The sequence below is a fragment of the Enoplosus armatus genome, chromosome 7 (assembly GCF_043641665.1).
Source record: "Enoplosus armatus isolate fEnoArm2 chromosome 7, fEnoArm2.hap1, whole genome shotgun sequence".
NCBI lineage: Eukaryota > Metazoa > Chordata > Actinopteri > Centrarchiformes > Enoplosidae > Enoplosus > Enoplosus armatus.
This window is the reverse complement of record NC_092186.1, coordinates 21,720,784-21,930,000: the sequence shown is the minus strand read 5'-3', so window position 1 is coordinate 21,930,000 and position 209,217 is coordinate 21,720,784. Positions and strand designations below refer to the sequence as shown.

At 42.9% G+C, this 209,217-nt stretch overlaps 5 protein-coding genes across 5 annotated transcripts; all 5 read left to right on the top strand.

Moving 5' to 3' along the window:
• Positions 1-31,501: 31,501 nt before the first annotated feature.
• On the top strand, positions 31,502-32,683 carry foxd3 (forkhead box D3). The gene has a single exon (XM_070909355.1). It carries the CDS (start codon positions 31,502-31,504, stop codon positions 32,681-32,683), a length of 1,182 nt encoding a protein of 393 aa, XP_070765456.1.
• Positions 32,684-38,770: 6,087 nt separating this feature from the next.
• alg6 (ALG6 alpha-1,3-glucosyltransferase) lies at positions 38,771-54,895 on the top strand. The gene is made up of 14 exons (XM_070909473.1): positions 38,771-38,852; positions 39,049-39,133; positions 39,566-39,655; positions 39,921-40,009; positions 40,235-40,317; positions 40,472-40,536; positions 41,033-41,218; positions 42,616-42,751; positions 46,906-46,991; positions 48,483-48,567; positions 48,867-48,937; positions 50,173-50,241; positions 52,406-52,598; positions 54,698-54,895. Exons 1-14 carry the CDS (start codon positions 38,771-38,773, stop codon positions 54,893-54,895), a joined length of 1,518 nt encoding a protein of 505 aa, XP_070765574.1.
• Positions 54,896-66,231: 11,336 nt separating this feature from the next.
• On the top strand, positions 66,232-77,112 carry efcab7 (EF-hand calcium binding domain 7). Its single transcript, XM_070908329.1, has 13 exons — positions 66,232-66,361; positions 67,172-67,383; positions 67,545-67,631; positions 68,195-68,417; positions 70,439-70,560; positions 73,056-73,197; positions 73,955-74,064; positions 74,330-74,493; positions 74,854-74,987; positions 75,106-75,254; positions 75,529-75,738; positions 76,694-76,801; positions 76,986-77,112. The coding sequence occupies exons 1-13, from the start codon at positions 66,232-66,234 to the stop codon at positions 77,064-77,066; spliced, it is 1,872 nt and encodes a 623-aa protein (XP_070764430.1). The 3' UTR covers positions 77,067-77,112.
• A 3,146-nt stretch (positions 77,113-80,258) lies between these two features.
• On the top strand, positions 80,259-88,213 carry pgm1 (phosphoglucomutase 1). The gene is made up of 11 exons (XM_070908330.1): positions 80,259-80,539; positions 82,502-82,664; positions 82,743-82,886; positions 83,157-83,282; positions 83,564-83,754; positions 84,394-84,548; positions 84,679-84,794; positions 84,901-85,036; positions 85,497-85,680; positions 86,074-86,208; positions 87,506-88,213. Exons 1-11 carry the CDS (start codon positions 80,294-80,296, stop codon positions 87,593-87,595), a joined length of 1,686 nt encoding a protein of 561 aa, XP_070764431.1. The 5' UTR covers positions 80,259-80,293; the 3' UTR covers positions 87,596-88,213.
• A 7,225-nt stretch (positions 88,214-95,438) lies between these two features.
• On the top strand, positions 95,439-207,687 carry ror1 (receptor tyrosine kinase-like orphan receptor 1). Its single transcript, XM_070909103.1, has 12 exons — positions 95,439-95,544; positions 171,850-171,912; positions 177,903-178,193; positions 178,497-178,530; positions 197,777-197,904; positions 199,201-199,518; positions 199,935-200,180; positions 200,763-200,977; positions 204,702-204,881; positions 205,585-205,812; positions 206,000-206,364; positions 206,979-207,687. The coding sequence occupies exons 1-12, from the start codon at positions 95,439-95,441 to the stop codon at positions 207,685-207,687; spliced, it is 2,883 nt and encodes a 960-aa protein (XP_070765204.1).
• Positions 207,688-209,217: the final 1,530 nt, after the last annotated feature.

Below are 209,217 nucleotides of genomic sequence, written 5' to 3'. Positions count from 1 at the left end.
GCCAGACAAATATCACAATTTACCAAAAGTATACATAATTCATCACCAATCAGTCTTGCCTCCCCGTGCCGACTCCTGTGTTATCCCAGAGAAGATAGATGTGGGAGCGAAGCCCTTTGAGATCCAGATGGTACATTCCCAACAATAAGGTTTGGGCTCCCATTGGAAAATGATCCTTTTCCTGTGTGCGACACTCATGTATCATCGTCAGCCAGTAATGAGATGACGCCCCTAAATGAAAATCTCAAAAATACATTTTCTTTCTGCCTCCAGTATTTCTTTATCATGGTTCAAATTAAAAGGAAATGTGTTTCGCCTTTGCTGGGAGTCATGCGCCAAACTGCATGCACATTAATGCATTTTTTTTTCAAGAATATGACTGGAAATGTGATGAAGAAAGGACTTGGTTAAAACCGCACACTCATTCTTCATGGTTGTATCACTCTGCGTCTTTGTATACCATGTGCCATTTACCAAAACATTAACCTTCTTTCCACAAATATAATGAGCAGGGAGAAGAATGTGAGGCTTTTGATTATGATTTCATTAGCTTTTATCCCATTAAAGCCTATGTTGTCCTGTCCGTTTGATGCATTACTGGTTAGTTGACCTTACTGTTCTTTTTGCCCAAGCTTTGATAATGTTAATCAGAACCTCACTTGGTCTGTTTTCTGCATCTAATTTTTACTTTATCAAATTATATCACATGACGATACAGCCATTCCAAAAATCTCACTTCATGCAGCATCTACTGCCAGCAGCAGTGACTTATGTCCGTGCTTCTACTTAGCAGAACTATTTGGAAATTTAAAATTTTGCTCTCTTTTCAGAGGGCCTTTTGTGACCCCTATTACGCATTCTAGACTTAACGTCAAAGAGCGGGGAAGAGATTTAATTTGTTGACGATTGCCGGCGATCTCCTTTAAACGGCTTTTAATTGATAACGGCGAGGGAGAGCGGTGAACTTTAAATAGACATTCTAATTATCGGCTTTAAGAAGCAGGGGCTTTTTGGGAAATGTTATGGCATTTGGAATGGGATTAATGGGCGAGTGAGGCGCTGGCCACCCCGCAGCTAAATGACATTAAAGAGGGAGATGAGTGGTGCTGCTGAAGGGAGCAAACCCACTAGTCACAGGAGCCAGGGCGCCCACTGCCTTGGGCACACACACCGTGGGGTAACGTGCGGGGGAGGAGGAGGGGAGGGGATATTACATTATCTAGCCCTCCTAGACTTCACCCCACACAGATATAGACACTCTGATACAGTTAGGCCATACCTCCACATATGCAGCACTCTTGTGCAGATCCACTTATGAACACTTTCTGACTCGGAAAAGTATTACAAATACTAATAGAAATAGTTGCTTTTATATGCAAAACATGGTGGATAAATGAGATTTCATGACATTTCGTTTTTCAAACTAAATGATACCAACATCGCACGCTTGTAGCTCACAGTCAGATCATTGTTTCACGGCATGCAGTTGTAAATCAAATACAGTTAATGATTCCTCATCAACAAGAAATCTGACTTTTCCAAAAGACCTCTACAAGTGCTCCAAATGGTTCACGCGACCATTTTCTGACCTGACATCATTGTGGTTAAGATTTGGTCAGAGTCAGAGACATTCCCTTGGGAGGACAGGACTCAGTACTTATGAAAATAGTTTGTAGGTAAAATGTAGTCATCTACTACTTTTTAAATGTAACGTACAATGTGTTTTGTGTTGTTTTGAGCTGTCATGGCAAAGCTTTACTAGTCCTATTTTCTTCTATACTTGGGCCAACGATTATGTTTGGTGTGTGATCTCTACGAAAGCCTCCACTTTGTTGCCTAATCAATGAGAAGATTCCTTTTTTTTACTGATATGCTTGCGTGTTGGAAAAGAGCACAGAAGTCAAGGTGCTCATGACTCCTGTGATAGCGACTCTTGCATTTAAAGTATGGAATACAATGGCCGTACAAATGTACTGTATATATATATATATATATATATATATATATATATATATATATGCATATTGTGTGCTCTCAACCAAATTGTGTGTTGTTGAAAGCTGTTGCCTACAAAGTCTTTTAAATACTACTTTTCTGTGTAACTCTTTATCCAATTTCTTTTTTTCTTGACATATTTATTCATGACACATTTCTTTGATGTATTTGCTGTATTTGCCCTTACTAACACAGTCAGCAAGGGCATTATCAGCAGTCTAACCAGCTCAGTGCAGATGCTATAAAGTGCTACCTAACCACTCAGACTCAATAAGGTCTTAGTATGCACCTCAAGCGCCGTAATAGCCCTAACTAATTCAGCCTGCCTGGCCCTCAGTAGGTTTCAGTGGTCTTGCTGGGTGTTCCAGACAGAGATCCCAGTCCCCTGTGGTCTTAGACTGGAAGCCCTGGGTCTGTAGAGGCTGGGGGGCGACCGGCAGCTCTGATGGATCAGCTGAGGGCCGACTGTAGGGGATCGAGCCAGGGCCTGGGGGTTAAATATGTGGCATGATGGCGGGATTGACAGTAAACCGTGCAGAAAGACGGTGAGGAAGTGAGAAGGAATCCTACGTGTATTTAGGCCTGCGCGCGTCACGACATGTGTCAACACGCACCATCCACACATGTCAGGTAGCAAACGGACAAGACGAATAGGAGAGGGACCGCGTCAGTGATGTGATCGCTGAGGACATGTAAGTGCCTCTGTCACTTCCCCCCATATCCCAAAGATATTGTTCCCTTTCAGACATTTTTTTTTTTATGTCTCTGTGTCATGTTAGCAAAAATGTCTCTCTCTCAATTCAGTATGACTCTATGGCAGTGCTAACAAAATATCTAAAGATAGAGAAATGGAAGAAATCAATTTAAGGGTGACGGTAAAAAACAACAAGAACAAAAAGTAAAGAAAAGGAGAAATTAAAAGTTTCTGTCCTAATTCTGGAGCATTATTTACTGTTATTAAAGTCGTCCAATTATTTTACCTAAACACTGCAGTTTTTCAACCCTGTTTTAAACACTTTCATGGACAATATCATGGGAAGAATGTCATAGTAGTATTATATCAGCAGTGTGCTTGCAAATTATGTCTGAGAAAACATCAGATTTATGTTAAAATGTTCAACCTTAGACTTTAGGGGTATTTCATCTTGTTAGACAGGGACACTTGAGTAACAGACAAGCAACAAACAATGCAACAAAGGTCCCTTCTGAAAATCGCACCTTTTATACACAAAAGCACATTGAAACAGTCTGAGCCCAGACTAATCTTTTCATACTCTGAAACAGAACCAACGGGGGGGCATCTGTGTGAAGGGCCAGACTTGGCCTGTGGACCTCACTTTGGTTAGCCCTGGGCTAGAGGATGAGACCTGGGGAGAGATGAGATGAGGCTGTCACACTTCCCATAGATCAGTCATTATCACTAATCCAGTCACAGCACTGGGATCAGCACCAGGCCCATTCATCTAGAACCGTCATTAAAGAGCTAAATGAGAGCTGCCTCTGCTAATGAGGTAATGAGAATTTCTGTGCAAGAGAGTGTGTGTGAGAGTATGTGTGTGAGAGAGAGACAGAGAGAGAGAGACAGTGAAAGAGAGAAGCAGACAGAGAGGGAAAGACAGGACTGGCAGAGAGAAGGAGGACAGAACAAATTTAGAATCGGTGAAAAAGATAAGCTGATGCACAAAAACAGAGGAGGGACGTGTAAAAAGACAGACTATAAGACAAAGAGACAGACCTATCTGAACCATCTTGGCATGTGTGTGAATCAATTTGCGTCTCTCCCATCAGAAGGGGCCGCATCACTCACCCGCCTCACCCTGTTCTGTTTACCGCTCACCCTCGCCACACATAAACAAAAGCCAGAGTTGTACTTGTTCGCAATCGCTCTTTAATTCGATACAGCCTCGGCTGCATGTATGCAGCTGTTTTCTTCTGTTAATTGCAATACCACCAGGGTAAACATTATTGTCCTCTCAGTTATACTCCAGCCCAAAACAAAGCGCTGCTGAGGCTGTGTGAAGTGGGGATGTCGTGCTTTGCTGTGTGACATAAATCAATTATTTATGCCTATGAAGCTTCAAAATATTTATCTTGCCTCATGGTATACGAGGCCGAGGCCTCAGAAAACAAATAGACGTTTGTATCAAAGGCGCACGGGTGTAAACAGCGGAGTGGGAAGACAATGTACGACCACCCGAGGGAGGTGGTGACGTTTGGTGAGAGAAGTTTGGGAAAAGCCTGTCGTTGACTGGAAAACGCACATCAAACAGAGAACACATTAGCCAATGCCTCACAGGCCCGTGTGCACTTTCTGGCGCTGACATCACACAGAGGCAAGCGAAAGCAAAATGAAGATCCTGGTCTGATGCTCATATTACATCTAAGATCCCTTTTACAGTGACCGAGAGATTAGATAGATTAGATGAGACCAAAAAGACGTAAAGGCAAAGCAAGGAAACAAGACATGGTCACCCAAAACATGACCAGGGGTGGTCGAAGACACATGTGGCCACATTAACGCCAAAAGATAGATGAGATGCCATATGGATCAACTATGTAAACAATGATAACGCGTTGTAAATATCTAGTTATGGAAAAACACACACACACACGCACACACAAATCAAACTGTTTGCAGGCTGCACAAACAGTAACATTCAGGTCAAAATGGATTAAAAATGCATTTTCAAGGGAAATGAATCAGGCCGTTTTTATATTGATTGTTTCAGCAAAAAAAATGCATGTATCAGTTATTGAAGCCAGTTCAGCATCATTATCCTGGTTTCTAATGTATGATCATGGTATTTTCAAGGGTGGGCAGCTAAAACCGCTTGGTTGAAGTCAGGGAAAGGCTGTTTGCTGTGTAATTAGTGCGCAACAGTTGCAAATGAACAGAATGTGCAGAAGATAGAGCTGCAGCCGAGCAATGTGAAGATTTATCAGTTGACCCATTACAGCCCACTGTTCCTCCCCCTGGAAGCTAGCACTAAGCAGAACGTCCACGTGAAAAAGTTAACTTAGAATATGAACATTTAATACATTTATCAATAGGTCGCATGCTTGTCCCTGTCATAGAAATAATTCAGGGACAATTCACGAAGGACTGTACAACTGAAACCTTCAAAGTACGGTTTCTTTGTTTTAATGCACGCAGTTAGTGTGCAATACACATGCACATCTTTCTTGAGTCCAAACCTGTGACTGCAATTGTCTATCTTACAACATTTATTTTATAATATTAGAACATGTAAGTGTCCTCTGCACCTGATGAAGAGCTAATTTGGGCTTGAAATGGTGTACTTTTTCTAATGTTACAAAAGACAACTTTTTAAGGGAGCAATCAGCAGCGTTTGGAATCCTTGGGAAGCAGAAATCTCATTTTCATTTTGCAGACAACCCAAACAGAGGGTTTAACCACACTAACAAATAACAGATGTCCTGTGAAACTAATGAACAATGAGTATTGGTGCAGAAAACTGTGACTGGATTTCACTGTGTATCTCAGAGATGCACTTTCATATCAGGTAGAGATGAAATTGACCTAAAACGACATCTGAACAATGTCAGGACAGGACACACGAGTCCAGTACATGTATCCGTGTGCGTTTAGACACTTTTATAGACCTGAGACATGCACACTGTGTGTGTATGTCAATTGAAAGCCACATATGAAACAGCAATTGAGTCTTGAACATCCCTCAGCTTCACTTCCACTTTGTCGACATGCACACACACACACACACACACACACACACACACACACACACACAGATACAGACACTCCCGCTCTCTCAGGTCTAAAGGACTTCTTAGTATGTCAGACATGGTGCCTCTGGGAATACAAACACGGGCTGCCGCTGGCCTGGTTTATCTTTCAGTGTTGAAGTGAGTGGTGTAAGGCAAGGGGAGAGTAAACACTAGAAGCCTGTTAGGAGTGTAATGACAATGATTTTCTCTCAGTCTTTCTCCACTAATCCAGGGATCAGACCCCTACAGCATAATGACCTCCTCTGCCTCCCTCGGTGATCTCTCTACGGAGCACTGATAACGCACGTGTGCACGCACTTATGTGTATGACTTATGAATAAACAGCACATATATCTAGTGTGCTCTCCTTGAAATAATGTCCTCAGCTACTGGCTCCTCCAAGGAAACAAATACTTAAAGAGGATAAATTGATTTCCGCAGGAGAGTTGCTGCAAAATTGACATTAAAACAATAGACACAAAGGGTGTAAGGATGCATAAGGAACTGTGTCCTATGCTGTACAGATTGTAAAATCCTTCGAGGCAAATGAATGACTTGACTTGACTTGCAGTGTGGGTATAGTGCATTTTGTGAGAGTTATGCAGTACGGTTACGCGCACACAAGAAACCAGGTTACTCAAGAAATCGGACCATTTGTTCACATGTACTGTGGCAACCTGGTGGCTGTAAAAACCTGCGTTCACATGAGGCAGATTTCTGCCCCCCCCTACCCACCTCCCCTGCCTTGTTTTGAAACCACGGCTTTCTTATTTAAAGTGTGTCAGCGGTAGATTATAAATCACATGGTCGACTGTTCAGCTGTGGAATTGGACTTATTTAGACTTTAATGTAGACCAGAGTCTATTTAGTGTCAGTTGTTGCACTTTTTTTTAACTTAAATTATTTTGAATACATCCTTCTTTTCACCTCGAAGGTGCACTGCTGTCGCGCTTCCAGTCTGAAATCTTTGTCGTGCACATGCACGCTTGTAAAAACACAGTTAGAAACCGTTGTGCATATAAATGGCCAAGAAAATAGGTTTCTCCAGCAGAAATCCAGCTGTCCTAATCCCAATTACGGGAGCAAGGTTTTGCATGACGTTTATAAGGAAATTGGGAAACCTGGGTCTTAATCACATGAAACAGAATTTTTCAGAGCAAGCAGCGCAAGCCTCCTAAAGCTTTTCAAGTAAAATTAAATTTCACACTTGTCTCTGAGGCAGACCAAAAGTAAACACAGGAGGTAGCCCTCTGAGTTAGCTTTTAGTTTATACTACTCTACAGTCAGACGTATGTATGCATGTAAACACACTGAGCATCAATGGCCGTGCACCACCATCCCTTCACCTGCCTCATGTCATCTCACATACAGGTCTGAACTGGATGGAGATGTGAGCTAGCGCCTCATTGCCATGCTAAGTGTTTACAAATTGTTTTGGTCCTCTTCTTGTGGGGGTTGCCGGGAGGTAGCAAGCGGTCAGGATGGGCTGCCATGCGAAGGCTGTTGATCTCTGCATGACACAGCGCCCTTATGGTGTTGCACATGGCCCTCCATTAATAAACAAATGAAGGGCTCACCCTGGAGGTCAGGGGAGCTCAGCTGGCCCATTTGCCACAGCGATCGCTCGGCACACGGGGATCCAAAATGGCCACCCGCCGCGGCTGCCTGTCAGACGGCTGCTAACCTTGTCTTTGGTGACGGGCAGGAGGGCAGGAGAGTTGAAAGGGGGTGGGGGTTTAGGGTGGGGACACACAAAGCGGGGCATGAGTTGCCCTCCCTCCCTCCCCTACGCTGATTAGTGTGAGTGACAAAGTGGAGCAGAGAGTCCACTCAGGCCTTCATAATAAATCTATCAGGGAGTAATAGAATTCCATCAATCCTCGCTCCTCAGTCTCCCTACCCTCCCTCCTGCTCCCCACCCCTCGGGGGGTCACCATGTCGGGGTGTGTGTCTGTGTGGTGGTGGTGGTGGGAGTGTGTGTGTGTGTGTGTGTGGGTGTGTGTGTGTGGGGGGGGGGGGGGTCCAATCCTCTGGGATTGTACAACTGTTATTATTCAATTACGTTCCCTTTTCTTCTCAGTTAAAAGACCATGATATCATTATCACTTAATGAATATATATAATTGGATCTTGGCTGCCGCTTCCCCCTGGTCTGATGAATACCACTCACTATTCATTCGACCCCTGCTCATCCTCCTCTACCCTGCATCCATTACAGCAGGCTGTGGAGCTGGAGATGATGATGATGATGATGATGACGATGCTGTCAATATAGGGAATTTGAAATTATCTCAGTGTTCACTCAATGTTTGGTTAAACGAAAAGTATGTTAAAAATGAAACTTGCGAGTTTCTGAACCTGTTTGTATTTTTCTTTTTCTTTTTTTAAGGTTTCTCTACAACAAGCAAGAGCCAGAAAGACGCTGAAATTACATTACAGGTGAATCGATAAAAATGAGACTGGATTCAGGCCTCTTTGCACTCCGAGCATCGCCAAACTAATTTTAACTTAATGAACTAGGATTTTATTGCTGAAACAATACCTGCATTCTACATGCGATTATTGCAGTTTCCATGTTTTGTTTAATAACCCCATGACAATTTACAGTGCAATCGTTTGCGGAAACTCATTAAGTCCACAGATAGGATCTGGATTTCATCTCCTTCTCCGTGATGACTGCACATGAAGAAACTGTTTGGGAAAATCCTGCAGCATTAATGCAAAATAGATGGAGGATGGAGAGATTTCTACAATAGCTACGCCATCATAGATTGTTCCTATCTAAATGTGTCTCCTGGTTAGCGTGAGTGTGGACAAACACCCAGAGGACATTAAGAGAAGGGGGGGGGGGGGTGCTTGATGGCCGCAGAGAGTGACAGTCATGGTCATCAATACCCTCTCAATCTGCCAGGAAACAATGAGAGAGGGGGATAAAGATGGTGATGAGCAACACTAAAAACATTGATTTAGCATTTGTCCACTTCATTTGAAGTGAGACAAGGGGGCGACAGGGAAGGGAGGGTTGGGGGTCTTTGAAGAGGCAAAAACGGGGAGTGTTTAGCCTCCTCCCATTCAGATGTCGCCCTCTTGTTGGAAACCAAAAGCAACCGTCCCTCCCCTCTGCATTGTTGAGGGTAAATGTGGCATGGCGGGGGCCGATCATGTCTGTGTAAATCAGACACGGGGGGAGAGTGTGTGTGAGGCGGTGGGAGCGTGTGCATGTGTGTGTGGGGCCATGCCCGTGCGTCAGGGAGGCCTGCACGCTCATGGATGCGTATGGGGCGTATATGTCGTCATTAATCCTGCTTAAAAAAGACAGTGTTGGCAAAGTGGCAGCGCCCCAATCCAGCTGCTCCCCCCCACAGAGACACTTCAGGCACCCTATCTGACCCCCCCCCCGCCAACACACACCCTCCTGTCTTCCCACCCGTCACCCCCTCACCCCCATCGAGTCAGCCTTCTCCACCTTTCGCTTACAAGCCCCAATTTCCCATCACCCCCTCCGCACACACACACAACCCAGAACCCCGCTCTCACTCACTCACCCATCCCTGCCATACATCACTCCAAATTAAATTTACATTAGGCCCTCCTCTATCAAAGAAGCCAAAAGAGAGGCAGAGAGGGAATGAGATCGAGGGGCTGACATCATTACCCGGCAGCAGAGCACATGACCGTCATCTATTAAACCCTTTTATACACATGTCTCAGGATTTTACCAAAGTTCATGCATACCTAAGTGCAAGTTTGTGTTAAAAATTAAAAGCTCTTTTAGGAGGACAAAGGAGTTTCTGAACTGTTGACTTTGAGAGGGGCTTTATTACCCCCAACCATAGATGTCTGGCATTGCTATAGACAGCCCCTGCCCCTTCCTCTCTCCTCCCAGTTTTTTTCTCTTCCTCCTACCTCTGGCTCCCGCCGCCTCTTCTCCCGTCATTCGGCAGCTTTGGGTCGACTGTCCGAATATTAGACCGAATATTAAAACGTTACCAGCTACAGTAAAATACAGACTCTGCGCTGAAGCATCACTGTAGCTCAGACGTCTGTTCGTGATGGGACATTGTGAATCAGGCCCACTGCCCTGTGGTGAGCCATCTTTCTCCTCCATGGTGCAGCGTTTCGTTTCGCTCCTTGGATATATTCTCTAATACAGTAGAGTCTTTGAAAATATCTGTTCTAACCTTTGAATGTATGATCTCATAAGAGACCAAAACTCTCATTCTGTATGATTGCGACTGATTATTTTCTGTCTTTTTTATCGATTTTGTTCTGCCCTCTCATGAACTTTGCATCCATATACTCATGTGTCAACTTCACTGTCTTGTACTGCCTTGAAAGTCTACCTTTTTTTTTGAATTGCATTTCACCGCAGAGTGGTTTTCTCTTCTGTTTAATCATGTAGTGCTGATATAATACCTGAGTTTTTGTATTAATACCAAGTAATACTTTTTTGATCCAAAGGATAAGTCTGGTGATACTTTATATTTTTCTTATATTGAACAAATCCTATGAAAAGACCAAAACCAAAAATGATACTGTGAATTGATACTGCTAACAAGTATTGTCTACGTAGCCAGAGCCTGATAATATCTCATTCCTTTGTGCCATAGATTTCCATTATTGTCCAAAAACTATTGAAAGCACACCAGTGAGCCCCATTGTTGCACTGGGTGACATGTGACATTACAATGCATACAGACACTGTAGCTATCCAGGTGCAGTAAATACTCACCAGCACACCAAATCTGCTGCTGAAAATAGTCCCCAGCTGTTTTTGGAAATTATTTTGCCGTTTAAAAAAAAACAGAAAACACTTTAATGGCTTTGCTCAGAGCTGAGAGCCACAGACAAGGTAGGGAAGTTGGAAAGATGAAGTTGAGAGATAGAGTAATACTAGTACTAATACTACTTTATACTAGAAGTGGTCTGAACACTGTGTTTTCTGACCACATCGGAAGTGTTTATGGTTGTTTCAAATGGCGACCCTTCAAAGCATCGAGTGAAAAGCCAAGCATAGAGAGGGGGGAGACATGATGTTGTTTAAATATGGGGGTATAGGGATATCAAAGAATAAATGAACACCACTGTGAATCTGACCAGACATCGAATGCCAGCCTCAGGATGCTGTTTTCAATACTCAGTCGGTACCGAAAAAAAGTATCGAGATTCAATACCCAGCTCAAGTTGTCAAGTTGTGCAGTATTCTGTAACTGAATCATGTGTTAATGGTGCACCACAATGATCTTGTATTGTCATTGTGAAAATTGTCGGGTTGTATTATCTTTGAAATATTGTGATGCATGATTGTGTGTGTGTCGTGTTGCATTGTTATGTTTTCTTGTGCTGTATTGTGTTCTGTCATGTCCTGTTGTGTCAGATTGGGTTGTACTTTGTCACGTTGCATTGTGCTGCAGCGTGTCGTGTTGTGCTCTCTCCTCTCAGTCTATATCAGTGATGTATTAGGACAGAGTGTTACCTCCCCTCACCGTTGGGGATATATTTGCATTGGAGCGTCTGAAAGCAGCTGGAGTGAACCAGCTCAGTAAAGGCACCTGAGTGCTGAGCGCTTACTCTTTAATTGCTTCATTATCGTCTGTGCTAATCCCTCTCCAATTTCGACACTCTCATTTTCCACACTAATTTGTCCCGGTCCCTCTCCGGCTCTCTCCTCTCACAGTCCGCAGCGCTATGGCACCTATTTGCTTTCCAAGGCAATGATAACAATTAATGCAGCAGTCGGCGGCGCTTGTTTCATATAAACCTGTTTTAGCCGACTAAACAAGGGGCTGCTGATAAACAGACTCCGGAGCCAAGGCGCAGAGCTTCACAGCACCATTTGTCTCTCTAATTATGCTTTAATTACAACTGTGTATGCTAATACACTAAACATTTGCATAGAACATTCACACAACTTTCTGCTTTCTCTTTAGGAGTGCTGCAGAAGGAGGAGAGATCAATAGCGCCAGTGCTTATTGAAAGAGGCCTGCACTGTGTTAAATTACATATGGGAATTGTTTAGAATTAAAAACAATGCCACAGTGCTCTCTGACAAACTGTTTATTTTATGTTGTTATGTAACAGCAAACAAAGTCTGAGTGATTATAGAATTAGGTGGCAATTCATTTCTTAACTGCAAAACACTGCGTTACATCTTGCAGTAATACAAATGATTGGAAATGCTCTTGACAAAGGTACATAAGTGATGCTTTCTCAAATTAACTTGACAACGCTAACATCCTTCTGCAACTGGATGATGTCATACCCCATCCTTAGCAACAATAGGCTACCAGCTTCACACGTTTCACGGGAATATGTGTGCTTCAACTGAAGACCTTCTTAGACTTTGGCTTTTTCTTCATCTTAGAACTTAAATTTCGTCCTTGACCTTGGAGACAGAACTTGACAAAATCTCAAGGTCCATTTAGCTCTGGAGATTTTGATGACATCCATCAGCAGATGGAGTCTGCCCAGATGTCATGCAAATACAGATGTTCAAATTTCCATGAGCACTAATTAAGGATTTAAATAATCTGTAAAATCCATCTGTTGTGAAGATCATGTGATATCAACAGACACTAAATGGGCCTTGAGGTGGGATTGTTTTGTCAACCAATTTATATTTTGTGGTTTGTACACTTTATATATATATATAGTTATACATATATATAGTTATTTATATATGTTCGCCTTTTATTCTCTCTTGTTCTATTCTATTCTATTCTATTCTATTCTATACCTCTGACTGCAATGCTCCACTCTTCGCTCCAGCGAGGCGTTCAGCTACACACCTAACTTAACTACATGTCATTGAGTCATTAACATACAAATGACCTGCAGTTATCCTGTGATCGGGGCCCTCAAATGCCACCAAATGCTAAGGAACCACCATTTACAGATAAGTAACCCAGCCAGCTCTGGTAAGTAATTCCTTGCCACGCCATTTTGGCTAAAATCAAGGCATTTAATTGGCCATTAAGAGATAGGCCTCTGACAGTTAAGGTTAGTGGTAGAGGTGATGATGATAGCGGTGTAAAATGAGGGCTTACACTGAGAGGAAACACACATATTCACTCATAGTGGTGGTAAATACGACACATAGCCCACTCTTGTGTAATTGGGGTGATGATCCATCTGTACAGGATGATCTCATGGCCACTGACTGACTCAGTCCACCTTCAACAACACAGTCACAGGACTGCGTCTGTCACCGTTTCTGGGAAGCAGTACTGTACATATGTGGCACCCATGTAGCTCACACCCTACAGGAAATAAGTGAAGATTTCATTTTTACAAAAAGTTCTTAGTTTTAAAGAAAAGGATTTCCCCTTAATTTGAAATAAACATTATTCAAAAATATAATTTTTCCTTAACATGAAACAGATACCTTAACAAAACAGTCTCACCACAATCTCAAATTGCATTTGATGGACATGGCCGATAATTCCCTAAAGTGCTCAGAGACATAAACATTTGCAACAAATTTGAACGTCTACAATTCCATGACAACTGGGCAAACGCAAGCAATCTACGAGGAAGACCATGTGATATTACTGAAAGCTACTGAACTGCTTCATATCGTAGCTAAATGGTCCATGTGGTGAGGTTGCTTTGTCAGCTAGTGTTTCCAAGGTCAAGAATGAGCTTTCAATGTCAACTTGAATGTTGAAATTGTCGTGAAATTAGTAAAAAGACCAAGCACATTTGTTAAAAAGCAACTGTCCAGATTAGATTTTCATTATTGCAGAACACACAACATTATATTATGCATGTGATCTTAGTGAATAGTACATATGACTATGATAAGTAACTGCACGACATCCCAATGAAACAACTCCAGATACTCATGCATCACATTTCACAGCTGATTAACTGTCAAGTTCAATGTGATGTCACATTAACAACATGTATCTCCTACCTGTATAGTTCATTAGGGTTGAGGCTGATGCAGTCTAAAGGTGCTTTCAGACAGTGCGCGGTTGCCGCCGTTGAACCATCATGAATTCCAAATGCAGCAGCATTTAGAGCGGCAGCCCTCACCTTGCTGCTGCTGCCGCCGCCGCTCTCTCTTTTACATTGAAAACAATGGAGGCAGCGACGGCAACCGCTGACTGCCTGAAAGCACCATAAGTGCTGATGACGCTAAACCACAACGGCTACCAGAATATGAAACAAAAAATTTTAATAAAAAAACACATTTCCACTGCACATTCGGCGTCTTTTACTACATTTTTTGGCAACAGTTCGTCACACACAACACTCACTGGGACACAGTGTGTGACAGCTGGATCAATATATATTTGGTGACCTAACCCCTCGGTCTGTCCAAGCAGGAAATCTAACAGCTATGAAGTATTTCATCTGGACCGAACCGTAACCTATGACCCTGAGTGCAGCTGAGGCCTCTCCTCTCCACAAGGCACAGAGCTCCACAGCAGTAAACACTGACTGGAAGTTGTTGCACACTTGTCACAATGTTGGTGACAAGTTTCTCTCTTGGTCTTTGTCTTTTGTACTGTCAGAAACACTTCGCACACATCACTTGCTGGCTTAATAAAGACTCAGGATCAAACTTTTTTCAGCACAAATTACAAGAGAGTTGCACTGCAGCAGCCCGGCAGTTTAATCATCATTATTTGAAAAAACATAGCCTTGGTCTTTTGGCCCAATGCACAGTTTGGATGTGTCAGTTTTGCAGCCTGAAGTGTATGAGCTTTGTAATAAAGACTAAATGAACTCTAAATAATAACTAATAATAAACTAGTAAGTGCTTATTTCTTTTCTTTGATTCCATTTACGGATATGAGCAAAGTTTAGCACTAGGAAATGTTGTACAGCTGGCTGTTTAAACACAGTAAAACGTGAGGGGGAATGATATAATCAATCAGCTCACCCTGAATTGTGACTGTCAATTGTTTCTCTCGGGCGGGGAGCAGCAGCAGTACAGCAAACATTTAAGCAGGTCTTCTACTTTGGCTTCATCTCTCGGTTCTGTCATCAAAATTGAGACAACAACTCTGAGGAGGACAAGACAGAATCAACAGTGAAAACAGAACAAATAATATTTCCCTCGCACATCATCTATCTGACAGAAGGCAGCAAAAAGGAAAGGAGAAAACAGGAAAAATCTTGGCCTGCCCGCCAATCTTTCATTCGCTCTGCACCCATCCATCCTGAGTGCACCTCTTAATTTGGTCCTGCCACACACTGGGCAACAGAGACCTTCAGCTATTGGAAACAAATGATCTGGTCAGGGAGGGGCAACAACTCACGGCCGGCGGTGCAACACTACTCAGCTGCTGGTATTTACTTTGTATTGCAGGAGTGGGTTTGAAACATATTCAATGATCCAAGACATGTTCTCTGGGTCATTGTGTATTCCAAAAAAAATTTGACCATTAAGCTATTAGATCGTAGTCTCGGCCAGCCTTATGTTGATGAGCTATGAAACGTTAGACGGGCACGCTAACGTTTGTAGTTTGCATTAGAACTTAAGAATCCAAAGTTTACAGGCCTGCTGTGCCTAGTTACGGTTGCTAAGCTATGATTGGGCAATCACCGTTTGGGAGATGGGTATAGCAAACAGTCAGTGGACAGCATTTCATTTAGAATAACTTCAAATATCCAGTATATTCAGGAAAATAAAGTGTAATTCTTCTGCGTGTTGGTGACAAATTGGGCTTCATAGATTCAGGTGAGACTTTTGACACAGCAGGTGGCCACGGCATCATAAATCTTCGACGACCAACCAGAACTGTCACTTACACACTACCTAAACCATTCAAATGTGTGAAGAAAACTAAAAGACTGATTTAATTGTGGTGAACCCCACATGTTTCGGCCGATGACACAGACTGACAAACGCACACGAAGGAGAGAGGAGAAAGGCCCCAGTCAAGTCTCGGTTCATTTACAGTAAGTTCTGTGTATTGTAGTGCAGCGCAGGGTGGCCACATGGTGACACTCTATCGATGGCAACCTAATTTTACAGTGAAACCAGAAGCCTCGTGTCATCCTCATGTGAGAGTTGAGTAAGAGGCCTAGAATACACTGGGGAGATGATACCACACACACGCACACACACACACACACACACACACGCACACACACACACACACACACACACGCACACACACTGAAAAGAAAAAGGAAAATCAAAACACAGACGCTTGCATGGTGCAAAGGGACATGTCTGACAGTTTTACACAAGGTGCAGAAGAATGGCAGCAGCACAGTGTATACAAACACACACATGGTGACCGCTATCTCTCCTGGGATTACAGTGGTATAGATCATGACACGCACCAGACGGACACAAGCTCAGGGTGAACTTTGCGACTCTGAGGGATCATGGGACAGATGCCAACTGAATGGACCATGTCAGAGCGACCGGTGTGAGGACATATGAGTCCCCAGTGGACTTCTTCTTTAAGTGAGCAGGACATTAGGTGGCAGATAGCTACTGTGGGGGGAGTCTATTCTGTAGTACTACTGCTCCAAACCTATGGCAAAAAAAACTGTGGCATTAAAGATGATTTGTGAAGGAGGCTGAAGTTTGTTCTCTTCGCTCTATTTCTATTAGGGATGGCACCGTCGCATGGTCCACCACTTTGCTCCAGAAGTATCTCAATAACTACTGCTTGGATTGCCATGACATTTCGTACAGATATCCGTGGTCCTCAGAGGATGAATCGTGCCTCAGAGAACGAAGCGCCACCATGGGGTTGACGTTTGTGGTTTGAGGTGAAAAGTCTCGACAAATATTGATAGATTGCTATTTAATTTGGTACGGACACTCATTCCGTTGCAATAACTTTGGTGATACTTAACTTTTCCTCTTGCGCCACCATCAGGTCAGAACTTGTATTTGTCAAATACTTTGGTTTATGAACAAATAAAGCGAGTTATTTTCCCTCGATCAGCTGTACTTTGTGCTGATTAGAGAGATGGTGAACATGGTAAAGTGTTAGCATTGTCAGCGTAAGCATGGCTGTAGACTCATCTGTTTACTGGTAAACTTTATATGTTTGTGTGGAGAAGACATTAAAAAAAAAGCCTGCTGCAACACTCTTTTACACAATTCCACATCACATTTGTCACTCAATGACTCCTCCCTTTCAATTGAATTTCAATTTCAACTGAAATGTAGACGAGCTATGTAATGTGTTGTGGTCGAAGTTTTGCCGCAGCCAGCATAATGACAGTTTACTTTACTGCTTGGTCTGTGATAAATAAGTTGGGTCTTAAATTCAGTGCATGACTGTAAAATGGCAGTGATCTGCAAACACAACTGGCCCATCATGTGAGATGATGATGGTCAGCCACAGCCGCTCACCTCTCAGATGTTAAGATAATTCGATTGTATTAGAGTTGTGTTTGGACTGCAGTAGCAGCATATAGAGGAAGTCTTGTCAGATGACTTTGGTTTCAGACAAATACAATTTAAGGTAACTGGAAGCATCTTTGAAATAAATCAAATGTTTACAGAGCAATTAATGTGCTAAATTGAGAGGAATCTCTGAACAGTGATTGAGGGTCATGGAGGTTACGCACACTGGGTCCACTGTAAACTACGCTGTGAAGGTTTGTGAGGTTTGTTTGATGTACGTCAACACTAAGTTACAGTAACGAGGAACATCTTCAATGGGCTAGATAAATGAATAGCATTCAACTCTCACTTTGACCTTTTTGAACTTGCAGGACTGACATGCTGAGCACTGCAAGCCACATACAGACATGACGTAGAAAACACAAGCAAATACAAACAGTGCTGCACGTTGCACAGAACAAACAGAGCTGAGTTTAAAACACAAGTTTTTGGGGGGGACACACTCGGGCAATTGAGCATGTATTACAAGAACTGGATACAGGGCTCCACAATGGCGCCCATTCACCTGGAAGAAAATTGCTAGCCAAGTGCATAAGCCAAAAAAAGGTTTTCTAGCTTCCGGGTTTATTACTGCATTGTGAGTTCTACTGCACATGTTCATTCGTGTCTCTCCCACTGTTCCCTCCCGCACAATCCTGATAGGTCCATAGACTTTACATTGGGATGACGTCACACACTTTAAAATAGCTTTTCTAGGCTTTACAAATATATAAAAAAAAATCACAATACAGAGAGTAAATTGACCTTGTTTGCAGTTGGGGATGCCCTGTCATCTGTATTAAAAACATCTCCTTTATAATGGTGGTAGATGGGAAAATGCTTTTGGGGGTCGTGGGGGATTTTCTTGTTGCAGTACCACGAGTGGCCACTATACATCCATGCATACAAGTTGCTGGTTACTCACTCCATGGCTTGCCTGTACACTATAAACACAATAATATCTGAATCAGTGCAATCAGAATGTGACATAAACTGCAATAATCTGAAATCGTGATTATTACATTTTGAAATGAGAATGCATCCCTAAATCAGGTTGTGTTCCCTTATACTTCATTTGCATGTGCTTTCTTAAATTGCAGAGCGTTGAGCTCATGAAAAAGTTTGTTAAAGAGCAAAACGGTTGGTTCGTTTGAAAATTCATACATAATCCACAATCCAACACATGCAAATAATTGCCTCCCAGATAAAGACAAGAGTATTTGCAGGGATTCATTTTCTTTAACGTGATATACTCCTATATAAGCCCATAAAACATCATCATTCATCACAACAGATCTTATATCTTCATGGCATCCCAGATTTGTTTGCAGACAGTGTTTCCTGTTTTTAAATATCTGATAATACTCTTGTAATTACAGTAAATACAAGTGGCACAACATAAATCATTAACATGGATATAAAGTGATAGGCTAAACCATGCTGTGCTGGTGCAGAACTGAAGTTGCAGATATGGAATAAAAAACGTATTCATAACCAAAATGAACAAACAAGAGATAAGTTCATGTACTATTTCAATACAGAACCGATGAATTATCCACAGGACCTCTGGTTGGCTTGAATCAGATTTTTTATCTTTATTATTCATTGTTAATTGTTTGCTGTGGATAGAGAGCTCTCTTAGTTTCCCTCTCTTTCTATTCAGTTGACATTCCTGATGGGGAAAATCCAGAATTCCTAATGAAGTGCAAAACATTACACATGCGGGGAGAAATTTTGGATTGCTCGCAGCTACAGTCTCTGTTCCCGCTGCATGAATCTGCACCAACAAGTCCAGTGCCAAAAGAGCAAGAAACAGAAATGACATATGCTGCGAAACTTGAAATGTATGTAACTTCCTCAATATTATCCTTGACTGGCTTGCTTTGTTTCAAATGTGTGTCCAAACCATGTACACAGATGAATGACCCAGCAAAGGAATTCCTGCTGCAGCTCAATGAAATGGCTTATGCGGGACAAATTTAATATGTGGTTTTGTCCAGACAATACCGGGGTTTGAGCAGATCTGCTATGCCCTGGAGCTGGGTGATGAAGAAGAGCAACACAGAGGAGAATGGGGCCTTTGTGAGCCTCCGAAAGTTTGAAGGCCCCTCGTAGGATGCAGCAAAACCTGACCCAGGAGGACGAATCCCTGTAGGGGGAATAAGACGGGTAGCCATTACATAAGTGCAACAAATACCTACATATAACTAAGCAACGGAAGAAATGCACACTGAAGAGTAAGTTTGCATCACTGATGCCGCACTATGATTCCACCCCAATTTAGAAAATGAATGGAAAGTCCTGCTGCTGTGTGGGTCTAATGCCAGTTCTCAACCAGAGAGATGTACACATGTATAAGGTGCAGTAAAAGTGTATTTACGACTTTACATATGATATGATCAAGCATAGCATCATTATTATTTCATGCTTGTGATATCAGAAAACAAAGGTAATTTGTCATGTCTACAGAATAGAAGTCAAACATGTTGCTGCACAGGGATCTGTGTTAGTAACGTCTGTTACAAAACAGAGCTTTAATCGCTCTCCCCTCATTTCAGGTCACATGTCTACTGTCTGCCGTCTAATAGAGGCATATCAACATCATTAAAAAAACAGATAATAATAACCTCCCATCCTAAATGTGTACAGCCTCATGAAATTAAGAACAGGATGCAGAATAGAACAGAATATCATGTTGTACATTTAACCAGTTTAGACAACCTTTGATTCAACGTTTGTTACCCATAATGCATCACCAAGCCACCTCGAGGGACCGCTGCTCAGTGCTGATGCCGGCACAGTAGATCCTCTCATTGCATTTTAGCACATTAAGCTCTTTTGTAAACATTTGATAACATTCAAAGAAGGTGTAAGGCTGCTCCAAATGACATTAGCTCCACTAACTCGAGTCATCTGACAGGAATGCCTCTAATTTCTAGTGTAGATTGTTTTCATGCAGAATTCTAACATGATAATTGAATTTGCTGTTCTGAGCTGCTTTCTCAAGTCCAGTCACATGGCCCCATTAGCCTTTTAGCTTCCCCTTTGGTTCTTGAGTTAGGCCAAGCAGAAGCCAGCCTAATAACTATTAACCGCAGCACTTTGATGATTTTGAAACATGTTTGAATGACGCGTCATTCTCCACAAGTTCCTTCAGTGAAGCAGAAGCCACTGGCTGGAAAAAAAAGTCCTAAACGTAAGTAGAATTATAATCATCCAGCAGTTTATTTGACTTTGATTATTAACATTTACATATGTTGCGATGTACAGGCTGATTCAATAGCTTCCGTGGGCTTTTTTTTTCTCTTTTTGAAGCAACTGAAGGGGAAGCTTAGCTTACTAGTTTAACTAGTCACACAAGTATTCCAGTAAGGTATGTTAATGAGTGCAAAACAGTTTACATTAAAGCATATCAACAGACAGACAACAGACAATGACAGAGGCGCCATTACAAGTCAGGGTATAAAATGATTTTGATATATATATTAGGTAAAAAAGTGACATAATGTTGCTTTAACAATGGTATATTGTGAGAATAATACTCACCTATATATCCTATAATGTGCTGCATCGACCCACAATACAACAGGCCTTCTGAAATACAGAAGGCGATCATCCCATTGGATGTAAAAAGGGCAGTGACGCTCCCACCTTCTTGAAATTCGTTCCAAAGCTTTAGGAGATGCCTCGTGTGACAACAGGCTGTGATGAAACAACATTTTGAAATAGTTAATGGGAAGAAGTGTGACGAAAAAGTCCAGGCATCGTGTTTGTCTAAAAACCTGTTGTCTACATGCTCGGAAAGTTCTGATGGCGATGGTCCTGAAACATTTGCTTATTTGTTGCATTTTTTTTCTCATTGTCTCACCTTTTGCACTTGGAATAAATTCATTATTTATTCCCATACTTTTTTTGTCAGTATGTGAGCAATTTTTCCACGAGACGGAACTATGGAACAAAATTTTGCCTGCTCTCTAGCTCTTCTTTTGGAAGCACGCCAATTCTAACCTCTTTTTGCTAGAACATGCCGAAGGCTGCCAAATATCGGTACCACTCATTTATATTCATATCACAGCTCACTGATATCTGCAACCAAGAAATGGGGCTTCGTCCATGTACAGGTCAAAAACACAGCCCATCTAAACTTCTCCTCTGCATTAATTTACCAAAAAACAAAAAACAAAAGCAGACGTCAGAGATGGTACAGAACAGGTCATGAGAGATGAGAAACACAAACACAACATGCCTTGAACTTGCACTGTAAGGGGAAATCAATCTATGGTTGCTGGTTACGAGACGTTAACACCTTCAAAAGGGAAATCCACACTAAATGAACTACCGCCTGCAGCGCTGCATGTCTTTGGATGTGTGTGCAGTGTGCCAATGTTGAGTTGACCAAGTGACCGGCAGAATGATATTCAATGTGAGCTCGCTGCCAGGTGTCATTACACGTCCCCCGTCCAGCAGAGAAAAGCAGTCACACATGCCACCATCTGTTTCCAGGATGCCCCCGCCAGCTCACCGCAGTGTCCTTTTTACTTTATTTTGTCATCATAATTGAGGGACAGCAGTGTGTGTTTGTGTGTGTGTGTGTGTGTGTGGGGGGGGGGGGGGGGGTATTTTGAACAATATCTTGTGTACTAAGCAAAGTGCAATGCAGCGTGAGTGGGCCAAGACATCAGAGGTTTGTCTCCAAACAGAAGGAAAATGGAGAGTTGGCAGGCAATGCAAAAAGGCTACAAACAGATGCACACTTCACATTTAGTCTAATACATTCAGAGGTATAAAAAGGCCTTAGATTACCATTTGAATTTGTCAAGGCACAACAGCTCGCAGTTGTGCCTTGCAGACGGCCGACGGTACATTTTGACACTGATTCATATGCAAAGAACGGATGGATTTTATTTTAACATCCCAAAACACTCTGAGCATTGTGGTCAATGTGAAACATATTCCAAACAACCGCCTCCATCACTTTTCATGCCAGCTCTGAGTCATCCTGACTTAGACATCCAAGCAACAAGACCCCCCCCCACCCACCCACCCACCCTCAGTTTCCTCTGACAACAGTATCTGCTTATGATCTGCCTGGTGGACAAGCACACAGTCCTCAAACAGTCACAGAGCGTGATTTGCAATGCGACCTCAGTGTGTGGTGGCGGTGAAACCCCCCCATTGTGCGGCGGCGTGTTGGACCGGGCCGGGTGTCCTCTCAGTCAAATCAAAGGCGCTTCCTCCGGCACTGTGGCAGAGCCCACTGTCTCTGGAGCCTCTCATTATTACATGCGAGGGGGGACTTGTGATCTTTTTAATTATTCTGCACTTCATTTCTATCCCACCATTCAAAACGCAACATGAGAATTGATTGCCTCAAAGATCCATCTTTATAATCTCCCCCAGGCCCATAAATTATCCAACTTTGGGGCAGGGTGGACGAGCTGTGCAGGCACAAGCAGATCCCTTTCACAGCAGAGCAGAGAGCAGAGCAGAGCCCACACCACTGCAGTGTGTTGGGGGAGCAGGACTGAATGGGGCTGCTCTTTTGCTCGCTGGAAACCGGGAGGGGAGAGAAAAAAAAAAGTACACTTGTTATCTTGTGAACCCTCAAACATGTAAGATAGGAATCTCTTGAATGTCAGCGACAGAAATGGAATTAACAAGAGATCTTTTTATTGTCACAGAAGGTCATTAGGCTGCCAATCGGGGTAATTATGGAAATGATCTCCCCAGCTCTTTGGAATGTTTTCCTGCTTCCATAAGGACTTGAAAGTGTTCAATCAGCCTCTCTCGTGGGAAAGTTCAGCCATAACTGCAAGTGTACCAGCAAAATCAAATTAAGCAAAGAGATTTCATTAGTATTTATAGCCCCGAGGCATTTGTAAAAGTATGGAGCAGCGGAGTAATGTGGGACTGTGGAGGGGTGAATTATTGCTTAATGACAAAGGCCATACCTAGAAGACATACACATGGATAATGAATAGGAGGCATTGATTGCATCTTTAAAGAGAATTCTTGAGGGAATGTAAAATATTGATGCTTGTGTGGCTGACTTTGGACTCCCAGCATGGCCGTGAGGGTGGTAACTTTGTTTGGGTGTTAACACTGTTTGGCAGTTAACTTTATTATCCAGACATGTTTCATTCTGTAGTTAAAGGCATGAGTAAACACTGTAATATCACCTAAATTAATACTGGGTTAACTGCACTCACTACCACTGGATTGTTTTGACCCTGTGTTAGTGTTATTTTTTTATTTTATTTTATTTTACTGCTGGGTTATTTACCCAAACAAAAATATGGTCATTCTGCTACAGTGGACAGCATTTACTCAAGTACTGTACCTAAGTACAAATTTGAGGTGCTTGTACTTTATACTTCCATAATTACTAGTTACTTTACCTATTTAGATTTTACATTCAAAACATATGAAGAGCTTATGAAATATGATGCATTGTTACAGATTACTATGCTACAGTATATAGAATTAGAGCTGAAATGATTAGTCAACGAATTGACGAGTCGATTGACAGAAAATTGAAACTTTTTTAGATTTTAATGACTGAAAAAATTGCCACAACACTTCATGGTTCACAACTGTGACAATCTTTTCTTGTCTTTAATGACAGTAAACTGAATCATTTTGAGGTCTGATTGTTGGTCAGAAAAAAAAGAAAGAAAACATTTTGAAGGCGTCACCATGGCTCTTGGTAATTGTGATGGCCATTTCTTACTATTTTCTGATGCTTAACAAACCCAACAGCTAATCGGTTAATTGAGAAAATCATCAGCAGATTAATCCGTAATGAAAATAGTCTTACTGTGTATAAAATAGTAGAAATTAGCTGCCGCTCAACTGCACCAGCTGTAGCACTACACTGCTGCTTACACATGAACGCATGTGTAATAGTGATCTTTGACTTATGATATATTTTCCTGAGTAATATTTTCAATGCATCACTTTTACTTGTAATGGAGTATTTTTACAGTTTACATTAGTACCTTTACTTAAGTAAAGGATCTGGATACTTCACACTGTTATACTGACCGAGTGCTAGACACAAAATGCTCACGTTTTACCTTAAAACAGTCACTCATTTTTTGCTTGTTGTACAAAATGATGTACATATATTCACAATTGCAAAGTATACACATATTATTAACAGCCAGAAACAAATAGCATAAGAGAATCGAAACTAATCATGAAGTATAAAGGTCTATTGGTGTGTAGTTTAAAATATTTGTTGTAATATTAAATAAAAACGTGTTATTTAGTTGACAATCATGGCTTGGGTGAGACCAAATTCACACATGTATATGTTCTTTTGTGTAATAAATCACTTCATTGTCTGCCAGGGATATTCAGGCCAAAATGAAATGAAGTCAGATAGCCATGTGCAGTAAATTGTAACACCTGATTTGAATCATTGGGTCTTGTTCAGTCCACTTAACCTCGGAGTAATTGACAATTTAAAGGTGCAGTCCTTAATTTCAAGAGACAGCACAACGACTTTGATTAGGATGTGGGATGTGCGCTTCCCTGCTGGAATAACAGACAAGGACACTTTTTTATAAAGCAAATAAGGGATGGAGAACAAGCTATACACTGGAGGAGACATATTATGGTTTTAAATTGAATTAAATAATTTGCCTCAAGGTGAAAACATGAGGCCTCCATGAGAATAAAGCATGCCAAAGACTACTAGTGATGTTAATTTGAACACTTCAGAGTATATTGTAAAATAGCCTCTTCATACCTCCCCACAGACACTTTTTAACATAAACATCCTCCTCATCATCATCTTCTTCTTCTTCTACAACTCCTGTAATTGGGTTCGAGAAGAGGTAAAGTGTCTTTGTGAGGAGCATGACAGATTATGTGAAGGAATATTATTATGGGCAGGGCAGGCGGGATGAAGGAGGTAATTTAGTGTGATGTTACATATATGTATGCATCAGTGGGCAAGAGGATATTGAGTTCAGGGGTCGCACTGAATGAGAGTTCCCCTCTAAGAAAAGCTGCCTCACATGCAAACATTGAAATGAGTGCATGGGAGTCACAGCGTGATTCTCGAATTGGACACCATGTTGAGTTTAGGATTTTCTTTTATTCTATTTGTTGTCATTTTTCCTGTTGGCTAGAGCCATAAAACATACGTCAGTATTTCCTAATTTACCATCGAATCGACCAAAAAAAGTCACATTCTGTGTGAGTGTCTAACAACTGCTGACTAACAATTTATTATGTATTTGTCTGTTATGTTTTCCTATAAATAGCCTTTTCAAGTGCTATATTTTGCTCCCAGATATGGTTTTTTTTTTTTTTTAGATGTGGACCAACGCATTTCTGGCGACTTTTGTTTGATTTTTGCTGGCCTCCATTTAGTAAACTCCAATTACCACAGTCATTTAACGGCCTTGTCTGTATTAGGACATTGTTTACTGTCGTTTTATGCAGACGGTGATCTGGTGCAAAGCCAGGCTGCATGTGTTTTGACACCGTGTTTAAATGCCCGCTGTAGGGCCAATTTGCACTGTTTACAGCCCGAATCGCTGCACTCACACAACACGGTGACATACTCATGTGCAACTTTTCAGCCTTACTCTGAATGACAAAAAGCCTACAAACTGGGTGACATTGCACCTACTTAACAAGTACGCATTTGCATTTAGCTGGAGGTGTCACTTTCCCACCAGCACCCGCGAGCTCCATGCGGCCTCCCCGGGGGCTTCCCACTGACGGGCGGCCGGAGGAGAGCAGCGGTGGACGGCCGGAGAGGCTGCGCGGAGACGCTCAGAAGTTTGCAGAATAGGACACATGGCATTATGATTTTAATATAAATAGAATATAACTAAACCATAACTATAACTGTTCTCCAATTGTCCTGCAAATTGTCCTCAGCTTTGTTTTGTCTCAAATGAGATGGAAACGAGTTCATACGCAATGACTCAATTTAACTGGAAGAGAACAGCCTAATAATCAAAGATGACAATGAAAGGGGGGGGCGGGGGGGGTGAGACCTGAACACCCACGTGTGATTTGCAGACTATAGCCAGTGTACCAGCCAGAGCATCAGAGATATTCATTAAGGTTATGGAGAGCGAATCTTCACAACACACGATTAATAAGACATTTTGACAAGATTGTACACTGACGTTCATTTTGACGAGATACATTTCTAATTCTCCTTCCATAATAATTAGATTATGTATCAGTGTTTTTACCCTATCAAGTGTGTGTGATAAAGTCTATGTGTATATATATATATATATATATATATATATATATTTCACCTTACTCCGCATAATCCCCAGATTAGATCAATCCAGATGCTTTTTAATCGTCTAAAAAAAATGATGATTCACGGCCAAAATAAAACCTACAAAGTGGTCACGGCCTTTGATAGGCTGCGAGAGGGAACAGGCCGCAGACACGCCTGAAGACCTCAGACTGTTTACTACTGGCCTCTGAAATCCAGAGTCTAGTCCGTTACACCACTTGACCCACATACCCAAGTTGTCCACTCAAAAACCTGAAAAACCAAAGTCTGTTTCTTAATTTCACTTTTTCTTTTTTTTCCCAGCACTGACATCTATTTGAGGAAGCCGTCGTGCTTTGTTGTGTGGCAGGGATCTGGCTCCGGCTGATCCCGCAGGAGAGGGGGGGGGGGGGGGGGGGGGGGGGCGTTAAAGATGGGCTCCATCATATTGTTTGACAGAAACTCGCAGGTTGATAGAGTGGATTCTTTGAGGAGGGATGGGAATGGCGGTTTCCAAAAAAAAAAAAAAAGAAGAAGAAGAAGAGGGGGAAGACGAAGAGCAGCTCGCGTGCCTTCCAGGGCCACGTAAGATCAAATTAGAGGGAGCATATTTCACGCGTGTATTATTTTGGTGTAATACAGCTGCTTTGTGCACGCAGCTTTGCGGGATGTGGTGAGATGCATTTCTTGAGAACATCTTGTTTTTATTAAATCTGACAAGCTGAAGATTTGGCTACTGGTGTAAAATAATTAACATAATGGTCGTAATTAAAGGCGCGCTAACAATGCCATTAATTTATCATATCGTTTTACTAGCTGCTGCCCCCCCCCCTCCCTCCCCACACTGCTCTCTCACCTAATTAATTCTACGAGTTGCCTCTCAAAAATCCGCTTTCACAAACAGCTGATTTCGATGCAAGAACGTGTTTGTTTTTTTTTGTTTTTATCATGTTTGTATTTTGAGCACTCGTCATGTGTGCAGGTATAATGTCAAACAGATAGTCTCATGTTTGCATCATTGATTCCTAGAGATTTGAATAACTCATTAATAATTAATAAAGATTTTTGACTTGTTTTTTGTTTTTTTTCTTTTCTCAAGTGACACTAAAAATCCTAAAACGAGAGATTTCCCAAATGACACGCATTGACTGCACAGCGACAGGTGTTTTTATGAACCTGCTTTTAAGAAATCAAAAGATCAAACGGGGGGGGAGGGAGAGAGAGAGAGAGAGAGAGAGAGAGAGAGAGAGAGAGAGACAGTCACTATTGATTAGGTGGCGGATGTCAAAATCCATCCAATCCAAAACATCCGCATCCACCTTTCCCATATAAACCTCCGCACGTCTCTCCACTGAAAGCCTGAAAGTGACATTTAGCTCGCACACATACAAACTGCAGATAAGAAAGGACAAAAAAAAAAGGCCTTAAAAAGCTCTCAGATCCTCACAGGTCGCTCTCACACTCCCATATTGTTCACCTTTGGTCATATGACCTTCGAGGCGGCGCGAGAATGGCTTCCTTTCAAATGATTATGTGGAAATTGTAAAGCAGACATTTTAGGAAAAACACATCAGATAATGTCACACACAGGAAAAACTATCGAAATACCTGAAATGCCCCCCCCCCCCAAAAAAAAAAAATAAAAAAATAAATGAATTAACAACATAGCACCTCCATCTACCTTCATTCATTTAGACGGAGCGTCTCCCGCCCTGCTGAAGTGTCCGTGAGCAAACAACCCTGCCGTCTCCTGCAGGTGACCCTGACCTCTGACCCCATGAGACAGCGGAGGACACGGAGAGAGGAGCGGAGTCCTCCCTCTCAGGAGTCACCGGAGCAGCGCAATATTGTGATCACAGTTATTTGTTCGGTGACCTTGCTGGTAGTTTGCAGTGATCACATGTGGAGCCTGTTTCCTCCTCTCCATCACCTGTGCTGCTCCGCCGTCTCTTCTGTCTGCACCCCACCACCACCACCACCACCACCACCACGACCACCACCACCGCCACCTAATGGTTTCATGCCGGAGCGAGTTGGCTTATTATACTAAAAGGTTTTGTCGCGCTAAGCCGTGCATGTGTGCTTAAAACGTACATTTCATTAACAAACTGCGGAGGTATAAAAGCGGATTTATGAGGCTTCAAAAGATCACAGGAAGGACGGGTTTGAAACCCCCTCTCGGTGCTGTTTCGGTCAGGTTATATCAGCAGTTACGCCGCCTTTCACACAACACTGCGAGTATGGGATTTTTTTTAAAGGAGGCTGGCTGCACCTGTCTCTCTCTCTCTCTCTCCACACACACACACACACACACACACACACACACACACAGACAGACAGGGAGGGGGGGGGGGGGGGGGGGGGGCTGGTTAAGACAGTGTCTCTATGACCTTCTGATTCCTTAAAAAATCCTTCAAAATAAAAAAAAAATGGCAAATACAAACCAACCAAGTGTGGTTCATAAATCTCTTTTATTTTGACGCTATAAAACATTTCTTGCAGCATGAGGTTTTGGCTACATAACAAACCTCTGTGTGAGAGAGGAGCCATGTATTATCCCAAAGGTCACTAATATCAAAAAGAGCTCAATGGACGTCTGTTGCTTTGAAGAAATGCACGAAATGTGTCGAATCAGCAGTGCACAAAAAAAAAAGGGGGGGGGGGGGGCAATACGAACCTTTGATCGGAGAAGTTTTCGATTTGAGCAAAGTCTCCCGAACAAACAGCCTCGAATAAAAACAAAAAGTTCGTGCTGCAGATTTATGGGCCTGAGAAAGGCGGGAACCGCGGGAGCACCGGCGCTCTCTTAAATAGGCGCGCGCCCCGCGGATAAGCGGGATAAAAGTTGGCGCGGGGGCCCCGGTTTCATCTGCTAAGTAGTCCGTATTGACGGGCCTCCAGATCACACAGGCCACCGAGAGATTAACACAAGGCGACTCTAATCGGAAGCCACGTTTCCCTCCTTTGACCCGCACGCGCATTATTAATGATAGCGTTTGATTCGTCCCACTTTTATCCCGCGTGCAGAGGCGTCGGAGGTGGCGCGTGAAGCAGCGCCTCTGAAGCCAATTAAAGGATCACGTTTACTCCCGTATCTTATCTATAGATAGAATATATATGTGTACAGATATCTTATACACATAAGACACAGATATAACACGGACGGGATTTTAAAACAAAGCGAACAGATTCATGAAAAGGCGCTTTTGTTTTTGTTGAGTGACATCCTGTTTTCTTCACGTGACTTCAAGCAATTCATGGTAATTGTGTCACAAAGAGGTGACACGTGCAATTTATTTCAATCTAACAATAATAATAATGATGATGATAATAATAATAATAATAATAATAATAATAACAACAATAATAATAGCGTAAATGATAGTTCCTAAATGGAAATGTACTACATTACACTCATACAGTGTTTTAGTTGAGAGCGAGGCTGAGAAATAATCGTCTTATTTATATAGTTTTAATGTATTCAAATGAAGTCACAAATAACTAACCGGTGTTGACTGTAGATATTTTCATTAACCTGCTGAAAGACTTCCGATAAAATCAATTCCAACGTTTAAATGGCGCGTGGCACGTCGGAGTATATCTGAGTTGAGATTCCTGAAGGCCTTTTTTTGTTTGTTTGTTTTGTTGTGGGGGTTTTTTTTTTTTTTTGGTTCATTTGCACGTTTCTTCAGTCGCCTTGAACGCCAGCTGACACACTCGTCGTCCCAAATGTTCCCACACTGCGGAGGGAAACCCTCTGCATCGGATCCGGCATCCTCTCCCCGAGCCCCAGCCGACACCGCTCACCTTCATGCTTGTGAATAAACGCTCTCTTTGCATTCACCCGCTGCCCGCATTTCCTACTTTTTTCACATGTAAAAACGCGCAATGATTGGGGTCGTTAGCACCTCTTCCAAACTCTTTAAGGAAAGTCTTTATTCTCTCCATTCATTGTCGCCGGTGCTGCTGCCGCTGCCGCTCAATATTCTTCCCACCTTCGGCTAATCCTGCGGGAATAAATAGACTTGAATTCAACCTTTGCATTCGCAGCTTGGATTTACACGGCGGGCTGTAAAGCTGGAAATATCAAGGCATGCGTTCAAGCGCCAAATACACAAAGTAAACGCGTTTCATCCTTACGCATTGTGTCACGCAGGCAGAGTAACATGCACGGAGACTGGCTTAAATGAAATAGCAGTAACGGCCATGCATGCACAATTAAAAAAAACAAAGCAAAACAAACACGGAAAAGAAGTAAAAGGAGGATTCTGGGAACTTAGCTGTCGTCGTTTTCATTCTGCAGAGTTTGCATTAGCAAAGTTAAAGGTTTGGGTTGTTTTTACGCAGCCACATTAATGCGCATCAGATCTTTCAATCACGCAGGCCAACTCCCCCCCCCCGTCCCCCCCGCCCCCCTTCCCACCTCCTCCTCCTCCCTCTGCCACCGTTAAATGGTCTATGACGGACGAACACAGAAATCAGCGGAAAGCAGCATTGCTGATGTCCCATTGTTGACAAATCCATGAAACAACTCCAGTTTGCATGGTTTAACAGAGAGGAGAGGAGGGTGGAGGGAGGGGAGGGGTAGGGGAGTGGAGGGGAGGAGAGGCGAGGGGGGCGTCTGTCGTCACCACACCACGTGTCCTGCACTGATAGTATATCTTATACTGGGAAAAGTAATCTATCAGACAGTCCTTTTAAAAGCCCCGGCCTTTAAAAGAGGCATGTGTCATCTCGACTTGGTTCTCCAAATATCGCTCCTATAGGAAATATACGCGCCGAGGGGGGACGTCGGAGCGCACAAGTCTGCTACGTCTCCAAACAACTTCGAGGCAAGACTCGCCGCTTCCCACGGGCCTGCTCACTTGCCGAGTGGAGACGTATTCGTAGAAGTTGAAGTTTTTCTTTGGCTTGACCGGCTTGCTGCCGGTTCGACCGCATTTAGAGTTTTGGAGACATCCGACCTCTTGACAGGGGGCGACCAGAAGTCCAGCAGACCCGCCGTGTGTGCGCACCGACCGCGCTGGTCTCCACCCACCCATCACACCCGGCCGCTCGGTTGTTTTGGCTCCGGTAGACTTTAAATTAAAAAAGAAAAAGAAAGAAAGAAAGAAAGAGAAGAGGAAGTAAGCCGTGAGATGACCCTGTCTGGAGGCAGCGAACGAGCCAGCGACATGTCCGGCCAAACTGTGCTCACGGCGGAGGACGTGGATATCGACGTGGTGGGCGAGGGAGACGAGGAGGGCATGGAGAGGGGGGACAGCGACTGCGACAGCCCGGGGGGAGGCATCCTGCACGACCTCCGAGGAGAGACAGGCGACGAGGAGCTGGAGGATGAGATCGAGGTGGAGAAGGAGGAGATGGAGTCCGGTGGAGGGAGTCCGTGCTGCGAGAGCTCCGGGGAGGGAGAGACGGGCACCGGGAAGGGAGAGGGTCAAGACCAGAGCGCAGCGGCGGGAGGCGCCAGCCAGAAGCCCAAAAACAGCCTGGTGAAGCCGCCTTACTCCTACATCGCCCTCATCACCATGTCCATCCTCCAGAGCCCGCAGAAGAAGCTCACCCTCAGCGGGATCTGCGAGTTCATCAGCAGCCGCTTCCCGTACTACCGGGAGAAGTTCCCGGCGTGGCAAAACTCCATTCGCCACAACTTGTCCCTCAACGATTGCTTCGTGAAAATCCCCCGGGAACCTGGCAACCCCGGCAAGGGCAACTACTGGACCCTGGACCCCGCTTCGGAGGACATGTTCGACAACGGCAGCTTCCTCAGGAGGAGGAAAAGGTTCAAGAGAGTTCAGCCGGACATGCTGAGGGACCAGACTGCTCTCATGATGCAAAGTTTCGGCGCGTACAGCCTCGGGGGCCCCTACGGGAGACACTACGGGATCCACCCGGCTGCTTACACCCACCCGGCGGCTTTGCAGTACCCGTACATCCCCCCCGTGGGCCACATGCTGCCCCCGGGCGTCCCCCTTCTGCCCTCGGCGGAGCTGAACAGAAAAGCGTTCAACTCCCAGCTCAGCCCGAGCCTTCAGCTCCAGCTCAACAGTCTGAGCACGGCGTCCATGATCAAATCAGAGCCCTCGAACAGACCGTCTTTCAGTATAGAGAACATCATCGGGGTCTCCAGCGCCTCCTCGTCCTCGCCCCAGGCTTTCCTGCGGCCTCCGGTGACCGTTCAGTCGGCCCTGCTGAGCGCGCAGTCCCTGTCTCTGAGCCGGACCTCAGCCGCTATCGCTCCCATCCTCAGCGTGCCGTCAAATATTCTCACTGGACATGTTTTACCGTCAGCGGCGGCAGTGTCCAAGTGGCCTTCGCAGTGACTTAAAACCAAGAGGAAAGAAACTCTTATTTTTATATAGAGACATTATAAGTGGGGGGGGGGAGAGTGTGAACAGCACAAATCAATAGGATCAACACTGGACTCTGTAGCCATGTAAAGACTGTTGAAACACAGAGAAAAAAGAAAAAAAGGAGATATTTCTGTACAGGTAATATTTGTAAATATTTGTAAAAAAGAAAAAAAAAAGAAGAAAAAAAAAAAGAAGAATGATTTTAACCTGTTCGACTTTTACCTGTCTTTTTTTTTTTCTTTTGTTCCTGTTTGAGATCTGTGATAATTATTTCACATTTTCTTTTTGTATTGGAAGCTCAACTGGAGGGCCCTTATAATGAAAAAAAAAAAGTCAAATATATGTAATTCTATGTAGCTATATTGTGTTGTAAACGGAATTTATTTGTAAATAAATCTAAGAAAGAGTTAAAAGTCAGTTTTCATGACCATAACATTCTTAAATGGTTTGATAACGGATTTAATGAGAAACATATCTGATATGTTTTTTTTTAAATGAGTAAGTATCTCACGCTATGCAGGCATTAAAAAAAAAAGCGAAGACAAGGAAATTAAATTTTGATTTACCACGTAAAAGTAAAGTCTTGTCTTATCTTGTGAATAAGATATGTTTGAATTTACTAAGTCATTTTCAGGTTTGATTATTTTTAGTATCATTCAATTTTCACGACGTTTAAAAGATATATATATATTTTGCCTTTTTATGTTTCATTTTTATTTGTTATTACACCATTATAATTATATTTACCCGGTAACAGGTACACTGAAGTATATTCTTACGGCAACGGCTAAACAGTCATATTAATATTAACCCTTTTTACTTTACTGTGAGAGCTCAAAGAAATGGAATAACTTAAAATAAAAAAAATAATACTTAAAACTTAAATGAAATCAGAATTGTTGCCGAAGGTTAAAAAAAGAAAAGGAATAAGGGAATTAAGAGGAATAATATTATTATATTATATATCATATGGACTTTAGATTTATAGAACAGGTGATGATTGTGCAAAAGGGAAGACATGTCATAACCTGACATTTAGTGCAAATACATGTGTCGTTTTCCAAACTGGCCGTTTGTTTACAGTTTTTGAACTGGCTGAAATTAATCTGACTGACAAATTTAAGATGTTAAAACAAAGCGGTGTGACGCATCAACATTTAGGATTAAATAATGAAACAGCCTTATTGGGGTTTTTTGGTTGTTTTTGTTTAAACTATATTTATGGATGTTTTGCTGATAATGATCGCCACAGTTTGGACACCTTTTAATTTACCATTACATCACTGCTCGGGTCGGTTTACAGGATATTCTGCGGCTTGGCGACTATAAAGGTAACAGTTTCGCAGTTGTGTCTGGCTAATCACTTTTACACAAACAGCAAATGGCGACCGGACTGGTGTGTGTGTGTGTGTGTGTGTGTGGGGGGGGGGGGGGGGGGGGGGGTTATAGGCGCTATATTTATCTGAGAAAGGAACCTCTCTCTCTGCTTCAATTCACTTTCAGACACAGAAGAAGGTGCTGATGATGCAAAAGGCTTCTCCAATGTCACCGTGGCATTTCATTCATTATTATTATATTATTATTATTATTAGTATTATTAATAGTAGCCTAGTACTAATCTACAATACGATATTATTACTGTATTATAGATTGGGCTTTCCCCCGTTGATTACTCCTCTAATTGAAAAACACAATACTATAGAGAGAAAAAAAATAAACACAAATATATAAGGTGTGGGCTCTGTAATGGGATCATTTCTGTCATTAGATTTTTTTTTTGTCATAATTGATCAACTAAGCAGGTATTTAATATTCACATACTCCCTCTAAGAGACAGTTTAAAGAGGTTGTGAAGGAGACGTCCAGGCACCACCAGAGGTCACTTTCAGGGTGCAGTCAGACAGCACACTTTAGATTAAAGGTGTGTGTGGAAAAGCAATATGGGATGTTGTCAAAAGCAGCTCTGTGTGTGTGTGTCTTTCTTTGGGGAGTATGTGACAAACAAATTCCCATAAGAAAACATGAAAGCATTTCAACTTTACACGCGTTTATAGCTGCCATATCATATATTATTTTCATCTGGGATTTATTTCCGGTTTAAGTTGTGTGTGGCCACAGACTCAGGTTCAGCCTCCACAAAGCAGCATCTCACGTGCCTGTCTCCCCGGTTAAGAGAGCCTGCAGTAAAACTGCACATTGAGTCTCCGTGTGTGATGTAGCACCGGTGATGCTGCAGGCTGACAACACCTCGGAACAGACGAGACTCGAGCCGCTAGGGGGCGTTGACTGACACCCCTGGCTCTTCATCAGAGATATCTAAATGAGAAAAAAATATTTAGTAGGACACCACAATCTGAAATAATGGAGAATAAACCTTCCGGCCCAACCAGTTAATGTTTTACATTGTTTTGTCCTATAATTTAGGTTGAGTCAATCTTTGTAATGCATGCAATATTCAGAATTTTCCTCTGAGTGGGGGAGCTGAAATCAATTAATATCTGGACCAATGGTTGATGTCAGTCATTGATGGCAGTTTATTTTATAATGGTGTCAGACACGAATATGTTAAATATTTGTATCCTCGTGCCCCAGTAAACACAGTGCACCCCCAGATTCATAGCATACTGGGGTATACACAAAGCTTTACTGTTTTAGAGTCAGTATATTATTTATCTTTGAGTATCATTGAAATTGCTGATGTTAATTAGGTGTCAGTCAAGGTTTCAGTAGCAGATGATGAGAAAAGACAACGCTGAAATACAGCAGATTCCACGAGACCTCAATTGGACAACTGAACTGAAAGCAATGTTGAAAATATTATGAAGTCCAGGTGTAAGACAGGTGATGATACCACTTTAAAATACATATTTCATTTCTTGATAGACATAGCCTATAATATTTACCTCCAAAAAAGTACCAGTTTACATCCTTGCAGTTTGTTTAAATATGTTAAGGCTTCCTGCACTAACATGCTTTTAACCCCTTATCAACAAACGCAGGTTTTTGGTGTTTCGTGTCATTATGTTGCCAACAATATCATTTGCTGATTGGACGAATACCCTCATTTGAAGAGCAAACAGTCGCCCTCTCGCATGCACCCACTCGATAATGACCTATGCAGCTGCACGTGCTTGTGCACAGGTGGAGAAAAGTCTGCACGGTGGTTCCCACAGCTCCACCAGCCAGTCTATATTCGTCTCAGGCTCCAGTCCACATTGTATGTTTGATTGTTGACTTGTTTTCCCAGCAAGTGAACTCAGGAGCTGATAGAGTTTCAATAAATGAGCCAACAGTGAGTTAACAGTTAAATCAAGTTCATTTGGACTGAAATCATTTTTGAAATTGAGCTGGATGAGTATTTGAACAAGATATAACAGAAGTAAGGTTTACAATAAAAGATGTGGGTGTCTTTTGGGTGTGTTACACACCTGTGAATACCTGTGTGCAAGCCGGATGTAATGCTAACGACTTAGCTGCACTGGAGTCACTCTGACAAGCCACGATGATACTGTAAATTTTTTAAATTTAATTTAAATATCTATTTAATATCAATTCTGTGTATTATTCATACTGAATTTTAAAGCAAACATGCATGAGACATTTTTGTCAAATGCTGTTTCTGAAGTCAAGAATTAACTTTCAAACTCATTTACATTTAGTGTTCTGTGTAATAGTATCTGTGTTTTGTTTATCTACAAGGGAATAAGTGGTTGCAGATGAAGATGGATGCACCTGCTTTTATGTTGCAGAGGAGTCCCTGTTCACTTGTCCCATTCTGGATTTTAACCATCTGGGTGACGACATTTTTTCAAGGGGAATGAGTGAATGTGTTACCTTTGACCTTTGAATCAGAGTGGGCATGTTGAGTGTCACTGCAAAAGCCTGGATCAGAATCACATTGCTTTGACACCAAACACCTCGAGAATAGGGAGTCATTTGGCTTTCAAAGCCTCAGACAGAGCTGAAATAACCTGTAAATGTATGAATACTGCAGGGTTTTTCAAACAATTAATTGATGATGCAATTATAAGCATATCTAAAGGAATAGCTGGACTTCTATGTCTTCAGAATTTGTAAACCTGCAGACTTTTTAAGTCATCATAGAAAAAAATCAGATTTGTTTTTAACAAAAGAATGAGTTTTGAATTGAGGGTATTTATTTGTTCTTATGTTAACTGTCGAACATGTGACAAAACAGCCGAAAAGATCAAGTCTGACTTGCTGTAGCGAACTTGACTGTATATGATAGACGACAGTGGCATTGGCAAGCAAGGCCCGGGCCTCCATAATAACTAGGTCATCTTCCACCACAAGCTATAGCCTTCTCCTGGGCGGAGATCACAGACAGTAAATGTAGGTACAGCAGTTACTGAATATTTAAAAAGGCATAGAGATGAAGCAATAAATGACAAAGTAAAGCTGGCGTGGCCGGGCATTAATAACTAATGGGCACCAGTGAGTTATAGGCTGCTGCCGTTGTAATGAAAGTGTCATTGCAAATCAGCAGTTGTCCATGGTTATTATTATTTATGCATAATTGATGCCAGAACCACAAGGAACATGTCTCACCCAGCAAATCCCAACACCTTGGGAACAAAGACGATGGTGTCAACAGAAGAAAAGGTCACTGAGGAGAATATGCCCCAGGGCTGAGATTTACATTGTGAGGGGAGGGCGAGGGGAGGCTTGCATTGTACAACCACACACACATCTGTATACAGAAGGTTACAACAAACTAGTCACACATTAGACAACTGATCCCCCACTGCTCCATACATGTAGTGGATGTTGCTACGTCATGGTGAGTTGCTGTACAGTTTAAAAAATAGACGACACACACATATTCAAAACAAGGATTTAAGTGCAAGTGCAATGTTTATATGTTTATTATATATATATATATATATATATATACATATACATATACATATACATATATATATGTTTACCATATTTTGAGCATTAGTTAAATTATAGCAACAGTTTCCTTTTCTGAGAGTACATTAAATTTAAGCTACATTGCTTCTTTAATGGCCAGAGTTATCTCTTCCATATGTAGCTGCTGTATTTGTCATTCATACTTAATACTTAAAGTGCCAGACAGTAAAGACCACAGTTAGCTTTCTCGAATTTCCAGTAAAAGAAAACTTTTGGAATCCACAATCTGTTAAACTGACAATGAAAATTCAATATTCTTATCTTAGATACCATCTTTGGGATTTCAAAGATATCTCATTTGTTTATTTATATTTATAAGTTATGTTTTCATTTTATGGATGTCTCCAAAACATGTATAAATGTTGCCTGTATATTGTGGTAACAGTAATTAGTTATTGACAGGCCCAGAAATGGGGAAGCTCTTTGAACCTGATGTGATAATTGAGGAATTACTTTACTTACTGATAAGAAAAGAGGGAAATTAAGTCGTCATTTATACATTTTGTTCCACAGCCTGTTTTATGTCATTAGCCTATTTTGTTATTATATTATTGGAAATGCTTATTTGCTGCCGGAAGAAAACAGACTTCTTCAAGTTCTGACCTCTGAATTAAACTATAAGTTACTGAGATATTAGTGGACAAATAGACCTTTAATAATGCATGATATAAATCAATTTGTGATAAATCTCGTCTCAATAGATGTTGCATCCACACCAAGTAGAAAATGTAACACTCAGTGTAAGGCAATTCAAATTAAAGTTGTAACTATTAACAAAAAACGATTAAAGTCACAGGTGATGCAACCAGACCATTAAATTTACCAGAGAAAACTTTGACTATCTGCTTTATCTAAAGTCAAAACTCGTTTATAAAATTATTTTAGCCTAATCTAGGCTGCGATGGCTCGATTAGAGGAAAATTTTGTGTTTCCCTAGGTGTTCGCAAATGCCTCACGTCTCTTGGCCTCTACGTCAGCGTGCAGTCTCCAATGAGAACGCGCAACGATGTCTCGGTGGATGACGTATACAGGAAATGTAAACAGATTCCAAAAAGTGTCTCAATTAACCGTTTTTAGCTTTTATTTCTCCCCCGTAAGCTAATTTTACTCGTCGAAGATATGCAAACGTGGAGTCTCGTGTCAGTGTGCGTGTTGCTCGGCGTTGTTGTGAGATGGGGCGTTTCCTTAAATTCATATTCAGGTAGGAAGCGTGCGGAGCTTAACGCTAACATGCGGCACCATTCAGAAACTATTGACAGAGAGTTGTTTTACACATAGCAGAGTGTTGCTGTTTGCGGTTAGCATCCATTCACAGACGTGTGTGCGTGTTTCCTCGCTGTCATTCATTGATGTAGGTTCCCATTCACCAGACTAACAGCTGACATATTTTTCTCCAGGGGCGGGGAAACCTCCCATGTTTGGCGACTATGAAGCCCAAAGGCACTGGCAAGAAGTGACCTACAACCTCCCTCTCCAGGACTGGTCAGTCTGAAGCTTTATTTGTTTCATTCAGGCACCTGGAAAGAGTATGAGCTCTGTTGGGTTTTGACAGTGACTGAATGTTTTTGAAGCCTTTGTTGTAAAATATTGTAACGATTGGACGCAGAACACACTAATATATATCTAATACTGAGACCAGAAACTACAGACATGGGATAAAAAGATCCAGAAGGTCACCAAAGTTCACCAAAGAAGTGGCTAAATTAAATCTGAAACTGCAGTATTTCTAAATAACAGCAATGTTGTTGTTGCACAAATATCCTCCATGCACCATAAAGCATTAAAGGGATCTATGAGACTAAGCAATTCAGGGTGTCTACCTTAGACCAGTAGCTGCAGCCCCATTTTAATGAGAATTTATCTGACACTTCCACAGATTCAGAATAAATATATGTAACATTTGTTCTCATCCAGGTACTTTAACACCACTGAGAATGACTTGAACTACTGGGGTCTTGACTACCCTCCTCTGACCGCCTACCACAGCCTGATCTGTGCTCACGTGTAAGTAGTTTTTATTATTTAGGGAGCATATTTGACATGACATCTCTGCTTTAGTGTGTGAATGCTTATTGAAGAAAAGAGCAGGTCCATGGAGCTCCCATGTTGTCATGTCAGTTGGCAGACATTGCTATTCTGCTAACTTACTACTGTATTCTATTCTATAAACCCTGTGCACATGCATTTGAAAAGCGGGATTTTCTTTTTCAGGATAGTAAAACAACACTAAAAACATCTCTCTGATTCTGGTATCTGTAATTACCTGCAGAGCCCAGATAATAAACCCTGAATGGGTGGAGCTCCAGAAATCCAGAGGTTATGAAAGTCCAGCGCACAAGTTATTCATGAGAGCTACAGGTACAGTAACCATAAGTAACCATTTACTAACTTACAGTACTTCCTGTACTTCCAGTGATGGTACAGATATATGGTACAGTTCAAATCATAAGCTCCACCATGTTTCATTAAAAGTACTTTGATCTACTGTAATCATTCCCTGTTATTATAATATAGATACATCAGTGTGAGAATTATTTGCAATATATTAGATGTGGTTTAATGAGGTTCTTTGCTCTGTTTCAGTCCTGGTGGCAGACTTGTTGATATACATCCCTGCTGCGGTTTTATACTGTTTATACCTGACTGATGGATCCTCTAAAAAAAAGGTAACACGCACCTAATATGTCACAACATCAAATAGTTTTTTCATCTAAAGACCCAAATGCGCCACTTAGTCTTTTGATTCATTGTAAATGAATCGGTGTTAGATTTTAGTTGCGTTTACCTTCTGATAACTTTATAAATGCTCTTTTTCTCCAGGTTTCCACTCTGCTCTGCTTCCTTCTATACCCAGGGCTAATCCTCATCGACTATGGGCATTTCCAGTATCCTTCATGTACAGATGCATTTCTACTATTTATTCACTTTGATATCATTGTTGTTATTTGCTTTGATGACTTCCTGTGAAATACTGACCTTCAAAACTGCAGCGATTGACTTTAAAAGGCCCAATCCTAATAGAGTAGTATCAGTAAATAGTTTATTAAGTGTATTTTCTCACACCATTTGTAGCACTTCGAGTTGAATTGATTGAAATTGTAATACGGTTTAAAAGGATTTAAAAGACTTCAAATAACTGGGAATTTGTTATTTTAGTTGTATACCAATAAATGAGTATCTTCTAAATTACTTATTAGAGAAAACACTTAAAAAAAGAGTCCTAACATTTGTGCTTCTTTGCAGCAGTTTTTCAAGCTGTTGTTATTCAGACACAATTAAACACAACAATGAACGAGTTAGAGATGTGTAAACTGAGCATCTGAACTGACCCCGGATCAGCTGCTGTTTTCTAAAGTACAATATTGACCTTAACTGTATCAGGTACAATGGAGTGAGTCTGGGCTTTGCCCTGTGGGGGGTTCTGGCTCTGGGTCTGGGCTGGGATGCGTTGGGCTCCTTGGCCTTTTGTCTGGCTCTCAACTACAAACAGATGGAGCTGTACCACGCTCTGCCCTTCTTCTGCTACCTGCTGGGCAAGTGCGTCAAACTGGGCCTGATGGGGCGAGGGTGAGTTTACCTTTTGTTTTCCCTCTTCTGCACTTAACATTTCTTGTCTTTACATTTTGGGGGATTTAGTTAAGAGATGCAGCCATCTACAGCAGCAGTCGCATGGGCTCAAGTACCCTTAATTATAAACAGCTCTAATACCAGGTATGAATGCACCCAAGGCTCATTGAGGACACACTGAGATGAGATTGCTCAGACCACAGTCGGAGGTGGCCTGGGTTGCTTGTGGCCACATTCTTTTAGCAGTGTGTACGCGAATGCGTCCTGATAGATAGAGCTGGGATAGATAGGTGGGAGGGCTTCATGTAGTTGTTCAATCGTATTTCACCGTAGTAGCTGTGGTAGATCTGTGGCATATGTAAATCCATACAAGACATAGTGATCCTGGCATAGTCTTTATGTTTAGGCTTGGTCTCTTTTTTTTCTCTTTTATTTTAGTAGTTGATCAAGTTTGTAGTCAAACTGCTACCACAGGAGTGGCAGAAACCATTTATCTGTTACTTTTAGCTGTCTAGTTTTCACACACACTTATATGTGATTGTTATCACACAATTTCTAATTCTGCTTGTGTTTCATTTACCTCCGAATAACAAATATGCAGATATATATTATCAAATCATATTATTTTTTTCAGATTATCCCGAGCTATGCCCAGTTTATCATATTTCCTGCTGTATTCTTACTTACAATTAGTTAAGATCAACCAAGCAACCACTAGTCTAGGAAGGCTCTGGCAAACAAACTCAAGAGGGTTTATTTATGTGTCTGTGAAGTCGTGACTATTCAGCCGTGTATTATTTTGGTTGTATTGTTTTGTCACTCGGCGTAGAAGCGTCAGCTGAGTGCTCAAGGCCGATATGTAATGTCAGTGTATAAGAGAGCGGTGTTCTCAGGAGAGCCACAGAATGACTGAGGTAATCAGATTGGATGCTGTCACTAGTGTGTCCAGTGTCTGTTTATCTAGTAACAATGTACCAAGGGCATTTAGTAGCAAATGGAGAGCTGGATTAGAGGGGCTGGGGGGGGGGTATGTCCAGATGACACTCTCGCCATGCCCAAACTCCTCAGCTATGCCGTGCGTGCAACTTAACCAGCAGCTTCACAGTTACAGCTGACAAGATAGCCTGACCTACGCTGAAGACTTTCAGCTGATGCATGGCTTTCACTGCATTCCTCAACACAGGGTCAAATCCCAAATTTAGGACTTGCAGAGAGTATCTACTAATTGTTTGAGGAATACCAGAAGACAAAGACGAGCCACAACAACATTTGTATTCTTAAGAAATGACGGTTACAAAACTGTTTCCAAATGTTGTTGTTTTCATTATTGATGGTGTATCTGTACCTCCTGCACCCGGAGATGATGCTTGTATTTCCTTGTGACCCTCTTCATGTAGGCTTTTCCTGTTGGTGAGAATTGCTTCAACAGTGTTGGTGACTTTTGCCCTCTGCTGGCTGCCCTTCCTGTCGGACCCCAGTCAGGCCTTGCAGGTGGTCCGGAGGATCTTTCCCGTGGCTCGTGGTCTGTTTGAGGTACAGCAGAGTTTCTTGAATGAAAAGTCAGCCTGAGAACCACATCTGAGAAGCTTGATGCTTCCTTTGAAACATTTGTACTCCTGTTGAACTCGCCATGCAGGCCTCTAAGAATAGCAGCTCTCTACTCACTCAACATGTCTTTTAAATAAACAAGCGGAACAAGATAATATCTCCTGACAGATCACGAAGACCAAAACAGCTCAACATATAGACTAACTCGTGTTAGACCAGCATGGCCTGGAGATTAGATGACCCACACATGTCACATGTACATTTCCTTTGACAGTTTCCATTGAAGACTTACATGCCCTTCAGGTAATGCAGATGGTTAACCTTCTCACCATCCCTTCTGGTGGTCTGCATAAGAATGTGTATACCAGGGGACTTTCAGAAATTCATGAATAAATGTGACTGTAATTACAGTAATTAAATGTCCTGGAATTCCAATGCAAAATGTTAGGCTTATTGAGTCAAAATGCCTGAGGGAGTTTTTATGGCTTTCATGATAGAATATATCTAGTGCCATCTTGTGTTATGTTATGAGCCAACAGAGATGCTTTTATGCGCTTGTTTACCCCAAAGCCTGGTACTGTGTTCGGTTATCAATAATTTTATGTCTGCTTGACATTTGTTTGTGGCGACTCTTTAGGCAAAGAACACTGTGGGATGTTTGGTTACTAAATGAAAGGCACAGAAGTCAGTATTTTTACTCATCCGTCAAAGTTAAGGACTGTAAAAAAAAAAAAAAAATGATTAGAGGGGGAGGAGGGTCAGAAAAGGGGGAGGGTTATGTGTCTTTTTTCTTTTTTTGGGGAAGAGCAGATGGTTTGATCTTTCTGTGGTAGTAATCACTGTTTATTTATCAGCTCTTTTTTGTAAATATAAATAGTATTTATTTTCTTGTGTTTTCCATAATATATTATATATTATAATATATTATTTTGAGATAATATTAGATAAGATTTTGAGGGTATCGCAAGACAAAGGGAGGATCCAAAGACGACAGGTGTTCCTCCCTGAGGGGAACTGCCCACTGGGGGAGCTCTCGTGAGAGCTACACACCTACACACAGGGCTTTTTTTTTTCTCTGTTCTGAAGTGACGCAACTACACTGGCGTCCCGATATGATCATATCTCACAATATAATAGGAGTCTTCAATCAGTCAGTTTGTGATCAGTGAGCTCCTTTTAATGTCAGTATGTTGTTTCCTTGAACTTTAAGCGCGGCAGTGGAAGAAGTCGAGGGAACTAAATGTGCCACAGCGTGGCTGAGAGCGAGTTCGGGCTTTTAGGGAGGGGCAGAAGCGCACTGCTGTAAAGGAAAGGGGTGTGCTGGATTTATAACATAAGACTACTCGAGAGCATCATTGCGAAACGGAATGTGGCACAATGAACGTATTATCTCGATTATCTTGTTTTCACAATCGTTGGAAGCCAAAATCGCAATTGAAAACAAAATTGGACTAATCGCCCAGCCCTACCATGAAGTGGTATCTCTATTTTCCTTAGTTCCTTCGTCATTTTTGTTAAAACAGGATGTTGTTGTGAGACACAACACCATGAGGGATCATTCTAAACTGTAATTCAGTTACAGAGAGAAAGGCTGTTTGATTTTATAAGATTTCCGGGTGATGCCGTCATTGGTCGGAATTTTTGTTTGCGCCTACTTGTTTAGGATGAGGAGTCAAGATTCTCTATTTTCTAGGAAGTGATGTTTTTCTAAGAAGCAAAAGACCTCATTTCATGTCACCCTCAAATGTTTAGCCGGTGGGAAACAGATACCCTGCAGGATCAAAGAAAACAGTGGAATAAACAGGTGGAAGGTCAAGAGATCAGTGTCACTCTATCTCTGGGAGGTGTCGAGGTTCGCGATGTACAGTAGGAGGGTATAGATAAATCTAACTAATTTATGGCCTGGGTGTTTTCAGCACTTCATAGCACAGCCATGTTCCAGCCATATGGACTGATGAGTGGGGCCAATCACGCTTAAAGGCGTATCAGAGCACATCCGACAACTGTTGCCTACTACAGACGTCATCTTTAGAAAGCGTATACGTATGTTAGACTGTTTTATAGCACACACACACACACACACACACACACGCGCACACTTATTTGTATGATGTGGTCCGTCAGTCTTTGCCTCTGAGAGAAAAGGAGGCACAGGAATGCGATATTAATTAAAAAGAAAGCGGTAGTGAACAGTGAGAGACTTCAGTTGGCAGTGTTGAAAGCTGTCATGGAAGAAGCAGAGGTAAAGTAACTGTGTGTGTTTCTCTGCTCGCGTGTGAGACTGACAGCTCAGAGTCAAAGGCTTGCGGCTCTGATTTCTGAAGCCCTGTATCCCCCTCTTGTCCCGGTCCCCGAGGTGGCAGCCACCACAAGGTGTCATGGATGTGAGAAGTAATTGAAAATTCTACCAGGGGAGCAGATGGCAGCATGCGCTGTGGCAGTATTTGTTCAACGAAATGATGCAAACATAATACACAGGGTGTGAGAGACACTATACTCTCCTGTGACGACAACGCGAGAGGCTGCCGGGGCGAGTCGTCCTGAACTAATTGTGAAATTGTGCACGTAAGCAGAAGCTTTGGACAAGGGGACAGGGGTGAGAAGGGGTGGTGGGGAAGAAGAGGGCTGGTGACTGGTGGTCGTGGCAGCTTCTGGGCGGGAGCAGTTGTAAGTTTACCCACTGAGCTGCATTCTGGCGTCTCACGTTGCTGCCTGCTCACAAAAATGGCACCAAATGCTTCTCCCTGTGAAATTCCATGCTAGCTTATAGGTGAAGGAGCCAAACTGCTCTTGCCCCCCCCCCCACGTTACATTTGCCGATGGGGACCCCCCCCCCCCCCCCGTTCATGTGTTGCCTTCAAGCGGCGTCCAGGAACATTCCCGTAGCGGTTATTTGGAGCGGGGAGGCCGAGAGGAAAGAGAGAGCGAAGGGGCTGAGACAACACAACACTGGAGGGCCCGGTGCTGCTGACTAGGCTGCCATTAAGATCCACACAGCTGTGCTGGGAGCAGCTGTAGCACAGAGGAGAGAGAGAGAAGACGCCAGAAATAGTTTTTCTAGACAGGGCCACACACTGAACCCATTCACAGTGGAATCATAAAGCTGATCTAGGCACATTGTCTCTGTGTCGTGCGATATGGCGCACAGTGGCGGCTCGGGCCTCAATATCATCTGATCCCTGCACAACTGCTTAAGCACTTAAATCAGCTGAATCTCACAGCAACGCCCTCCTCATCTCTTATAAAAGCACAAGTACTGTCAGGCTGGTATTAAGGTGGCGACATATCATTCACAAACCATAAACATCTGATTTCATTGTTTCAAAAACAAGAGAGCTGAAACGATTAGTTAATGAGTCAATTAGTTGACATACAAAAAAAAATGATCTGCAACTTTTGACAATTTCTTCTTGATAAATGGTCATTTATCATTTTAATGCAGGAAGAAAATGCCATATATTCTCTGTATTCAGCTTCTCAAATGTGAAGATTTGCTGCTTTTCTTCGTTTGATGTCATTGTAAATTGAATCTCTAGGACAGACAATTTCAAGTCATTTGAAGACATCACTTTGGTTTCTGGGAAATTAAATATATATATAAATATATATATAAAATCTTCTTTTCTGACATTTTTATAAGCAAAGCAATTAACCAATCAATTAAGAAAATATTTTCCAAATTATTAGATCATGAAAATTATTGTTATTTGCAGCCATAGTTTCCGGTAAATTAGATTAGTAAGATCAAGAGTTTACATAATGTATTTATTTTTTGTTTAACATAGTGACATATAGTGCTCTGTGGTTGGTCTGTATCTGCTGGTTATGCAGAAGCCACTCTGGTTTGACACTTGACCTTGTTTACAAATAAGTCCCATGCTTATTCTGACAGGGGAGTAAATTTATGATGGAGGGTTACGTACAAATGTCCCCCTGGAATGCTCTGGGGAATTTTTATTGCCCTTTCAGTGGGCAATGCCGCTTATCTGCTCTTCAAAATGGAATTCTAATTTAATTTCTTTTAAGGCAATGTGTTGAATTTGAAAATGTTTTTGTGTTTTTGTCTGACATAATTTCTCATTTAACCAAGTGTGTGTGTGTGTGTGTGTGTGTGTGTGTGTGTGTGTGTGTGTGGGCAGGATAAGGTGGCCAACACGTGGTGCAGCTTGAACATCCTGATAAAGATCAGATCCATTCTGTCCAGTGACTCCCAGATTTACCTCAGGTAATCCCCTCTATCTATCTAACAAGCTTTCACTTTTTTCTCCTCTGTCTTTCATCCTCTCTTCTTGCTGCATCGTACTGCCTTTCTTTCTTTGCCCCCCCCCCCTCCTGTCTCTTGTTTTCACTCCTTCCATTTCCTGGGAAAACAGCGCTTGCCCAAGGGAATGAAGACAGTGATCTAGCGCGGTGGAAATAAGATCATCCCATAAGGAAAAACATCTTGTGAGGAACTTCTGAACATGAAGTCACAGCTGTCTTTGGAAATGTGGCTTGAATTGCCCAAGGAGCTATTGAAACATGAATCATATACAGAGATAGAGAGTAAATCAACCTGATTTTCTTGTCAAAAATATTATGGATCATGTGCTTTATTAGATGATGTGTGTAAGAGACAAATCCCCACCCACCCCCCCGGAGCATCCCAGGAAGTATTTGGATAAGTTGTTTTGACCAAAAGCTGAGAACCTGTCCGATCACAGTGAGAAAAAGCCGATGCGACAGTTGTGTCATGGTGGAGCCTGCTTAAATAACCCAGCACGCTAAATTTAGGAGTCCTATGTTCGCAGCATGGACACGTTTCTGCCAGACTGCTAAGTCCGGGGATCAAGTTGGACTTCTTTGACTGTGGTGCATTTCAAACAAATGAAAAACACTCTTGTCTTTTTGGCACAGGGAGTGGATTGCTAAATGCTCTGGTGTGGGCGTACCGTGTACATAGAATGAATCAGCTGTGGAAAGTGATCCATGTCCTTCCGGACCGCAAAACCCTGCCCTGCACATAACACACGCATAACTCCCTCGCTTTCATACACACTAAATACCCACTTACTGGTCCTTCATTACTGCCATCTCTATGTCACTATCATCATCTCTGTCTGTCTGTGTGTCGTGGTTACAAACACATTGTTGCCCTCACGCCTTGAACCAACTCGCTGCCCGACCTCTGGCCACATTCACACTGACACATAGTCACTCTCTTCCGGTGCCTCCACCCCCAGCAGGTGACAATTGAAGGGTTAAACTAACGCCTGCTAACCCTAAGAAGGGGCCAGTATTTGGTCATTTCCCACATAGCGGAGGTCTCAGTTTGTGGACCAAAAAACAGCTAGACTGATCCACTGTCAGATTTTGGTTGGACTTATTGGTTGTTTGCTTTTGACATAAAAATCGGATTATGTAGTGCCACTGACTGAAAACAAATCTTGCTCTGTTGTTCGTGTGTGCTTTGACATTCTGGCAAAATAGTCCGCTTTTCGGTTATGACTCATTGTCAGTTTTCACATGAAGCCACGTCAACAGAACAGAAAGATGTTGCTTGCAATTATGTGCAAATGCAATTCTTCATATTGACTCCAAATTGATTTTATACCCTGCATGGCCTCTGCTGTATAATCATTTTTTTGTCCTGCTGCGGTAACTTCGTGTCTCGCTGGGGATTTTCAGACTTTTTGCGTGTGAGATGATCTGAATGCTCTTTTGTATTGTTTTTCAGTTCCGCCTGCACTCTCCTGGCAGTCCTACCTTCCTCTGTCAGACTTCTGACGAAGCCCACCTTCTGGCAGTTTAAACTGGCTTTGGTGAGTGGCATCCAAAACAATAGCAGGCCGAATGTGCGGACTCCCCCCCCCCCCCCCCCCCCCCCTTTACAGAGAGACAAGGCCTCTTTTTTAGCCGATAATGTGCAGGCTCAAATATCAGTAATTTAATCATTTTCATTTGTTGGAAAGCTTTCTGCATTTCACTGTCTTGTGAACATTATTGACGCCTCTGCTCATATATTTGTTTTTGTCCTTAGCTGCCGTCATTAAAAAGTATGCTAAACAGCATTATCCTTCAATAACAGCAGTTATACTAATAATCTCAATGTCGCTTTTAGGCGAATTCATCTCTGGCGTTTTTCCTCTTCTCCTATCAAGTCCACGAGAAGTCCATCCTCTTGGCTGCTTTGTAAGTACAGAGGTAATAACAGTAACTTCTCGAGGTTTTGTCCCACTGGGTGATTTGTCGACATGCGACAGCAGCGATGGTACTTTTCCCTATCTTGTAGTGATATCTCAAATATTCATGAGTATAGATTTAATTTCTGCTCACAAAGGAGCCATTCGTCTGCTCCCCACCTCAAATCTCAGTTTATGTCCTGCAGATTGTTAATGAGTCGAATGCATGTGACATCATCCTGCTGCTGTGCTCTCCCAGAGCTGCCGAGGAACAATCTATTTAAGTACAGGCTTGCTAACAGAGGGGTTATTGAACTCTGTCATCATACTCTGTGCCATGCAGACACAAGAGCAGCCCCACCAGCTTCCATTGTCACCATATGTGCTGCGGTGTGTGTCATATTTAACGGAGTAAATGCAGTACTTGCACACGTGAGCATAAAGACGTGCATGTGGTTGTGATTCATTACCATTTGCCTCCATATGTATGAAGCTGTGGCGGCTGTAGGTAGAGAGTGAAGTCTGGAATAGATTTGACAGCAAGGGATTTGGTTCCTAGATCTGGGCTCATCTATTAATCTAGATTAGGGTAGATTGTTGCTTTATTAACTATTGAGTTATATCTCCCACCTGTCCCCCTGAATCAATCAGTAATGCATGTCCAGGGATTAGGAAAGAATGGCAGGCGGCAGCTCGGGGCGTTGTTTGCGCAGGATCAATTATTGGGCTGTAACAGGATCGCCAAAGAGCACTGGCTGTAATTATGGGCTCAGGGACCGGTGGAAAGTGCCCCCCTCGGAGCACAGTGTAAAACTAGTGCTGGCTAGCAATGACGCAGGCAACCAGGTTCAATTAACAACACTGGCTTTCACCACGCAGACACACACACACATATGTGCCATGAAGTGATCATTTAACAGCATAACTTCTTGGTAAAACATTTTCAAGTTGTTTATTGAAGCTTTTACAGTACCATACATGCCAGTGAAGTCACAGTGAACGGCATATACGGACAGAAGATAATGTGGTACAACAAACACTTGACTGCCTTGTGAGGGACTGTCAATAACCGATTAATGTGGATGTCCTATCGGGTTAGTTGCTTTAATATTATACACGCATGATATCAGTTCACATCCACCTCCGACCTAACTTGGCCTCACTTCCCGTCTTACTGTAAAATTATACTTAATGGTGCCTACTCTGGAGTGTGTTTTAATAGTGAACTTTGTGAATATTTTCTAGGCCGGTCTGCCTCCTGCTGAATGACCTCCCCTTGATGGTTATTTGGTTCCTGCAGGCCTCTACATTCAGGTAAGACTGTGTGGGAGCTTCAGACTGTGAACCAGTAACCAAACACAGGTGGTAGATGGATAAGAGCTGGGCTTTACATCAGAGGTCCTATAGCTTCTCAGTGCATAATTCAGTAGTTTTTATTGTTTGGGATCCATGCTCATACACTTTGAGCTGTTGCCATGCAGAGAACAAATGGACATTAACAAACTCATTGTGAATCTTAACCTTTAGTTAAAGCCATTACGGTGATGTTTTATATTATCTATATCTTTTTGTTAAGTAATCATCTATAAAGCAAAGCTCTGTAAAAAAAGAAAAAACCACAACAAAGGCTGCACATTGACAGTAGTTGGAGAATCTCTTTCTTCGGCGTATGACTGTGAGAAAAGTTGAGTGGCTTGATCACTAGCTTGGCTAGTTCTAGTTTTAAAGGAAAGTCTTAACAGTTCTTTGGAAATACGCTTATTCCGTTCTCTGTCGAGAGCTAGATGGGAAGATTAACACCACTTTCATGTCTGTATAAATATGAAGCTATCAGCTGGCTAGCTTGGCTTAGCATTAAGCCTAGAAACAGGGGGAAACACCTAGCCTGACTCTGTCCAAAGGTAACAAAATCAACCTATTACCTTTAAAGCTCACTAGTTAACACATTATGTCCCATTTGTTTCATCTATACAAAAGCCAAAGTGTAAAAAAGACATGTTGAAGTTTTATTTCAGTTACCTTTCGCTAATTAGTGAAGGTAAAAAAAAGTGCAGAAAGGTTAGAGCAAATCAAACATACTGTATTTTCATTCAGAGAAGATCAACCGGGGCAGAATTTGCCTTAAAATTTGGAGTTGAAATGCAAGATTATGCAACTGTGGATCGAAGAAATTGCGTCATTTCTTCTGCTCATACAAGTGAAAAGTTCAAAGGTTCTCAATCTTGGTCTGGTATGACCAGATGCTTATAGTAGTATAACTGACATTACTGAGTCAGTTCATTGAGTTACATTACATTTCATTATTTACCCTTACTCCATACCTGTCACTTGTTTGTGTCTCGTGTCTCGCTTTAAGAAAAACGTGGACCTGTGGGATGTCCTGGTGGCTAAGTTGGCACGTACCACATAACTGCAACGTCCAGCGCTTGAATCTGTCACCTTATTTCTTTTCTCCCAGTCATTTATGTCTCACCATTGTCGACTATCAAATGAGAAACGCCACAGTAATAATCCTAAAAGGCTAAATGGATCTAGGATGTGGGTTGAGCTGAGGACCATGAATGGAAAAGACAAGTAGTGCTGCAAATGCTCTGTCTAACTTTCACCAGCTGTTGTTAAATTCTTCCGGCAGCACTAATTGTTGTGCGTGTGGTTTAGTATAAGGATATCTGGGGATTACATGGCATAGTCTGCATGCCTGCTGTCTAAGTGTGCGTTGTGTAGGGACAGGAGGTCATTCTGTAGCTGCTTCTCAGTACAGTCTAACTTTCACATTATGTGCATCCTCTACACACTCTGCCATTTAAAGAAATACATCTTTTGTTAGCATAATTGGCTGAATGGATGCTCAACCATAGCAATTTTAAGAGGACAGAACGCAGCCAGTCTGTTTTTAAATTGACAAAGTATGTATTTCCAAATTGTTAAACATTTATCTGCTGAATGGAGCTTTTTTGATTGGAGTAAATATCAGAATGAAGGGTTTGTTGTGTGTGGATAGGTTTTTACAAGCTGGGGTGATGTGCGATTTGCTATGAGTCAACTGTTGTTCTTGTCCACGCTGCTCTGCTAAACTAAGATAAGCTTGGCATGAATGTCAGAGCCATCTCTCCCCAGGGGACAGACTGCTTGTGCAGGCCTGCTGGATAAAAGCTATGTGGCTTACTGTTGCCCTTTTCTCGACAAACATGATACTGAACTTAATGACGTAAAGTTGGACGTATATATAAAAGTCCCATCACTGCCATGCTATGTGTATTTCCGCTGTACAAGTATGCATCAAAGCTCCAGCCCAGCACATTGCATGTAAAAAGTGGAGAAGACTACTCCACCATATCTACAGCTATATCTGTCTGCTCACTCTGTTTAAAATCATTATACGTTGCTCTGTTTGGGGTTATTGCTCCAGACAGTGACATCAGCAAAAATGCCTAGACTGTAAATGCACCATTGTTCTTGTCCCTGTCCATCTGTGCAGCATGCTGCCTCTGTTTCTGAAGGACGGTCTGCTGGTGCCCTATGTTGTGACCTCGCTGGCCTTCCTCTTCTTCAGCATATATCTACTGTCTGCGCTGGAGCACTGCTCAGAGGAAGAGCTGAGACTGGGAGCCTACCACAAGCTGCTATTCTGCCTACCCAAACTGGACCTGGCCTGTATTGTAAGACGGAAGGTCAGTGTGAGCCAAGCCGAACCCACCACAGATTTAGTGATTTGCAGGTCAAAAGACATCTATGCGTCTATCTTACAACCAAGCTAAATTTGGTTTTCAAGACGTATAAATGTTTGATTTAAAGACGCAGTTAAGATTTGCTACTTATAATCTTATAAATATAGTCATTTAAATGGTGTTGAAGCAGTGATTATATGTAACCTACATATCTACGAAACATTCACTTTTCAAATGTACCCTGGTTTTGATCTACAGACAGCTTTTCACCTGTAAATCTTCAACTCAGTCCTTGCCGTCTACGTGTGGAAGAGACATACGCTGCACAACTGATACATGTGTCTGAGTGACGAGGAAAATGTTTCACCAAAGACGTGTGAATACCCAGCCGTGCTGCATGTGAAAGATGAAGTCAAAACAATATTGTCCTTTCGAGGGGGGGGGGGGGGGGGGGGGGTGGTAAGAGTACATTAACTAAGTGCAAATGCCATGGTTTATATCAGTTACATGTTGCAGGTCAAGCTGCAGAGGTCTGCAGTCCCAGAGATTTGTATGGAGCGGCGGTAGCTTCTATCGTCGTGGTTGCAGCTGTAATTGGTTTCTAATAAAATGAAGGTCGTGCAGAGTACTTAATACATATTAACACAGGTAGGGAAGGCAGTATGTCTTCATCTTTGTTTTGCACACGTAGGAGTCATTTAAAGCCACTATGTGTAGAATATCTTTCAAATCATTCCAATGCCATGAGGAGTTTCACCAGGTCAGTTGTGAGTTCCTCTCTACCACAGTCTTTTTTTGATACTACCACTAGGAGTCGCCAGAATCACAAATGTTCTGATCCTACTTAGAGGGTCTTTAAGTTTAAAGCGTGATGTCCATTTGCTTCTGATAAGGCCCGTGTTCAAAAAACAAAGTAGTGATATTACTGTTTGATTAAGATAATAGTTCACGTCTGCTCCTGTACATGGGGGGAGGAGGATGTGCAGCTGATGCACTGGATCCCAGGTTGCCTGTACTTTGAAAGTGGCACTAGAGCTAAATTGCAACCGTGCGAGAAGATATACCCAACTGTATAAATAAAGATCATGTGCCGCTGTAAGCTGTGTAAGCTGTCCGGGGATGAAAGCCGCTGCCAGCCAAAGAATTATTTATCACTTATTTAAGTTTCCACAGCGTCTGAAGTGGCTGCACTGCCAGCCCCTTAGTGACAGGGGCACCGGTAGGGTGTCAGAGATTAAGAGAAGGTGTCTTTTTATAGTACGTGTCATTAACACAGGTTTGCCTAGATATATTTATTTACACAAGCAGCATAAATAGCGAGCCCCGATGACGGCGATAAGGTTTCATGGGTTTGGGGTGGAGGGTGTGGGCATGAGGTGTCTCCATCTTACTCACAGACTTATCTCATGGGTCATAAAGCCCAAATAGACACATGAATGATCTCACTCTCACCATCGGTTCTGTTTGCAACTCTGTAACAAGGCAAAAAAAGGGGTTTTGTAGGCCTTAATTCAAATCGGCTACTCTGCAGTGTGATACCACAAGCCTCTGTCTGTTCTTTATAGCTCCTCTCAAATGACCAATTTGATGTAAGTCATCCAGTGATAAATATGCAATGTGATTTGAGAGCTCTTTCAAATGAAATCATTCATTGGTTTGAGGTTATAGTTGCACTTAAAATTAAGGGAAAAGCTAACAGTTTGTTCCTAGCCTGAGGTGCCCAGTCTTTTCGTTGTTTTATGAGGACAAGTTTCTGGTAAGGAATATCAATGCTGTCTTGCTCTATTTTGACTAAACGCTAATCTATGATTGAGCAATAAAAGGTGATTTTTGACCTTGGAAATAGCAGTTTGACAAAGTGATCTTAACTCAAGATCCTCATACATGCTTTTTCAAACCTTTCAACCACATCTCGTGGTATTCATCAGCGGATAGAGTTTGCTCAGTCGTCAGGCTAATATAAGAAGTTTCATCTCCCCTTTTATGTAGCACCTGCCCACAGCTTGAGTCTTTTATCATTTTATTATGAACTCAACATACACACTTGTGTCCCCGCTCTCATTTGAATCAATTGATAACCACTCTGTCCGTCTATGTTACAGTTCTACATCAGCATCGCAGCCATTGCTGGTCTGAGCGTCGTGAGTGTGGCTCTGGTTCCTCCGCCACATCTACCCGACTTGTTTCCTGTGTTGGTGTCTACTACGGCTTTCCTGCACTTCTGGGGAACATTTGTATATTTCAACATTGTCCAGTTCAGCGAGCCACCCAGCAGAAAGAGCCAGAAGAAGAACAACTGAATGGCGCCAAAGGTATTGAGATACATGGCAGGAGAATCTTTTTGTTTTTTTTAGCTAATTTTGCTTCAGGAAAGCCAGCGTTACATTATAGGGCGCGTCTGCTCTTAATGTGCATGAAGGCTTTCACTTGTGCCATCATGACCCCAGTGAAAATGGCACACATGTAGAGCTGCAACAATTAGTGGATTGAATAAAATGTGTCTACTATTTTGATAATTAATCATTTAAATCAATTTTCCAGCAAAAACGCCAAACACGTGATGTTCCAGCTTCTCAAATATGAGGATTTTCTGCATTTCCTCTTCTTGCATTACAGTAAATTGAATATCTTTGGGTTTTAGACTGTTGCTCAGACAAAACAAGAGATCAGATGATATCATCTCGGGCTCTCAGAAATTGAGACCATATTATTGACCAAATGATTAAAAGAAGATAACCAGCAGATAAATCGATAATGACTTATTCACACAAATGCTTATTAAGGCATTCTGTCCTGTGTGCTGAAAAAATTCTTATACTACAAAAGGGAAACTCAGAGGAGCTGTGACATCAAGTAAAAAGGAAACGGTAGCAATGTTTCTCCAGTTTGGACCAAATAATCATGAAAATCAGGCCTCTCCGTTACCAAAACTAAATCAAAATCACTCAATTGAGCCTTTACTTGTTTTTTTTCCCCTTAAACACATTCCTTCCTTCATGTGAAACATTCCTCTTTTCTTGAATTATTGTTTGCTTGAACTAACGATACTTTGCTCTTTAAATTACACTATTGCTGCCTAATATCACAAGTACAAATAGGCAAGCAGTGTGCAGCCTACACACTTGACTTTTAGATGGCTCTGTGCCTGTGTGCTCAAGCTGCAGGAGGTGGCCACAGTAACGGGAACACCTGTTTTATTGTTGTTGTTAAGACCATGGGGAGAGGTGTTGATTTAAACTTGTAACTTTAATTGCTAGACTTAATGCTATTGTAAGGTGTTCCTGTTATTTTGTCCACCCTCTGTACCCCTCCTGGGGATTGTGATTAAAACACATACCTGGTGGGACTGGACTGGGGTCTAGAAGTATTGGTTGATCATTATCTGACCATGTGAACGCTTTTTCTATGGTTTTCTACTGTATATTTCTACATCATCTACAATATCATCAAAGTTATTTTGTACAAACTTAGTTTTTGTGAAAATAAATAAAATTTCTCAATGACCTAAAGTGAACATCGGGTTTATTGCCACATTGTTAAATGATTAGATTTTGAGCAGCTTCATATAAACTGTCTACATTTACCAAGTAGTCCGCTAAATCACCCCTAACAGTCTGGCAGAGACAGAGCCAATAATTGGACAGAAATTATATCTTTCAAAGCTGTTACTCAACATCATTAAATATTCATTACAAGTCCCAGATACTACAAGGGTCCTGCACAAAAGACCTGTTCATTTAAAACAAAACCAGTGACAGGACAGGCCTTAAAAAGAGATGATGGAAGGTGACATATCTGAACATAATGCTATAAAGTTGAAATACCACAGAAAAAGGTACAAGCAATTTCTTTCTCCAATCTCTGAGCGAGTTAATGACCGGCATAAAAAAATCCATTACAACTATAAATGTTATCAGGTCAGTGAGGGTTGCCAGTGCATCTGAGGCTCCAGGCCGGTAGCCAATAACGGGCCACAGGGACAAATAGGAGCCCGAGATCTGAGTTAACTGTTACTACAATGGAACATGAACACAAGGGGCCAATTAGAGGTGGTGTGAAAGGCGCTGGTTTGCCCTTTTATTACACATGTTTATATAAAGTCATGCCAACTCATTTAGAAAGATGTGAGGACAAATGAGAATTTACCTTCCCACTTGTGAACTGGGAAGGTAGTGAAATTAGCTGAATAATGGATTACAAGAAAAGGATATTTCCGTGACAACTGGGCAACTCCGTCTGCAGAGGAAGGTCATGTGATGCAATCAAAAGCGGCAGAAAATGAATACAAAGATAATACCTTGCAGTATGTGGCATCACATTCCCAGTCACAGAACAGTAACAATAAACACTCTGCCTTGTCTGGCTGTGTTTACACTGCTCTGTTGTAACTGTTTGGAGACAGACTACGTTTGCAGTCGGAAAACGTATATATTAGTGTCACATTCAACCATTTCAGTCTGATAGTGATAAATGATTCAGTTCATGTGCTGCTGGTGTTTAAATGGAGTTAAATGAAGTTAAATAATTACACACCAGAGAGCGAGACTTTTTCCATTTTCAAGCCACAGTGAAAATAAGACTCCTGTCACCACCTCGTCTCTGACTAGTTATCTGCGATGCATATCCTCGGTTTCTGGGCCTCTAAACTTTACACTAGAGGCAGGCACAGTTAGCAGATACTGTGCCCTCATAGCTAAAACTCTGTGCTAATGGGCCCCTAAGGGACCCCAGAGTACTAATACACATTATGACTAGAAGTAAGAAGAAACAGTTTTAGATCCCAACCGATAGTGAGAACCATTGGCATAGGTAAGAGATTATTTGTGATGTGTCAGGGGTGGTAAGGGGGCATTAAAAGAACCACAGATCCTTCTATCAATCTCCAAAGGGGCTTGTATCAAAACATTAGTTTTGTTTATGGGCTTGCTGGCTTTGTCCTTCACGTGGCCTCTAGGGGTGATAAAGTGAGAGTTACACGATCCACCTTAGGCAGAAATAGGAAATGTTGCTGTGAACACCAGCTGTTGCTTAGGTCGACTCGGGCAGCGAGAGGCCTCGGCCTTCCCAGGCACTGCCAAATAAAGAGACTACTGTGTTGTGCAAGACAGTTTGCCCCCCCCACCTTTACTTTTCATAAGGTGTTAAACTGCACAGGTGGGAAGGAGTGCATAGTTTTAGCCATAAAGGGGATGAGGGTTGCCATCTGAAAGAACACTATTTGCACAGCGTTGCAGCATTGTAGTTAATGTAGAATCAACATTTGTCAGCTGCCAGGCAGAGGCTCCGGCGGGTGGACAGGTTGTAACATGTCGGAAGACTCGCTCCCACCATTTCAGACACTTCTCCTGCAAATGAATGACGGCTTCCAAGACATCTCAGCCTCCCGACTGACAGCACAGATACCGCATTCATCTCCTGCCGTACCTCCGCGGGATCATACGCACAGGAGGTGAAGAGCAATTCCATTAGCTGTCAACAGCCGAGATGGCTCGCTAACAAAAACCTGGGGAATATGGGAGAGGAAAACATGATTGTAACCCCACTGGCACCCAGTGATATTACACACACCACCGTCACTGTCAAGATTGAATGTTCACAAAGAGGAGAGTTAACAGGAGGCATATTTTCTATAAACCCAGGCTTTGTTAGTCTTTAAACAAAAATTTGTAATTCACTTCAAATTTGAAAAATTTGAGTTGAAGAGGATTATTGTACCTCAGCCCATAATGGACATCAGAAACTCGTGGGAGCTGCCCACCTTCACTCTTCCTAAAAAGAGATGTGATGAAACCTAAATTCAAGCATTTATGGACGAGTAAAAGTGTTTATTATAAAAAAAGAAATGTCAACTATTTAATAATCTGGGCAGTAATCAAGGCAGCAGAGACAAATAGCCTTAACAAACCCGTAACTGGAAGAGAAGTCACTAAATATAAAGTCAACTACAACGTTAAAATCTTATCCTTTGATAATGCTAAGTAGGCGTTTTCATTCAACCCTCAACTACATTTGCTTATGACAAAACACTTATTTGCTTGCCATGTTAATATTCCACACACATGGAAGTGTACTTTTTGCACCCTAAGATGAAATGCAATGACATTCACTAAATCAGAAATCACGCCTGAAAAGATTGCATACTCTGCAACCCACGCTGTCGATCGAAGGCCACCGGCTTCACTTGGACCAAAACAGCCTAATATACAACCCCCCCCCCCTTTAATTGCAACCGCGTGTTCAATCAGAAAGCATAAAACTCCCGGTGGGCAGGTGGCATCTGTCCGCGAGGCCCGCGAGGATTGATGTGCGGGAGTCTGGGAGCTGCCTGGGCCGGCAGCCCGCGACCTGCGACACAGCCCCATCACTTTTATGACATCTTAAGGAATCTTCTTTTTAATACAGCCCATTACTGCTGACATACAAATCTTCCCCAACGTGGCCCCATCTATGGCCTGATCAATTTTAACACTGCTGAGCCGTCCCCTTTCCCCTCATTTTGTCATCTCAAAATTCATATTGTATAGGATGTTCTTATGGGAAAAACTGCAATAAAAATATGTTACCACCCTGAAGATGCGCGCAAGTCTGTGCTCGGCTGTTACTAAAAAGCTTCAGCGAAAATAAAATTTGTTTCTGTAGTAAGCAGAACTGTTTAAATGTTATTTATTTTTATGTTCCTAAGAAAATATATTGTGAAGTGCAGCATTGATTTAGAACATAACCATGTCTCGATACGGGTTGGAGGGGCTGAATTTATGAATCCTTTGCACAACTCCTTTAATTGAATTTTCCAAATCTCTCACCACACACAAATAATCAATACCTACTGCTGAGGGAAACTTGCCTCAGAATTATTAGGGCCTTTCTTTTTCAATTTTGTAGTCATCAGCACATACAGACGCTGCGGGTATTTGTAATGCCGCGACTATACCCAGAGGATTTATGCTCGCCCCAAGCCTGATTGCTCACCAAGAGCGACTTCTTTAGAATGCTTACTGAAACTTTTGTTAACCTTAAAGGGGCACTCATAAGCGCTTCTTAATGCTGCACCCTCACGCCGAGGAAAGAAGTAGTTTTAACTATCACGGCGTGAGGCAGAAAATGGGATGACAAGGCAGGGGAAAAGGGGGAGAGGGGAAGAAAGTGGCAGGGAAGAAGACATAGGAGGAGAAGTGGGATTGGAGGATTGGCCGTCAAGGTTTAAATGTCCTTGTGGATTTACTCGGCGGCCTTGGCAGGGTGGAGGCGCCGGAGGCTAGGCTTGGCACCTAAGAGAGGGGAGAGCCTGGGGGAACAGAGTCCGGACATGCAGAAAGGGGCTCTACCTGGTGTGTAATGGCTGCCATGGAAGATTTGTTTTACCATATTTCTGAGTGCAAACAACATACAAGAGTCCAAAAATGTACAATGTTAGCAAACTTTAGACATATTTCTGTGTGACTGACGACATGGAATCACTTTGCTCACTTTATGACTCTCTACTTGTGCAGCTGTTACACCATGTTTTACCATTATACCATTATGAATAGTCTGTGTATTTGCCACAGTCGTGTCTGCACGTCTTGCCTCCCCAACCCAGGTAGTGCAAACCATGAGTACTTTTACACCAGCAACGCACATTTGGATTTGAATGTGAACGGTCTCTAAATATATTTAAATACTGTGACCTTGACCAATGCCATATCAGCATGGCCCAGGTGCATGACTCAGGTAATGGGAGTACTTTGTCTGGTCGCTTGCAGCCAGGTTGTAGCCCCTAAAACATCCTGATTTCGCAGTGTAGTTCTGTAAAGACTTCAGGATGATAGACAGAGTTCTGCTCACACGCATAATTCCCTCAGCCACTCCACCAAGCTTACCTGAATTAAGTAAATGTAAAGCATAATGAGGGTAAGACAATCCAATTTCAAAAGTAGGACACTGGATGTATTGAGTATTGAGCCCCTGAGTAGAAAACAGTTAATTATAATGATCTATAAATCAATCACTACAGGGCACCTCAAGCAAACCTGTGATGTGGTGGGGAAATTAGTCAAATCCATATTAAGTATGTATATAGTAGTGTTTCAATGTAGTAAATCAATATGCCCATAAAAAGACAAAAATACTTTTTAAAGTATATATATAGTTATACACATACTGCAGATATATTGTCCGACAAACTCTTTTTCATTTTCTCTCATGTGAAGATAAGAGAACAACCAGCACAGTATAATCCTGCTGTACGTCCTCATAAAACACTCAGTCCTCCCAGCACATGGACCCAAAGCCTAAAGGCCATAGCAGCGGATCTAAACAAACATTTTACACTAGAACAGAATCATGCTTCAAGATACCATCAACATCATCTGTCTGGATTTCACACTCCCAGCAGATATAGGGCAGAGCTCTTCAGCAGCTTTGACTAACAGTTTGTTTACTTAAAATGTGTGTCTCAATGCACATAGAGGGCCGATTCTTTCCCACAGCTATCTGCCTTGACATTGTGAAGTCTGTTGTTGTAAGGAGGCTTATGCAAAACTGATAAATTTCACAGATCCACCATGTGACAAAAATGTGACATTCCTGTGGTGTGGACCCACAGAGCACCATGTATGTTCAGCTCCCTTACTGGAACTAATTAAAATAATTTCTAACAACCTTATCGGAAAACAAGCTTGCCTCCTGACAATACCCCCTATTAGTTTTAAACAAGTCACCATTGTATGATTGGATCACAAGAATTGCTCCACTGCAGGCGGAATATGTGCCTAAAATAATCAAATTAATTCTCTCCCTAGGAAATCCACTCACTGACTTGTTTGTGTAACTATAACAAAATGTTGTTTTTCTCCAAAGGTCGCAGAGCACACGATTGTCTGAACAACGGAAACAAGCATCCATTGATGCTGGTGATGTTAAATAGCAAAGAAGATGAAGGAGGAAGCAAATCAAATAGTGAAATAGTGGCGGATGTGGATGTCCTTGGGTATGAAACAGCCTTGTGACTACATCTCTGTTCGTGCTCATCTTGAAATCAGCCAAACAATTGGGACAATTTGCCCTATAAAAGACCTACAGATAAGGTCACAATGACAAATGTCTAAATAGAGCCATTTAATGAAGGATGCCATCGAAAGATATTGTGAATAAAAACAGTCTCGATGTGAGCCAAAAGTAGGGATACCTGCCTTATATCCTGCACATAACTTAAGGTGGATATCCACTATAAAATTAACTATTAAAACATTCACGTTGTCCTACAGACCAAAATAAATGTACCCTCTGAGAGAATAGGTGTTGAATTTCTACGCCTCAGACATGTGTGTCAGCTTTCATCTTCAGTAAATCTTGTGATATTGTTGAACACTCAGCTCCACTTGAAGCCACTCGGCGACTAACGTGACACAATCCCAGTAATGTGAAGTAGGTGTGTTTATCTTGGTGCCGTAAAAGCCTAATAGCACATGAATGGTAAACAATAAAAGACTGTTTACCCCAACGTTTGCGTTGGTTTATTACATTTATTACCAGATACATTACATAGACTGTGATGCTGCTTGGGGTCCTTATTCTCTTGACTCTATTCTGGATGCTGAGAAGACACAAATGCCATCACAATTATTTTAAAAGCAGGAACAAATAGTGAGTCTAACCCAAAATTTGTGCTTTTTGATGCCATAACCGCAAACAGAACAGAACAGTCGCTTGTTTTCATGTATTTTACATCCGGCTGGGTCAGTGAAAAATGCAGCAAATAACTCTCATGCAACCTCAGTCTTTCTGACTGACTTTTCATATTCAACAGCGTTTTGTTGCATTTGCATTCTTACTCAGCTCTGTGTGTTTCTTTTGCTCGGTCTGCAGGTCAGTAGAAGATCCAGTGAGGAAACCTCCTTGTTCACTGCTGCCCTCTGCTGACTAATTAAAATACAGGATTAAGGCGATAAAAAGAAAACCACAAAAACCTGAGCAATGCCCAGGAAATAGTGGGCAAAAGAAGAAAAAATAGCTGACGGTATTGGAAATGAATGGACAAAGTTAAAAAAACCAAAAAAAACCCAGCTGTAGTCTGAAAGGAAAAGTCGTGTCAGAAGTGAATATTCAGTACGTAATAAAAACCATCATCTCTCAATCTCAAGATATGATGGAGACAGAGACGTTTCCGCCTATTGTAAAGATTTAAGACCTAAGAAAAAGTCTGTCTCATGCGTATTTCCTCTAGCTCTTTCCTGGCCCTGATGAATGCATCCACGGATTGTTCCAGTTTGGATCGCAAGGAGTCCAATCTTGGTCAAAGCAAAAGAGAGTGAGGTGACAATGGGACCAAGACATGTTCAGATGTCTTCATATTAGAATTCTGACAGTGTGAATAAATGATCGGCTGTAATAGGAAAACCTAAAAGCTTAATCTTAAAAGGACTACACATAACTGCTAATTATTTATCCGAGAATCTTAAATAAAGGGTGCAATCATATTGACTAGTTGTATTATGTATTGATCAGTAACTAGTGATGTAATAGAAGGGGACTGATGGAGCCCGAATGAGCCTCAGGAAGAGATTGACAACCACATGGAAGGGCAGATAATTCAGAAGAATTGTATATCTAAGATACAATCCAAGCCTGTCTATCCCGAAGTTGTGCTACTTTTATTTCAGATTGTTTACTGTTTATGATCTGAACAATTGCCTCTCAGTAAAGGACTGATTTTCTAAAATATCCAGTAAACCATTTATTTATTTAATCACTTATTCATTTTTTTGTAGTGCTTTATTGTACTTAGTGTTCTGTTTTTAGTCTGGCCGTTTGGGGTTCTACTTTTTCCCTGCAAAAAACAAAAAAAAAGTCACATTTATTTTGTAGTTCACAATAAATTAAAACCCCGCTATGCCCCAAATGACCCTAATATGACATAACCAAGTGAGTGTTATGAATGTACTGTAAACCGAGCTCATGTAACGTATTAGTGACAGCACTCTAAAATTAAAAACTAATGCTTGTCTTGATGGATGTGCCAGACACCAAATGTCTGCCTTGGCTAAGGAAATGGTTCTTGTGTTAAGTGACTCTTATACAACTATTTTTAGTGCTATGTAAATCACTGATAATTTGGCCAGTGATGTATCTCCGTCATTCCATGTCTCCTGTCATTAAATTCTGATATGTCATTATGACCATCAGGAAAGTGTGGCAATTGAAATATAGCAACTCATAAAAGGGAGTTCTCCGTAACCCTTTAACTCTATGCTCTACTTTGGGTCTCTGTGTTTTGACAGTTTGCAGTGGGGAAAAAAATAATTTGCAGCCTACAATATAAGTGATGAAAATAATAAAAAAAAAGCTATAAGCTGTGACTTAAGTACATACTTATCCAACATAGTCTGCAGGACTTTTTGTTCATGTGCCTATCGACTAAGCACCGCATCCTGAACCCTTTCATGCATGAATTATGACAGCCTCAGTCAGGATTTTTTTTCCTAAGTGTTTTTATTTCTCTTTAGGCATGAAAAAAAAATGTAACTTCATTTTTTTCAAATGTTCATTTTTCAAAGTTCTTCACATGTCCACTCGGGTGGGCAGCATGGGTTTGAGTTTTCAACTGAAGAAATATGTATTTAACACACCAATGAATAAAATGTAAATTTTAACAATTGTATTACTCCTTAGTTGTTACTTGATGTTACCAAATTTTATTTACCTGCAAGGGTCTCCTACTATAGAAGGATTGGCAAGGTATTCCTGAGCTGCTCAGTGTTTCTGGCCTTCCATTGGCCATCTTGGTTTTGAGACATTTGTGTTGCACTTATAATGGCTGGCCAGTGAGTGGCAGTGTGTGGGATGACGCACTAGCGTCCACTGTGGTGGTTGATGTGCAACTATACCATTAAAATCCATGCATATACAAGAAAACAGCTTTTGAATAGCTGTCCACTGTAGTGACCACTATGCATGAAAGGGTTAATAACACAATCTAGAGTGTATATGCAAGTGACTGTTTTGCTGCTTGGTGGACTGACAAGGGGACAGCATTATTTACCCCACAAGGATTACAATACACACAGTATGACTTCAATTAAAAGTCATAGTCCAAATAGTCCTTAAGAATGTCCTTTTCAGGCAGGACAACAACCCCAGCTCTATAATGTCAAATGCAGTGGCAGAGTATTCACAGACAAAAACAAAGCACATAAAACCACGTTTGAGATGTGTAGCGTGCTTGAGCGTGTGTGCAATCGGTTAAGATATGCAGGTGTTCATTTACTTTTTGGACATGAGACATAGCTCAGTGCCATTTTTAGCAAAGTCAAGGACAACTTTGCACCAACAGCGACATTGCCCTAAATGCATTTGTCCCGCTCCTGTGGATTTGGGACATCTTTTTGTCACATGGCACACTGACATGTCTTCAGAGATCTGCAATGTCATTTGTCAACAACATACTTGCTTGAGAACGTGCAGTCCCGGTCACAGGTGTGCGATTTCTTGCAGGTACTGGTATTTTAGAAGCTGGACGCTGTTCAGGACAGAGAGAAGACAAAAGTCAACAGAAACATGTCTCGACAACTAACCTTTTAGACACTGACAGCCTGAAGGTTACACTTTTAAAACCGTCTTTTACACAGAAATGAGAAAGCGGTATGTTAGCTATAGATGATCCGTAAATTGATTACATTGTCAGTTGTTGTTGTAAGAAGTTATCTCAGACAACTAAACCATTCTTGGTTATTTTAATCTTCAGTGTATTTAAATAGGATTCCAGTGGCAATAGAACCAGCCCATAAAACAATGTAATGTATTTTATATATATGTAACAACAACACCATGCTGCCTCTTATTATCATGATAATACATGAGAGACGGGGTAACTCTCACTGCATTTCCCACTTCAGTTTTAAGGCTGGTACGACATCAATAGCAGCAAAATACTGAACATGATGTTAACAGTAAGTTTGATTATTATATTCTGTGCTGCAAGTCTTCCAGGTGCCATGCAGAGGGAGTATTTCTGATGTAGCTGACTTAGAGTTCAAGTCTTATTAGTTACCACACGCTTCGATTTAGTAATCAATGCGACAGATTAAAAAGATACAGCTAACAATACTCACGGCATTTTAAGGCTGCCTTAGCAGAAGTTTGTTTGTCACAAAAATGTATGAAACTGGCGCCTTTGCTACACTCAAACCGTTCGTGTAAAACATAACCTTTCCTATATATAGTTCCGGATGTCCCCTTATTGCAAAAACGACTTGAACAACGCAACAAACAGTCTGAATTAAAAAAAAAATAAATAAATCCTCAGTTATATTCTAAACATCGCAATATTTCTTTAATCACCAATAAGGGTCGTTTACGGGATTACATTAATTTTTAACCGGAACAGGAACGTAAACGTTTGTTTCTTCAGGGTCGATTTTTGGTGAACACCGACGGGTTTTTTGTTTACCTAGCAACAGACAGCAACGCCGTTTGACAGCTGTCAATGCTAACGCGAATTTGATTCGATAAAATTACGGGTGATTTTAACGGTGTGATGAAAAAAGTAAAAAATAGAATTTAGCTCAAGCTAGCTGCCATATTTGGTTGTCGCCCGGTTCCTAAGCGGGAGAGTGCTAGCTAACGTTAACTGTAACCAGGTCGATCTCTTCTTCCAAAGATGTCTTTTCAAGAGTCACCTCGTCCGTCTGATGAAGAGGAGGCTTTCTACGTGCAGTGCAGAGCCGCATACCTCTCTGTCTTCAGATCGAGTTTGACAAATATCGCTTCGAAACAACAGTTATGTCGTGGTAAGCTAGCTAACTCAAAACTATTAGTTAGCATAAATAACGTTAGCTTGCTTGTTAGACAACTGATTGCGTGCTACGTTTACGTCATGCGTTTTCGGTAGATTGTATTCTCGTGTTATTTCTATAACATATGACATAGCTCAGGTACATGCCGTAGAGATAATTATGTCACATGGAAACAAATCTCAACAACCAGTGTATGATGAATCCTTGGACACCAGCAGTCATGAGGATATACTGGGATATGGGGCATTTTGTTTTTCTCGACTGAGAGCCCTGCAGTTTTAAAGTATAAAACTCAACACGATGTGATATTCCAATAAATTCTATGAGCCCACGGGCTTAGTTGGCCTGTAATTCAGGACCACTCTACAAACGGGATCAGCTGATGACACCCATGCTGTGCAGCTAAACATTGATCCAACCCGCGGAACATCTCGTGGGTGATCCCAAAGTTTCCAGAAATAACAACTATGATAAAACGATGCATCGGCACAGACATTTATTACATTTCTATTTGACAGAATCAAAACATGGAATCTCATGACAGGATCTTTCCTGACCTCTAAAGCTCTTAAGGGGAAATAAAAGGGGAGAGGTGCCTGTTGAGGGGTTAACATTTGTAGGAGTCAGTGGTATAGATGTTACAATGTGCAAAAAATTGTGGGGGGGATTTTATTGTTTTTAATAATGTACATGACATTTAAAAAGTATGTCAGAAAAGCTATTAGAACAGAAAAACAAGTAGCCCTGTTGGTTCATCTGCCTTTGCTACTTGTAGATTCAGTCATTCCTATTTATCCTATTCAGCGCTGCAGCAGGCTGGTAGAAATCCGTCCCATGCAACTCTCAATAAATACTGGACCCCGAGAACATCCAAACTGAACTTTGACGACTTCTGTGAGATTCTCAAGTGTGAGAAGAAAACGGAGGAAACCGAGCTGATGAGAGCCTTCAAAAAGATGGATGTGAACGGTGATGGCTACATCTCACACAGTGAACTGGAGAGGGCCCTTACCTCTGTGAGTCGTGAACCATTTAGTATTGGACTGATCTCCAACCAGTTGTCTACTTAATGTTTCCGATTGATGTTTAAGTTTTGGCTACTGTCATTTTGAGTGAATTGAGTGATGTTGTCAGCCAACTGAAGAAACTACTAAAGAAAATATGTTAAATCTTCCAGAGAGGAGAGAAAATGACCACTGAAGAGGTGAATGCTATTTTCTCGTTAGCTGACATCAACAAAGACGGCAAACTGGACTATGCAGAAGTAAGTTTAGACAAGTATGACTTCTTACTGATCCTGTTACCATTTTGCTGTATATACCACACTTGTCGCGTTATCTTTTGCCTCCAAGCCTGTGAAAACAGTGTATTTTAAATGCATTTGTTTCATCTTTGTGTATCAGCTATTACAACATTTCATCTGATAATCAATAATTAATGCACCAACGTAACGTCAGAACAAAGGCTTCTATCCCAAGCAGTCAGGAGAAAAACTTAAAAACATGACAATTATACCAACAATGGCCGATGAGATTGGATTTGCAGTCTTCCACCCTTATTGTTTACTTAAATAATAGACATTGTTCTGAACTAGTTCAAAAGCACCATAGTAAATTATGTCTCATTTGTTCAAAACGTTTCTCTTTAAAGTTGAATTGAATTCACATAAAACAGAGAAGAACCAGCGACACAAAGTGGCACAGAAAAGTCTGTATTTAGTGTCATATAATTACCTCCATTCGAGATATAAACATTTCTGACCCTCTCCCTTGCCTCAGAACATCCCCATGTATCATCCCCTTACTACTGGTTTCCTGTTGCTGTCAGTTCTGCAGATTGCTTGTGTCTACAGTAGAGCAGTGTCAGATGGCTGTTTTGGAGAGGCTTGAGGCTAATGCCAAGCTGAAGAGACAGAACTTTGGCAGCCAGTCATACAGCCCTCCGAAGAGCTCCGTGTCATCAGCGTCAGCATCATCAGCACAAGCGGCAGCGACTCTCCTTCAGCCTCCAGAAACTGCCCGGGCAGAGTCAGACACGACGCTCAAGAGAGGTACGACATCTGACTTCCCGAGATTTTTCCAACATGAAAGCGATTGCCGCAGAAGTCAAGTATGTCATGTATGTAATCTCTCATCATCATCATTGAGAAAATGTGTAGAGAAGATCTTATCTTATGACTCCAGCACATAATGGCAATTTGTGCGGCACAATCTACAGGTCGCAGAGTAGCAGCCAATGGTGACTGCACACCAAGTATACTTCAGATTCCAATTTATAGTTGCTCACCCACACACACTGCTTGCCCCAATACGCCTCACCGATTAGTTTTGATGAATAAATAATAGCTCTGTTATTGATCAATTTTTCACTCCCCCTGTGACAAATCGCCTCATTAAGACAGGCCATACATCATAATAGCCGCGCAATTAGGGCAGCTTGTTTGGAGGGAGGGGACTGTAAAGCATTGTGATTTTGGGTAATCATTTCTGCCATTAAGAGATTGACAAAAGCTTCATCCACACTGATGAAAAATGCTGCCTTTCGACTGTGGCTCTGGAGTTAGAGCTCTTGCCGAAAAATATGTTTTCATAGCTTAAACAAACAAGTACTGGCATCAAGTCCAGCTTCACCCTTCTGCAGTCATAGATAATGAGCCAGCAGAGTTTGTTTCTGTGAAAGGCAGCACCTTCAGCCAGTTTGAGGTGGATGTAAAAATCCACTTTAAAAACCAGCATGCCGAGGAAAGAGAAGAGCGGAGATCCTGGATGAGCGAGCCGGGGACAGGCCCACGGTGGGAAGATAGATGGGGTTGATTTAAGTGGTCAGTCCATGTTCATGTTATTGATTCGGAGGATTCCACCACTTCTCACTGGGGAGATGATGAGGGATTAGACGGTGGTCGAGGGGAGGGCCCAGTCGACCACCACTGCAAAAACAAATGAGCTCCCACATAGTTGTCTGGATTATCACATTATTGTGCCTCTCCCACGTATTGATTTACACCCGCTACATTTTAACAAGACTCTTGACGCGAGAGGCGGCGTGATCGCGCATGTTGAATGGGTTATTCTTGGAGCTCAAAAACAGTTTTGACTGCTCATTTGGGCCTACATTTGTCAGTATAAACCTGTGCTACCCTGAGAAATATGTTATATACTGTATGGGACATGGGTTGGCTAATTATCTTACAAATAATTGATGAGATACAGATTAATTATGTATCAGGTGTTATGTGTCTAACGTGTTTTGGCGAACAGTTAGACCCATTGATGAACTGGCATGGCCTCTCTCCAATAATTGGTCAATTTAGTTCAAGTCTTGCAGTTTTCCAGCACCAGGAAAGCACAAGTGCTGAAACAACAGTGGCTGTAAACTCACATTCAGTTTAAACCCACATTGGGGCTTTTGTTAGGCCACGTTTCAGTGCATCTTTGTCCACATTCACACAACGGCTACAATTTGGTCCTCCAGATTAAAATACTGCCATCAATACAGAATGGATCCATGACAAATACCATGACAGCGGGTCTATTTATTTCTCTGCCACGGTAATTTGCTTGTAAGCCTATCACATTACTTCGCATCTTGATTTCCCAGCCTTGGAAACAATCAGACCCCTCATTAGTGAATTGATATTTTCTGGCTCCAATTAGTGTTCGAGGGAAAAAGTTGTGCGAGATAATGGATCCGAGAGGGTGCTGTTATGCCATTTGTGATTTAAAATGCCTCCATAATTAATTAAAAGCGAGTTGAACTTGAGATCACACTTTCTCAGAACCCCAATGCACAGTAACCGTCTCCGCTTGAACTTGGGGACGGACTTCTGAGAAGATGGAGTGCAGTGTCAATTACGTTGTGCACCTCATCTCTCTTTTGAGAGTGTGTTTACTGTTTGGAGTGGGGAGGGCTGTACTTAATCTGTCAGTCAATTGAGCTTTCTGCTCTGTTGCGGCAATGTTATGACTTGTTTAATTTATAATACATTTGGATGTATTTTTTTATTTATTTTTTTTAGCATATGAGTTTTTGTGTTAGCGTTCATCAATGCAAGTTTTTATGTTTGTGTCTCAGACGGCCGATCATCCTCCCGTCCTTCTTCCGCTCGCAGCAGACGGTCGTCCCTGTCGAACCCCATCACTATGACATCCAGCAGCACAAAGGCCAGCAGAACACCAGAGCCCTCAGGCTTACAGGTAACCCCCTATATAGTCATAATGACTTTAGAGCTGCAACTAATGATTATCTTCATCATCTGTCAATTATTTTTCAAGTTAATTGATTAATCATTCAGATTATAACATATCTAAAAAAAACATCCGATCAACACTCCAGAAACCAAAGACATTCAATTTATGATGATATAAAACAGATAAAAACAGCAAATCTTCACATTTGAAACGCTGGAACCAGAAGACGTTTTGCATTTTTGCTTGATTAAACAACTACAATGATTAATTGTCCATAAAAATATATTATTTTATATATAAGAATATAAGATATAAGAATATCCAAACAGGTGTATCGATATGGACCCAATTTATATTTTTGTGCTCATTTTTTTCAGTCACCCTTGAAAGACGCAAGTTTGAAAAACGTATACGAAACAAAATAATAACATAAGCAGAGTTGTGAAATCATAAGTCATTTAATTAGTCTGTTCCTGTCTACTAATGTTTATAAATTACATTTGATGACAGTAAATTTAATTTAATACAGTAATTTAAAGTATAACTCATCCACTACATGGTTTGCACTATATGCTTATTATCCTCTATAAGTCTGGAAGATGAACTGTGTGCACCACCACTGACAAAACCTGGAAATCTTAGTGTGTGAGACTCCATGATAACAAGGGCCTTGCAGCCCCACTGCTCTCCCAGTGTCACATTTAACCAGTGTTTTTGATGGGCGAATTTAGCCCAGGGTGGATAGATATACACTGTATTGATCCCACGCTCTTTGTTTTCACTCTTTTTGGCTTAACCTCAGCTGGTTTGCTTTGCAGCAAGGAAAATAAATAAATAAAAATAACAGCCCCCTGCTCCATCTCTCAGGTCCAAGCACTGTGTTGAGATTGGAAAGGGCCAGACATCATCGAGGTAACAGAATGTGTGTCCAGAGATTACCTCCGAGGGAAGTTCTGCCCGCTATATTGGCTGCTATATTGCCACAGGCTGATAATTGGGAGGTGGTGGGTGGAGGGTAGGCTGTGTTTTTGTAGCAATGTGTGTGTGTGTGTGTGTGTGTGTGTGTGTGTGCCTTATGGGATGCAAATGTGGTGCATGTGTGAATACAAACATAACCAGAAAGGATTACTCTCAGGATTTGTTTTTATGTATAGGTTATAATTATTAGAATCATAAGATAAAGTAATGGTTTAAATGTGTGTGTGTGTGTGTGTGTGTGTGTGTGTGTGTGTGTGTGTGTGTGTGTGTGTGTGTGTGAGAGAGAGATTGTGTTTGTGGCTGGTTTGGTGTCCCGCGACCCTCCACGTAGCAGTAAATCAGACCTGTGGCCAGAGCAGGTGACAGCGCCTGTATTAGTCTGCAGGCTGACCCTCTCTCTATGGGGGCATTCATTCTGATGTCTTTAAGCAGTGGGTGGGTGCCCATGGCAATTTCCCTCATTTAATATTGTCTGGACAAACCACTGAAGTGTTATGGTTTGATCTTTTATGCCTCTCACAGCCCAAGATAAATACTTTGAGAAAATGGTTTTTCTCTAAAGGAGTGACATGCTCCGTCTTTATGGTACTTTCTTTGTTTAACTTGGTGATTTATTTGTCCACTAAAAGGATATATAGCCTATTCCAGACTCGCTCGGCCCTCGTTGTCCTCTTACTGTGTGTCCACACCAACTGTGTTTTCATTTAATGTGTCTCCAATGAGTGGAAGGAAAACTTCCTTGTTTTGATGTTCCTGTTCAATTTCAAATTATTACCTCATTTCAGTGGTGCTGCCAGACACAGGAACAACAGGATTTCAAAATGAGAGAAATATTAGGATTCATAAATATTGCCAAAGTAGCCTCTTGATAGTTTTGAATGACCGCTGGCCCAAGATTGAAAAGGCTGTATTTATCAAAGTTAAATGGACTCCAATTTGCCATATCAGGTCCTAAAGGGAGATTTACCTCAGCCTGCAGCAGACACACAGTGTAACACTCCTGCCCTCCTCTGGACCAGCGCGAGTATAATATAAGTGTTTACAAGCAGCCGGGCTGACATAAACTGTGTAATAATGAGTGTACCCCCTGAAGGTTGGAGTGGTAATTATCACAATGGCAGTTACTGTTAATCAAGTGAGCAACCTCACCGTTATGATTGACTGCTTAATTCACTTTTTCATGCCAAAATATACGTCCTCTATCACAAGATCAATCCCCCTTTTAATAGGAACTGCAAATTAGTTTTGGTTTCTGTTGAATGAATAAATGCATTTTGTTGTCAAGCCGCAAAACACTGTGTTGGGATTGTGTCCGGATCTAAAGACACATAACTATATTATATTATATATATATATATATATAAATATATTAGGATACACATAACATGGGCTTAAAATAGCAAACAACTGGGTCTGATAAAGCTTGGGAATCACCCTTTTTCTGGTTTATTAGACACACTGTACCAGTTATTTATTAATGTGGTGGGACTGTCGTTAAGCAGAGATGTTATTCATTTTTCCAGGAGTGGCATCACAGTTATGTGAGGGGCTGTTTCTTCTTGGAGGATGATGGGAGTATCAGCTCTCTGCAGTGCCAGCTCCACATCCCCCAGACATCCAACGTTTACCTCACCATCCAGCCACTCAGTCTCAGCCACAGACCTGGTACTGGCACTGTTTTATATTACGCATAAACAAAAATCATAAAAAATAAAATTTAAAAAGTGATAACCCTCTTGGCCATACGGGCGTTATATTTTGCTCCCCTGATTAGGGAGGTCAGGAACAAGGCAGCACTCCTGGAGCTGGTAGGAATTCAGAACTCAGTCCCTCAGGATTCATTACTTGGAAGTCCCATATTTCAATTTCTTGTTGGACTGCTTCCTGCACCATCACTTCTTCAATGTTTTTAGTGGCATACAATATAGTTGCACAGTTTTAAAGATGCTTTTTGTGACATCGTAACATAAATAAAGCATCGGCCCAATAATTTTCAGATTATGAATCATAAACAGAAAGATCACAGAGAAGACCGACTCCCTTTATTGGCCTCCGCACTGTATTTTACATTGCGTGGCAGCACGTCAGATTTAGTAGGAAATGTGCTAGATTGTGTTCCAGCTCAGAGCACGATAATTTATGACAAGAAGAGGGTGCACCTCAGTTCATAAAATTGGAGCCCGCAATAGCCAATAGTGTATATGTATATGTATAGTACACGTGTTTTAGCAAAGGCAAAGATAAATGTTGAAAATAGCTTGTAAAGTCTCAGAAAAGACTACATAAGCCTGGTTATAGTAAGCTTATATTTGTATTATATGGTAGTTTTGTATTGAATATGTGGTTCTGTTTGTTTCTTTTTTCTTTTGGACAACATGTTATATAATAATAATCTATACAAAAGCCTGGTGTCACTTTTCAGACAAGCCCTCTTCGTGGACGACAGTGGACACAGCTCTTTTTGTCATGTCAGCCGGTGAAAGCAAAGAGGACTCAACTTTAGTGTGTTTCACCGAGTCAAAAGACAAAGAAGTATGTTTGTGTGTGTTGAGGCATGTACATGTGCTGTAACATGTGTTCACATTCCGTTGAAATGTTTCATCATTCCCAATGATGCTTAATTTAAAAACGTTGTGCCCGAAGCATTTACCCATGAATGCCGGACGAAAATGTTGGTATGTTTGTCGGCCAACGGCAGTAGCCATTTTTGATACCATGGAGTTGAAACTTGACTGTGCTACATTCCAGGATATGCTCAGTGTTTTTAACTCGCTTTGCTTCTCCTTTGTTCCTACAGAAGTATGTTTGGAAAGGAGAGTTGAATGCAGGGACTTACTACCTGCTTCCCTTCACTAGTGGCTGCAAGCTAAAGAAGAGGAGCAAAAAGAGCCTTTCTAATAAACCTGTAGAGCTCGTCTACAGGACTGACAGTGGAGAGCTAGACCTCACCAGGGAGCTCAGGTGTGTGTGTGTGTGTGTGTGTGTGTGTGTGCATGTGTGTATGTGTGCATTTGCCTCCTTCATTCCACCATCAGTTGTATAAACACACACCACATAGCAAAGTTTGATTTGGCTAATGACCAAAAATAGTCATTGGCCGGGTTTCAGATTAGAAAAATGGCACAGTTTAGTCTGAGATTTGAAGCACCCCTGTGGATCCAGGCCTAGAACGGAGTCTGGGCTGGTTTGATCGCTCTGTTGCCACCACAGCACTTGAATGGATGGATACATGAGTGGAGGTTTGAACAGATGAATGAATTGAGGCTGTCTGGGCTCGAGTCCTGCATGCCATTTCTCTGTGTTGCTCCCTTTGTGCCACAGGGAGGTGCTGTCTGACATCTTTGAGGTGATCGACATGGATGGAAACGGTTTGCTCAGTCTGGAAGAGTACAATTTCTTTGAGTTAAGGACCAGTGGAGAGAAATGCGACAAGGACGCCTGGGCGGTCTGCAAAGGTAATCATTCTCATTATGGCACTGATGCACAGCATGGCCAGTGTCATGTGAAATTAATAAAATGTAATATAAAGGGGAGGGGTCCATCATGGCTCTTAGTATTGTTGTCGGCTTGCAGAGAACTTTGATATGAGAAAGAACCAGCTGACACGGCAGGGCTTCATGGAGCTGAACCTGATGGAGGCCACAGAGAAAGATGGAGACCCTGCAGACCTGTGGGTCACCCTGGAAGCCATGGGCTACAACCGAATCCTTGAGCTAGTAGAGGTAAGTGTACACATCAAAACAACCTCATGTAGTCTCACAGATTTCAATCGGTCCTAACATGCTGTAATGTAGGGCTTGCATTTGACACGTGATAAGAAAATATATTCCAACTTTCAATAAGCCATTCTACACAACCAGCTACTGACTCGATTCCTGAATTCCTGTTACTGTTCCTCTTGATTTCCATGACCAGAGTGTAAGTGATACTAGCACAAGCACTCGATATCTCACTTGAATCATACTAATTTAATTCCTCTACCTACCACTCTGTCAGGCTTGTCCATTCCAGATAGATGTGCACTGTGAAGGCACTCAGCCATCCATCCAGCCACTCAGCATGGACTCAGGGCCCAAGCTTCTGAACCAGGCCCTCCAGAAGTCCGTCACAGCCAGGACGGGGGCCAAAGCACTGAGGGGACAAGACAACGTCTTCATCTACACCTACAGAGGAGAACACAGGATCTCCTCCCTCATAGCCAACAAGGTAGACAACAGACATTGTGTGGGAGTGATTATCTGAGTTTAACTCTGAAATGAAGATATCCAAAATGTGACACAAGGACATACAGTGTGATAGAGGAGGCGTCAGTGAATGTTCCTGCATCAGTGTGATTGTCAAATTGCCATGAATCCTACTGACCACTAGGGGGACGGTAGTCCAACTTCGTATGAGTGACCGAGTGAAGACTGTAAGTGAACAATCAATTTTATAATTCATGAGGTGCTTTTCATCAAAAAAATGAAAGAAATGACAGAAAGAAGTATCAATGTTTACCAACTGTAAAGGAGTATTACTCAAAGCACAGAGCATCACAGTGTTTGTGCATTAGAGAGTAAGTCTGTATACAGTATCTGGTAATGGTAACACTTTTGATTGCACCCTAGCATATAGTTGCAGAAACCATTCACCGTGTTTGTAATTGATATGCAACCATCGTATTGATCCTCATAGCAACAGGAGCTACTGAGAAAGAATGACCTGGTGGTACAAAGGAACTGCTGAACAGGCGAAGTGGTTAAATTTGTATGCAGTTCACCTCGTCTTCATGAGAGTTTACCCATTGCCTTACAATTCAACTACAAGGGCACTCGCAACTTCTTGAGGGTTCATGAGTGGGGTGTCGTACTGTCTGGCAAACACATCCCGTACCCACACATCCAAACACACCAAAACAGTTTGGTACATGGAGATTACATTTTTTTTCTTTGAATAACATGAGGTTATCTGATCATTTATAGTTTCATATTGATAAAGCACATGAATCCCATTTTTTATGGGTAAAAAGAAAAACAGGCTGTTGTATTAGACTATAGACTCTTAATTATGTATCTACAGCATTTGTCTGTTTGTTTAGCTGTTGCAGTCGATTTCTGCATATTCTGTGATTTTAAGTAATGGAAGCTGATTAGAGAAATGACCAGTACCCTTTGTGCTGCAGACCAACCAGAAAATGACTGTCCACGTGAACAATGAGCAGAGCAGGAACTGCTGCAGCAGCAGAGGCATGAGTGTGTTTGCTGTCGAGGTGCCAGCCAGGACAAAGATGGTACGAAGTCTCCCTGAGAATTATGACAACAAACCATTCTACTACATTTAAATGTACAATTAAATTGTTCATTCTTACTAAAAAAAAAGAATACTTCTATTGTAATTGATATGATGGTACAATGGACTGGAATAACTACATGGTGCTTTGGATACTAATACAAAGAAGTGTGTCCTGTCTCCAGGTGTGCCAACACGTCCTGCCCATCAATGAGAGACAGGACTGGACCTACAACTGCACGGAGACCATATTACCCTGCACGTAAAGAATTCAACGCTCAGCTATGCTAGTGATACAGGAAGGTGATGGACAAAGACTTCTCATAAACCAGTGGTTTAAAATAGAATACATAATGAATAGAAATTGTTCTAAATCCACTTAAAAGTGGTCTTACTGGTCTGGTCACAGACACAGTAAGGAGGGGATAGGGCAGGTACATGCAGAACACTTGATGGGATAATACAGTAAAGGCTGTGTTACATGCAGTTCCTAACCGTGTCCCAGTGGCAGTCCTTTATCAAAGTCTTTAAGAATGTCTGCTGTTCCCTCCATGTTTAACAGATATTAGTCCTCCAACCAGTTACCTACTGCGCTCTTCCCGGTTCATCAAGATTATTTTGCTGAGAGACATCCCAGCATGAAAAGACGGTTTGTAGGAAACGAGTGAACCGCTTCAAATTTCTGGGCCAGCAAACGTAGTTCAGGACAAACCGGAAAATTAGCATGTGGACCAACAAAGTTCACTTCTGGGCATTCCCACAATAGATATAACAAAGAACCCCTGTTCCCATAACCCAGGCCAACACCAGCTAGGGTTATTGTCCTCAGTTTTTGGAAAGTCTTGTCGGGGTATCGGAGATGATCCCTGCAGTCATTAAGTACAGCTGATAATGGCTGTTTGTTGTGCCCTTGTATGTGTGACGTGTTTCGGTTAATTTTCAAAATTCCCTTAACAATAATTAACATTTTGAATGTATACAATGCATAGATCAAGGATTAAATTGCCAACATGACATTCAGAATATATCCTTTAAATGGCGACTTTTGTCATGGTTTGACATTGACAGTAGATTTAATCATTTTCAGTCAAATAAATATCTCTTTTGCTTTGAAAAACATTATTACATTGTTTATCACTTTTCCTTGTGTAGATGTAAATATTATTATTGTAATATTTCCATCACAGATTTTCCTTAACTGATATCTCTTTGGTTTACGCTTTTGAACGCAACCCTTCATTATGCATCACCACATCAACATCTTGTTTCAACAGGAAATGCATAAAATAAAAGTCCCTGTGATCAGGCAGCTTCACAGTGTTTGAATTGCCTTCCCTGGGAAGTCACCACAGTAGATTTGTATCCATTGCATCATGGGAAATCTGGATTGAACATCCAGTTGGTATAATTTGCCACAATGACAACTGAGAATCAAAAGTGAACATTTCTTAGACATTTAGATGACAAATAACAAGTAACAGTTGCTTCAGAAGTACTTCAATACTGCCCTACTGGGCATGTAAAGAAGAGCCCAAAGCTGGCCCTAACATGTAGTTAGGACTTGCTTCACCTTAGGACATCTAAAGAAACCTTTTCACCAAATTTAGCCTGTTCTTAACCAAGACGTCGTTTGACCTGTTAATCGCCAAATCAGTGCTCATTTCTTTTTACATTTAAATGAAGGATTGTACCTTCTTGTTCTTGTGTTTACAGTCTGTTTCAGCCTGAAATCTGTGTTACTGTGTAGCCATTGGTCCCCACTCTCCTTACTGTTAATACAGTATGTTGTTGCTGTGGGGATTTTGTGTTGGCAATGAAATGCATTCCTTTGCATTGCGCTCAGGTCGAAACTTTATTTGCCCTTGGCCTTTCTAGTTGAGAACAGTCTTGACCCCCTATTTATATCTCTCAGGCCATTATTTGCCCTTTGACTTTCACTGCTGAAACAGTAGAGCCAGCTCACTAAATGTCACATGGCATATGAGATGTATTTAATGTCCTGAGCCCCTGTCTGCTGTTCCTTTCCCAACACAGAGGTTCAGTAACAGTTGACTGCTCAGGACAGTCGGGCTTCACGGGTTGTGAGCCAATTTGAATATCTACTTTGTGAGACTCATCCTGCATTTAAAATCATTATGAATGTGTTTTAATAAACGCTGTAATTTTGTTTTAGAACTTTTAATTCACTGTGGTTTCAGTTCCATGATTTTCTTCAAAATTCAAAAATGGAAATAACTGTTCAATAAAATGGATTTGCCAATAAATCAACAGTGGCATACAATAGCAATAGGGAATCAATCACCTGTCTATAACATATAGGTTTAACTAATGCTATAAATCAATAGAACTGAGAGTAAGTCGACTCCACGACCTCCACACACATACACACACACACTCCACTGTCGCCATGCCAGGTCTGACGTTAAACTTTGTTCTGTTTATGATGATCAAACACGCTGTGATGCAACGGGCAAACAGCAGTGGCCTCGAGTGGGCTATTTCACAATATTCGCCCTGCAAAATCTACCTTTTAGAGTGTCGTAATGCGACATCTTTCTCTCTGAGTACTTGTAAGGGTAACTTTGTGACCCTTCTGCGTATGGGACTTGACCCTCAGGGTACAAACATCTGCACAGGAATAAATAATTGAATAAATGTGAAGCTTCATAGATCCTTTATTAGGAAACAGCCATTTCTTTCACCTGCATTTCTATACGGAGGTTAAGACTACAATGTCACGTACCACGGGGAGATTGTAAGGGCCTCAATGCCTTGCTCAAGGGGACTTAAGCAGGGTGGCTGACACAAAGCTTGAAGTTGGGTTGTCTATTTTGGGGGCTGTTATTGTGCACCATCAGGGCTGCCACTCAGGACATTGTCCTGTCCTCTGTGTTTTTCTTTCTTTTTACTTTTTGTGAATTTGAAACCCGGGAGGATTTTCAGGTTTCAGTATTTCTCCCCAGAATTGTACTACTTACTGCTTTTAAACACCATGTTGGGAAATAAAATGTACAGGAAATATAATTGAACAGTTAATTGAATAAATAAAATGTTTTTTTGTCAGACCACCCTGTGTTTTTTTTTTCTGGGGGGGGGGGGTTAGGCCGCAGCACTGGCACCCCTGCTGCCCAGACTGACTAGTCTCGTATCAAATATAGACAAGAATCACTTTAAAAGCACTGTCTGGAGGGTTACAGGGGGACATTAGTATTTCTAAAATCCTGGTTACGGCCCTGTACCATCAGGTTATCGTACTGTAAAGTTGTTATTTATTTATTTACAATATCCAAGTATGGACATAAAACTACAACGTTCCTCTCAAACCTTCCTGCTGTTGAGTGTGGCTCCTCCATGCTCTCAACGTGCCCTTTAAACTGAGAAGGCGGGTCCATGAGGGGGGAGTTGTCCGGTGTGTACGTGCGGCTGCTCCGCTGCAGTCGCCTCCTGATCGGGCCACATTGCGGATCACACGGGTGCTCACTGGGGCTCGAAAATGGTGAAAATAACGAAAGTGAAGACCAAGCCGTACACGGACCAGAAGCCCGGGACGAGCGGTCTGAGGAAGAGGGTGACGGTGTTTCAACAGAACCAGCACTATGCGGAGAACTTCATCCAGAGCATTATCTCTGTCATCGAGCCTGCCGAGCGCCAGGCTGCCACCGTGGTGGTGGGAGGAGATGGGAGGTTTTTCATGAAAGACGCGATTCAGTTGATCGTTCAGATCGCTGCTGCCAACGGGGTCAGTAGGAGAAGGGAATATTGTCCACCTTTGCTGCTCCCCCTGAATATGTGTGACGTTAGCTTAGCTAGCTAAGTTAGCTGCCTGACAGACTCATTCTGAATGGCATGACAGCTAGCAAACTATCGTCAAGCTAGCTGTCAAGTAGTTTTGTCAACTTAAGTCTTCAGTACAGTTGCGACCTACACTGTTGCACACTGTGTGATAGTGTGTGGGCTAGTGTAGCTATTTAGTTAGCTACAGGTCGAGTGACTTCTTGCTAACAGTAACGAAGGGAACGTTACTAATAACATGTCATGTATTGTCAGCGCAAGATACCGCAGATACGTGGTCACAGGTGTGCTTAACATTAGCCCTATTCAAGGTCTTGCTATGGGTTCAAACGCACTCTATCTTTAGCTTTTAACAATTTAGCTAGCCGAGTGCTGCGCTGTTATAAAGTGAATATAAAGCTGGCCTTCAGTCGACTACAAGCTGAGTCTTGCGAGTCCCCCCCCCCGCCCCCTTTCCATGGCATGACAAGGAACACTGTCGGAGCAATGATGGCATTCCTGCCTCTACTTGTCATGCTTTGATATTGTCGTGCCTTCATTTCACTCAGATTGTGATGATTAAGAAAAGAACACATCAGCAGCAGTCAGTGGACCCTTCAAGTCAAGAGGACAGGTGCACTGTCTCCGATGCCAGCCTGACCGCGATGAACTTTGGGATGAAGTGCATGAAGGAGGCCACTTGGATGTCAAACCATTGCCTTTGACATTTAGCGCTACATGCTGACACTAGACGGTCTTTGCCTTTAGCGAAAGATATTGAATTTCAGTGCATTTCTTAAATTGTTATTCATGCACAATTATTCAAAATGAGCCATGGTTGAGTGTTGTGAAGAAAAAAAGGAAGCATTATAGCCTAACGTTGTGTTGTTTCATAATGAGCTGTGGCGAGATGCCACTGGCTGCCTTCACTGTGATGTTACTGAAACGACTGTAGGCAGGGGGGGGGGGGGGGGGGCGTGACGAGCAACGTGCAGCCAGTCACGTTGCCCTGCATATGTCTGTAGCATGGATGGGCACTGCACAGTCAAGTGCAGACATGAATAAATAGTAGGCATTTTGCAGTCCCATGCCCTCATCCCAACTGTAGTACACACAGTTGCAAGCATAAGGTAGTCTTATCACGTTTGGACAGGACATTATGGTTGCTGTCCGGACTCGATCTGTGACCTTGTCTCTTCTGACATGGCCACTCTGTCTCTTTTGTAGCGACTGCAAAGCAGCAGCGGTTGGTAAATGCAGGGTTCGTCAGTGATGCCACATGGTGGAAGTTGCAAGAAGATGTTTCTCCACAAGTGGTTGATGTTAGGTAATGACGCAGTGGAGAAACGTTGCCTCATTGCCAAAGGTGCACAGACAGAGGCACATCTGTTCATATGTTTATATATATATATGTGTATATATAGTCATATATACAAGATATATTTATTCTACTATTATGTAGCCTTTTTTGGAGATTTCTACCATGTGCATTAACCTTTAGTAGTTTTGCTGATTGGAAAGCAGTTTAACAATTCAGAAAAACACAAGATGGATTATAAGAATATGAAACGGTTGACATTCGAAGGAATGACATAATTATTGCAGGTGAACGTGAGATTGTTTCAGTATCTCAATCATAGCTTACACTCTGATTTACAGACTGTCACAGTGACTGCCACCGAGGTAATGATGATATGATATGCCTCGTGCTGTCGTCAATGATAAGACACACTCAAATTAAGGAATGGGACGGGAGAAAGAAGCGTCACTGACGGCAAGCAGAATGTGTAGAGCCTTAATCCGAATCAGTAAATCTCTGCATACTGTGCCCAAACATTTAGCCAGCATTTTCCTGTGCTTCAACTTGCTCTCTTCACCTGTGTGCGTATGCATGTGTGCATTAATCTGTGTGTCCCTGTCCCTCCTGCAGATTGGCCATCTGGTGATTGGTCAGAATGGCATCATGTCCACCCCAGCAGTCTCCTGTGTGATCCGCAAGATAAAGGCAGTTGGTGGCATTATCCTCACAGCCAGCCACAACCCCGGAGGCCCCAGTGGAGACTTTGGCATCAAGTACAACATCTCCAGCGGAGGTGAGTGGAGACTGCATGGTTTGCTGCAGTATATTTGCCATACATCGTTTTTAATCCGCTTTTTACTTTGTCCCCCAGGTCCTGCTCCAGAGGGCATCACAAACAAAATATATGAGATCAGCAAAGGTCTGCAAGAGTATCACATCTGCCCAGAGCTGAAAGTGGATCTGTCCAAAATCAGTAAACAGACCTTTGAAGTGGACACTTTCAAGCCCTTCACAGGTATAGTGGCACAGAGAGCAGAGTCCGGACCTCACCTGAGAGGGAAATAGTTTGACAGTTCATTCATTTCTTCGCTGTCAGCCTGCAACACGGTGGCAAACGTTGATTTGTCTCTTTAACAGACACCTTCTTCGCTGCTTTTAAACACGATCTGGTCATCAGTTGGTGACTCGTGACGTCCATCAAACATACATAAAGCCAGTGTGTGATGAACGTATCTTGACATCAGCTGCAGTCTTCATTATGGTGTTTCCTCTTTATTTGTCTCAGTGGAGATTGTGGACTCCGTGGAGGCCTATGCTGAGATGCTGAGGGGCATCTTTGACTTTGCTGCGCTGAAGGAGCTTCTCTCTGGACCCAATCACATTAACGTCCGCCTGGATGCTATGCACGGAGGTAGGAAACAGCACAGCACAACTTCAGACTTTTGTGAAAGGCAAAATAGATTGCAAAGACCTACAATTCAGATGGTGGAAACTGTAAACGGTAAACAATGTTGTACAGTATGTGTGCCAAATACTATATATTTAAAGCATTTACTATTATCTAGGCTAAGTGTCTTTCATCACGTTTTGGAGTATCACAGTACTAAGCAATATTGTAGAGGAGTGTTCACTCCCAGTACACTTTCAGCAAAGTGTATATGTCCCTTTTAAAGACTCTTATCTCTCATCCAGTGGTTGGTCCTTATGTGAAGAAAATAGTCTGCGAAGAGCTGGGTTCTCCTGCCAACTCGGCAGTCAACTGTATCCCCCAGGAGGACTTTGGGGGCCACCACCCTGACCCCAACTTGACCTACGCTGCCGACCTGGTCAACGCCATGAAAGGGGGAGAATATGACGTTGGGGCCGCCTTTGATGGCGATGGTGTAAGTCAGCTTTTTTATTTTTATTTTTTTTCTGGGAAGATGATTTTACAGCTGTTGAATCAGACACTACTGGGGAGAGGTGAGAGCAGAGTTGTGAAGTCCTTGAACTGGATTTGAATCTATGATGTCAGCTCACATAAAATGAATTTAATAAACTCTGCTCTATTAAGTTTTTAAATGGAAGTTTTTCTTTTTAATGACGAGTCGGAGTCAGTTACCAAAATAATGGGCCAGGGTCCTGGGGTGAGACTGAATTGAACTCATTTTGACTTTGGCACGGCATTTAATGAGGACAGTGAATGTTTTTAGTTAGCTGTTTTTCTCTAGCTTTCCCCCTGACACTTTTCTCATGTTTCGTGAAAAGAACAGACCAAAGTTTAATATATAACAGGATTGGTGAAATCATTAAGCCATCAATTTGTCATCCTCCTACTACCTTCAAAACTCATAATGACATAATAATAAATAATATATTTTAGTTTTTCAGTCAGGTGTAAAACATCATCCATACAGACTCTCCTGTTGCCAATTGACTACCATTTACAACAGCTCGGGAAACGAATTCATAAAAGTCACAAATCCTGTGTGCTACTTGTGACTGTTGACCCCTGTTTGCGGCACTTGTGTCCCTATCTACAGGACCGTAACATGGTGCTGGGTAAACACGGCTTTTTCGTGAACCCCTCAGACTCAGTGGCTGTCATCGCTGCAAACATTACAAGCATCCCTTACTTCCAGAAGACTGGTGTCAAAGGACTGGCCCGCAGTATGCCCACCAGTGGAGCCCTGGACAAGTAAAAACCACACAACTCATAGCTAATCTAGACTTTTCCTTCCTGGGTAAACTGAAAAGGTGCTGAAATCCCATCAGTTACAGATCAACTTTTTCTTATGCGGTTTATTGTGTGTGTCAATCTGTTCCAGTGTGGCTAAAGCTCTGCAGATGCAGCTATACGAGACTCCAACTGGCTGGAAGTTCTTTGGGAATCTGATGGATGCCGGCAAACTTTCACTGTGCGGAGAAGAGAGCTTCGGCACAGGTGAGTGAATGTCATCACGTTTATGTGGCCAGAACTCCAGTAAATGAAAACAGCGCCTCTCAATCAATCACTCATCCCCTCTTTTCTCCCTCTGCTAACCAACCAGGCTCAGATCATATCCGCGAGAAGGACGGCTTGTGGGCGGTGCTTGCATGGTTGTCAATCTTAGCCACCAGGAAACAGAGCGTGGAAGAGATCATGAAGGATCACTGGCAGAAGTTTGGCAGGAACTTCTTCACCAGGTCAGGCATGATCCCTGTGGAGTGGTTTATGAAATGTGAGCTTGAGTCCCAAAAGAGGAGTATTGTAGGTTGCCAGTGGTAAGAATGTTTTTTCAATTTTGTCATTGTTGGTGCCAGGACTGTGTTGTAAGAGAGTTGTAGGGACACCAGGCTGAGGCAGGATGTCTGTTGCTCAAATGGTACTTTGGCACCTTTTAGTGGTAAATAAGAGAACTGCAGCACATGCAACCCCAGAGACAGTCATTTTATAAAGCTGCCTTAAGACTTAAGTTTCAGGTTTTTCTGTGATTATTGTGACCAAATCAACACTTTTTTCCCAACTTTTCAAACAGGGAAAATCTTAAAAAAGTAATAACAAAGCCATCACTCCTAACCCTTCAAATCAAAGTCAAAGTGTCTGATGCCAGTTAGACACCAGATTATATTTTTGCATCAAACAAGTCCATCTCATCACATCCAGGTACGACTATGAGGAGGTGGACTCAGATGCTGCCAACAAGATGGTCAAGGATCTGGAGACGGCAATGTTCGACCCGTCCTTCATAGGAAAGAAGTTCTCATCCGGTGATAAGACTTATGAGGTGGCTGTCTCTGACAACTTTGCCTACACAGACCCCGTGGACGGAAGTGTGTCCAAAAACCAGGTGAGGGACTGCAAGGTAGAACCCATTAAAAATGTGCTCTGTATTCTGTCAGTGTTCCATCTCTCATCGGTAGTCCAGTACTTTTTTATTTTGTGCTTAAGCTCATATTTGAGGGACGTTTGTTCTGTTCACTTTCATTTCAGCTCATGGTGAATGTATCTAATCCATAGAAGTGAACTAATTATGTCTGTTAAACCTTAATATTTTGAAGCGATCCCACCGTGTTTAAAATGGTTCATTAATAAATGCATAATGAAGTCATATAGAAGAGATTATGTCCAGTGAATAAGTGTGTTATTGCACCTCATACATTCTACCTCCACATGTTTTCCAGTTACTGTATGTTCTCATTTATCATAATCTCTTCCTTGTCTTTCTCTCTCACTCTCTCAGGGCCTCCGGATCATCTTCTCTGATGGATCTAGGATTATTTTCCGTCTCAGCGGTACGGGCAGCGCGGGAGCAACCATCAGGCTCTACATAGACAGCTATGAGAAGGACCCCCAGAAGATTTACCAGGACCCCCAGGTCAGTACATTGAGGAGTAATTCCAGCCAGCTAGATCCAGTGAGAGATAGGAAGATGAACATTCCTGGAACCAGCACCAGTGAATATTTTCCCCAGGGGGTATTTGCCTCGAAACCCTTCAGGCTGGCCTGGCTGACCTGTAACCTGCAGGAACAGCCAGTTCGCACCGGGTGGAGCTCCCCAAAAGCTTGTATTCAACATGGGAGATGATGGAGATGTTTGGCCAAGTCTTGAGTTATGGCAGCTTATCAGGGCCAGTCTGAAGAGAGGGAAATGTAGCACATGGGAAAAATAAAGAGTGTGAGTTCCAACTAGACACTTCATAAAGTCGTTTTGACTGGTGTGGACAGCGAGGTGATGTAAAACAAGAAAGTGAGACAAGACCAAAAAAAACAGTTCCGCTCAAGCCCTTTATCTTCTTCAGTGCTTGCGCACCATGAACGAACAGATAAGCAGAAACATATTACTTCAGAATCTTAACCTCACAGATAAATGACCAGTGGGTTAATGGGTCAGTTGGCTGACTTTGGGTAGGTTTGATTTACACACCAAGAGCGTAAAGATAAGCAGGTTTTGAAGGAAAGCACAGCAAACATTTCACATTTCTGCCAATCAGACTATTCTGCCTTGGTGTGTGGAAAACGGTCATTATATTGTGTAAAGTCTTGTCGCGTGAACCTTCTTAAAGTTGAGAATAACTCTCAGAAAATGTTATTCAGTTGGACCAGGATAGTTGACATATTTTAAACTGTGTAGTCGCGTGACCAGCTTAAATGGAATAGTTTGACACTTTGGGAAGTACACGTATTTGCTCTCTTGCCAAGAGTTACGCAAGAAGATACCACTCTCATTTCGGTAAGTTAAATATGAAGCTACCGTCAGATTAGCTTAGCTTAGCATAAAGAGTGGAAGCAGGTAAACGGCTAGCCCAGCTCTGTTTGCCTACCAGCACCTCCAAAGCTCACTAATTAACAGGTTTGTTTCTTCTTCTTGTACGGATGAAACAAAAACAAGATATAAAGTGTTAATCAGTGAGCTTACGATGTGTTGATCGGTGGATTTTGTCATCTTTCATCATCTTTCGGAGAATAGCTCTTCCCCCTGGTTTCCAGTCTTTGTGCTAAACTAAGCTAACCTGCATACAGACATGAGAGTGGTATCGACCTTTTCATCTAACTGTCAGCAAAGAAGTGAATAAGTAACTATTCCTGTAATAGTGGAGTGAAGAGGGTTTTTTAGTTTGTATTAGCACAGCATGCCGTGTACAGGACGTCATGTGTTCTGTGTGTTTGTGCAGGTGATGCTGGCCCCGCTGGTTGACATCGCCCTGAAGGTCTCACAGCTCCACGAGAAGACTGGGCGCTCTGGCCCCACTGTGATCACATGATTCCTCTGCCACACTGTCTCCGCTCACCCTCAGCAACAGGATACCTCCGCTCTCTCGGGGTGGGGGTGGGGGGGTGACACTGCCCTTGAATGCTGTCTTGGCTTCACTTCCTGGCCCTCTTAGAAACAGAGCTAAAAAAGAAAATACATGAGGAGCTCTTGATTTATCTTAACCTGCCATCTTTTAGTGTTAGACGAGAGTGAGCGTTAATATGCTGTTTTCTTAAAACAATGGAGAAAATCAGCCTGACCTAAAGGATTGTCACATGTTCAGACAATATGGAGTGGCATATTTTATTAATGTGAAAACAACATTTACAGAAAAATGTAAATGGAGTGTGCCTCATGTCATTTCTGGAATCGTGGTTAACCATGTTATTGTCCAGATCTGTTTGTTAACGATAGCATTAAACGGATGAAACCGCAAATCAGCAATTTGGGGGCAACCTCACCCCTCTCCCTCCACTTTTCCCTCACTGACCTGGTGCCTTCACCTCCCTCTGTTCTCCAAAACCACCAAAATAGCCTCTCAACCTGAACCTGAACCTGAACCACGAACAACCGCTACAGCCTTGAGAACCATCACATCTACCATGAATAAAATAACCTTACATAAAAAGATTTTAAAAATGATCTTTTCATTTTTGGTTACACAATATTTAATGCATTGGATTCATATGCAGATGTCTGCCATAGGCACACAAACACGTAATACCACCGAGTATTTATACATACTGTTCTTTTCCTTCAAGAAACCAGCTGGTGCTCGACTAAGTGTTTGGGCCAGCTGTAATTTCCTTAGGAGGCCTGGGTTTAGAAAAGTGAGCACTCACCAGAGAGACTGAAACAAGAGTGTGTGGGGTGGTATTAATGATCGCTCCTTTTCGGCCGGGAAATTGTTCTAGATAAATGCAAAGATCCTGTCCTGCGGCGAGTGAGCCAAGTCGTAGGACAAGCCTCCAGCAGAATAAAGTGCTTCGGAAAAAAAAGGATGCCTCTCCGAAGACATTCCTGAGGCAAGCAGAGAAGCATAAACTGATGAATCCTCTCCCTCCCTCGCAAGTCATCTTGTGTAATGAGATAGTCACTGTAATCCTGATTAACGATTAGAGTTATAAAGTGTCAGGGGGTCGGGGGATCCCACAGGCTACATCTATCTAAGACAAACAGACAAGAGCTGAGACAGATTAAAAAAATGTTTTAATGCTTTGAAATGTAGTTTTTCACGCGATTGAATGATGTTTGAAGCAGCTATGCGCTATTTGAGACTCTACAGGTGCTGGATTGGTGTCAACATTTTTCCTCGTACAGCTACCATATCTGGACGTGAATTGGCTACAATTTAGTTAATAGGAGTGAGGGTGGCAGATCGGGTGCACCCACGCACAGCACAAGGAACACGAAGGGGAAATTGGCCTCAATCGCAGATCGCACATTTTCCGCCAGTTTCTGTCATGTGTGTCAACGTCACTCATACTGACCAAAACTATCAGAGCTCTACCTGCTTGCACTAACCCCCCCCCCCCCCCCCAAGAAAAAAAACACATGGGAAATAGAACAAATTCCTGAGCTGGAACTAATTGACCATTCAAGTTGTATTTCCTCGCAGATATTTGAAAACGTTTGGTGTGCGACGAGGTTACATCACTGCTATTTTACATTTCCTGTAATTTCACTGACACAAGCCTTGAGACGCACTTTTCAAATGTCGACTGTTCGGATCTAAATCTGAATACGTTTCAAATCGTTTTTCTGTGTTTACATTCAGATTGAGGATAGGGCTTCAACGGTACAGTTTGTGGCGTTTGGGACGTGTAACTGCCCTAAACAGTTCCTCTCTATTCCCTTAGGAGTCACAATAACAGGGTGGAAACTTTTTCATGCTGCATTGTTCAGACCCTGTCAGGCTGACATGCAATATATAATGTGTTCCTCTTGTTTGGCTCCTAATGGCTCGCAGGCTGTATTTGGATTGGCTGTCATTACATCAGGTAATCACAATAAGGCTTACATTAAGCTGGCCTGGTCCACAGCTATTAGATGTCCAAATGGCTTTCTCTGGAGCTGGCATGGAGCCTTGTGTTTTTAGAGTGGCCTGCTCATTGCACTCCTGCGAGAAGAGGGCAGCGCGGCGGACAAAGACATCATTCTCAAAGTCCTCAAATGGGCGCTGAGGAAAGCATGGGCTGTGGCCCTGCGTCAGGTTTTACTCCTCTGGTCCTTGAGGTTCGTTCTGGTAGTCTTTTCCTCCACTTATGCAGATTTCTTTTTTCTGTGTCAAGTGATACAGTATTAGAATTAGGAAAAGTGAAGCTTCCATAAAACCTGACTACATTAAATCATTTTGTCCTGGTCTGTCTCTTCCAAAACTAATAATTTAATTCCCGTTTAATGTCATCACCCGAGAACTCTAACGGCCATTATTTTTTATGTTGTCTTCAGGATGCTACCAATGAGGATATATGTTAGTAGCATTACAAAATTGTTCTCCAGGAAGTTATGAAGGTTGTCACGGTCGAAATAACCTTCTCGTGGGCCCAGAGGCATAAATTAGCTGCTGGGGCTCCCACACAGTAATCCTGCTGGACTGGAGTAGTATATGGCTCCAAGTCTGCTGTGTGGTGATCTGATTAAACACAAATTTATGCAGGATTATGTACCGTGTAAGCACGGCAGCTCTCCGTAACAGCTACCGGTAAGACAACAAACAGGCTAACCACCCAAAAACTCAAGAGTAAAGGGGGCTATTACAGTATAGCAGTGTAATGGTTGATAAACTACCCCCTGCCTAACACAGAGTGGGCACTTGCATAGTAACAATTAAAATCAATTAAAATAGTCCATCCCATGTATGAAGTGCTGTATCAGAATGTGTTGATACTTGCCTGTACATACATTCATCATGTGAAGGTCCACTTCACCACTTTTTGTGATTCCAAAATGTCCATTTCTTTCCTGCTGGGCATGTGAGTAACTAAGTGAAGTAGTTACTTACTTTCAAAGTAAATTTGAAATTCTATTCACTATACCAGCAAAATGCCACTAAATTTAAAATCACACAGACGTTTTTGGACTTTCCATGTGTGGTAAACATGAGTGGTGTTTAGCCAAAGCTAGAAAATGGGGAACTGAAACTAACTCTAAAACAAGATATCACCTCTAGCTCGCCCACTGGATGCGAACAAGCTTTGACAGGGTGTGTGAGGTTAACAAAGTCTCAGACAATCCCAGAAAGCCTGACATTAACAGATGTAGAGGCTCCACATGAGTCATCGCAATCTTAACACTCTCAATTTTCTGGGTCTGGAGCCGAAGTGTACAGGATGATGTGTGAGGCCATAAAAAGTGGTTCAGCAACGGGACGAGATGACTTGGAACATTTCTAACCGCACAGTTGAGCCGAGCAGCATGGAGCAGAGGCTGGCTTGTGTCTACAGCCGCTCTCATCCATTTTTCGTTTGGCATTTAGTCAATAAGAAGACAAATACTCCACACTTCTATGGCCAATTGTCCTCCGAAGTGTGTGTTTGATGGAGGGACTGTATTTGGACCTTTTCGAAGATTTGAGATGAAAGAGAAGTTGGATGTTGAGGCTTTATGCTGTACCAGAAATACTTGACATGTTAAAATCCATTGCATGCTGTAGACAGGCAGCAGTGCAACGTGTTTTCGTCCTCTCTCAGCCTGACTTAACCTTAAAACAAAAAAGCTGTTCTCTCATCACCTTATTTATTCCCATTCCATGTGTGCTGCACTAAAAAGACAAACAAAAGGAGGAAAATGTAGTACACAATCAAACCCAGTAACGTATTGTGTGTTTCATGTGTTCAACTGCAAGCAATTATTCTGCTGCCTGGAAGTTCACATATTTGGAGGCCGTGAACAGGAGAATGCAAAGCATATACATTTACCTATTTCCTTGATCATTCTAAATGAAATGGAATGCGTTTGCAGGGTTCACTGTCTGCTCTGTAAAACTGTATCTGTAACACGAGTGTTGCCTGCTCGCAGGGAAGATTTCCCATTGCTTTAAAGCAGGGTGACCACAGTATTGGCCTGGAAAGGTTCCCGCCATCCTGCATTTGTTGTATATTAGAACTGACTACAGTATGTTTCTAAATACACCTCATGGGGATAGAGTATTTGAGGAGTAAGCCCATGAAAATGCAACATGTAGCACAGAGTTAAACCCTGGTTTTGACGGGGATGGAGGTTGGACAGGCGTGGGTGGGGGGTTGGGGGTGCAAAGGATGCTGTGGGGCCGATATTGTCTGTCAGCCATTTAATGATGTCTGAACTGGGACGGAAACTGTCTTGAGTTATCCGCTGATTGAAGAATGTGCAAAATGCTAGCACATTCTCAGATGAATGCAAGGGAAATCAGATGGAAGCACAAATTACTAGAGTCATCTGAGGATGTAAAGGCAAAGAGGGGAGAAACATAAAAAGTACTGAGAAGATGTGGCAGATATCTTTTGAAAGGCCATCAACACCCCCATCCTCTCGTTCTCTTTTATTGACTCAGACATCATTGCCAACTTTGTAACAAAGGGCCTCCCTGTCCATGTGCCGTGGCCGCCGGAGAAAGCCTCCGGGATCTGCTCTTCAAAGGGACCTTCAGAACCCTAATCCACTCCACCATGAAAGTTAGATGACTTTCACCACGCATGGTTGCAATTTTAATAATCATATCCTACTTTAGGCAAAATGAAGTCGATAGACATCAAGGAGGAAAAATAGGCCAATGTCAGAAATAATCTCGCTACTTGATCGGCCCAGCGGTGAGGTCTTCGCCCTGCGAAACCCCTTCCAGTTCTCTGAGGGTCCTTATTACAGAGAAAACCACCTAAACACAGCTTCGGTTCAGTTTATTTGGCTGCTTAAACAGCAAATTGAAAAGGGCGCTTCAGTGAGAAACCCAGCTGACATATGATGTGCATCGCCTCACACGTTTCTCCAAACTGTAATCAGTCATGCCCAATTTCATTTGGTTTGACAGTTATTTAGAGTTGTTTTGTTTGAATGTGCTCTGCGCGTGATATCACTGGCGCACAAAAGCCCTTTGTTGTGTTGATTGAAATGTTATGTGAAATCACACACACATGTCATGTCTGCACATGCATTCTCACAGACTTCTGGTGTGCCTCTTTTCCTCTGCGGTCCAAGAGAAGCTCAGATCCACCAGAAATAGACACTCAAACCACTTACAGTCCTCGAAGTTGCAGACTGCAGTTTTTAAGAAGTTAAGAGCTAAGAGTGCGCATACTTCAGTGCTGGGCCCATTTCGCTTACAATTCAATGAAATCAAGAGGAAGTGTGTTCTTAGAAATGACACTTTTCCAAAATCACAACCTCTGGTCCAACCTATTAAACTGAGGCTGAACGCTCAATCATCATTAGCAAATGAACTGCAGTCTCTGTTTACATGTTGAATAGCTTGAATTGACCGCAGCCCTGGTTTTGATCAGAGCTTTGGCAGCTATGGCAACCTGCTGCTTTGTATCCCTCAACCCTCATAATCACCATATTCTTAATTTCCCCAACCACTCAAGTGACGGTGGACCAGGGACACTGCAAAGATGTGTTGACGTACAGTATACAGTAATATAGGAATTCTTGACTCCAACACAGAAGACCCCCCCCCCCCACAACACTCACTCAGACACACCCTTATGCAATCACGTGGTCTGCAGGAAGCTTGTGCAGTGTTATCTCTAAGTTCTGGTTAGCAGCATCTCTCCTGGGATGGCTCTTAGTACGCAGGGAGATGACAGGAGGGAAAGGAAGGTTTTGATTATGAGTCCTTAGGAGGCAGCCATAGACCATGTCCTGGACCCCTGGGACTGACAAGGAGCAGGAATATCAGAGGTGAAGCCCTGACACTCGTGAGCAGCCCACTACACCCTCTCTCAGATCTTCAATCGAAAAACAATCCAGTCTAAAGCATTATTCATACATGCAATTCCTGTACTCAGTTAAATCAAAACATACTCCAGAGAGGATGATATTTCCCTCTAATGAGATGGCGTAGGTCGCAATATGGGAGAACCGGAGATGCTAAATTGCTACCATTCTTTTCCTGCCCCAAAAATGCCGGTATTAGTCTTTCAAAGTGCTCTGCGCGTGCAGACACACATGCAGAGACAAAGTATGTGTCAAAATCCAGAAGTGAGTCGAGTAAAACGAAACAAGGTGTGGAGTTATAGAGGAAAAGGTGAGCTGGGTTAATAATGCTGTAAGGCTCTGGAATTAATAATTGTATAAACGTGTGTGTATGTAGTGTGTGTGTGTGTGTGTGTGTGTGTGTGTGTGTGTGTCGCTGTAGTTAACATGTATGCAGGCATGATTGTTCACGCCACCTTATTCCCTTCTCTCTGGACCCCCTCTTTCCTTCATTCGTCTGTCTTTGTCTTCGCACATGTAATGCTTGGGTGGAAATCCTGCGCAAGTTCACTGAGTTAAACATTTGGACATGGTTTTAATACGGAGGGCAATTCATCTAGCTGTTATAAAAAAAAGGTAGATCCACTTGCTAAAGTCACCCCCACATGTGATCATCTAATCAGCTCCAGATGGATCGTCATCAGATAATCCCGAGAGATGAGTTCAGCTCCGTCAGCCGCTGTTTATTCATTCACATCACTTCGGCCTGCGCTTCAGACAAACGAGAACGCATGCCGTTGACGAGCTTGGGTCAAGCTGTCACAGGTAGCAGTACAGTAGCACAACCCAATGGCACTGCTCAGCAAGGCAGGCACTGAACTGAGCGGCAAAAGGCGCAGCGACACACCTTTCAAGAAAGTAGCGCTTTTGTAGCAAATGATGTAGTGGGTGCTGTACAGTAATTGCAGAAAAGCTAAACCCCCGTATGGGGATATTCTCAGAAATATCACGAGTGCCATAATTAAGGCCACGCTGAATTCACTGTTCACGTTCCCTGAATTCCTTGTTGGTATACTTTTTCATTAGAGAATATTTTCCTCCTCGTAAATACTGGGCCTTGCAGGTCATGTGTACCAGAGGCAGCTCGAGCAAAGAGGCTGCTTAGTGCCTCTCAGCCTGCAAGTGGACTGAGAGGCTTTCTTTGGGTTACTTCATTCATTTGTGGTCATAATTCCAGGTTTGGGAGTGCAATGGGGGCTGCACATCCCCTTTTTTTTGCTCTCTATCAGGTTTTTTTGTTGTTGTCTCTGAGTCATTGTTTTTGTCATAATTTGTAGTTGATCATTGCTGTGAATAGTTGCACTTTTAACCAAAAAGAAAGAGACTGGAAGTTCAGTCATGACCTTAAACAGTCCAGGCCATAATGTCCATTTACTAGCTGTTCTGGAGCTTTCAAGTTCCTCACACGACCTTCCTCAGTAAACAGAAAAAGGCTCCTGAGGTGTGGGGGGCCCCCGTGCGTTTCTCGCCCTCTGGCAGTTTCCTGGAGTGAACACAGGGTGGCGACACTTGGCTAATGAGAGCCATGTGGCTCCTGTGGGCACAAGTCTCCCCGGTGAAGTTTGTGGGAAGGATTGCGCTCAGTTGGAGAGAGAGAGAGAGAGAGAGAGAGAGAGAGAGGGAAAGTGAGCTGGGCTCCAGCGAGGAGGGAAGAGACAGAGACCAGGAGAGACGGAGACAACCTTCTTCCAGACCCGCACACTTTCTTCACGGGAGGGTTTGGGTGCGCGCTGAGAGAGCTGCGGAAAACAGCGCACGCGTCATCAAGTCACTGCACTTTGAGTCGTTCATTTTTATTTATTTATTTATTTATTTTTGTTGTTGTTGGAGGGGCTCGAAATTATAATTTTGAGTGTAGCGGATGTGAAAAGCGGGCTACGGTTTAACACAGAGCCGGAGGAATGTATCCAACTCGGGCGGCGGCGAGCCAGCGTCTCCGGAGATGTCCACCCTGCGCTCTCTGGATCGCCCTGCTCCTCCAAAGCGTCCTGGACCTGAGCGCGTCCGGTGAGTCCCGACACTTTGTCTTTCCCTCCCGCCTTTAACCCCCGCTGTCTCCGCTGGCCAGCACGCGTCAATTCAACGGTTTAATCCGTCAACCTTGACGCACAGCCACTGTCGGGACTTGGAGACGTGTGGGTTTAAAGCCAGTTAAAAGTCGTCCATCATTGGGTTCATACATGCCAGCGCGTTTTTTTAAGACCACTCTTTATTTGTTTTTCGATCCTGAAATCAAATGTTAACAAACTCTTGTTCCGTCCACACAAAGCCGAGCTGTTTGCCGTCATTCAGCCTTCCCCACTCATGCAAATGATCTTTGGATTGTAGATTATCGTCCTATTGTCATTCTGAAGCCTCTGCACGGGGCAAGACTTGACTCCATTGGCAGACAATGGGGGGATGGGGTGGGGTGGGAGGGGGGGGCTCTTAACTAGTCAGCTGGATAGCTATTGTGCTCCCACCCCCTCAATAATTTCAGTCAGTTTAAAGATAAGATATGCATGAAGTCTTAATTAAAAGGCAAACAGTTGTTAAGCATTCAGGCCTGACGGACGGGAGGAGGGCAGTAAGATGAGGACACAGGGACTACTTTTGGAAAAACAGGCCAGCCTGTGACCTCCAGGAAACAATACTGCAATTTGTCCTAACTGCCTTCACAAACACACACAACACCGGTTTATGGTTAAAAGTTGTAGTTTTTTTTTTTTTTCTTTTGCTCACATGTCCACTGCCTTTTCCTGTACGTGGCTGAGTGTGTGGTATTAACATCTTAAAGAAAGGACGGCCTGATGGTGTATGTAACTGGCTTTTGGTTGACTAATATAAGTATGATTGAATTCAGTCTCAATTCAATTTGAATTGTTTATGAAGCCGCTTGTGGAAAGCGTTTTTAATTTTTTTCCCCCCCTGCTCTCTGGCCCTCGAGAGTATAGTAGGTATAAAACAATCCTCCCCTCTTAGATGGGTAGTGATGAAGTATCTCCGGAAGGTTTTTGGGGTTTTGTTTGGATTATCTCTGTCCTCCTTAAATGCTTTTGGCTGTTATTTACAATGGAGGTGGACAGTATATGCTGCACTGAGCGTAAAGCTTTCTGCTATGGCCCTTCTCTTGCCATCCCCGTCTTCTCTATATCTCTCTGCTCTTAGGCAGGGAGGAATGTTAATCCACATTACTTATCTGGATGAGTTAGCTATAACTTCTTCAAATGGAGTTTCATGATCGAATATGGAGTGGGGGAAAGCCAAGCCCCTGCTTCTGCAGCTACTTCATATCTGGAAATAGACCAGTGGAAATGTGTTTTTTCCCCATGTTAGCTGCACAGTTTAGATGCAAAACCTACCCTGCAAATTACATTTTATATGCTAATACTGTTATTCATGAAGCAAAACTGATTCGCTTTAGCACTCCTTCCCACTGCTGGACACCAGAAAACTTCTGAAAAGCTTGAACTGTAAATGATTTTGATACTGGCTTCTTCCTGTACATGCCAATAATCGTAGCTTCCCTGCAGCCTTAGCGGTTATGGACCAAAACATGACGGACGTTAAGATGCTTTGTTCATCCACAAACTTGACCTCCTGTTCACCGCCAATGAAGCAGCTCCAGGATGTGTTTGTAGATGATATCACTGGGAGTCTTGCCTTTCCTCTGGCTCGCCGTAATGGGACTGTTCAGAGGGTGAACAACAGTGTGGCTCAGCTGTAATCAAATGTGAAGAGAAGAGTTGCAGTGCCCTGTGATCTGTGGCCAGTGGATATAATGCGGCTGCACTGTGGAAGCAACTGAGCAAACGGTACAAGAAAGAAAGTGGAAGGCGCGGCTGTCTGTCAGCTTTACTGCTCAGTCTGCGAGCTTCCAGTCAGAGGTCAGAGGTCACTGGTCTGTTGCTGTGGTTCAAATGCCAACATTTCCAGGAACAATTGGGGCTTCCCCTGGAAGGGGATTTCTGTTTACATAAATGCATGCATGGTTTATGTATTTTAAGGACCTGTACATTCTGTGATTAATTGGCTCATTTACATGCTCACAAAATCCTGATTAATGTAAGCGATCAGGTCACGGCAGGAAATTGGATAATGGGTTCGTACCATGCACTTTTGTCAGCCCTCAGATTCTTCCCTCCCCTTGTCAAAAACGGCGTAGGCATCACTACCAGCTAAGCTAAGCTAAGCTAAACAAGGATGGAATCGTGTTGAACAGATCACAAGATTCAATGCTTATAGGCATTGCTTCACTTGCAAATCACAACAGCCTTCTTCATGTGTTTTCGCACAAAAACCCACACAAAGGTTGACATGGCCTAGCCCCACCCCCCCCCTCCCCTGCAGGAATCTAGCTGTGCAAATTTCTCCTGAAAGTGGGCAACAATCAGATTACCACATGTAAATGCACCTTTTTATTTACGCATAAAAAAGGGGGCAGCATCTTTTCAAAATAGTCACTGTCATTCCATCCTTCAGTCCCTGCCCTTTAGCTCCAAAGTACTAATCTGTGACATGTTCATAAAAACATATGGACAGCAATGTTTTCCAACTATGTAAACTGTGTAAATGTTTCTGAACGTGGGACATGCACCTCTGAACATAGAAGGTCCTCTGCAGGGCAGCGACTATGTGAAATATGTTTAAAGTTGCATTTAGCCTTTTAATAACACTCAGGAAGGCTATAAATCATGTTGGGTGGAACAGCCTCAGAGCAGTTTTCAACAGGACACACTGTTGACACTAAAGGCACTTCACCCCCGGGAAAAAAAAAATCCTCAGTCCTGCAGGCAGAGTGTGTAGGAGCTTGTCCTGCTCTCCCTGCTACTGTGATGACTCATCTTATTATAAGGGAGCAGTTTACAAGCAGGTGAAAGAGATGTCAGAGATTATGGTGGCACTTATGCATCCTTGTGAAAATATGTGCGAATCAGCCTCTCCCTCTAGTGATTTGCTCAGTGCTCTTCGTCATTGCGATATTGCTATGATTTCTCCTTTTATTACGTGTGACTGTATTCAGTTTTTATTTTGTCCAGATGCTCTGGGAAATGTTGGGCTCCGTCATGGTCAGAGTGGTGCATCTCGTTCAGATAGATGACTCTGTTTAAAACTCGGCTCCCACTCTGCACAGTGCACGCCACACGAACTCGGGCGTCAAGTGGTGTGCATCCCTAAAAGCTTTTGGCAGACACGGAAGAATGCGGCAGGAACTGTATGTGTGAAACAGATGTATGGTCTTTTTCCGGGAGGACAGGGGTTGATTCTTCTTTTTTTTTTTAGACACTTTGACTCCATTTTGAGCATGTGAAATGGGAAGAAAGTCATGGACATTCATTTAATCAGCACACAGCCATAAATCATGTGCTGCGACTCTGTTTTATGTCGCTGATTTAAAACGTCGGTGTGTAAACCACGTCGTGCACTGGCAATTACCTACTTCCCACTCGTTATGAAGCACATGTGTTTGCCAAGGCTCGGTGTGCCTCAGTGTTGCCATAGGGCAAACAGTTTGGAGAATATTGTGTGCTAATTGTTTAAGTGATGTACAGCCAGCGGGCGATTTACTTTAAATGGTAGAAAAAGCAAAATATCAAATAACTAATGTTCAGTGGGGTTTTTTTTTCTGACTTGCAGATTTTTTTCATCACTCTTATTGTAGCTGTTGTTTCCTGAGCAGGGCTACCTCATTGATTACTACAGAATTTACAAGATATGAAGTTTCCTTATGATGTGTGATGCCATTAAATGGTGCAGTTGTTTTCCATTGAGTTGCTGGCTGGAATGTCCTGATAATATGTTGTCAGTGCTTGGTTGACAGAGGAATTTTGGAAGGAGAGCCTGATTTAGGTTTTCCTTTTGTAGATCTGCTCCCTGCCAAGTCAGGCAAAAGCCTTTTCTGTGAATGGTAAGTGTAAATTTCCAGCAATTGCGCAATATTGGCAGAAAAATGCTCTTATTTCTCACAAATCGGACTCTGTGGCGCATGCTTGCTTTTTAGCGGTCAGCGTCCCTCAGAGGGGCAGCGTCTAATCAGAGGCTAAACACGGTTCACTCAGATCCTCGTCGGAGACGTTTGATAAAGTTTCTGCCGCTGCAGAGTGTAGCCAAGCGTGAAAACCTTTTTTCCTGCAATTTACTGTCTGCACAGGAGGTCAGTCTGTTAGAGGGAGGAAAAACCTCTGCAGGGTTTAGGGAAATGCAGCGTTGGATTAACAAAAGGAACGAAAAGCTGCAGTTGAGAAGCCGCTGTATAGATGTGGCACTTCAATGATTTTAACAGAGGTAGAGTCAGGCCTGAGTGGGGGAATAAGCTGCAGCAAGGTAGCATTCATTTGGTCAGTGTATGGTATATTAATAGACTGAAATTATATTGCCCCCCTTTCCATCGATTTCTTATTCTGTATGTCTGACTACAAATTAAAGCGCTTTCTATACCTTCTATTCAATACTTTCTATGTTGATGTCTTTCGACTGCTGTCTGGAAGACAAATTACTCCTGCCACATAAAAAAAAAAGTTCTCTGCTGTACTTTATACACACGATACAATGAGTCCTTTGCTGCAGCTGTAAGGCAAGCTGTAAGTACGAGAGTGTGCTGATGACAAAGTGACACTTTAATGAGTCTAATGGAATAAGCCACACATAGTGCATATCAATTTCCTCATATGGACTTGGCACGGTTTAATGTTGAGGACTGCAGGGAATAGCGCTGGCTTAAAGGGCTCTAAATTTCATTGAGGCCGCTCTTCATTGCAGTTTTATCAAATTACTGCTTTGCTCGCATCCTCCCTGGCTAGCTTTGCCCCGGCTTCATGTGTGGAGATCATGCTACGTTTCATTTAATGGGGAGTAGGATGAAACATGGCTTTTTAACTTCCCTATATGTGTCAGAGTAAATCTTTTTAAGCCCTGTTTGCATTGCATTAAGGACTTCAGAAACCCCCACTGCAAGCAGACGGGCGGATCTGCGTCCACCCACAATTAGGTCTTTGTACCGCACCACACTCCTTCCAAGGTATTAAATATCCCAAACTTTATGGCCGTCTCTGCCAAAAATATTAGTGTTTATTTTCCATAAAATATGTGCAACTTATCAGTCAGTGGAGGGATTTTTCACTTTATCGGCTGTATTCTCCAAAGATGTGTCACTCACACTGAACAAAATCATTAACCGTTCATTCATAATTCAAGTGGATTTGAAGTGAATGAAAAGAGCATAATCTAGTGCGACTGCCTTCACTTTCTGCATAACTTTAATGTCACTGAAGGGTCGGAAACACTAATCGAGTACGTGCCGTTCGTGGACACAAATGGTCTGTGTTCCTTAGAAACGTTTTGCATGTTTGTCCCTCAAAGTGTGCTTTCAGGGGCACACGCAGGCCTACTTTCCGCCTGCTAGAGGATCAGAGAATGGTCAACCCCTCCGTCACCCCACCACCATCAGCATGACATGAAAACTCCTTGGCACTCCTCTTATCTGGCTGGCATGAGACAAATGCTGGCATGGGGCCCCTGATTTCTGACTTTCTTGGCTGTATTCTGTCTTGTGTCAGTCACACACACACACACACACACACACACACACACACACACACACACACACACACACTGTCCCTTTCCCTCTCTGTCTGTACAGTCAGTTTTGGCCATCGAGTGGCTCCTCCACTTGGCGCTTCTTGCCTGGCTGACTGACATGCTGCTCTTGGCTACGCTGTGTGTGTTTACTCAACAATAACTGAGAGCGGGGTGGCTCCGCACCAGCTCCTGCTACGACTCCTACGGGCCTTTGGTAACGGTTTGTCAGTGTGTAGCGTCTTTTAATTTGAGCAAGAGGCATCTTATGTGAACCTCATTCTTTCAGTTCGTTCATTACAGTTATGTGATGATTATGGGAGCGATGTTTGGTCAGAATTTGGCTTTCCCAACGTCAGTCTTTGTGTCTTTGCGCCTCCACGTCTGCTCTTTTCGCCCACGTGGTCCTGTGGTTACGTTGTGAAACCATTGAACCATCAGCTCCACTGAGACACTTGTATAAACTTATCACTCTGCAGTTATTAATAGAACATCATCGCATGTATTTTTTTTCACAGTTGTGTGTTTCCAAAATGATTCTTGGCAGCTCCATCATTCAAGTTTTTTTTTTATTTTTCCACATGCGCACGCACACTCACTCACACACACACACACACACACACACACACACACACACACACAAATGATGTAAATAGCACACTTCTCCTGTATTACTGTGTAATGTGGAAAGTGCTTGGAGTACAAACTTGCCTCTGCTTGTGAAATTATAAAACCCGAGATGTTTGGACTGCAGGAAATTTAATTTTACGGGGCATCTAATGATTTGTGTTCAGTTTGAATTAACTGAGCCCTTTTGAGCACAATTGTGTGTGTGTGTGTGTGTGTGTGTGTGTGTGTGCAGTATATATAGTGCTGGATTTGCTTTTCAGGGCTCAGGACTGATTTGTGGTTCGCACTCTCCTTTAGTCATTCAGGAAGTTTTGTAAGTTTATGTAACATACGCAGACAAGTGTGTATGGCTGTTTTTTTTGGTCTTTTATTGCTTTGTAATTACAATCAATAGGTATAGAAACTATAATCCTCTTGTAGCCTGAAGTTGAGGAATTCTGTCTTTTGAAGATTAGTTCCTGTAAATGGGGTTTAGTTCAAAGCTGTCGGTTTAACAAGTCTACTTTGGCCACCAAATACATTTGGGGATCTGCTAAAGTAATAACAACAAGGTTGTGAATGTCTAAGCCCTACTCCATTTCATTGTTTTCAGTGGGGGACTCAGAGTCGAGATGTTTCACGGGCCCTTTTTGAAGCTGCAAACGGAACTATTTAGATTAAAGGCGTGTCTCATGTCAATTATCCCCTCATCACAATATTTTTTCCAGTGTACTGTCTATAGATTAGGAGTGTAAAGGTACGTGTATTCATGATGACACAATGTTGTTTCAGCGCTCAGGCCGTCCATCGGGGGTGCAGGTTTGCAGACAATGCGAGTAGAAGGTCTGCTCTCAGTGTTGCAGCGGATCTTGAATTTATTGTCGCTTTCAAAGGAAAAAGATGAAGCTCTCCCACTTTTCCTGCTGTGGGCACTGACTGTATGTTGTGCAGTATGTTTTTTCTGCTCCATTGGAAAGAGTTTGGCAGGATCGTGTTTATATGTGCTTCAACTTCGAGGTATTTTACTACTGGATGGGATTTATGGTCCGAAACAACCCATGGTCCTTTAGCCCTCGCCTTTCTCTCTCTCTTCTGTCTGCCTCTTTCTCCCACTACATCACTTGTAACTTCTTCTTCCCATTATATTTCTCCCTATGTTTTATTTATTTTTTTATTTTTTTAAGAACAGCCTTCCTGCCAAAGAAGTGTTTGCTTCCTTCGTTGCTACACTGCAGCCATTGATCAAATGACTACATTATGCTCGCTAAGTCGTCTAGGTTGCGACAGCGTAAACATAAATATAGATATTATAACTATACCGTGTGATTGGCTGCACAGGAATTCAAAGTGAACAAAAGCGGGAGAAGGCTGTCTTTTTGAAAAGCACCAATTTTGGTTGCGTAAAACTAGTTGCTGACATGGTCTTAAACAGTGTTTTAAATGTATCGGCATGAGTGTGGACATGGCCTTAGCATGTTTGTTTAACCGAAGGCTTTGTCACATTGTTCTCTAAGCAAGCCCCCTATTAACCAGCGGCTAGTGTTTACCCAGTCACTTCATTCACACACAAAAGACTTAAGAGGGGCTGCATTGGACTGGCGGCTCACTCCTGTTGTCCAGGGGATCTCAAACTTTCACATTAAGCAGACAAGTACTGCCTTTAATCCCAACGGCAGAACTAGTTAGCGTGGAGGCAACTTTGCTCTAATTTGCCAGCATGATTGCTGAAAACAGTCTCTGTAAATTTGTGACAATAATGTTCAGGGACAGAAACTGTGACGGGAACCAGAAACCATAAGTAAAACAGTGACTTAGCACGAATAGAAAAAGCACAAAAGAGCATAAGAAATTTGATTTAAATGGAAATTCCCTTTTTCTATCCGTTCTAATCCTGTATTGACCACACTGACCGAGGAATCTGGAGTTAAAGGGCTCACTGGCTGTAATTCTGAAGTACCGTTTGTTAAATGCCCATCTAGCAAACCACTGCTGGCTAGCCGTCCGCCTAATTCAGCACCAAGCGGGAAATCATTGCCCCTGTGTGGCATTAGAAGCGGCGAAGGATTGTTGCATCAATCGGACTTGAGTTATAGGACATAAGGGAAAAACTTTCAATGATCAGGTCGGCCTTTTTCTTCCGTTTGCGTTTCTCAAAATTCTAGTTTAAGGTTAAAGGTTTTTTTTGATCCAAGCTATGGGAGTCTGCAGATCATGGTATGCTCGACACCCAACATTTTGGCAAACCCTCAAAGCTTTCTTCACAGTCTTGAGGAAAAGCTGTTACCATACCCACACAGTCACTGGTAGCCTCTTAAATCCGTTTTGGCTTGATGGCCTCACCATACGGCAGCTTCTTTCAAGGCAAAGTTATGGCCCTCCGCGTGGCCCAACTCTTCAGATTGTGGGTCTGTTTTTTGAACGGAAACGTGAGTGAAAAGAATAGCCAGCCAGTCGTTTTGCGCTACTGACTGTCCAGATGTGTTAACCAGAGGCTCGTAGAATCGCTGTGTTTGATGTCTGAGCGGCTGTGGGTTTTTGTGGTGAAATCTGCAGGAACGGTAATAGAAGGGTAGGGAATAGTCACAGGACAGGAATCTGTCTTTGTGTGACAAAATTCATGCCGTCTTCTTCATCACTGCCTCCCTCTCATTCACTCGGAGTTTAGCTCATGCAGGGGACCTCTGTATTTAACCCGGGGCGGGCGGAAAGGAATCTCGTCAACTGGGACGCTCCCGACCAGGAATTCATACATTTATCCTGTGGGATGCCGAATGCCGCTCTTTCCCTCCGCAGAATCTCTCGCTCTCGACGGAGAGTGTTAAGGGGAAAATTGAGTTTACCCATTTTTTTTTTTATCCCCCTGTTTTTCGTATTTCCCCTTTGAACAGTTATTTAATTTCCCGGTAGATGTTTATCAAAGCTGACACAGACTTGGAACTGGCCTGAGTTTAAGTTTACTTACTAGTGCGGTTGGTGTCCTGCATGCCAACAGTCCTCTCACACCTCACTCTTGTTTTCCTGTCTCTGTCTATCCCTTACTCCCTTACTCTACCCCCCCCCCCCCCCCCCCCCTCAGAAAGCATTGATTTCAGCAGGGCAGGAAATGAAACTGCATTGCTCTGCGACTCCCTGCAGGAGAGGGGGGAACCCGGGGAGGGTGAGAGGAAGAGGTTCATTGAGTAAAAGAAGTCCAATACTCACTTTTTTAGAAAGGGATGAAAAGATTGATGGTCTGAGGACGTGAGTGAGGACTGGGATGGGCCTGGCTCCGCTAAGAGAAAGCTGAGAGGGCGAGGGACGATATTGAGATGAGAAAATATTTTCATAGAGGCGTTTGACTGACAGCAGGCTTAAATGAACTCTCAGCAAGTCGTCTCAACCAAAAGGCGGAAACATTTGACTTTGATTAAAACAAACAAAAAAAAAAAAACATGATAGGAAACTAGACAGAAATAAAGGTGGCCCCGCTATCTTTGACAACTCCTGACCTTCATCCCTCTATCAGAAGTCAATGATTTTCTCCTCAGAGGGGCCTATATAAGAGGCTTAGGCCCGCGTGATCCCACTGCCTGTTTGCTTAACCTCTGCGTGGCTGCCTCAACAGCGCTAAGCTTGGCCCAAAACAGCTCATCACCTCTCAGCCCTCCGTCTCGCTCATTGTTTCACCCCGCCGTTGTAGCAACCGGAGCATGGGTTTAAGAGCCTCGGACTGTGTACACTGTTAAACCCTTCGTACTAAAAAAAATGATGTGAACTGTGGAAAATGAGCATACTCTTACAATAAAAAGTCAAACTCGTGCCGTGTCAACACTTAAGCTTGCAAACATGCCACATTTTCAGGCTAACATTTGGAAATGTTGAGCCATGCATGCGGGCCACGTTATTTTCTAACAGAAGAATACAGATTCTCAGCATTTCACCGTCCCACAGAAATCTTTAATGGAACATAAAACCTGTCACGTCATTACAGCCATAATAGGAGTAAAGGAGCGATGGCGCAGCTTCACCGTCTTTCCGGACATTTAGCAACAGTTCCACTGCACTTAAATGGAATATTTATTGAGCTTTTCATTGAGACGAACAACTGTTTATACTGTTGCATGCATTGTGTAATGATGTTTTGCAACAAGGCAGGGGCCCGTCCCTGTACATGTTTGCAGCCTGAAGGGTCCTGCTGCATTGAAGTTGGAAAAAAAAAAAGGGGAAAAAAAAATCCCTGCTATGGGCATTGTGGCTTATTATTCCTGACATGCTCTGTTGAAGCGCTGATTCGAAGTGGGCCAGTGCTGATAATTCGGAGCGAGACTGATCGCCGTGGCCGTGATTCATGACCATTTGAGTGGGATTTCAAACAATAGTGGAGCTGGTCCGAAGTACTCCCCGGCTGGTACTGTTCAACAGTTTGGACTACTGTCAGCTCGCGGCAGGGGCTTGTGGTGGAGTTTGGCCGGGCGAGAGTTTGCCTGAGCTTTCCTTCTTTTACGTGTTTATGCTTTTTCACCCACTCCGCCTTTTGTCTTCATCTCCCTCTCCTCCTCTGAAACACTGTCCAAAGCAGAGGGTTTGTCGTGAAAAGTGTTTGTATTTCAGTTATATACTGGAGCATATTCTGTTCTGGCTCTCTGTCATTGCTACTTCTTTAGTTGTTTGTGTGTCCACGACCAGACAGCAGTGACCCGTTGCCCCCCACTGCCCTCGCTTTGCACCCCAGGCTTTGTTAGTCAATTTACTCTTTAATTTAAGTTTGAGTTAACTCTAGCCAGCTGGCTAGCTTAACCTCTGCTCGTGATGGCACTGAGCAGGAGCGGACATTGTCCTTTGTCTTGATATTTGTTGGTGTGTGTGTATGTGTGGACGTAGATGTGGCTCTCTAAACAAAAATGAACAAATTCCAAGCAAAGATCTGCTTTTTATAATCAATAAAAAGACATTGTTCATCGTAGATAAAAATGTCTTCGACAAACACCTCTTCCATTCACTTGCTGTCATGGAAACAGTGCTGTGTTGAGGGTCAAGTGATTGCTGTCTGATCATGTGACCAAAAGAGGCACAGTGTAACATCCTCGTGTACATTTAGTTTTTGTGTGCCCTTGGCTGTTTTTGTTTGTTGTGGTTGAGTGGAGAACATGGGAAAATGTATCTTTGAATCCAGGTAGAAGTTTTGGTGATATAGGTAGATTTCTGGTTCAGTGTTTTTTTTTGTTTTTTTTTGCAAAGCTAATTTTGGGAGAAAAACACCAGACATGCATCCTGTTCAGAACACAAAACCAGTCTCTTACCACTTCTAGAAATAGCCTGTTTAGGATTTCATCGTTTGTCTTTCATTTCTGTTTTTTGATTGACAGTTCATGTGTAAAACCACATTAGATGAAAAGGTTTTATGTGCATCACTATGAGATGAGCGATTCCCACAGAATGGGAGCAAACTGCTACGCTGCCATTATGCCGTATTCTTTAGAAACTGCCTCCATGTTAGCTGTAGACCTGTGAGATTATATAAGAGAAGGACAATTTTTCTTTCCCATTGCCCTCCATGTTTAATTGGCACAAATAACCCATTGCAAATGAGTGCACTGTAAGCTTGTTTAATGTGTTTAGGAAGTCACACAAGCACTCTGCTGCTTGCTGAATGAGTTACATCACTCAGTGGTTTACACAAGGAGCCTCCAGAAATGTGTAGTGAAGCCTCCTCGCTTTTAATGTGTCAAACATGCACTTTTTTTTTACGCAAATTACATGGGCTTCCCTGGCTCGACAGTAATAAAACTCAAAGAAAAACGGTAGTCAAGACGGTCCCAGACAATAGCAGAGAAGTGTTTTACTGCCGGTTACATAGCAGATAACAGCCTACATGTTTGCCTGCAGCCAGAGTGTGACTGGTGGTATGCATTTGCAAATGTGCACGCCCCATGTACCAGTGTTGGTGGTCTTGGAAAGCCACCAAGATCACCCGGCTGCTCTGTAATGTGAAAGCAATTAGCAGCCAGCGGTTTTACACAGCGCCGATATATATGTGGAATAACAAAGGGAATATAGGTCAGTGGTGAGCCATAGGTACACGGTGTAGCCATCGCATTTGTTTGGACCGTGTGAAGTTATTTCAAAAAAGTATTAAGACATCGAAGAAGTCGTTGTACATGTTTTTAGGTACTTAAATATTTGAAGCTAATTTAGCTCTATCCTCACTTATCAGTCTTTTTGCATGCAGCAACACGACTGTGTTTTATTGGCTCATAACAATTAGCGATAAGATGCTTAAAGGGACGAAATCGATCACAAATCCAAATGCTGAACAACAAAAGGCTGTTTTTCAACTTCGAAGGCAACGATTTTCAGATTCTTGGTAGGGTTCATAGTCAAACTCCTGACGTAAATGGGTTTGTAGTGAGTTTAAACCCAGATTTATTCAGCTCCCTGCAGACCTCTTTGATGTCTTCACCCTCCGTTTACTTCATCTGACATTCATTTTAATGAGACGGACATTCCCCCACGATAGAAATCTGCCTCTGACTTATGCTGGAATAGAGTAAATCGGTGCCACACACATATTCACATTGGGTTAGATTGAGTTCCCTCTGTGAGATTTTTTGTGTTTTGTGTGTGTGTGTGTGTGTGTGTGTGTGTGTGTTTACAGTGTGTGAGCAGGGTGCGTGCCCTCTGTCACATCTGGCAGCTTGTGGTTTTTTTCATGAACTGCTAAATGAGGGGAAAAATACTCCCAGCTGCCCTCCGGAAAACTCACCTGGTGTAGAGCCGCCTAAGTTCCTTGTTTTCCCTCTCACATTTTGTTGTTGCCCTGAACTCTCACTCTTTCGCATTGTCCTCCACAAAACATGCAGATATTACACACACACACTCACAGAAGCACTCTCGTCGTTACATTCCCCATACATCAGAACATGCGTGCCTTTTTTAGCCTGGCTAAGGTTGCACAAGCATGAAAACCTGCACATGTGACTGGCCTGAAACGTGAATGCACTCTTAAGTAAGATATTCTTATGTCCTAGCATAACCTCAGGCATCAGATTAAGACAAGGACGACAGTTTGACAGGGCTACATACATAGCAACCACAGCCTCTGCACATGGTAAAGTCATTTTCACCTCGGCCGCTGTGGGAAAAGGAGGCCAGGAGCAACATCCACCCCTTCCCAGCCCTCACCTCAAACCCCCAGCCGGCATATTTTGGCTATCTGAAGGGAGCAGAGCTGGGAGTTATCAGCCCTGAGAACTGAAAAGCAGCTTTTGTCTCAAGCGACCCTCCAGGACCTCTGCCTGCCTGCTCTATCAGCAAATCATAAACTATACGGCACAACTGGAAACACAGGAGCGCACGACGAGAGGACGAAAAGGGAGGGAAAAATCAGCAAGATGAAAGACTCGAAAGGCAAAGTAAACAAAGCAGAATCGTTGCCAGCTATAGATCAAACACTAACGTATAAATCTGTGCACTTTTTTTACATTGGAGAACGAGCGATGACCTTGACTAATGACACAGGGTTTGGCTGCATGTACAGTATGTCGACGAGGGAGAGGCGGAATAAGAGAGAGGGTTACAAGTTGTTTTAATGCCCGTCTTATGTTGAATTCAACATGTGCACACGTTACATACTGAGGTAGGACGCACAAGTGTCTCTGGCTTTATTTTCACAAAAAAAGAGCCATGATACGTTATCAGTTTTCTGTCTTCGTCCTGGGCCGTACCATTTAGCGCTGACATCCATAAAAGGGAGCCTCCATCAGCAGCTATCCGCACCCTTCAGTCTCTCTGTGAGCTTGTAGAAACAGCTCTCACTGGCAGCCGTAGTCTTCCCTCTCTCTTCTCCTCTGTTCCCTTTGTTAAATCTACAACGTTCTCCCTGCTTATACGTCATATTATGGCATTCCTTCTCTATTCAGTGTCTCGACAGTCTCCTCTCGCTGGATTACCTGTTTGGAACAACTTTTTTTGTCATTTCCTTTCTCATCCTCTCCAACCCTTTCTTGCCCGGACAGGAACAAAGCTACCTTAGGCGGGGAGTAATTTCAGGCACCATGTCTATCAAAGCAGGGCTCACAACTGAGATTTAGTAGGCTTACCGCATTACGCTCTTAACCCGTCATTTCGGGATTTCCAGGTTTCACACCAGTTGGGCACTGGGTAAACAAGGATACAGTGTTGCAGCTGATACCCTGATTGAAATAATGACGGTCTAAAGTATAGTCTACTCTTGACTATTTACATGTAGACCCATTCATTGAGCATATGAATCATTCTTGTGACTAAAACCCATTTCAATTTCAATTTCTCCTAGCTTTCGGGCTCAGCAGACCGTCAAAAAAAGAAAATCAGGCTGTCATTGGTTGTTTAGCTTCACAACACAGAGGCTGCATGTGCCCAAAGTTTGACCCTCATCCCTGCTTTGTCCCGATGTTATTGTGCCTTTTTCACAAAGGCCACAAATCTGCTGTAGACTTCCTCTCCAAATGATGTATTTTGCCTTTGCACCGCCTGTTGGGTGTTTTTAAAATGAATCTTCCACAAGTCATCAGGGTGGTGCACCGTAGTGAGTAGGAAAACCCCTGTTTAACCACCGGGCCTGAGTTCAAGAGCTTGTGTTGGTGAACACCCACGCCCCTCAAGGGTCTCTAAACAAGACAGTGAGCGCGTACCGGCCCGTGGAGAGCTCTTCATTAACTGACCCTGCACTCTGACTTCCCTGTAGAGTGGGGGGAATTAAAAGAAAATGTCCCTACTGGGACCTATAAAGCACTCCATGCAAATCGGTGCACTTCCTCAAAATCTGACTCGGCCTAGTCCCATCAGTGCCACCGGACCACCAGGCTTTCAGTCAGATCTGCCCCTTGACTAGCTTCTATAAACAAGAGCCGTGTAGAAGCAGTGGCTCTGGAGTGGAAATCCTGAGACTCTGGTGACTCCTCAGTTAAGTGTTAAATGCAGTTACAGGACAAACTACTTAAAGCTTTACGTTATTCTTAACCTCTGTCCATCTTCCACACAACATTTGTATCTCATGTCTTTTTGTTTAAGCATAGCGTTGACCCCAGTTTCCCCTGTTTTGGTAAATACTGTGGAATTCAATTAACTTGTTACCTCTGTTTGGCTCACTACAGTGAAGCTTTGCTGTGAGGTGAACTATGGCTATTTTAGGAGACGACAGGAGTCAAAAGGCCAAGAAACACAGGCAACTATTGTGTCATTTAAGTAGAAAAGATTACCAAACAGCAATTGTTGCCACTGAAAACAGCTATGATTTGGCTTGGCTTGGCTTGGCATAAATGCTTCAAGCAGTTATTTACAAGTCCCCAGATCCCACTAATTTTTGCCTACATGGCTGCTATTTTGCCTGTGTGTTTGTGAATGTGGGGTTTAAAGGGAAGAAGTGAGAGATTCACAGAACATTAAAAGCTGCTGGACCGGCAGTCAGGCAATGATGCGTTTACACAGGGAAAAAGTGAGTTAAGAGACTGACTGCATCTTTGTGTCTCTCATTCGAACACTGTGTTGAGGAAGAAGACCTTTGGGAGAGCTACTGTATAACACACTGTTGAAGGCCGGTGACCCCTCCAGCTCTCCACGGGTTTCTGTATATGTGTGTGTCTTGCAGAGGCTCATGTACAGCACTCATCCGCTAGCCGAAATACGAAGAGAAACACTGGGATAAGACTTGCAGGCCAGCCCTACAGATATGGGGCTAATGGTGGAGATTCCAGCTCTATCTTTAGTTACCATCCATGAATGGAAAAGAAAAGAGGAGGGGCCAGCAGAGGGTGAAAAGGGGCAAATGGATAAGGGGCAGCAGCCAGACAAGTAAGGGAATGAAGAGAAGAGGGGGAGATTTTATTGGTAATCATTTTAACTATTGTAACATGTGATTGTGTTGATGTGCTGTTGGTGACTGTCGCACTGAACACCCGTAGGTGAGGGAGTAAGGGTCTATGAGAGGTAGTTAGCTGAAGAGGTGAAGAGAATGAGTGAGAGGAAAAGAATGAGTGAATGAAGGAGGGAGGGAGAATGAGCAAACAAGAGCGTGAAAGAGAGAGGGGAGAGTAAGTGGGGCGGCGAGGGGCAAATCTTTTATGAGGCATGGAAAACGGGGTGAAAAGTGGAGGGAGGGGGAGTCGATGCCTGCGGTGGGTCTGAATAGCGGGACCCCATGTCCTCTTTAATGTCAAGTGAATAACTCCTGACCTAACACAGGCCTTTTAATTGGTATAGCCACCAGTTGGATGGAGTGCTACGTTGGTTGTATTGTGTGAAAGTGAGAAAATGCACACATTCTGTCGTCATTGTAAAACTTCAGAAGTGTTTGAGGAACGTGTATGTAAATAGAGGTGTACGTTTGTGTTTATATCCGATGAACTGAGATGTCATTAATTCACAGAACGTCTAGCTTGCTGCCTAACTAATTGGTTAGCTGATTCGCCAACTTACTGACTCATGATGGTTTAAAAACGTATGAATATATATTTTTTTATGAGCACCTGAAATATTTCATACATGTTTGTTAAAATTGCATGTGAATATGAGTTTGACAGTATAGCATGATGGCCGTTTATGACCTGTAGAGGACAGAAAGACTTCAGAACAACAGCACTAACAGTGTTGGCCTATGTAAGTTGACCCACTTACATATTCAGGAGACAAAGAGCGACATAAGCGCCCCGTTAAAATCTAATATTTGCTCAGGTTTAAGCCCCTGACTTGGAGTCTCTTCCATTGTTCCAATTTCTTCAAAAGCAATTTATTTTCTTTGGCTCTTTCCCGTTTTGCGTTGCACTGCTTGAGTTCACTGGCCTGTCTGAGCTTTTGCCCACTGTGAGAGCCGTTGGGAGACAAGCATGCAGACCTATGAACCAAAATGATGAGCTGAAAGTGTCTTAAGGCTGCGAGTTGTATGCTGACTCTCAGTGGGATTGGTAGTAATAGCAATTCATTCACACTACAAGAAGTGATTTGAATCAGTGTTAATATCGATAATACTGCTTACTGGAGCTTTAAGCTCTGCTCACTGGCTGACTGGGTGGCTGGCTAGTGAGGCCCCAGCTTAGGCTATGAGGCCCTCCCATGTTTGGGAAAAGAAGAAGCCTTGGGCCCGTGAGCTCGTAGGATACTCTGTGGATGAATGATGGGGCAGGAGGGGGTGGTGGGGTAGGAGGAGAGGGGATGGCTGAAAGAGGCAGCTCAAGCAGAAAGAGAGGGAGAGGGGTTAAGTGGAGGCAGGTGTTCCATGACAAACCTTACAACCCCCACTTCTCCTTTTACTCTAGTTCCCTCCACTGACACTGGTCCTCTGAGAGTACAGCAAACTAGCCCAAGAACAGACACTTGTTAGTCATTTCCCTCTTTCTCTTACCTTCTTTTGTTAGTCTTTATCCGACCACCTTATCCCTCTGATCTAATCTACCCATACCAAATTGCGCTCTTTTTCCTTTAATCCCAGGTTTCTTTCCACTTTCTCTCCTCTGTGTGCTTTCCCCATTGCTGCAGGACCACCTGGCTTTGTGGTTTGAAATCGTATAAAACTCCTGTTGCTATACGCAGATGGACAGCTTTCCCACTGCTCCACTCCGCCTGACCCAGCTGGCAAATTAATTTAGATTGGATTGACGTATAAATCGTGTTCTCTCATCGTGTTCCAGAGCGTATTAAACTCCAGCTCAAGACTAGAGCAGAGTAGTACACAAATCCAGTTTTGATTGCTGGAAAAACAGGGAGCGCCTGATTGATGTCATTTTATAAAATGACATCAAATCAGTCTGTGATTATACATTTTGACCTTTTAAACGTAATGTAGTTTGCATCTTTTCCACTGGCTTTTATTTCTGGCTTGTTACTGTAACATTTTCATAGTTTAATATGCTGATGCCTATGCAGGGATTCTTGATTAACATGCCCTTTTCTGGGTTTTCTAAGGCAGTCTCCTTCCATGTGTTACGCACAATATCCCAAACTTCACTGATTGGATTTTGATTAAATTTTGTAGAATTTTTTATTCTGTTCATTTTTTAAAATTGCTTCATTGAAATAAATAAGTACACATAATTCATGCAGAATTCAGTATTATCATTTATAGCATCTGTGACATTACTGATTCATGGCTCGCCCACTGCAAGAACTGCAGCGTTGTTATTGTAAGGTGTCTCAGAACAGATGAGTCAAGAGGGACTCTTAATAGCAGACACCATAGCTTTCATTTGAACCCTCTCCTTTAGTGTGACTCACAGAGCCTCTATTGTGTGAATGATGCGTGTGCACATTCAGGATAACTGACATGCTTGGAAGCTGTTATGACTGACACGTGCGCATCTGTCTAAACATAAAGTGTGTGTCCGTCTGTGCGGACAGAGAGGACGATGTCGGGTTAGTCTTTGAAAAACTGTTGGTTCTTGTCCCACAGTGACTGGTTCTTGTTGTTGTGTCCTTGAGCAACTTCAGACAGCAGTCAGTTTCAGTAAAACATCTGGAAGAAAGACATGCGGCTGCTTCTTGGTCTCAATGTCTGAATCACCACTTATCATCACGCACACACTCATACCCGCATTTATGCACCAGCACTCTCACACACAGATCATCAAACACCAACAGCAGCCCCCTACACACCTCATGAATGTGAGAGTCCATGCAGAGCACATGCATTTCAATACCAACTGATTTCCTTTTCCACATGCTCTTTTCAGCATGTGTTACAGCATCATACACACACACACACACACACACACACACACACACACACACACACTTACTTGTTTACGTACTTACACTGAGTAAAGCACTTGTCCAGTCAGTGAGAGCAGTCCGGGTATTCAGAGGCTCCGGTCCCCTCCAGAAGAGAGCAGCACTGATAGACCCACATGGATAAGAGGCAGACCCAGAATAGTAACGACCACAACAATTTACTACACTGGTCCTGATTAAAGAAGAATGCAAAGTTCCCTTCTAGTTGGCAAGCACCATCTACTGCCGGCACGTATTGTTGTTGTTTTTGTATTCATGTTGTTGTGTTGACGTTTTAAAGCCAATTCCAATAAGCAATTAAATGGTGATGAGTATCAGCTGATCTGATATTGATTACAGTTCCTGATCTTTACCAGAAAGAAGTTATCTTTGTCTCCATCATGAAGTCCAATGACTCTAAACATCCCCACTGCGGGACAATAAGAATCTTATTTAACACTTTCTGTTTTGTATCAGGGGTAAAGCTTCTAAGATGTATTTTTCTTTCTCCGTCTCTCTCTCCCACACACATGCACGCCATGCGAAATGTCTTTCCACTTAAACTCAAATCGCACAGCGATAACAAGGTCGCCATTTCACGGCTGCCCCACTACCTTAAGCGGTGTGCTTGTGTGATAAAGAGTCAGACCTTATGGATATGTTATCACCCACCGGAAGAGAGGCAGCGTGCCAGACAGCAGCGGTTACAAAAGGGTGGGAGGGGTAGGGAGACTTTGTTTCAAATCCCTGTATGCATTTTGAAATAGTCGACGATAATTCAGTCATAGTCCTGCTACATTCCTTCTTGATTGTGCTTTGTAGGACTTCCGGTGTCCTGAAGGTTATTGCAGCACATTGTTTTCCTCATATGACGTTTTTCACTTTCTACTTTCAGGTTAATATCTGTTTTTTAGCACTCGATCAACCATGTCAAACCTAATTAAGAGCTGGGTTGTCTACCAATGTCCAGGCCCAAGACAAAGAACTAAACCCACCTGAATTCCCCGAGGCTCAAGACCCCCATGTTTGGCCAGATGTCAGATTGTCTTGGACTGTTGAACCAGAGCATGGCAACGTATCAAAACAGCACATAGTTTCGTAAAATTAGACTAGATGTCATCCGGGATTTTGGTTGTTGTAGTGTTATGATTTTGCTTTTACTTTGTGTTTTCCTCCACTAAACCACAGTTCATTTTCTGCAGTAATCTGCGAGCTGAGTCGAGCGGTGCATGGTTTCATATCCACATGACACTAGTGTTTTATTTAATCAAATGTTTTTTTGTGTGAAAATACCAGCAGTTATGCCTGAGATATTGTCAAGTTATATTGATACATAGTGAGGAATTGGATAAAAATATTATAATATTAAATATTATTTGATATATTATATAATTTTCTGTACTGCCCAGTCCAAGTTTCCCCATCTCATCCAGTGATCCCCAACTCTGCTGAGAAGAAGATATGGATGTAGTGAGGAAGAGAGATGAAGAGTAGCAGATGGGGCCATAGAGGCCCTCGCGTGCCAACATGTATTTGGACACGTTTGACGACGTGAACTTGATAAAGAGGTTGTGATGAAAAATGGTTTTTGGTCTGACATTCCCTCCAAAGTGTGTGAGATTCAGACCATGCGTGTAATTCCTGTGAGTGAGTTTTATTTCTGCACATTTGTGTACATTTGATGCCGTGGTCTTGCGGGTCGGTCAGTAAGCCATTACGATATTGTCAGACAAAAGCAGGGGAACAGGAAGAGTGAGACAGAGAGGGAAAGTCGAGTGAAAGAGGGGGAGACATGAGACCGAGAGCTTGCACCCGAGGAGACTGCGATACAGAGGTGGAGGAAGAGAAAGGGAGCAGGAGGGCAGAAGGTTATTGGATTGCTCCGGTCAGCTCCAGAAATGACTTTTCCATGACTCCAGGTATGTGATCCTGACTGAGCCTGGGGATATCCTCTGTTTATGCTCAGGCAAAGACCCGCAGATTAGGCGGCCTGGTATTCACCTGATTAAAATGACCTTCTTGTGTAAACTAAGCTGGCGGGTTGAGAGCAGTGCGCACATAAGCAGGACCTTTTGGGACCTGGATGGTGTATGAACAACTCTGTCTGTGTAATTAACACACACACACACTGAGAGCAATGTGTGTTCATACTGCAGCAAGGCCAAATCACCATGGAGATTAAGAAATAAAGCCCTATGGAAGAATCAGTAGTACTAACAAAACTATTATCCACTCTAGCATTAAACAAAGGGCTGGTGTACCTTTATCTGGAACACCAGAGCACCAGTAGGCCTACTTATCTTTGTTTGCAGTATAGATCTTTGTGTGCTTTCTGTAGCGTGTGTGTATACAGTAATATATATATATATATGTATGTATATATATATATATGTGTGTATACACAGTTGTTAAGGCCAGGTGAAAGGCTTAAGCCGTAATGGGTCAAGGCCCAAGGCCACTACACTCGTTTGTCTGGGATACTCCATCAGTCATCTGTCTCCTCCTCATCTCTGCTTGTTCTCATGTTGCCTTTTGTCTTCACCATTCTCTGACATTCCCGTTCTGCTACCACACGTCTGTCTCGTACCTCCCAGTCCCTGTCTTTCCTCTGTCTTTCTCCCTGCTGTCCTCTTTATGTCTGTTTTATGTGCTGAGGTCAAGTAGCGTGAATTCAGATTTCAACCCCGATTTAGAATATAAAACTAAAACCCGCCATCTCCCTGCTTTTCAGTGCAACATGTGCTTTTCAGGTTTGTGTGTGAGTATGTGCATGCAGAACCTAGCCGTAGCCTATGGTTGGTATATCATTGCTGACAGCTGTCATATTGTTATAATGCAGCCTCTTCCTTGAGAGCAGCTGGTTCTTATACCTGGGGTCTCCTTATCCCCATTGCTGCTGTAAAAACTTGCTAGTCTGAACCTTTCTAGCTGTTAGTATCTACTTGTAGCATGACACTTGTACATATACGGTCACTGCACACCTTTTATAATATATAGGCTTCACTGACCTAATGATCTTTGATTTTCATTAACCAGCAGAAGAAACTACTTTCAAAAACACTGGACTCATTAGGGGTTTCCAGCCATCTTTGTTTGCAAGATTAGAAGAGTGTACAACAGTTTACAGTAAAATTAGAATATAAGACAAGGAAGGGTACCTAATGGTTACAGCTGGATCCTGCAAAAATCCTCTGGAAAATAGCACCAAATTATGCATGTGAAAAACCAGATGCCCCATGACAAACCGTTTTCTCAGTCACAAATCTGCCTCTGACTTACAGACCTGAAACATTGCAGAGTTTGGCTGAATCAGACAAGGCTTTTGCCAGGGGAAAAAAGAAAACATTTCACAATTAGACGTGCAGCCAAATTGCAGAGGGGTCAAGATGGAAGATGGAAATGTGCAACAATGAAATCTTTTATTTCACGTTGATATCTTCTGGCGCTCATTGGAGTGGACGTTTTGAAATTTGGTTATTTCTGAGGTCAGATGAGAGGGTCAGAAAGGGGTAATACTTTGTGGATCATAAAACTTTGTTTAAACGTGCATAAAATATCTTATTGGATTTCTAAAAATAGGTTCCACTTTCCCAGAACTGAACTGAGTTAATGCTACGTTTGGCTGGTTTCAAAGGCTGATAGTGAGTTGAAAACCGGCTAAAGAAGGAACATGTAGCCTAAAATGTGATTCGAAGTTAAACACAAACACCAGAATTGGAGTAATAGGATTAGCACATGGCTGCACCGATATGCTGGCCTTCCCTGGTGGGGCACACCAGTGTAGAGTACAGCTCCCCTCCATTTCTGACTGTGTATCAGTTATCTTACCCCCGTACAAAACCTCACAACAGGTAGTCCGCGGCGCAAAACTGACTCCAGATCAAAGTCACTGCAAGGGCACCCCCGACGTCGAGTCTGAATTGAGCAGGGCTGCAGCTCCATAAACATGACCCTTTCTAACTGTTGGCAGTGGACATCTGGCCGTTTAGATCTACCAACAACCCACCAGTTTGCAAAAAAGCAATTTATCCGTTAATTCTTGTATTTAAATCGTATATAAAATAGTTAACGTTTTTTAACGGGGGGGGAAAAACAAGGGAAAAAAACCTGTTGCCAGTTTATGGAACAGTTGGTTTTCTTGGTTGGACGCTGCAGAGGACACTGGGAGGAGTGGGAATGTCAAGACAAAGACTACCAGTAGAGAAGGAATGCTGGTGTCCTGCTGAGCTAATCCTAGCTGGAAGAAAGGAGAAAATGTGGAAAGCGAGGGAAAGAGGGAGGAGACGATAAGATGGCAAAGGAAGGTCCCAGGGTTTGGGCAGAACTGGAAAGGGTTGCTTGAGAAAAAAAATAGTCTTCCCATTCACTAGTTTCCCTCTAACTTTCACCTGCTTTCTCTCTATGGCTTTAGGGTGTTCTCTTTTTCGCTGGTGGTCCCACTGGTCTCTGTTCAGTTATCGAATGCATTTGGAGTTAATGAGACAGCTGTACTGTTTGAGAGGTGAAGTCCTTTAGATCAGCTTTTCTCAGTCTGCATGGCCCAGCGCTCACTTGTCTTTTTAGTCCTGAGGGGAGTGAGTAATGCCATTTTCACCCTCAAGGGCCATTTATATTGAAACAAACCCCTACCTCAGCCCGTTTTGTTTATGACTGGATGAAGGATTTTAGATTAGATCAGACCTTTTCAGTAAATTGAATCAATAAGGATTCCCTTATTTAGTAGATTGTGCTGAGAATCTTAAATAAGCTTCATGTCTCTGAGGTATCTGTGAAGCATTTTTTCTTTCTCTCCGTGAAACATCCCGTGCTTGCATATATTTTGTGCATATGGACATGTAAGGATTTTATGAATCTGCGTGTAGACTGTTATGCTTGTCAGCGTGCGCGGGCAGTTGTGTTTTCAATTCAGGCATGAGGAGAGACAGAGCAAGTCTGACCCTTTTGGATCTAAAGCAGATCTTCAAAGCCCCTGTATGAATGCTGGAGAGGGCTGCAGCATCAGATTGAACCCCTCGATAGGAACCAGACCACTTGGAGCTGAGGGAACATGGACTTTCCCAGACTTAAAATGACTAGAAAGCACATTTTTAAGTAAGTGAACATGTTCAAAGGGTGATTTGGTGAATAGGAGATCTCATAAGGACTCAAAAGTCTTTTGCCCCATGTCGTTCATGTTTCCACTAAAAGGAATGTATTAATTGATTAGCACCGTCTTACAGATGCCATGAAAGATGTCATACTACATCTACCCACTCCAAACACGCAAGTGCACGCGCATGTTGCCTCGCTGGCTGAATCAGAACCATTTCCTGTCCAGCTTCCTGCGCCAGGCCTCCTGGTTTTGTCCTGTCTGGTCCAAGCTTGAAGCAATTACAAGCGGCTCGGGGGAAATCACCTCCCTCCACTATGCGCTCGGGCTCATTTTTCACAACACGGCCCACTCTTTTTAAAGTGTTGACAGAGACATTAAACACGAAGGCCTCTGTCACTGTCGAGAGGTTTTGGGGGCGAGGGCAAGTTTGAAATTAGCTGGAAAAAAAAAGAAAATCAAGAAGATTCTTTTAAAGAGGAGATGATGGAGAAATTCAATTTAGGGGGAAGTGACATTGAACATGTAGCTATTTGCCATTAACAGGAATTAAAGGTGTCTTTTAAAGGAGAAAACAGTATAATGAATAATCATTTTGTAATTCTGAGATAGGAGATGTTTTTGGCCACATTTGAACAATAATGACATCAAGTATTTGTTAGTAAAAGCTGTCAGCGTGCCTCTTGCCATCATTTTTGCTGCATGTATTTCTGTGGAAGAAGAATCCGGGGGGATAAACACAACAACTATCCGCTGATTTATCTCTCACTTTGGACTGCAAGTTGAGAAGTTTAAAAGGATAAACTGAGAGGAGAATGTAGAGGAATATGATTCATGGACAGTTGAATGTTTGTTGTGGTGACTGGTCCAGACGGATTTCCACAGCGGATGGAAACTGAAGACAGGATTTTTATGATCCCGCCACTTTTCACTCCTCACAACCCATCTTACACAAAACAGAGGTCAGCGTTTCCTTGTCCCTGCTGTCTCTGCTTTTCTTCCTTCTCTTTTCTGCCTGTCTTTTTTTTTTCTGCCTTTCTTACCATTTCTTTCTCTGCTTTTTGGCTCCTGAAATTTGTCTTACTCAAATCCAGAAGGCCAGATGATTTAAAGCTTTAGGCCGAGAGATTGTTTAATGTCTTGCTCTCGATTTGCTGTGGGCAGGAAAGGAGAGTGCATTCACCACTATTTCCAGGATTTGAAAAGAAAATATCATGCTGTTTGGTTTACTCTTTGAGAGTGAAGTGCCCAGGCTACAGCTCCAGATATTATGTTGTCAGAAATCAATGAATTTCTTGCAGAAATATGAATCACAACAGGAGGAAATGTAATATCAGGAGAGAAGTGTTAGAGATTGGGAAAGGCTGGTGAGGCGGGGATTTCATTAGAGGTCCCTGTGTGAATGGTTCTCCTCCAGGAGAGAGGGCATTGTTCTGCTCTCTGCCCCCAGCTCAGAGCTCCTGCCATGGCCAAGACTTGTTAGGGAGACAGCCTCCTGTAGAGCAGGCTGGACAAGGGTTATCAAAGGACAAAGGAACCTTTTGGTGTGCTGACAGGCGGACAGGTCAGATGCCTTGGTGTGTCTGTGTGTGTGCGTGTGATAGAAAGAGGGGGTGTCTGTAGTGTGGTGATGTGTGTGTGTGTGTGTGCTTGGGTACAGCAATCCTTCTCTTGCGTGTTTTTACGTGTTTGTTCACAGCAGTTGGGCCAGCGTGAATAGAAGACTGTTGATGGATAGCAGGCCGATCAGCTCCCAGGAGACGGGCATCCTCTGTGTGTGTGTGTGTGTGTGTGTGTGTGTGTGTGTGTGTGTGTGTGTGTGTGTGTGTGTGTGTGTGTGTGTGTGTGTGTGTGTGTGTGTGTGTCATGATGGAGCACTGGTCAGAGCTGTAACGTGATAAGGGTGACAGTAGGAAATGTTAGAGCAGACCTTTGTTTATTCCAGCAGCCTGAATAAGCCGACTTATCAACCAAACAGCTTCGATAAGTTAAATTCCCACATCTGCTGACATGTTTATTGTAGGATTCTCCTCTGTACACAGTTGTCGAACCTTTTTCCTTTTTTATTTTTTACAGAGAAAACAGAAGAGCAGCTGTAACTTGTCGATGTCATGATTTTGATGTGTAGCAACAAAAGATGATTATAACTTTACCAGCGCACCAACTCAACTCATCAGATACGTGAAATTTGGTGATAAATTGGTGATAAAAATACAAGTTTAAGCTACATTGACCCAACAATATTTGATTTTATGACAGGTTCCTGAATCTTTGTGTGTTTATTACTAAAAGGCAGCGCTCGGTGTGAAACCTCAATCCTGGTATTGATTCTGAGCCAAATGTGTCTGTAGCGCAGAATATTGACAACTGTGACAACTAATGTTGGCGTCAAATATCTGGCCTGTTTTATTTAGGCACGGCTCTTGTTTGAATAATGGGTAACATTTGACAACTTGGTTGTGAGGCAATGTTTTACCTCAGCATCATGTACGAGTAGAACAATTTCAGTTTGATTGTCCAGTATAGTTGCTGCGGATCATGTTATTAGTCTCATTATTTGTGAAAAGCGTACAGATTTCACTATGGATCACCATGGAAACCTTATCAACTGCAGAACCATCGAGGTGTTGTACATTATCCTTATCATCGTCCCTCATCTCGTCTCGAGGAGCTTGGCTTGTCATATAAAGGCTTCGGTCTGAGATTAGTTATTAAAACCAACAGGGAACATTTCACATTCACGGGCTTCTCTTTCTCTTTCTATCTCCTCCTCTGCCCGCACACACACACACACACACACACACACACACACACACACACGCACACACACACACGCACACACACACACACGCACATCCAGTCACCCCATCATCTTTCACAGCATTACCTGTCCTGTATTTTGTCTAACTTTCTTTTCTGCTTCACTTCTGTTCAGCCGTTCTTCCTTTTTTTTGCTCTTTCGAAAAGCAAAGACACATGTTTGTATTTCCATCAGCCAGAAATGGGACGCAGCAGGCTAACACGAATGCCAGCATCCAAATACTTGCTCATTTGTAAATTTCTCTTCCTCCTCCACTAATCTTTCCTGTCCCACTGCTGTTTTGGATCCCACTGCTCTGTATAGTCCAGTGGCCTGACCCAGCCGAGCTCAACCACATTCCAGGAAGTGAGCTGACTTTTAGTAATCTCATTTGTTTTTAATTATACGAGAGCTATATTCTTTTAATTGATCTGTGGGTTATGTAAACACTGAGAACATTTTTTCCTGTCTACGTGCAGCTCATTTTAGAGTGCACTCTTTGCCTGCTGCTGTGTGGTGTGGTATGCGCTTCCAAACACAAGACGGAGAGTGTGTTTGTGTGTGTTCGTGGTGTTTTTGGGGAAGGACAGCAAAGATTACACAACTGCACAGTCTAAATTAATGGCAGATCATTTTCTGTCTTATCTTTGATATGTATTCCAATATATATATATTTTGTTATTCATGTGGTTCACATTCGTATTGCCTCACTGCCCCCTTTGTTTAACTAGTTTGCATGTTGTAACAGTCTGTCCCCAGTTTGAGGATCCCAAATCACATTTTAAGAAGAATTCCAATGTAATTTTGTGAAAAATTCATGTTTGTTTTCCAACATCAGATAAGATGGTGGCTCATAAAACCTTCCATGTTTTTCCTTAAATACACAGTGCTGTGTTTATGTATCAGAAAGGCCGGCATTTGTACTTCCGTTTGCATGAAAGAGTATGTGACAGTAATGGGATTATATATGATAATCATGGGTCAAAACCTCGATATGACTGGCACACTATATGTGCCTTAATCCACGAAGCCTTCATTTGCTCTGGTGCTGTTTATTAAACCCTCTGCGCTTCCAGCGGTGGCGGCCCTCAGTACTGGATGCTGGGGCACCTTGATGGATTTGGTATGTTATTGGGGGAGACACGGGGTGTTACACCCCCCCCCACCCGCCTCTGAATGTGTGTTTGTGTGTGTGCTTATGTGTGTGAGTATTGAAGGCCATGACTTCTTTCTGCCATATTTCATGCTCAGTGCTGTTTAATGGTGCCATTGGGTGTCTCTGCTTTGAGCTCTGAGGACGTTTGATGCATTTAACCTCTGAAGTTTTGTTAGTTTCTATACTACTTCATGTCCCATATGCTTTCTCTAATGCTTCAATCATAACCCCTTGTTATGATGTAAACCTTTTTTCAGTATGAGCACAATGTTTTTGTCAGTGGAGTCAGATACTTACTTACTTTCTCACAGTCACCAACAGGTTTTTCTTGACTCTTTTTCTTGTCCCTCCACAGTTTCTCTTTCACCAGGTTTGTCTTCCGTCTCTCACACATTATTTGATCATAGTTTATATTGTATTATTGAATATTTTAGGAACAAAAGTATCATGTCTTTAAAGCGCTGAATGGCCGTGTGTTAAACCTGCTGAAAATCCATGAGTTACCCAGACCTCTGAGGCCATCTGGTACTGGACTCATTGCCGTTCTGAGGGTCAGTTCAAAGGCTTGTGAAGCTGCCTACAGTTTTTCAGCTATTATTTGCTGGATTCAACCTAAAGGACTCAGACTGAGCTCAGACTTCTTTTAAGTATTAAGTTTAAGTATTGCTTTTTAGTAATTGAACAGTCTTGTGTAGCTTTTTGCAAGCAAATAGGTCACATTGTTAACATAACATGTATTTATTTTGTATTCAAAGCACAAGGCATGAAACATGCTATGCCTTGTTACCAGCATGATGGATTGCCATCTGGAGCGCACCTTGGCACTAAATCTGATGCCCTATTGGTTGCATTGACAGTGATTCTGATTAATCAGGGTGCTGAGAAGTGCCATGGCTGTTGTTTGGCTTTTTTCAGCGGTAGAATGAAGAAAAATCAAAGCCAGCCACGAGTGTATTTGGAGGTTGCGGGTTTGGTTAAGAGTGCTGCATGTTTGCAGATGTTTAGTTTGAGGGTGAACGCCTGTCATGATGTGAGTTGAACTCAAAGAAGAGGTTAAATCTTTCCCGTAGTGCACTTACTGTATGTTGTTTTCACAACCCTGAGGAAATAAGGTCCCATAGAGGCACATTCTCATTTTTAAGTATACAAATACCTTAAATACCTGAAAGGAACGTCTGTGACATGTAAAGTACTAATAAACTCTTTTTTAATAGAAAAGATACATAAGCCTCTAGTGACAGTGTGATGGCTGTAATATCATGATTTTCCTCGAGGGACAAAAGGTTCAGTGAGAAGCTGTTTTTCTTTTTTTTTGAGAGTGAATGAAAATGGACCACCCATAGTCTTTTAATAAACACACACTCTGTCTGTCTTAGCCACTCATATGGGACCATGCAAAGGATTTTCTCTTTTGGCACGAATATACACACACACTTCCACTGCGGCACTGATTTAGACAAGCGTACACGCTGTGATAAGGGAGGTGGCGTCCCGTGTGCCCACCGGGACACATGTGTCATGTCCGTTCACACATACGCGATATGTGAGACCCAAATACAACATCATTTACTCAAACACACAATCCCATATAAACATTTTGTTCCATATTTGTCAGTCAGCTGACTGCTGATTCACAGCGACTGCTTGGCTCACCTACTGTTGGCAGACCAAGTGCCAAGTGCGCACTGTTGCAGCATGACCCTACATGCAGACATCTGACATGTGGTTTGCAGTGCTTTTTAGCTGCAAAGCGTTCAACCATCACTAAATTTCACTGGAATTTCTAAAACAACACGCTTGTTTTGTTTCAGGGTGGGCTATGATTGGCTAGTCGCATCACTGCAACACAGCACAGAAAAAAAAAACTAGCCAAAGCGTCTAAACTTCATAAAGCTGCAGGCCAGGTGTGTGTGAATTTTCTGTCAATAAGGGATGACATAAAGTAATATTACAATAAGTAATGAGTATTTTCATTATAATTGAGTGGGTTTTTTTCTGTAAAATGCCATAAAATAGTGAAAAAAGTCCAATCTTCAAATGTCCAAAATCGAAATCCATTGTCTGAAATGAAATGAATACTTTATTCACAACAATACTTTGAGTAAATTAAAAATGATGATAAATATTTATAATGATATATAATAACTTGCATTTTTATATAAGTATACTGCAGGACAAGGGTGTGAAATAATAATAAGTAATAATTAAATATGCTTAATATATATCATACTGTTGAATCATTTTAATGCCACAGGGGCTTCTCGCTGCTCAGTGTTGACCCCCGCAGTCAGTAGTAAGAAATGGGCCAAGTTGACCACAACTAGTCCTTCCAGTGGAAGGATAAAAAAAAACACCATTTAAAGAGTGAGAAGTAGTGAAAGACAACGTCTCATACTGTCCATACAGCTCTTTGCACTTCATTCGTAAACTAACATGATTCATATCCACTCTTGCTCATCTGTCATTGATATCCCTCCTTTGTGTTCTGCTTTATTTTCTCTGTCTCCTCGTTTCCACGGCCGCAGTCATTAGAGATATGTGTTTTTAGAAGTTCAAATGTGGCTGTCACATCACGCTGAGGGGCAAACAAACACAATACGGCAACATGTGGACTGCACATGATCGTCAAGTCATAATACCTTATTATGTTTCTACTTGCCTTCAAATCTCCCTCTTACTGTCTCGCTCTCACCCACTTGCCCTCTCCTTCGTCTTTGTTCCAGGGCCCTTTGAGGGTGTTTTTCAAAACAGGCGTTATTGACATTGAAACCCTAATCAAATGCAGGCATCTATGGCTAAGTGAAACCATGCAGGGAGGGGAGGAGGGAGAGAAAAAGGGCGAGGGGCTTGGCTTCGGCATTAAAAGGCATAAAACGACTTTCAACACAAGCTGGTCAAGTGTATTCCAAATCTGTCGCTGGTTTCAATTGAAGAGGCGTCATATTTGTGTTTCAGATTGAAGCTATTCTCTCCATCATGCTGAACATTTGTTGAGACCCGCGGCGAGAGAAATGACAATCTATCACAGTCACAAAGGGTAACAAAAGATTTCTGATGTTACAGAGTATTTTGTCAATTTGTTTCATACAAGGCTAAATGTTTCAGATGTGTTTTCTTTCTTTCTTTCTTAATTCAAAAGAAATCTTTGACATTGCATGTGGTGACTTCAATGCCTGGTCTACATTTCTATCTCTGTCTTTTCTAAATGCCTTCTGGGAACTTGTTCATAGCTTTGGAATTAGTCCATTTTAAGCAGCGTTCAACATGTTGCACCGATCTCATTTATCCTCATCTGCATCTTTTTCTAGGTTGGATCCACTCCTCCGTATGTTTTTGTCTGTTGGCCTTCTGTATAAGTGGTGATTTCACCGCATGTGTGTTTGTGTTTTGCGAGAACATACAGAAATGTCTTGAGACTGAGCTTTGCATTCAGCGAGCAAATATGTAAAAAATTACTGAAAGCCTACCTATCTGCAGCGAGTGTGGCCGTCTAGAGAAGTCATAAATACATGTGGAAGTCACCTGGTTGACTGTGTCACTCTGGCCAGTGAAATTTCAGCACAGTGTTGCTGACTTTTATCAATATTTTTAGTTTTTTGTTTGCAACCTTATGTCAATGTGGAGCAGTTCAAGTAAAGTTTCACTTTCTGTCCTGCTTGGCTTCCTCAGAAACGCCTAGTTTCAGCCAGGAAACAAGTGGGCAAACTGTGATTTATGTGTTGGGCGAGATGGAGAGAGACACGCCTGGACCGCAACATACATGCGACGTGTTTTCATAAACAAACTGCATCATGTAATGTGTGCCTCCTCTTCCACTGTTCTCCCTACTGTGCAATTATGTTACATTACAGCACTGCTTTAGACAAAAAACAAACATGTAATGGTGTGTGTTTGGCCCGAGTCTTGACTCTGTGAAGAAGCTCAGTCCCCTTTTCATTTTTCGGAAGGTGGTAGACGCGGCAAACTGTAGATTCTATCTAAGCTCTCTCTGTTTGGTTTCGCATCGTCTCACAGTTTATTGACATTGCTGTGCATGCCTTAAACACCACAGTGTACTGCTGCACACACACACACACACACACACACACCGCTGTTTTTGTTGGACTCTGGAGTCTGAGACCTGCAGTGTGTCACTGCGGCTGTGGGGGGAGAGAGAGAGAGACCAGGTGCATTGTGTCCCTGTATGTTTGTGTGGGAGAAAGAGAGATAGGCCTGACCTTGTGTGTGTGTGTGATTTCCCATATTCCCAGTCCTGTCTCGGTCAGAGAGCATACTGAGGTCTCCCATACAGACCGATCATTCTCTAACTCGCTCTTTGGCCAGAGCTGCAGCAAATAAGACCGGCATTAATTTACCATCACGCTATTCTGTTTTATGTCACTCTCAACTTAGTCATAGAGGCACACGCACACACACACACACACACACACACACACACACACACACACACGAGGGCTACACTCTGTGCGGGCCAGAGGGCACTGCAGGACATTAGTCAGTGAAAAGGAGTGCGTTTTTATTGCATTTCAGCAGATTGAGTACAATGGAGAATAACAGATGGGAGGGAGCAATGTGATATAGGTCATATGCTGGATTTGAAATCAGCATAGCATGAACACATGGGGAGCACCTTACCCTGCTCAACTTAAATGAAGCCTCAGCCTCTACAGGGGAAAGCAGCCTCACTCACATAAACCACACATGACCACATTTACAAGCCACTTCAAAACTGGTTCACATTCTCCGTGAATTAGACGCTGTGCTTTTTAGTAGTCTCACAAGCAGTTGTTTTTGAACATATCTGTTTTTTTTATTTTTCCTACTTGTTGGTTAAGAATTGCCACCAGCATTGAGATTATCGCTGCGAGGGTTCGTAATGGAAGCGAAAGTATGTTTTAGAAACCACACGTACACAAATTCCACATGAATACGTTCCCAAACTGTGATTTAAAAAAAAACATAAAACACAACCCCCCGTCCAAAAATGCACTCTTGCTTTTGGTAAAGGGAGTAATGAGTGTGAGTGTGTTGTAGCTCCACTGTGAGCTAAATGACAGGGTGGCAGCGCAGGATGACAGCAGGCCGTTTGATAGATGGGATGTTAATGAGAGGAGAGCAGGACTATCGGCTACCATGCTCACATGAGGCCAGAGCTTCAAGGGGACACCGCTGCTTATGGGAACTGCAGTACAACACAGCTAAACAGAGCACAGCATCATCTGTAAATGTACTTTTTAATATGCAAATCCACAAAATGTTGAGGGCTTTTACTTTCCCCTGAAGCACACTGATTGGCTGAATCCAGGGATGTATTGTGTACTGTGATCTATTATTAAACATCTACAGTAATTATCACAAAATGTGCCTAATAGTTTTTATTTTTTATACATTCAACTCCACTGACTACTAAACACAGATGTAATATAACAATCCTCTGGGTTACTAAAGCATCTATGTGGAGACCAGTCTGGATTAAGGATGGTGTCAAAGCAGGTGCAGGTTTTAAAAAGGTGACACGTCTCATTGCAGACTGAAAAAGTGTAATAAATTCAAGATTCACAGAAAAAACGGAATCACTGGGCACACTTGACAGTGCTGCAGCTACAAAAACTTGGTGACGTGGTTAAGTTTGTGGCTTTATCCTGTACTCGTGTGTAGTTGCATGTTTTTTTTTTGTTTGTTTTTTTTTGTCATGAAAAGACTGAACACTGAGCCATCCCGGTGGTCTAGGCATTTAAGACTGACCATGTAATCGCAACATACTCTGTTTGAGTCAGTCCAGGGACCTTCTCTCGACTGGAAGATATCCAATAAAGGCCCAAAACATGGGGTGAACACATGCATTTAGCCGCATAGAACTCATTCTGCTGTTAGCACTGATAGACACTATCCTCATTTACACTGTACACTAGGAGATAGAAGCCAAAACAAACATGTTATCATAAAAGAAAAGCAGGAATATTCCAAATACATTTGGCCACATTTGGTAATATTAAACAGTAAGTGCCTCTCTGTCTTTATAGGCTCTCTCTTTCAAAGCATGTAGACCAGGGCTTGTATTAAATGTTGTTTCTGGAACTATGGGTTAGAGAGCCACACTTGGCCACAGGCCTACCTGCTCAGGGTCCCTCTCCTCACATGACAAGTACAGAAATATGCTTTCATGGTTCTGGACTGAGGGCAAGAGACTAAGTGTCTCCTCTTGGTCTCAGGCTGAAAACATTTAACAGCCCTCATATTAAAGGATAGAAGCTGTGTTTTAGCATGGTGAGAACCTGGCTGGGACTCAACAGTACTAACCACACTTCGATAGAACCGCTCATTCTCTCTCTCTCTCTCATGTGTACATAAGGACTCATTTTACAAGAATTTTATGAAAAGGTAGGAAATGGTTAAGGCTACCTCTATCATTGGAATGAAAAGATTGCCTCTGCTGTGGTTTTTGAAGATGCAACCTAATAATATGTTCAATTCAGATTATGTTTTGAGTCTGATTTCATTATAATCAAACAGTTTCTGAAGAATTACAATCTAATGAGTCACAGTGTGTCCATGATCTCACCACCCCACCACTAAGAAGTTTTTAAGCTTATTCCTGTTGTTTTCAGTGGACACATACTATCTGATTGTAATCCTCTCTTTACCTCTTGCACATGTACCATCTACCTATCCTCCCGTGTCTCTTATGTAACCACAGAGGCCCCCCGGTTGCCCTCACAATCCACCAGTTCACCCCTCCTCTCACTTTTCCAGTTCCCCAATAAATAGCATTAAAAAAAAAGACCTTTGGCGACGGTTTCTGGAACCAATTCCTCTCGTTGTATTATATGAAATCGTAAAACGTAGAGCTGTGATCAGTTTTGTGTTTTTCGCCTGTGCAATGGAAAATAATATAGTCCCTAATACAGTCTCAACGGTCTTAATAGGTTCCATATCTGTGTTTTTATGGGAGTTGCTCTGCGCGGCACAGAACAACACAGATGTTCAACGTAGAACAGGGTGAAGCCTGTGAGAGCACGGGACGGTCGTCTGAGTGTTTGCGCGGTGTTAGCGGTGGCAGCGTTGACAGGGGTGTCATCTGTCCTCCCACCCTTCGGAGGCCTCCTGGCTTGTTGGTCACAAACGTGCTCGTTGTCCAACAGAAGCCATCCGTAAAGAGCGCGCAACCGCTATCTGTCAGCGAGAACGCCTATTAAAAGCCAACCCAAATTGTCAGTGTGCCGCAGAAATCTTGCATGTTGGAAAATCCCGGATTAAACTGCAGAAATGGTTTTGTGTTTGATCAATCATTTCCTGGAAAGAAAATAATGGAAAGATGGAGTGGAGCAGCGCAAAAAGGGAACGTTAAAGCTTGGTTGTGCCGTCTTGAAAGAGGCCATGATAAAGCTGTACCAATATTAGAGCCCATTAATGAAGGACAGGTTAAGACTCGGCAAGAACTGAATACATTTAATCACCTTTTAATACCATTTTTTTAAGATGCGAGACATCAACCATTACACAGATCAAGAGTTGCGTTTTACCTGGCTGCTGCCACCTCCTGTGATAGATCTCAGGAACGGGACAAACTTGCATTGATAGACAGCTAAAGTAGGGGCAAGGCAAACGGAGGATATTTGTCTTCTCATTTTGTGGCCTGGACCTTATATTTGCATGTCATTACTGATCCTACGCTCCACAAAGTGTTCATTCATGCCCGCTGTCCCTCTCTGCGCTGCACTGTTACTTCCATACACCGCTACCTTCCTTTAAGCCCCCCGACTCCAAAAACCGCCAGGCCCAAAGGCAATTAGCTTTTTTCACATATCCACTTGTTTTCCAGGGGAACAGATTATGACGATTCCCCGACTTAAATCACTGGAGACAAGTTATTAAATTGGATTTTTAGAAAACTCCAGAAGGCTGTTTTTAAATGGGTCTAGGGCAGGAGAAGCAGCCACTGGACAGGATTGATATTCAAAACGCTTGTGCATCAGTACAATGTTGACAGACGACAGATTCAGTCGTATGTGTCCTGGTTTTTTTTTTGTCTAATTGCTTTGCCAGCCCCAGAAGCCTCTCGATCCATCCTCTTACCAACTCCCCCTCTCTTCCTTCCACTAAGTTTGTGTCCTTCGTTGACTCCCGTCTCTCCCTCCCTGTGTTGATGGTGTATGTGACAGCTGTCACTAATGACTCTAAATCGGGCAGCGGGCTCAGCAACTGGCTGTTGGCGGGGAGAGTAAAAGTAAGAGTATCTACTTAGCATGTCAAAATTCAATGTGCTGAAAACAGGACGGCCTCGAAACGGTGCGCTATATGAAACTCAACCCACTTCATGCAAATACAAATAGGCTGAACACACACACGCATATCAAGTGGTCGACAGCACTTGTGGATTGAGTTTGTTGGTGAAAAGAGAGTGTGAAGTATGCGTGTGTGTGTGTGTGTGTGTGTGTGTGTGTGTGTGCGTGCGCTCAGGCATACATGCTGACTTGCATCATGTGTGACCCACATTCCTCACCGGTTGGCTCATTCACACGCACTGCCGTTGAGCAGGGTTAGGGTGAGCACACACATGCATTGCTTCAGCACTTTATGATGCACACGGGTCAAACTAGCATCTGAGGGACTCTGTGAGTATATTAAGATACCAGTGGGTTTTAATGGATTTGCCGTCTGCTCCCATAGCTGCGTGGCATGTGCTGAGGGCCCACCCATGGGGCACCAAGCACACACAGGGATATTATGAAGTCCCAGAGTATGAGAATATGAAGTCAGGAGCTGCTTTTTAGTCATTATTTGTGTGTATTATTAACTATTTCCGTGCTTGAATGATGCAAGGAGAGATATGTCTGCATTTCATCTGTGGTAATGAGGCAGGTGAGCCCTGAGGAAAGAAATATGGGAATAAGTAGCCTGGTTGTTCAGCATGACGTCAGGGAGTTAGTGTGGCCTCCGGCTGGAAAATGACCTTTGAATTTCACCATGTAGATTTTTAGTTTTTACTGTAAATAGTTGAATTTATTTTCCTGTTTATGTCCTAACAATTACAAGGGCTTGCAAAGTGAGTTTTAACCAGTAATATCAATATTGACCAGAGATTGTTTTGGACAGCTGTGGCTACTAGGCTTGGGGGTTTGATAGCATTTTATTGAATTTGAAGTGTAAATCTCTTCATTTTGAATCTGTTTAGGTTTAGCTTTTGCAAAAAGTCAGTGTCTCATAAGTTCAAACAGGCAGTCCAGCCACTGCTTGGCTCTGCCAGGTCATGGACCAGTAGTGCTCGGGGGACTAATGAGCTTTCGGTCGCCCACCCCAGGGTCAGCAGAGCGATCAATTAGAGTTCTCAACAAGCCAACCTGAGCTGATGCCGGCCAATTAGAGAGCCTCGTACATACACAGCTGCACACATGGAGCATTCCACAGGCAGGTGGCAAGAGGAGGATTGTGTGCCAAACGCGCCACGTTTCGGTGAAGGCCCCCCCCCCCAGACCCCAACTGTGTGAAATATACCAGGCTAAAGTAGGCGCACACTACTTGGGTATTACCACATTACCTGGGTAAAGCTGCAGAGCAAAGTTTTCTCTGTCTGTAGGGGCCTCCAGTGTTTTCACAGTAACCTCTAGTATAATCCAAAACCAAACATGTGGTTTGTCAGAAAGGCTCATCTAACCAATGTGAACTTCTTGTCAGAAGTCATTTGTTGTTGTGCCTATTGTCAGTTTATAGACATCTATTAATAATTGGGGTATGGGTAAATTAAGTGTGAGGTCAGTAAGACAGTAAATTTATTTTATTGTCCTACTTTTAAAGCTTTAAAGCCTCACAATGTCTTGTAGATTGTACAGTGGGACTGCCCTGAGCCCTCAGACACTTATTAGGAACGTGTGAGGACTGCCATTACAGTTTGACTTGCCATGTTATCATCTGACGACCAACCTTTTTTTAAATACTAAACTGTTATTAAAAACAAAACAGGGTTATACTTTTAATTTATTGCTCAGCAGGAAAAAAAAAAAGTCCTCATTGAAGGTGCAGCTCTACACTTTTTCCAAGTCCATATCTTTGAAACATGAGCTCCTATAGGTGGCTATGGTGAACCGTAAATGTTTATTAAAGATGTGGGATCATGTAATATTGGCAGTGTGATGTAATGCAGTGTATAACTGAAGACGTCAGTGCTAAGTTGAGCCAGCAGTGAAAATCACAATGGAAAGAAGCCCAGCTTGATTATTTAGCCATATTACAAAGAGAGATGTCTGGAAAAATAGACAGTGATTTTGGAATGAATAGAATGGCAGGAGAGATAAATGAAGCGAAGCATACTGAATCCACAAATACACACCCACACACACACACTTTATAGTACATCCAGGCCCACTCTGTCATCCAAGAACTATCCATGACGGGCAGGCAGGTTTGAGTCAGGCACTCTACACCTCCCTTGGCATCTTTTTACCTGCTTATCTTGATGCGATGTCAAATCACCATTCATCAGCATGAAGTTAAGACGGCGCTAGGCTGAACGCAGCCCACACATCATCTGGAGGGCGGAGGGGACGGGGTGGATTATGGGTAATCAGAGCGGGCCTCAAGACAGAGACTGAGGATGAGCGGAGAAAGGAATGCAGGGGGGAGGGAGGGAGGGATGAAAGGGGAAAAAAAGAGGGAGAAAGGGCTGTCAGGGATAATGGAGTTGCAGCATTTATCAGTCTCTGGATCTACATGTGGGAAGAGGACGGACAGAGAGGGAGGGGGGAGAGGACGGAGAGATGGATTTAGGGAGAGAGGGAGGGCACCTAATATGATGGGTGAGTGAACAAGGCAACACAGAGGTCGGGGTTCATCCCAGTGAGGTTTTTCTCAGCTTTAACAAGCCAAAGAAAATGGTTCTTCTGCCGTAGATGTATTCATTAAGGGACCGTAAATGTTGAGGCCCCCATAGAGCATTGTTTTATTTTATGAAAAATTAAAAATGTCCCCAATTTCCTGAAGCTCAGCGTGTTTTCAAATACCTTGTTTTATCCAACTTACAGTTCAAAACCCAAAATATTACAAATACAGTTATATAAAAAAAAAGCGAAAAGCTCCAAATTCCCACATTTGAAAAGCTGGAACAGGCGAATATTTGGCATTTTAGCACACACCAGGAACAGTTTCCATACATTTTGTGGTTAAAAGCGGCTCTCAGTTATGTATTTATATTTTGACGATTGGGCAGTCGTGCTGTAATTGGCACCAGCTGAGCAGGAAGGGCAGATGATGATATAATTATTATTATTTTTTTGCCTGGAGTCATCTTCAATCTACCTGGAAGCGTTCGATCTAAATAACTATAAAGCGAACACTGATGTGGCTCCTGGCGTTGCAAAACCAAAGAAGATGATTGACGCAGTGGTTGGAGAAAAGACAGACAGACTGACTGAGAGACAGCGCAGGAATGATGGCGAACGAGTGAGCGGAGAAGGCAGCGAGGGATGCTGAGTGTTTTTTCCCAGACCTCTCGGTGTCCCCTCTGTTTGACCCTGTTTTATGGCTCTTTTACAGCCCTTGCATACTGTAGCGTCCAGATTCTCTTCTCCAGGGCTCTGCTCCCCTCGTCAAGCCCAGCTCCAAAGCCTCAGGCGGGGTCAGCTGGCCTTTAACACTGTGGTCTGCCCCCCCCCCATCCCCGCCTCCTCCTGATTCTTTTCTAATTCACACCAGATCAAATATGAGCTCCCCCCTTTTCCTCCAGTGTTTTAAGCGAGCGCCACACACTTTCTCACACACTCATTCATCAAGGCTCGGGCCAGTAAACGTCAGTGAACAGAGAGCAGGTGTTTCTCATATTTTATGCATTAGTATTAATGAATTGTTCAGTTAAGGCTTTTTCTGAATAAAAAAAACCTAAACATTTTATAGTTGACCTCTTTTGTGCAGTTGGATTTACATCCCCATCCATTATTCAAGATGTTTTTGGCTTACAGGGTTGCAGTGTTGGAGAGCAACTAAGCATTTATAAGTACTGTACTTAAGTACATATGTGAGGTACTTGTAAGTATCATTATTGGGAAATACACTTTTTACTCCACTACAATTATTTGTGAGTGGTAGATACAAAACATATGATAGTCTTTAGAAAACATGATGAAATATTGAAGGTTTTTTTTTGTTACACATTAGTATATAAAGTAGTCAAAATTAGCTACACTTTAAGCAGCTGCATCATTTAAAAAGCCGCTTCCACATGAATGCATCAGTAATGTATAATAGTATAGTGTGATAGTATATTGTAGTTCCCCCAGCCTTAACTCTGCACTCACTCACTCACTTACTGGAGATCATTTATGAGCTTTTTCCTTGACGGAAAACTCCTCCAGCTCACAGTTACACTGAGCGGACCTGGACCCGGAACAGTCGGTGTATGAGCATCAAGGTTTTTTTCAGACGTCTCGAGGTTCATATATTGATCATTCTGCGTGCTCAAAGCCTAATTTGATCCAGCGCAGGCCAATGGACAGTCCAGCCCTGTATGCATGTGTGTATGTGTCAGACTTAGAAAAGGCTCCACTCATATTTATCCCTGCCATTTTTCAGACTGTACGGAGAATTCCCACCGCTCCACTCTAACTTACAGCCCACTCGTTCTGGCCTCATACGGTCTGCTGTGGCCACTGATCCAGGAACAGTCGCGCTCCCAGGGGAGGATTACTAAAGCACAGTGGTCTCACCGTTGCCTGAAACGTACCCATTTCAGCTCATACAAGGTTTAAAACGAGGTCCGGATATATGAAATCTTACTGCGCTGTACAGTAAAAGGGAAACGCAGCACCACATAACCTCCACTGCTGATACTGTATGTAATTTCCCCTCACAAGTCTGTAACTTCTCCCCAGTGACCTTTTGTTGTGCAGAAACACGCAAAGCCAGTCCGCGCTGCTCTCAGATTTAACAAGGTGAAAAGTGGCGGGGAGGAAAAACTTTTTTTTCTCTCTCCAGAATTAGTTTCTGGAAAATGAGGAGAGCGCATGTAGTAAATTACGCTAACAAGGGGACGCCGTCCTCTTATCCTGTCTTAAATCACAGCAGGCTGTGTGAGTAGGCCCTCAGTCCTGCTCTGCGAGCTGCGTGCAGTATTTCCCCTCCGCAAACAGGAACTCTGGGAGCGAACCAACAAATAAATGCACCTCAGCGGGGAGATGACTCGCAGCGAACCAAGGGAGACACACAAGGGCCCACTCAGTGTATGTAGGTGTGTGCATGTGCGCGGGAGTACATGTGGTTTAATTCTGACATACTGCACGTACTGTAGTGGCACAAGTATGGCTCTCGATCTCATCTCGCAGCTTCTGCTCCCGGACGGGGCGATTGTGCAATAACATTTTCCTCAACGCAGATCACGTTCAGATTTAAATACGCGCAGGGATGCCACACTTATAATAATAAGTAAATAAATTAGTTAACAGGAGAGGCGGAGATGACTTCAAAAGGATGGAAATGGTTTAGGTCCACTTATTACATTAGCTTTTTGTAATTGGGCTCCTTCAGAAGTCTAATATCAGCTCGTGCTCCTAACCCTACCAAGTTAATGTTGTTATATATATTTGTATATTTCCCTCTGATGCTGTCGAGCTCTAATCCACTCGGCCTCACGCTCCCCTCTCTACCTCTTTCCTTATCTTGGAAGTCCTTCCCTCCGCCTCGATCTCCTCTACCCAGTGAACTGCTGCCGACCTCCACGCTCATGTCAGTGATTAATGCCCCCCTCCTGTACAACTACTCATCCCATTCAGAAAAAAAAGGACAGCCTTAATGGAGATGGGGCTCATGGCGTGGTTTATAGTTTGCTCCATCGCTGCTCAGAGATGTGAGAAGGAGTTTTACAGCAGTGGTTTTGAAACCAATAGTATTAACTACGTATTGAAAGAGAGATTCCTTTTTCTTGACTTTCAGATCTTAATTTGAATCTATAACCGTAAATGTTCATGACGAAATGAAGTTAAAAAGCTAAAAGAAAACATCTTTAGGTAATATTTATCATATTTAACACTCAGCCAATCTGCTTCATCAGGACTTTGTGGGTGTGGTTTGATCAGATTTGATTGATAGTGGCCTGGAAACATAAGCAGAAAACAAGACCCCACACCTTTTTCTCAATCAGATTTTGATTGAAACGTCTCTCAGCTCTGATTGGCGGCCAAAAAGCTGTGACATCAACTTTTAAATCTGTTCCTCCTCAGGCTGCTGCTGAACTGAGCAGCGCCGTATTGAAGCATGCATGTATAGCATGTCTGGTCTGAACTCTCACACACACACAAGTCCCAGTCCTTTGCCTGCTCTAGTCTGGTAGAGAGGACTTTCTTCTTCTCAGTCCATGGTTGAAGTTAAAGACTAGCAGACCACCTGTTGGCTAGACTTCAGACATAAAGACAGATCAGACCACGTAGCCAATACGTAGACATGCATAAACACAGACGAGCAGATGGAATATCAGTGTGTCTGCCATGATCCTGTTACCTCAAAACCTGAGAGGGTTAAATGGAGATTCACTGTAGAGTCTGTCTCCAAAGACCTGATCTGCTGGGAAAAATGCCTTTTCATTTTGTTCATTTCAATTCTGTATAACGAGCTGCTCATTTAAAAAAAGTGTCCTTCATTTCCACCATCATTTAGTCCAAGTTTGAATTAAAGTACATTATAGCGGAGCGTGCAGGGTAGCGCAGCACCTACATTGTGCAGGATGTCTCTGTAGAGCAGATGTGGCGCTGCTCTGTCAGCGCCAGTAATCACAACCTCATACGTCGGCCTTCTCAGGTTTACATGCTGCGTGACTGTATTTGCCTCTGTGTGTGACCAGATGTGTGGCCGCTCATTTAGCTCATTTCCTCCCCACACTCTAATCAATGCAAATAAGACTTTTGGGGACGTTATTTTTCATCTCAAAGCTGACCGAGCCTTGAAACCATGATGGCATCCAGAGTTTCTGTCTGTGTCTCTTTCTGTTTCTCTAGCTCTCATTGGTTTGTACTCTCAGTCACTCATACACATGCGGGCGCGCGCACACACACACACACACACACACAGTGTATAGGAAAAGACCTCTTCTTTTGGCCCTGCAAAGATCCTCAGCTCTCAGTGGAGGGACGAGATGCCTCGGGCCCCCACAGCAGACACTGAGAGCAAGAAGTCTTTGACAATTTGTCCCCCTGACCCCAGCTAACCTGCAGTGGGAGACTTCACAGGGCTGCAGTGCTCCGGTCTCTCCCTTTGGCCATCCCCCCTCCCCCCCTCAGACTCCAGGTCACTGCGAGTGAAGAGGCGCTTGCTAAGTTTGTGACTTGCTGAGTTTGTGAACAGACCTACTGAATAAGGCTTCCAGTCCTGAGGCTAATGGACTGGCTGTCATGCGGGTTTGACGTCTCCAGGGGGAGAAGACAGAGATAAAGACAAAATAGATTGGGGCAGAATTGGAGGAAATGTGGGAAGCAGAGGGGTCACCTGAAAGGTGACGAGGCACAGACAAATGAAAGTCTTTGTTGTTTTGTGAGGACTGTCCTTCATAGTATTTGAATGAACAATCCAGGTAACCAGTTAGTTAAAAAAAGAAACATTTAAAGACACGTAATCTATCTAAAATGATCCAAGGGAATGGACATCACAGTATCAGACAGACCGTTAGATTGACAAATATCTCAGAAAAAGAAACACAGAAGTGACCACCTAAAAAATAAATGAGATCAATTGAATGATATGTTCGTATTTGTTAGAACTTTGTTTCAGCTGACTCGACCTGCTCCCCTCACCGTTCCATAAACTGTACCACAAAAAGACAAAGTTAACTGTGTTGGAGATGCATTTCAGTGTAATAGCCATGTCAGTCCAGCCATGATATCCCCAGGTGTACCAGACTCCAAAAACCACTTAATCAGCTTACGGTCACAAGTGATTTAAATTGAGTATTTGTGCAGCTGCACAACTTGAAGTTGAACCAGAGGGTTTTACAGTACGGAGTGAGTGTGAATGGGTTTTACAGTGTAATGGAGAGAGAGAGAGAGCGCAGGACTCTGAAGGTGAACAAGACTAATTTGCTGTCAGAGGGGGATAGATGGCTTGTCAAATCATGCACGCACACGCACACACACACACACACACACACACACACACAATGTATCGACATACAGTAGGCACACAGTGACAAATGAGCATTATTGCAAGCATGTGGACTCTCACGCAGACGCAAGCACACTCGCACACATTGCCTCCACCTCCATCCCTCACTCCCTCCATCTCTCTGTGTCTGTCACCACCAGAGGATTATACAGCGGGATACCTTACACCGCTGTTGCAAAAAAATGTACCCTGGAAAAGCTTTACTCTAAGCGAAAACACAACCATTCATCTCCCTCCGCCTCTCTGCTCCCTCGTCGCTCCCTCACTCTTTCTTTTCCACCTTCTTTTTGTTTCTCCACACTTTTTCCCGTCTCAGGTTTTCTCGGGAGCACCGCAGACGGAGCACTGCGGTGGAGAACCCTATCCTTTTGTTTTGTGCTCACCTATTCAGTTACATGGGCATGAGGGAATTCTGAAGTTTAGATTAATGTAGTTTCACTGTGCTAATTATGCCAATGTCAGGCTGTGGTTTAGTGATAATAGAGGGCGTGACACTGAAAAGGAGCTCGTTATTAAGATAAACTAAAAGAAAATGAAAGGAAATGCAGGAAATATTAGTGTTTATTTTTAACGTCTGCTGGAAAATAGGCAAAAAACGAACAATTTCTTGTTTATTTTCTGTTTGCTCACCTAGAGACGTATTAAACAGTGCATTTACATTGTCTCCCCATTTTTTTCTTTACTCTCTGTTCCTAGAACACTTAACTAGCCAACTAAGTTGCCCTTTTTACGAAAGGATCTTGTTTACTATAAACTAAAGTGGGAAAAAAACATGAAAATCAATTTGAACAGATCTGCTTTTTTTCTTTTTCTTTTTTAAAGAAGAAAAGGTTCAGGTATTTTGTGCTGAAAGTTGGCAAAAACTACATCGTCAAGTATAATGTAGAGCTGAGTCTTTAATAACAGTTGTGCGAGCTAACTAGTTATTTGTCACCTGCTCAAATTGTAATTTCTCATGTTGCAACCTTTTTTAGTTCGCTGACTAAACAAAATGTACATGCACAAAGAGCGTGCATAAAATACCAGCAGAAAGTTCCATAGATTATTTTGGCAGATTCATTCTATGATTATTCTATGAAGTAAAAAGTACCACAATTTATGATGGAAAAGTTGTTAAAAACTGATTTCTTAAAGTTAAATGTGTTAAGTTACCATGTACTACAAAAGTAATGTGGATACTTTGATGTGCTACAACAGACACCAGAGCGTGTGAGAGGAGTGTGTTCCGTTTAATCCTAGAGGACGTGTTTCCTTTCTACCCAAGAAACATCTGCAACATCTAAAATCTCAAACACCATGCAGGAGAACTGGCATGTGTTCCTCGCCCGAGGCGTCTGAAGAGCTTCCAGTTTCCTTATGTTTGGTTATGAGTGCAGTGACACGGTCTTCACCCCCCACTCACCGAACTCCTGGGGGGAGGGGTTGTGTATTGCCTGCATAATCTGTGAAATCTGTCTCAGAGCAGGTGTGTGTGTGTGTGTGTTAGTGAGAAATCATATCCGACCCCGAGGTGCCATCTGAGAGGTGTAACAGACAAGTCTCTGCATATATCCCTCTCTGGCTTTCACACAAACATAAAAACACACACACACACACACACACACACACACACACACACACACACACACACACACAGTATTCTTCCATGTCTTCCTCTGAATAGATGAGCGTGCAGACGGACAGACAGACAGGAACAGGACAGTGGCAAAGTGCGCTTGAGAGTGTAAACAAAAAGCTGACTGATCACCTTTCGACATGTGTGTCCGTGTGTGCGCGCGCTTACGCAAAGTATGCAAGCATCTTCTCTGTCAAGACTGTGTTTGTCAGTCAACAGAAAAAATGAGTAGGGATTGCCCGGTACCTACCTTTTGTACCGATACCTCAACATGAGGCCAGGGACAATTGTGGCTCAGAAGACTCAGAGGCCTGCTGTCAGCTAAATGAACGTAACTGAAGAACTGCACTTAAGGTGGATTGGTTGTGTCTGGACGATACAGATCTGGCAAAACGCATCAGTGCATCCCTAAATTTTGAAACATTTACATGGTTGGTCAAGCAAAAATGCCCCACAGGTGCAGCTTCTAGTCTGAAATGTGAAGAAAAAAAAAAAAAAAAGCAATTTGAAGATGCCACTTTTTTTTTGTTCCGACACGTTATAGACTAAACGATGAATTGAAGAAATAATAATCAATTAAATCAGTAATAAGCTAATTGGCCCAAGTTTTCCTCCTCCAGTTCTCCAAAGGAACTATCTTCTACATCCCCCTTCTTTCTCTTTATCTTTCCCTGTCTCTCATCTCCTCTGACTAACACACACACACACACACACACACACAAACACATACACCCACACACAGGAATCCCAGGTATGCTGTGTCCATGCAGGCCAGAGAAGAAGAGCTCTGTGTGTGTGTATGTGTGAGATTGAAGCTGTCCTGCTGCTCTGGGCTGTGATATGATGAGCAGATAACAGCACTCAGAGATGAAAGCTTTGAAACGTCTTTATCTCCTCTGCTTGTTCTTAGCCTACATGCCTTTGTTCCTGCTTTCCACTGATGAAATCTGTTGTGTCATGACTTTCATATAAATGTCATGATGGTTTTGTTTCATTGTGGAGTGTTTTTTTTTTTTTCTTCTTTCCATCATTTCGAATTAGCATTGCCCCATTGTTTGTGGCACTTTATTGCTCTCTGACTTGTTTCTCGTCAGCTTTGCAGTTATAGTTATATATATATTTTTAAAAATATGGTACAAAAACTGGATCAAACTGGACTCTACTTCATTACATGAATGGAAAATAAAACATAAAACACTTGGTGTAGTGTAGGTGTGTATCTATTGTATTCGTACTCTGACCGGCACATTGCAGGTACGCATTTCAGTGTATATACGCAGGCAAGGTTAAGCATACATGTGTGTGTTTCATAGATCACACAAAAACTAAGTCTGTACCCAAGTGTTTTACTTCAAATGTCATCCAATGTATCGTCATCCATCTTTTTTAAGTAGCTTAGGTAGTCTAACAACTCAAACAGAACTTTTCTTATGACAAGGTCTTTAAAGGAAACGATTGAGCTCTGCTTTAAAGCCATGACCCTGACCGAAGCAGGCTGACACGAGAGATGCCTACATAACTGAACGGTGCACTTTTAAAGGCGTGTTACAACTGTCCAGTGGAGATCTTAAGAATGATCCTGCTAGAGAGCAACGCCGTGTTCTCCTCCATCTTTTCTGTTCTCGTTTCATTCATTGGCATTCTGTTGTCTGCAGAATGTTGCCTCCTCCTTTCACCACTTTACTCTCCCCTTGTAGTCGACCCACATCCTCCTGCTTTTCCTCAACCCTCACAGGTTGGCCAGAGAGAGAGAGAGAGAGATCCGGCGCTGATTAACCTTTAATTAATTGAACGTCGTCAAATTCTCAGAGGGCTTGTTTTTCTGCCTGCTTGCAACCAGATGCTTGTTGACCGTAGCCAGCAACAGAGACAAGGCCTCATGTGCTTACTAAAACTTTGTCCAGCCAAATGATGCACTGGACAAATGATAAGTGGCCCGTGCTTTAACCTGTGACATGCTCTAATAAATCCTTACATTATGTCTCCATGCATGCTGTTTTCTTTTTCAATAGCTGTGGCTGGAGGCATTATGTTTTCGGGTTGTCTGTCCGTCCATCCTTCCCACACACTCATGAACGCAATATCTCAGGAATGCCTTTAGGGAATTTCTTCAAATTTGCCATAAACATCCACTTGGACTCATGGATGAACTTTCCAGAAAAGCAACTATTTCAAAATATATATATATCTTATATTCATATAAAATGACACATATACCATGATAGTATCAGTGTTGAAATGTTGTTAGGCATTGTTAAGCAAGTTGAGATTCACAGGTACTTTCAAGCACAACAGTGAACGTTGCTTCTTCTAATAGCATCTTCTCCTGGAAGAGTGTGTTATATCATTTCTTCCTGGACAATATAAGTTATGCATGTCTTAAGGCAGAGGGAGATGAAGCATGGACTTCTCCTCTAGCGAAATGTGTGCCTGTTCTTTATTATGCAAACAAAGTCCCGGCGAAGTCCATGGAAGGATCACATGAACATTAATGCAGACTCAATAGACACTCAGAAATTGGCAAAGGCACATGGATGAGCACTACACATCCTCTAACTGATTCCAAATCTGGGAGTAATTTAACAAAGTCGTAGGAACAGGGGCAGTCCAGAAAAGACGGTAAACGCGGCATTGGCTCAAAATTACCCCGTCAGCCACCTTCTACTCGAAGACACAGCCTTCTGGCAACCCTATAGACTGCTGCTGTTTTAGTGGAGTACGAGGGGGAGCAGTGTAGTGCCCGTGGAGCCTGATAGATCTCTGGGAATAAACCCGCCCAAACACACACACACACACACACACACACACACTGACACCCTTCTCTGTCCATGCCCATCTGTCCGAGGTTGACCTATTAGGAGTGACCTTTCGACTTGCTGGATGCATGGATGCGGTCGGCTGTTTTATTAGACGGTATCAATGTCACAATCTCACACAAACAGCCCGGCGAGCAGCTATCGAATGTCCAGTTTCATGAAGACTTTGGACCTGGCTGTGTGCTCTCTCTTTCAGTCAGCTCCAGCTTGCCTTTATTATGAAGAGCTGTTACCACACTGCTTTCAATAGGCCCTTTGTCTTGTGTGCGCGTGTGCATGTGTGTGTGTTTGCGATGGAATGAAACATTGTCATCTACGTTGCAGTGTGTTTGTGAAGATACACAGTCTCTCCTTTGGCTGTCTTAATGATATACATTATAAATATGATTCATGCTGTAGGTGAAGACGGAGGACTCGTGTCACACTGATAATGTTATGAAGTCGTGTGTGTGTGTGAAATTGAAAGTTGGCATAGTTCTTGTATGTGCTCTGCTAATTAAAGGCCTGACACCGACTGATAGTTTGAGCTGTAGTATGTTCCAGCCATGCTTGAATTATCAGAAATGGATATCGTGTTTTAAGATGCCGCCCCATTCAGTCCAATGAAAGTTGCTCAGCAGGCACATATTCTTAAAAAGTTATTCAGGCTTTTGCACATGTGCATTAGTCCTTATCTGGCTGAGATGGCCAACTCTCAGCAAATGAATGTCAAGGAAATAATATACTGACACGACTGTGGGCCAAAACATGTCATATCATTATGTCAAAACCTAATGATTCATAGACAAGATAAAATCTGCAGATTAATCAACAACAACAATAATTGCTAGTTACAGCCCCACTGGTATTGCTTCTTTTAGGTATGTAAAGTATCTCAATGATTCCTCCATCAGTGCTTTAAGCAAACAGGAGGCTCATCGGTGACAGACAACAATGCAGAGACTAAAGAACGGGTTGTTCTGAGACACTGAGTGAGTCTATAGGCCGGGTTGCTTGGAATCCGATGATTCATTAGCTGGACATCAGCTTAACTTAATTACATTGGACTTGGCGTCACAAAAAGCCGGTTTGTAATCTTTGGGCTGCATTCAACATCGTCTCCAGCCCTGCTGTCACCAATCTGTGTGTGTGTGTGTGTGTGTGTGTGTGTGTGTGTGTGTGTGTGTGTGCGTGTGCGTGTGTGTGTGTAAAGAAGGTCTTTTGTTTTTTTCCATTATGAATTACACTCTATCTCCCAGATGTGAAACATCATCTTGTTTTAATAAATTTTTCCTGTCTAGTAGAAACAGAAAACTCTGATTGACAATTAATAATAAGATGCTTTGCCAAGAAAAAGATGGAAGAAGGATAAACGGATAATCAAAGGGTGTATCATTTCTCCTGGATTTGTACCCTGTATGTTCGTGGGTGTGTGTGTGTGTGTGTGTGTGTGTGTGTGTGTGTGTGTGTGTGTGTGTGTGTGTGTGTGTGCACGCAAGGCAGCGACAGGCAGGGTGAAAATGACAGAGGCCTTATTTGAAGGCAGCTGGATGCTGAGCTATTAGTAGAGAGAAGGTTGTAAAAGGAGCAGGAATGTAGCTGCTGGGTCCTGTGAGGTTTTCAACAGGGTGGGAGGTGTAATGACAGCAACAAGGATCCCCCCCTAAAGGAAAACAGGGAGGGAGAGAGAGTCAGAGAGGGAAGACATGAAGAGCAGTGAAGAGATGAACAATGGCTCGATTGGTGGAAAATATGCAGAGATTAGACACAACAGCCAACGGGTGAATTCCACAACAGAGATCATAGTGTTACCACTTGGTCACAGGTTTGAATCTTTGAACGAGTGGACGGTCCAACAGCAGCTAATGGGTCCTGTTAGGATGTCCATGATCTAAAGTCTCGGAGACGCAGCGCACCCTGTAGTTTGTAAAGACGGTGAGATGAACAGAGATAGTGAAGATAAAAGAGGAGTCCAGCGATATCTCCATTACTTCACTTATCAACAGTAGCAGTAGGGAGTGGTTAGGAGAGGCCCAAACAAGGCAGTAAATAACTGTCTGATTGGTTTTTGTCTGTCAGGCTCTTTGGTCACCAAAAGGTGGTTGGAGATGTCGAGACATTGTCTGATTAGAGGGAACAAAAAAAAATTTTTATTGAAAGATTGACAGATCTTTTTAAATTGTGTTACGGACGTTAATTAGGTTACATCATGCACTAGTGGTTGGATTTCCCTGTAGTGCTCACAGGGGGTTCAGAGCACAAACAACACATGGAGGTAATGGAGATGTCCAGAGTTAACTCACATTGAAGAGGTAATTTATCTTGTTAAGTGTGCATGCGCATGGATTTTGGACCAGAGCCTGGTGAAAGCATAAGGCTGCCAACTCAATAAAACCTCCATTTTAATTCTGATTATTGAGGGAAAATGTTTGCTGACCTGGCCCGAGAGTCGCTTGCAACAAGGAGCCGAGATAATAAAATAAAAATACACACACGTGCGGCGTGCGCGCATTGAGAAGCAGACAGACGGCAGACGTTTGCCAAATTAGCCACATGCCAACCAGAACAACTGCCCTGAGGGGAGCGAGGGCGAGGGAGAGAGAGCGTGCAGAGGGCGGAGGTAAAGGGAACTTTCCAGCTGTTACCGTATCGTGTTTGACATCAGTGTCTTGTCCTCCACCCACCAAAGAGCCGTCAGATTAAACACACACACACACACACACACACACACACACACACACACACACACACACACAGGTTTATTGGCCCCAAATTGCCTCAAGGCTTTTTTTTTAAGTCACTCTCATCTCATAAACACAAAAGGTAGTCGTACAGTACAACTACATGCAGTCATGCTCACACTCCACCATGAACTCCTTTTCTTTTTATCTCCTTTACACACACACTCCACTACACACGCACACACACACACAATCAATCCATAATGTTCCTCTTTAGGAGTGTGAAATTACAGATTAGTCAAGAGAAAGGTCTTCTGAGTCAGCATTTTTTAAAACTGAATATCAGCTAAACACACCAGAGAACCATTTTCTAGGCACGCACGCACACACACACACACACACACACACACACACACACACACACACACACAGTACAAATGCTCTTCTTTTTCTCTCTCTCTCTCACACACATACACACACACCTGTAAACGGTCACGCTGCCAAACCCCACTGAGCTCACACACCCCTTTCCTTAAATACCACACAACTCGCCGTCCCCCACTCACAAAATATACTTACCTTGACACGCCTCCCAAAACACACGCAGCTACAAGCATCAGCACATGGATGCCTGCTTGTTGTAAAAGCGTGTCCTGTTTGGAGATCAGCTCAGATCATGTGGAACATTAGGAGATGAGTACGCCCTCTTTCCACTTCTTCATTTGTTGTTCTTAACACAAGCTTGTGTGTTGACGCGTGGGAGCCAAACGCCCTTTCGCAGAAGTGTTAAAAGCGCTGCGTGCTTTTGTGCAGTGCTGCTCAGGAATGGGCCTGCCCCACCTGTGATCACATTGTAGCCTGAGCGGGGTCGTGTGCTGCAGAGCGATGTGGGGGCGCCTGGGGCCTCGCTCCTGCCCCGTTTACTCACCCGCTTCCCAGCTCTGCCACAGCAGCTTGTAAAAGTCGCGGCGAGTGTGAAAATTAAAGAGTTGCATGCTGCTTTTATGAGCTTTCTTTGACTTTTTTCCTCTCTCTTGCGCCCCCCTCCCCTCTATCTGTCTTTCTTTTGCTTTTTCCATCTCCCACTGTGCGGGTGAAAGTGCTTTGTGACACATAGTTTGGTTTGATTAGTCATTACCATCTTTTCTTTTCTCTATCCCTTTTTCTTTCTTTTGCAGTACACTGTCACCCCTCCTCTGGTCTCCCCAGATATGGTTTACAGTCTAGAGACCTCTCTGTCTCAATTCTCTGATCCCGTTTTCAACGGACCATTAAACCAAGATGATTCACTTTACAGTACGCAACCTGGATTACAACTGACCTTTAGACAAGCTGCTCTAAATGACGTGAAAAGCTCTCATGAAAGAGCTACACAAATGTTGATCTTACCCCAGAGACTGGGAAAGATATAGACAACCAACGTGTTGATCAGCCAGGAAAATACAGTCATAAATACGGACATCCAATCGCCCTCAGATGGCACACACTGTCAACCACCATTCATAAATCACCATAGGAATGACCAGCCGTTCTCAGTTATTCCTGCTTATTATTTGTAGTTATTCCAGGGCACGGCATTTCCGAAGGCCTCCGGGGATAATGACAATGTTAGTAACATGCGTAAACCCTGCAATCGGATCTGGCTCCATGCTGCCCAGCATTGCCAGGCTGTATGTCTGAGCAGACGGATGGAGAGAGATGCCAAATCTGTTCGACAGCAGCCTGAAAGGCAGTTCTTTTCCACAACCGAGGCGACTCAGACTGGCGATTAGGTCTCTTGCTTTTTATAGCAGTTCTACTGGAGCGACACATTTTCAATCACGAATACCAGTCAGCAGGGGCTCGAGTGAAAAGTAGCCCAGAGTGCAGTGGCATCCAAGCTGATATATTTCTGGTGTTTCATGTGCGTTACAGTTGGACTTTCACACAGCTGATTTGTTGAAGGCAGTTTTTCACAGTTTGTACGGCCACCAGTTGAACCATCCAGCATGTCCTGTATAACAGTCAAGGTGCCAGGGGAGAATCAATAGACAAAAAAATCATCAACCTCATAACATCTGCCAGTTACAATTAAGTGGATTAACAGGGATATTTTGTACATGGCACATCAATAACTTTAGGTCTACCCGTGATATTATACTAAATAATCTTGTTTGTTGTGTTTTTGCCAAACAAAATGAGTGTTATATTTGCATTTTGTTGAGTGGAAGTAGTAGTAGTACAAGTGGAAATGACTTCCATCTATAGTGAGATTCATAAGTGACAGCTAATGTTACAGTAGAAAGTGCTCGGTTGCACATAACTGAAATGAACTGTATTAATGAACTGAGAAAGCTAGTAGTCCCAGATAATGTTGAAATACTGCTCATCATTTTGAGTTTTAAACAAAATCTTTTTTCATCCAGTGTTGGGATGCTCTGCCGCTGTATTCTTTACTCAAGGGCGCCACAGCGGTGTCGATAAGGGGGCTGCTGCTTCATCAGTTGGCCTTTCAAGTTTCAATTTGGTCCTATGGCTGCCTAAGTGACTGCAGAAACTGTAAAGTTACATAGCAATGATTATAAACCTGACTGTGACTATTTGGGCCTCTAGTGGAAGCCAGGCTGTTGTCAGCCTGTAAAAGTTTAGGAGACCTCTCTTTATGGGACTGCTCTGAGAACTGGGACTGTCCCTGTTGGAAGCAGCAGTCAGAGCTTGTTGCTGTCACACCTCTCTACTTGAGGAAAAATGGAACACGAGAAAGCGCCTATGTTACTAAAGGAGGAACAACTTTATGATGTTTATACTCACACATAGCAGTGAATACAGTATATTGTCAGCTAAAACAAAAGACACACACTTACACACACCCAGACAAATGTGTATGATTTGTAATACGTCTGCCAGCAACACCAGGAAATATCCAGGGGGGGCGGAAGGGTAGAACGCTCCTTTGAGCAACATTAACAGCCCACAATATGATCCGCAGGCCCAGACTCTGGTGTTTGGACTACTTTTACGGCCTAACTACCTGTGTTTGCCCGCCACAAATCCATATTACCCAACATCATATAGGAAGCCAGGGCATTTTTTAGGACCTTGTAACATCTGGCAGTGGCAAAGATACATAAATAGTGAGATCAGGGCTTAGCTTTTAAATGGCCCAGGTCTTCTAATGTTACTGGATGAAGAGTTATGGGCGGGTGTAGATTACAGCAGCATCCTCATTATATGTAACTATAGTTTCTAGTTCTCACAATACTGTAAATACGAAAGGAGGCGTATTATTTGAACCCTGTCTGGGTCTTGTCTCGCTCTTTTGCCTGTTTTGTCTTGAACTTGTCTTGGTCTCAGCCACTACTGAGTGTTGACTTCACTTTTTCCTACCTTTTCTATATTTTCAGTGACATATTTTTCTTCAGCTGGTCCAATATTACATATTTTCTCAGGTAGCCCGGAAAGAAAATGAAGGTTACATGAGAATGTAATACCTAATGGTCAAATATATATTTATTGATTAGACAAAAGATTAAGTCATTGACATTGAAGGATACAGTCTGGAGCTCTCTCAGAGAGATCTGCACATCTTTTGATTCTATTAAATCTAATGGAAAAGTGGTGAACTCCCTCGCACTGTCAGCACAACATTTATTAAGGGAGCTGTGTTTTGGCCGTACTCTGCACAGGATGAGCAGGTAAAGATAATAGAGGGGTGTTTGTGTTGTCTTCGACCTTCAACAGCCATTTGGGCCCTTTTATTGTTCAGCACAGAACTGTATGTCATTGAGAAAACAGATTGCAGTATTAGGTAGATTATTATAGGAGGGTTGTAGGATTAATTTAGCACAGATGCTTGATGTGGAACAATGGCCATCACTGTAACAGGAACAATAAGGTTTTGCGGTCAAGCACACTAAATTGAATAAATGTAGCAGTGGTATTTAACGTGGACTTTGTCAGTACAAAGGGTCAGCAGGGCAGAGGCCAAGGCTGACTTCTTTCTAATAACGCTGGCTCAGCTCCTCAAAAACAAGTTAGCTTTATTGGCCACACCCTCACTTTGCACTTGATGAGGGTTAATGGTGCAAGACCAACATTGTTTGTGTTATGGTGGGTTTGGCCTCTGGGTGGGTATGGTGTGATTTTTCTGCGTTTCAGAGATCCTGAGGTGGCTAACATTGCAATCATAGTGAGTTTCCCATGGGGAATCAAGACTGACGTCTCGAACAAACAGAAGGCTTAGGAACATCGGGGCAAACGAGGAATGCGTTGCCCATTCACAAGCCCTGATGAAAATCCCTTATCGCATGAAACGGGCTTGTCAGATTTTCCTATTGGGGTCAGCAAAGAGCATTTGAGTTTGGCTGCTTTGTATTATTAATAGCAGGGAAAGCTGCTCTTGTTTCAGCTGGAAGTTAACAGAGTGGACGAGTCATTTAATCCATTCAGAAATACTGGGAAGATAAGGTGCAATGGCAGTCATATGATATGATGATGCTTATTAAATCTCGTTGTTGATCAATTTTACTTAGCTTAAAGGAAGCTAATGGCAAGCCATTGCTCAACAGTGGAAGAATTAGTAGCAAGGCTTTAACTGTTTAAGAAGGTTCCTGGTTGTGTATAATTAAGAGGGGAAAAGTAAGCGGCAGTTTGTAAGCATAATTTTGGCTTGTCTTGCTCAGCATAAACATTTAGTTTAAAATTAAATAAAAGCTGACGTATAAACTGAATCGCAGGAGGATTGTCTTTCAAGACACTGGATTAGCGTTACGCTGCGCAGCCAAAAGAACAACACAGAGCTGGATTTGGCAGAGCAGATAGCCATCAAAGATAACGAAAAGTAATAAAGTGTGTGTGTGCAATGGAAAGCTCAGGCTGAATGTTTGAGATATTTTGTGTGTCTGCGTGCGCGTAGAAAAGATGAAATTCATTTCTGAGCCTCAGCTCTTGTGTTTGGTCTTTCACATTCCCCAGAATTCAGAACCGTGGCTCCTGTCTCCATGTTAGACTGCCGTCATAAATTGCAGCTTTCAAGTAAGGTGACGATATGCACAAGCGCCGAGTGAAATGTCCAGTATAAGGAAGGAATAATACTAGAAAAGAGATTTCTCCAAAGTGAATTACTGCACTGAGACACACAAATAAAATATGAAATAAGGCATGAAAAGTGTTTGGAGAAACCTGGAAGACAATATAGTTATAATTCATTGTAACAGCCTGGCTTTTGGCCATCAACTGCTGTATGTCAAACTCATTATACAGTGAAGGAGGACATGTTTTTTTGCTCACTTGTTTCCTTTTTTAGAAATATACAGTCCATGTGCAGTGTTTTCACCGCCATTCGTAGGCAGCAGCCGCTGTTTCCTGTTTGCAAATTCCCTTAAAATCTGTGCTATAGTTTGCCTGCAGGAAATCAGGTTTAAAAACAGATCCGAGCTGCATTGATACAGACTCCATATTCCTTTTCGCAACAGCAGAGATGGCAGGAAAACACTACACAAAATAAACATTACGCTTCTTTTGAGGTCTTTCAAGTCAAATAGAATCGCTTCAGAAACGTTACTTCAATTTTGTCACGGCGAAAGAAAACATCTCAAAAGAGGAAAGTTGGTTTAGACTCTCGCACTTTAAGTAAATATGTTGAAAGATGTTGAATTACCATGAAACTAAATAGTCCACAATCAAATAATCTGAGTTTTAAAACTTCAAGTTTGAAAAAACGAACCTGATAAGCATGACAATGTTCCTGCTTTGCTACGCTTATTATTTTTTGCAGTGTTATCCTTGGGATAGACATGAGTGGAACGAGCCAAGCAAGAATATAAAGCAAGAGTTATATGTTGTGGAAGGAAAGAGAGGGTTGAGATCTCCTGGGGTGAACTGGATTTATAGTCCGCTGTGTTTAACCCCTGCACAGGGATTATTATCAGGTTTAATGCACAGAAGTTTATTATTTAAAGGAGTGCACGACGGAGAGTTGGGGTTCAGGGTCTTGCAACATTTTCAGCTGTTGATTATACTGAAAGAGGCTGCTGTCAGTGCAAGATACAACATGTCGAGAGGTTTTATGGTCAAGGTGATGGTCGTGTGATCTCAACAGTAGCCCGTAGGGATACAGTTAGCTTTATTGTCTTTGTGCACAATCCATTCCCATGTTTGGTCCCTTTTGTTGTTTGTCCTCGCCGTGCGCCTGCTCTGGTTGTCTTCTCAGTCCTCTCCAACTGTTGGAAAGCTTCAAAGACATTGAGGGCATCAAAGGCTTTGGCCCCGAGTGGCCTCCTCCTCTCATCCCTGTGCTCCCCTTCTTCTCTGTCTTTTAGCCTCCACTGTTCAAGCTTTGTTGTTCCTCCCCTCATGTGCAAGTGATTAGACGACAGGGCCGAAGGAAAACACAAGCTTTGTTTTTTAGGCAGTGTGCACGCTCGGAATTCCATTAGATTTACAGCAGTGAGGTTCCCTCGGACCCTAACTGGTTAAATGGGACTTCTTGCTATCTGCTAACACCATCCAGGTCACTCCTTTTCCTTTGTTCTACTTCCTACTCTTCTACAATTCTCTTTTCTTCTTCTCTCCTTTTATCTCCTCCTCTCTAGTTTTTTCTCCTTCAGAGTTTTATAATCATCATTTACCCGATTTTCCTCCTCCTCTCCTCTCCAAGACAGAGGAGATGATACAAAGGTCTATTCATAGTCTGAGTGACTGCTCATTTTCTCCTCTCTGCCCAGCTGTCTTGCCTCACTGTCACTCTGGTCCTAATGAAAGGTCAGGTAGTCACGGATGGTACAGTTGCCGCTATTGTGCCTTCATAGGCAACGGTCATGCCTGCTGTTTTGTCATCTGCTCTGAAAGCAAAAACAGAGCACCAGGGGCCTTAATGTGTCAGGGCTTGTCCTTGCAGTGACCTTGACAAATATTGGATTCTCAGTCCAGCTGGACAGCTCTGGGGTTGTTGCAGGGACCTCATGGGGCCCACCAACTAAATGAGGAAGAGTTGAATGCTCTTATTTGACATACACAATATTACTACAGTGACAGAATTCATATGCTAAATCAGATAAAATATGTTTCTGGGCATGAAATAATTTAAGTGTGCATTGAAACTGACAAATGCATGAATAGAGACTGAGCTACAGAAATGAAACTTAGTCTACAGCCACTCTAGCGTCTCTGTTAGGCTGCACTAAATGCTAACGTCAGCAGGTTAACATGCTCACAATGACAATGCAAACATGCTGATGTTTAGCAGGTATAATGTTAACCATGTTCCCCATTTTGGTTTAGTGTGTTTAGCATTAACACTGAACACAAAGTACGGCTGAGGCTGATGGGAATGTCCTTAGTTTGCATGTATTTGGTCATAAACCAAAGTACTGGACAAATTCTGACCTGATGATGTTGCAAGATGGAAAAGTAAAGCTTCACCAAAGTCGCTACACTGCGTTCTGAGGACATCAATGTGTGTACCAAATGTCACGACACCCCATCCAATAGTTCCCTCTTTTTTTTCGTTTCAATCAAAACGTCAAATGTGAACGTCATGGTGGCGCTGGAGGAAAAGTACAAAGAGAATCCATCATGTGGGAATCACGTACATCTGTGCAACATTTTATGCCAATACATCCAGTAGATGTGGTGAAGTGAAAACACTGACCTGCTGGTGACGCTTGAGGGAAAGTCAAGGGATCACTGAAGTCAGCCACTGTACTCCATCCTCTGGGGACCATGAATGTTGGTGCAAAATTTCATGACCATCCATCCAATGTGTGTTGCGATATTTATGCTGCATGCCGCTGCAGCACAGCTAAAAATGCAAAAAAGCTTTTTAGGAACAACCTTTTATGTTAATAGCCTCAGTGGTTGTGGAATTTATTTCCTTTAGAGAAGCATGAAATCCTTCGACTTAGTTTAAAATACAATCATCTCAAAAATCTGACGAGGTTTGCATCAGGCGACAGAGATATGCTATGGACCAGACCACCACGTGCGCAGACAGTCCCACATACCAGACCCCCAAGGCGTGCTACACCAATAGTGCCAGCCAGAATAGCAATTTCTCCCAAAAACAATCAAAGTAAGTGAAGTGTGGATCATAGAGTCCCTCTGGCACGCCTGTGTGTTGCCTGGAGAGCAATGAAAGAATGTAAAAGGGCCCGAGCTCAAATCACGCACCAGTCAAACAAAGGAGGAGTAATAAGGCATTGCGAGAGCAGGAAAACTCTGAGCCTGCAAGTGATTTAAATCATGGGGCTGACAATACAGTGTGGTGTGTGTTTCTGTGTGCACTCGTGTGTCAGCTCTCATGGTTTGTGCCTGCAGTTGTGTGCAGTGCAAGTGGAGGAAGAAAGGCTCTGTTAGCCAAAGAAGTGTGTGTGTGTGTGTGTGTGTGTGTGTGTGCTTGTTTCACAGTTATTTCACTGTGTTATATGGTTTCTTAGACCTAGTTGGGTAGTTGTGTGTGTGTGTGTGTGTGTGTGTGTGTGTGTGTGTGTGTGTACACAGACACAGGAAGAAAAATACAAACACACACATGCTCACGCTGCCCTCTAACGATCTGTGTAAAATTGCAGCGGCAGGCTGGTGAAGCCTGTTCAGATTTCAGTTTAATTCTGTTCAGCTCCATCCCTTTCACCTGTGGAGATCATGCAGTGATCTACCGGTTTATTTTGCAGATAAGGCTTTATGCGTTGTGCTATGCAGAAAACAACTGGAAGGTGACTGACTTCACTCTTTTATCCTGTTGGCCTCACTTTCACCATCACAGGGCATGGAGTGCAGGCAGTTTTCTATATCAGCCTACAACAACGTGTTTATGTGAAAAGAATTACGGCACAATGTTGAATTCAGAAGTCTTGAGAAGCACTATTGTATTCTTTTCTTTCTGTTTACATCATCATGTCTTATGTGAGAGCAGGTCAGTGCACGTACGTGAGGTTTTACCTTTAAGTGCTGTCGGGGGCTTCAGTCTGGATGGTAAAGGAGCTTAAGTTCGTGTCAACTGTTTATTTGACTTTGAACAGGGTCCAGCAGCAAAGTGTAAAAGCTAAACCCGAGGTATTATTCTTACATGACCTTTTGTAAAGGTAGCGTTTTCTTGTCCTCTGTTGGAAGATTCAAACGTTTCTGGTTTTTGGATAAAGGAACGTTTGATTTGGCACTGATTACTGTACAGCCTCACCCAGCTCTTATGGAGCCTGACTGTTTTACTGCCGATGTAAAGTGAATGAATGTTGGCTTAGATTTCTTATCTCATGTCACTTGGGTACCATGTACAGCTTAGCTCAATATGAGTTAAACTACCAATAAAGAGTTTCATGCCAATACAGTATATATAAGTCGCACACGTTTACAAAGCAGTCAATAATAATAATTATCTTTATCTTTATTAGTCACAAGGTGCTTTACAGGTAGTGAAAATATGCAAACAAGTTACCATAGCCCTGAATTATAGCAACATTATCATTTTATAGCAGCTGTGCTAGTCCTTCAATCGACTACTGTCTTCTAAAATGTATTTATTGTATTTTATCTTCTCACTAGTAATGTGTATGTGTGTGTTTGTGTGTGTTAACTTGGACAAAAAAAATGTAAACTGTCAACTTTAATTGATGACTGAGTAATGCAACAGCTCGCCCTCATACATGGCTGCAGGATTTTAACACACACCTTCGCTATTTCACATCGCCGTTCCTGGTAAATCCAGAAGTAACTGACACTGACAAGTTCATATATAGCATGACGCTCCAAGGAGATGGTGTTTTGTTTTGTTTTTTTTGTTTTTTTTTTGTCACATCCCAAATCCCATGAAAAGACCAAAACCAATGTTGAATTCATCCTACTAGCAAGTATAGTCTGTGTAGCCAGAGTCTGATATAGCTTATTTAGTCCAAAAACAATTAAAAACACGTAAATGAGCCACACCGTTGCGCTGGCTGCACCATAAAGGGCAGCACACTTTAAAATCTTATATTGGGTGGATCTCTCAGTGTGGTTTAGAGCTACACCTCTTAAACTTTAAACCTCTCAAATTCTTTGTCTGTACCAGAAACACGCCTTTGAAATGTTACTGCTGGGTCTTAAATTCCTAGTAAGTCTGACGGCTCAGAAAGCTGAACTGACTCATAGTAGAAACAGCAGGAAGAGCTGAATGCCTCCGTACATGCTGCCCGCCAGAGAACCACCCAGTAATACCACATTTAGTTTCCCGTTGTGAGAGACTTATGAAGGCCTTGTGTATATCAGAATGTGTTGAGGCACTTCATCAAAATATCAAGGCCTTTCCATACAAAGTGATGACAGGTGCACATTAAGAAATAGCTGTTAGGTCCAGCTGCTCTGCAGATTTTCCTTCACTCTTTAGTCGCAACTTTACATTTTTTGGGGGGTTGAAGGATAATTAACTCCACGATTTATTCTCTCTCCACCACTTCCCTTTGTAACATCAGGAAACTGTGTATGGGTATGAAACTGAAATGAGACAATGCTCCTGCAACTTCTCTCTGCCTCGACCTGGCTGTCACACGAACGAACATACTGTACTGCACGAAAACGCTTAGTGGGAAAGGACTGCGCCGGTGTGTTGGAGTCTGGTGATTGTCAGCTGTGGCTGCTCTGTTCAAAGGCTTTTATACTATATAATAATAATAATAGACAGACAGACGGAGCTAACAGAGCCCATCCACCAGATGTGGAGTCTGACACACTCCAGTGTCTGTGCTGTCTGTCTGCAGCCTGTAGCTATACAATGCACGTGCTGACAAGCAGGCAACATACTGTACATATACACACAGACACCGAGTAGAATCAATAGGACATCTCTCCTTCATCATAAAGAGTTCTTCATTGCTCATCTTTTCTCTGTCTTTATTTCTATGTCTTTCTCACTTGCTCACTCGCCCCCACTGACCATCTCACAATCTATCAACCTAATATCCGAGGCCTGGCTTCAGTTTATCCCCTAAATGGCTTCTTCCACCTCAGACATCAGTTTTACGCCTTTCATAAAACAGCTCAGAAACCTGTGAAATCATTCTGACATTCAGAACTGTGTGCGTCATTAGACTCCAACTGTATCATCAAAGACTTGGACAGAACTGGGAACATTCCTCCATCTCTGTCCTAAAACTCATGATAAATAGTTTTGTCCTCTCCCAAGCTATGCAGTTGCTTTGATCCAAACTATTTCTGTGTCCACATTTGTCACTGCGTATCTCAAATGAGTGGACTTTCAGTAGCCTAGCAGCCCATTTCTCAACCTCCGTTTTCTCCCTGCCTTTTGAAGAGGAGGGAGGATTGTTTGTGTTAGCTTGAACCTGACCTGAGCCCATCGTGGCTTTATTGCTTTGAGAAGGACCCAGGACACTGTATACAGTATATGCTGGTGGGGCAGACTTGGAGAACAAGGGGATTCCTGCACAGGTAATGAAGTAAAACTCTGCATGGGCGGGTTTCTAGAGGAGAGGAAAAGAGACGAGGCAGAGAAGAGAAAAGGACAGATGATACTGCAATTTGATGAGAAGTTCTGATCCACCAAATGAAGCGCCATGATAACATCAGGGCCCACTGATATTACTGTAAACATATTCCATATGCTCTCACTGTCTCCACCTCCGCCTCCTTCGTTTCTCCTCTCCGCCTGTCTCGCCCCATCTCTTTTGATTTCCTTTCTTTTTCCTTTTTCTCTCTCCTTGTCTCTCATCCAGCTTCTCTCCTGCCCGCTTGTTGTTTCATTGAGGAATGCTCCGCTGAGGAGAGCATTTTGATCTTATTGCTGCTTTGACCTAAAAATGGAGGGAGGAGGGGTTTAAGGCTGCATATGTCCCCGATTACACCGCGGAGATGGCAGAGTAATTCACTGCTTCACTCAGCGACTGGTGGACGAGAAAGAGACGTCTAATCAAGGCCAGAGTACCCCAACGTGCTGCCAATTCTAACACATGCATAGACACCGCGCACACATGACTCTAGCAGACACACACACTCGCACACATTCAGAGGCTTGCTTCACACAGCTCACCACATTTGAAAGCTTATATTGCACAGATTTTGTCGCCCCACCCTTTCCCTTTAACTACTCTCCACAGCAGTCTCATAAAAATCGATAGTAAATAATAGACTCGACACCACACTCACTGTCACTGACGCTAGTGATCTTTAAGATGCAAACTAGCTAATGCACCCTTATCAGCAGGAAACCATTCTGGCTTTCAGAGCCACCTTTTCCCTCCATGTCCGATGTTGTTTTCTTACTACAGTTAGCGCGTGATAACACTATACAAATGGACTCAAGTCACCAGAATTGACTGATTCTCCTTAAAACGTAATGTATTTCCTCACAATTATCAAGTTCAGTTGACTGTACATCCATGGTTACAGTACAAACAGGAATCGAGTGCGCCTAATGCAGCGTAACATCCGCTGCTGCCAGTGTAAACAACTTCACACTGAGAAAACAGGGCTCCGCTAACCTATTGACTCCATGGCAACATTGCACTTCCTGTTTGCTTCACATGTGAGCATGATGGCATTTGTACTAAGGCATGTAGTGTCCCATAATCGTGGTTGTTATATCCCTGGGCCACCAAGATTTCCATTCTCGTACATATATTTATTGTGTGTCTAGAACATGCAAACCAAAAACAACTAGTCTAAATAAAAAGTTGTAATAGAAACTGCACTAGAGCATGTATAGTTCATGCCAAATAATGCCATATAACAAAATAGCAATTGATGGCATGCCAAAGAACTGTACTGACTATGCCGTGAGTCTGTAGAAAAGGAGTTAAAAAAAAAAATCAAAAACAGTCTTGGGTTCAAAGGTCTGGCACATTGATGAGAAGTAAGGAGCAGAAATAACATATGAAGGTGCATAGCAGGCTGTGGGATCCTGCACTCAGAGGGATCTAACAGATTTCATCTCTGCAACCTGGGAGATTCTGAACAGGAAATGAGGTAATACAATAGAGATCTTTGTGCCCGTAGTACTCCTTTAACACCTCTCTCTTCTCTGCGCCGCCATCTGCCTATCCTCCTTTCCATCGTCTGGGGTGGAGGTGGATCAGTCATGAAGTGTGTGTTTGAGAGAACAGGGTTTATGGGAGGTGAGGTGAGACTGTGTTTGGAGAAGCAAGCTGGGATGCTTTACAAGGTGTGCTTAGTCAGCCCCTGCACCAGTCATCCGGGGAAATGAGATGGAAATTACAACAAGCTTTGGAAATGTGAGACGAACTGTGATCATCTTTGTCTCTTTGTGGAAGATTTTGTATGTGTGTGTCTCTCTCTCTCTGTCTGGCACTCTTAGCTTTGCTCTTTTCTGTATTTTGCCCACTTTAATAATATCCAGGCTTCCTAAATCCCTCAGCCGCCTCCATCCCCTCGACTTTTTTTAAAGTTCTCCGTGTACAATCCACAAAGATGATTTTGGGTGGAAGTGTTTTCATAATCAGCACGCAGTTGCAGCCAATGGAAAACTACGTCAAATAGAGCGAGATCAGGCATGACGTTCCGCCCAGCACGGTTATTTGTTTTGAACTGTGTGTGAGGCCTCATGCATCATTATTCATCATCATAATAAATTGTTCTTGGTGCAAATTACCAATGATGACACTTTAACTTTACTAAAACAAGATTATTACTATTACTTTGGGTTTTCGTAGAAAACTGCAAAATGGATGTATGTACATAATTTATGAAGTTTGTCCACTTTTATGCCTTATAGACGGTCCGGCAAATTATACCAAGCGCTCCCCACATATCTTAGGGCCGTGAAACCAGAGTCACGTACATTTTAACCAGTTTTTTGCAGTTATTTTCTCCAACAGATTGGCATTCGGCTCGCCTGGTGTGTTTTTCCATGCTGAGTTTTCCATCATTCATCCCTCCGTATCCTGGCGAAACCTGCCTGCCTTTTCAGGATTTTTCTTCTTCTTCACACGTTCTTCCTCTCCTCCTCACACCCTGATGATTCTGAACGTACAAATCTTCCAGCCTGTTTCCATTCTGCGAGTTTCCCACAACGTCAAGTTTACCTTTTTATATCATCTCCTGTTTTCATCACTTACATCTGCCCGACATTTCTTCCTCTCCTTTCCTCTTTTGTTCTTCTCTCACATATTGTTGCCCTCTTTTTTTTTTTCTCTTTTTTTCCAAACTGAAGCAGATCGAGAGCAGGTGTCCCCCTCCATCCTCCTCAGTCCCCCTCCCTCTTCCTGACATTAGAGATGGGTCGAAGGGGAATTGGAAAGCAGGGCGTCTGTCTCTACAACACACACATAGGGTATACACACGCAAACACTTGAGGTCCATCTGGTTCTTCACTTATTAGGGCAGAAGTTAAATTTCATTATAAGAGAATCCCTTTTGACAAATCCTTCCCATTAAAGGAGCCTTTTGGGGCCCTGAATCACCTAAATCCTCCCTCACATGTGTAAAAAGCAGTATTCTTCTCCCAGTTTTGCTACTTATTTATGTTTAACTTACTATTTAATGTGATCAGGAAATACTTTGGAATAGTCAGTCCTTCCTGCGAGCTGGAACCGGACTACAAAGTTACCTTTTGGAGGTCATATCAATGCAGTTTTGATTGAAAGAAAGGACTGATTGGCAGAGCTGGACTCCTGCACAAAGTCCACTGTTTTCACTCTTACCAAACTAATTTTATACCAATGTTGTTTGGTGGGAAGTGGAAACATATTGTCTAAGGTTTTTTTTTCTGGTGGCAATAATATAGTAGTAGTTTTCTTAAAATATATATTACAAGCTCAGTTTTGAGTCAAAATGTTGGTATTATGCCAATACTGTAACCTTTATTGTACAAGGCAGGTCGTTAAAAGAGTAAAGATCTACAATTAGTCTTGCATGAAACCTTTTTTATGAGAAAACCAGAAAATCCCATCTGAACTACAGCCAGTCCCCTGCCTTAAGTTTTTTTTTTATTGGCCTGTATTACTTTTACTTGATTGCATCAATTTGTGTAGATGCCAGTGTGTGTATGTAAGTACAGAATTGACAGGATAGGAGAGTTTAGTCTTGTGTTTCCGCCAGTGACCTTATCCTAAACTGAGGTCACAGCATTGCTGTAATATTACATTGACATTATTTTTTTCACGAGACCAACATTTCACCACTGAATGAAACCACTTTGTGTTTTTCACACACTCATTGTAAGATCCCAAACATTGCAGATGAATTGCAACGTTTGAACTTGAGACTCAATGTGAAGACACTTCTAGAAGTGACTTCGGATCTACTATCCACTGTTTTCCTTTTATATCCAGTTTTTACTTGTCAACATTTACAGCACGAGCTCAGCCAGAGGGTTATTTTTAGATGACATGTCTTGTATCATCTCAGATCATAGGACGGCATGTGAGACTGAGCTCATAAAGCAGATCCATCACCACACAACATTACACGGGCAAAAGTGATTGTCCAATTGAGTTCATTTCACACACACATATAATATGTGCAGTCAATATTTTTTGATCTTGAGTGACTGCATGTCATGTCTTACCATCAACTTGTTAAATACATTTCTCACCCAGTGTTTGTATATTTTGAATCATGCTGTATCTCTCAGCACATTCTGAAAAGTGATGTGAAATCTGTTTTTCATGGTATGTGGAAAACCTCCCGTCCGGTTCCCCTGGCTCCAAATCTTTTTTTTTTTCTTTTGGAGTAGCGGAAAGTGTTTTGGACGCCGACAGTGTGGGTTTTCTCTCTGGCTTGTTTTCAGCTCTCTCTCTCTTCGGGGACACAAAGCTCTCACTTCTCCTTCCCACCACTCATCTCTCCCATCCTTTCTTTTCCTCTCTTCCATCCTTCTGTCTTCCTCATTAGCCGGCTGCCTCTTCCTCTAAACAAGTGGAGGAATGCGGGTGCTTATTTTCTTAACCTGGGATGAGGAGAGGTTCCCGCGGAGCATCGGTGTGATTGACAGGGAAGCGTGCTGGAAAGGCTCGGTGGTTCTCTGTTTGAGTCTCGCTGTTGGCCGCCCAGACTTGGCCTCCAATATAGAGCTGGAAAACCAAAGAATAAGAATAACACAGGACGTTTTTACTGGAATGAATATTTCTTTTGCGCGCATGACATTTCTTTCTCGCTCTGTCTACAGTATATCTTTCTGTGTCTCATTCGTCCCACTACTTGGTCTACTTGTTTGTCTCTATTTTAACGTCTTCCTCTTTCCCAGTCTAACTTTCTCTCTGGCCTGGAGTCAGATTTCTTGTGGCTGAGTCTGTCCTACAGCGTCAGCCTTTGAGAGTCATGACTTGATGGAGACACGATGTCTCACACCCAGTTTCCCATAAGCATCCCAGAATTATTCGTCTCAGTTTATCTGTGCAGTCAGAAGCCAGCATTCAGTGGCCCGTGTTACACATAAGGTCAATCAACTCAAGTCGTAGTCAAGAGAAAATGTGCAAACCTCAATGGTTACATGAATGGAGTTCTTGGTGGAAAACATCTACAGAGCTTAAAAAACAAAAAAGACTTTGAACAATTTGTTTTACTTGTATGATTGATAATATACAATACAATACCGAATGGCATTATTTATATAATGTGATGATAATGATATTTTTGTGTGTGTTTTGAATTCATTCATGCTTTAGAGTCAAAGCAACCATGACTGTGGCCTGATGGAAGACAGACCGGTAGCATTCTGGCTAATAAAGCTAATGTTTTCCAAATGACACCGTCACTGTGCTTGACCTGTCATTTAAATCAAACATCATTAGCTTGAGATGGTCACGCTCTGTGTTTCATTAGTAGTGTTTGGCCTAAATGCTCTCAGTGGTTTAAGCTGGCCTGCCAACACTTCTCAGTCATTATACGTCCTACAGACAAGGCGAGATTCAGCCTGGCGAGTGAGGGAATACCAACAGACGTAAAGAATGGTTTTGGAATGGCGCCCAGCTCAACTGTAGTCACATGATGTCTAAATCCGAGTCACGTTTGAAATCCAGCAGCATTATCCTGGCGTTCCCAGATTCCATCTGCTGGGGCCTCTCCATTTTGATTTGTCATCCTTGAGGAATCTGGGAATGCCGGCAGTGAGCTTATGGAGTGTGTACGTGTCCCTGGCTGCACCTGAGCGCGCGCACACACACACACACACACACACACACACACACACACACACACACACACACACAAGCACAGGCAGGCATGCAACATGTCATGTGTCTTATTCACACCATTACTACTGTTGGCACACATGATACACTATTTACAGAAAAGTCACGTACAAAAAGCCAAGCGAGATGACTATATTCATGTCCCACACACAGACAGCCTGACTGACTTCAGCTCCAAGTCTTAAATCTTACATTCCACACCTGACCCACGACTCATCGAGACCTCAACACGGACATAACGTGCAACGTATTTGCGCCATTGAACGCCATGCTCATTCTGCACAATGCACTGAAGTAGCACATCCTCTGCAATAACGTGACACACTGACATGCAGGTGTGATGACTCCATTCACATTCCACAGACAGATGAGCAGACAGACGGCTACCGCTGCAGATTACGTCAAGGTCTCGGGGCTCAGTCTATCTGCTTGGAAGTGATCAGGTTTTCCAGAAAGCTGAGCGCTTGCACACGCACGCACGCACGCACGCGCGCGCTCACACACACACACACACACACACACACACACACACACACACACACACTAGTACTGGACCTGTCAGGTGAAAACAGATGAGCTGCACAGTAGGTGGTAACATGCTTGTGCACATTCCCTACTAGTCTGCTTACACCGCTGGTAACCGGAGCCGAGGGGAGCCTCACCCAAAATGGGCTAACCAGGCCTTATACATCAGCGTGGTTTCCATTGCAGAGCCTCACAGGGACAGCAGGGGCTTGTGCATCAGCCTGTTTGACCTATGAGTAGTTCTACAGGGCCAAATAGGGCACAGCATGGAGTTACTCCAAGAGCAAAGTTTCAGTCATGACCAAACAGACAAACGTGTAAGATGGACTTATTATAAACTAGGATGCATAATGCATAACAAGCCTCTCCCTGGAAGTGTGAAATTGCCTTCACTGTACATAAATCCAAACAAACCCAATAGACTTAAGTTCATTACCGAACGCCAGCCCTCCGTAAAAAGACCAGCAGTTATTGAGTTGTCTGCTAAAGCTAGTCGATATGGCTGAAATAAGGAGTTTCCATGTATATCCAGACATGGCAAATACTGTATATGCACATTCAGTACATAAAATGAGTTCCCACTTATCAGACAAAACTTCACATACTTACAAGAAGTCCACTCCTACTCCATTTTGATGAGATGGACTTATTTTTAATTATAATTTGCTTGGAATCATTACTTATAAAGCACAATAACATCCCTTTATGATTTGACTCTACTGAAAGTCGATAGAAAATCAATAAACGATAATATTGGATTATGCCCAGCCCTGGTGTCAGAGACGCTACTATAGGATAGCACAGAACTACTATAGGGTTTCAGTGCACGTAGTGGAACCCCCCCCCCCCCCCCCTCTCTCTCTCTCTCTCTCTCTCTCTCTCTCTCTCTCTCTCTCTCTCTCTCTCTCTCTCTCTCTCTCTCTCTCTCTCTCTCTCTCTCTCTCGTATCGCGTGTGGTTAGACAGAGTGGTGGCGGGAGATGACATTAAACTACTGGTCTTGATTTAAACTACAACAGGAAAATCCCCTTTGATGCCTCCAATGGAAATGGAAATTCTCATTTTGCTTGTCACTCCCAGAGAGGTCAGAGGTCAGGGTCTGCTCCAGACCAGGAGTTGTCGTTCTTAAGGACTCCACCCTGCTGTCCACTCAGCCGTGCTCTCCACCACGGACTGAGGAATGCTGGGCAGTGACAGTTGTCGGTGCGAGTCTGACGCTGTGAGAAAAATTTCAGTCGGAGCGACGTGCTGAACCTTCTCAGCCCTTGTTGGTCTGTGTCAGCTTTTTAGCTTGTTCTGGGTGTCCTCAGGTTTCCTCTGAAGTAGCTCAGCAGCAGTCTGAAAACGCTGTGAGAGTGCTCCGGAGTTCAGATTTAATTTTCGATACTCAAATATCAGTGCAGATCATACAATAGGTTTACTTGCTCCCTCAAAATGCCTTTGTCTCTGAGCAGCGTCTCCAGAAAGAACGTACAAGCTCCATAATATTTTCACGAAAAGTTAAAGAAACAGCCACTTTTAGTTTTACACAAAGAGCCACAAAGTTTCCTCCAACATTTATTGAGAATTTGTGGTCGAGCCAAACTGCAATGCAGCTTTCCCAAACATGTAGTATAAGTTGCATCAAACATCCCCCCTTGCTCAACTCTGTGTGATTTTTGGAGGGGAAGCAATAGTTTTTTTCTTTTTTCTTTTTTCAAACTGTGCTTTTTGACGTTAGAGCAAATGTCTGTTGTAACTTGAGCTCTTTCTTTCTCTTGTTGTCTATTGTTCTGATCCAAGAAGGCAAGCCTCCTGTCATCTACCCTGCTCACATCTCTCTCCGCCGCTCAGCCCTCCCGCCTCTCCCTCTCTCTCACCCCCCTCTGTGGTCTTATAAGGTTACACAGCAGAACTTTCTGAGACGCTGCAGGACTGTGTGTGTGTGTGTGGTGTGTGTGTGTGTGTGTGTGTGTGTGTGTGTGTGTGTGTGTGTGTGTGTGTGTGTGTGTGTGTGTGTGTGTGTGTGTGTGTGTCTGTGTGTCTGTGTGTGTGTGTGTTAGTAAGTCCTGTGTTCTTTGGTCCATGATGTCCTCAGGTGAACACTCTAAGTCCCTGAACTGGGCCTGCTTTTATTCCTCTTTATGCTCCACTTGAGCCTGGGAACAAACACCTGCACACACACACACACACACACACACACACACACACACACACACGCACATGCACAGGTACACATTGGCTGTATCCAAAATCACTCCTTATTTACTATATAGAGTTCTATATTTACTGTCCGCCATCTTATTTGAGTGTCCGAACTGTTGTCAACTCTACATCTGGCAGTGATGACGCAAAGTGAATTCACTGCTCACTATTGACTAAACTGTCTATTATGTAGGGAACGAGGGTGAGACATTTTGGAACAAATCCCTGAACTTAGTTGGAAGAGAAAACAAACGGTTATTTCCCAAAACTGTCAGCAGTTTACAGACTGACTTCCTTGTCCAGTTTTTAAGTGGCGTACGCACAAACATTTCCTGTACAAAATAATTATCACTGAGATTTCGGCTTAAAGTGTTTTTCAGATAACAAGCTGACCGCTTGGTTTCACAACGTGTCAAATCATCTAACCGCTTGTATTTCTTGCCCGAGTGGCCTTTGTTGTAGCGGTGTTGCCGTGTTCCCAGATCTCACCGGTTACTTTGGCATCTACAATGTTGTCTGATCTTACACACATGGCCAAAACTGCAAAAATAAGACCCAAGTGGGAATTTCAGTCACTAGAATTACCGTCTACCTGCGTGTTTCCTGTCTCCTCCTTCCCTGTGGCTGGCTGGCCATCAGTCCCTGGACTCTGTGATGCCCATGTATGACCAGAGTAACAGTTGTTTACATCTGACAAAATGATGGTGAATAAACTCTCCAGCCAACACAAACCAGCACTCCGCCTGGTGAGATTTTTTTATTTTTTATTCTCTATTTTTCTGTCTTTTTTCAGCACTCACATTTTCCAAGTCTTCTTCCATTTATCTCCAAGTCCTCCACTCTCCTTTTCTTCTCTCCCTCGCTCTTCACCACTGTCTCGTTTTTTTCCCCCTCTTCCTCTTGGCATGAAAAATCTTTATTCTCTCAAACCCCTGTCCTCTCGCCAAGACTGTAACTTTCCGCTCCTTTCCCAATCTCGAGCCTAATTGCGCTAATAATTCATTAAGGCAGCTTGAGCCCTATATGGTGCTCAGTCTGGTTCTGGATGAATGCCACGGTCGGACATTAGCTGCTTATGTCACTCTTCTCGTGGCCGCAACTGCACAGTTGAGTATACAAGAGGAAGAGATGTTCACATAAATACTTTAACTACTTCCTTTGGATAAGCTTGCTGGAGGGATGTAAGATGGGGAAAATCAAAGCAGGATTGGGGGAAGATTTTTTGCAGTACAAGCACTTTCATTTAGAAAATAAAAAGACAGAGAAGGTAAGGACACAAGAAGAGAGAAAGGAACTTGCAGGATGGAAAGTGAGATATGACGTAGGCAAATTGGAGGAAATGATTATCATTCCTAAATTTTCCTCATCTACACACATCTCTCCTCCACCTCTTTAAGACAGAAATATGTCATAGCTATATCATGAAAATGGTGGGTTTGCTGTTCTTCCAGATAACCCCAGAGTTAGGTCAGTTTTCCAGCTAATAGGGAAGGAAGAGGACCTCGGGAGAGGCCCTAATAACAGAGCGGGAGAGCTCATACATCAGTCTCACTCACCACACCAACCAGCCTGGCTCCAAACACAGCCCCCCCAGACCATATAACAGCATATTAGTTGCAACACATAACCGCTCAAATTGAACATTTCTGATTTTGGTTCAGCTTTACCCTCTGAGGGCTCCCTCTTTCTCACTTTCCCCTTGGCTCTTCTTTGCTTTCCTCCAGGCCTCTCGCCCTTATTCCCATGCCTTTTTGAGTTCTGCGCTAATTCCCATATGCTGCTGTCACAGTAAAGTCACACCAAATTCTCAGAGCTTTATAGGGGTTAAGCTCATGTCCCTGCGCGATTTTTATCATCATAAGCCAAATACAGCTGGATGAGGATCACAGGCTGCTCTCATGGAACTTTCTGTGTGGAGATTTGATGTCTGGACTTCTCAAAGGCACCTTCATGTTAACCATTTACTGTGTTTTTTGCCACCAGGATGGCAATTGAGTGACACTCAGTTGCAAATGAAAGAAGAGAAAACTTTCAGTTGTATGAAATGTGCAATAACAGCCAAGATGGGGAAGTGATACTATAATAAAGGCTGTCAAGCATCCAGATATTTGAGTGTTCACTGCCATACCAAAATGGCCTCTGCAGTTTTAACATATCACTGCTGACATGCTATGGGAATATGTGCACGGCTCTGTGACCCAGGTTATATTGCTTTTCTTTGAAGGTACTTAAAAGGGAAATTACTGTAAAATTAGGGTTTTTAACTGTTGAGATAATCTTCATTTTTAATAAAAACCAATGGACAGAGATGGTATCAGTGCGCAAATGGTTCTGGGAAGCTGACATGTGGCAGCTTTAGAAATGGAAGGGATGTGAAATGGTAGACAGCCAGCTAAAAGGAGACTGGAGAGACCGCACGAAACAGACCTGGACCGATGCTGGTACATCCTCTTACAAATGTCATTAAAATTGAATTGAAAATTGAAAGAAAAAGATGCTAGCCGCAGTCTCAAGTCAAATTTAGACCCTTTGTCTGGCACTTTGTACCAGTATGAGTCAGTATTTCAGCTCAAACCAAACAAAATTCACAGTACTAGTTTCTTCTTTTTTCATCTAAATAAACCTTTGATCCTTTTTCAGTGATCCATACTAGCAGACCAGCATCCGTATAATACACACGTCCAGTTAACATATGGGAGACCGTCAGAATCAGGATCATGATCCAATCAGGGGCCAGAACCACAACTGCAAGAACCATGGATCTAAACTGACACAAGTCCTGTGAAGGAGCCTATTTTTAGGTCCTCATTAACAAATGGGCGCATTACAATTGCTTCCCTCTGTTCCGAAGAAACATTAGAAAGCTAATCTCAAAATTACTCCGCAGATCATCCCAGATATTCCAGATGATTGTCTCAATGAAAGAGAACTAACAGATGTGACCTAAATAGAGGAGCGATAAAGTGAAAAAGAGAGGGGGAGGGGTGGGGTGCGGTGGGGGGTGGTAGACTGTCTTATCTGCAAAAGTAATATCAATAAAATCACCTGTGCCTGTTTGTTCCTGGAAAGAAATATGAGTGGACTGACCTGAAATTGCAATAGAAAGTATACCACCATTTCTTATCAAAATGATGCAGCTGTGCCTCCTCCATATTGTTTTTATAAACTTCCTCATAGTACACCTTTCCCTCCTCCCCCCTCATTCCCCTTCCCTTGTACTCCCTTGTCCAGCCCCTCTACTGAACCCTCACCTGGCTGCACTTGGCTAGCTTTGTGTTAGTGAAAGCTAGTGAGCCGTAACGTCCCCTCTCCTCTGTCCTTTGTGAACCACAAGAGCTCTGTGTTTCTTTAAGCCCATCAACCCAGAACACAGAGAGAATTTAGAGTCACCTCGGGGCCAAGACTTGCTATAATACGCTGTCATGTAAGGAGCCTCCAGGAACAAACCAGCACGTCTTTTGGGGTCCCATAATAACTCAACTCAGAGGCTTATTAAAGCAAAGGATGAAGATATTCTCAGGGGGCATAACAACCCAGCTAGCAGAGATTATTAGTTAAGTTTGAATAGAAAATAAACCTCAGTTTAAAGAGATTACATAATGAACATACACCTATCTTTATTTGTATATGAACCCGCCAGTGTTTGCTACATATCAGTAACAATCTTCACCATAAGTCATAAAGCTGTGAGCCTGTTGCAGAGCCTCCAGACTCCCTCACTAACAGGTGCAGAGGCCCAAAGTGCTGCTCATTAGCACAGCTCATTTCACAAGCGCCACCACAAAGTCGTTACCACCCTGTCACAGCACGTGTGAACCAACACATTATCACCCAATTAGCATGACCCCGTGTCAGGCGCCGAGTCCTGACTCTCTCTCCTCACGCCCCCCCCCCCCCCCCCCCCCCCCCCGACTGTCACCTTGCGTGCAGCACACGCAACAATAATGGTTTCAAGTTGTAAATTCATGAATAAACTGTTTAAAAGCGTGCTTTTTAAGTGTGCTGCTGAAACATATGCGAGTGCAGCACAGGCAAGGTTAGGTTTGCAGATACATTTGTACAGTCGTATCAGAGCACATGCTTGCATTTTTGCATGTGTTTGTGAGATGCATGCCCTCAGTTGGCTGGCAGCCATTTGCTCGTTCATCACGTTAAACTATCCCAGCCTGCACTCACACGCAGGCACACACACACACACACACACACACACACTGGGGTCAGACTGAAAAGCAGACCTCATTGTAACCGTGAGATAATGTATGTCAGTTGTCTGGTGTCCAAAGAATCACCAGAGACTGTTTCAGGTCCCATCCTTGTCAGTCCTGCATGTTGAAGTCCTGCGCAGGCTTTTTCATTTGTCAGGAATCACCTTGTGACCCGTGGCAGTGCACACTGAAGCCCATTTTCTGTCTCCTCTCCCCTGTAATGAAAAGCAGGGGGCCGCTCTGTCGTCAGCTGGTAATAATGCAGCATTAGGGTCCACATGGCTCACTGATAGGCTCCCTGTATACATTCAAACCTTTGATCTACACGAGCAAATTTACAAGGCTATCGCCAGCGTGGTTTTGCATTGAAGATGGAAAACTTTTACATAGAAAAGTGGCTGCAACGTCGTGATTGTTTCTTTCACAAATAATATGATTAAAGCAGCATTCGCCACCACACAGATGTTTACCTCATTATTTGACTTAAAGAGTATAGCCTTTCTGCTGTTTTGAATTTAGGGGCATCCATTTGGCTGAGCATGTTAAGCACTTAGCTGGTAATTCACATACTCCGGTCCAATTGGTCAGTTGTTTTCTCCTGTAACCATTATACTGGAGCACGACAGAGTATTTCGTTTTCCGAGGGATGTTTCCACGCATAGTTTTTTCATTCGAGTCACACGTTTAAGTTTTACCTTACAGACTAGGGAAGCAGCTGATTATGACAATCGGTTTTCCCTATATTTAGTTTGAAGTAGAACTCTGTGCTACTGTTTGCCAAGGCAATGAAAATGATTGTGGGTCACTCACTGCGTCAGAGGACATTTGCCTAAAGTTGAACCTTTCTCAACTTCCCCACTTGGCACCACTGGGCGACTTTTGATTCGTTGAGCAGCGTTGGCAGCATGTTTTTCGAGGTTCAGTTCACATTGAGTGGCATCCTGTCGCAATTTCAGTGTTTCAGTCTGTATTTGTGAAGTGGGCTGGAGCTCGCAGCTTGTCGTCGTCTTCACTTGCTCTGCCACTTTTATTGTAATTGCAGGGTTTCACGATCCATCTAGTGACATAACAATGGAAAGTGGGAGGACCCGACAGTCAGAAACATGCTAATAGTCTTCTCCATTTCCTCTGTTTACAGGGTCTGAGTTTCCCCAAGACCCCAGTGTGCTAGCTACCACTTCATGGAACACCTCTAGTGATGGTAAATGCACACACGCAGGGCTAAATGTCATCACATGCTTCTTTCCAGCAGAACTGTAATAGCTGTGAACACATCTGTTACAAGCAATACATGATGATATGTTCACAGTGCATTTTACACACAATGCAATGAACTGTATCCCCGCATGCGCTGTCTGAAATTACACTCAATGATGTGTTAAAAATGACGCATCCTCTGCGAATGGTCGCCTTCAGCGACCCAGACAACGCCCACTGTCCCAGGGTGGGCCACTATGGAGGATAATTAATGGAACGAATTACACATTCATCTACTCAACATGTGGGGATACAGCCACAGGTGCACTGCATTTCCCTAATTTCCACTGACCTACTTTTAAAGCTTAAAATCTCCTAAACCTTTGTCCATATATTCAAAGTGTCTTTCAGCCCAACTTCTGTGGTGACCCCCAATTTACCAATCCATACTCGTAGACAAGAAGCTGCACCGCACTGGTGTGCTCAAGGTCTCCAGGAGTTTCACAGTTGTGGAGAACCAACTGTGGGATTCAGTGTGGAGATGAACACGCCTTAAAGGCTGCTTGGTTCTCCTGCATAGCCTTGGTCAGCTCATTCCTTCCCTTCCTTAATCAATAAGGATTCTTGCCAGTTTATTAAAATGATGTATTTTGTGGTGAGGATGGGCATGTCTCCTGGAGCTGCCCAGTTTTAGATCAGCAGATCCTGATGGAGGAAGCATATAAAACTGCTGTTAGCACTGCAGGAACGACTGAGTCAGATCCATAAAGTTTTCTGGATATATCCTTAATACTGTTGCCCAGACTTATCAGTAAAATCAGTAAAATCTCACTTCCTCTCCTCCGTTTCCCCTGGGCTCGGGAGACCGACATCCGCCGAATCCCCCGCGAAGATACCCCGACCGAGAAGATCCTCAACATGGGACTTTATTGAACTTGACCTTTATTTTTGCTCTCTCATTTTGTCTGGTTTGTTTAATTCATCTCTTGCAAAGCCAAGTCTCCCACAACATCCGTCCCACAGCGGATTCTGTGTACACAAAAACAGACATTGTTAAACACACAGGCAAGAATGAAGACGGTAGTTTCTGGACATGATTGAGCAGTTTAGCCAAGATAATGATTATGGTGACCAATCAAGGATGTTTAAAAAGTCATAAATACAACGAGGAGTAGTTCAAAACAAATCATAGAAACAGTTTTGTTTTTCCACAACAACATGAAATATGAAAACCTACAAAGGCTCCACGTGTGCGTGCTCGCACCCATGTGTTCATAGTAGTGTATCTGTGTGTGTGTCATTTCGAGATCTGCCCCATGACTAACATCTGTTTCTTATCTGATGGATGGATGGTGATTGCACCACTTGTTTTGTCTGCAGGCAGGGGATGGTTTTGATTGACCAAGCAGACAGCATTCAGGTAGCGTGGCTCTATCAGTATGCATCAGTAGCAGGAAGTTATCATGCTGAAAGAGGCTCATTATTGGGCTGAAATCAGGGGTGATGATAGTTTACTGAACTCATTTTCCCCGGGGTTTCCTTTCTTTCATTCTTCCTTTCGTTTTCTTTGTTTCATTTCATCCTTTTGGCTTCCCTTACTTCCTTTCCTCTCGCTCTTTTTCTCTGTTGGAGAGTGACCCAACTTTAATGAAATTCACCTTTAGCCATAGCTGGCAATGCTACAGTCCCAGCTCCTCAGTGTATCCACTGAGCATGTTTAGTTAGCTGTGCAGCCACTCAGGTTTCTGTGTCTGCGTCTTGCTGAGAGCAGCCTGCCTCAGCTTTACTCTCGTGTGTGTTATTGAATATAGACATATATTCACATATAGAATGCAATGCTGCTGGTGAAATGAAAAGGTATTGTGTAACTTGGAACATGCATAGTGTGTGTGTGTGTGTGTGTGTGTGTGTGTGTGTGTGTGTGTGTGTGTGTGTGTGCGTTGCGGTTGTGTGGGTGTGCATGTGTTTACATTTGTGTGCCTGCATGTGAATGTTTGATTGTACAGAACCACTGCGAGCAAATGCAGGCTGATGACAGGGCACCATTTAGTCGCCTGCCACATTAAAGGGACAGTCCGCAGCACTCCCGGTGCCAAATACCACAACACTCACCACGCCACAATCACATACAGAATGACACTGGCAGGACATCTTCGTCCTCTTCTCTCTCTTCCTCCTCACCTCTCCTCTCATCGTCTCCTCTTGTCTCTTTATTCCCTCCCTCTGCTCCCCACTGCTTTATTGTCAGTTATTATAACAGCTAATGAAGTGTGCAGGCACACAGCTCCAAAGACCATTTTCTTTTCCATCAACTCAACTAATGAGACGGTGATAAAGTGACCTTCTTGCTTTGGGCAAAACACACATGTCTTTTAAAAACGAGTCTGTTCTCATTTAATACATGAAGTACTTTGTGTTTTTAGATAATCTAGTCAGACTCAACAGGCACATTAAAGCGGTGAGGTGTTGCATCAGCATGTGAGCGAGATTCGGTCCTCCACACTCCATAACAGTGTATAGGCACAGATTCCCAGCAGAACCCCCCGTGACTTTGTGTTGATAGTTGGGAAGTCGAATCAAAATGAAGACACACACCCACACACAGAAGCAAGCACGCACAGACACACACACTCTCATCAAGACAAATGTTCAGTGTTTCTCCCAAGGACACTTGGTGGGGATCCAAACACCAACCCTGTGATTAGTGGACGACCTTAGGGTTTGTCATAATCACAGCAGTAAAATAAATACTTTCACTTTTCGAGCCATGTGGACAGATTATACCAATAGTATCATGATCACCTCCTAATACAGGTTGCAAGTCTTTGCTGTTACCACGAATGCTTCTTTATGGTTTGAGAATTCTTATCAAACATCCTGGAAAGGTTTCGATTCTGGACAGTATTGACCGACCGTTTCTCGCTGTAAGTCATGGCACACTTTCACAGTTTGAGAGAGTAAAGTTTACTGAGAAAACATTTGTACTTAATGAAACTGGCCTCATGCTTGATACAGAAGGAACACAGCCATGTCTTCCATCTCAGTACTTGTTTGTGACATTGAAAGTCATTACAAATGGTAACATGATTAAACTTGGCAGATTCAGTAGAAAAATAAGGGGAAACACAAATGCAAAACAACTGAGGTGAGCAAGTTATGAAAAGAATGGGATTACACAAATTAACTTCAGAAACTGCTGCACTTTATATTTTCTTTCATTCAGTCTCTCCCACACAGTGTACAATTTATTTGTACCTTTTCATTCCTTTCTGTCATAGCATGCCTCTTAGTTCACCATCATATCAGAGTTTGACCTTGATATCAATTATACACAACCCATTATATCTTACGTTTTATAGTCAGACTTTGTCTCGATAATCCATTTACATGGCGTGTTAAAGCAAAGGACACATGAGTCTGTGCCAGTGCATTAACTGTTCTTTGTGTGTGTGTGTGTGTGTGTGTGTGTGTGTGTGTGTGTGTGTGTGTGTGTGTGTGTGTGTGTGTGTGTGTGTGTGTGTGTGTGTGTGTGTGTGTGTGTGGAGAAAGGAGGACAGATAAAAAGTGGGTGAGAAGGTGGTGATGGTACGGTCAATGGTGGGAGTCTCCTCATATTGTCACACACTTGTTAGTACCACATTACTGTGTTAAGCCTGTGGCTTTAGGGAGGACTGTGTGTGTGTGTGTGTGTGTGTGTGTGTGTGTGTGTGTGTTGTGCACTCCAATACAGTCTTGAGTACACACACACACACACACACACACACACACACACACACACACACACACACACACACACACAGGCTGTATGCCAAGACAAATGTGCCCACTTCTGTATTTCACAAACACGTCTAAGACATTCATTTTACACACCTCATGACAATATGTTAGCTGCGGGAGCCAGATGAACTGTACATGCAACCACAACGGTTGCTATGGTGACAGAGAGTACCAGGTAAGGGCATCAGCATGCTCCAACCGAAGTGGTTTTGTCAGTTTTTGCAAGTTTATTCAAACAAGACGACCATGTCCTCAACAATGTTGACAAAAGGAGAGAACGGCAGCATTACTTTGAAATTCCACCATAAACAAAACTAAGAAGAAATAAAAGAAAAATGTGGACCTGCAGATGGCTGAAGACAGTGTGGTCTGGCTGTTCTGCAGCACAACAACATGTAAAATACTCCTCCAGTAATATTAAAACAAGATGGCAGAACTTCGGCCCAAATTTGTTGTGGGTTGTGTGGTTAAAATTGGGTTTAATCTCAACACTGTCTGCCCGGTTTATTGGTTATTATCATGCAACAGCTTTACGGCACCGTAAATGGAAATTTGAAATAATACTTAAACAATGTGCACACATTCTGCGCCCAAAGGGCAGAGGTCATTTGAAGTCATATCTGTGTGAGTGTGTGTATGTGTGTCCGGCCCACACCACCACGCAGCAACACAAACAACACCAGTAATTTAATGATCCTTCTAGGAATTTGCAATCCTGCGATGGCAAGAGTTAATGCAATTTAAAAAGGACAGGCATTCGTTGACTGGTCCACTTTAAACTGTAAATTTAGAGTCACTGTAAGGGGGTCACCTCAAACTAAATTAAACTTTGATTTCAGAAAATTGTACTGTCTTACATGAATGTTTATTTTCTTTGACCCAAATCTGGCTGCTCAGCACTTACTCCCATAGTCCATTGGCCTTGGAGTAATGACTGCCTGACAGGCTCAGTTCAGGGCAGAAAAGCACACTGCTATCATACCATCTATGACAGAAATGCATTTGAATTCATATATACCGGAGTTGTGATTGTCTTTGAGTTCTAGCAACATGTTTTTCTGCAGTATTACCACACTTACGTATACTGTGCCCCTTAATAAACAGGAGGATAAACAGATATATTAGAAGAAAGGAAGACGGAGAGCAGCTTTGGAAAATACTGCAATACCCTTGGATGGAAAACACTGCGAAATGTTTTTGTTATGTGTTAATCTCCCAACAACTCTACCTCCAACTTTCCTGGATGGTCATGTCCTTTCCTCAGACGAACCAAATCAGAAAGCTCTATCAGAGACCCTGTCCTGTGCAGAGATGCCGTAACTAATGAATCTGCATGGCATAGTAAAGATTGAAACGTGTGGTTGTCCTCGCATATGTAAGTGTGTGCCTCGGTTTTAATTCCTCAGCCTCTCCATTCACACAAATTGGAGTTTGTCTGACTAGTATTTGAGATTCCCCTCTATGTGTTTTTCCTCCTTTGTTTGTTTTGGCCGGTTCGTGTAACCAGGCGCATTTCTGCATACCTAAGATGGGTTTTGGGGTTGAGGGAACTTTCCAGAGGTTTCTCATGACATTAACACCAATGTTTTTCCTGCACATTAAACTCTTAGGTGGCCCTCCACATTGTTTTTTTTCTGACCACCTTGAGGAAAAATGTGGTCCTTGAGATAACCATGCAAAAATGTTTTGCTTTGTCTTTTCCAACTCCTCTTTGTTACGGCGGGTTCTGATGTATGCCTTATGTTCACTCTTGTAGGTTGCTTCAAACCTTTTACCCACAACACAGGTGATGTTGCCCCATAAGCTCATACACAAGCCGGGGGAGAACCCCTCTGGCATCATCCAGCCATGATGAAAAGTGAAATTAGGTGTCACCACAGTGGCAACCACAAAATAACTTGCAAAACCAGGCTTTGAATATGTGTGTCTGAAAACATTGAGTTGCTTTAACACTATATTTCATACAGCAGCATGTTTTTCCTTTTATATCTGGCTCAGATGTTGTACAGTGTTGTTTGATTTATGTCTTAGCTCTTGGCCTTGTGTAATATAATGTTTGCCTTCTCCTTTTGTCTTTTTCTCTCTCAATCATCTCACTCCTGATGTTTCTTCTCACTTTTTCTCACATTTGTTTTTTCCTAATTCCACCCTTCCCCTCTCTCTTTATCTCCCTTGTGTTCTTTCCTCTCATCTCTTCTCTGTCTCTATGTCATCCAGGGCCCTTCTTCATCCGCCTTGAAGCTCCCATGAACAACATCACCACCTCTCTGGGCCTCACAGCCGAGCTGCTCTGCCGTGTGTCCGGCAACCCGACGCCCACGGTGCGCTGGCTGAAGAACGACGCCCCGGTGGTGCAGGAGCCACGACGGATCTCATACCGATCCACGCCTTTCGGATCGCGCCTCCGCATCCGCAACCTGGACACTACTGACACAGGCTACTTCCAGTGCGTGGCCACCAACATCCAGGGCACCGTGTCGACGACGGGCGTGCTGTTTGTCAAATTCGGTAAGAGGAGTTAAAGTGGCGACAGAAGCATGTGTGCATCTTAAGCTGCCAGCCAAGCTTTTAAACACTCACTGGCATGCAGACCATGAAGTGAAGTGGCTTTATGACGAGTGTTTAACGCACTTACTGTGACAAACAGTGACATTTTTTCCTTCTCATCTTTTCCTACTGGAGATCTGGATCCTTTTAGCAACACTCGTCTCAACTGATTCTGGCTTGTAGCTGGCAGCTCGTGCAGAGAAAAATCTGGGAGCAATATTGTTTATCCTGTTGTAAAAAAAATCCCCATGTCTTCTTTTCCAGATCCACTCCCTACACCTCTGCCAGGAAGACCAACGTGAGTTGCTTTTCCCTCTATGCCTTTTGCTCTCTGTCAGTCCGTTCATGCTGCGCTTACCAGACTGCAAGCCGGGGGGGCCGTTTCACAAGCGTTTTGTGAGCACTGCTCACATGCGAATGCAAATGGTGGCTGCGTCACGTTTCACAAATCGTTGAAATCGCTTGAAAATTGCAGACAGGTCTTGCCCGGTCTCAACACCTGGATTGGATGTATGTTCTGATTTGTTTTTTTGATTAGTGAAAAGTGTCAAAATCACAGCTTGCCGTTTGCAGATTTGGAGAAATGCGTCCGTGGATCACACAAAGGGAGAGAAAGGAATGAACTCATGTTGATTTGCTGTCTATACTGATGATACACTGTTTGTTGACATCTAGTTTGTGCTCTGCTGACACGGTCTGAAAACTGGAAAATGCAGCATTGTTTTTCTATCTCCTACTTCTCATCGTATTTCATTGCCTGGTCTGTAATTTTCCATTTAATTAGTTCAGGCCTCAGTGTGGCTAAATTAGCATTTACTATGATGTCTGATGTTCTTCGCTACCGTTTCCGCCCAACCTTCACAGCTCACATGGTGCACATTTGAATATGGACTGTGTACACAGGACTGTTCACCAATCACAACTCGTGGTTAAAGCAGATATATAACACACTATATATGGTGTCTATAACGCACTGAAGCCTACTTTTAGCCAACTCTAAATTCAAAACCTGTGCCATTCATTGAATTTCAGGGGAATAATGAAGTTATTTTAATTAAGAGTGAATGTCCTGTTCTTACTTGTGAGTTTAGTTGATTAACTCACTAAAATATTGCCACCTGAAATGAGCGGTATGGAAAATGACCTCCGTCTGTCTCTTTCTGATATGTAACCTTTTATAGTCACCCAATCAGCTGCCAGCTGTCTGAATGTACAGCAAAACCAACCACAGCCCTGATCTCTTAACATGAACATGCACAGCGAAATAAGTCACAGCAAATCAAGTAGCAAACAAAACCAAATGATACAAAATGTTGTAAGGAACTATGAATAAATACATTCCACTGAAACATTTTCATGCTCTTGGCGATAGCAATGCTGCTGCCCAAATCAAAATTGAGTTTGAGTCTGGCGAGCTTCCTTTGCTTTGTTTTGACGTCTCCCCAGTGTTATTGGGATAAAACTCTAAGAACTTTCTCAGTTCATTTGATTCTCGCAGGATCAAAGCAGTTAAGCTGAATGATTTTCCCCAATGACATTATGGCAAGGCTCACTGCCATGTTCCATGCGGCGTTATGTGAATCAAAACTGCTGGCACAAAGTGGATATCAGACACTTACTAAATCCACTCGCACACCGAGACAACCGCATGCACAGCCGTGCACATATGCACGCAGTCGAGCATGTACGTGTGCTCCTCTTTCAAACATCTGTTTCCATCACTCCTTTGTTTACATGTTTTTGATTTTTTTTCCCCCATGTGCGACTAAATTGCAGCTCGTTTCATAGATGAGACAGTTGGCCCACAAAGAAATCCCAATGTCATTTTCTCGAGGGAGTTATCAATAAAAAGGAAAAAATGGTAGAGGCTGGCCTCTCGAAACAGCGATGTAAAAATACTGCAGCAACAAATGTAGATTGGAAAATAGGAGGATGTGATTTCAGTTAAATGACATATTGACGTAAGAGATTATCAGGATGACGTTGCCAGGCTGGAATGATTTACGATCAGGAGAATTTTGTAATCCAATTTCTCACATCGGAGGAGTGATTTTGCAGGAATCTAATGAAAAGAAAACTTGGAGGATTAAGCGCTGACTCCCTCTAACGAGCCCATCTCGACATTTTGGATTCTGTGTGTGTGCGCTTTCATGAAGCACATACACACATATAGGTTTGTGTGTGGATATGTGTTTGTCCGCTGAACATTTTGCATCTTCTTGAAGGAAAAGTTTTCTGCTCTTGCTTCACATGATCATGATGCATTTTTAAGGTAATTTTCCAGACTATAAAGGTTTACAGGTGGCTTCAAATGAAAATCTTTGTCTGATGTTCCAGCTGATTAAATCCCTCAGAAGCTTCTCGCCTGCTTCAATCAAAGCATCTGAAAGATTCAAACTCATGGAGGCAGAGCTTTAACACTACTACTACTTTCAAGTTTGAATGAATTAAGTTCTCCCTCTGTTGTTTTTTTTTTTTTTTTCCTGCCAACTCGTGAAAGGTGTTGCAGTCAACCGTAGACCAGCACGCGATCCTGAGTCACATTACAGTCATTACAGCCTTCATTGAAATGGACAGGGGCCTCCTTTGACAGCGGCGGAGTGGCGAGGGGTGGTGGGCTGATTGTCACTGCTGCTCATCATTAGTGCCACGGCCAACTTATTAGCTGTAAAGTAGGGTGGCAGGCCGTCAAGAAGACAGGGTCACCTAATGATGACACGCGATGACCTGCAGCCGCTTACCTCATGCCGCAGCTGCTCAAATGTCAGAATGTCAGTTTTCAGAAAGCCGTCTGGTCCAGAGGCTTGTCTGTTTAACTGAAATATATTCATTTACGTGTTCCACTGGTTTTTTTTGGGGGGGGGGGCGGGGGGGGGGGTTGTACCTCCCACTCTCTCCCATCATCTCTGCATTCAGCAGAGAACGTTTCAGAGAGCACAGTGACTTCCGTTTTCTTAGCCACAAATATTACTCACAAATTTGGGGGGAAATTTCTCGCCACCCACCTTGTTGAACCTGAACATAACGTGAACTTCTTGTCCACTGCTTCGGTCTGCGCTCTGATTTCCATCCCCTCGACGTTGGGCTTAAGTATACACTCTGCGGTGTGCGGGACATTACAGCGCGTGTGTGTGTGTTCGTGTACAACCTCAGGGGTGGGTTTTTGAGAGTAGCCACAGGCAAACTGGAAGCTGACAGCCCGGAGGTTTCAACTATGATTAAGGCAGCTTCTGTCCAATGTGGCTGCCTAAGATCAGAGCAGAAAACGACAGCAGAGCAGATCAGAAATACAGGAAGGAGGAGACAAGAGGACCGAAGAAGACAGGAGAGGAAAGTTTGAAGCATTAGCTTTTCCTTAAACAGACATTTTTAGGTATTTCAAAATGTGTCCATTTGAAGTCTGAAGTTTATCAGCCAGTCTCAAGTCCTTGAAGTCCAAGTTTTCATAAGTCTTTCAGCTCTCTGGATCCTGACCATTAAAATAACACGGCAGAATCTTCCTTTAAAAGCATGTGTTAATAATGTTTTACATAGTTGAGACCAAGTCCTTTTCACATAGCGGCCTAGTAATTGGATATGTAAGGTGTGTGTGGCCATGTGAGGCCTGTCTTTTCATATTTTATTTTTTTTTATTGTTCCAGGATTTTAAATGATCAAAACTTGAAGGCTTAAGACTTTAAAGCAAAAGAATTCCAGTCAAGTCACGTCTTAATTAATGGAATAGTTTGATATTTTGGCAGATACAGTTATTCATGTTAGATGAGAAGGTCAATACCACCTTCTTGTCCGAACTGTATATATGTGCGTAGCTTATTCTCAGAATAAAGACTGGAAAAGGGGGGAAAAAGCGAGAGTGGCTCTTTCCAAAGGTAACAAAATCAATCTACCAGCACCTCTAAAGTTCACTATTAAACTAGTTATACCTAAAGTGTGAATACGACACTTTGTATTATTGGCCAGGACCAATTCCTCTTGAAGTCCTCATGTTTGTGACTTAAGTCCAAGTCTACACATCTTCAAGTCTGATTCAGTTTAGCTTTCCTCATCCAAAGTTCATCAGTATGTCACCAGTTATCACAGTGCATCTCGTCTACACTGTGCCCATGCTCCTCCCCTTCATTCTCCTCCCTCCGTTACCCCCACCCTCCCCCCTTCCCCCTCCCCCTCCTCCGCCCCTTGGAGATGTTTTAATAGAGCCAGAACAAACACAGAGTGAGGGGGGAAAAAAGTCTCGCCTGCCAAAATTAGACCCCCAACTTTCTCCGTCTCCCTTTCTCTCTGTGCGCTGCCACATTTCCTTCATTTGCAGAAAAAAAAAAAGAACGAGTGCGACGGAGGCGGCGGGAGACTGGAGGGAGTGAAAGAAAAACAGTGTTAGCTGGGTAGGAGGAGGATGGTACCATTAACACCCGGGGCTCGCATGTTGTTCTTTGACTCCCGGGTTCTGCGGGGTCGGCGGCGTTCAGGTGTGATTAGCTGTGTGGAGGCGACGGGAGGTTTAGCTGTAAGCTCAGATCAGAGGCAGTTAATAACTCCTAACTGAGGCCTGCGTGCTAACTGCCCACGCTCTGACAGAGCGGGCTAAAACTGTCCATGACGGAAATTACACACTCTCTTCTTCATCTTTATTTTCTTTCTCTCTGCGTATAAGATGAATAGGACAGGGTGAATGGCAGGCAGGACTGAAACTGAGCTATAAATGACTTTTATTAGTTCTTTCAGGTATTTATTTTCTATCTGTTAGAACCACTTGAATGAATCGCAGAAGGTTTCTGAGCTGAGATTTTCCTTTTAAATCCCTATTAGTCATAACAACTTTATTATAGCACTTTCAGTGAGGCATTGAACCCTTGTTGGGGGTTGTTAAAGCATGACATGTGGCCCACAGGTTGTAGAAAGCCTTTTTGAGTTGGTATTTTGTGCCATGTCTGTTTTTAAAGTGGCTCTAATTAATATTTTCATCATAACAATGTGTGATGTGATCGCAGCAAGCAGCTGTTTTCAGTGAAAAAGCTCTGACTGCACACTACCTCTCCAGCACTGAATGGCTGACAGGCATTGTTAGCAACAGTAAACAGGCAGTATCAACTTAAAAGGTGATGATATGTCAAACGCACAGCTGCTTTTATATTTCCAACTGGATATCTTAAGTTTTTTTAATCTGACTGCAGCGATAAACAGACGCGCTGATCTCAGAGTCTCCGTCTGTGTTTATAGTAGAGGGGTTTTCTCCCTGTTTGAAAAGATTAATACCATTACACCCTGGCTGTCGAGGCTGTTTAAATTTCTCAAAACTTTCCCCACCACTTTTCTCCCGGCACTGGCAAAAAAAAGCAATAACAAAAATAGCGGCTTTTTTTCTCTCTCTCTCTCTCTCTTTTCCCTCCAGCGTGCCTCTCCACTCTCTCCTCCGTCCACTCTGTGCTGGAGAATAAAGAGCGCAGGTTTAACGAAGAACAGACTCTCGCTGCCCTGTGTTTTCTGGCTTCTTTTTGTCCGTGCTCTGACCTTTCTGCTCCTTGCTTATCTTTAATCTTTCATTTGCTTCAACATTTCCCCCTTTTTTTTTCTTTTTTTTTTTTCTTTTTTTTTTTGATGGGTGACGGTATTTGGTGGAAGATGTTGCTCTGCTGTTATTCTCCCTCTTGAAACTTGAAAAGACCTTTATTTGAACAATATTTTACTCCCGTGTGTCAACTCAAACCACTGTTGACGGTAAATCCGACAATCACATGTATGTTAATGATGAGATTTATATATGTATATGTTTATGTCCATGCGAATAGCTGTAATACAGTAAGACCTTTATTTACTTTTTGAAAGTTTGCAATTCATTTGCCAGTTGAAATATTGTTTGGGTGTAACTTGATGACAGTGATTACTCTAATCAGGCGTGTTTAACTGTAATACAGTATAAACACATATAGTATAACATTTCCTGCAACTTGTGTGTGTGTGTATGTATATATATATATATATATATATATATATGTGTGTGTGTGTGTGTATGTATATATGTATATGTATATACGTGTGTGGCAAGAAACAGCAAACGGCACACAGTGGATGGCTCTGTAATTAGCCAGCTGTCAACACACTTGGACTAAATTGACCTCGGAGCTGACGTGACAAGGACCGCGAGGCCCGTACTGCCATCACCCCTCCTGCTCTCCAATTATACAGTCGGAGCATCAAAGAGTTAAAAAAACGAAGGAGTAATTTGACTTTGTGTAGACAGGACTGTAGCGTGTGTGTCTCACCCACAGCGCTGCGCGAGTTGATTGACAAATTAGTTTAAGGAAGTAGTTTCCAAAATGTGTAATGACTTGAAGATGTCACTCTGAAGTTGATCTTGAAGCTTGCTCAGGCTTGCCCAAAGGTATTAGGCACTACAATATGTGTGTACACTAATCATAATAGATTTATTGATACCCTGAAACCTCTTTTCTCCTCTCCTTTTTGCTCTACAGCAGCTGTTGTGAAAGGCTTGTACTTACAATGTCTGTGTAATTAGTATTTGATTTATTAAGGCGTCAGGTAATTACTCAGCCAGTGCCTGTGACTGCCTTCTAGGTGTGTTCTGGAGGATGAAAGGATGCCGTCAAGGGCTTTTATCTGGCAAAGATCAGCAAGGGATCCAAAATCCTCATTAATGAAGTAACAACATGTCAAAGCATTTATTGAAGCTGCAATCAAGCTCTTAACCGAGATGATTATTTAGGGAATCTATTACAGATATTTCGCTCTGGGCTGTGTTTTGCATCTTCTCTGTCGAGATCTAGACTGGCGGGCAAACCAGCAAGCTGACTGATGGACCAGCCTTGCCGCTTGTGTGGCATGAATACAAGTCGCTGCAAGGTACATGTCTTATCAATATAGCGTGATCAGCATAGTGCATTAGCTGCTCAAAGAATATCACTTACTATAGGTTTAATGAGCACACTGGCACAACTCCCTGTCCACTCGTCCTCCCCGTCCGAACAAGACGAGTTATTGCTTTCTGTTGCGTTCGTGTGTTACCAGCGCAGCTCCTCTTTGTGGTGCCTTCACTTTTCATCTTCTGTCTTCCTGTAATAAAATACAAGGTAATATCCTTTTAGCTTCCCAACCACAGCCTTCTTAATATACCTGCACCTCTTAATCACCTGTTTTTTTGGGGGGGGGGTTTTTAGAGATAGACAATTAGTGAATCCACAGGAATGTGCAATCTACAGCGTAGTTAATGTATTTCCTTCTATGTTCCCATGATCCCTCTTTCTAAAAATAGTAAAATAAAATTTGGAAATATAGATGAGACGATACCTCTCATATCTGTACGCTAAATATTAAGCTACCACCAGCAGCTAGTTTGCTTAGCTTAGCACAAAGACTGGAAACGGGGGGGGGGCAGCTAGCCTGGCTCTGTGTGAACAAAATCTGCTTACCAGCACCTCTGATGCTCTCTAATCAACACCTTGTTTGTTTGATCCATACAAGAAAATGGAACTGACTCCCCCTGTTTCCAGCCTCCAGGTGGTAGCTTCATTTTTAGCATACAGACTCTCAGCAAGAAAGCTGATAAGCATATTTCCCAAAACTTTGAAATGTCGTTTTAAATGCATACGCATCAAGTTAAGTAGATCCACGTCACTGATAACACTTAAAATGGCTGTGTTGGGGTGCCTGTTTGATAAATAACCCGCCCTCCTTAGCTGCAGAATCTGACATGAGGCACGAAAGTTTAACATGTTGCTGAATGTCCCACTCACGCCTCTTAAAAACCAGCCTCTCCCCTCTCGCTCTGCCGCCCTGCTGCCCTCAGCACACAGTACGTGCTGTTTTTGGTCACAATAGGCTCTCAGCTCAGGCTGTGAACTTGTGTGTGCTGTATTGAGAAACTCTGGATTTTGGTTTCACTTCTCCTCACCTCAGTGCCAGTGTCAACACTGCTGTGGTTCTCAGATGCCGGCCAGGATTGATGATGATTTGCTCCACACCACAAGCATCGCACCCATTCAGACTGAGGGGATGACAGGCCCACTCAATTTTTGGATGCACTCCTCCCTCTGCCACATACTGATCCACTTCAGCACTCCACATCAGACTAACGCAGGGGGTTCTGCTAAACTTATTTCAATTTGGGATCCGGTTAAAAAAACAAAAAAAAATGTATTTCACTGTGGAACTCTATTCGGACCTGCCAACAACCGGCTCTGTACCTCTGAAGTGGAGTTTCTCAATCCAGAGTTTAACCAAGAGCCGGAGCAATAGCTGTTTCCCAAATTGCTTCAAACTCCTGTTAACTGCCAAACATGGAAAATGGATTCAGCTTTCTTGGCGAAAGGTAAAAAAGGGCATTCTGTCAGTGTTTTACATTCACTTTTGGACTTTTTGTATGTAGCTACACTGATACACAAGGAAAAGCAAAGACAGCCCACTGAGACTTCCGTCACCCCTGTCCTCTCTATTCCTTCGCACGTCCGGAGTAGACTGGGGCTTTTTTTCTTTTTTTTTTTTCTTTCTTCTGTCTCAGAAGGCTTTTACCCACACGCAGTCACACATATGCACACTTGCACTTCTACATAAAACAGAGTCAAAGAACCGCACACGCAGTTACTCTTACACACCCTATCTCTCACACGTGTTTAGTTAGGCCCTCGGTGGGCCTTAATTGCCGGCTTGTTGTGGATTCTTTTTAGCGCAGTGCTGATTGATTGGGGATCAGGGCCCTAATATGGCTCATCGGGGACAGGCCCTTTGACATGGCCTGGTCCCAGGGCACTGGCACTGTTTGAAACCAGAGATCCCACCGCAGCCCCCTCCCACAAGCCTGGATGCCTCTCTGCTAAATGCTGGCCAGGTCAGGGGGCTTCACACGCACATGCAGGCAGACACATGTGAACGCACACACGTGGGGACACACTGTCATGATGTGTAGCCGGTTTTAACCATTAAAGCAATTTACATTATTAGGCGTCAGCAAGGGGCGTAAGTCTGTCTTTGCACACTTTACCACACGCCACGAGTTTCATGCACAAGTCATTATGAACAAGGCTTTCACACTCAGCTTGGACAGGGCACACTTCCTGTTTCCTGTTTCCCAGAATCCCCTGTGTCTGTTGGTGATCCTGTTGGCAGGTCTGGTCAAGGTCAGGTCTGGTAAAGTCTGTGCTTTAAGAAAGTGTGTGTGTGTGTGTGTGTGTGCGTGTGTGTGTGTTTCTCCCTGAGGGTTACAAGTCCTAGATGGGGTATGTGGGGTTTCCCTGAACTTTGCCCCTAAACCTCCCATGAACACACACGCACACACACTCCTGCAAAGAAAAAAAAAACACACAGAGACACTTACATGCAGACTAGTATGCACAGAAAGTGTTCTTTCTTTGCCCTCAGAGGTGGTGTTGGAGTGTGTGAGAGAAACAGAGGGAGGCACAGTGTACCTCCAGTATTTCTAGGTATAAATAGAGGCTTTTGTTTGCAGGTTGGACATGTACCCTGTGAGCCTGAGCCAGGGGATATTTAGTCATTTGTAGAGCTTAACAGGATCAATGCAATTTGATGTAGAGACTGTTGATAAAGGAGAAGCCCTTTTCAACTGAAGTCAGTTTATCAATCAGTTTTGTATTTATTGGTCCTGGCGCCAACCTAATTGTATGCATATGACCAGAGGACATTTTGGGTTGTGATAAAGCTGAAGGTCAGTACTCTTCTACTCGTCAGTAATTTAGCTTCCAAGAAAGATCTTACCAGGAAGACATTTGGTTCAGACAACAATGGACTGGTCAAAGGAACGCTGATGTGGTACTTGATGGTAGAGATTCTCATTACAAGCATCTTGTTTTACTGAGCGATTGAACAATGAAAACGGCATAAACATATATACTATCATATATAGACACCCACCATTATAAAGATAAATAAAATGAAAATAATATATATATATCCTCACCCCCCAAAACACATACAGCAGTCCACTCCTGCTCTTGTGCCCCCTTTCATTCCCATCCCAGCAGAAATATCTTTAACATAATCAGTTTATCTGTATGAAGGCAGTCAGTGGGCCATACTGTAACCATGTACTGTACTTGCAATGTTATTAGTGTCAACAGGATATTGAACTTTGCTGCTTGTCATTTCCCTTTTTGACAAATCTAATAACGTCTGTGGAATAAAGCCAAAACAGGCTTACAATGGCCTGAAAGTGAACTGTGCGGACGGGGCGAGGTTCAGTATGAACAGTCTCCGGCTGCCGGTGGTCGTTGACGGTAAAATTATCAATGAAAGGGAGCAAATTTCATTTAGGCTTTCGAGACACCTGTATTCACTCCTATTATCTGCTTCCAGATATGTTTTTTGTAAAGATAAAATCATTTTCATATGGAAAAATATCGGTTGTCGGTGCAACCTGAATTGGTCTCTTGAGGCCAGCGTGTGGGGGGGCTCTCCTGGTCAGCCGGCCGGTTAAACAGCAATGCAGCCAGAGGACGGATCAAATGATGGAGATAGAGGGCGAGTCAAGGGAGGTGGTTTGTGTGTGTGTCGATGTTATACTTCTATATACTCATTTCCTTTCCCTCCACTTTTTACGTGAGAGAGTACTTAGCACAAAGCTTCAAACTAGGAATTGGTAGTTTGTAGTACAAGAAACTGCGAAAAGTAGAACAAGAAAGAGAGTTTTTGATTCAGGGTCCATCTTCAACCAAACACTTGGTTGGTTTTCCACTCTTGAGACGACTCTAGGCAGGAAGTTCATATGAGCACACAGAAGAGCCCATATCACATAAACACATAAATATAGGCTATGTTGTAAATATGGGTGACAACTCTGAGAGTGTTCGTCTGGCCCGTGTACCAACTGAATAATGTGCTGCTTAGTCCCCTTTGTTTTTAAGGGAGCAGGAGCCTGTAAATTATCTTTTATTGGAAGATCCGGAGTCATGCCCCCTCCCCCCCCCCAAGGCTGTTTTGGAAAAAGCAGGACCTTCGGCTGAAAGACTACGTGTGTTTATGCATGTACATGTAAGGCCTGTATGTTATTTTATTCATTTGTGGAAAACTGGAGTGTGTTTTAGTGATTTTTGCCAAAGGTATAACCTCCAAAAGTATCACTTGTTGCAGACGAGTTGTCTTTCAGCAAGGGATTAACTTCACTAATCTGATTGTCAGTAACATTTGGTGTGTTCCACTATCGAGTCATTTTCGAGTCAAGTGTTGAGATCCTTGCTGTTTTCCCCATAATCCCCAGAAACCTCAGACAACATGCCTGGACTCTCTGAATGTCGGATGTGAGCTTTATGTGTAGGCAGAGAAAGCAATAATTATAGTGATAGGTATAGCAGAGGAAGAAGTCCTCCAGTCAAGAAAAAGACTAACTAATGTATAAGACAGAAGAAGTCATCGGTACGTCCTGCAGCTGCATTGCATTCTGGTACAATGAGGCTACTGTCAGTAAAAGTAATGTAACTGGGGGTTTGATTTTTTTAGCATCAAAATCATCAAAATGCATTGGACAAAGACATACAAAGCACACTGTCATCATCTGTTAACCTCACGGCTTTGTGTAACTGTGCGAATGTATTAAGGTGGATCACCTTTAACCAGACTTAAGCCCTTTTTGTTTGTTTTCCGTGTCCCACAGACACCTTTGAGGACAGAGTGTGTACAGAGGGCTTATTTATGGGCTCCACAGTGCGACAGTGTTTTCTCTCCCCTCTATACATGCCTTTAGTGACTCTTAATCGCTCTCATCAAGGATTATTCCACTTTCCTCAGGAAGCCATGCATGTGTTCAAACGTGTGCATTCTTGTTCCTTAAGCCCCGTCAGTAGCCAGTCAGCCAAAACATGTGTCCTCCTGTCTTTTTTAAGTGTCTGCCTTTGTGTGTTCCGATTGGGATCTGTGATCCAGGCAATAAGCTGTCGTAAATCATGCAGGAAAGTGTGCGTGTGTGTTGAGAGGTGGGGGTTACATACTGTCTAAATCACAGAAGTAGCTTCGCTCTCGGCTATCGCCCCCCCCCCCCCTTTCTTTCTTTGTGCTCTCTTTGCTTTTCCTGTTATTATTATTTCCACACGGACGTTTCAAGGCAGCGCGGAGTCGATTCAAGGAATGCTATTAAGTAAAACTAAAGACAGGACTTTTCACAGCAACAAAAATGAAAAACAGGAATGAAGTTTGTAAACGTTTTGTGTTCATAATTCCCCCTTGTCAGCACTAACAGTCAAAGCACTTCTCATATCGTGTCGGAGCTTCACGATTGGCATGACAGAATTGATAAATACACACCCATACTACAGTACACATACTACAGTCGGACCAGAGCTCCTAACTGCTTCCAGTCCTCAGTCATCTTCTCCTCAGTAATCTCACTTTTTTACTTTCCCTTTCTTGTGTTTTTTGCTGTCCTAGACCTCCATTCTCCATCTATCCATGTTATTTGTTTTCACTGACCCACTACAGCCAGTGGGTCAGTGATTAGTCAAACAGATCTGCCTCCCTTTGCCCCCTCTAATACACCTTCTTGAATCCCAGTAATGGATTTTACTCTTTAACCCCTGTGCTCCATTTGTTTGAGTGTGCATGTGTCTAAACACCACTGGGTTTATGTTAGGTTTTAGAGGACATATTGCCCTCCTATCCTGCTAATTGACAGGCTGATTGACACCTTCACGCCCCCTCCCCCACCCACCCACCTGGACCTCTGATACCCTGCAGTCCTCCGAGGAAGTGATGTCACCAGGTCAGGAGCGTTGTGAGGAGTGACGGGATTGATGTGGGGTCCTTCCCTGCATGTCGAATCACCATGTATGTGTTCACCCTGTTATTAAAACCCTTTAGCATCATCCACAGTCATGACTTCCTGCCTGTGTGGGCAAAGACTGGGCCTTAATACTTAGACAGCAGTCTAACACATGAAACACCATCATTCTGTGGACTATTTTAGATAAGATCAGCATGCAAGTTCCAATTAGGGAAATGTTAAAAAAAGCCCCATAAATATTGTTTTACTTTCCATCTCATTATTTCAACCATAGGCAGTTTCATAAAAGCTTTAACTTTTCATTCAGTTATAATATCCAGTCTCAGGGTATTACATAGTGCAGTGTTTTGGTTTCTGATAAGCCTTCATACTCATTATACAGACATATTATGTAAACTGGACTTCCTGGAAAGTCTTGTGTCTTCTCACCGGCACCTGAAGCAACATGCCTCTCATGTTTAATGCAAGGCTGTTTTCAACCTGAACAGACAAAGAAAAAAGGAAGTTAAGCTTAAACATAAAATACAAGGAAAATGGAAGCTGTTGCTATACTGTAAGAAAAACACTTGCTTAAAAGATTTCTACTTCCGAACCGTGTATTGAATATTTGAAATGAGAAGAAAACCCACCAACTCAAATCCACCCATGATGCCCTCTCTACATCGTCTCTTATGTGTCGTCCTTCCTCTTTTAGTACACTCCTTCTCTCTGACAGAAGCCTCTATTGTTGCAGTCAGTAGTAACACGAGGACTCTGGAGGGCCCCTTCTTTCTCCATTGTATCCTAATGCAGCGCCTAGCGGCCCTCGCTCCCTGTTCATTCCCAGCACGGTCACGGGCCACTGGCAGCCACAGACCCCAGTCAACCTCAGCCTCTGGTGGCCATTTTGGCTCCCCGTCAGTGAGAGATCATTATACGCTGCAGCCACACATGCATTCTACAATTCTCCTATGATAATTGAGTTACACTGTTATAAATCACTGCCCTACAGTTATTGTGGGTTGTTGCAAAATATCAGCGTACATTTCACCAGCGTTGCACAGTTAAAAGTAAAAAAAGTGAGACAACATCCTGTTTTTATGTCTTGCTGAGTACTAATTCTGTGGTACCTTTTATAATTGTAAACAGACTGAATAATGCCGAACAGATTTTGGTTTCTCATCTTCTTTTTCATCATCTGTGTCTTCAGGACAGCGACCACGCCATTGTCCATTGTTTTCTCTGCCCACCCGCTCCTTTCCAGACCCACAAGTGTCTTTGATTTGTTGCTGGACACCCTCTAACACACACACACACACACACACACACACACACACACACACACACGTTCACAAACACTCTGTGCAGAGGCACAAAGATGTCGTATGTCAGTGAGTCACTGAGCTCAAGAACACGTTTAAATCCAACTATGATCTGTGTTGGATGACATTTCCTCAGTACGTCACTTTATCGTACCTGATGAAGCAAGATGACACACAGAATAACCTTAAAATAAAACTACCAATCAGACTGTAACAAACGACACCAGTGGTTTTGTCCATGTTAGCCAATGTACTACACATCACATGACCTTTACATCAAATCTATTTTGCCGTTTTAACCATGCTGCTGTGTTTTTAGAAATTCTGATGAATTTGGTCTCCAGCCATCTCCATTCATTTCTACACAATACAATATAAAAAAAAAACAGAATCAAAAACATATCTTGTAACACTGAATAAACAACATGACAAATGTCATGCACAGAATAGTACAGTACATATTCAGTCATGATTTTTTTTTAGTTTAGGAGCTTAAACTTGCAAAAACATGCCATGGTCCCTTAAAACCACACTTCCAGATTTCGTTAGAGCCCTCAAATCCCTAAATTCTCTCTCAGCTTACTGTTGTTTCAAAAGTCACCAGAGTTCATAGAGTATTTTTCAAAACATCAACAGGGAGTAGAGAAGAGACTTGGGGATTCGGGGGTTGCTTTCGCGCACTAAAACAAAACCAGGGAGCGTGTGTTTAAAGAACACATACAGCACAAGCTGAGGGGCATCCCCAATCAGGATACAGCAGCTGTGACCTCATGCTGCCGGCAGCTCATCTCCTCGTCACTCAGCACCCACAGCAGCTCCTGGAAACGAAACCCCCAAATCTAAAATGTCATCGGGATCCGCCCCTTGCCTACTCACCCTCAAATCCCATCAATTCTATATCCCCCTCCTGCAAAGAGTGTTGAGTTTCACATCCCCTCAACCCCAAAACTCAACACAAACCCTGTCATCCCAGCCCACAGCTTCTTGACGAGAAATAGCCAAGTTTACGTGGTGAGGGCCTAAAAGATTTGTCCCATAATCAAAACATAAAGTAGAGACCTAACAATGAAATCCCACACAAGGAGAAGTTTGTTTATGCTGGAATAAACACAGCGTGTGCCTCAGTAGTAATGTCCCACACTTTTTAAGCTGTTTTTGAAGATGCAAAAAGTTTGAATATTTGGCAAATGGGGGGAAAAGAGCCATTACTCAAAGATAAGAAACTAATGCACTCAAAATGCCTCCCGGATTAGTAGTTCTTCTTAATGCTCAACAGTCTGAACTGGAGGAATTTCTTTTTGATAAGCCATGGATTCAAGTGCTCTGTATCTTTTGCATCTGTCCGATAATGATTCCTCATTTTTTTTCCAAGTCCAGCAGTGGGGTTTGGACAGATCACACACTGACAATGAAACAAAGGAAAGAAGTGCGGATGCTTTGCTATGGCATAAACCAGCGCACCACCACCTTCACCAAAGAGGCGATGCTTTGGCGTTCTCGTTCTACTTTTTCTTTATTCATGTATGAGTGATTTATTTGTGTTTCCTTGCCGAAGTCGGTAGCGTCCTGTGTTACAGAGAGAGAGGTGGAGGGAAAGAAAGCGAGGGAAGGGTGGAGGTGGACTGAGAAGTATTAGCAGTTCCTGCAAAAGTGGTAAAAAAAAAAAAAGGGAGACTCCACATTTTGATCGATTACAAGCTTTAAAGGAATCTTGTCTTCACTGCCAAATTTAACTTTTTGTTCTTTCTTTTTTTTTTCTGAGGATGATGAAGTGCGAAGTCGACTCTGAATGAATCATCCATTTTTGTGGGCTTAACGTTCAACCTCCTCAGCTTTTAGAAAACTCTCCCTTTCCTGTTAATAGTACATTTGTCCACAGTCGTGAAACCCTAACCCTCGTCGCTGGGGTCAAGGGGTCACTGTGTGTGTGTGTGTGTGTGTCATTGTGTTTGTTTTACTCTGTTTGTGTCCATACAGTAAAAAAACAAACAAAAAAAAACTGTTTTGGTTAAGGTAGAGCTATCTTCAAATGTTCAGCTGTGTCTCATTGTTGCAGTCAAAACACAAACAAAACAGCCCGCTTCATCCTGTCATCAGTTTCTGGTTTATCAGTTTACCATCTCATATGCTCATACGTGTGTGTGTGTGTGTGTGTGTGTGAGTGTGTGTGTGTGTGTGTGTGTGTGTGTGTGTATATGATATGATATAATAACACAATATACAAACCAGTGTTTATCAACTTCATTTTTGTGTTAAATAAATGCCCACGTGTGTAGGTATATTGTATACTGTATACACACATGAGTGAAAGGAAAATGACGTGCATCTCTGGTAGAACGGATGTTGCCAGTTTATGAATGTTGCCTGACTTGTCTTTCTTACTCTCTCCGAAGTGATCAAATCAGAAGGACTGAGTTCAAAGCTTGGCTTGCATGCTCACATCTCTTCCTCGATTTAAAAAAAAAAAACGATCCGATGCAACTCTCCATATGTGCACAGTTTTAGAAAATATGCCGCAAACTTGTCACAACCCATCCAGAACCAGCCAGCATTGAGACTGTCTCGAGCACTGGAGTCTGCAGTCTGGGTCTCGCTGTCCTGGTACCACCCACGTGTGAATGTATGCGACCGTATGGATGTGAATCAGGGTGGTGCTGGAAAAAGAGCATGGCTGCTTAGCAAGCGCTTCCCTGAATAAATAATGAGGTTGGAAAAATTGTAATTGGACAATGAATCAATGTCCTCAATACCTTGTTTAGGTTCTGTGGTGAGGCTCGCCTTTCTGTTTAGATCTGGATTGTAGATCGGGGCTCGGAGGGAAAAGCCTCTCCTTGTAATTAACTATTATAAAACATTACACCGAGGGCCCATGGCGTTGGTGTGTAAAATAAAAGGCCTGAACAGCCATCCACTGTTTACACAAATAGCAACCGCACTTGGCTCTCCCTGCCTGGAATAGCTTACACACACACAGACACACACACACACACACACACACACACACACACACACACACACACACACACACACACACACACACACACTCACACAAAGAAACAAATGGATAGACACAAATACAACCCCAGAAAGATTTTTTGGAAAACCTCAGAAGTCTCACAGTGATTAGGTTAATGTAGACGTGTCGTTACCACCCAGCTCTCTCTTTGGACATGTTATAAGTCACTTCTGCTGCGCTGGACAGGATGCAGACACTTCAATGAGCCGCTCAGACACGACTTTCGATCTAAGTCGACTTTGAGAAGAGTGAAAGAAATGAAAGTACAGAAAGCAGTGAGGGGCTGAGCTGCTTCGGTTGAGGCCGTTTCGGACTGGCCAGAGTTGTAATTTGCCTGCGGGGCTCTGGCTGCGTTGCGGTGGATCGTCTGCTCTCCCTTGTCATTTACTTGTCTGTGTGTGGCTTGATGTGTGTCCACCGTCCTCTGTGACGCACAACCAAACTAACCTCTCGGCTGCCTGGACACACTCCAGCCCTCACTTTGTATCCTGTGTGTGTGTGTGTGTGTGTGTGTTTTCTCATGCTCTAGCTGCCTTTTTCATACTCTGCTTCATTACATTGAGAACGGCTGCAGCCAATCAATCAACGATCCCTCAAACAATTAAAGTAGTTTTCACAATGGCACAAAACTCTGAAATGCCAGACATGATTTTCACCTAAAGAGATGAAGCTCTTCGCCAAAGGAAAGATATCTGAAGATGTTTGTGGCTTGATGAAGGGGTGCTAAGCCGTCTGCAGGCACACCGCAACATGAGCTCATTTATTACCGATTTCCACATTTTAGTAGGGAAGTTACATATTCCAAGGATATAATCTGTGTAAACCTGTATTAGCTGTAAATGTAATGTTATCATATCTCCATGGAACCGGCAGTATGCAGACCACTGCTCTATAGTTATCTGTGTGTGTGTGTGTGTGTGTGTGTGTGTGTGTTTGAATATGTGTGTCCACGTCTGGAAAGCCCATTCAGATATGTACCGCCGGGTAGAGAGAGAGCTGACCTTGGCCCCTCAGTCACTTAACACTCCTCAGAGAGAAGCAACCTAATGACCCCGTACTCACACCAAACGCATACACACCCTTGGCGTTACAAAGGCTGCGTGTGTGTGCGTTTGTGCCCACATAGCTGTTCATTCATTTGTGCCTGCCTGCCTGCATCATTGTCACCTTGTTTTCAGTTGCATCTTTAAAGCCTTTCAGTGCAGTTTTACAGTTTGTGGAGTAATTGGTGTAATTCACCCGCTGTTGCGTCTCTCGTAAACCACCTGACAACAAAGACGGCAGACGTGGTCGGATGATAATGAAGCGTTAAGCCTCCAGAGGCTCTATTTTACAGTGAGGCCGAATGTGAAATGAAGCGGTGTGCCTTGATAGCAAAACATTAGTGTTTTAATGAAGTAAGTAAAATATTGGTCGGCTAGCTACAAACAAGGTTGTATTTCCGTTATCATTACTCAGCGTCTGTCCGCTTTATAATTTAATGTATTAAGCATTTTCCAAAATTTCACACCGCGGTCGGTTTCCAGTGGAGTGCTTCTGTTTGTCATTACTCGAGCAGTAGTGTCTGACGCATGAGGATGTACTTTATATCAGCCAATAGCTACAATATGGTTCTTTTGTGCTTGGTTTTGTGTGTGTGTGTGTGTGTGTGTGTGTGTGCGTGCGCAGTGGCATCATGCACTCCCCTATATACTGTGGTTATGCCTGGTCTTAAAGTCCCCATATGGCACGATTTAAAGCACATGACACAGTGATCTCACGCTGAACGAATAGCCTGCTAGTCAGCATGTGGTTTGTGTGTGTGTGTGTGTGTGTGCACGTATGAGTGAGTGTATATACGGAATGAGAGAGGTTAGAGATCAAGGCTGAACAAGAAAGAGGGAGGGAGATAGATGGATTAAAAAAGGAGGACAGGAGCGGAGTTTCGTAGAAACGTAGAAAAGGGACAACAACAAAAAATCATCAGAGGAAGTAAAAGTTGTGAAAACATGTTCATCAACTCCTTCTCGCCCTCTCTGCATGTGTTTCAGATTATGGCTCATGATGACATCTCTCTGCCATAAACAGGAATAAAGTCAAACAGCCAAACATTAATTCCTAATGCAGTTTACATCTGTGCTGTGAATTGGAGTGTGTGTGTGTGTGTGTGTGTGTGTGTGCATTTCAGATCTCTGCCTTTGACTTGAATGTAATTTATCTTGCAAAGGGAGACCTGTTGGTTTAGGACCAGCAACAAGAAGCAGCCCTTTCCTTCCACTGAAGTGCAACGAGTTGGTTTTGTGTCATTTTCAAACGTACACTGACCTCTAGTGGGATTTCCGTGTATTGCAGCATGTTCTCAGGCGTCTGTAACTCCGTCTGCAGAAGTCATCTTGCTCTTCCAGCTGTACAAATACTGCAGATGTACTGTATGTGTTAATATTGCTGAGATGTCTGTAAACAAACGTCAAGTCCCTCCGCACTCTCTCCTCTGTCTCTCTGTGCGTCTCAGGGAGGACTTTGATGAAGAGGGATTCTGCCAGCCGTACAGAGGCATAGCCTGCGCCCGCTTCATCGGCAACCGCAGCATCTTCGTCGACTCGTTGCAGATGCAGGGCGAGATCGAGACCCAGATCACAGGTGAGAAACGGGGCGACTTGTATAAGTGGGTTTGGCCCCCCTTTTTAATGCAAAAAGTTTGCTTACGAACTATTTGTACAGTAGGTGACATTTATTCATTTTCTTCTGAGTGTTTGTGCATTTTTAAAATGATTCTCTAAACAGACATCATTTGGCCATATTAACTGTAGCTATAATGCATTCATTTACAAACGTGTGCATCTACATTGAATGTTGCCAGATCAGCAAAGCCTTGAGGACAAACTAGTTGTTCCCTTTCAGGCGTTTTTGTGTCTGACAGCCGGCTTTCATCCAGTGAGTTCACCAGTTCAACCATCATTTAGCAACTCTGTCTTGACTAGCCAAACCCTGCTCACATATGTCTCCAGCCACCGGGGCTGATCGAGCACCTTTGTTAAGCTGCCTTCTCTGCGTACACTAAATCAATGAAAACCATCTGCGAGTGAGGACTGTTTCGAAGGTAAACCTTAACTAACAAGAGGTAGGGAGAAAACAGGACGTCGCGTATGGAGTTCAAAGGACGTTCATACTGTTTCCTACTGTTCCACATGTCTGTGTCTCTGCTTCTGTGTTTTTGTTTAGCGCGTTTGCGTGCATACGTCCTCAGAGGTCACTTTAATGTGTGCGTGTTATTGGTTACATCCGTGCAGCTGTCTTCAGCTCCTCCCCTGAAACAGTTCGGGGACAAAGGGGCCATGAACTCAGACTCTGAGCCTGAAACATCAAGGACGAGTGATAATTAAGATTTATGATGCCACGGGGTCGTAAATGAGGCAACAGCAGGACTGTTCATCATGCATTTCATTCACCACGGCATCCGCATTCGGTAGCAGTTCGCCATCTTAAATTCAGTATCACTTTCACTGTTCTTCGATATCATTTTATTCAAGCAGCGTGTACTGGAGGAGCGGTTGGATAACTGCCAACCACAACTTGAGTTATCCACTTTATGATCGCTTGTCTTCTCCTCAACCCCCCCGCAGAGCTGCTTTACTGATAATCCCAACCACAGAAAGGCACATGTGTACAATAACCGTACAGTATGTCTATGAATCATGCATTTACTGCTGCAGCTTTAAGCGCCAGTCTCCCGTCTTTTATCCTTCATGTGTTTAGATGCTCAAAAGTTAAAAGCAGCGTGAGCTCAGGGTTACTTTTAACATCCTTGTGTCTTTTTTTTCTTCTTCTGTCTCTTGTCTCTTAAACAACAAACACCTTAATAAAGATGCTAAATGTATAGATGAATTATGATGCCAGACTGTGATGAAATGACTACATGACCTCTGTCTCTTCCAGCGGCCTTCACCATGATCGGGACCTCCAACCATTTGTCCGATCGTTGCTCCCAGTTTGCCATCCCTTCCCTCTGCCACTTTGCCTTCCCGACATGCGACCGCAGCTCTGGAACCGACAAACCTCGGGACCTGTGCAAGGACGAGTGTGAGATCCTGGAGAACGACTTGTGCAAGACGGAGTACATCATCGCCCGCTCGAACCCCATCATCCTGAAGAGACTCAAGCTGCCAAACTGTGAGGACCTGGCTGCCTTTGACAGCCCGGCGGCTGCCAACTGTCTGCGGATCGGCATCCCCATGGCCGAGCCCATAAACAAGAGTAAGACATGTTCACCTGCTCATTGCGTGACTTCCCTTATTACTACTGCTAGTAGACCTCGCTGCTAACAAGAGCTGTTTTGAATGCTGTGCTTATTGGAGAGTCCGAAGTTTAGTTAAATTTAGGGCTGTAACTAACGATTATATTCATCATCGAATAAACTGCAAATCATTTAGTGGATTATTTGATAATCATTTAGTCTATAAAATGTCAAAAAGTTGTGAAAAATGTGCATCACAACTTCCCAGAGCACAAAGTGATCCCTTTAAATTGCTTGTTTGGTCAAAAAATGAGTAGTCCTTAATAGACCTGGGCCTGTGAGTTCATTGGTAAGCCCCGTCCACTACCAGCCAGAATGATATGAGCATACTTACACACAAACACCTCATGCACAACCACGCCTTCCTCTCCCCCAGATCACAAGTGTTACAACAACAGCGGGGCAGACTACAGAGGGACGGTCAGCATGACCAAGTCGGGGCGTCAGTGTCAGCCGTGGAACTCCCAGTATCCTCACAGCCACACCTACCTGGCCGTCCGCTACCCGGAGCTGAATGGAGGACACTCGTACTGCCGCAACCCTGGGAACAAGCACGAGGCCCCCTGGTGCTTCACGCTGGACGAGGGGGTCCGCATGGAGCTCTGTGACATACCCATCTGTGGTGAGCGACCACAATATGTCGAAGTGTCTAATAACGGGAGTCACAGCGCGTAATGATGTCTTTGTGACACATTCGCAGATACTTGGTTTGATTTCCAAAACACATTTCTTATTCAACTAAAATGATAATAATATAATAAAGAGAAGATTTAGTCATCTTCATATAGTTGTTCATGATCTCCTTCGTCTGCTGTCCTAGTGTGCAAATAAATTTGCATAATGGGACAATGCTTATTTGTCACCACTTTTTTTTTATTATTCTTACTGTATTATCGAAGATGTTATGAAAAATATTACGGATTGGCAAAATTATTATCATTTGGCTGTAGGGCTGAAACTAATGATTCTTTTCATGATTATTTGTTTGGTCCATAACACGTCGGAAAATAGTGACACATTGCCATCGCAAGCCCCATGAGACGTCTTCAAATGTATTTTATCGCGTCAGTTATTTACATTTTTTTCAACGATTAATCGATTATTAAAATAGTTGCAGTCGACTGCTCTAGTGTGCCACTTTATCACATTACATCGCCCTGCCATACAGTAGCCTATATATCTGATATTATTCCTCTCTCTCCAGACCATAAAGACAAGTCTGGCGGCAGCAACATGGAGATCTTGTACATCCTGGTTCCCAGTGTGGCGATCCCATTGGCCATCGCCCTGCTCTTCTTCTTCATTTGCGTGTGCCGCAACAACCAGAAGTCCCCCAGGCCTCCTGCCCCTCGCCAGCCCAAACCAGTCCGGGGGCAAAACGTGGAGATGTCCATGCTCACAACTGCATACAAGCCAAAGGTAAAGCAGCACAGTCACAGCGTGTACGCACATAGTAAATGATGGAGGCTCTCCGTCCGTGTTTACGGAGCACAAGGGGAAAAATGGACTCAAATGAAATGTACACACTTCCATATCCCATAAAAGATTAAAACATAACGTGAGGATATATGATAGGACGATAGAGAAAAAATGTCATCTGCAACTTCAATCAATCATATAACATTACCAATACATTATGGGGCTTAATCCCACTTGTTTATGTTGAAGTGTTAATGATGACTTTAATGACAAGCTCCAGTGGTATAGTCTGCTGCGCCTTAGGTTCATGTTCACGCTGATTTACTACAAACAAACCAAGAGGAGTAAACATGATGGTAACTCATTGATTGGACAGCTTTGATGACATCATCCTGCATCATCAGTGCTACATGGACCCATGTGGGGAAATCAAATTCTCATGACTGACAGCGAGTTGTGCAGTAATGAACTGCTTCTGACGTCTGTATTTATGTTCTCCGGAGTCACCGAAATAATTGATTATGAGGGTTGTTAGTTGAGACTGGTATTGGACCTCATACTGTACGCCATGTACAACGACAAACAGGTAGAAACAGGATAAAAAAAAAAGGCCTCTCGTGCATTAATATTACCAGGGAATGATAGTTAGTGTTTAAGGAGGATTGCTAAAATACATGGAGTAGGACGTACACTCTGTTTTACCTCCGGTTCACTGTGATGTGTCAGGGAAAAACCCTGCACTCGCATGTTGACACGCATGTTTACCAAATGTTCTTGCATATATATATACATATATATATATATATGTATATATATATACAGAGTTCACATGGAGTTTGATTGACAGCTTTTACAGCAGCCTAAACAAACCAAACTAACTGGGCAAATGCACCACAGTTTGTTTGAACCAAACCAAGTTAGGTGTGTGAGGGCTCTAGGCTCATGGAGACATCGCAGTATACGTTTTTGCACACTTTCCTTCTTTCTGCCGCATTCTTGCTCAACATATCAGAACTATGAACTCGAGTCTTCCCACCGTCATCTCACTCCAGCATCCCCTGTTTGTAGAATAGCACCCGTACTGCTAAAAACGCACTTGCATACACTCACACAGCATTTTGGACTTTTTGACCATTTTGTGGTCAATCTAGACCGGTGCTCCTTTGCGGTGTGTTTGTCTTTTTAAGTCACAAGAGCAGACTGAGGAAGCAGTCAAAACACTGTGTGTGTGTGTGTCAACTGGGAAACGTCGCAGCATGCTGGGGTTACTGGTGTGTGTGTGGTGTGTGTGTGTGGTGTGTGTGTGTGTGTGTAAATGACCGGTCTCAGGCAAAGCTTCAGATCTCTATCATCAGAGCTCAGCAGGTCCAGGAATGTCCAACTGCAGCTCTTTTCCTCTCTGTTTATTTCTCTCCCACTGTCTCTGTTTCCACCTCTCCCCCCTCACACTCCTCCTCCCCCCTCCTGCTCTCACTTCATCCATCTCTCTTTGTTGCTCTTCTTCTGTCTCTCCCTCCATCCCTTTACCTCTTTTCCGCCCCCCTCGCTCTCCTTCATCCCCGCCCTCTTCCACAGAGCCTCTTTGTAATGTAGATCATCAAGCCCCCTGCTCTGCCAGGCCAACACATAGCTCACATTAGGATCATATTTCTGTCAAGGTTGCACACTCAGTCATATCATGTCTGTTTATCTTTTTCCACATAATTTTGGTGGTGGTGGTGGGAGGGGTGTTATCCAGACAGTGTGTCTGCTGGTGCAAACCAGAGCTGATGCTCAAGGTAGTGTGTATAATATTACTACCATCAACAGCTGCAGAAAGAACCGCAAACTGTCACCGGAGCGTCAGAAGCCATTAATATCTGTGGTTTATTTTATTTTTTATTTTCTTTGCGATGGAACACATCTTTCACTGACCTCAAAAGGGAGTCTCTCCTCACTGCGTCCAGATGACTACCTTGTATCTGCAAAGAGTCGTGGTTTACGGGAGATCAAAGAAGGTTTTTCAGAGCGACAACCATGCAGTTATGGAATTATACAGTTAAATTTGAATGGTCTTTGTGGACAACAAGGGCCTGAAATGTGCAGGTCTTAGCTCTTTCCTGTACGTGTATCTAATCTGGTAGCTAAGTACTGTAACCTACAGGACAGTTCGGGTAAATGAGGATTTGCATGCAAATTATACAGTCATTTATTTTTATTATTGCCAAGTCTCTCTTCATGACCCCTCTTATCTACGATTTTTTTCTTATGGTTGAGGTTAGGCTGCTACCCAGCAGGCTTTGCTGCAGGGTCACCCAGGGGCCATTGCCTGTGACAATCCATTTAGACACACATAAACACACGCACACACAAACCTGCTGTGGTGTGAGGAGGATCTGAGGGTTTGGGTGTGGGGAGAAAAGACGGGGTGAAACAAACCCATAACCAAAAACATCTGTGTCTCTCATAATATCAGCAGGCCCCCACACCCCCCTCACACACACACACACACACACACTCACATACACACCACCCCCCTCAGAGATCATACAGGCCTGTGTGTCTCTCTCCTGCTCACCGAGGAATTTCATTATTCATCTCAGAGTTCCTGGAAACTAAAAATCACTGCCAACCTCTCCTCACCTTTTATCTTCAAGTACAGCCACACACACACACACACACACACACACACACACACACACACACACACAGATCTCTTGATAATGTATTATTTATATTATTTATGTATCATATTAAAAATGAACATGTATCATTCTGAATCAGTTGCAGTGGGTGTTGTTGATGTTGATGTGAACTTTTAACTTCCTAAAATGTTTAAATTAAACTTTAATTTTTTGTCTATTGTATCACAGTGTCTGACGTTGCTTTGACAGCAAACTTTGGCATCTTGTCAATGTTTGTTTTCTCATTGACGCTCATACTTGTTTGCCTTCCTAACCAAATTAAATCAATCAGTTTTAAAGAGTAATTTAACATTAAGTCCCCTTTTTCGAATGAGTAAATAAAGATTAATGAGTGACTTTATAACACTAATAATTGAACCTGGTCCCAGTCTATAGTGTTCATTATAAGAGACATAAACATCGGCTGTCTGGGTTTGAATGCATTTGCTGAATTTGTTAAGAGAGCGTATTCCAGCTAAAGCAGGTCTTTAGGTGCCCTTTTAATTATGAATTAGATTTGATCCAAATAAATTATAAAACCTTGTCATGATCCCACAGTTCGGCTCAGTCCTGCTGGACAAACAAACGCAGGCTATATCCTCCTCAGTAAGACTACAAAGGTAATGCCCCCCCTCACAAAGAAAGCTGCGTATTTTTGCTTAGTCTTCCTAACAGCTGCCAACCTGCCAGTGAAATGACATTTTAAAACTGTGGACGTGTTGCCAGATTTTCCAACATCGCTTTCCAAAGGCTAAGAGGGAGTCATTAGGAGCTGATGTAATGGATTGAGTCTCATTATGACAATTATCAACTCTCTGGGCTATTCTTTCATTTGTTTTTTAAAGTTTCAAACGCATATTTGGTGTTGTATCAGGCAGTGTGCCTGCACCGAATTAAAATCACCAACATAAACTTCATGTCAACATTTCACTTCTCCGTACAAGGATAATGGTGAGGAAAGAGTCCTGGCCGAACAAAGAAAATAATGATCTAATTCTTCTGTCACATCTCTCCACACACTGATCTCACTTCTTCCTCTTTCTTTCTCCTTCCCTCTGCAGAGTAAGGCCAAAGAGCTTCCCCTGTCGGCCGTGCGGTTCATGGAGGAGCTCGGAGAGTGCACCTTAGGGAAGATCTACAAGGGTCACCTGTATCTGCCGGGCATGGACCAGGCACAGCTCGTGGCCATCAAGACCCTGAAGGATGTCTCCAATGCCCAGCAGTGGGGCGACTTCCAGCAGGTACAGAATGGATCTCTGCCTCCAAAGCTTTTAAGTTGACTTCCTCCATTCAAGTTAAAAGAAATACTCAAACGTTTATGGATACACATGCAAAAATCAACCATGTGTAGCAGCTCTAAGGCTAAATAGTAAGTCATTTTTAAAAGACATGCTTCTAACTGGCAATTGTATGTGCATTGCTAAAAATAAAATGTGGTACTAAAATAATCTACTGTTTTAAACTACAAAGGACTATTTTCCCCCGTGGAAAGATCTCTCTTCCCACAAGACTTGAAGCATGACTTGTTATATTTGCACAGTAGGTAGACATGGTGGGCGACGGCAGACTGTATATACGGCTGAAAATCACTGAACAGCAGATTCATTCACTTGAAATAGTTCCAAAAATAAACTGTAACTGCCGGTGGATGGTCCAGATGCGTTAAAATGTGAAGGAGGACTGAAACAGACGACTTGTAAAAACATAATCCTCCCTTTCCATGTGCAGAGGATGAGGCAGACGTGGACTGCCAGCCTTTAAAGACACCTAGAGTGACCTTTTGAGTTTGAAACAGGCCAAACAAGCGTCTTATGGCCAAACAGTAGATTTAAGCTGGAGTATCACTTTAAGGTTTCAGGCTCCAATGAGCATATAAAAAGTCTTAGCTGAAATGAAGTTTCTTCCTGCTTGACGTTCACTGATTCGTTTTGGTTTCCGTGACAGGAGGCCGCAGTGCTGACAGAGCTGCAGCACCCAAACGTGGTGTGTCTGCTGGGTGTGGTGACCCAGGAGCAGCCTGTCTGTATGCTGTTTGACTTTTTGCCCCAAGGGGACCTCCACGAGTTCCTCATCATGCGTTCACCGCACTCCGACGTTGGCTGCAGCAGTGACGAGGACGGCACTGTGAAATCCAGCCTGGATCATGGAGACTTCCTGCACATGGCCATACAGGTGGGACATGAAAGCAGTCATATTTATTTCAGTTCATGAAAGTAGAGATTCTGCTTGCTGATTGCTGCTTTTCTCAAGTTGATTGAGTTTTGTCATCTCTCTTTGCTGTCCTGTTTCTCCTTCCAGACATACTTCACAGCTACGTCCTCCTTAAATGATTGTTTTCTTTCTGACTAATCAAACCCAGGTGACTGCTGGGATGGAGTACTTGGCCAGCCACTTTTACATCCATAAAGACCTTGCAGCTCGGAACATTCTGGTAGGTGAACAGCTCCACGTCAAGATCTCCGACCTGGGTCTCTCCAGAGAGATCTACTCCTCGGACTACTACTGCCTCCAGCCCAAAACTCTGCTGCCCATCCGCTGGATGCCCCCCGAGGCCATCACCTACGGCAAGTTCACCACAGACTCGGACATCTGGTCGTTCGGAGTTGTGCTGTGGGAGGTCTTCAGCTACGGTCTGCAGCCCTATTACGGCTTCTCCAACCAGGAAGTGATGGAGATGGTGAGAAAGAGGCAGCTGCTGCCCTGCCCCGAGGACTGTCCGCCAAGGTGTGTTCAGGTTAATGTTGCTAATCAGCAGAAGCTGTGTAAATTATGAGACGGTGATACAGTACATATGTTGTGTAACTTCTTTGTATTCTCACCTTGTGCTACAAAGCCCACAGACTTCTGAAGTTTAAACAACCAACATGGCATCTGTCAGGCTAGTAAGGCAACACATGTTCCCCTTTAGTTTCCTCTTAAAGGCCCTCTCCTTGTTGTGCTAATTATTAATGGAAAAAAAAACAAAAAACTGAGACTTAATTTAAGACCCAAACTCCATTTTAACCTCTTCAAGTCACAATCACATTATGCAATATAAAATGGGTAATCAGAATTCCTCAAAATTCATTTTTTATTTTACTTCTCTCTTTTATTTTTTGATATTTGAATGAAGTAGTGATCACGAGCAGAACCACATACGTATATTTAGCTGTGCTAAGAAAAACAGCTACTACTACTACTAAGACCATTCCCATCACATACAGAGTTTTTGTAGAACAATATGGAATATATCACATCCCACACACACAAAACAATGTGGGAGAAAAAAGGTGTTTTGTAGGCATTAAAATTTGATTATTTAATTAGCCTGATAACTAAGTAACTCTGTTGTCTTTCAGGTTTTATGGTTTGATGACCGAATGCTGGCAGGAGGGACCAGGACGTCGACCGCGCTTCAAGGACATCCACGCCCGCCTGCGAGCCTGGGAGGGGATGTCATCCCACGCCAGCTCCAGTACGCCCTCTGGTGGAGGAGGCAACGCCACCACCCAGACCACCTCGCTGAGCGCCAGTCCTGTCAGCAACCTCAGCAACCCCCGCTATGCTGCAGCCGCCGCCGCGGCTGCGGGGTACCTCTACCCAGCCCAGGCTATTCCCTCACCCGGCCAGATGGCTCCCATCACAGCCTGGACACCCATGGCTGTGACCCAAACCCACCAGCGCTTTATCCCCGTCAACGGATACCCCATCCCGCCAGGATACGCAGCTTTTCCAGCCCACTTCCCTCCCCCTGTCCCACCGACCAGGGTCATCCAGCACCACCTGCCTCCTCCCAAGAGCCGCTCACCCAGCAGCGCCAGCGGCTCCACCAGCACGGGTCACGTCAGCGGAGTGCCCTCCACCACGGGCTCCAACCATGATGCCAACACGCCGCTGCTCTCCCACTGCATCATGCCGGGGAGCGGCGGAGTGCAGGCTCAGGTGTACGGACAACTTTGCCAGAAGGGGATAGGACAACTGGACCACGCATCACAAACATCAGCGCTGCTCGCTGCTGATTCTGACGTACTGATGTACAACGACTCGATCATCACCGCAGACCTGTAGATAGAAAGAGGGACACTCACGCTCATTCTGCTCGGGACCCAAATTTGAGAAATTTAGCCGCCCACAGGGACCCAGTCGAACAATTCTCCTCTGGTCACAAGGAGACCAACAGAAACTGGCCTGGACGCTCATTTGGGTGTGCAACAAACACTGCCGCAGCTACACAAGTATATACACAGCTGTCTGACTTTTTTAATGCCTTATTGTTTAAAGCAAGTGTACTTACTACCACGGTTTGAAAATGTTATTATTTTAACCTCTGTGTAAATACGGTACATAAGTCCTGAATGAATGAGTGAAATACAAAGATATATATTCAAAAGAACTTTTTATTAAGGAAGAAAATTTAACAAAAAAGTAGCAAGTCCATCACGCGTCCTAAGAAATGATTTGTACAACAGTCTGACAAAACAGTTCCTGTGTCAACAACCCAGTCAGTGGACGGTTTGATGCAGGATGTGAAGGAAACACTGACATTTTATACCATGACCTTTGGGTGCCTTTCAGCAGTGGTGTGACTTGCTTGTTTCAGGACATATTAAAAACACGTGTGCTGTACATTTGCTTGTACAAAGAAACTGCGTTTAGCGAGCTATAACCAAGCGGACACAAAACCTGGGAACACCGGACTGAGCAAACGAGAAGTTCAGCAGCTTTTACCGAGACGACCAGCACCGACCTGCTCAAATACACCAGTACACAAGGCCAGACAGCTAACAGCTATGTGACAGCTCCCAATCAAAGCCGCTGGAATCCAAACTAGAACAGATTGGCTTTCGGCCATAAGTTGGCTAAAATACTCGATCTGCATCATCATTTTCACACAAAATCTCTTCGGAAATGACACCTGAATGTTTTTTGCGCAACCTCAGCATGACTATCCGACACTTTTGTACCTTGGACACAGGCTTTTTTTCGCCTTTTTCAAATCTCAGTATACATCTTTCCAGGAACAAGGAAGCTGGGAGCACTTCTGATTGGACAATAAACTCTTTGTCAGCCTTTCATTCTCCCTTCATTCCTCTCTTTCTCTCTCTCTCATCACTTCCCCCTCCTCCTTTCCCAGCGTCTTCCTCCCTCCCAGCGGATATCGCATCTAACTTCAAAAGCCGGCTGCAGAGGACCCCCTACAGATCTACAAATGAAATCACACAGCGCTCATATCCTCCACCGCCTCCACAGCTAAACTGGACAGGTCTCAGGGCAAACGCTTCATTCACAATCCAATTTACTGTCAGTGATGTAAGCTAAAATTTCACCCTCGCAAAAGAACATTTTTATTGTCAATTGGATATGGTGTTTTAATTTTCAGTGTTTGAAGTTTGAAGGAACATAAAGATTTTATTCACAGGGCGCGTCTTTGTCCTTTCCCTTCCTGTTTTCCGGCATCTGTATTGTGCAAAAAAAATACCATTCAAGACATGAATGTACTTAAACGTAATGTTAGCATCACAAAAATGAGCCTCAGTTAGTATTTTAGAAGGTCTCAGCCATGCACGTGAGCAGAAACCCCTATGAATAATATGTTTG

Excerpts from the sequence above, each read along its gene's own strand:
- foxd3 (XM_070909355.1), top strand. The coding sequence starts at position 31,502 with ATGACCCTGTCTGGAGGCAGCGAACGAGCCAGCGACATGTCCGGCCAA.
- alg6 (XM_070909473.1), top strand. The coding sequence starts at position 38,771 with ATGCAAACGTGGAGTCTCGTGTCAGTGTGCGTGTTGCTCGGCGTTGTT. Across the intron at positions 41,219-42,615 it reads CTGGGCCTGATGGGGCGAGG|GCTTTTCCTGTTGGTGAGAA; the intron begins GTGAGTTTACCT and ends CTCTTCATGTAG. Across the intron at positions 48,938-50,172 it reads TCCATCCTCTTGGCTGCTTT|GCCGGTCTGCCTCCTGCTGA; the intron begins GTAAGTACAGAG and ends AATATTTTCTAG.
- efcab7 (XM_070908329.1), top strand. The coding sequence starts at position 66,232 with ATGTCTTTTCAAGAGTCACCTCGTCCGTCTGATGAAGAGGAGGCTTTC. Across the intron at positions 67,384-67,544 it reads TGGAGAGGGCCCTTACCTCT|AGAGGAGAGAAAATGACCAC; the intron begins GTGAGTCGTGAA and ends TAAATCTTCCAG. Across the intron at positions 73,198-73,954 it reads CAGTCTCAGCCACAGACCTG|ACAAGCCCTCTTCGTGGACG; the intron begins GTACTGGCACTG and ends GTCACTTTTCAG.
- pgm1 (XM_070908330.1), top strand. The coding sequence starts at position 80,294 with ATGGTGAAAATAACGAAAGTGAAGACCAAGCCGTACACGGACCAGAAG. Across the intron at positions 80,540-82,501 it reads AGATCGCTGCTGCCAACGGG|ATTGGCCATCTGGTGATTGG; the intron begins GTCAGTAGGAGA and ends TCCCTCCTGCAG. Across the intron at positions 84,795-84,900 it reads AGAAGAGAGCTTCGGCACAG|GCTCAGATCATATCCGCGAG; the intron begins GTGAGTGAATGT and ends CTAACCAACCAG.
- ror1 (XM_070909103.1), top strand. The coding sequence starts at position 95,439 with ATGTATCCAACTCGGGCGGCGGCGAGCCAGCGTCTCCGGAGATGTCCA. Across the intron at positions 200,181-200,762 it reads CTGTGACATACCCATCTGTG|ACCATAAAGACAAGTCTGGC; the intron begins GTGAGCGACCAC and ends CTCTCTCTCCAG. Across the intron at positions 205,813-205,999 it reads TCCTGCACATGGCCATACAG|GTGACTGCTGGGATGGAGTA; the intron begins GTGGGACATGAA and ends AATCAAACCCAG.